This window comes from Phaenicophaeus curvirostris, chromosome 6 (assembly GCF_032191515.1).
Source record: "Phaenicophaeus curvirostris isolate KB17595 chromosome 6, BPBGC_Pcur_1.0, whole genome shotgun sequence".
Taxonomy (NCBI): domain Eukaryota; kingdom Metazoa; phylum Chordata; class Aves; order Cuculiformes; family Cuculidae; genus Phaenicophaeus; species Phaenicophaeus curvirostris.
The window spans coordinates 30,951,342-31,239,699 of NC_091397.1; the positions used below are offsets into that span (position 1 = coordinate 30,951,342).

Sequence of the window (288,358 nt, forward strand, 5' to 3'; positions counted from 1 at the left end):
TCCACCACATTCATGAGCACTCTATTTTCACATCGTTTTGAAGACCTCCAGGGATGGTGACTCCACCACTTCCCTGGGCAGCCTTTTCCAATGCTTGATAATCCTTTCAGTGAAGAATTTTCCCCCAATATCCAGTCTAAACCTCCTCTAGCACAACTTGAGGCCATTTCCTCTGATCTATATCACAGGTTACTTCAGAGAAAAAAGCCAACACACACCTCACTACAAACTCCTTTCAGATTTAGAGAATGATGAGGTCTCCCCTCAGACTTTGCCTCGCCAGACTAAAAAACCCCAGTTCCCTCACCTGCTCCTCATAAGACTTGGGCTCCTTTACCCTTCAGGACTGCCTCTCAAGGGACTCTGTTGACCAGTTCCATAAACAGGCCATAGTCTGCCCTCCAGAAGTCCATGGCAGTGGTTTTGCTGGCTCTGTTCATCACTTCACTAAGAATCTAGAACTCCATCATTTCACAGTTACTAAGACTCCTAAGGCCTCTGACTACCACATGCCCCACCAGTCATTCTCTGCTTGTAAACAGCAGCTCAGGTGAGGCACCTTCCCTGGTAGGCTCACTCACCAGCTGTTTTAGGAAGTTATTTCACACACTCCAGGAACCTTCTAGACTGTTTCCTTTCTGCTGAACTGCATTTCCAGCATACATCTGATAGGCTGAAGTCTTCCCCTAGGGCAAGGGCTAGCAATTGTGAGACTTCTTCCAGCTGCTTATAGAACACTTCATCTGCAGATTGACTTCCCTCAGTTTTTATAATAGAGGTTTACTAGCAACAAATTTGCATGATTAAACTTAGAGAAAAAATAAGAAGGAGTTAGCAGCCCCCACCCTATGCCAAGTCCATCCTAGCTATATAATTTAATGCTTTACCTTTACTAGTTAAAATTTACATGGGCAATTAAAATTTATTTAAATGTAGGTTTTAAGAGAATATTTTCAATCAAATCTTCTGAGAAAAACTTTTTTTCACACATTTCTATGCTTTAGAGATACATATATACAAACAATAAACTTTCTGCACAGCCATTTTAATAACACCATTATAGATGAAGGACAGGAGAAATCTAAAGACAATGGAGGAAAATAAGAACATTTAAGAACATCAGAGTCTACCATGGAGAACACATCTTGAAGCAATTCAAGAAGGAGAAAGAGTAAAAAAAAAAAACCAAACCAAAACACCCCCCCAGCCTTACCAGACCCACCAAGAGTTTTCTCCACTGTTTTTCTCTGCTTCTCAGATGATCTGGCTTCAGCTGCTACTTCACTCCTTATAGCCCTGCTAGCCTCCCAACCTACTTTGCTATAGAGCCTCCCTAAATCATACATTTAGCTTATTTTTATGAGTTTCAGCTGTGCTGATAACTGAATAAACTACTAAATAGAAATCTAGGATGAATTAATCATAGGCAAATAGGCTACTCAACTTGTCTATGTGCTATGTTTATTGCTATTTAATCTCTGCTGCTTGCTGCTTATCTCAATCACAAAAAGACAACTAGCAGTTAAGTGGCTTCATATGGCTGCTTAAGGCACATTGAGGGTCTGTCACAAGATGGATGTATGTTGATGGACATATGGATGTTTATGGAGTATATCTGCACCCAGTAAAAATTTCTTTTCTCACTGCTTCTCTTGCCCAAAATATAAATGAGAAAACAAATGTTATATCTGTCATGAAAAAGTTCTTCTTTTAGGTAGCAAGAATAAACTGAAGATTTTCCCACAGTCTGAATTTCACAGTGTTTGCAGCTAACAACTTTGGAAATGGAAGTATTTTGTCTTGAAGTGAATGGTCTCAAAATACCAGCTTTTAGATGAGAATTGTGCTAATTTGAAATGGTATTGTTCAAATGGACGATCATAATTTTTGTCACCAGAGAAAAGCAGCTGGACTGCACCAGCTCTGCTGAATTGCAAGTCAGCTCTGTGGTGGATGGCAGTAAACAGCTGCTATCACAACAGTATAGAGCAAGCACAGGTGTGAGGGAGCATGTGCAGAAATACTAGGGTAGCCCTTTCTGACAAAGCATGGCCTGTGGACCTTTAAAACATAAGTTGATCAGACAGGCTGATCAGAGCTTTATGTGGGTGACCTGAGGTTGTAGAGTGCATGTAGCGTAGACAGAGGGGCAAAGGGCTGATCTTGCTGGGATTTTAACTTGTGGTTCCAGGGAGTCTGAGCATTTCAAACCTAATCATAAACCACTGTCTCTTGACACAGTACTAATTGCACTATGAATAGAGCTGGAGCTACTGGTTCAATATTTAGGAATAACAGTTTGTCAGTACATAGGGAAGGCTGCTAGGTTTAAATTATGTGCCCCTAAGGAACTGAAAGAGAGCTTGAGAAATGGAGGCACTTTACAATCACATGGATTGCACAAGTAAACATCCTGGAAATAAATAGTCTGTCCAGAATCAGCTATTTATTTCCTAAATTCCCAGGAGAGGTTCCTACAGGAATATTTTGAAAACTAAACAAAAACTATTTTGAGATATTTGTGGCTGGACAAAAAAAAAAATATATAAAAAATTCAGTCCTTAATAAACATGCAAGAGGCTAGACCAGCCCTTTACCTTATTTTGAATATTAGTAGTTAGTTTTCAAAGTAGTGGCCTTGTGGCTTGCTGAGTAAACCCACCAGGTCAGCTTTACCATACCTTGCAGAGCTTGGCAAGCCAGTTCCTTATATAGCACAGAGTGGAGAGTGATGTCTTGACATAATGTTGCAATGTTTGCCCTGTCCTGCTGTGTAAGTGGGCCACAGTATCACCTCTCCCAGTGACAGACCGATGCAAGCTCAGTGCTTGGTCCAGTCCGGTTCAACACCTTTATCAATGACCTGGATGAAGGCATTGAGTGCACCCTTAGTAAGTTTGCAGACAATACTAAGCTGGGAGGTAGTGTGGATCTGCTGGAGGGCAGGGAGGCTCTGCAAAGGGATCTGAACAGGCTGGATTGCTGGGCTGAGACCAAAGGCATGAGGTTCAACAAGTTCAAATGCCAGGTCCTGTACTTGGGGCACAACAACCCTGTGCAGTGCTACAGACTAGGGGTAGAGTGACTAGAAAGCTGCCTAGAGGAGAAGGACCTGGGGGTGTTGATGGATAGCCAGAAGAACGTGAGCCAGCATTAGCCAGCCCAGGTGGCCAAGAAGGCCAATGGCATCTTGGCTTGTAACAGAAACAGCATGGCCAGCAGGTCCAAGGTTATTCTGCCCCTGTATATATTCAGCACTGGTGAGACTGCACCTTGAATACTGCGTTCATTTCGGGACACCTCACTACAAAAAGGATGTTGAGGCTCTGGAGTGTGTCCAGAGGAGAGCAATGAAGCTGGTGAAGGGGCTGGAGAATAAGTCTTACCAGGAGTGGCTGAGGGAACTAGTGTTGTTTAGCCTGGAGAAGAGGAGGCTGAGGGGAGACCTGATTGCTCTCTACAACTACCTGAAAGGAGGTTGTAGAGAGGAGAGAGAGCTGGCCTCTTCTCCCAAGGGACAGGAGACAGGACAAGAGGGAGGTTCAGACTAGATATCAGAAAGAAATTTCTTCACAGAAAGGGTTATTTAGCACTGGAACAGGCTGCCCATGGAGGTGGTTGAGTCCCCATCCCTGGAGGTATTTAAAAGATGTGTGGATGAGGTGCTCAGGCACATGGTTTAGTGGCAGATAGGAATGGTTGGACTCAATGATCCAAGAGGTGTTTTCCAACCTGGTGATTATATGATTCAGGAAAAAAAGGAGAGGAAGGATAAGTTCGTGAGGTTCTAGTACTGATACTTGTTCCAGTATATGAATCTACTCTGGTTTCAGGGAAAGCTGCTTGCCTTATATTCCCCTTGCATTAGGGATGTTTGGGCCATCTACTACCTACTGGATCCACAATACATCTTTCAAACCACAGGACTTCCACCAGTGACTTCAAGGGGCATTAATCCACTCCAGGAAACAATCATACTTACAGGGAGAACAATCTCGTGTCCCTTAAAAGGAGAGGGCTCAGACCTCAGAACAAACGGACCTAGCAAACAGCTTATTTTTGGAGAAAAGTCACTAGTCTTGAAGAAAAGCAGTCGACTTCATAGGTATCATCACATCTAAAGCATTGCTTTTAGCAGGCAAAAATGTCCCTATAGAAAGTGGCTTCTGTGGCCTTGGCACAACAGAAATTGGAAACTTATTGAAACTCTTCACCTTCTTCTCACACATGCAGAGACATTTCCCCTGTATTTGTGACCACAAATTAAAAGCCTGAGATAGTTATAGGTGAATCAACTTAATTTGGGCTGTGAAACCAGAATACAGTAATTACAGAAAAAATAAAAAAAACGAGTGTGATCTGCAAATACGTTCTGGCTTCAGCATGGATTAAGTCCAGTGTAATATTGGTAGTAGACTTATATAAGCATATTGAGGACCTGAGTCAATCGGCTACACCAGAAACCATTTTAACTATTAGCAACAGTGAAAGATATTAGAATACCTGAGGTGTAGCACCTTTAGTAAAACAGTGTGTCCACTGTAGTACAAAATCCAAGAATTCTAAGAGTCTGACATTGTAAAACTGTGTCTCAAGGGAGGGTATATAGCAGTGTCCAAAATTACACTATGAAAAAAGAGATATACTATTTCTGTGTTTATTCATCTTTATTATACAGTTCAGTTTGGAAGGAACCTCAAGGGGTTCAAAAGATAAACTCACGGGGAAGATGATGGGCCTGACTGACCAGGGAGCTTTGGTTGGGACTCAGGATAAAAAGGAGAGCTTGCCACTTCTGGAAGCAGGGACAGGAAACTCAAGAAGAGTACAGAGATCTCGTTAGGTTATTCAGAAACAAAATTAGAAAGGAAAAGCCCAGCTAGAACTCAATCTGGCCACTGTTGTAAGAGATAAAAAATGTTTTTACAAATATATTAACAAATATAAGAGAGCCAGAGAGAATGTCCAGCCTTTATGGGATGTGGGGGAGAACATTACCACCAAGCATGAGGAAAAAGCTTAGGTATTTAATGCCTTCATTGCCTCAGTCAGACCAGTTATCTCCAGGGTATTCAGCTCTCTGAGCTGGAAGACAGGGACGGAGAGCAGAATAAACCCCTCATCACAATTAATGATGTACTACACAACCTGGACACAAGTATATGGGGCCAGATGGAATCCGCCCAAAAGTACTGAGGGAGATGTTGGAGGGGCTTGCAAGACACTATCCATCATTTATTAGCAGTCCTGGATAACAGGGGAGGTCCCAGATGACTGGAGTCTTGCGGGTGTGGTGCCCATCTACAAGAAGTTCCAAAAGGAGGAATCGGGGAACTACAGGTCTGTCTGCCTGACCTCAGTGCCAAAGAAGATTATGAAGCAGGCCGTCTTGAGTGTGCTTACCAGGCATGTGCAGGACAACCAGGGGATAAAGCCCAGCCAACATAGGTTCTTGAAAGGCAGGTCCTATTTGACCAACCTGATCCACACCTATGACCGGGTGGATTGCCTAGTGGATAAGGGAAAGGCTGTGTATGTTATTTACCTGGACTTCAGTAAAGCCTTTTAAACCATTTCCCACAGCATTCTCTTGGAGAAACTAACTGCTCATGGCTTAGACAGGTATTCTTTGCTGGGTAAAAACTGTCTGGATGGCCACTGCCGAAGAGTAGTGTTGAATGGAGTTAAATCCAGTACAAGTTGTGTTCCCTAGGGCTCAGTGTTGCGGCTGGTTCTACTTGATACCATTATCAATGATCTGGAGAAGGGGATTGAGCGTACCATGAGTAAGTTTGCGGAGAACACCAAGTTGGCAGGAGTGCCAATCTGCTCAGGGGTAGGAAGGCTCTACCAAGGGATCTGTACAGGCTGAATTGATGGGCCATGGCCAGTTGCATGAGGTTTAACAAAGCCAAGTGTTGGGTCTTGCACTTGGGTTACAACAACTGCATGCAATGCTACAGCCTAGAGGAAGAGTGGCTGGAAAGCTGCTTGAAGGAAAAGGGCTGGGTGCTGCTCATTACCCAGCTGAGCATGACCCAGCAGTGTGCCCAGGCGGTCAAGAATACCAGTGTCTGGCTGGCTGGTATCAGAAATCGTGTGGCTGGCAGGAGTAGGGAAGTAGTGCCTGTAATTGGCACTGGTGAGGCTGCACTGGTGTTAAGTTCTGGGCCTATTGGTACAAGAAGGTCATTGAGGTGCTGGAGCATGTGCAAAGAAAGTCAATAAAGCTGGTGAAGGGTCTGGAGCCCAAGTCTTATGAGGAGCAGGTGAGGGAACTGGCTTTTTTACGTCTGGAAGGGTCTGAGGGGAGACCTTAGCACCCCTCCCAACTACATGAAAGGAGTTTTTAGGAAGATGTGTGTTGGTCTCTTCTCCAAAGTAACTGTTTTTTTGGATGAGAAGAAATGGCCTCAAGCTGTGCCAGAGGAGGTTTAGACTGGATATTAGGGAAAATTTCTTCACTGAGAGGATTATCAGACATTGGAAGAGGCTGCCCAGGAAAGTGGTGGAGTCACCATCCCTGAAGGTGTTAAAAAATCATGTAGACGTGGCACTTTGGGACATGGTTTAGTAGGCATGGTGGTGTTGGGCTGATGGTGGACTTGGTCTTAGAGGTCATTTCCATCCTAATGATTCTATGATCCTATGATTCTGGTCTCCTTGGGTAGCCACTGACATTGAAATGGAAACAACTGAACACTCCCTGTGGGCATTGTCTCTTTAAGTATGCAAAGCTGCACAGAGGAACCCAGAGGGACTTTGTAAAAGCACCTTAGATCTTTATTTCCACAAGAATTACATGCTTGGGCACTACTGAAAATGCTGTGATTCATGATAGGGGAGACAGTAATTTTATATGTGTGTTTTGAAGACACTATAGAACAGAATGGAATGGATTTTTATTCTTTTTGAGTTGGAAGGCACCTACAATGCTCATCGAGTCCAACTGCATGAACAATTCAGGGTTGATCAAAAGTTAATGTTATTAAGGGCATTGTCCAAATGCCTCTTACACTCTGACAGGCTTGAGGCATTGACCACTTCCCTGGAAAGCCTGTCCCTGGATTTGATGACCCTCTTGGTAAAGAAATGCTTCCTAGTGTCAAGTCTGAAACTCCCCCGACACAACTTTAGGCTATTCTCATGCATCCTCCCCCTGTATCCCAGGGAGAACATCCCTCTCCCCCTCTCAGGAAGATGTAGGGAACAATGAGGTCACCCCATAGCCTTCTTCTCTCCAAACTGGACAAACCCAAAGTTGTTAGCTGCTTCTTAGAGGACACACTTTCCAGATCTTTCACCAACAATGTCTCTGCTGAAATCTTCAGAAACAAAAGACTATACAAATCATTTACAGTCTGTTAAATAAGCTTTTCAGTGCCTGAAAAGCACTTACGTACATTTATGAAAATGCTTTCCAGAAAATTTAGAGGTTTTGCCTTTTGGAAGACTTTCCTCATAGTTGGTAGAATCATGCTCAATCACGGTTTTATTACCACTGAAGAAAAATATGGCATTATTTGTGGTAGTACCTTTGTGACTGTTGGAATATCCCATTTTTCAGTGTGGCTATGACCTTTTTTTTTTCTGGCCAGAGGCAAGGTCTTTGGCTACAGTGTCCTGGAACAGACCTAAGTGTGGTATAACTTCCACTCCAGCTCCTGACATAGGAGCATCTCATAAGCAGCCTGAGAGGAAGGCTTTAGGGAACCCTGGTCAGATGATTTGAGGGTTTCATAAGCTGTGAGGAAAGGAATGACTGTACTGAGTCCTGATGTGTGCTTCAGATTATGTATTGCTACAAATTTAAGGTAGTATACCTCTGCTATGACTGGATCTGTCCAACTGGACAACAAATCTGATTTTGCACACTCAAACCCACAAAACTGATATGCTAACACATTTCACAGCTGCTCAAAAACCCAAACCCTTATTTAAATGTCTAAACCACCATCCATATGATTCATTTCAGTGAGAGTGAGAAATAATGAAGCTTGGCTCTTTGTCTTGGAATCATTACAAATATTCTTAAATGTTTTTAATTTAGAAGTTAATGTTATAAAATTTTCACCTAGGTCCACCAATTGCAGGGAACTGAAAGTAGTATTCCAACAGCCACTTTTTTTTTTTTAATGCTTTATTGTAGCATTCAGACCAGATAAACAAAAGCCTTAAAGGAACACACCTTTATACCTTACAGGCAAGTTCAGTACCACATCCTCCCTCAGCAGAGACCAATTCCGCTCTCAGATGCAGTGCTTGGTGTCTATGGGAGAAGAGGATTAGGCTGTACATATCTGAAGATGCTACTATCTTAAGATCATGATTAAGGCATTAAAAATTATTGCTTCTTTTGGTTTAACAAGGTTGTCATACATGAGCAGGCACTCTGAAACTATTGTGGGGAATATCTAAATGAGGAAATCATCTTTTTTTATCCAAAGATCTGGCAGATTAATATTTGACTTCAAAAAGACTAATTACCTCAGTAGTAAGAAACTAGGTACACTTCAATAGCAGTAGAGGTCACCGACCTTGATAAAATCAATGTGCCATTGCCTGCCTTTGTAATTACGTCAATAACTCCTCTTCATTATACGCTCATCCACTTCAGTCTTACTAGAGTGCCACAGTGTGTTCCAACTGCATGTTGTTTATTCACTAGACAGTGTCCCATACACTTTCTACGTGTTTCCTCACCCCAGCAGTCAATTTGAGTTAATATTCAACAGGGACCTTTCCTCACTAACTTGCTGAGTGTTTTCTGATATGACTGCTCCTTTCTAATTATGTTGGCAGTGCTGCTGAGAAGCATATAGTATTATTGCCAAAGCTCAATAAACACACACAGTAACTATAGAGTTTGAGGGAAAACAACCAGTGGTGCTTTCATGACCTCTCGCAATGGTATGATCACAGTTTGGCCAATTCCAAACAAATGTCTAACTTTAAATCTCTCAGCAATCCAAAAATGATGGATTTGCTTTACTTTATTATATCTAATAATAAACAAAAAATGCTGCATTTGTGCAGCATTGAGTCCAGCCCTGTGCAGGAGTTCAAGCCAGATGAGTATCAATGGCTTTTTGTTGTTGTGTTAGAATTTCACAGATGAATCCTAAGGTCGTCTGAGAATTAGCGAATGCTAATGAAGTCATCTGAGTACCACTGACTTATTGAAGCAGAGCATTTATGATAGGATTTGCAGTCCTTAAGGGCAAGGGAGACCATGAGGGCTGGGAGCTCTTCAAAAAGGAAATCCTAGCAGCTCAAGAGAAAGCCATCCCCATGTTCCAGAAAAAGAGCCGGCAGGGGAAAAAAACCAGCTTGGTTGAGCAGGCTGATTTCAAGAGATATCAAAAAGAAGAGAAATGTCTATGAGCTTTGGAAGAAGGGACAGGCATCTTGGGTGGACTACAGGAGGGAAGTGAGATCATCCAGGGAAGAAATCAGGAGGGCTAAGGCCCAACTAGAAATTAGACTGGCTAAGTCTGTGAAAGATAATAAAAAATCTTTCTATAAATATATTAACAATAAAAGGAGGACTAGGGAGAATATACAGTCCCTATTGGATGCAGAAGGAACAACAGTGACAGGGGATGAGGAAAAGGCTGAGGTACTTAATGCCTTCTTTGCCTCAGTCTTTAATTGTAAAGTTGTTCCCTCTGTGTACAAACCCAGGAGTTAGAGGAGCAGAATGAGTCTCCCATGATCCAAGAGGAGGCGGTTAGAGACTTGCTTGCGCAGCTAGACACCCACAAGCCTATGGGGCCAAATGGGATCCATTCAAGGTTATTAAAGGAGCTGGCGGGTGTGCTTGCCTAACCCCTTTCCATCATCTACCAACAGTCCTAGAAGACTGGAGAAGTTCCACTGGACTGGAGGCTGGCTGATGTTGTGCCCATCTACAAGAAGGGTCGCAGAGACGATCCAGGGAACTACAGGCCTGTCAGTCTGACCTCACTGCCAGGGAAAGTCATGGAACAGGTGATCTTGAGTGCTATCATACACTACATGCAAGATAACCCGGTGATGAGGCCCAGTCAACATGGGTTCACAAAGGGCAGGTCTTGCCAAACAAACCTGTTCGCCTTCTATGATAAAGTGACTTGACTACTGGATGAGGGAAAGGCTGTGGATGTGGTCTTCGTGGACTTCAGTAAAGCCTTTGACACAGTTTCTCACAGCATTCTGCTTTGGAAACTGTCAGCCTCTGGACTGGACAGGTGCACACTCTCCAGGGAAGAGCAACGAAGCTGGTGAAGGGGCTGGAGAACAGGCCTTATGAGGAGCGGCTGAGAGAGCTGGGGTTGTTTAGCCTGGAGAAAAGAAGGCTGAGGGGAGACCTCATTGCTCTCTACAACTACCTAAAAGGAAGTTGTGGAGAGGAGGGTGCTGGCCTTTTCTCCCAAGTGACAGGGGACAGGACAAGAGGAAATGGCCTCAAACTATGCCAGGGGAGGTTCAGGCTGGACATTAGGAAAAAAATTTTCACGGAAAGGGTCATTGGGCACTGGAACAGGCTGCCCATGGAGGTGGTTGAGTCACGTTCCCTGGAGGTGTTTAAGGGACGGGTGGATGAGGTGCTGAGGGGCATGTTTAGTATTTGATAGGAATGGTTGGACTCAATGATCCGGTAGGTCTTTTCCAACTTGGTGATTTTATGATTCTATGAAGCTCATCTGCTTTGTCTGTGATGGTGTAGCAATTGATCTATTACACTGTGTTTATGAAAGCTTTCATTGACATGTTGAGACTATGCCTAGTAAATGGAAAGGTGAAGAAGTAATCATAATCATGATTACTTCTTTATCACTAATTCATTGTAATTCTTCATTGCTTGCTTGCTATGGCTAAATCTAATGATAGCAGACCAGTGTCTGGTTAGAAGTACAGAAACAGCTTGGGAGGCTCATATTCATGTAACATTAAAAGCTGGTTTCTATTGTCTAAGTCTTGAGCCTGAAAATGTACACAAATTACTGCTGCAATGGATAGCAGAAATAATCTGCACAGGACTGGATGTTTAGGATCAGATCAGGACTCCTAAGTAGCCTGGCTATACCTCAAGATCTCCATCCTCAAATGCTCTCTCCATAGTTCAGTTTAATGAGAGCCAGAGTTGTCACAGACAATTTCCACTACATGCCTCACTTTCCAGCTATCGCTTTTTTTCCCATCAGAACGGCCCAAATGAGATTAAGGTCCATGACTGGTACCTATGTAACTGTTTCCTTCCACTGAACTTCATGTTCTCTCAGCAGGAACAGTGCATTTGATGACCTGCTGCCCTAGAGAATGGCTGCAGAACTGGAAGACTTTGAGAAAGATATGATGGCAATACACCAGTAGTGGCTGGACCATGTACACAATGTTCTCATTTTCCATTCTCCCCTTCCCTCTATTTCAAATTGACACTACCCTGTGGTAACATTTTTCAACAAGAATACCAGTTCCAGTCCTGAGACATTTATGCTATAGAAATAAGTCTCTGGAATTTCTCATTCAGGGACTGCATTTCTATAGCATAAAACACCCAGGACTGGAACTGCTGTTCTTGTCCAAAAATGTTGCTAGAGGATATAAGCAACCCACTGCTGACACTGTCTCATTTGTTAAGCAAAACAAATTCTCATAATGCGTGATTATGTTTCTGAAATGATTCAGCTGTGTCATGGGGCATGGCAGAAAAATATTTCAAAGTACCTGACCTCGGTCATTTATCCAGAAGGTACACTATCTAGTTAAAACGTGTGTGTACGTACATATTTTATATACAAGGATATATAGCTCTGTGTGTATTTATATACATAAAATTCCCCAAACAACACAGGGAGGCTTGCACACTTTAGTATTAAGAGAAAGTGTTAAAACACCAGCGTGGCAGAATAGGTCCCATGAGAGATGAAGGCCAGATTTACAGTTTATTTATGTCCTTTTAACTGTAGTAGACCTATTCTGATTGACATTTATGAAGACCTGGCATGCTGTCTTTCAGAGGGGAGGGAGAAAACAAAAAATGACTACACCAGGCCTCAAACACTTCTCACGAAGGCAAGGGCAAACCAAGATGATTTCCATCACACTCGCTTTCATCACAATAATTCTGTACAACTCACATCATGCTCTCTAACGTGCAAAAGAAATAGCTGGGGAGTCTTATTCTAGCATTTGGAATAAAACTTCTTGCATCTGAGCCCAGGCTGTTCTCTGTCATAAGAGTCTCTTCATTTCGAAGTTATCTGAGGGCATATCTTCACGAACAGGGGTGATGGACCTGAGTAGCTCTGCTTTAGTTCCAAGCTGGCCAGATGGGAGTCTGCTGTGATTTGGAAGTGGTACAACTGAATTACTTTGGTAGTGTTTCCAGGCTCATAGAGTCTCTTGAGATGTTAACTGATACAACTGTATCAGTTTTCAAATATATTTTAAGTTAACGTATGAAATTTTGCACTTAGTTCGGTTCTGTATATTGTCCAATATAAACTGCCTAAGTGGTTTACACTTGGCCCAAGTTAGCCAATTATTTCTGGCTTGTTGAAAGGGAGAGATGATCTTCCTCTCCCCATCTTCTGGTTTATGTTGCCAGTATGTTGCCAGAGTATTTCCACATGTTTACTTTCCTCTGCTTGCACAATGGATGGAGCACTTGGCCCACCAGGCTGTCTCTGTGGTCACTGGAGAAAGTCAACAAGACTCACAAGGGAGCTGAAATGTTCCCATAAGATTCCTTAGTTCAAAGCAATTGTGGAAGTAAATTGCAGTATTTCTAGATGGATGTTTGTAGCCTGAAAACGGAGAATCCATGGTTAGACTCAATGCAAGTTGATTAAGAAAAAAACCAAAGACAAAACAACAAATCCAAACAGCTATTTATTCAAGCGTTTTTTCTTTATTTTTAATTAGATTCCAGAAATTATAATAGTGCAAACACTCAGTATAAAAGTTGCAATAAGAAATTTACATTCACATTTAACATTTCAGTCCATTCACTTTTTAACATAAAAATAGGACAAATATTCAATTGCTCTTTTCAATTTAACAATCCTGAAAAAGACTGGAAGATACTCTACAATATTGTATTTACATAAAAATAGACCCGTATTATTAATGCAAATCTATCATTAGAAGTTACCCAGTGTTAAGTTATTGTATTGGACTACGTATATACATACATATGTATATATAGTGTATAGCTATATGGATACAAAAATTATTTATAGGTTCAGTGGGCTGTAATAGTTGGAAAAATGACATCTTGACTTACTACTTAATTCCTTAAAGTTAGGGCTATTCATTTTTTTTTTTTTTAACTATGTAGATGTTTATATTGCAATACAGTAGTACCTCCTCCTGGTCCCTTTGAAGTCACTGACAAAACCCCATTTGACATCACTGAGGGAGGAACAGACCTTAGAATAAGGCCTGATCTAACAATTCAACAACCATTGAAGTCAATATTTTCATTCACTGGGACATAAATCAGAATAAAAGATCTTCTGAAAACATGTATGACAATTAAATAGAAGAATACATGTTTTTTTCCCTTTGAGGAATGGAGTAACTATCTCTACTTGATGAATGTATATTTTTTTTCAAAGTCTAAGTAAAACATTCAAGTTAGTTTGGAAGCTATGCAGAATTTGCTGCAAACATCTGCAGGTTAAGTAGCTGGTAAGATTCCTCTTGCACAGTCTTCTCGCTGAATACTTCATTTCAACCAGCCTTACAAAAGCCCAATATTGTACCTTTCCTTCCTTTTATTTTTTAATAAAGCGTGTCATCCAGACGACATGACTGCCCTTGAAATGGTTTTGCATGTGTTTAGTAAACTGCTAGGGAACATGTATTAGGCTACCTAACTCTTGCTTATCTTGTGTCTCTGGGGACATAAGCAGAGATGCTTTTCTGCCTGCAGCTGCAGGGTTAAACCTTGCTGCTCAGCTTGCTGCCAGATGCTGGTGACTGCACTTGCACCACAGGGTACGTTTATTCATGCTTTCAGGCTTGTTGTCAGACATAGTGCTTCCTAACAGGTTATGTCAAAGCTATTTCTTTTTCCCTAAACACTTATTATATGAAAAAATTGCATTTTGAAAATATATTTTCTTTTTGAAGAAGTTTGACAACTATGTGATGGAGGACCTTCAGAGGGAGATGGTATCCAGCCCTGACTGGACAGTAACTGCCTGCAACAAAAATGTGATAGCACTGAACGACTGAAGGCAAGTTAAAGGCAGGAGGGGCACCATTTTCTTAAGAAGCAATGTTTTAGGAGCAGCTGGTCACATTTTTACATCCAAAGAGGACCCATGTCACGTTAAGAGGCAGGCAGGAATGCCTAGCACCTTTTCCTCTTAGTGCTATGGCATTTATTACATTTAAATATTTCTAGGATGCTTAAAATTATGGGTAATCCTACAATGAACACTGTGCAATCATGTGTCGGGAGACCAATTTTGATTATAAAATACATGCACCATGTCATTTTCTATGTCCTATCTTAGGATGCTGAACATTTCATTGTAAAAGGAAGGATTTGCACGCACTTTAAAATGAATTAATTGAAAAGATTAAAAGATCAGAAAAATACTTAACATGTCATTTCCAAGGAGAACCTATGAAAATATACCAGAAAGGCAAAAATTAACTATGTGAGAGTACAAGGACTAATCGTCACGATAAAATCCAGACAGATGTGAGTTGCAGCAAAAATTTTAGCAGCAGAGATTTAAAGAGATGGATTGAATTTGGCTAAATCTACTTGAAACTGCAAAAGGTATTACTACTGTTTTGCACCATTATCCACATTCTGTGTACAAACCACTGATTTGCACACAGGCAAAGCTACTTACAAGCATATTATGGAAAAGAAACTCCAAGAAGACGGCTTTAAACTCTGTCAAAATTTCACTAAAATTAATATCACTGCTCTAGACTTATCTGTATTCAGTTAAATTATGATAGAAATGTAACTGCTTTTGGACTCCAGGTTTTAGGCCACTAACTCTGAAAGGGTAACTTTCATTCTTACTGTATTCTGAAACATCTTCCAAAGCCACCTCTGTGCAACTGCCAGCTGCTTGAATGCAGAAAAGAAACTCACCATTTGCTTTGTCTAAGTCCAACTTTGTGCAGACAATTGTGAATGGGAGCAAGTTGCACAACCACTTTACTTCTTTTTTAGTTCATTGAACCCTAGTAATCTTTAAAAAAACAGGAATTCTGAGTAAAGTAGGACTTCTACTCTAACAATTTAAAAATGTAATTATCACAAAGTAGTTTTGTGATGGCACAGGTAATTCATTTTCATCTATAGTTCATTGAAAATTCTTGATATATAAGTTGAACAGCATTTGAAACGTGACATTTGAACAACCTTTGCACTAAGGAGTAAAAAACATGAGAAATCACCTAAATAACTTCAATGTTCCAGGTCAAATTTTTTATAACTGGTGCCACCATTGACAGGTCTAGGATCAAAGCAGCAGGTTAGGCACTTGAAAATAAGACACGATAGTGTGCACAACCGCAGTAATTAAAACACATCTCAGCCTGTAGATAAGTGTTCTGCATGTTTTTAATCAATGTGTTATAAGACTGTCCTGAAGAAGAGGGCAGCCAGCTTTTTCAAAGGACCTTCAGACCATCTGGACAGATTTTCTGCAGAACTCAGTTCACTGTGTGTTTCTTATTTAGCTTGGACCCATAAATACCAGCGTATGGCCTCCCTCCATAAACTCTTGGAGCACTCCTTGCACTGACATATCTGTGCTGGTAGTAAACCAAAGCAGGGAAGGAAGCAGTAAAAAAAGCTTCACAGTGATGCAGCACTGTTTGTTCCTTCAGTTTTATGCAGGTGTGACATGCCTGATGCCACAGAAGGCATAAAACGGGGATCCTAATATAAAGCAGATCCTCCAGCATGCAGTAAGGCACAAGCAAAACCAAGTCCTTTCATCATAGAGGCTATATACATTAACCAGTTCTAATTCAAATTTCAAGGTCCTTCCTCATGATCAGAAAATAGGCATTAGAAGTGACAAGCCCCAACCATTTCTATCAGTTCCTTCTGAAATTCTGAAAGCAGTTCAGCAAGAGATCTAAGACTCTTATGAATGCAAAAAGACATGAAAACTCAAAAATGGATATGGCTGTGCAGTTAAACACAAGACTTATTTTTGTTGCACTCAGAATCTGGTTGAATACTCTGCCAGCTTAGGTACTAAAGATCTGTTCCATGTCACTGAGAGCTTTACCACTGACTTCAGAAGGAGTCTCTTTTCATAGATTTCTTTCAGCAACTGCTATCTCACAGGCTTCTTTTCTTTTTTGTTATTTTGTACTACTGCTAACTTTGTGCTTTTTTCCCCCCTTCTTTTCCTTTTTTTTGTCCTTGCAGCAATCAGATTATAAGTCTAACCAGGCAACGCAAGCAATGTGACATTTCAAAGAGTAATTAAAGAGCAACAGGCAGCCCTCCTTTATGAGTACTTTTAAAAAATTTATTTATGTTTATATGTTTATTAATGGTTTAGATTTGGTCTGAAAACTCAGAAAGAGATGGGATTAAAAGGAATGGAGAGCTAAGAAAAGCTTGCACAGAGTTCTGGAAAAAGTCTGTCATAGATAGGGTTGGGGTAGAGAAGGAGAGTCCAGATTATCATTAGTCATGACAATTATGCCACACTGAATTGTAAAACCCACTGAATTTGAGATGAGTTAATTTATGACTGTTAGAAATCCTTAACTGCTGTATGAAGTCAATCATTCAGTACAAGGTAGTGGTTCTTGTATGTAGGCAACTGGGATACATTGCATGAATCTATATTCTAATTCATGATGACAGAAATACTTGCAGAAGTTGTACTGTTTAGTTAACACCACAGTCAACTGATTAAACAAACAAATTAATGGATTTTTAAGGCCTGTTATAAAACTAGGTCAAATCTGTAAAATACAAGAACTCTTTATTAATCCACAGTAGAAAGTATTCACAGTCCACATCCTTTCCCTCTGCAACCACTGTCAGTGATATTCTCTTACAATACTCCTAATTTATCAAACAAGTAATTTGAGAAGTAGTCCAAAGCTCTAGTGATATGGATATGACAATTGTAAAAATGAAACATGAAAAAAACCTCCATATTTTAAAGTTTTGTTCACCTGCAATATGGGAAAAATGAGCTAAAGAATTAGATAGCATTTTCTTATTCCTGTGTCACTAACTGACATGGGCCTCAAGTTGTGGGCTAGGCTGTGATGCTTAAGGGAGGAGGAATCCCTGTCAGCATGGGTTTAGTAGGAGCAGGACTAGCATCAGCACAGAACTGAGATGACTCAAAGCCAGACAACCCACTGAACCTTCTCCTAATAGCTCTGTTAAATACTTTCAGCTTATCAATAGAAAATTTGGAAAATTACTCAACAAGGTAAAAAAATAAGGCAACAGAACTAATTTTTATATATACACATACATATATATATGTATATATATGTGTGTATACATATATGTATGTATCTAGGAAAACAAACTATTTGCACTATGTACTTTTCACATACAATAACTTTTTACTACATTAGAAATATACTCTGGGTAACATCAATGGGCCAAATTAAACTTCTTTGCCTTCCATAGTGTTGCACCTGCATACAGCAATGACGGATTTGACACTTGGTCCTTCTTGACAATACTATATCAAATGTGGTATCAGAGAATACCCACTGAATGTCAGATATTATACCCTTATGAACTAGAACATCCATTTGCTTTTTATATTACAGTAAGTAGAGTTTATTGCTCCTAATGACCAGAAGGTACCTTATGAAGACAGCATAGGTGTTGATAATACCTTTCATACACTGTATTATGGATCTTGGAACACTGAGGTTGGCAGATCACAATAATTACATTATTTTTCTTCTTTATTTGCTGTTTGCATTTTAATTTTGCTTTACTGAACGCACATGCAACTAGTGGATTTAACTCTGTGCCAGAAGTGATATGTCAAAAACATTTAGGAAAACTTACTGTTTTGTTTTACTGAAGTCAGGCATGAGTGGCATGCAATAGATTGCAAAGATAAGCAAAAGAACATCCATTTCCAAAGGATTTATAATCTCCATGCACATGTAAAATGTCTCTTACAAAAATCATTAACATTTATTAAAAGTGTGCCTTTTTGCCTCTTTTTATACAAGTGTACATGCAATTACCTGTCTGAGCTAAAACTATTTACAAAATTCCATAATACAATACATCTCTTAAAGTGAATAATACATGAAAGGCCAATGTTTTCTCTTGTTTTGTAACACTGTACAAGATTAAAAATAAATAAGGCATTATAATACAGGTTTATCACAAATTAAAAAATGTTGGTTTTCACTGTAATACAAAACTCTAACTTGAAAGAACATTATGGCTAAATAGTCTTCCTGTCTGGGCATAATACATACAGAATCTGGACTTGCTGATGTAAAGAAAATTATTTGTGTCTGCTACAAGCAGGAATTCAAAACATGAAAATGATTCATACTACTTACTAATGTGTTTGGACTCCTCAAAGCACTGAAATGGCACAGGTCATATATTGTTTCCCTTAAAACAGTGACTCCGAAGTACTTTCTATTGCCTTACAGATAAATTACAGACGACAGTGTGAAAGAGATTTAGGCACATGACCTACTCTTGTTTACAGTGTTGTAAAATTTTCAGTTCAGTACCGACGCAAGACATCGCTGTAACCCAAATCAGAACTTGGCCTACAGAAGCTCAAGTCCTGACATTCACAAACATGCTAAACTCCTGGTGATTTCTGCCTTGTGGCTACCACAAGGGATGCAGATTCAGCCCTAATGAGCTGAAGCTTTTGGCTGTCAGACTCCCATAAAGAAAGCTAGGGAGAATTTGCATGTGTTTTAGTGAACACAAAGGAGTACGACTTGCCGCAGTGGAAAGCAGCTACAAAATCCAATGTATTTTACAGGCTGGGCAAAGTAGCTTTCTAGTCAATGCAAACAGAAAAAGTTTGGAAATATCTAGCCAGTAATTCAACTGAAAGCTAGTTTGTAATCTCAGGAGAGAGTAATAATTTAAAAATAATTAAAAGATAAAGTTAGCATAGAAACACTTTGAAATTAGCTCCAAGACAATGAAGTCTGAAGAGCTCTGATACTTATCACCTTATATAGAGAATGAAAGACTTTGATTATTACTATTATCTGAAAGAGAAAATGTGCAAACTAATGTGTAATATTGTGCTTCCTATAGACAGACATCAACATGCCAAAATGGCATCCCTCTCTGGTAGGGTTCCATTCTGTTACAGCTGCACAAAACAGTCAACAGAAGTGCAGGAAGCTGTTCTGCCCACAATGCAACAAGTGACTATCCTGACTTAAATGTGATGGACTTCAGAGTACTGTGGGGCAGAATTGGTTCGTTGCTGGGGATACAGGAAGGTCAACCAGGCAAAAGTTACAGAGCTTGACCAGAAAATCAATAAATGTAAGACAGGAAGTACAATTGCATGCATTAAGGTGGACACAATCCAAATCCCATAGCAATCCAATAAATCCTTCTGATGATTTTCAGGGATATTGGAGTGGGCCAAATACTATCTTCACCCAATTGCAAGTAAAAATACGATTACAAGCTTTTCTAATTTGGCAGAAAATGTGCATTTGTGAGGTTCTCAGAAGTATTACTGCTACCTCTTTCCATGTCTAAAACTTACTGAATATATCTAAGAATGCAGAAGATCAGACATGTTAAATCTGTCAGTTAAAGGTATCACATTAGAGCTGAAACGTCCACAGAAAAGGAAAATAGGGAAAAATGATACGAGTAGGGAGGGATAGCAGAAAGACAAGAGTACAGCTTCATTATAACATGGTGTCAATGGGCATTTAGTTCTCCTTGCTGGAATGGCTGCTGAACACTATCATTTTCACAGGGCTTTTTACTAATTTGTGCCTTGTCTGAACTTTCTTCATGATTCTGAACTGCCCAGTCCAGGACTACATAGGAAAATATAGTTTTCCTCCTGGTAAAACCAGGAACAACAACTAAAACAAAAATATGAAAAATGTTAATGGTAGGACTCAAACAAAGCCTGGAAACTATCTCCAAATATACCATCATTGATATTGTAAGCTACCACATGCACGCTGGATTGACTGCAGTAGCAACAAGTCAACCTGGTCCACTCAACCTGCTCCAGAGGCACAGACCTCTTGCAAAAGGGCTGAATGATACACAGCACCTGTCTAGTCTTCTCCATTCAACATGGAAAACATTCTTACAAAAATCACATGCCTTATTTCAGTGTTAGGGAGGAGGATCAGGCTTATGAAAACTTCGGAGTAATTCAGCCAGCACCTGCTAATATTTTAAAATACTGAAGTGAATAATCTAAATTTACCTGGCTAATTGATCTTCCACTGACATTACTCCAGGGCTATGCTGGGAATGTGAATAGTCTTGAAAATATTAACACAGGGAAAAATTCATTTCTGCTTACTATCCACTGAGTGATAAAAGAAACAATAGCAAAATGCCTGTATCTTGAACCTATTAAAAAAGTAACAAAGCAACAATTTCATTGTAACTTTAGGGGTGGGTCAGTAGCTGGATTTGGTCTATGTGTTCATTGTTCATGTACTACCTACTGCTGGGATCTGAACATGCTTTTAAGAACAGTACCTGTAAAAATATTTTTTTAATTATTATTATTATCAATGAATTTATACCAAATTCACTGATTCAAAAAATGTGTAACATGGCTCTTTGTGAGTGGAACTGAGTGATTAATGCTATTACACATAATGCTTTTAATTTTGGTTAGATATTTAACTCACCTGTGTGATGATTTATCACTTGTTTAGCTTAATTATGTAAATATTTGTTCTTTTAAATCTGTATTCTGCACATGCATTTATTTAAATGGCTTTGAGTGTCTCAAACCCAGAAATAAATTACTCTAGAAGAATACCTCTGATGAACTAGATAGCTTTTAAGGAAATAAAGAAATGTAGTGACTTCTCACAGATTAGCCAGGGTGCATACACCTAGTACAATTAGGAAGCATTTCTCAGGTTTTCATAATTACTTCAAGCACAACACTACTTTTGCTAGCTTTGTGACGAAGTACCTAGCTGACAGGGTACATACAAATTAATTAAGCGCCCTGCTGAAAACCACTGGAGACCCACAGCAGCCTTATATGGCTACATGAAGAATAGAAACTCCTGCCACATTTCTTTAATTGTTTAAGTCTGTTGCCAGAATATTTCTCCATGTACTTCTAACACAAATAGAGACTACTCCAAAGAAAATGCTGATTGCAGGAGAATCACTCAGAATCTTTCCACTGAAATCAGCAGTAAAATAGGCCCACCAAAGGGAAATGTGACACCTAGTACACGCAAGTTTTCGACTGTACAAACTGGACAACTTCTGCAGTCTTGAGTGGGTTTTTTGGGTTTGGGTCGGTTTTGGTTTTCAAGATGAAACCATGAACAATAGGATGTGGGCTGCATTAAAGGAAAAAACAGTCAAAATATGTTCCCTTTTATGCAGATTAAGAACAGGCCTCACTCTCCTGGCACATTTACCTGAGTGCTCCTCATTTGGACAAAGTTTGACTGTGCTTGTTTCTCATAATTATAGCTTTCTATAATTGTACAGCTTTGAAGAGTAAGCCTGGATAGAATCAAGATATAATAAAACTGTGGCATAAATTTAAAAATCAATTAAGATGTAAGACTATGTTGGCAAACATACAAATGCCACAAAGCTAGCAACAGCATGTTTGTCACTATTACAGGACCAATCTTTAAGCTGCTTAGGAAGGTAAAGCTAAATACTGGAAATGAGCCACAGGACCTGAAATAATACCATCTTTCTGCTCTTCAGTAAAATCAGCAGTGTACATAAAGGCATGTTTCTATATTGCATAAGCATGTTGCTGTGCTTGCAGGGTGCTCCTCTGTCTTGCAGAGCCAAATGACGTGTGAAGAGGCAGCAACTCCTAAACTCCATCATTCTTTTTTTCTTTTTCTAATTGAAAAAATATATCTCATTTTTGCCAAATCTTTAAGCTCTGTGGTTCATCCACTTCATATCCAAGCATTATTTTTTGAATTGGATTTTTTTTTAAAGTTTTTGGGGCATGCAAGGACAATTTAAAATAAATACCTAGGGTTTAGCAATTAGCTAAATCCAGCCTTCATTAATCTGCCATTCACCACACAATGAACACTGTTCTCATTATTTTAACTCATGCACTGGAAGCACAGTTTCTCTAACTCTTGCTGTAGCCCTGGAGAGTCTCCAGCTGCCCCACAATCCACAGTTAAATGCAGCTTTGCTAATCCCAGAACCAGCAATGTTGGCTAAGACAGAAAGAGAAATCTCTTTGCAATGTCATTGCAGGTGGATGTGTAAATAAATACATATTTTTATGTTTATCTCTATAAATCTCTATTAAGTCTACATAGGACTGTTTGTATATGTGCATATATAGATTAAAACATATATATACACACACATACACATAAATAATTGCTTGCACATTTATCTCTTCTTTTTTTTTCATTTACCCTTTAAAAATGCCAAGAAAATATTCCTCTTTTCCAGAAAATCAGGGTTTGACTTTTCCTAACAGAATTGCTAGCCCTTATATGTTCCATCCCAAGAGTTCATTACACAGTCCCCAAATTCTCTTTGGTTGGGTTGTAGTGGTCCTTGGTTAATGCCATGGCCTATGACCTCTTATCTCTTGGTAAAACTTCAGGCAGCCATTGCTCTCTGAGTTCACTGCAAATGGCACAACCAAATTTCCTTTATTCTATGTCTCCTTCACAGCTGGCACAGAAGGAAGATAATGCAGTGTTTGATTTGTGTGAGTAGCAGATGATTGGCCTGCTCCAAGCCCAGCTTTTACAGTAAAGCTAGCAACTGAGGACACTGATGGACAGCTGGTGCCCAGTTTTGTTTGAATGTTTGCTCTCCCGTAAGGATACATTTTCCGCTCTAAGTTTAAAGACCGTGTTTGTGAATTATTTCCATCAGCCTTTCCTTCCAGGAAATAAGTCAACATTTCACCTTTTCCCTTTACACTGACTTTACCCCTGCACACGAATTCATAACTGCACCTTTTTAATATCCGCTGAACTTCTTCTGTCACCTGAAGACAGAAAATAAAAAGAGCTATTATTTTTTCTGTTCTTATAAAGTTAATCCTAGAACTGCAGCTCCTCCCCATTTTACTTCTCCGTCATGAAATACACAAAACCAAAATGAAGTAGCACCTACTACTGCTCTCAGGCTCTTGGGTTCATTCTCTTAAGGAATTAAAAATCACTGGAATCTGAGACAAAACTGGAACCAAACTGGAATCTGAGAAGCAGAACTTCTGGTCTTGAGCCGAATAATTACACAGCCAGATTAAGCTCCATCCAACAGAAATATGCAACCAAATTGTCCACTGTTGTCTGATGGATCAGTTCCAGAGATGTTAATTTACTCCAGAAGAACTTTTGATCCCTGGAGACTAGACAGGTATTCTGGATAAAGAACTGTAAGAGTTCATCAAGATTTCGAGAGGTGCAGCATAGCATACAGCCAAGCTCTTGTAGAACAATAATGTTCTCTGCCTGTGGAGCCTCTCCAATCCAAGGAATTTTTAAAGCTACATAAATTGCACCAGAATGCGAATAAACATAGATCCTTTCCTTGTAGTCCTTATTCAGGCAAAATTCCTACAGCACAAAGACTGGCTGATGCACTGTCAGCATTCCCAGGCTTGTCTCCAGCAGTGGGCAATGCAGCAGAGAACTCTGTTTCTTCTGATGGGAAGTGATTTATTTGAAGCTTTTGTTACCTCCAAGTAGTGAAGCATACATAACGGAAAATAACTATACCTCTGATGCCTGAATCATCTGGATAACTTTGTCCTTTTCATAAGAAACAGGAGATCAGGCAAGGGTTTGTTTTCTAAGTGGTCTTCAAATGTAACCACGTATAAAACAGGAGGTATGTGAAGTTTGCTAAATTGCCTCAGAATCCACTCACCTGAATTTTCCCCTGCACTCCAGTACTATCCATCCGACTGGCAACATTTACAGTGTTCCCCCAGATATCATACTGTGGTCTTCTAGCTCCAATGACTCCAGCCACTACCGGCCCAACATTAATACCTAAAATGAAAATAATGACTTTGGTTTCAAACATTACAACAAAGGAAACATAAATACTGCAAAATAAATGTAGCACAAGTAGCTTAGAATTTTTCTTGTCATAGAACATAATAGGCGTTAAATCAATGCCAACTGGACTACTGTACTTCCAGAAACAATAAAAAAGACATACACAGTGATATCTTGTTAGAAATGCAATGATAGACAACATAAAAATTTGGCTAATCTGTGGATTTTGGTTTATTGTTTTAAGAAAAGAAGAAAAGTGGTGGTAGTGCAGAGTTTAGCTGTAGAACAATTCAGGATAAACTGTTAAAGATCTTTCATTGTCTGCTATGACTTCCACTGTGGTTGCTCACATGAAGCCTTTTAATGGGGGTTTTCCAAGTGGAACAGAAATACTGGACTGGAAGACAAGAGGAAAGGGGTACAGGAAGCATGTCACATGAGTTGTCAGTATTAGACAACTCAGATGAGGAAGACTCTGGAAGAGGCGTATGTGGAAATGGCTCAAGCATCTTTTTGGGAGACCACAGGGCTTGATTCTACATTTCTGACTGATTTTGAGACCTTGTTTGGAAGACAAAAGAGCATATTCCTTCTTCTGTGTGCCCTGAAGAGCTGCAGATGCTAAACCCTGCATGAGGTTCTGTGGAAGGGCTTTCCCAGGAAAGATATACAGAACACTAGGGGCTAGATATTTGTCTTCTGCCCCTTTGTGACCTGGAAAAAACAGTTATAACAGAGTTCAAATAGAATTTAGGGTTTATAATTAATAGGATATACAGGAGGGCACAGATGTATAACTTGTATTACTATCCTTGATGTCTTTAGTCTTTCTCAATCTTCCTCACTTTTCCCCTTATCAGCCCATTCTCACAATTCAGCCATGGAAATATTTAGAGGTAGAAGCTGTAGAAAAATATCTGTGTTAGAATATGCAATGAAACGAGAGGAGCAAGATGCAGGGAAGGAAGGGAAAATGGGAACTTGCTCTCTAAAAAGGCTGAGAAAAAGGACGCTGAGAGGTAAGACATGTAAAAACATGTAAAGGATTTCATGGGAAGGTTTGTGTTGTGAAGACCAGAGGATTTGATTTTTTGGGGAAAACAGGCTTGAGGTGATTTGACATCTGTGGACAAAAAGCTCCCATCACACTTTCATGCTAACAAAGCTTTTGCAGATGCAACTTAATGGTTAAGTACAGTGTAAGCCACAAGACTGGCTACACTACTAATATTGTATGAAATTATTGGTGGAACTTCCTTGTAGGAGTGCATAGATTTAGTAAACACATTGGAATCAGACACAATTGTAATTCCTTAATATGGATGCTTACCATTCAGCTTCCTGACCTTCTACATGGATGTGACTCTCCTGTTAAACGAGGCTTTTCAGTTTTAATCATTAGTTCAGGGCAAGCAATTCTTTGCATACAGCAGAGGGAAAGCCAACAAACCGCTGTGTGCTGGTTGTGTGATAATTGTAGAAACGTGACTTACCAACTCGTAGGACAAAATCGTTGTAAGACTGATAGTTGATTTCATCAAGAACGTCAAACATTTCTATTGCAAAATCTGCCAGTGTGCTCAGATGGGAATAAATTGATTTTTTAGCCTAGAAACAAAATAGTATTGCACATTAGATTTTTATGGTACTGAGAAGCAGGCGAAATACTGAAGTGAAAACCAATGAAAAGCTCAGACTGGATGACTTAGGAAAAGAATCTAACTTATCGTGCTGTTTGTGAAAACAGAACATGCATTCATTTCTCACGTACAGGGTTTTGGGTTTTTTTTTTTCCTTCTCTCTCCCTTTTTGATTTCTGGGAAGACTGGAAAGCAAAGTTCCCATGGTAAAGTGGATCTGTTGCTAGAGAGCTGCAGATGTTTTTTGCAAGCATGGCAGGGAATATAACCTGCTTTCTTACAAAGCTGCTTTGCCTGATGATTATTAATAACTATAGTTTCTGCCTTCTTTTCCCTCCAGGGTTTTTGCTAACTCCCAGCTCCATGGGGTGCATGTGGTTCCCATTGACAAAATTCCTGCTAGGTTTAATCCTGTGAGATGCAAAACACCTCTATTTTCTTTCCAAACAAGCTGAAGTGTGTTGTTATTAAACATATGTAAATGAACTAAAGAAAAAAACCCAGAAGGAATCAAACGAAATGTTGAACTATCAACTTGTAAAAAATCTCCAAAACACAAGCAAATAATTTTTACAACTGCAGCCTAATTAAACCATGGAACTAATTTTCAGAGGATATTGTGGATTCCAAAAGTGAGCAGATTCAAATGTTATTACTCAAACTCATGGAAGAAAAATTTGCTACAAAGTAGTTAAATGATATTATCTGTAGCTCCAGAGTTTCTTAAGCAGCTTATCATTAGAAAGTGGAAAAGAGATGCCTGTATGTTTGCCTGGCAACTCATGCCCTTCCCCCAGGATCTACCATTGCCTGTTTAAAGACAGGTTACTAGAATAGACCTCTGACATGATTCAGTGTGGTTGCTCTTACATTGTGCCCTTATTCGAATAATAAACGTGAATTCTTGAACAGATCTGCAAAGCAAAAGTGGGCTAAAGGTAGGGTATGGTGAAAGAAATGCAGGGTCAGTGGCAGTCTACCTTCAGCAGGGTATTGCACAACAAGGCTGTGGCAGCTGGCATGAGATCGCTTGCTGGGTTTTTGTCATGATAGGGAGATTGTATAAATGGAGTACTTGACAGTGGCTGAGAAACCTGAGAAACAGGTTATTATTTTCTTTACTCAGCTCAGTTTGAAAGGCTGCCTTCATGTGGCTGGGAAATTTACAAAAACTAGAGCAAAGTGCTAACAAAAAAATTATGAAAGCCATTGTTGGGCTACTCCCAGTTTTTAGGGAGGATATTTTTATTTACCTGCCTGCCTCTCTTCCATTCTAATTCTTGCAATGTCAACTAGCTCTAATCTTTTCTAGCCACATTCATTAAGAAAAATAAAGACCAAGAGCTACATTTAAAGAGCTGATGGCTACACTTTGAACAGAGAAAGAGAAGAATGTTGGATGTCTGGAGGAGGGAGGAGTGTATAGTTTTATTTAATTTATTTAATAATGTCCCTCAGGGTTGCAGGAAAGAGGACTGGTGACAAATACTGGATGTGCTGCAGGTGACAGATGTATCTCCAAAGGTTTACTAACAAACTCTTTCGAACCTGCACTGAAGAACACCACAAAGTTAGGACCCTGGTGAAATCACAGACCTAATTTCAAAGGACTTCACACGCAATGAACTTACATTGTTCAAAAGATCTACAAAGAGCTTGGTTTGTGTGCTGACTTGATGATGTAACTGACAAGCAATTATTTATTTAAACATCAGAGGAATAGTTACTGGAAAGACTGCCCAGAGCATCATAGCAAAACCTCATTGACTGAGGCAATGTGCATTTACTACAGTCACCTGCTGAAGTCAAGCTTCAGAAACAAAAGTTCTGTAAAATATGGGATTTAAATATTTAACTTCATCAGGGTACTGGGTTCTTATGTGTGTAAATATCCTCAGTGAAGAGCAAAATTAACCCCATCCACTGCTTTCTGCTGATGTCCAAATCCTGGTATGAAATTGGTGGCTCACAATCAGAGGCTGTGCCAAATTTTCTGATGAAGCTCAGACAACCCTGGCAGAGCAGAAGCACTTGAGTCTCCTATGGCTCCCCACAGACACATATGACTCTGTAGGGCAGCCCAGGGACTGTGCAATGCCTAGCAGTGATCATCTGCACATGATGCCTACCTAGGATCATTGGATGTCTAATTACATAGCTGCATGCTGAAGACCTTGTGGGAAACTGCCATGAGGACGTGAAAAATTTCAGCTTGATTGCATCACACGAGCAGCAGGAAGGGATCATGGAAAAGCTGAAATCCCAAGTCAAAGTAAAAAATATTGGCTATTTCACAAAAGATCTTTAGGTTTTCTGGAATATAGAATGTTAAATAGATTCTACCTGTGCAGAAAAGCTCAAAACTTTCAAAGAAAGGCAAATCCTATACAAGACCTTCTGCAGTGATTTAAAATGGATTACTATCATAAGCTCAGAGCAGTATCTTCAGTATTGGGCTAACTCATCTGACCCTTCAGTTGCCAACTATAAAATACAAGAGAAAAACATGTTTAGGTTTTGGAACATATGCTGCCAAAGTTACCCAATAATACACTTGTTTTCAGGATTATAGTTCAAAGAGCATTTATAGCAGACACATAACTATGCTGGTGCCTGTTTCCCTGAGATCACAGTGAATGAAGGATCAATTTTTTTGCCTGTCTCAGGACCCAGGAGTCAAACATTTCAGCACAAACAGAGTTTTAAAACTACTTTTTTTTTGTAACGTTAGATTTTTAGGAATGATAGAAAGGAAAGTATCAGTTGTAAATATCCTGCAGATCAGAAAATTAGTTGCATGTGATATACTCCAACATGATTCTAACAGTTGTTTTCAATGTGGCCTTGGTTTTTATTTACTTAATGAGGATAACTTGCTAGAAAGTTCACAGGCCATCTTCTGCCCCATTTTTGCTTTTGCCCTCTAATTCAGTGTTATTTTGCAAGACTGAACCATACATATGAGTGTATGTCTACAACACATGTAAGATGCATTTCAGAACACAGGAGAGGTGTCTGGAAATTCTAGGCAATATTAATTTTATTAATTTTCCAATAATTAATGTTATTAACACAATTATTTATGCGCATATTACTCTGTATATAATATATTCAGTATACTATCCACAATGTTCTCTGCTTTTGCAGAGGCTGTATGCAAATCTAGGAAAACTCTGTCCTAAGACAAAGTTACATTAAGAAACAGAGTCTGGAGTAGTAATAAGGATACAGAAGAACTAGTGGGTCAGAAATTACTTTTGACTTCTTTTTATAGCTGAGTAATTAAAGGTGTAAACAGAATTGCTAGCAGTAGAGCCAAAGAAGACAACAGCCGATTTGAAGGGACCAGGGTAAAGTGCAGCAATGTACACAGCACTAAGTTCTGGTCCATGATACGGGTTGGGAGAAGCTGTTTGTTTTGATTGTAGGTTGCACATAGACTTCAATGTTAAAAAGAAAGAATTAACACATTTTAATATTCTTGCATTAATTCTGCAGCAATTCATTATACCTAGAGTCATCCCTTCCCTGCATCTTACAAGGTCATCTAAGATACCAAGTTAAAAGCACTACCACCCTGACTTAGGAGCTTTATGCACTAATTTGCAGAGAATCTAGAGCTGGAAACAATGAAATCCCAAATGAAGCAACATGGGAACTGCTAGAATAGCAATTTTTCTTTTTGGTTTATAGTTTTTCATTGAATTTCAGATTTAGCTTGTAAAGAAATAATACAAGTTATCTACAATCACACAGAGTTAATTGTGTTTCTGATGTTCCCCTGGAAATTCATACACTAATAGAATTTTTAAGGTTGGAAAAGACCTCTAAAATCATCAAGTCCAACTGTCAGCCCAACAACACTATGCCTACTAAAAAATGTCCTGAAGTGCCATGTCTATGTGTATTTTGAACACCTCCAGGGAAGGAAACTCTACCACTTCCAATGTGTTCCAATGCTTGACCACTCTTTCAGTAAAGAAATATTTTCTAATATCCAATCTAACCCACCCCTGGTGCAACTTGAGGCCATTTTCTCTCATCCTATCACTTCTTACTTGGGACAACTTCCTTTCACGTAGTTGCAGAGAGCAATAATGTCTCCCCGAGCCTTCTCTTCTCCAGGCTAAAGGACCCCCATTCCATCAGCTGCTCCTCATAAGACTTGTGCTCCAGACCCTTCACCAGCTTTGTTGCCTTCCTCCAGACACACTCCAGCAGCTCATTATATTTCCTCTATTGAGGGGCCCAAAACTGAACACAGTATTCAAGGTGTGGCCTCACCAGCGCCAAGAGCTGGGGCATGATCCCTTCCCTGCTCCTGCTGACCACACCATTTTTGATACAAGGCAGGGCACTGTTGGCCTTCTTGGCCACCTGAGCCACTGCTGGCTCATGTTCAGCTGGCTGTTGACCACCACCCAGTCCTTTTTCACTGGGAAGCTTTCCAGACAGAATTCCGCAAGCCTGTAGCATTGCACGGGGTTGTTGTGACCAAGGTGCAGAACCTGGCACTTGGACTTGTTGAACCCCATACAATTGGCCTCAGCCCATCAAGGCAGCCTGTCCAGAATTGGACAGTATTGATGGAGAATGGTTCCTCCACAAATGACTTGCCATGTAAAATCTTCTTACCTTAGTTCCTGACGTAGGTACGAGTCCCACAGCTGCCATATAAGTACTTCCAATTGTCTTGATTTTTTCTATGTCCTTATAACATTCTTTGTCCATAAGCTTTGTTTAAAACATAAAACTGTTAAATATTACATAATATTTTAGACAAGCAATCATAGTTATCAGTAATATGTGCAAGCTGATTAAATCATATATTCCTTTCAGTAAGTTGAGCTCTGCCCACTTTGAGTTCACTGATGAAACTACTGCTAACTCACATTTTAACACCCTTCCTATGTTAGAGGAATTTGAGGTCAGCCCCATGTGTCTAAAAGCACAAGCTGGGCACTTTGGAGAAGCCCAGTGGACATCAACTACCATTAAATAGGAAGTTTACAGTAATGTTTTATTAGGCAGTTCAAGATACACTGAGTTGGTACATATAATCTCTATTGATACTAATTAGGTAGAACAGATATGGTCAAAAGACGTGTTTAGACCTTACCTCATCAAAATCGGCAATAATTTCATTTAAAAGCCGTAAACATTCCACTCCCATATTATTGCCGTCCAATTCAATGTAGAAATCATTGAAATTTGGGATGGAAGCAAACATCACTCCCACTTGTGAGTATGACTGGTAATAAAGATCCTGCAGTTCATAAGCAGATAAAATTTTTATTTTAAAAAATTATTTCAAACCAGGCATCATTATTGTCATATCTATTTTATTGCTAAGCAATAGCTAGGACAAAAGCCATAATTTTTGGTAGAGAGATAAAAATTCTTATTAAAAAAAACCTTGAAAGATCTCCCTACTCAAAACCAAGAATAGTCCAAGACTTTCTTGAAAACATACAGTTGAAAGGTGACCCAAGCTACACAGGATCACACCCATACATCACCATGTATTTAAATTTTATCTTGGTTTACCATATTCCTTGGATTTGACATAAGAAAGTGCTGTGCAACATGCGCTGGTAACAGGTTGAAGAGAATTCTTTTATTATCCAGCTTGACTCTCTCCATGTCATCTCTTTCTTCTTCTGCCTGTGGGGATAGAGGAAAAGAAAAACCTTTCCAAAAGGCAAAAAAAATTAGCTGAAACCTAAAATAGCTTCTATTAATCCATCATTTGAAATTAAACCGAGTCTGCAAAGTAGAGTGGGAACAGTACTCGCATACCATGCTTTTACACTGGGGCAAAAGACTTAAGTCCTCAGTAATTCAAGGGGAATTCTCTGGGCTGATGACTACTTTCAGGGCTTGATCAGCTAAGTGTTGCTGTCTTCCATAATTCTCTGTTCTTTTAAGTAGGCCCCTGGTATTTTTACACAGTAAATGCCAGAACAATCCTACTTAACTAACATTGGCCCTGGAGGCCAATTAGTTCCCACATAGGTGGAGACAGTGGCAGCAGTATTTGATCCACCTTTCAGAAAAGAGAAGCCTGAAGAATCACCAGTGTTTCTGATCTGGACATGTGTGATCAGATTCCTCTGCCCGGCCCAGTTATGGACCATAGCATTCATTTTGGAAGACATGACTGAGAAGGTTCTTCAGCAATGTGTAGTGTAGTGAAGGGGTAGCAAAATCCTCTGAAAGCAGGGAAAGGAATTGAGGATATCACCATTGCTAAGAAACACAGCAGAATACTATGTTTTCAACGCATCTATCGAGCACCTCTTCCCCTCTTTACATGTAAAACTGTTAAACTACAGTTTTGATTCTGAGAATGTTCAGTTGCCAGAAACAAGATGAAAGCCACTAAGGTCATGGAAAGCTCTTGAATAATGAATATCATGGTAGGTAATGGTAGCAAATCCTAAATGGAGGCAAAATATGTAAACAGCAGAATGAGGTCAAGTGGTCTTAACTTTTTGTGACCTGGCTTATTTCAAGTCAGGCACTTCCCCATCAACAGGGAGAGGCAACTGCACTCTCTCCCTGTGGTTCAGGGAGACGTTTGCACTGCCGTTTGAAGAACAAATAGTGTTAGCTCTTTCTGACCCAGCCCCAGCCCTAGACACAGAACATTTGTGGAAGTAGCATAGCACTCCTTCCGAGCTACTTAGTTATGTTGAAAAGCAAGCTATATTAGCTTAGACAACACACTGGGTTAATTCTGTTACAGTGTTGCTGGTCCCTAGCCGAAGCTTCTGCACCGATTGCATTTACAGGATCCAGACACAGCAAATGTTTAACACCCTGCCTTTATTAAAGTGATCTACTAGGAATAGGAACTGAAGTGTACCTTCTCTGCTCCTACTGCGTAACATTTCATTACCCGTCCTCTCTCCCTGCACTAAGATAGCTCTCATAAGGAACTACTCAGGAGCTGTCTGGGGCAAGAGGAAAGATCTCCTGGTGTCTCTTGCTGGGAAAGATAAGCAGTGAAGGTGAGGTAAGAAAAGACTTGGTCATATTCAGCAGTGAGAACTCTAAAACTATTCCATCACATGGCTCTATGGGGAGGATAGTAATCCAATTACTGATATTTTCTGGACATTTTTCCAGTTTCCTGCTTTCTGCCTTCAGGGGAACACATTGAAAGCTGTCTTTCCTCCTTGTGACTCATGAACTCCTAGTGCCTACTCTTCGAGCAGCTGAGATAAAAGGAGGCAACCCCTTTTGCCAGGTAAAATAGACACTGAGAAAGGAGGAGTACTTGAGGTGGGAGAAAGAAGATTAAAATAGTACAGATCATAGATTCCTGACGGAAATATTATCCAGACAGCTAAACAGCATCCAAACCTTCATATATTTCCCCATATTGCTATTGGTTAATTAAGGAAAGCTGCCAGCATGATATTTATGCAATAGCTGCTGGCTTAAAACCCAAGGCAGATTATTGTGAAAACAAACAAGGAAGAAATGGCAAGAGAAACAACATTTCTCAAATTATGCTTTTTGCTTATACCTGTTTCATATTTGCAGCAGCTCAGTCCTTTTGCAGAACTTAATTGTATTTGCATAGATGCAGTATTTAAAAGCAGGCTTTGTTTTTGCTTCGGATCTGGTGACAAAATTTAAAATGTTCTTTGGGACTGTGGCTTTCGATATCAATCTAATTAACAGCTACTGCATTTTACAAAGTTACAAAACATACTGCAACTTTTACAATGCTGGTATCTGGTTACACATTCTCTGTTCAGGAAGAGGTCTGAAATGTTGCATCACATGAGCTATCAGGTGACTCTTTAATAAGCATAAAAACGCTGTACCAATGTAACGCTGAGTTATCACACGAATATCCACTATTTCAGCTAAAAAGAAGCTGGGCACCTGGACCGCAGGAACGTCATCTTTGTACCTGAAGGTGGCACTAAAACCCCAGGGAAAAGACCCATCACACTGCTGGTAATAAGGACAGATTTTTAAGAGAAGTGCAAGCACATTTGGCACATCTTGCCTGCCAACTGTAAAATACATTTTCCTTACAAGTGTTACAGATTAGAAAAGATGGCTGAACAATATTTTAGTGTTTCCCGAATAACAACCAGTCATATAATTGTATTATTCTTCTTTTCCTTACCTGACAAATTCTGGGTAAGTGAGCAATTCCATTTTCTTGGGGCAGTTTTAGCTTCATACATTTACTGCTTGTATTTATTTATCCTATTTTTGTTTCTGGTTTTGTTTAATAATTTGCATAAGCAAAAGTGGTTATCAGTCACAAATAAGTAGAATGCGCCTATATTTGTTATTCAGTTATTGTCATATAAGCCACACAGAGTTACTTAAATTGTATGTAAAAATTTAAAGTCTCTTCCTACTGCCTGTTAAATAAAATCTATACAACCCCCACCACAGATAATTGCTGGATATACTGTGATATTCAGAAAAGTTAAATTTGGCACAGAAAAAAAACCCTAGCAAAATCAACAAGAACTTATAACATCATTGATGTATGAACATTAAGTATAAATATAAATGCTTAACAACTTATCATCAATCAGAAAAGATATTTTTTCAACATGATATGCATAAATCAGACTTTATTATCTCTGTTCTGGTTATATATCCCAGATACATGGAAATTAGATTAAATTTTCTTGAAACTGTATCATTCTTCTAAACTGGTTTTTCTTGTTTGAAATCTGCTTTTTCTCAGCATAATTTTTTTTCCTGATGTGACAGACAAAATCTGTGGAAATGAGTTTTCTTCAGACCTTGGCATAGACCACTAAGCATCTATTTATGTATTCTTATTAATAAGACTGGTAATGGTATTAACTGCAGGATACTTTCAGTGTTTAAATATCATTTAGTTAGTACTGTTTGATGTTTATGCTGTTCAACCATATACTGGGTTCCTGCAGTCCAGCTGCTGGAGAATACTGTCACTCAGGAAGGTGGTTTTTTTCCCCTTATCTCCTCTTAAAGATTGGTAAACAATTAGTAGCTCTGAGCTAGCTAACTACTCAAAGGCAGTTTTAACATATAGATATTTCCAACAGTCTTCCCAGAGCTTTTAACACTCAGATTTTTTTTATGCCAAAGACCCTAATAAGTTCAAAGTTAATGTTTTTTTTTTTTAAATTACCTATTTGAATAGGTAAGCACCATAAGCACTTCTGTAACATTCATCACTGAGGTACTTCTGCATGTTATATTAATTAGCTCAAGAATACTATATCACTGACAAGCAATACAGAGTGGAATCCAAGACAAATTTCCTTAGGACATGTTATCCACTATTACTTATTGTGCAGGGAACAGAACTTCCAACTAGAATAAAGAAGAACCGGGTTATATGCCTAGATTATCAAAGAGGCCAAACATCTACCCAGCACACTGATTTCAAACAGTGGTAGTTATGTTCTTCCCTAATTTCTGAATTTTCTAATCAGATTGATTTTTTTCCCTTTCCTGATTATTATGCAAATCCCACAGAAGAGATGGTACTACACAAGTTACATGTTTGCAATTGAAAGATCTGAAAATGGCACTTGATCTTAGAAGAGCATTTTTTTGAAATGGTACAGAAAGATATTGAAATTTGATAGGCCTCCATATTTCTTAAATCCCCTCACTGTCATTTGCAGTAAGTGTACAATGGTTTTAACAATCGTGGTAGACAACTAGGTAATTTTGCAAAACCTGGCTCCAAGAAAACAGACAAGGTTTGTATTTCTTGTTTTACTATTGCCCAGTTCTTGTCTTTTTGCAGGGAAATATCCCATTAGTTTCTTGTACTTGATGTTTTGGACTATTTGGCACCACAGCAACCGGAAACTGTTATCAGTTTGTCCAAAACGAACTTCTGAGGCTAACAGATACAGCACCTATCAATACCACAGGTCACAGAACAAAACTGAAATTAAGTGATCTCGCATTATTGGCTCAGCTAAACAGCATAGAATCTGCTGAAACTATATAACAAGATACACTTAAATCATAAAAGAAGTGGACATGGTCTTTGACATCAAAACAAACAAAAATCCCAACAGAGCTTAACTGTTAGATTGAAAAACTTTAAGAACAGAAGATAATAGAGAAAAGCCATTCCTGACTGCTCCATTCTAGGAACACACAAGACTCAGGGATGAGTTTAACTCATGTGTTCCACTCTTGACCTTAGACATAAAAGCCAGCATGGCAACAATTTATACAGTGCTCTTAGGAACATGGTTAGTGGGATGTAGGTGACAACAGGGTGTGACCTCTGTGAACTACAAGAGTGTATCAGAAAGACAACTTCAAAATTTCATCAGAACAAACTTAACATCTTTAACTATCTCTTTCCCTCCAGGGCTGTGAAACACTTCAGATGTGGGAATAGGACTGCTGAGAGGTGTGACAGCATACGAGGCTAATTCTATGACAGAAATGTTATTATTTAAATCAAGTGTGGGTCACAACAGATAGGAGGTAGACATCTCCTGATGCCTCTGCATATGGCTAATATAATTTCTATAGGTTTTGCTGTGATAATGATAGCTGGGAAATACATTTTTTAAAAAAAATCCATGCACTTGGTATCTAACTTAATTTCTGGTCTACCTTTGGGAAGAGTTCTCTCATTTCATTGCATGATAAGGATATAAATGTTTGCCTTTATCAGTTTTACTTCCTTCTTTTCAGTTTACCTGAACATCAACTTATTTTCTCTCCTTTTTTTTATTATTAGAAGATTAAAAAAAACCCCATGGATTTAATTTCTTTATCTCAAGTTTATATTGCTGTCAGTTTCTCATATTTAAAGTTCTCTCTATTCATAATGCATCTTAAATACAAATATATTACCCATTAATGATGTGCTGCTGGGGAACAACTACAAACAAACAAAAAGAAGTCACTTCTCCAGAACAAATGAATTTTACAGGCCTGTTAGAAAAAAACTGTAATAATTTTAATCTGTAAACCCCAGCAGCCATGAACAAAACTGAAAGCATCTTTGTCCAACTAATTTGGTCTAAATGTATTTGTGATCCACGTCAAAAAGTAAAAAATCATTTTCTGTGCATGGATACTAGAAAGAAAATCCCTTTGACTTACCTGCACGGCCCAGAGGTAGTCCAGACGCAGCTTCAAGTCCACCTGCCTGGAATGCAGTGCCAAAGCACAAGAAAATAGCAAAATGGCTAGTATTGGTTCATAGCCACGCATATAAAAGGAGCCACCCCTTAAAAATAAAAGGAATGTAAATGGGTTATTTCCAGGTTTTCTAATATCTAACACTGCATAGACCTTTAGGTTAGAATATGTGGGTAACCCTAATCACTAGACTTTTCTGAAGAGTCTCATATAGGCAGGAAAATGAGTGACAGTAAATCTGATCACTGCATCACACCAACATTCAACTTCTTGAGGATTTTATAATGCTATACATTATTGCAATGCTTATGCAACTAGGAAACACAGAACCCGTCAAAAGTTCAAAAGCTTAAGTGAAACTGGAATTGGTTGAGGGCTACTGAAATATGGAAGTAAAGTTTTTAACTTTTTTTCTATTTCATATTATAATTAGACTGCAGTGTGTTCAGCTGAGGTATGTTAGCATAAAACTAGAGAATAATGAGGAGCACTTGCTAGTTCACAAAAGTCGATCTGTTGATGGATATGACTAGATCTTAGAGTTGCTGGGGAGAGGAAAGCTTAAATATTTCTTGTGCTTTTCTAAGTATATACCCCTAAAGAACACTAAACGCTAGAGAAAAAAAATCACCAATGTCGTGACTATCTATATAAAAATACCCATTGCTTTAACTTTGCATGATACATACCCCACTGCATTTCTGTAACCACTGAGTTCCAGAATAACTATGTACAAAATTGTAACAAAAAGCAGGAGAATCATTTTTGGCAAGGAAGATACTCGTAGAAATATTGCCAAGGTGAGAGTCCCCACTACACAAGAAAGAAAAGCATAGTGGGCTGTGTCACATGGAAGTTCATTCATTGTTTTATTTGTTCCACCAGGAGAAATGATAACTATTGAACTGCTGGAATTGGTATTCCAAACCCAAGGCATACAGCCAACCTAGAAAACACAGGAGAGGAGAGAAAAGGAGAAAGTTAAATGTTAAATAGACAAAATGCAGCTGCTAAGGGGCTGACTGTAGTTAATTTCCAGTTGGGAAAATACGGTCATGGAGTTCCCATCCTGCTTACTGCTCTAACAAAATCTCCCTCCCTTTTCCTATAATGCCTTACTCAGTTTCAGGTGGGTGACACTGATTGTTTATTAAATGCCAGTAAGACCAACTAGTTAAAGTCTGGGCTTAGTTGAATAGTTTCCCTCTCAATGCTCAAAACAAAGAGTTTCTCAAGCCAACATATTCCTGCAAGATTAAGGAACCTGAGTAAACTCCATGCAGGTGAGAAATGTTTTTGCACAAAGCACAGAAAGGAATGTGTTTGTTTTATGGACACTTCAAATCATACTAATTTTAAGTAATCAAAGATAAAAGAAAACATATTTAATCTTTGATTGAAAAGCTAAACATGATTAACATATTTTCTCCACTTCAGAGCTACTTCTGTTATTACATATGATTCAAATACAAGGCCTCATCTTAATTACCCCTGCCATTTCAGTTATTCAAGGAGTTCCATTTCCTCTCTAGACTGGGAAATACAGTTTTAGTGCGTATCCTATGGGAAATTTGAGGAAATTTAACCGGTCTTCCAAAAGCTATGTCAGGTACATATCTCAGAACTGTTACCCAAGGGAGAGAGGAATTTTTTGCAAATATTGCAAGTCCCTAGAGCTTCAATTTGAATTGCACTCCAACCTTCACACTTTACAAAGGGAGAGGATAAGAGTTAGCACAAACACGATGAGTGGGATGGTAGTGTGAAATTGATTTTAACAAGTACTGCCACATAAACCCTGCCCTGTACTTATGCTTCTCTTTTGAAGTATGTTATTAGATCTTTTTTTCGTATTTTAACCACTGATAATGGAATTTTATAGCACACTGTAAAATAGCTGACAGCCTGAGAGGTGATTAAGCAATACAGGTGGTTGTAGTCATTTAAAAAGATGAGACATAAGAGATAAAATGTGAGTTAAACCCAGAATAGCTAACATTAGGAAATGAGATGTGAAAGAGCAAACTGAAAAATCCATTTAATGTTCAGTATCCTTAAAAATACTCTTCACACTGAAGTCATCCAAAACCACAGGCATGCATATGGGCTTCATAAATGATGTGCAATCCATCCAGGAAAACACCATCTGCTCTGTAAGTCGGAGTGAAATCTCAACACTTTACTCTTCTGCTAACTGAGGAGTAAGGCATTATTTTGCAGAAACTAATAATTTCTGCTGATTAAACACTTCTATTAAGCATTTCAATGGTTACAGCCTATTTTTGCTTCAATAAAGCATAAAGTTATATTTGTGACTTATTCTAAGTTGTAACTGAACGGTTACTGCCTTTTTGGAGGCCAAAACTTCTGAATCCTAATCTGCCTTCTCCTATTGATGTTCAATGTTGCCTCAGGCTTTCTAATGTTTGTTTCTTATTTTCACCAGCTTTATGAGGCAGTCAAAGTGCTTGTTTCATTTGGTCAAAGTAAGTGTCAGACCTACGGGGGCTGATCCACAAAGGTTCCAGCTGCCATACAGATACACAGAACTTGCTGAGATGCTAGCTAGCTCAGAGGCACTGCATATCTCTATGCATTTTGGGCTTATATGCACATTAAGAACCACATATATGTCTGTGCTATCAGGGCTGTGCGTTACCCACATAACTGATGTTCAGGAATCCATAGAAATGTCTGAACATCAATAGTTCTTGCTACCTCTCAGGATATTGGAATTCACACTAAAGGGATACTCTGCCCATTCATTTCACGGGGATCAGAGTGGTAGTTGTTCTCTGGGCAGGTCCAGGGATGAGTGAAAACACAAAATACAAAATAAAGGGCTTGGTGTCCCAGTTAGCACCGTGAATTTCTCATGAAATCACTGTCTTTCCATCCGTCAGATAGGTCCTGCCTAAGTCCTGCAGAGAGGCATGATTTGAGACATCTGCTTTCTCAGCATTTCCAATTGTGTTTAGCATGCTATTTTTGTGTGGGTTCTTACCTTCAGGTACCCTAACATGTCTAATGCATCAATATTTGCAGCCAAAACACTGAAATTGAGTGTTATGATTTTGACAACACAGTCAATGCCAAATACTTAGGTAGAATTTTAAATCCTGTTTGACAGTCAAGTCCACCATGCGGAACTAGCTGCTAATCCACAGGAAAAGAAACTAAATTTTCAGAAGTTTTGAGCAAGTTCATTTCATACAAGAGAAGCTACCTAGACATTAGGTGTGAATGGATCATATAGGTATCACAGTGTAAGCACCTCTTCTCATTATGCAATACTGACAATATTTTAAGATCTCATTACCTTCTTTGATCTGCCTGGAGTAAAAATATCCCCATTATTACACAGAAATATGTTCTATAATTTGCTACACAGAAACAAGTAATGCTGTTTGAAACCATGCCTTGTCTGTCACAAAATATTTACTGTTGCACTGGTAAGCAAGCCAAACACTGAAAAATAGTTTTCCCTTAAAGAGCATGACATTGGCAGACTATGTGATACTAAGGTTTGATGTAAAAATTTCTATAGGTGTTGACTAGTTATTGTCTGTGTAGTTTGCTAATAGCTTTGCCATTCCTAAGTAAACACCCTGACTCAGGGCAGTGAGAGTTCAATTTATACCAAGGGCTTTAATTTTGAAGAAACATACTATGCAAGTATCAATAATAAAAAAAGTAGGAGTCCATCAAACAATAATATGGTATGTATTTAACAGATACATACTAGGTTGTTCTTTAAACAGAACACTGAATGAAGTGATATGTGATTTAAACACTCACCACACATCCTTGAGCCACGGAGTATATTAAAATCACAATAAAAATACACAAAATGGTACGAATTTGTATTGTCAGGCACCCTGGAAAGCACTAAGGAAGAAAAAAAAAGATTTACGTATAAATATTTTAAAATATATTTTGAAGTAGTGTTGTTATTTTTAATTAGTCTATAAAAAGAAGTAAATAAGAGATATGGAAAATTTGCCTGCACTGTATTGTGTACATATGTTATAATGGTAATTGATTTTTTGGGGAAATAATTGTGAAATTATTATTACTGTACATTATTTCTCACTATAATTAAAACTCTTTGAAAGGTTAGTAGGATGTCTGCTCATAATTCAAATAATAAATTAGGATGGCATTTGATTTTGTTCCCACAGGGAAAATACCCAAAGCATCTTTTGCCTTGTAAATTATTGGCTACAACTAAGTGATCCAAGAGAACATGCTGTGGTAGCATAGAATTTCGGAGTGGTATTTGTGCCTTATGCTATAATAGTCATGTTAAATGCCAGGGTAGTTTTAATTGACAAAGTTAATTAAAACTATTGAAATTTGCCAGAGCAGAAAGAGCAGCAGAGAACAAAAAAGTCTGATGCAATGGAGTCTTGCAAATCTCTTGCTGATCTCCATTTTTACCCTGATTCTATCACTGTGCTGTATAGTGCTTGCTGCTGTGAGCAAATATGAAGCCAGTGACAGCAGGTGAGAGAGGAAGGATAAGTTTGTCAGGTTCTAGTACTGATAATTATTCTAGTTATATGAATCTACTCTGGTTTCAGGGAAAGCTGCTTGCCTTCTATTCCCCTTGCACTAGGGATGCTTGGGCCATCTATTATCTACTGAATCTACAATATATCTTTCAAACCACAGGACTTCTTCCAGTGACTTCAAGAGACATTAATCCACTCCAGGAAACAATCATATTTAAAGGGGGAAAAATCTCATGTCCCTTAAAAGGAGAGGACTGAGAACTCAGAACAAACGGACCTAGCAAACAGCTTATTTTTGGAGAAAAGTCACTAGTCTTGAAGAAAAGCAGTGGACTTCATAGGTATCATCACATCAAAACATTGCTTTCAGCAGGCAACAGTGTTCCTACAGAAAGCGGCTTCTGTGGCCATAGCACAACAGAAATTGGAAACTTATTGAAACTCCTCACCTTCCTCTCACACATGCAGAGACATTTCCCCTGTACTTGTGACCACAAATTAAAAGCCTGAGATACCTCTCAGGGGTATCTCTGAGGGGATACCCTGAGGGGTATCTCCAGGGAATTCAACTCTTTGAGCTGGAAGATAGGGACGGAGAGCAGAATAAACCCCTTACAGCAGTTAATGATGTGCTACGCCACCTGGACATTCACAAGTGTATGGGGCCAGATGGGATCCACCCAAGAGTACGGAGGGAGATGTTGGAGGGGCTTGCCATTATTTATCAGCAGTCCTACATAACAGGGGAGGTCTGAGATGACCATAGTCCTGCCAGTGTAACGTCCATCTACAAAAAGGGCTGGAAGAAGGATCTGGAGAACTACAGGCCTGTCAGCCTGCTGAGGAAGACTGGAAAGATACATCTTGAGTGTGCTCACCAGGCAAATGGAGGACAACGAGGGAATTGGGCCTAGCCAGTATGGGTTCATGAAAAGCAGGTCCTACTTGACCAACCCGATCCACTCTATGACCAGGTGACCTGCCTTGTGGATGAGGGAAAGGCTATGGATGCTATTTAACTTGGCTTCAGTAAAGCCTCTGAAACCATTTCCACACCATTCTCCTAGAGATGCTGGCTGCTCATGGCTCAGACAGGTGTACTCTTGACTGGACGGCTGAGTCCAGAGAATTGTGGTGAAGAGTCAGAGAATCACTGAATCGCTAGGTTGGAAAAGGCCTCCAGGATCATTGAGTTCAACCATTAAACAGTTTATCGGCACTGTTCCCCAGGGCTCAGTATTTGCACTGGTTCTACTTGATGCCTTTATCAATGATTTGGAGAAGGGGATTGAGTGCATCCTGAATAAGTTTGCAGAGAACACCATGTTGGCAGGAGTGTCAATCTATTTGAGGGTAGGAAGGCTCTGCAGAGGGATCTCTACAGGCTGAATTGATGGGCTAAGGCCAATTGTATGAAGTTTAATAAAGCCAGTTGTCGGGTCCTGCACTTGGACACTTGCTGCAGACTTGAGGAAAAGTGGATGGAAAGCTGCCTGAAGGAAAAAAACCTCGGTTTTGGTTGACAGCTGGCTGAATACGAGCCAGCAGTGTGCCCAGGTGGCCGAGAAGGCCAATAGCATCCTGGCTGGTGCAAGAAATGGTGTGGCCAGCAGGAGTAGGGAAGTGATTGTCCCCTTGTAATTGGCACTGGTGAGGCTGCACCTCGAATACGGTGTTCCATTTGGGGCCCCTCAGTACAAGAATGTCATTGAGTTGCTAGGCATGTTCAAAGATGGGAAACAAAGCTGGTGAAGGGTTTGGACCACAAGTCTTATGAAGAGCAGCTGAGCAAACTGGGATTGTTTAGTCTGGAGAAGAGGAGTCTGAGGGGAGACTTTATTGCTCTCTACAACTACCTGAAAGGAGATTGTAGCAATATGTGTGTTGGTCTCTTCTTCAAAGTAACTGGTGATCTGGATGAGGCTGTAGCGAGGTGGGCATCATCTCTTGTTACAAGTGATAGGACGAGAGGAAATGGCCTTGTTACACCACAGGAGGTTTGTAGCGATTAAGGCATGGACTCCATTTAAGGGGTGAAAAAAAATCCTTTATTATGCACAAGCATAACCCACTTCTAAGGATCTCACAGATACAGTAATAAAGCACAACTACTTGCTACAGATATGCCTTTTGCCTTCGTTTTTACCTTCTCTCACTTGTTCGTCTCACAGATTTTGTGCTAGTGATTCCAAAGTCTTAACCTAGTGAGCATGAGAGCATTGGCCACGTTGCTCTGTACTTGCTACTGATACTGTGCATATGCGAGGACATCGGCAGTGTTGCCCTGCATATGCATGGTGGTGGAATTTTCTATGCCTGCAGAGGTTTAGACTGAATATTGTGAACATTTTCTTTACTGTCAAGCACTGGAAGAGGCTGCCCAGGGAAGTGGTGTAGTCTCCTTCCTTAGAAGTGTTCAAAATCATGTAGTTGTGGCACTTCTGGACATGATTTAGTAGGCACAGTGGAACTTGATGATCTTAGAGGTCTTTTCCAACCTTAATGATTCTATGAAAACTACTGTTTGCTGTGACCCTCAGGGCAAATTTTGCAGAGCTGGTCACTTCCCAGCCTGTGTCATTGCAAGGGTTCTGCCTTCTCAGGGTCTGGACTTTGCATTTATCCATGCTGTATTTCACAAGATTACTGTTGTCCCATTCTTCCAACCTATCTAGGTCTCACTCAGTAGTCAATCTGCTAGTGTGTTGGCTGTTACCTGAAAACTGGAGTGACCTGAAAACTTGACATAAGTATACTTCATGTCATTCCCCATGTCACTGACAAGAATGTTGAACAGGTCAGGTCCCAGTATAAACTTCTATGGTATCTCATTTATTAGTCGCTTCAAGGTAGAATAGAACCATAAATTGCTATGCTCTGAATATTATCAACCAGATGTTTTTTTGCCTATCAAGTTGTCTAGCCTACTAGACCAAAATCCTATACACACAAGAGGGCAACAAGTCTGTCTTTATCCACATAACTAAACACAAAATACTAATTTTGTTTTAAAGGAAATATATGTAATTCATTAATATTGTTTGCGACCAAATAATTAGCTACTACTTGTTAAAGAGAGAATCTCCATAGTTTGAAGATAACGCTGCATGTTTAATAATGCAAAACCAATGTGTTCTGACACATTGCACAGACCTTTTCTTGTGTGAGTGCATTGTATATATATGTTCTAAATGTTGACCTACTAGGCCATTGGGCTAAAAAGGAAAATAAACCTATAAAAGGTAAAGTATGAGACATGTCTGAATTGAAACTGACTGACACTTAAAATTTATTTTTGACTTTTTAAATTCTAAAATCACACCTGCTCTTCTTTAATAACAGTACTTTTGGCTTATTTTTCTTTGTTTTCTTTCCCTTGTAGATTTTTTTTAACTAAAAAAGTACTGTCAGATTCCCAAAATGTTTGGTAACTGTTACAGTAGAACATTATTGTAGTGGTTATATGAGTGAGACGTTTGAAACAAAAGCATGGAGAAGCTGGGTCACTTGTCCAGTGTGAAAGAGCAAATAAGTGACAGAAGACTGATTAAAATAGGGGAATGACGAATTTACAATTTTATATTCATTATAAATAGCGTATTAATTATCTTTTTTATTATATATGACAAATTTTCACCACAAAATTTCAAGCTGTGATATTCTTTATTTTTCTGATGTTGCATTTGATCCTGTAAGGTACTGAAAAGTCTAAAGCAATCAGGAATAAATTCAAATTCTGTTGACTGCCAAAACAGCAAGAACAAACCTTAAGTTTGCACTAACCCCAGGAAAATGGCATAAAAAGAAGTCACTTCCTACAAATTTCATCTGTGTTCCTACTGTCCATAGACAGAAAAACAGATGATAAAACTACCATGCTTTTATGAAACAAACACTATTTTCATATTTACTCCCAAGTAATAGCAATACTGATTAACTGTGCAGGTGTTTTGTCCTGACATTTCACTGAAAAAAAAATTTAGATTAAGCCACAACAGATTTCTTTCATCAGAAAAGTAGTCTGTAGATTCTTTATTCTGATCTGGCAGATAGCTGTCTCCTACAACAACCAAATGTCCTTCTGCATCATTACTGCTCTGAAAATGTAATGCAGGAGAATGAATAATTGCTAAATGTTTTGAAAAGGCCAAAGGTTGCACGTGCAAAACATTGTGCTTTACTATCAAAACAGCTGCTGCTTTGTCAGAAAAGTTTTGAAAACAGAGGGGAAGTTATCAGGACTTTATACCCAGATACCAGTCAGAATGTAAGGGAGAACTAGTGTGCCGTAGTCAGAAAGGAGAAAAAGTCAGGTTAAAGCAGCTGTTTATCTGAACACTAGAATGATTCAGTAGCTTGTGGTAGGTGTTCAGGGAACACATAGCAAAAAAAAGACAAAAGCATAGCACTGAATGCAACATTGCTGTAATGATTATGCATAGACACCAGAAGGAAGAATGATCATAAAATCTTAAATAACTTACCTGTACTCGCGTGACATGTAGGTACATAATACAAGCCACCAGGAAGCATATGCAGAACACCAAGAGAACAAGAACTACGGTACTCCTACAATGAAAACAAAAGAGTAGTAAAGCAATGCAACTTGGTAGCAGGTGAGAACAAACATCCCGGGTCCTTCTGAAACAGTATTTTGGATGAATGATTGAAGATCTTTGCATCACCCTTACTGTAATATTAACTGTCACAGAGTAAATTGTACAGTGAAATGCACTGCTTTCAAGAATAAAAAATCAGTAAACTCTCTTGTATATGGTCCCCACTCTGACCTTAGCAATGAGACCAGAGCAACTCTCTCCTTTTGAGACTTCCTCAATGGTTAGAAAAATCTAAGGTTTCATAAATTTGCTGTTATTATTATTCTTTTAAAATTCTTCATCTTCCCTCTCCTTATCTGTCAAAATAAACTTGTTCTTGATAAGAAGAGGGGTGCAGACCAAACACCTGCCTCCTCCAGAAAATCTGTGTGATTGGAACACCATCTTATGGATGTGAGTGAGCTGGCAAAAATTAGTCCACCAGTGCTGGTCCTTTGATTTATGCTTAGGGACAGCCTGGCCCCAGGCAGCCATGGAACCAGGGCTGTGTGACAGCAGCATAACATGATCTTCACACCTTCTCTTCTAGTCTTTTGAGAACAACTGAGCGAGTCCAAAAGATGTGAGTCCTGGCAGAAGGCATATATATATCTGTACCCTTGACCATTACTGGGGAAAGACTGCTTATATAAGGTTTATAAGAGTAGAAGAGAAAAGTGCAATTATGCTGTAGAATTTCCCAGTATTGGGCTTGATTTCAAATTCAGGTCACAATTCCTACCAATACATAAACAGGGAAATTTCTGTGGTGTGGTACATGTATCCAGGATGACGAGGCGACTTTAGATGCTGTCAGTGTGAATTCTGAATACAAGTATTAACAGACGGCAGGTTCTTCTGTGCCTTTAGAAAACTGCCTTGTAATCAGGATGGCAGTATGCTAGAAAATATGCAGGGGACTTGATTGCAACACCATCTTTTAAGGCAGCAATTGCCAACAACTGACATCAGTGCTGAGTAGGACCCTAAAAGAGATTTGGCTTCACAATAGGAACAAAGGCCTACATTGTTTTTTAAAAATAAACCCTGCATAAGACATCAGAAAGGTTAACCATCAGGGCTTTTAGTTGCTATGCTGCATGTTTACCTCCTTAATCAGACAACTTAGATTGACAGGAACATACCCTTACTTTCAACAACTCCATCCATTTTATATCCCATCTAGGGATATAAAATATGTCTTTAGCTGAGAAGCTGTTTTGCTCATCTGATCATAGGAATTGTGAGAATGTCAAGTACATTGCTTTCTGTGTATTTATGCAGCAACTGGCTTTCTTACAATTTTTTCTTGATTCTAGGTTTCAAACCTTGTTCGTGGAATATTGTGATACATGTCAAACACAATTATTACCACTTCTTCCATTATATTAACACACTACATGTCTTGGCTTTTGCATTTTCTTGTCATAACTACTTTGGCAATCTAAAGAAGAACTTAAATCTCCAAGTTCTGTGGAGAGAGAAAATTTTCAAACACTCCCAAAGTTTTAGTTTAGCTCATGATTGGTTTTAGTAACTAACCCAGTGATGAACAAGTCCACCTTCACAGCCTTTGGTGGCCATGTTCCGCTGGAGCTTGTGCATCTGTCAGATCAGAGCTTATACTGAATCTCTGTCCATTTGTTTTTTAAGTGACAGTACTATGTGGAAAGGTTACCAACCACCATATCACATGATTCTTGGAAATTAATTCTAATTTCAACTACACTAATACTCTTTGTCTCTCCTTGTTCTAAATTGCCATGTATTGCAGCTGGGCTACACTTCAGAAGTAGGTGAAAGTTATTAAGTATGCTCTAATTAGTCAGCAGAGGTTGTTAGTCTGGAAATTATATGATTAGTGCAAACGAATTTGAATTCTTCAAATGAAAGGTATTATAGGCTGGACATTAGGAAAAAATTCTTCACAGAAAGGGTCATTGGGAACTGGAACAGGCTGCCCAGGGAGGTGGTTGAGTCACCTTCCCTAGAGGTGTTTAAGGCACGGGTGGATGAGGTGCTAAGGGGCATGGTTTAGTGTTTGATAGGAATGGTTGGACTCGATGATCCGGTGGGTCTCTTCCAACCTGGTTATTCTATGATTCTATGATTTAACAAATTTACTTGTTGAGAGAGATTTAAATGTGGCAAAACCATCAGCAATGGTTAATCGACACAGTTCAGCAGCAGACACGCTAAGGGCTGCAGCCGGGCACTAGATCGAGGTGAAGGGGCAGTTGCCAGAGCGAGGGAAGCCCAGGAACCCCACAGGGAGCCTGTTGGGTGGATCTGGACTCCTGGAATCACAGCTCCCATGTGGCAGCTGAGGCAGGGGGAGCAGTCCAGGAACTGGCCACGGGAGGCTATTTAAGTCTCCAGAGAGCACCACGACCCAGAGCTCCGTGACCAGGAGCGTGCAAACAGGGGAGGGCTCGAACAGTTTGCAAGAACAGTTCGTGAAGGCAGGGTGTGCAGAGAGACTGCAGCCTCTGTGCTCAGAAAGTAAGCTCAGTCAGTGAGAGGGAGCCCAGCCGTGGTGTCCACCTGGCAAATGGCAGCATCCTCCACACCTGCCTGAAGGGATGTGTCAGTCCAGACTGAGCCCCCAGGAAAGTATGCAGCCATCCAGGTCTCAGGCTGCATGGAGTGTTACCAGCTTGCACTGGAAACAGAGGGCAGCAAGGACAATAGATGCATAAGGTGTGAGCAGGTGGACTACCTCCTCAGCCTGGTGGCAGAGCTGAAAGAGGAAGTAGAGAGGCTGAGGAGCATCAGGGAGTGTGAGCTAAGATAGACTGGTGAAACCAAACACTGAGCTCCTGGATAAAGGAGCAGACTCAGCCACAGAAAAAAGTCCAGGATCAAAGGGATCTGGTATCCTCCCCCCATCAGACTGTAGGCAAGGGCTCAAAAGGAAGTAGTGAGTGGAAGCAAGTCCACCAATCGGGCAGAAAACCAACCCCCTCCTTGCCCACACCTCTTCACGTGTCTCTCCACAACAGATTTGAGGTGCTCAATGTGGAGGGCAGACTGGAGGAAAAAGTGGAGGAAGGCGCACCTACATTAGAACCAAGGCTGAGACCACAATGGCACCCAGGCTGTATTACCATTACTGCCACAAGGACAGATAGGAGAGTCACAGTTGTAGAAGACTCTCTAATGAAGGGGACAGAGGGTCCAATATGTTGAGCAGACCCTACTCACAGAGAACTCTGCTCCCTCCCAGGAGCCCGGGTAAGAGATGTTGCCAGGAAACTTCCCAACTTGGTGAGGCCTACATACTACTACCCATTACTGTTGCTCCATGTGGGAGGGGATGAAGCCACAGCATGTAGTCCAAGGGGGATTAAAAGAGATTTTAGGGCCTTTGGATGGCTAATGAGGGAATCTGGAGCTTGAGTGTTTTTTTCTTCCCTCCTTCCAGTTACGGGTGGTGACATTGTAAGGCTCAGATGGGTCCAGTCAATTAATATATGGTTCCGCGGCTGGTGTCACTGCAACAACTTTGGGTTTTTCAACAATGGGATCGTCTACATGTCACCAGAATTACAAGTCTCGGATGGAGCCACCTTTCCCAGAGGGGCAGGAGGGTCTTTCCCCAGGAGTTTGCAGGGCTCGTAGATAGGGCTTTAAACTAGATGTGAAGGGGAAGGGGGATAATATCAGGCTTGCCTATGACAAACAGTGGGAGGACAGACAATGGTCAGAGGGATGGGGTGCTGGCACGGGCCCTCCACGTCCAGGGGCATGCTGGGGATGTTGTGAAGTGGATGAAGTCCTATGGAGATGAATGGGAGGCTCATGAGGTAGTAGGTGTCAGGGAGGAAACTTCTCCAAAACACCTTATAGGTAATAAATGGTCCACTAAGAATGCGATGCAACAGGTAGCCCAGCTGAAGTCCCTCTATACAAACACACAAAGCTTGGGTAACAAGCAGGAGGAGCTGGAAGCTACTGTGCTGCTAGAAAGCTATGATCTAGTTGCAATCATGGAAACTTTGTGGGCTGAATCCCATGACTGGAGTGTAGCTATCAATGGCTACAGGGATAGCCCAGGAAGGAGGGGTGGAGGTGTTGCCTGCTATCTCAGGAAAGGGATAGAATGTGCAGAGCTGTCATTGAAGAGTAGCCACAAACAGGTTGAAAGCTTATGGGTCAGAATAAAAGACCAAGGAACCAATGGGAACCTAGTGGTTGGTGTATACTACAGGCCACCTGATGAAGGAGAGCCAACTGATGATGTCTTCTTCCCCCAGCTACAGGAAGCTTCATGCTTGCAAACTCTCATCCTGCTCAGGGACTTCAACCACCCTGACATAGGCTGGAAAAGCAGCATGGCAAGCTGTAGGCAATCCAGGAGATTCCTGGAGTGCATTGAAGATAATTTCGTAAGCCAGCTCATAGAGACCTCCAGCCTAGAGGATGCAATACTGGACCTGATGGTCACTAATATGAGTGAACTCACCAGTGACACTAGGATTGGAGGCAGCCTGGGCTGTAGTGATCATGTACTGGTGGAGTTCAAGGTCCAGAGGGATATGGGACAGGCAAAGAGTATAGTCAGGACCCTAAATTTCGGGAAAGCAGACTTCCAGCTCTTCAAGAAGTTACTCAGACCTCCTCAGGGACAAGGGAGCAGAACAGAGGTTGCAAATATTTAAGAGTGCTTTCCATGAGGCACAAGAGTGCTCAGTCCCCATCCATAGGAAACCAGGCAGGGAAAGGAAGAGACCAGCATGGCTGAGTCAAGACCTGCTGGTCAAACTCAAGAAGAAGAGGCAACTGAACAGGCCAGGCAGTGCAAGCAGGGACAGGTAACCTGAGAAGTGTATAGAGATGCTGCCCAGTTGTGTAAGGATGAGGTTAGGAAGGCCAAGGTGCAGCTGGAGCTCATCTTGGCAAGGGAAGTGAATACCAACAAGAAGGGTTCCTACAGGTACGTCAGTGAGAAAAGGGAGGTTAAAGAGAATATACCCCCACTGATGACTAAAAGTGGTGACCTCGTATCAACAGACGAGGAGAAGGCTGAGGTGCTTAAAAACTTTTTTTGCGTCAGTCTTCACTGACAACCACTCTCCTCACCCTTCCTGGGTCATGGGACAACAAGATGGTGACCAGGGGGTAAACCTCCTCCCACAGCAGAGGAGGATCAGGTTTGTGAACACCTGAGGAACCTGAATATATATATAGGTCTATGGGACATGATGAGATGCATCCCAGAGCCCTGAGGGAATTGGCCGATGTGGTTGCCAAGTCACTCTCCATGACATTTGAAAAGTCACAGCAATCAGGAGAAGTCCCTGGTGACTGGAAGAAAAGTAATATTGTGCCCATTTTTAAAAAGGGTAGAAAAGATGACCCTGGGAACTATTGACCTGTCAGCCTCACCTCTGTGCCTGGGAAGATGATGGAACAGATCCTCCTAGAAGACATGCTAAAGTACATGGAGGATGGGGACGTGATTAATGGCAGCCAGCATGGCTTCACCAGGGGCAAGTCCTGTATGACCAACTTACTGGCTTTCTATGATGGGGTAACTACAGCAGTGGACACAGCTAAACCAACGGAAGTCCATCTAGACTTCTGTAAAGCCTTTGACACTGTCCCCCACATCCTTCTCTCTAAATTGGAGAGATACAGGTGGACAGTTCAGTGGGTAAGAAACTGGTCGTATTCAGAGAGTAGAGGTCAATAGCTCGATGTCCAGATGGAGATCCATGACAAGTGGTGTCCCTCAGGAATCTGTACTGGGACCAGTGCTGTTTAATATCTTCATCAATGATATGGCCAGCGAGATTGAGTGCAACCTCAGCAAGTTTGCAGGTGACACCAAGCTGAGTGGTATAGTTACCACACCAGAAGGATGGGATGTAATCCAGAGGGACCTGGACAGGCTGGAGAAGTGGGTCTGTGTGAACCTCATGAGGTTGAAAAAGGTCCTGGGTCAGGCCAATCCCCAGTTTCAATATAGGATGGGGGATGATGTGATTGAGAGCGGCCCTGCAGAGGACTTGGGGGTGTTGACTAGAGGCAATGGCTATAAACTGGAGAGGGGCAGATTTTGACTGGACGGAAGGAGGAAATTCTTCACAATGAGGGTGGTGAGACACTAGAACAGGTTGCCCAGGGAAGTTGTGGATGCTCCCTCCCTGGAAGTGTTAAAGACCAGGTTGGACAGGGCCTTGGGCAGCCTAATCTAGTGGGACGTGTCTCTGCCTATGGCAGGGGTGATGGAACTAGGTGATCTTTAAGGTCCCTTACAATTCAAATTATTTTATGATTCTATGATTAATGTAAATAAGGTGTTTCTCAAACTTTCTACTAGAAACTATAGAATATAGCAGTAAGTATTATTCTGACTGGGGATTTGTGAATAAAAAAACCCAGAATTTAAACTGGGATGTTTAAAAGCATTATCCTGTGGCCAGTTCTATTCCCATTAAAATCCTAATAAACAGTAAAAGTGAGGGAAGCTTAGTTTGAATATTTTGATATACTTACCTGAAATAGCTTATTGCTAACAGTTTTTATAACTTGAACACAGTAACATATACTTCTTATAGCCCCTAGATTTGAAAGTGAAGTCTAATTATATTTTATTCACCATTCACAAAGAATTCAAGAAATCAGAAGTAAGCACTAAACTGTATCACTCAACAATAGGCACGAGACACCCCTCAAGTACATCATAAGCATTTCGTTATGTCTGTTTCAGTGCAGTCAAGGTTTGACTGCAAATCATGGGGGAATGGCGATAAATTTGGGTTGAAAAGCAGTATGAATACTTCAGTACTTAGTTCCTGCTAAGCTTTGTACATTTCTATCTATGTTGCTATCAATACCTGAAATACCTCATTCAAAGCCAGAATAAATACATGTAGAAAAGCTGCAATAACACCTTTGTTTGTAGTGCAGAAATGATTTAAGTTAAGTCTAGCAGATTTCAGTGTTTTTGTCTTTTAAGTTGATTTTTCTACAAAAAGAAAAAAAAATGTAAAAAGAAAAAAAAAGAGAGAACAGGGAAGAAATTGCTTTAAACATGATAGCAAAATGTGTCTCCCTTGGACAAACGAGATAACAGTTGGACTGAGGGTATGCCAATAGAGAATCTCCTGCCTGACATTAGTGTTTTGACCTGTGCAGTACGCTTGAAGATGTTTCACTTTGAATTATAATTGGAAAAGGCAGAAACTTACTGTGGTATTATTAGAAGGTAGACAAGGCCAAATAAGGCAGCTAGAATTAGCGAGAGAACTACAGCACTGGTGAAGTACTCATCCTGAAGCTGGTGATACTGTTAAAGAAAGGAAGAAATAAAGACAGAGTTATTTCATACACATTCAGTCACCTACACTTGTCAGTTAAAAGCAAGAAAGAACCAGAGCCTAAAATAAAACAAGCCCTACACATTTTTACAAGCATACAAATAATTATTGCTTAATTCACATGAAAAAACAATGAGGCAAGTCTACACAAAATCTTCCTTGTCAGCCTTCTGTTTGAGCTGCTCCTGTTGGCCTAGATGGTTACTTGTTACCCTGTAACTAGGCAAATCTGGGTTCAGCTAGGACATAAATTTATCTTTTGGAGCAAAAAGAATTCAGCCATTTTGAACTACAAGGAGATAGCATTCTCTCTTCTCCACTTCTTAATCACAAATAAAGGCCATATTTGGTGTTAAATTCAAGGAGTCCTGCCACCTCGAATGCTCAGGACACTAACAGGTGGGCTGGAGGCAGCTGCTAATAAGATACATGGGGCTCAGCTTTGAGTATTTACTACTTCAGATTCCACTAACACACAGTCATTACAACAGAACACATTTCAGGGGTGGAAATGCACAAGTATTTTCTGGGAAAGATCCAAATTTCAATCCGAAGTCCCCAAAGACTTTCTTATTCTGAAAGAAAACAATTACATTCAAATAAGAATTCACCGGGGAAACTTGAAACCAAAGTTAATGCTCAAGGCTAAAAAAAATAGTCTAATGTGGCACATAGCCTTCTGACTTGAAACAGTAGTGATATGAAATCTTAGACTATGAAGTGACTCAAGGTGGGAAAACTGTCAAATGAATAAAAAATAATATCACTTTTACTTTTTCAAACACAACCCAAAGGATTTTATTTTTTTTATTAAACCAGTGTATATTTACAAACAAAAATAAGGTAGAAAAAACAGCTCCATTTTGTTAGCTTATATGCATGCTTATAACTCTGGAGTTACTTGCACTGCTTTCAGCACAGTCACACTGGCATAAGATTGCAACCCTGCCCAGAGATTAAGATTTTTTTATATTATCTAGGATTGATGGGATCAGAACTTATCAGGATACATATGCAGAGGGAAGCATCCTCCTGTCATTAATGCTTCTCCAGAGCAGTTGAGTTAGTAGGCAGCCACATTGCCACGAGACAGCATCAGACAGGTGCTGGAGAAGCAAAAAGGCCAAAACATAGGATATGTAACTATATGCGGGAGGCAGCTGATTAGTAGAAAGATGTCGATCTTTTTTTTTTTATCCCCTCCAGTGCTTGGCAGAAGGTGGAGGTACCATCTCCTTAACTGAGTGACAGTCCAGATGATTATTAGAATTTAAATATTGTATAAAATCGAGTACAACCCCAAAGCTAGTTGGCTCATGGTCAGTGAAATCAGTGAAAATAATTTAAAAACCACTTACTTTATTTTCACGCTCAATTTGCTTATACTTCAGGGTAATGAAGTTCAAGTCAGCCATCTCAGACTCAGTTTGCCGGGCCTCTATCAAACGACTGATGTATCTGTTTACTCGAGTTCCTGGAGTGTTGTATACAACATTGGTAGAAAAAGAGGATCGATTCCTGAGTTTTTCAGACGCTGTCCTTAATGCTCTCCTCTGTAGCACAGATGAAGAAAGAAGCATAGATTTTATTAACACCGAATTTTTTCATTGCTATTCATATTTTCTCAAGCTCACAGCCAGGATGACTAATTCATTAAGCAGAGCAATGACAAAAGACAAAGATCTTATATTCATGTGATTGCCACCTTTTAAAAACTCCTTAGCCCAAATCCTGATCTCCTTAAAATCAAGAAGAAAACCCCCACTTCATTCCAGGATTTCAATCGTCATCCAGAGAACTTCTCTTCACATAATGTCCTGACACATCTCTGCCACTTAGGAAGTACTAATTTTAATCTCAATCAGTGTGAATTTACCTAGAAAAACAGTACTTCTTTCTTGGTGGAAGACACAGAGCTCTGGACACCTTGAAGACAAGATGACCAGGCTCTTAATGATATAAGGGAAGTCCTATTTTCCAAGACCGTCTAGGTAACAATACATATTTTGAAAAGATAATTTTCCTTAATCTCTTGCACAATGACCACATGTGACTTCAGGGGGTCAGAGGATCTGAAATCTCAAATTTTCCTATCTTTAAGTCACCCAAGTGGCTCTGTTGTTAAGACCTCTTGCTTATGCCTTAAGTGCAAATGTAGATCCAGATGGAGCAGTCTAATAAATTATCAGAGCTAACCTGTGCCTCATTGGGGTTAATTACTCCAGGGCTGAGAAAGCATAACTGGCAAGACGGTCACTCATAGTCCTTTTCAGTGCAAAATATTTATCACAGAGCATATCTGAAAGGGATTTTAGACAATCTGCCTCACTTTTCACAGAGAGCACTCAGAAGATAGTGAGCAGCATCTCAGCCACATTGGCAGTAACATTCAGTTGAGGGTATTGTAATCTAAACCAGTACAGCTCGATCGGCAACTAGCATGACTGCTCACGTCCCAGCACACTGAAAGGATCAGGGCTTTCACAAAATATTCTTGTAGATGCAGCATTTTCTTTGAACACAGAGTGAGGAAGATGTAAGCCAGTCTTGTAAAAGAAAAAATAGTCGCCTACTGGTTAAGCACATTGAGCAGGAAGAGACATCAATTGAAAATCCTTTTCACCTCACAAGGGGTCAAGACTTACTTCCCAGAAGAGGTCTGACAATCAAGCTCAGGTCAGTGATACTATCTTATCTAACGCCTGCAGAATTCAGGAAAACAATTCAAAACATTATGAAATGATAAACCCACTTAGGGATAATGATAATTTTGACTCAAGATAGAATCATAGAGTTGGTCAGCAAGCTGTTAGAAAAGCACAAAAAATTTCTCTCTTCAGAGCAGTCAGTACTTAATAACCCAGTGTTTAAAAGCTATTCTACAAAATACCCTTTTAAATCAGATGTTAAAAAGAAGTGGTGATCAGTATTTAGGTAGTTCTGCAGAAATGCCAGTTTCTTGTTTGTTCCGCAAGAAGCACGTCTCATGATATCCTCAATTAGTGAACAGTGCGCTACAGCAGTTCATTAGCCCTCCTAGCTTATGCCATATGTATATTACACCTGAATACTTATGAATAATGTGAAACTTTAACATCTGACTGATACCTTAGTTATCTGATTGTAAAGAAGAATGGATCTTAGCAAAGATACAACAACTTTCCAAGCCCTGTTTCACTGTCTTTATAGGTAAAAGGTAGGTTATGCCAGGATTAAACAATTATGGGACTATTTGAGACATTTTTCATCTATTAGATTCCATTACTACTTTTCTGTGGTGTAAAATTGATTCAACATGAAAAATAATCTTGTGGACATACAAGGATTAAAGCTTTCAAATCTGACCTTTTGTCTTCTGTTAGCCATAACAGGAATCTTAAATTGCCAGCCAAACAACTACTCTAAATGTTTCTAAACAGATATAAAGTTATTCTCTTGCAGAAGACATTTGTCCCACAAGATTGTAGGGAAACTGAGTGCTTTCATGAATATTGTTGGAAAGATACAATTTTGCTCTTTATAAAGACAATCAGTTAACAAATATACTGCTTAATGTGTACCAGAAAGTACATCTTCAGGCATTTTTTATGATGTAAATTTAAGTCCATATCATAATAATAAGGGTGAGTAAAACAGTACTTAAAAATATGCTTGTATGCTTTAGATTCTGGAATGACAGTAGATAATGGGAATTATTCTGATATATGGAATAAATTATATTATCTATTCTGCCATTCTGAAATAGAGTTAAAGTTACTTTGTTTAATCAAAACCATTGATGCTCACCTGTAATTATTTTCACTAGGTCTTTTATTTTTATCTCTATTATCATTTCACACAGTAGACTTACATTTGGGCAATCAAGATCCAGCTTTTTATATTTTCAGAAATTAAGTAAATAACTCCATGCTACAATAATGTGATGGCTTCAAAGCCTTTATAGCCACATCTTGTTTTACATGACTTGAGGACAGATATCTCTGGAGAAACAATATAGTGTGTTTATATTAAAATCATATCACGCTCCACAAAGTTTAGTATTACGTACAAAAGCTCTGAACAACTGTTTAAGTTAAAGGTAGCATTGTTAAACTTCACCGCAAATGTTCTGACATGAGAAAATTTTCAACAGATCCCTAGCAAGTCCATATCACATATGACCATATTTATACACGTATATACACAAGCCACTTCGTAAATTTGTGCATATACTTCAAAGCATGTGTGGATTATTTTTTTAAATACTCAAAGAACAGTACTAATTCACAATTGGAAAGTCTTCTAGATGGCCAATTTGAAAGTCAAATCTGGACTTTCTGAAAGTCTTCACTGAAACTGTGTTTTAAAGCAACTAATGGAGTTGTCTCTTTTTCTCCGTTTTTCTGCAGAAGCAGCACAAGCATATATAAAATACAAAATATAAAAGTTAGAATTCTTTCTGAAAGTTAGATTTAGATTGAATCTTTAATAAATGTACATTAATAAAAAAAAGTGGAGCAATCAGTCAAGATGAATCACTGCTTGCAATGCACACATGCCCTGCTTTAAAATCCTGGTGGGGTGACCTATGTAATATTGCCACCTGCTGGCAAAGAATATGCAACGAGCAACTCAAGTTTTTTCTCCATACACAGCACACAGAGAAGAAAGTCAACTAGGCTACTGGTATGTAAAGCAATTTTAAATTACAGCATGAGAAGCCATTCAAGGAAGCAATATTCACATTTTTATTAGGGACTTCTTAATTTAGAATTTGTATTAAGGACTAAGCTTTTTTGGCTAATCATATGCCTTTCACTTTCTAGAGAACCATCTAGGAATAAAAATTATTCTGTTAATTTGCATTTCCTGCCATCAGCTTCAGACTGTGATGGACTCATGATGCAAAAGAACAGCTCTTGCAGAAAAAGCCTCAGAAACTACAATTCTTGAGCAGGAAGCTCTTAATCAAAGCAACACAGGCAACCTGTAGTGGCTTGTTGAAGAGGAGCTCCAAACTTGTGGCTTGTTGTAATTAAGCGTTGTCTTTACTGGGAGAAGGATTTGGGCATTAGATAGCTCTAGCTCCAGCAAGAACCCAGAAACTACTCTGTCAGCTGGTCGGGTAGCATGTATGTTCTCAGAGCAGGTCTGCTTGATGTGACACTGGAATTGATGCCCAAAGAGCCCAGATAGATTACCTTATCATCATCCTCACATGTCATGACATTGGAGAAAGGTATCTCTGCTTTGAACATCTTACGACAGTGCATGAGCTGAACGAGCAGGTAGCAGACTGTCTTGAACTTCATTCGTTTGGCAGGCTTAATGTCTGAGAGAATTAGCCCAGGAAATATCTGTTGGTCAGAAAAATAATATTTTTAACCATGTTATTACATTCCCATGAAGACATACATATCTGCAGACATTTCCACCATCTAGTGGAATAGAGCAATATTCTCATCAAGAAGCAATGTATTTCGATCAACATTATCTATTTGAAGATAAAGATTACTTCATCTTTTTTTAACCTGAGATATAAAGAACAGACAGTATTTAAACATATACTTAACGTTTTGGGAACTGTTAGAAATGTAGACTACTAAAAAAGCATACTAATGACAAACTCATACAAGAGGCAATATTTGTATTTCTTTAATGTTGCAATAAACACAGGAAAAATAAGGAGGAAATTAGAATTTTTATTAATTGATAATTAAAAAAAATAGCTTCAGCCTTTCTTTTTTTTATTTCTTCATTTTGTTACTTGAGCTTTTGCTTTAAAGATACACTTATATACATGCCCAAAAAGGAGGCTGTGAGACATTGAGGTTATATCTTACATCTTATTTCTTCAAAGCAATAAGTACTATGGCAGAGAGAAATATTCTCAAAGGGTTGGATATAATTTATTCTTTTTACCACGAACTCCCAGTTCAGCAAGGACAAATATTTTCTTAGTCAGCTTTTAAGCATGTATTTAACTCTTGCTGACTTTAAGAAAACCTTAGCGCATGTTCAGATGCTTTCACAGATCAGAATAAGAGTGATCCTTTTTCTACCTTCAGTATTTATACAAATCTTATTTATGCTTCTGGCATCTGGAATGTGTAAAGCAGTGCTCATGGGACATGTGGAAGGACCTCATGCCACCGCAGCATGGGATTCAAGCTTGTAAAATTAATATTTTCTGGAATACCAAAATAAAGAAGCACAGAAGATTTGGTCTCTAGATTTCCTAGATACAAAAGACAGAGCAAATCACACTCCAAAAATTTTATTCAAATGCTCTAAAACCCATAAAGGTCACTGAGGATTTTCAGTCCAGTCTCCACAATGGTATGATTTACTAGAGCAGTTTACATCATTACTTCCACAGTAAAGAAATGAAGAAGGATGTAAACTGGAAGCATTTGTTTAATACATGTTTTTATGGGTACCTAAATTTAGAGAGTCAGGGCAAATGAAGCCGCTTATATTCTGAATGGCATCTCAGGTATTGGTTTGCTATCCTGTTTAATGCATACAGCTGTGCGTCTGCCTTTTCTGGAGGATCAAGGGGATACCTCATTGATCTACCAATACCCTTTTAATTAGTTACACTGTGGCTTTGAAACAGAAGAATGACTTTATAAATAATCGCACATTTTTTATCAGCAGATACTTAAGTTATAAACATGTGACAAGTTTGAAATGTGGAAAGATGCCTAGCTGTGCACGAGTGCCTTATTGTGCAATGAAAGGCTGACTGAAGACAGCTAGCATCACAAACATTGCCATCCACTGGAATTTAAATGGACACTAGTGCATGTAGTATGGAATCACTTGTGTAAGTGATAGTTTAACAGAAGTCTCCATGAAGAGATTCCCAATATAAACTCTTCCTTTTGAGGGCTTTCTGGCAGAAGACTTACTGCTGTATTGCAATAACTGCATGACAGATACACAAGATGTACAAGGATATTCACATAGATTATATATTCTTAAGTACACCAAGTAGACAATTGTGAGACTTGAGAATGGCAGATACAATCAGCTTTTGAGCTATCATTCACAACAATTACAATATACTTTTTGGACAAGTACTCCACTTAAAGATTTTCCTAATGTAGCCATAATTCCTCTAGGAAGTACTACATATTTCACTCCATATCCCTATTAACCTCTGCATGCAACAAAAATTAGCAACTTGGAACTGTCTCCAGTTGTGCATTTTGCTTCTTTTTTTTTTTTCAGACACAGATATAAAAATGAAATACACAGACATTTACAGACAGGTGGACCATATCTCAAGTGATCATTAGCTCCTTCTTTGTTCAATTCTTTCTCTGTAGACATTGCATTAACTAGGTTAACAACTTGCGGTTTAGATCTCCATTAGATTGGCTGGAAAAGATGGTCTTAAGTAAGTGCAGAGAACTACAGAAGCTGCCTGACAGACTTCATTGTGGAAATGCCACAGTAAATATGCAAGAGTGGCAAAGCATAGGTAGGATATCCTACTAGCAAAATTCTAGAAAGCATGACAGAGAAAGATGAGCACATTAGCTTGACTAGAGGCGGTTAGAGACTTGCTTGTGCAGCTAGACACCCATAAGCCGGATGGGATCCATCCAAGAGTATTGATGGACCTGGAGGATGTGCTTGCCAAATCCCTTTCCATCATCTTCTAGTAGTCCTGGAAGACTGGGAAGTTCCACTGGACTGGAGGCTGGTTGATGTTGTGCCCATCTACAAGAAGGGTTGCAGGGAGGATCCAGGAAACTACAGGCCTGTCAAGTCTGACCTCACTTCCAGGGAAAGTCATGAACAGGCGATCTTGAGTGCTATCATGAAGCACATGCAAGAGAACTGGGTGATCAGGCCCAGTCAACACAGGTTCACGAAAAGCAGGTCTTGCCAAACTAACTTGATTGCCTTCTATGACAAAGTGACCCACCTACTGGACAAGGGAAAGGCTGTGGATGTAGTCTTCTTGGACTTCATTAAAACCTTTGACAGAGTGCCTCATAGCATTCTGCTTCAGAAACTGTCAGGCTCTGGACTGTACAGGTGAAGACTCTCTTGAGTGGAAAACTGTTTGGATGGCCAGGCCCAGAGAGTGGTGGTAAATGGAGTTAACTCCAGCTGGAGGCCAGTCACAAGTGCTGTCCCACAGGGCTCAGGGCTGGGTCCAGCCCTTTTCAATGTCTTTATCAATGACCTGGATGAAGGCACTGAGTGTACCCTTAGCAAGTTTGCAGATGACACTAAGGTGGGTGGAAGCATAGATCTGCTGGAGCGTAGGGAGGCTCTGCAAAGGGATCTGAATAGGCTGGACCACATGGCTGAGACCAATGGCATGAGGTTTAACAAGGCCAAATGCTGGGTCCTGCACTTGGGGCAAAACAACCCTATGCAGTGCTACAGACTAGGAGAAGTCAGGCTATACAGCTGCCTGGAGGAGAAGGACCTGGGGGTGTTGGTTGAGAGCCGACTGAACATGAGCCAGCAGTGTGCCCAGGTTGCCAAGAAGTGGCATCTTGGTTTGGATGATCAGTAAGGATGATCACGTGCTGGAGCTGGCTGTCCAGAGAGGCTGTCAAATCCCCAAACAGGCAAACACTTAGCACTCATTCAGGCGGTTACCCTGACCAACCTACAATTTTAAAAGTGGATCTAACTGTGAAGCTGCCCTTGCTTTGAGGAGGGAGGTCAAATACATTATCTTCAAAGGCCCCTTCCAAATTCAGCTACTGCATGATTCTATGAAAACATATGGAACACATATAGATGCTTTTCTTCATGGCTGGTCAAGAACCTAACCACTCAAAGGACACTGTGGTACACACAAGTAGGGCACACTGGCCATTCTCAGATCAACTATAAATTCATATATAGCTTTTTCTTTTTATTTCAATCTAATATTTGCAGGATATATAGATTCTGCACTGGGACTGAGGATTTTCCATTCTGCTATTTTATATATAGTAACAAAAATGCAAATAAAGGAATTCTCTCCCACTTAAATCTCATGAATCGTGTCCCTTTTTATTATTATTGTTACAGCAGAACAACGCTTTTGGCACAGTGAACTTCTGAGTGGATTATTTAAGTCATCTCACCTTCTGCAGTACATCTCCGGTAAATGCAACAAAAGCATTAGTCTGTTAAAACACTCTTAAAAAACCTCAAAAACCCCAAAACCCCAATCTCAATGTCTTTCACACTGCCTTTTCTCTGAACTTGCTCCATGCCAGCATTATACGAAAGCTGGACTGCAGCACTCTCAGTCCAGCTCATTTTGTCAATGCATTTTACTTCCACACTTCTTTTTGACCCGCAGGAACATCTCCGATTCTGTACACTGTTCATTCGCTTCATATTTTTAGTGAAGGTTGGTTGTTTGCTGCAACACAGCTGGCAAATATGTTTAAGAGATGGGATTTTCTAACAGAGCACTCTGAAAGCAGCCAGACTATCTACAGCTTTGCGAGCATTTTAAGTACGCAGAAAACAAACAAGCACTGATTAAAATTCTGGGAAAATGCCCCAGTGTTTGAATCTCATATAATACTCTGCTAAGGGATTCACTGGTGCTTATCTGGCATTCTCAGAAACAGCAGCAGACTATTACTTTCCTGACTATATTCAATTGCAGTGCTTAAAACGGCATGGGAAAGAAGATTCTAATGACATTCAAATCACATTTACAGAAACCATAAATGCCGTAGAAATATGTCTGTTTGTGCAGACCAGCTTGCAAATATGTTCAGGCTGGCAAATACCTTCAGGCAGACCAGACCATGCCTCTTAGTAGTCGTGGTTGTTCCATTACTATCTGCAAGCCATTTTGTCCTGAGATAGGAAAGCAAATATTATTTTTTTCTCTTATTACTTACAGTTAAAATCATCAGACATTTACTTTTCTACTGCCCTTATGTTACATTTTGCTTATCACACCTCAGCTGTCTATCAGGAAAGTATACTAGTGATTTTTACCAGTAAATAATAACCCCTCTGTAAGACAAACTCTTAACATTCAGAATGGTGTGGTCACTTTTCTTGACACAGATGTGGAAAAGTTTGTAGCAGCTATGAAGAATAAAGCAATCTCAAGGAGATCAGTAGCAGATAAAATCTTATACCATTATCCTACATTTCTCTTTCGCAGATTCCACATTTCTGATGGAAGATAAAGAAGAGATAAGCACACCAAATTCCAAAATCACTGACAACTCAAGCTGTCACATTGATGATGATACACTAGCAGCCTCACAGCAACTGCAGAAACAATCCTGAAGACATAGAGCAATATAGGCTGCAACATAAGCATTGTTCTTTTGTCTGTGTTTGCCAGGTGGTAAAATAAGCAGTTTATTCCAGTGTGGGGGTGCATGTTTTACAACAACTTGTGCAACGCAAAGTTTCAGGCACAGATCAGCCTCTGTCCAGATACAAGCTAGAGCTACCATCAAAGGCTGTGTGTCTATGTGTTAAATAAGATCTGCTAAGGTACATCTTAGGTGTTAAAACCTGAAATGCCTGTTACGGATTCAGATCCCTAGTTAAGTCCCTTGCTAGGAGCTGTCAGTCATTGAGAGCACAGACCACCCTGGACTCTCCTAAGCATGGCATCAGTGGTAACTGCAGTTAGCCATCAATTTGAAAGCAGAAATCACCAGTTTGTGCCCAGCTATAAGCTCAGATGTCTAACTTGGGGTATGTCAAATTAGAAAAATTTTGTCAAACACATTCTTACTTGCTCTGGGTTAGCAGAGTTTGTCTGAATAGTTGGAAAAGTTTTCACATGCTCTCATTAACCATAAAGCTCTCCTCTTTTCTTAGTATTTCAGAGTTTAAGGAGTCAGAGCTCCAGCACTCCATGAGGGCTGGTATTGTAGAGTCACTTAAGTTAAAATATCCTCACTATCAATTACTCCAGAAAGCAGACAACTTATAATGAAGATAAAAATTCCTTGAGACAAAGTGGGCTGTATATTTTTAGAAAAGTTAGTTGCATAAATATTGTAGGGAGCTGCTATGCACATGGATAGATTTATTGGGCCATAAGTGCTCTGTGGAAAACAAAAATTTTACATGTTAGGAAAAAACCCTGAGAACCTGTGAGCAGTGTGGCATGTTTATGTAGACCTAATTGGAGTGATCAAATCAAATTAACTTTGCAGAGAAGAAAATTTCCTGTAAATACATCTGAAATTTCAGTTTGAATGGAAATAACTATAGGCCAGTCAGTCTCACCTCTGTAACAGGCAAGGTCATGGAGCAGATGCTCCTGGAAACTATGCTGAGGCACATGGAAAATAAGGTGATTGGTGACAACAAACATGACTCCAATAAGGGCAAATCATACCTGACAAATATGGTGGTGGCCTTCTACAACAGGGCTATGGCATAGGTGAATAAGGGAAGAGTAAATGACATGATCTACCTGGACTTGTGCAAAGCATTCAGCACTGTCCCATGCGATGTTTTTGACTCTAAACCGGAGAGACATGGATATGATGAAAAGACCAATCGGTGGATAAGGAATTGTCTGGATGGTTGCACTCAGTAAATTGTGGTCAACAGCTCAATGTCCAAATGGAGACAGATGTAAAGTGGCATTCCCCAGGGGTCAGTATTGGGACAGGTGTCGTTTAACATCTTTGTTGGCGACATGGACAGTGGAGTTGGGGGCACTCTCAGTAAGTTTGCTGATGACACCAAGCGCTGTGGCATGGTTGACACTCTGGAGGGAAGGGGTGCCATCCAGTGGGATCTTGAAAGGCTTAAGGGGTGGGCCTGTTCAAATCTCATAAAATTCAACCAGGCCAAGTGAAAGGTCCTGTACCTGGGCAATCTCAAGCACAACTAAAGGCTGGGCACAGAATGCATTAAGAGCAGCCCTGGAGAGAAGGACTTGGGGGTGCTGTGGTAGAAGAAGCTCAATATGAGCTAGCAACGTGCACTTGCAGCTAGAAAATCAACTGTATCCTGTGATGCATCAGAAAAAGTGCCACCAGCAGGTCAAGGGAGGTGATTCTCCCCCTCTTCTCTGCCCTCATAAGGCCTCACTCGAGGGGGAGGCTCTGGGAAGACGTCACAGCAGCCTTCCAGTACTTAAAGAGTGTCTGCAGGAAAGATGGAGAGGGGCTCTTTATCCAGAAGCACAGTGACAGGATGAGAGGTAAAGGTTTTAAGCTGCAAGAGGACAGATTTATATTAGATATTAGGAACAAATTGGTCACGATGAGGGTGGTGAGGCACTGTAACTGTTCTCCCAGAGGAAGTCATGGCTGCACATCCCTGGAAGTGCTCAGTCCCAGGCTGGATGAGGCTTTGAGCAACATGATCTAATAAAAAGTGTCCTTGCCCATGGTAGGGGGGTTGGTACTAAGATGACCTTCAAGTGCAGCAATTTAAGACTTATTTTTTCAGTCTGTTTACTTTTTCCCTTCTGTAGCCTTCTTTTTCTTTTGTTATTTTTCACACGATGATGCCATGATGATGTATTTTTATCAGGTTAGATCCAACAATCTGCCATTAAAATCCTAGTAATAAATGGACTATATATGTCAAACGGCTTCACTTTAAAATGTTATATGAAAGTATTATTGAGACATGATAGAAAGCATCTCAGGAGAGTATAAGAGCTTGTGAAAAATATACTTGTGAATACTTGTGAAACATGTTGGTTGCTAACAAAGATTTATATGTAAAAGTGATTCATCGATAAATTCAAAATGCAAGCATGTGTGGTTACTATGTATTCTATATATACAAAGCATAAAAGCCATCATGAACCTATGGTGTTTTCTCTGTGCCGTATTGCATAAAGTCCATTCCACACTGCGGGGGGGAATCATCCCCAGGGAAGACATAAGCAGAAAAAAATCTGTTGGTCGGTGGTGGGAAGATATGGAGCCTAGTAATTTATTTTAACATAGAAGCAGATCACCTGCTTCATGCAACAAAGCTATGCCGATTAACAGTAAAAGAGGATGGTGTATTCCAAGTCAAAAAATACTGCCTTTTCAAGACTCAAAGCGATAGAAAATTTATTTTCCTGTTATTCTTCGGTGACAGAACTGCAGTGTAGGAAGTTTAAAAACACAGCTGTTTACGCTACATGAAAAACCAACACACGCAAGTGATGTGACTGTCTTAGCTGCTTTTCTTGTAGCTATTGTCATATGAGCTAGAATGAAAGTAGGTTAATGAATTTCTGCCTATTCTATCATGAGTCAAAAAAATAAACTGATTAGCCTTCTGAGCCATTAAATACATCTGCAGTTCACAATAAATTATGCCACAGGTGTGTAGTGTAGATAATGGCATTAAATATTTCTGACATTTGCAAGAGTATTTACACTTTAAATAGTACTTTCCAAAGGGTGCTTCTGATCTGTGTTTGCTTATTGAGAGGATTCTTGAACCTTCAGGTTTCAATTGAATTTTCCTAAAATTGTAAGAGTGACAAAAGTGCTCTCCTCTCCCTCAAAGGAGTTAAGGTAGCATCAATTTCTAACTGCAGCTCAGTCTTGTCTAAGTAACTTCACTTTCTGAAAAGTAACTGCATGTTTTTCAGACAGTGTTCCTCTCTAGAAGTGATAAAAAGGGACATTGGTATGTAGAAAGGCCTTTGCTTGTATTTATTCCTATAGAAACCAAGGCCATCCTTGAGCTGGTGAAAAAAGGCCACACCTACAGGGAGGGGTGGACAGGACAGGTGACCCCAAACTGACCAATGGAGTATACCACCCCATATAGATCACACTTGGTATAAAATTGAGAGATCATGAGGGTCTTACTCTCTTCTGCAATGGCCAATGTCTAGTGGGGACTTTGTTTGCCCCTGATTCTGGATTCATGCATTCCTGAATCCAGTCACTGAGCTCAGCTCCCTCCTAGCCTTGGACACTTTTTCCCACATGTCTGCCCTACAGCATTTGTGGTGACATGTAGTCATCAAGGTGTGGGCTGGGGGTGCAATCTCATGTATTTGTATATATTTTACTATTTTCTTATTATTTTCATCATCATTATTATTATTTCATTAAAGCTGTAGTTTTAGTTTCCAACCCACAATGGTTTTTATTTTCCCTCTCAATTCCCTTTTCCCTTTCCCTAGGTGGGGGGAAGGAGGGAGGAAATTGTGAGCCAACTGCTTGGTTTTAGCTGCCAAAATTGGCCAGGCTGGGACTAAACTGTGACACAGAACAAGGATTCAGAAAAAAAGTTAGACCACTTCACCTGGATTTTCAGGATGATCATAGCACGACTCAGAGCCTTCAGACAATGGCAATGAGTAACAGTGATTGCAGGTCCAATTCTGGAAATGCAAAAACTAATACAGTCTGAGAAATCTTTCCCATCACAAAAACTTAATCGCTTCTGACCACTATTTGGCTATCTGTGAAAGTACCTTAGGAATTTCACTTAATTGTCTGTGCTGGGCTGTTTTTCACCTGGTGAAATTAATGTGCTTTTTCAAAACCAGGGAGGTGCCATCAGAGAGTAAATTGCTGCAGCAAAACAAAGAAGTCCAAGTACAAAAATCACTCAGTTATTCCCAAGGTTGTGGTCAAACCTCGGGAGGTGTTACACTGCAGGAGAATCATACCTTCTAGAGCAACCACAGAAGTGGATAGTCTAGCTAACCTCACCACCTCTGCTGTGCTTCAGGGAGCCAGCTATGTCAGCTGTAAAACTGAGGCAAAAATATTTTGACTAACATCAGTGCTGACAATGAAAAAACAAAGAATTCTGATGAAAGCTAGATCCACTGTGTTTAAAAAAAAAAGGTAAAAATTAAATTTTAAGCATCCAGTTTGAAAGTCAGAACAGGATTGGTGAGAACAGGTAGATCACCAAGGAATCATTAATAGAAGAAGTTATTTAGCTGGTTCTAAGTGGAGTCACAGTTCTTGTAAGGTGCTCTGATATTAACAGATCTGGCCTAGATTTACTTTTCTCCTGAAATAATATCCACATACAGCAATATTTTCAACACTTCAAAAGGCTAGGGTATTTTGAAACTAAGAGAATGTCCATGTATCTAAAGTGCAAAGCATGGATCTTCTGAATATTTAATATATTAGAAGGAAATCTGTTTCTCTGACTGGATCAGTCCTGTTTTAAAAGTCCATGATATTCATGTATGTGGTCTGACTTGTGGCAAGCTATGTTAAATGAACTTTTCAAATCTTATTTCAGTGCAATGTTTTCAGTGCAACGGTCACATCACTGTAAGGTATAGTATCAATATAAAATATCATGAAGACATAATTAAACTTTATGTAAAAGAATTTTCAGAGCTACAAACTTTATGAGGGCATTATAACATTTTATATTATACTTAAAAAACATAATTTGCATACATTTTTAACTATGATACCCAGTAAAAAATTTATTTTAATTAAAAAAAATCCTATATGCCTTTAGAAATTATTTAAGCCCATTCAGAAGCTGAATGTTATCTAGTCAAGCACACATAATTATTGCTTAGTAATAACAATAATTGACTAATATAATCTCTACCAAAATAAAAACTGTACCAAAACAAAAAGAAATGTATTCCCACAGTGGCCACTCAGAAGTGCTCTCACACATATTAGCTTATACACCAAGCTAGCAATCACATCAGATTCCAAAATTGTGGTTGTCAGCTGATTCAGTAAAGTAATTTAAAGAACTGGAATGTTTCATAATTTGTTCACACTTAAAATGTAACTGGTGCATGAATGAATCCCCTTATACTGTTATTCTCATTCTTGTTTTGAGTGATATTTGTGATGAAATGTCTTCCTGTCAAACCAAATATGGAAGAATGTGGGGTATATGTCTTCTAAATTAATAAATGAAAATTTTAAAAACCTCAGTGGGCCTATTTACCTTTCAAATTCAACAGATTATCAGCCATCTGTTGCTCATAACATTGATTTTCATTCCTCTTGGCATCATACCTGCTAAAGTCAATTCATATTAATGTCAGAGATAATGCATAAGAAAAGTGTCTGCATTTTAGCTAGTGAAGCTCCAGAGGAAGGAATACAATATTAAACCAATAGATACCTGATTTCACCTAAAGAAACTCCATCTTGTCTGCGCATCATAGTTTGCCTTCTGTTTCCATGTCTCTGAAGACTTAATAGCTGAATCAGGGTAGAAGGGGACAGCAGGTATTTATTTTGAAGGTAGATATATTATTATGTAGCTCATGGTCCAGTGATCAGTATGCAAGTCTAGAAAGTCTGTGAACAGATGTGATGTACTATGACAAAGAGCAAAGTGACATGCTGATTGATCTGCAAGCCCAGTGGAGAAGCCAGTCAGTACCAGTAAAATTCATGAAGTGTTTATTTCTGCTAGTTTGGCTGACATGCCATTGATGCACACTAGAGAGCTAATGTCTCCAGTTAAGCTGTACCACAGCATCTGCCACTTCCACAAACCCATCAGTGACACCCATGAGTGAGATGCCATTTGGTTTATATAGCTGATAAACTAGGAGTTTATGCAGCAGTCAACAGTTAAATCTCAGCAATCTTGCAAAGATGAGGATGTGTGCTCACACAGTAGTAGGTTCTCATCCTTGCACATTAAACATGCCTTGACCTGCTTTACTGCAATATGTGAATGGCAGTGTAATAGCCATATTTATCCCCTTTCCTCTTCACTTGTCTCTGTGCATCAACCTACCAACAATTTTCTGAAATTCAGCTATTTCTCTTCTCAATATGAAATGAAACCAAATACATAACAACATAGGAAATTAAATTATACATAATGCTGTAGTAATGGATACAGCTGAAAACCAAGACAAACAGATGTAGTAGCAATAAGCTGCCCTAATTAAACCCTCCCTTATGTTTTCTTTTTTATTGGGACTGATTAATTTAGAAACCATCTCTGGTTTCAAGAAAGTGATCAGAAAAATCTCACTGACTGCCTAAACAGAATCTAGCCCACTGGTTTTCCACCTTTTTTCTTTCATACTATCTAAACCCGAATCTAATCATACATGCCTGTAGAACAAAACATGGGAATGCAAGATTTTCACAGTAATGATAACAACACTCCATCTCTCTAATAACAAGATGCTTTAGAGGCGGTGCATAAAAAACAATCTTCCAGCGGCCTTTCTGGGATAAAACAAGAGCTTTCACTCCCAGAATCAAATTCCCCTGGTGGCTGGACTCCAAATATTTCCATAAAAACTCCCTGAGTCATAAAATTCAGACTGACTGTGGGCATGGAATTTCATATGTTATGTTATGGAATTTGATATGATAAGTTTTTCCCTGGTTACATTTTTGTCAAACGGGCATTGGCCAACACAGCCAAACATGGAGCTCTGACATCACTTTAAAGCCTCATTTGTCTTGTTTCCATACTTACTTTCAGAATTACATATTATTATTTTCCCTCTAAAGGTCAAAACCTTGAATGAAACTGGTCTGGGCAGAGTCTCAAGAGATAAGTCTGAATCCCAAGTTCTCTGGATGAGATAAAGAACAATAAATTTCATCTTGGCCTGTAAACATGGTATGACAAATAAATTCTAAGACAAGCCTCACATGATGTGGAAAAGGTTGGAACAAACTGAAAGTGTGTAAATGATGATTCTAGGTTTTCAAGACTCCTCCTAAAGTTTACAATACATTTAGTAGAACAAACAGCTGCCTTAAACTCAGTTTAAACTTAAGCTGCCTTAAAACCAGTTGAGGAAGAAAGTTGTGACTTTAAACTAACATGTTGGAAAATCACTGTCACAGTCTTCTGTGCATGCTGAAACTCAATATATTACCATTGCATTGCTAAGCTTCTATTCTCCTTATCCTGAGAATCTGATTAGAATGAGGAGCCCCATGGTGGCTAAATCCTGAGCAACATCTAAGAAATTAAGTTCCTGTTCAAGTGAGCTAAAATCTTCTCTTACCTTATTCTTTCCACACTTTCCATTTTCTGTTCTCCGCCAAAAAGAAGAAAATAGCAGAAAATGTTATTATCCCTCAACAGCACTGCTAGCTTACTCTTTCCCCAGTACATATCTTGGGGTCTGACAAAAGGAAGAAGCTGAAGGGAGAGGGGAGCTTAAGAAGATCTGGAGGGAAGGGCAGCTAAGAGAAGAAAGGGATGGACAAAATCATTGTAGGCCTCTGAGGTGGCAGAGGAAGCAAGCGAAACATTGAATTTGTCATGAGCAGGTGAAAAAAACATGCGTGGTTTGGACAGAGAATATATTATTAGTTGCAACAATCTTAGAAAATTTACTTAACTTCAGCATAAATACCTGATCTGTGGTACAGTGGTATATACATCCAAAAGCAGGATGGTTGACTGCAGTCTCTTCTTCTGACCTGGATAAAATGGCTTGTGTTGTACAGCTTGACAGCATGGCAGAATTTCCAGACTTCCAGGGGATATTAGTTAAACCACTGCTGAATTTATTTCACTAACTTTTCTGCTGTGGGCACGACATGTCTGTAAATATACCTTTTCTGTGTCTGTTCATTGGGGAATCCTCCAGACTCCACGAAGGAGCCATCAGTATCACATGTGGTTGTAGAAAGGGTTAGGAGGCTATGAGTGAAACAGCAGGGGAACATAAGAATGAAAGAGTGAAGAAAGCCAGAAGAAAAACAGCCAAGCTGTGAGCATTAATCTTCTGAAACACCTTTTTGAAGGAAGTGAAGAGTCAATTAAAATTTTGGAGTAATTTATAATTTCTGATAGAATTATTACATAATCTGAAAAAAACAACAGCTTTCTCTTTTGGAGGGTAAAGGGAAAAATGTTTTAATTTAAAACTTCAAAAGTAAATTTATCACCTTTTCTATGTGATGTCCATGGTTAGCTTTTTTAGCATTACACAGAATCACAGAAACACTAGGTTGGAAAAGACCGACAGGATCATCGAGTCCAACCATTCCTATCAATCACTAAACCATGCCCTTCAGCACCACAGTCAAAACCAAATCATTTAATTTCAAGAGAGTTTGAAGAGCTTTCAGAAATAAGAAATACCAGTATTGCCTCTGCTTTCAGAATATCACATAACAGTTGTTAAATTACAAAAGCATTTCACAGAGCTTACCTTCCTACGATGGGATGGCACAATAAAATATGTTTCGATATTGTGCTTCTTCAAGAAACTGTTCCTTTCATGACCATATCCAGGTTCTACCTCGTAGTCCCCATTTAGGCACTCTAAGGTGGTCTTTGTAATGTGAACTTTCCTGGAGAGAAAAATCAGGCATTGTTGTTTAAAGCAAAGACACATTATAAGCTAGTTGCTACTGAAATACACCCCTGAGCATAAGGCAATAAAGAGGCCAAATTGTGTGCAAACCTCCATTTCTGATGGAAAAAAAATACTTTGTCTTCTCAACCAAACAAAACAAAGAAACATTTCTATTCACAGAATCACTAGGTTGGAAAAGACCTCCAGGATCATCGAGTCAAATCATTCCATGCATTGTCTAAACTTGAACAGAGTGAACAGAAAGATAGCTGTTGATTGACCAAACACTTGCAGATTTGTTGATTTGTAGGAAGTGAAAGTCTGCACATCATCTTCCATATTGTGTGGCTTTCATAAGTGTTTACCTCGCTGCCTACTTGGAAAAATATCTTCCTGTTTGAAACTTGTGTCTTCACACTATGAGCCTTCCCTATGTGTAAAGGTGAAACTACGTCTTCTGTTCCCCTTCAAATGTCTGACTTGTTTAATTTATTCACTCTGTTTTGTAGGTAGCTTTCTAGCTCATTTTGTTTTGGCAGCACAGCCATCTCTAGTGCCATTTGTGAGTTTTCTCATCCTGAAAACTATCTTTACACTTTCTCCAAAAGACTCCTGATATTTGGAATATCTTCACAGAAAATATGTGAAAAGCTATTACTGCTTTTCTCTGTTAAACATATTTTCAGGGGTTTTTTTTGCTGTAAAGCCTAAAGGTAAGGAACATACAAAATATGCTGCCAAAATTGTCTCAGGCAGACATTGTGTAACAAAGAGAAATTCATCTTAACCACAAAAATTAAGAGGTTCCATTGTTCCCCTGTTCAGCAAATCATGGTCTTGTAAAAATCCAACAGAAGATGGTAGGTCCCAGTCGAAATGTGAGCTGCACACAGGAGTGCACTCATGCACCTCTGTGTAAGTGCACTGTGTGCACTAAAATTTGGTCCCAGGTTGTGCAAGGAGTACTTAAAATTCCGGGATATTTCCGATGTATTGGCTCCAGATTTATGTGCTACTGTATCATTTGCACACACACCATCAACATTTGAGTGCATAAAAAGTTGTTTCTTTCTATAGCACACTACTAGTGTTGGAAATCTTGTCATTTAAGGTACATACCCTTCACATGTGTAGAGGTGCAAGAGTAAAAATTTCCTGGGATAACTAGACGGTTTTACTTTTATAACATGAAATGATGAAAGTCTAGCACTCCTATATTCTTAGCATTGCTTCATTTCTAGTCTTTATATTTGCAGCTTCCAATAAGGATTTCATTTGGAAATGTTTTACTTCTAATCTAACCTATTACTAATGTAGACATCAAGATAATTTGGAGAATTCCACAGGATAAATCACATAATACATAGATTGCTCTTACTGAACGCAGCCCTTTTTATTGATAGCATTTTCATTTGCAAAAGCCTCAAAGAAGGCAATACATTTTTCACTCCTACAGATTTCTTTTTCTTTGGTTCTTTCTCAGACTTACCCAGGCAGTCCTCCAGCTTCCATTACATTAGCTAAAGTCACATCATTTGACCAGACATCATATTGCCACTTTCGGAGACCCAGAACCCCACAAAGCACTCTGCCTGTATGCAATCCAACTCTCATGTTGAGATCAACCTCTGTGGCTTCTGCGACAGATCTGGAATAGACAGCATCAGAATATTAGTCTTTAGTCAATGACATTGCTCTTGATTTTCTTTTTCTCTCCTTCCCTCAAAGTTATATATATACACACACATAACTGAGCAGACAGGATCTTTTAAAACTCTCAAATGACAGATACTGTTATGTTCCTTCACTAGTTTCAAAGCTCCAGTTAGAACTCCAAAGAAATAATTTTCGTGGCCATGTTTTAATTACTGTTGAACCAAAATTTCACTATTTCTAAACTTCTTGACCTAGTACATTGAAATTTAATTTTCCATGTTTCAAGGAAACCTAGAAAAGGTTATGTTTCATTATATTTAATAAAAGAAAAAAAAAGGAGAATAAAGCAATTGTAGTAAATGGGTTTGTCATGAAACTCCCCAAAAATATAAATTCCAGGTTATATTTGCCAGTTATGTAGTATTTGCTATCATGAACCTAGAGAAACGTAGATACTTACTGGGAGATAAACAGAAAACTTCCTGGCTGTAACTTAAATAGCTCAGAGACAGGCAACTTAACTCCTGTACTCTCCTGTTTATCTTGCATCTCAGATGTATTTACTTTTTTTGTTATAAACATTCCTTTTTCCCTATATATATTTATTTCAGCAGGATGACAAGTGATCACAACATGATTGTTTGAATCAAAAGGAGATTCTGAAACTATCTTATTAAGGTTAATTTTAACCTGAAATGTAAGTAAGCAAACATGTTCCAATTCCACCATTACTCTATGAGCTTTCAGCTCACTATTAAAACAGGCTACCAGACGACTTCTTACCAAAAAATCTCCTTTAAGGCTTCTCTTTATCCTAATCTTGGGTTTACTGGTTTCTTGATTTTTCCCCTCTAATTCTTTTTTGCACCCCCGCCCCCCACTTCACTTATATAAAGATCATGCTTGATCCTATACAGAACCACAGAATCACTAGGTTGGAAAAGGCGTCTGGGATCATGAAGTCCAACCATTCCTATCAGCCATTAAACCACATCTCTGAGCTCCTCATCCACCCATTTTTTAAATACCTCCAGGAATGGTGATTCAATCACCTCCCTGGGCAGCCTGCTCCAGTGCCCAATGACCCTTTCTGTGATTTTTTTTTTTTTTTTTTATGTCCAGGCTGAACCTCCCCTGGTGCAGCTGAAGGCCATTGCCCCTTGTCCTGTCCCCTGTCACTTGAGAGAAGAGGCCAGCACCCTCCTCTCCGCAACCTACTTTCAGGTAGTTGTAGTGAGCAGTAAGGTCTCCCCTCAGCCTCCTCTTCTCAAGGCTAAACAACACCAGTCCCCTCAGCTGCTCCTCATAAGACTTGTTCTGCTCCTCATAAGACTTGTTCTCCAGCCCCTTCACACAATCAAAAGCCTTATCATCCTTCTTGTAGTGAGATGCCCAGAACTGAACACAGTATTTGAGGTGCAGCCTCACCAGTGTCAAGTACAGGGGGAGAATAACCTCTCAGGACCTCCTGGCCACACTGTTTCTCATACAAGCCAAGATGCCATTGGCCTTCTTGGCCACCTGGGCACACTGCTGGCTCATGTTCAGTCGGCTCTCAACCAACACCCCCAGGTCCTTCTCCTCCGGGCAGCTTTCTAGACACTCTTCCCCTAGTCTGTAGCACTGCAATTAATATTAACCATTAAGGAAAACATTGGTCTTGTAAGTAAAATATAAACTTGAGTCACTCAGGACTTTTATTTAATATCTCTGCTCTTTTACCACCATTCACTGTGACTCAAAGCAATTTTATCTTCTTTCAGTTCTCCATTTGTAATATCAAAATAATATTTTCTTTTCCTTACTCCTTTTGTTTGTAGTTGCTTGACTTCAAGGAAATAGTGTAAAAGATTTAATTTTAAAATATTTAATCGGGAAAAAAGAGGTTAAAACCAGACAGTTAAAAATAATTTTAAAAAAGTTATTGTCTCATATATGAAGTCACAGTTTAGATTCACCATATAACTAAAATTCCATTTGAAGGAAAACCTCCTCAGTTAAAAAAAAGCACTTTTTTCCAAAGTGTTTTAGACTTTCAGTCATCTTAGATGATATTTATTGAACATTTCATGATATATTTTCATCTGACCTTTTCACCCTATGCTACTGTAAGGAAAGTGTTGCAACTAACAATCACACAGTTATGCTGCACCTTAACTTTTACAGCATTCTCAACTAAGCATCATTTCCTATGGTGAGGCTGAAGGTGTACAGACATATTTAAATGTTCTTACAGTTTCTGCAAGGAAAGAAGTACGAAGAGGTACTATTTGAGAAAGTAAATAATAGAATCATAGATGATGGATAAGCAACAACTCAGCTCTATGTTCTAACTGGTTCTATTATCAGTTATAGGAGTATAGGAGACAGAAAAATATGAAATGAATAAAACAATGCAAGAACAGTAGCTGAGAAGTGACTATAACTAGTATTTTTTCAAAGTTCCTGCAAGAGTGGCACAGAAAACACCTATAGGTATGAAGTTGCACCTGTAAATTAAATCTACTCTTCAGGAATTTTCATTTCATACCAAAGTCATTACTAAAAGCATTTTTTATTTTGGTGCCACAGTAAGGAAGGTTTCTTCATGTTGTGGATGCAGGACATGCTATAGCTTGAATCCTGCACTGAACAGGAGGTTTGAAGCTAATTGTCTTATGCATTAGATGCAGGGATAATACTGTTCACAAATCTTTACAGGTTTTTCTGATACAGAGAAACCTACCATTCCATAGATAAGTTGCAGTCCAAAAAGAGATAATATTGGTGAATAAATGAAACTGACTAACCAGTGTATGACTTAATTAGGCATTAGGCTTTTAAATTTAAATTTTCCAATGTGTTTAATCAGAGAAGACCTTAAACTGAGGCTCTGGCTATAATTTTCCCTTGATCTTCATTTACCATCATGTTTTTCGAAGTATTATCTAGCTACACCAGTTTTGGTAGAAAGGTCTTTAGGAGGACTTTTCAGCTATTTTAGGAGTGTTCACTACATTTGCCTCTTGCATAGCTGAACTTGCTTAAATAAAACAGAATTGGCAGCATAGGTCAAGATGTGATGAGTAGCACAAGGTACCTGGACTTGATTTAGGTAAGGAACTCTGCAGCCATGAAGTACTGAAGTATATACAGTGTCAACCATCACTAAAGTGAGTAATGTGGATACCACATCTTTCAGTCATATTTTATGCAACAACAGAGAAAGGCTTATGCACAGCTTTCTGAAAGATTAAATATTTCCTTGTCCTATTTCTCCTCACTGTGAATCAGCTTTCCTTTATTTGGTATCTGTTTCCAGTCAAGCCTCAAGGAGCCCTAAAATGACTCAAGTGTTGCAGCTAATGATAACCTTTATATCTTCACTTGTGCGTGTATATTGGGCCAATAACAGACTGACCTTACACCAAGACCATACCCTGCAAATCAAAGCCCTTCAGGATTACACCTTGATTTTTTGCCTGTGTTATTCTGCATAACTAAGTACCTATGTAATTACCTTCACTGACAGACCTGCAAGTGCGTGAGTTTCTCAGTTTGCAAATGAATGTTTGGGTTTTTGTTTTTTTTTTTCCTGTTTAAAAGAGTGTATAAAACCTAAATGTAAGTGGAAAGACAGTGAAATTCAGACATTGATAAAGACCACAACAGGCCTTTGACCTTGTTTTGTCCCAGATGGCTTGAGAGAGGGAGGAAAATCTAATCTGCTTTGGAAATGTGAATAGCATAACAAAAAATAAATGAAAACAAATGAGGAGAGAAATACCATGTGACTGATTATACTCCTTGTCAAATAAGCTTAACAGTAAAATGTACCAATGAACCACAAAGCAGAATCTGAAAACGCTCTACTTTGAAAAAAAGATTTCCAGTCACATTTTCCCCAGAAACTAAAGAGTGTTTCAGGGGTGCTTTCTGCATTATTAAATTTGAGTAGAGAAAAGAAAAAAAGCTCATAAACAGTTCATTAAACTTTTGAATATACCCTGAAGACCTGTGTGCCCTTCATGCAGTTAATGTCCATGAATATACCCCACTGAACTATCAAAAATGAGGAAAGTTAAGTACTATATAAGAAGTAGGCTTCAAATACAAAATCAGAGCAGTACCAAAACCATATTCCCCCAAACCATCAACATCTCTGCACTAAAATATCCCAAGTTTACAATTATGAATTTTTAATTATAAATACACATCTGAAAAAAATATCAGCACGTCACAAACAAGCCTTTAATAGGAAAAAGAAGTTTCTCAAATAAATTATTCACTGTAAGTTATTCTCTCTTAGGTTCAGATATGATATACTCAAAAGTTTTCAAAAGTGTTAAAATAAAACAGGCCCAGAAACAAATGGAAATCGAAAAACATTTCCTTTCTAAACTAAAAGCATGCAGAGTCTATGTAACTGCCTCATAAGGCAAGCATCTCTGCTGCCAGCTCCAGTATCCTCCCAAGACTTTATATTTTAGTTCTCTCCTTAGCTCCAAAGATTTCATGTACTACTGCAAACCAAAACCATTAACGTCATTTAGATCACCTCTATAAAATTCAGACCTGTGCCTGCTGAAAGAAAAAGAAAGCAAAAAAAAAAAGCTCTGTATCCCATATTATAAACTATTTTGGGCTTTTCTTTAGGCCCAAAAATATCTGCATGGAGATAGTAATTTCCTGGTTAAAGGCATAGAAAAGATTTTTGGTTCAGTTACATCCGCCTGCTCTTTAGACCATGGCCTTGAGTGACATCCATATGTTAGGGCCTGCTGCACTCCATGTTAGTCCTCTCAAGCAATTAAGTTTTGTTGTTTGCAAACCTTTGCTGTCCCATTTTGGTAGCTCTTCCTCTAGGTCAGATTTGGGGTATTTTTTGGTTTATTTTGTTCTTTGTGGTGTTTTTGCTTTTTAAATATTGATCAGGGCTACATGCTTTCCCAGTACCTTGCTCACATAGAGCACAACATCACAGAGCTAGGGCAAAGAGCCTGAGACATGGAGGTCTGATAGCTTCAGCAGTCAAGAGGCTCACTTTGACAGAGGTTTAAGCTGACTCAGCTTTCACCAGGAATGGCAAAATCAGCTCATGGTAGATAGCCTTCTCCACTGCTGAAAATGCAGTTGCTCAGTTGCTGCTTCTCCCAGAATTCAAGGTCAGCTCACTCCTGCCAGTCTAAACTTTCCCAGAGCCTGGACCTCTGGAGGACCAGGGGAAAAGTATCAACAGTGTTGACATCAGGGAAATTAGTGCTTTTGTCTTCTTTGTCAGGCAAAAGATCACACAGGAAAAATGTGGCACTTCAGCTGTGCTTCCTCAGGCTTGTTGCTGTAGTTCCTCTACCTTCTCTGGACCCTTTGATCAGCCAATGACCAAATCCATGGGAAGAAGAAAGTTCAAGCATTATCCACATGCCCATGCATCCAAGCAGCAACACAATGTACAGGTGAAAAATAAGCCAAACTTCCTTTGGTGACGTCTTACATGGATGACTGGTGGAGTTATCCATATTGGGTGGAGTCATTCGTATGGGATAAACTCACCTATGTGACACAGACGAAAGCTGATCTATCTCCTCATAGACCCCACTTGGGTGCCCAGATTTCAAGAAGCAAAGATTTCTGGGCACTTTCCTTCAGACCTCTTCAAATTTCTCATGCAGCAGGAACATTCAATACAGGGAGTCAGATGAGACTTACTTTAAAGTAACCCTTCTCCTTCTCCCCCTGTAATATGTATAGGTTAAACTGAAGTGGTCAGCATCAGCTGCTGTGATCTACAGATGTGCTTCTACTGCGCCATGCTACCTGCGAATGTAGACGCACCCAGTAATGCCTCTAGTTGTGCAATTCCCTCTGAGTGAGTACTAAAATGACATCCTAGTAAGATGTCAATGGAAAGACTATCGTGAAAATGTATTGTTTATGTGATGACATGAATGACTATAAGATCCTATTACACTTCTGAAAAGTGTATGAATGTTAACCCCAGTACTCTGGCCCAGTCCCAAATCTAGCATTTATATCCTGCTCACCCAGACACTGTCTTTATTTGCAATTGGAAACATTACAGTTCAATTCTTATCCTGTGGCATTATCTAGTGCATTTAAATTAACTCACTCATTTCGTTACTTTTCATCTCCTGCAAGGTTACACTTCTGGACTGAACCAAATAATTTTTTAATGTCATTTATATCAGTTATGAGTTGCTCTGTAAGGAAAGACAAACTACAATTAATAATGTATAAAACTGCCCCCCCTAACACTAGCTTAAACCACAACTCCAGCCAGTCTATGTGGGAGAGAGGGAACAGCTTGAGAAGACAGGCAAAACTTTTCTATGTGGCAATAAATATATCAATTTAGAAAGTAAAATATTGTAGGAAATATAATGTAGTGAATGTAGTAGTAAGCAATTAAAGTGAGGTGAAGAATGCACTTGGCCTAATGTGCTGTTCGAAACAAGGTAAGGACCATCAACTGTCACATCAGAGCAACATCTGCCACGTGAGAGGTGCTAATGAACACGGCCATTTTAATTATACTACTAATGAAAATCTAGGAGTTAAAAAACACCTGATGAAAGCAACATTGCTGGTATCCAACTTTCAATTCCCACTTAAATACTGCCGTGATGGTTTAAGTGACTCTGAAGTAGAACAAACACCCGGCCTGTACTTAGACACTGACACAAAACACATTGACATGAGAATTTCTTTTCAAATAGAATATAACATGAGAGTTTTGTTGGATTTTCTCAGAGGGGAAAAAATAAAAAAAAAAAAGATCCCCCCCATAATGATTCTGGTCTGACTTTAACTGTGCTATTTTATTGATTTATTTATTCCAGGTAACATGACAAATCTGTCACTAGGGATGACAACTTTCAAATATAAATTCACAATGCCAAGACCTCATTTTTGCAGTAAAGCGAATAGACTTTTAGAAGGCTACCAGCTGGCATCCAACTCTATCATAATAAGACCTTTACTTCTGCCTTTCATTTGCTCAGTGTATTTTCAAACAAACTCATCTGGGGAATCTATCTTCTAACTTTGGTCTCTGTGAAGGAGTGAATAGTTTTTTCCTAATTTCAGCAGAACCTATCTTCACATTCAGGAACATACTAAGAGACGAAATATGTAATGAGCCTGGACCTTATAATCCTTACTCACATTCCTAGTTCCCTTTTGAAAAAAAGAAATGGTATTTATAATTTGTGCTTCTATATAAAGGATGAAGAATTGGTCTCTAGCCACTCAACAACCCTAAATAAAACTGGCACTCTCTTATAACCTTGATTCTTCTCCATTTTGCCTTCTCGCTGTGCTCTGAGTGCTAACTACACACTCTAAAAACTTGCAAATTATGACTTTTTTTTTGCAAAACAAAATGCTTAAACTGCCAGCTAGTTAACTAATACCACAGCCTCTGACTAAACACATCTAGAGAACACACCACAGCCCATCCATTTAGAGTCACAGAGTTGCTGATGCTGGAAGGGACTTCTGGAAATCATCTAGACCAACCCCACTCCTCAGACCAGGGTCAGCTACAGAAGGCTGCCCAGGACTGTGCCCAGCTGGGTTTTAAGTCTCTCCAAGGATGCAAACTCCACAGCCCAACAGTGGAACCTCTCCAGCATCTGACATCCTCCAGTAAAAAAATCTATTTGCTATATTAAAAAGGAATTTCTTGTATTTCAGTTTGTATCCACTTCCTCTTGCCCTGACATTGGATACCACTGAGAAAAGTTTGACTTTGCCTTCTTCACATTCTCCCATTAGGTATTTGTATGCATTGATAAGATTCCTTTTGAGTCTTCTCTTCTCTAGGCTGAACATTCCCAGTTCATTCCTTCCTTTTAAATTTAACTCCTTTTTCAAGTTTACATGATCACTGCAACAGCCAATAAATTATAAGAAAAAAAGGGGAACTTTTTTCATTTCTAGTATGATTTAATTGAAACATTCAAAACCAGAAAGTCCAAATGGTTATATCTCTAACTTTTTTGTGTACATGAAACACAGGATAGCTAATGAATTAAAGATTGATGCTGGTTTAAAAGAGGATGAGAGCATAAGCTACTGTGTTTCAAGGATTAAAAAAAAAAACTTTAGAAAACATTAAGGCCCATATATCTAACTACGCTTCTAATGGCCAAGGCTTCCCTATAAATGGAATATCCATATACTGCTGGAAGAATGCACATAGACATAATTTGCAGACTTAGGATATTCTTTTACGATTTTATAGTACAGCTTATCATCTATTATAATAGATTACAAAGTCTTTTATCAATTTTGCAATTTTTACAAAGATTACAAACTTGCAGTGAATGAAGGGGAGAATATGATTTACCTGACTCTTCACAATCTGCGAGATTTTATAAATTAATATTATAAGAAAACACATGGATTGAGCTAGAAATGAGGATCAGCCTTCAGTTGCTTCAAGTACTTCTGTCCTTTTTTCTAAGCATTCAAGTCCTCTGCAAAGAAAGCTCAATGAATTCAGGTGCATAGAAAAGTTTAAGGTTGATATGGAACAACAAAAATGTCTGGTAATGTCCATGTTCCCCTAAGGCATTAGCAGGATTTGAACAACTAGCCATTCCTTCCATGAGACATAAACCCAGCTCTCTTGAGCAAAACTTACCGTGAACTTTGCCAGAGGATCATAATGCATCCTTCTGCAACACTAAGACTCTCCACAAATGAGCCCAATTTGGCTTTGGAACAGCAACTTCTTTGTGTGCATGTATGTTCCAAAACCATCCTCACATACAAATGGATCACATGAAATATTATGATGTGTCAAAAAACTTTACTAGAAATAAGAAAGAAGATGAAATGTTCCACATTAAAAATGCATAATTTGAATTCTTAAACCTTATGTTTGCTTATTCTGTTTTTGGTTTTTTTTTTTTCTTTATTTACTCTTCATTTATACATTGTGATTCCACCTGTGGTCTGTTCATCTTCACAGAGAAGGCAGTTCTTCTCTGCGTACAAAGCAAAAACTTGAGAATTAAGTTAGGGGAAGTTAGGGGAAGGACCTTGAGTCAACTCCATATTCCCAACAGCCCATCTGACAACACAGAGAAAGAATAACTGGCAACTGGAAACAGTGGCCGAACACTTTCCAGTACAGAATAGGCTAAGGCCTCTTACGTGACAAACTTGTGTATGCTCATTCCAAATGTAATAGTGCTGTGCTGACCAGTTGTTTGGGGTTTTTTTAATATAGAATTAATACACGTTTGCACTCTCTCCTATACCTTTTCTATAAAAACACATGCATGCTCACACATACGCACAGAGCAATACAGCAGTGAAGAAATTTCCCATCTTTACCCCTTCCCTCCTACATAATGAAATAGATCTTCAGCTCTCGCTAAAAGCTCATTCACAGTTCTCTCACATTCACATTTTTTGCCTTGGTAAAATAATGATCAATGCAGAGTTCTAAAGAAAAAAAAAATTCTTCTGATCAGAAAGGTGCATTTCACATTACATTTCTGAAAGGCAGAATAAATTAAAGGTTTAAACATGACATATGAGAAGGAGAAATCAGAAAGCTATCATTTTGAGAATATAAACACATTTACAACATCAGGACTGGCTTTGAGTTTACATACTGGTGTGCAAAATGAGCAGTAAAACATGAAATCAGACTCCTTTCTTTGTGTCTAATGGCTCTATTTTGTTATTTCCCAGTATCTTTCTGCCCCCTCATTAGTATGTGTATGTGTCTCTACATATAAGCGTAGACTCGTGCACTTTTTCTTCAGGGCAATTAAATGGAGTGGAAAATTGATGTCTAGAATGACCCTTCCGAAAATCAGTATCCTGTGACCTGAATGCAACACTGTGAATTTCTAGGTGGGTACTGCTAGCAGATACTGTTGTTTCTTTTCTGAGAACACTCTTCCTGAATGCCACGTAGAAGTTGTTGTAGCACTCCTGCCTGGGATCACTGTGCACAGTACTTACGTGATGGTGTCAATCATATCCAGTCCCATTTCAACACAGCAATGGGCATGATCTGTTTTGGGCTGTGTCAGTCCTGATACACAGTAGTAACAGTCCCCTAGGATTTTTATTCTTCTGCAGTGGTTTTCCTTTAATAAAAACAGAATGGGAATAGTTTTACTATTCATACAACTATTCCAATATCTGCAGGATAAAATCATCTCCAATACCATTGAATCATTGAGAAAATCTTTTTGTGGTCAAATGAAGTAGGATACAGTTTACAAAATCTGGGTTCCCTGTACAGAACAGCTGGCATACACATATTGGTTTATTTATTTTTTATAAATACACTCGTATATACTGGATATCAGGTCCATATTGTTCAACAGACACAGGGTAACACTGCTTAAAACTATAGTTCTGAAAAAATATTGCTCCCTTGCCCTCATATTAGGTCATATGAATTCAAGATTTCCAATGAGACTTAATTTCTGTATGAATCCAAACCAAAGAACTGAATCACAGAATCACAGAATGCTTCAGGTTGGAAGGCGCCTTAAAGACCATCCAGTTCCAAATACCCTGCCATGGGCAGGGATACCTCCCATGGGATCAGGCTGTTCAAAGCCTCATCCAACCTGGTCTTGAACACCTCCAGGAATGGGACATCCACTATTTCTCTGGACAACCTGTTCCAGTGCTTCACCATCCTCACAGTAAAAAAATTTCTTCCTAGTATCCCCTGTTTCAGTTTAAATTCATGACCCCACATCCTATCACTGCACTCCCTGATAGAGTCCCTCCCCAGTTTTCCTGTAGGCTCTCTTTAAGTACTTGAAGACTACTAGAAAGTCTCCCTGGAGCCTCCTCTAAGCTGAACAAACCAAACTCTCTCAGTCTATTCTAGTAGGTGACGCACTCCAGTCCTCTGATCATCTTTGTGGCCTTCATCTGGATGTGCTCTAACCGATCCACTCACCCTTTAAGCCTGCCAAGATCCCTCCGGATGGCATCCCATCCATCCAGAGTGCCAACCACACCACACAGCTTGGTGTCACTGGCAAACTTGCTGAGGGTACACTCAACCCTACTGTCCATATCACCAACAAATACGTTAAACCGCATTGGTTTCAATACTGACCCCTGAGGAACACAACATGTCACTGGTCTCCACTTGGACAATGAGACATTGACAACAACTCTTTGAGTGCAAACGTACAGCCAATTCCTTATCCACTGAGTGGTACATTTATCTCCAATTTAAAAACAAGGATGTTGTGTGGGACAGAGTTAAACGCTTTGCACAAATCCAGATAATGCTATAAGTTGCTCTTCCCTTGTCCACCAGTGCTGTAGCCCTATCGTAGAAAGCCACCAAATTTGTCAGGCACAACCTGTCCTTAGTGAAGCCATGTTGGTTACCATCCATCATCTTATTTTCCATATGCCTCTGCATAGCTTTCAGGAGCATCTTCTCAATGGTCTTGCCTGGCACAGTGGCAAAACTGACTGTTCAGTAATTCCCAGAGTCTTTCATTTCTCCCTTTTAAAAAATTAGGATCATGTTTCCCATTTTCCAGTCAGTGGGAACTGGACTACCATGACTTCTAAAATATGACAGATAGTGTCTTAGTAACTCTATCTGCCAGTTTCCCTCATCACTTGTGGATGCATCTCATCTCCAGCCTATAAGAATCAAAACCTTCCTGAGCTGACCACTTTCTCCACATCATTACCCATATTTCAAGTGAGAAGTGATGGTTATGCCTACAGCAATCCCTTTCTCCCTGACATGTTATACACCAGCATTCGTGGTTTCTTATTCTAGAAGCATTATCACTGAGGCCTTACAGTGATAATGTGCCATAGCCTATAGATACAGAATGCCTTACTGATTTTACTTAGAGTTTTAATCGGGTATTTTGAGATCCTTGGCTACATGGTATTTAAGAGCACACAAATTACTGATTATTTACTGATTATTACTGATTATAATTACTGATGCACACAAAGTAACACGCAAACATCAAAATCTACCCTGACACAAAACAGGCCTTCCAACTCAAAGTTTTTGGACAGAAGCCACTAAGTTTTTCAGTAGAAACCAACGTGTGAACCATTGTGTGAATACGTCTGAACCAATCAGTGTTCCCTCCTATTCAGTATCTACATCCAAACTGGCTCATTTCTAATGACTTAGTTTTCCTAGACAGCTTACTGGGCTACAGTGCAGTACTGCACATTTTATAACAGGATACACAAAATTGCTGTCAGACAGGCACAGCACAGCCTAGCAGTATGGTAGATCATTTAAGAAAGTAAAAAAAAAACAGAACAGAGCATGATACATTACCAGTTTTCCAAGACAGTTTATAACTTGTGCAGAAGAAAAATAAAAGAAAAAGAAAATAAGGCCTACAGCATTTTCTGGAGGGACATTAATCTTGATGTAAGATATATGACTAAATCACTTGCTGTTTTTGAAACCACCACTCCATTCCTTATCAGATGTCAACTTCGCTGTCTTTATTCTTATAATCATTTAATATACAGTAACCGTTAGGAAAATAATTTATTCTCTTTTTCCCAACATGTGAGGCAAATTTCCAGGAGGGAGATCCAGGGCATCTTTGCAAGAGCAATCTTTTTAAGGATTGATATGCAAATTAACAAAACAACCCCTTTCGCTCTCTTTGTTTTGTTTCCTCAGCAACTTCCAAAGAAACTCTTGACTCAGCAATACATTTCACATTTGTGACAGTCATGAATTCAAGTGTGATAGTTAAAAATTCTAGTCACAGTTGATACAAGCAATGTCTGTTTAGAAACAGCTGATAATTTTGTTTTATGCACATGATAAAAAGCACCAGAAATTGCTAGCACTGCATTAGCCAGGCAGCCTGCCCACCTGCGGTGCCTTACTGAGACGTTTCCAAGCAGATTTGCAAAATTCCCTCTGGCACAGCTGTCAGTCACAGGGTTCGTCAGTGTGAAGTGGAAGCTGCTTAGAATTCTTTATGCTTTCAGACAAGCACTCTACAAGGCAGTTCATTCTACCTGTTAAGTAGTATAGAGTGGGGTGAGGTGTGTGTGTCTTCTGTTTCTAAGAACTCTGTGTTTTTGTTGTTGTTTTAGTTCCTTATTTAAATATATTTTGCAGAAGGACTGAAGTCTGCAAAACTGGAAATCAGAGGAGAGTTTACAATTTGTAAAAAAAAAATTATATATATATATACACACACATAAAATTATATATATATATATCTCAAAAAAAGTTTGTCTCAAAGGAAAAGTTTCAGACCTTTCCCAGCAGAATACATAAGTAGACAGCTAGGTTTTCTCTTGAACAGAGAGATAGTACCGGCTAAATGCAATCTTTTAAAGGGGGATCTTTATCACATGTCAGATTGCAACAATTCTTACTGCCACTGCTGGTTCGGTATTTTCTTGGAGTTTTTTATAGTGCATCCAAGTAGGTAATTATTTGTTATATGAATAGATACAAAGTCAGAGATGATCAGCACAATATTTTCCTTTCCTGAAACACTATTGATACAAGAGACACAATTCAAAATATGAACCAGACAATGCTGCTATGAACTCTCTAAGTTGGTTTAGCAACTATTAATGATTTATAAAAAGTAATTAAGCTTCCTTTGTGCATGGTAAATGACAAGAACATGGAAGGCCTTAAATCAAGAGAGCTGACTAAACAAAAAGGAAGACCATTGTCTCAGCAGGGTCCCAAGCTGATGCAGCTTGCCAGCTAACACCAATTCAGCAGAATTTTTGAAGGAATTGGGACAAAGGTAATTGTGACGAGGGGCATCATGACAACCACCTCATAGACCACTGACCAAAGAAACCTTCTGACCCCAAACTTGGACAATAGAGGGCATGCAGAGCAAGCAAGGACCATATTAGCCAGTAAGACATACAGTACTAATTAATGAGAGATAATCAGCGCATGTAAATCTGATGTAATTATGGACAGAGTTTTGTAAATGAAGACCAGGATAAATACAGTGTGAAATTTTCTTGAGGTGTTCTAGCTAGCACACCACTCTGCACAGACTATGAATAAAACTTGGTACCTCAACTCTGTGTGTTATTGGCTTGTGCATTGGGTAAACAATCCCCTGAGTTTTGGGACAACACTACCTGGTAGCAAAAGAGCCTCTTTAAAGCATTTATTTATTTTAGAGATGGCAAGTGCTATTGCATGAAAGAGTCCCTGCTCTGCCTTCTGCCACTGCAAAAAAATCTGTGGTATCCTCACCAAATTCAGACTTCAGCATTTGTGAGACCTCTGAGTACTGTCCCTTGCATAGCTGCAAATTAGTGCAAGAGCTAGAATGTAATAGAGGAGTGGAAGGAGATACACTGGCAGGAGAGGGAGCAACTCTTGATCTCAAAACTCCTTCATGCCTCCCTCATCTATCCACTACCTGAAACAGTTTGAACCTGTGGGGGGGAAAAAAAGCATTGCCCTACTCCCTGAACAAAACCGCTGTTAGCTAAATGTTTTCTTCACCTATTGAAGGTAAGTCTTGGGTGGAAGTAAACCATCAAAATGCAACCCTCTGATGGCTTAATTTTCACTGAGAGTTGAATTAATACTGGGGGCACAGCAGTGAACTACAAGGGCCGAAGAAGGAATATACATTACTCTCCTGGCTCTGCCACTGCTGTCAAGCACCCATCACTGAGGACAGGCCACAGAGGAGCATGGCTACCGTCCCTTACAGACCCGCAATGAGCCAAAAGGAAGATCAGTGACTGTGAGAAAAGGACACATCACAAAAGTATTTTTCTGTTTTATTTCCCTCCATGATTTTTCTCTTGTTCTCCCTCCTTCTTGATTTATCAGTCATTTGTTTTTTGAAGACCTATTCTGTCAGCTTTCTCTGAGCAGCCTGCAGTGCTTAGAGCTGAACTGTTTGCATCAGGTAGGCAATGGGGATCAAATTTTCAGTTCATTTTAATCAGTATGGCATCATGGTTTCAGGAGAAAGACACTAATTTATACCAGCTGTCTCTGTAATCCTCACAGATCCAAGCCATAATTCAATAATCCAGGCTAACCACATCACAGTTACAGTCCTTTTGAGTAAATATCAAGTATCCTATGTTCTACCATGAGGGTGGTGAGGCACTGGAGCAGGTTGTCCAGAGAAGTTGTGGATGTCCCATCCCTGCAGGTGTTGAAGGTCACGTTGGATGAGGCTTTGAGCAACCCCATCTAGTGGAAGGATCAGAATTAGATTCTGTTTAAGGTCCTTTCCAACCCGAAGCACTCTACAATTCTGATCCTACTCTTTTCTACTAAACTTTATTTCCTTATAAAATCAAAACATGAAAGATCTTTCTTTTTTTTCCCCTCAGCTCTTTAATATTGTTTTGTGCACCTAAGAGCCTAAGTGAAAAGCAAACCCCAAAACATTCGATGGGAAGGATAACCCAGTGAAAGTCTCTTAGACTGCATCAGCGTTCACAAAAGATGCAGCTAGGTGCAGGAAAGATGAAGAAATGGTTTTAGATTCACATGCAAATCACTCCTTTGAACACCACTTTGACAGTGCCCTCTTTCTGTGCTGATGAAAAGTAAGTCTACTTAGGCTAAATTTTGACAGCAAAATCTGTGAAATCACAAAATCACAGAATCATAGAACTGTTAGGGCTGCGAGAGACCTAAAAGGCCCCTATGTATAACATTAAAAGGCCACAATATTGCCTTCATGGAGCCTTCTTTTCTCCAGGCTTAACAACTCCAACCCTTTCAGTTTTTCTTCAGTGGAGAGGTGTTCCAGCCTTCTGATTATTTTCGTTACTCTCTTCTGTATCCACTGTAACTGACACATGGTCTCCTTGTACTGGGGGCCCCAGAACCTGCATGCAGAGTTTACCCACACGATCTACAACTTTCAATTTCACTTATAATTTTACTTTTTTTTTCAGGAAAACAAAAAGATTCACCAACATAGTATCTCTGTGTAGCATCCAAATCTATTTTTATAACTATGCTGAATGTGGGTCACAACATGTTGGAGATTATTTAAGCCAGCTTATCAGAAAAACCTCATAGTCAAATCCTGAGTGTAATGAACTAACATGGAAATTACTACCAGCTGCATTACATTGCAGTGTGCCAAGAGTGATAATATACTTTTGAAAATTGACCAGCCCATTAGAACATTTCATTGGATCCTGTCAATTACTGCATCATGCATTGTAACGTTTCTTTTCACCCAGGTTTTGAACTGTGGGTTTAAAGACTGAAAAACTATTTTGATAATCTTTTAATGGACTGCTGCCTGCAAATAGCAACTTTGCCAATTTACATTAGTTCTTGCACATCTGCGAGTCCCAGCATAAAAAAGCTTTAGAATGAACTAACTGCAATACTTAAAATCATAGAATCACAGATATACTGACCTGCAATAACTTGGTTCTTGTACCTTTTCTGTGCATTCTCATTCTCATAATAAATTCCTCCTCTACTTTACATGGAAAGTAACTTTCACAAAACTAGAATGTTAAATGTTTTTAGTCCTGGAGACTGAGACCCTATTTTACAGTCATATATGTTAAATTACTTGGAAATGAAGAAGAATTTTAGCAAGAATATTTTACACAATCATCATGACTGATATACATGCTTATCTCTTTGCCAGCTTTCATTAAATATCCCTTAACATGCTGTCTTTTTATGAAGAGAAATATCCCAGGAGAAATAAGTGTAAACCAAATACACTATAAAATGTTGAAAAACTAAGTTCTAAATTTCAGGAAATGGATATTTTCCAGATTCTTCTGGAAACAATACCATAGTGAGGATTTTAAAATCTATCACATTTGTGCACCAATAACACTACGAAATTGAATCATGCTCCAAACAAAAATCCACAAGAAATCTTCAAGACCTAATCACTGGAAATGGCCATTCCTCTCTGCTTGGCAGAATTACTGAAAAGTGATGGCATGAGAAGAACTAGCAAGATATTGTATACAGCTGGCTGTAAAGGAAGTAATTCCCAGAAAGATTTCCATAGACTTCAAGGAGAGAAGTTTGCCTTGAGAAAAGCAAAGCTAACTGCTCTGAGGACAGTGCTTCTGGACTCCATTGTAGGAAGCATGATTCCCTTCCCACGTTGGGGAGATGTCCTGATGACTGCTCCCCTGATGCACTGCTGCGTCCTATATAACAGATCTGTTCATGGGCAAAGTACTCCAGGTGGGACTGTGAAAGCTCAGCTCATTAGACAGCTAAAATATGCACCAGACTTATCAGTCAAATTGCCCCTACAACAATGAAGTGAAGCAGGCTTTTTTGGAGCGCAATTAGACATCCCCCTTAGATGACACACATTGAACTCCAGAAACACTTTTCTCCAAGCTAATTGCACAAGAAGTCAAAACGATTCGTTTCAGTACAAATGCCCACACCTCATGGCATTTGAAGCTGATAAGAATAATCCAACACTGTCCCATATGAAGACGCAAATCTCAGACTTGCAGACTACATAATCAGGAAGAATTTGGCACAAGCATGCAAATCATGGCAAGTGTTATGACAGTAAATTGACATACCAAGCACAGTGCATTCCTAGCTAAAAAGTACCATTATAGGAGTGTAGGGAAGACCTGACCTCTATGGTACCTGCCCATTAATATGGTCCTACAAGTGTGGTACTATCTTCCCCCCTGGAGAATTGTCTCACAGACACTTTACCTTCACACCACACTCACATCTTTAGTCCCTGATCCTATAGAGCTTTAGGCATTTTCATTAATATCACTTTAATTTAAGAAAGCTTTCTTCTTTAGGTCTATCTCACACACTTCTCTAGACAGCTGTTCTGAACCAGACTCAAGATTACGTGCATGATTTGCCTCAGTGGGATCCTATGCCTGAACTGACTATCATCTTGGGGAGACAGTCTCCTCAAAACTAACCTTTGTCAATATCCCCCATTAGTGCACACTTTTCACAATTTATATAAAGGGTTATGGGCTGTAAGTTTACACCTGTTTTCCAGCACTAACTTTCCCATCTTAACCAGCCCAGAAAACTTTGTTCATTTCATATTTTAAAAATACATCATAATCATCTTTATATAAACTAAAAACATTCTATGGATTCAATAGCATCAGTTTCTTAAAGTGATTGCTTTTAGGAATAGCTACTCCAAAGCACAGCAAAATATGACTATTCTTGACACAGTTAAAAAAACCCCAAACAACACAGAAGCTGATTAAAAATATTATTAACTGACTCTGTGCCTCAGGCTTAGCAGCAACATTAAGTTCAATATCCCTGAGGCTGAAAAGGTACAGAACCCCACTTCAGTAACACTAAAATTTGGAAAGCAAAGATTCTTAAAAGCTAAGAAGATAAGCAAGAAAGAATATAGAAAGTCATAAAAATAGACTCAATCTACAAGTACTGACAAAGCCTGGAGGCATTCATAACTGCAGACAGAAAGAATAAGAAAGTGATGTCTGTCAGTACTAGATGTGATGCCAAAAGTGGCATGAACAAGTAGTATCTTTCACTCAATATCAAAATCTTCCAGTGATGTCCTCTGAAAAGAGCCTGAACTTCATTTACCCATATCCACTTGTAAATGAAAACTCTTAGAAGTCCAAGATGCAGTAATGTGGAAGTTGAAAGGGAAATAACTGAACATGTAAACACAAATAATTAATTGTTCACATGGATTAGATACAGGAAGTATGCTACCAAAGATAAGAACAATTAAAGGAGATCAAAGCTTTTCTAAAAAGCAAACCTGTTTTATTATGATGCAGGAGAAATGCCTCCTGTTTTCTATTAAGTTAACTTCTTACAGGTAAAATATTTTGAGTATAGCTGAACTATATCATAAGACAGTAAAGCTGTGACCATTACAGTATCCAAGTATGGGTATGTTCAATTCTAAGTAATGCTACTTGAGTAAAAGCAGCCTTGAGAAGCTCTCTGATTCATAGTAAATCCATCCATAGCTAAAGCATGAAATGAAAATGCCCTAAATTATACAGTGTATTAAAGCCACGAGGGTCCTAGTCTAAGTGTCACGTGTCCAAGAATTCTTTCGGAACATAAAAGCACAATGGTGCAAAAGATTATATCTTCTAAAACTTTGTCATTCTTACAAGTAAACTGAAGAATGACAAACTAGAAGCTAGCTATAGTGTTGAAGGTTAATTGCAAGGTATCTGAAGGCCTCATGCAAAGATCAGTTGTTTAAAGTATTCATCGATAATACGTGGTAAAGAATACCTATTATTAGAGCCAAATCTGACACTGCACAAAGCTCCTCTGCTTAACCAAAAAGAGAAGAAATTGAGAAACTTCAGAAGTAACAGCCTGAACTAAGTAAGCAAAGCCTGAACAGCGGACAAAATCCAGTAGAAATTAATCAAAAATCATTCTTTCTATTTGTACTATTCATAGGCCTTATGAGAAACTTAACTAATGACACACATCCAGGAAGGTGGATTGCTGTTGTTGGTAGAGTCCCAAGGGAATCTCTGCAGAATGGGTAAACTCAGCCAAAATGCTTACAGAACATCAGGGTGCCTAAAGACTGTGACATTACAAGTACTTCAGAACCAGACATAGAAATGAAATCTGAGGCATTCAGAACAGCAACTGTCCATGTGGATTCTCTGATGTTTGTCTAGGATGAAGTTACACTCCCACAATGATACTAATACTCATTTTTGTTTAGATTTGTATTTCCTTCCTTTGAAGTGACTGAAACAGGCCCATGCATTCAAAAGTTATTGAGGGGATCACAAAGTCTTATATGACATAAAATAGACATAAAATATCACTACTTAAGATTGTTTCTTTAAGAAATCAAACAGAAAACATGCCAGCATTTTAAGTATGGTATTCTGATCACCTTTTCTCCTAACAGAGTTCAAAGACTTGGTGATTTACGAAGTAAAATGACCTGTACAGATAAGATTTTGAAGAATATGTTTTTTCTATAGGTGAATGAAAAAGAAAGGACACGATAAAAGTACAAATCATTTCTAGTCAGGAGTAAGAAGGTCAGGGATTTTTCTTCCCTCTCTATTAAAGGAATACACAAGTAAACTTTCAAATGAGTTCAATGGAAGTAAATTAAAACCTAAGGTTTGCCTTCAGAACTCCCTGTCACGAGCTGTAACTATATTTGAAGCTATTGGGATTTAACAGAAGGTGTAGCATTTCAAAAAAACCAAAACTATTTGCCTTACCCCAAAAAATCAAACAAACAGCATCTAGAAAGAGAAAAAGCATAAACAAGCTTCCAAATGTCAGGATAAACTTTAGGAATTAACTGTCCCATATCTCTCAACAAGAATTTTATATGTTCATCTGAAATATCCAGTTACAGTCAGCTTCAGAGCTAAACTGTCAAAAAGCAAAATTCCAACAAACAGATGTTGCTTTACACTTACTACACTTTCCACAGCTCACACTTCATTAGTCACAGGGAACATACCTATCACCATTACATTCTTTTTTAATGTCCTTGCAGTTTCCTCCTTCCTCATTCTTCTAAAGCACAGCACTGTGTTAAAATCAGTCTAGTTCTGCTTTGACCTATTAATAAATATCTAGAAGTTGTTTTAAACAAAATTCAGAATCCTTCTGAAAACTTACATTTCCCAGAACATTTCTTGTGACTGCAGGAGATACAGTAACAAGTCTCCCTTTACCTCATCAGAAGATGCTAAGAAAAGTTCATAGCCACTTTCCCATGCAGCACAGTCTGAATTAGAAGGACAAGTAAATATCAAATCTTTCTCACATAGCTGAAAGAAACCATGAGATTTATTTTCAAATCTGGAAAAAAAAAATGCAAACAGGCTGAACAGAAAAACGAAGGCTTTTTAGATTTTCTGCTATCTCTGATATGTTTTTCCTGACATACAACTGATCCCATACCAAAAGCTGCCATCTACCTGCCAATCTGGCTTCAAGTGTCACTGACACCTCCAGTTGTCTGTAACTGGCCACTGCTGAGGGAGCAAGCATAGTCCAGTAGCTATCTTCCTGGCTTCAATGCCACGTCACATCACAGCCATGTGCATTTCTATTTGCACATGTGGGATCTCATGCTATGTCACAGTACTCCTGTGTTATTACATTGCCTTGTGTCTCCTGGCTGTGATGACTCCACAAATTATAGCAGTATAAGTTTTAAAAGAGCTTATTAGATGGCTGGTTGTTACATTTGGAGGATGAAATTTGGTACTGAAATGAAAGTTAGGAGACTATTTGAAATTTTTAAGCCATTTAAACTCTTAAACACAATAGTTCCTCTCTCTTCTGACTTCCACAGAAGATCTAGGGCAAATCAGGACATAGTATCTGATCAAATGATAATCTACTTAACTGCAAATAGGTCTCCCTCAACTCTGGCATCTTGTGGAGCATATGTCTCTCTCCTTGGGGTCCTCAATAGCTGTTTATCAAGACAGAGCCACAGATGCATAGCGTCCACAGGCTTCAGAGTTCTCATGTGGAAGACTACATCAAGAAGTGTGTTTTGACTGAAAAAAGGTGGATGCTGTTTACATTGGGGACCTGAAGAAGTATGTTCTCCAGGCTGCTGCATAGACTCTGAAGACAAGACAGCTAGATAGTGGAGGAGCATAATTTATATGTAAGTGATACTTCTTAGCAACGATGTCTCTGAGGACGTGGCTGGCAAACAAGACAGATTTGATGAAGATGTGCTTTGTTCAAGGGGAAGACATATTTTCAGCATATTGTTAAATGTAATTTGAAACAAGATGCGTGGCTTTTTCAGGCACATCAAATCTTCTCATTTCTTGTCAAATGCTCGTTGTACCATTAGAATGCTAGGAGTTCAAGGCAAGCAATATTTCTCTCATTTTCTTTTGCCTTGGAGAATCTGGCACAATGTAAATGCAATGACTAAAACATAAGCCTCAGTTACGATATAGATCCCATTTTGCTGACAACAGCCTCTCTGAAAAGTTACCATCATTTCTGTGACAAGGAATGCTCTCTATGAAGAGCCAATTTTACTCTCTAGCTTTCTGCTATCACAGAAAGTAGTTTTATGGCATATTGCCAATATTCATATTTTCTATTATCCAAGGTTTGTTTCTTTTTTCCACGCAGGACCGAAATGTAAATATTTAAATATTTTCTGTATTTTGTACAAACAAAACCATTGAAGAACGCTGATGGCCTCCAAGGAGAGGGAAGAAAAGTACATTTAAAAATAGCAACTTAAACTTTCCTAAACAATTAAAAAAGACTGCTTAACTCCTGAATATTAACAAAAATGGAAGCTTTAGAAATTCATGACATGTGGCTAAGCCAATCTGTTACAAATTTCTACACGTGTAAATCATTTATCATTTTTCAGAAGGGAATTGAAATTCAACTGAAATAAGAGTGTTTTACTTACTGTAGCTAATTCATCAAATTTGCCAAAGAGTTCATTCAGCAGCTTCACCAGCTCTTGGGCAGTACACTGTGATGCCAAACTAGTGAACCCCACAATGTCTGCAAATAAAATGCTGTAAAGAAGGAAAAAGACACATAGATATCAGTACAAAAGTAATTTTCAAATTCTCATTATCATCATTTATAGAATGAGTGTGATCCAAAGCACAAACTCAAAGAAGCCCTGAAATGCTACACATAAAGTACTAGTTGGAACAAAAATGGCTGAGATTCAGACAAACATACATCAGTCTGGTGCTATCAACTGCTGTAGAGAGCCCTGGGGCTCTTTCTGTGCCTATATATACCTATCCCATAATCTTATTCGGTGTACATATGGCAAAGAACCTCATTCATGAGGTTCCCACATGAGCACTTCTGAAGTACAGAGGATATTTGCTTCTCATCTTTACAGCTGGAATCTTCTAAGCTCAATTGGTTTCAAAGACAGTTTTTGTACTGGTAAAGTTCCACAGCCTAATTAATAAACTTCGCATGAGGTTTACCAAGTACTGAAATACAGCAGTTAAAAACTTCCATATGATAGCTCCATGATGTGGTTTTACTGCTCCTCATGAGGAGCTAGCATCCACAATGTCAAGCCAGGCTTCTACGTACTGCATGCCTCAGGTAAAGGTCCAGCTTTCAGCAATGTCAGCAAGGTTTTAATGTGCAGTGGTTTAATTTGCCTTAACATTCCCCACCCCTATGCTAAGGGGAGATATCTGAAAGAAGCACAGATGATACCATGGTAGAATAAAAATTCTTTTGCAAATCCTGTAACTCTAGACAGTACGGAGCTGTGATCCTTTTAATTATTTAGATTCCTTCATCTGTTGGCAGAGGCCCAGAGCCTGCTGCAGAAACCTAATGCATTTATCTCCAACACCCAGACTATAAATGTCAAACAAATCTTTATTTATGCAAATGTTAACAAACAGTCCCATGCTACACGGCATAGGCATACTTAGCTTGCAAACTCTAAGTTAAATTAAGCTTTATGTTCTCCTCTTCCTTTCAACAAACCTTCACTCTACAGATAAACCAGCAGATGCTAGAAAAGCAGGGCTAGCAACTCTGCTTTTTCCCATTCACCATAACCAAGCCTGAAGGCTCCCATGAAGCTTAAAAGAAGAACAAATACAACTCCTGACTCACCTCCTACATCTATAATTTCATTTAACACAGCTGCTAAAATCTCTTGTCCACCAGAGCAGATTAGGTAACATCCCACCAAAAACTGGACTCATCTTAAGTTCAGCGGTCTTAATCTACAAATAAAACCTCTACGTTATCATGTTAACATTTGGTGCAGTCTCCCTACCCTCTTCTCTAGTGAGCATGCTTTATGAGAAAATTGCTCAATATATCCCTGGTCAGAGAAAAAACAGCTGTTCCATTCCCATGCTGTTTAAACACAACAAAAAGGCTTCTTCCAATAAAACATTCAGCATTTAGTCAGTTTAACTATTTGTGACTCTTGTGATGAATGCGAATCAATCAAGTGATGGGTAAAGTAAAAGGCATTTACAGTGTAATAATGCCAGCAAAGTGCTCTGCTTGTTTGTGCACAAAAATCTACATTCTCTTAGTTCTGAACTGACATCCTTGTTGTTCGACAGCCCTAGGGTCAAAACATCCTCCGAAATTCCTTGAAGATTTTCAGATGCACTTAAATGCACACCAAGGTATTTCATACAGTTTGCTTTATGACCCATTTGCTTTATGACCTAAATTCATATCAGAATTCATACAGTTGAAAAGACACACAGGAAAAAACAATTGTTGCAACCCAACATGTCATGCAGTTTCTAAGTTTTAGTTAGTATGGAGGGGGAGAGTAGATGCTATTTTATAACAACAGTTTCCACTAGCTTCTATGCCATTTTACTTCTCTTCTTTTGCACATTAGATTTTGATTGTTTTTATTTTTCTGTTTTGATTTGAAATATGACAGTCCACATTTACAATAACAGTAATACTTCCTGTAGCACCAATCACATCTACTTGAAAAAAAATAGCTTTTGTAGGGGGAGGACTAGGCCTTTAAGGAGAAACCATGTTATCTATTTACCATGATCTGTAATAGTGAAGATGCACATAAAAGAGAAACATCTACTGTTTGTGTAGACAATGCCTTAACAACTAACAGAGCAACCCTTACTCTGCTGACATGTACAATTGCGTTAAAATCTCTCAATTAGTTAAGAGGAGCACAGGAAATGCATTCATGCACAATTATTCAGTTAAAAGAAAAGTTATTTTACATACAACTATTTTAACAAGTAAATATGGGATCCTTGAATATAATTTAAACATTTTAAAAGACTATCTATTAATGCTTAGCTCTCAGCATTTGTTTCAAAACACTGGTAACTATACAAAAAAGTGAAGTCCATAAATTACTCACAGTACAAAAGTGAATGTATAATGGCAAGTTTAGGTAAAATATGCAGTTATTGTGGGCTGAGACACAGTTGTAGTTCAGTTATGCTTGTGAATGTCTTCGTACTGCAGTTAACTGCATGTATATATTTTAAAGCTAAAGGAATATGTTAGGTAACATGATTATTGATGCACTTTTTGGCATAAGGTTTTTTCCAAAAAATTGTAACTGCTTTTTTACAAAATTTGTAACTGCTTTAATACAATATTCTTAAAATATGCACAGTATAACTCCTGTGTCTGGACACGGCACGGCAGTTTGAGGCAACTCTATGAGTATAAGCACTGCCTTTTTTTTTAGAGAAATTCTGCTAAATTCTGCCACCATGCAATGTTACAACCACAGCAACTGCTGCATTTCTTTTGAATGCAGGCTGAAATACAAATGACCAAATCTGATTTTTCAGCAGGGATAGTGGGAAACAGTCAGTGGATGAGCAGGATCTTTGTAGACCTGAAGTGCAACTGAGACTGTGATCCTACTGCCTCCATCGCCTGTTGTCACTTATGGGTGGCAGTCTTGAGGAGGATGACCCCCTCTTACATGCATGGAGCTGTGATATTCCAGAAATGGCACTGAAACTCATTAGCTAGTTTATTTTATTTTAGCTAGTGCGCTGACTGATATTGGCTGATATTACCTCTTGCACTGCTTCACCTGTCTGTGTCTATATGTTCCCTCTTCCATTACTACATTGGACTACAAGTGTTGTGGGGCAGCTCCAACACTAAGTCTTCATTGTATGGTGTCTTAAATAAATGAGGGCAGCATTTTCCCCTATCACACGCTAGTCAGGTTTTTGGTATATAAAGGACCTAGAAAGCCTTTATCATGAAGCAGCAAAATCCACCATAGGGATTGAGAACTGAAAAAAGTTTACAGTTCTTACTGTGGCAATAAAAATCATAAGGGTACTAAAGAGAGAAATGATAACATACACAGTGTCAGAATTCCAACAATATGTCTGACATGTTTCCAGGGACAAATCATATTTTCAAATATATTCACATATTTTCAATGTCTAAGTTCCCACCTGTTTCTCTGCAGAAAACAAACTAACACTGAAATTGCCTTTCCTTTTCACATAAAAATAAAGGGAGTTTTAAACATAGGCCACGTCTAACATTGACAGACTTAGAAAAATTAACACAAAGCATAACACAGCAGTGACCTCAGTGTTAAGGCACGTTACCCACTCTGGTAGATGCACTCATTCAAAAGCAAAGTAGCAAAGTAGACTTGGTTCACTGTAACTTAATCGCTAATTGTCATGGAGGTCCACATCCTCAGAGAGGATTCAACTAGATTAAACTAGAGCTACCCTTACCTTATCTATGCATGAAAGACTCTTCATAATGGTATGGTATGATATAAAAAGGGACTCTTCACAGTGATTGTCAAGTAATTTTATTTTAAATATATAAATATATATATAAATAAGAAACATATATAGAAACATATATAGAAACAAGAAGTGAGAAGCTACCCATCAACATTTGTTTCTCTAACAACCATTCAGGGACATGACTCTCCCTGCTTTAATTCCACAGAAATCTTAACAATGCCGTTGGGGCATTCTGGTGAAAAACAAAAAAAACCCCAATCTCAATTAAACTGCAACTATTAAAGAAAGAAGAGAAATGAAAGTGGACAGAAATTGAAAACAAAGTACAAAGGCTGCTTCTGTTTGTTCAAGAGCATAGCTCGCTCATTATTCAAGTGCAGCTTTCTGTGAAAAGTGGTGTAAATGTGACGGTTAGCAAGGCTGGTTATCACAGTGCTAAGCCTGGTGTTGCCTCATTACCTAGGTGCTCAGCAATGCTTTTACTCCTCCATCCCACATCTAAGCAAAGGGACCCCAAGGAGCTGTCTTTCTCTTTGCTTGTGGGCTATACAAAAAACTCTGCAATGCTATGCTCTTTGAGATATTCAGTATTTGTCCTGCAGTTTTCAGTCATACTAAGATTTTACGACAGAGCCATAAAATTGTTAAAGTTTGAAAAAGACCTTTAAGATCATCCGAGTACAACCAGTAAATTCACAGGCTTGGAAAATTTGGCTAATCTCGTAAAAACTTAAATCACTTTGGCTTTTAGACAGACAAGTTATTAGCATCATAAATTACAACAGCATGTCAATATTCTAATTAAATCCTGGAGGGGATGGAATAATAAATTATTGAGCAGAGCTTTGTAAAATTCTAGCCCTGCTCTTGATTTTAAAGTCTGTGTGGCACCACTGTGTTGCAGAAGCAGTGCTGCCCTGGGTTAGAGATTTGCTTGCTTTTACTGCTGCCCACTTGCTTACAAAAGATGAGAAGAACATCTGATGTGCAGTGACAGAATACCACTAAAGTGTAAGACCGCAGCAGGAGGAGACTGGTTTGAAATATTTCCTTCCAATGGCTTTATTTGACATGCAAGAAACACTTTTGTTACTGTTTTTTTTCTTTCAAGGTAACAGCTATGTTCACCTCTTCCATAACTTAAAACTCTCATTGCTCCAGTAACACCTTGTGCTTATAGCTAATAACTACTTGTTGGTGCAGCTGCACCTGGATTAGTATTGCCTTTCTTCTTGCAGCACTCCCAGAGCAAGGAGCTCCCAGAGCAAGCAAAACCCAGTTCTGACTAGTTTTTTCTGTGGCAATTTTCTAAAACTTACTCTCACTTAGTAAAAAAAAGCTTAAAATGACTTGGGATTTTTGTATATCAATAACTTAGTTCTAGCATTTTTAAAAAAATATATTTATATTGCTAGAGTGTAGCTCAAATACTTCCCATTGAAAATATGCTCTGTCTTTCTAACATTTGCATAGTGATCTTTCTACATTTGAATGGAAAATGAGATTATTCCTGACAGAAAGCTACCCAATTTTTTTATTAATAATATCTTACACATAAAAAGCTTGTTTGAGTTTCCAAGAATACTAAATGATCTTACAACAATTATGTCAAAACCATTTTGAAATATACATACTCCTATGAAAGTATTCATAACTGCAAAAATCACCAAATTTAGAAATGAATTTCTTCAAAGGAGTTTAGGTAGCAAAAGAATATTTCTTGTGATGGATGCTATACACTGCATCTTTCCCTCTGATCCTAATGAAAGGCACCTAGCTTTCTGAAAGGATAACTTTTTCAGAAAAGCTTGAAAAAGTCTCCAAATACAGTTCACAGTTCCTGCTAGATGCTTCGTACACAGACAATATGCCTAAACTCTAATATCCACATGAATTTAGTATAAGAATATATACCCCACAGATTACTGCAACATAACATACGTGATACATATCTCTCTTAATGTGTAAATACAGATTTGTAAGCACTGAAGAGTCGTGTTTTATTTTTGATTTATTTTCTCTTCTAATTTACTAATGATACAGACAGAGGGATTGAGTGCACCCTCAGTAAGTTTGCAGATGGCACCAACCTGAGCGGTAGAGTCAAAATGCTACAGGTAAGGGATGCTATCCAGAGGGATCTTGACATACCTGAGGAGTGGACCCATGTGAACCTCATGAGGTTCAACAAGGCCAAATCCAAGGTGCTGCACCCGGAGTGGGGCAATCCCAAATATGGATACAGACTGAGGCCTGAATGGATTGAGAGCAGCCCTGCACAGGAGGACTTGGGGGTACTGGTGGATGAAATATCAGATGTGAGTCAGCACTGTGCATTTGCACCCCAGCAAGCCAATTGTACCCCAGCGTGCGTAAAAGGAAGCATGGCCAGCAGTTCAAGGGAGATGATTCTCCCTCTCTACTCCACTCTCATGAGGGCCTACCTGGAGCACTATGTTCAGCTCTGGGTCTCTCAGCAAAAGGTACACATGGACCTAACAGAGTGGGTCCAAATGAGGGTCATGAAAATGGTCAGAGGGATGGTGCACTTCTATGATGACAGGCTAAGGCAGCTGGGGTTGTTGAGTCTGGAGGAGAGAAGGCTCCAGAGAGACCTTATTGCAGTCTTTCAATATATAAAGGGGCTTATAGGAAAGATGAAGAGACTTTTTATCAGGGTCTGTAATGACAGGGAAAGGAGCAGTGGTTTTAAACTAAAAGAGAGTAGACTTAGATTAGATACAAGGAAGGAAGTTTTTACTATGAGGGTGTAACAGGTTTCCCAGAGAAGTTGTGGATGTCAAATTTCTGAAAGTATTTAAAGTCAGGTTGGTCAGGGTTTTGAGCAACCTGATCTAGTGAAATGTCCCTTATCATGACAGGGTACTGGACTAGATGATCTTTAAATATTCTTTCCAACCTAAACCATTACATGATTCCATGATTCTATTTTATATTAGAGGTTTCCTAAAGAATTTTTTTTTAAAAGCTACCTGGAGTATTTGATTTGATATGCAAACAGCTATTTCTAACTGCTTCTGGTATAAAAATTCTGAATAATAGCAAAGCAACAGTGCAGTGAGCAATTTCAGGAAAAAATGCATTATAAACAGTCATTTCTCTCATCTTTGTCCCAAACAAGGAATTGAGCTGGTTCAGTGCAAGCATACAAGTTACAGACCTTATCATCTCATACTCCTTGATTATCTAGAGCATTTCTGTGTTGCAAGCCATGTTGCATCCCTCCAGGACTTTCTGTATTCTTGTTTTCTGCCCTGTGATTCCTGCAGGGAGGCATAGCCAGCACCTGCCCAGTGACTCTGAAGCCCTCCAGCAGCACTGCAGGAAGCCGCTGCACCTCCTAAAACCAATCACAGAAAGCCTATGGCTTGGTTTAAGAGATGTAGCTGCTTGTCAACCATGTGTATTGATGGAGCAATCCTTTTCTATGTCACTCTATGGGGTGTTCAGAAGGAGAAATCTGGCCAAGTTACACATGACATTTAAGAGCTTGTAGGTGGTAAATGTTCAGTTTTAACAGTGCTCATTCATGTGCTTTGTGCACTTGTATAGTCCTGCTCGTTTCAGTGGAGCCACATGTACAAACAAACACTCAGCAAAAAAGGAGGCGTTGTATTCCCTGTTTTTCCTTTCCACTTGTGTTATTTGTTAAATTAGAGTATGACTTATAAAAAAAATCGTATTTCATGTTGCCTCAGAAAGGAACCTATGGGTCTTTTATCTTTCCTTAAAAGATCAACCATAAGGGAAAATTATTAATAATTTTATCTATAATTCACTGTGATGATGAAGAAACAGGTGTTCTCAAAAAATTAGAGGGCCTTTTAGAAGCAAAGAGAGGGTTGATTTTACAAGATAATCATTCACAGATACTAGTTCACAGTGAAGTCTTATGAACTCTGCATATAAAAGGCTGTTCACAGGCATCAGGATCAAAGCTTTTTAGAACAGTGAAATGGGTAAGTTCAATACAAAAAAATGAGTCCTGATGCTTTCTAGAAGACAAGACAGATAAATTCATGTATAAATAGCTGCAGACTGTGTTCTGACTTCAGACTGGGTCACAACAACCTCTAAATGCCATGAGGAATCTTTTTATTGGTAGCTTTGAATACGGCTGTCTATTGCCTAAAATTAGTATCTCCTCTTACAAAGCAGCCAGTTTTGTTTCACAGTTGTAATATTAGGCTAAATGAAATTGCTGTAGCAGATGGTCGAGAAATTGGTAGCAGTTCAATGCTCGCTTTCTGTTTATCTCATCTCTTGAACATTATTTGAGTTATGGAGAAGAGTAAGAAGCTGTCTGTTAATATACCAAGCCAGCCTTATCCTCATTCATGCGTGTCTTGAAACAGTATCAGTAATATCTAATGGAGTGGGAAAAGTCCACTTCAAAAGAGACAAATGACAAAATGTGTTGAGTGCTCCATATAGGGCATATATTTGAGCTGGAACACAACTTGAAATTATTTAATTGAATCTTAGCTGCATGGTGAAATTCAGTCAGGAGTACTGTGCTTTTACAGTAGACAGTGTACATAGGTAAACTGTAAATTCCTCAACCCTGTAGGGCCAGACATAGGATAAGAAAAGAAAATATTAATCCTAGATTACATAACCTAATCTTAGGAAAGATCTGTCTTTTGTACGTTACAAATCATACTCCTTAGCATCACAGAAGAGCTGTTCTGTTGGAAAGTCTTCACATGTAAGCTGACATCTGGTCCTCACATCCTTCATTGTGACCCTGGCTGGCATCACCCTAATATGGTAACAGCTGTACTGTGTTGAAATGGCTCCTGAACTGCATACGGGTATATATATTTCCTTCTCATGAGGCACAGATATTATACTAGCTGCAGATATTTTACATTCCTGATGCTTGAACTTAGTGTCCACACTGGGTTCACACTCCAGCAATTTTGGTTGTGTATTTGCATGTCTTGTTTGGCATATTGCATTTGCATTAAGTTGTTTGTTTCCACTTAAAACACATGCACTCACTTCTTTCTGCACAGCAATACTGTTCAAAAACTTTACAAGGTAGAAGGTATAAAAAAAACCACCCTAATTTCCTCCTCTGACAAAAAAAATTTGCATATTCTTCAAGATCATGAAGTGTTCCACACAAAACATAGGAAAAAAACCAGCATATCTGTAGAGTGAACAATGTCTTGGCAAAGGACTGATATTCATCAACATGTGTCAATTCCTTTTGACCTCTTCTTGGGGAAGGTTCCATAGATAAATACATTCTGCTTTAACCACTACCCTTTAAACAGTGTATATAGAAGCTAATACAATTTCTACAGGAAAGATTCCTTGTTTCTTTTTGCAGAGGCATAAATACATTCAGAGGATTAGAATGGATACCAATCTTTTCTTGCATTTTTATCTTACTTTTAAAAGTAAGGTGAATTTGGGCCTTACCATGCCCCAGCTGGCAACTAAGTACCATGTGGCTGCTAGTTCACTCCTTTTCCCCCAGGGTGGGATGGGGAGGAAAATCAGAAGAAAAAATGTAAAACTCATAAGTTGGGATAAAGACAGTTAATAGAATGGCAAAGGAAGAGAAAAATAATCACAACAACAATAATAAAATAATAAACTAAGCAAGTAATGCACAGTGCAATTGTTCACCACACAGAAAATGATGTCCAGCTCATTTTCAAGCAGCAATCCTCCTTTCCCTGGCCAACTCTCACAGTTTATATACTGATATGGTATCAAATACTCCTTTCGCCAGATTGAGTCAGCTGTCCTGGCTGTGTCCCATCCCATCTTATGTACTTCCCGCCTTCTTGTTGGCAGGCCAGTATAAGAATCTGAAGAAAATTAACTCTATCCCAATCAAATCCAGGACAGTCCTAGTGATCTTTCTCTTTTGACATGAATCTGCTGCCAAATAGAGTCATGCTTTCCTCTGCATTTTTAGCACTTACAGTAAAGTTATATAACAGATCTTCCCTGAGTTATGAGGTTGTCCATGTCTTAGCAGGCACATTCGGTTCCCACAGCCCTCACAAGTTTCTTTCGTGGCACTGTCATTCTGTGTAGAAAGCCACCTATTCAATGATGTTTTATAGGCCACATCCATTGGAGGCTTTAGAACAGTCTCAAATGGAAATGTGAAGTAAGTTTTAAACTGGCCCCCTCTCCACACAGAACTCTTCAATTGATATTGAAGAAGTTTAATGGTTTGTACTGCAGAAAGAAAAATAAAAACCTGGGTACTAAGGCGGAGGTCTGAAGTAATTTCTAACTGAAGACCGATATCTGTGAGCAAAATAAATTCCTCTCTTTACTACAGATCTGGGAAGAGCTCATTGAAGTGCGACACAACACTAAGGGTTCTGCTGTCAACATGGAGAGGCAAATTTCATTCCCTTCCAGAAGAACAGTCAGTTGCAGGCAGTCATTCAACAACTATTTGATAGTTGATAAAATATTTATCAACTAATTCATAAACCAGGCCTATTGTCATGGTTTATCTGAAATATGCCAGTATCGTTTCCCAGTACATCCTTCACTTCTTCCAAGGGTATGTAATGTATCCCCCTGTATTTTCCTGGGTGGAGGTAAAGAAAGTAGCTGTACGAGTCTGCTACTTTTCACATGCAAGGTCTAGTGCTTAAAGACACTGGGGTTTTGCAGCTATTTAGAAGACGGGTTTTGGTGGTGGTGAGGGTTTTTCTGTTGTTGGGGTTTTACTCTCTCTCTCTTTTTTTTTTTCAAATAGATGAGGGGTGGAAAAACCATGCAGTTTACTTAACTAACACCTCTAGCCTATCCTTTCTGAAGAATAATGCTCTGACACTTCCAGATATTTGCTGTGAGAAAAAGAAAGCATTACAGTATGAAAGGTAAAACTGCAGCTCATTTTTTATATTCCACTGTGTAGCTTTGGGGTTAAAAACTCCAGAAATTTCAAACAATAGAGGGCTTTTTTGTTTGTTTGTTTGTGGCATTTTACAGTGTGTTTGGTGTGATGACAGCATGTCATGAGAATACGGGAACTGCCTTTTAGGTCTGCCCAGTATAGCACTGAACTGCCACTATTTAAAAGAAGAAAACCAGTTTTTGCCTCCAAAAAGAGCTAAAGCACACATCTTATTATTGGCACTGACCACCAGCAGCACTTCCCAGAAGGATGCTCTAGTGCTATCCTCCACACTGGTGTCAGGGTGGTACCTGCAGGGAGTTGCCCTACATCATTCAGATCTGCAGTAACAAAGCTCCTGGAGTAAAACTCTGATATACCACCACCAGCTGGCAACAACTTCCTGGGTACTTAATGGGACACTATGCCCTCCCTTATCTTTCATTTTTCTAATACAGTAGTTGCATTGCTGAAATAAAAGGTATTATTGTTTCTTCTAATGCAGGTGGTGAGAGGAGGTCTCTTGTTTTCAGTTCTCTTCCATGAGAATCTCTCCTTTGATATTTTAATTAATTTTAATTAATATTAATGAGACCCTCTTGCTTTGCCTTCATTTGACTCAAAAGTACTCACTTAATGTCAGAAAATGAGTTTATCTCTCCAGACAGGTATATTCAGGTTCAAAATCTTTTATGAACTCCACATGGAAGCAGTGAGTAAGCCACTCATTGGTTATGCAAAACATCATTTCACATAGGGGAAAGAAAAAAGGGGTCCTCCTGAGGTTACATTTCAAAAAGATCTCAGTACAAGAGAGGACTCAGAAACATTATAAATAACCAGTCCAGCTGCAAAGCAATGCTGTTCAAGAAAACCACCCACAGCATAACCAATGCAGAGACTTGTAAAACATACAAAGCTTGAATGTGCTAATCACGACATAATCCTTGTTGGCTTGCCTTGAACCTCGATATAAGTACAACTAACGGCAGCATACAGGTATTTCATAGCACTGTGACTGCTTTATGTCTATAAGTAATATAATCACCAAAGGGACAAACAAAGATAGTAGAACGCACCAAGCAACAAAAATGTGGCAGGCAGCAGACAAGATAAGCACAAGTGACTGAAAATAGACAGGACATCACGCAAAGATGGAAGATTGGCAGGAAAAACAAAGACAGACAAATGAGGGGAGGGGAGGCAACAGCATAAAAGCATGAGGTATAAACCAGGAAAATCAGAGAAGGAGAAAAACAGCCTACTTTTTGATCCTAAATTCTCTCCTTCAGGAGAACTCAAACCTGACTTTGGCAATTGAGAACCATCAAAAGACGTAACCAACTATGGCAACTCCGCAACATCAGCTCTGGGGGACTGTACACTTAGCTCTAACTTTAAATTGTTAAAGAGTAAGAGTTTTGTATATGTAGTGATGATGACCAACATTATGTAATATTTAACCACTAGCAAGAAGCGAGCTGCTCATGTTTAAATTCAGTGATGTTAAAAATGACCAAAATTACCAGTGGGTGATGGAGAGAAGGGGGTGCTAAGGGAGTTTACTCCTTTGCCACAAATCAAAGATGCAAATCAAGGCAGCTCTGCATCATGCCTACACCATGCTTACTGCAAAGGTGGCACCAGGTAAACCTCTTCAACACTGTTTTTGGTGTGGAAGCAAGGCATTTGCAGAAAAAGTACCTAGACTAGTGGGCCCTCTGAATAAATGACAAATCTTCACTGTACTGCTTGGTTTTTTTTCTCTAAGACCTGATTGCAATTGCACGTTACTGTACTGTACTGTTATTCTCTGCTTTAAATTATTTCATGTGCTACATCAATCCTACCTAACGTTGTCATGCCTTTGAATGTAAATCTTGTGGAAAATCCTTTCAGGAGGCTTCAGGAAATCTTCCTTCATTTCCATTGCAACATTCCTGGGCAACAGGCTCATCAAGAGGCGCTCCTAAAAGAAAACATTAACAACATGAGTTTTGTGGCAGAGTATGCAACTATTATTCAAAAGTTTTAAATAAGCAAATTAGACAATCTTCTCCTAATCTAGTTTGCTCCCTGACAATTTCCACTGCATAAACAATACAATCAATTTCTTTCAAAATTCTGCAAATTTCTATGTGGGTGCCTTTCTAAGTCTGCATTAAAAAAAAAAAGAGAGAGACAAAAAATTGAGACAGAAAGGGAAGAGCCAGCTTCAACAGCACATAATTGTCCATAATTTTCATTAACATCACAATGCTAATAATAACAACTTACTTTATTGTTAGTAGCATTTATCTGTCTAGGAAAGATTTCCCAGGATCATTTGCTATCTTTTTGCGTGTCCTATTCCTGACTTTAATGAAAATGTTACATTACAAGGACTATGACAGCTTGTTATTAAGCAGTGCGAGTGGGTGATAGATTTATCCACAGTCTGAATCAGCGGAGCAGTAATAAACAGTTATAACAGTAAATAACAGTTTTAATGGCATTTTACCATCTTGTTCATCAGTGACCTGGATGAGGGAACAGAGCATATCCTCAGCAAATTTGCTGATGTCACAGAACTGGAAGGAGTGGCTGATACACCAGAAGGCATGGTTAAGAATCAAGGGGCAAGTTAATGGAGGAAACAGTGTTGTGGGTGTATGCTAACCAAGGTGCCTCCTGATTAGGAAGAGGAGGTCGACAAGGCCTTCTACAGGCAGCTGGAAGTAGCATCGTGATCCCAAGCCCTGGTTTTCATGGGGGACTTCAACCACCTGGATATTTGCTGGAAAGACAACACAGCCAGGAATACACAGTCCAAGAGATTCCTACAGAGGATAGATGATAACTTCCTGACACAGGAGGTGGAGGAGCTGATGAGAAGAATAATGCTGATGGACCTTATACTAACAAGCAAAGAAGGTCTGGTTGGTGATGTGAATGCTGGGGGCACCCTTGGATGCAGTGACCATGAGATGGTAGAGCTCAGGATCCAGCATCAAAGAAGAAGGACAATAAGCAGGATTACAAAACTGGACTTAAGGATAGCTAACTTAGCCTCTTTAAAGACTTACTTGAAGGAAACCCATGGGAGAGGGCTCTAGTGGGTAATTTTCAAGCACTTGCAGTCTCAAGACTGGTGTGTCACTAGGAGTAAGAAATCAAGCAAAGGAGGCAGAAGGACTGCAACCATGAATAAGAAGATAGTGGAAAAATTCAAATGGAAGAAAGAAGTTTTCGGAGGCTGGAAAAAGGAACTGGCCACTTAGGAGGAGTATAGGAATGCTGACAGAGTATGTGGGGATGCAATGAGGAGGGCTAAAGAACATCAAGAAAGACTTCTTCAAGTACACCACCAGCAAAAGGAAAACCAGGGAAAATGCAGGCCTGCTGCTAAATGTCATAGGTGCCATGGTGACGGAGGATGCAGATAAAGCAGAGTTGCTGAATGCTTTTGCTTCAGCCCTTACTTCTAAGGCTGGCCCTCAGGATCCCAGACCCAGGAAGAAAGAGAGAAAGTCTGAAAAAAGGAAGACTGTCCTTGATCTAGGAGGATTGGGTTAAAGATCATCAGGCAAACTGGACATCCATAAATTCATGGGCCTGGATGGGGTGCACCCATGAATGTTGAGGGAGCTGGCACATGTTATTGCTAAATGGCTCTCCATTATCTTTGAAAGATCATGGGGAATAGGAGAGTGCTTGAGGACTGGAGAAAAGCCAATGTCACTCCAGCCTTTTATGGCCTCTGGAAGAAGGGACAGGCCTCTTGGGTGGACTACAGGAGGGAAGTGAGATTGTGTAGGGAAAAAATCAGAAGGGCTAAGGCTCAGCTAGAAATTGGATTGGCCAAGTCAGTGAAAGATAACAAAAAATCTTTCTACAAATATATAAATAATAAAAGGCGGACTAGGGAGACCATACAGTCTCTATTGGACACAGAAGGGACAACAGTAACAGGGGATGAGGAAAAGGCTGAGGTACTTAATGCCTTCTTTGCCTCAGTCTTTAGTCGTAAGGAGGGTCGTTTCGTCTGTGTACAAACCCAGGAGCTAGAGGAGCAAAATGAGGCTCCCATGATCCAAGAGGAGGTGGTCAGAGACTTGCTAGCCCGACTGGACAGTCACAAGTCTATGGGGCCGGACGGGATTCACCCTAGGGTACTGAAGGAGCTGGCGGATGTGCTGGCCAAACCCCTTTCCATCATCTTCCAGCAGTCCTGGAAGACTGGGGAAGTCCCACTGGACTGGAGGCTGGCTGATGTCGTGCCCATCTACAAAAAGGGCCGCAGGGAGGACCCAGGAAACTACAGGCCTGTCAGTCTGACCTCAGTGCCAGGGAAAGTCATGGAGCAGGTGATCTTGAGTGCTATCATGAAGCACATGCAAGAGAACCAGGTGATCAGGCCCAGTCAACATGGGTTCACAAAAGGCAGGTCTTGCCAGACTAACCTGATCGCCTTCTATGACAAAGTGACCCGGCTACTGGATGAGGGAAAGGCTGTGGATGTGGTCTTCCTGGACTTCAGCAAAGCCTTTGACACAGTTTCTCACAGCGTTCTGCTTGAGAAACTGTCAGCCTCTGGCCTGGACAGGCGCACACTCTCCTGGGAGGAAAACTGGTTGGATGGCCGGGCCCAGAGAGTGGTGGTAAATGGTGTGAAATCCAGCTGGAGGCCAGTCACAAGTGCTGTCCCCCAGGGCTCAGGGCTGGGTCCAGCCCTGTTCAATGTCTTCATCAATGATCTGGATGAAGGCATCGAGTGCACCCTGAGCAAGTTTGCGGACGACACTAAGCTGGGTGGAAGTGTCGATCTGCTGGAGGGTCGGGAGGCTCTGCAAAGGGATCTGAACAGGCTGGACCGCTGGGCAGAGTCCAATGGCATGAGGTTTAACAAGGCCAAATGCCGGGTCCTGCACTTGGGGCACAACAACCCTATGCAGTGCTACAGACTGGGAGAAGTCTGTCTAGAAAGCTGCCTGGAGGAGAGGGACCTGGGGGTGTTGGTTGACAACCGACTGAATATGAGCCAGCAGTGTGCCCAGGTGGCCAAGAAGGCCAATGGCATCTTGGCTTGTATCAGAAACGGTGTGACCAGCAGGTCCAGGGAGGTTATCCTCCCTCTGTACTCGGCACTGGTGAGACCGCTCCTCGAATACTGTGTTCAGTTCTGGGCCCCTCACCATAAGAAGGATGTTGAGGCTCTGGAGAGAGTCCAGAGAAGAGCAACAAAGCTGGTGAAAGGGCTGGAGAACAGGCCTTATGAGGAGCGGCTGAGAGAGCTGGGGTTGTTTAGCCTGGAGAAGAGGAGGCTGAGGGGTGACCTCATTGCTCTCTACAACTACCTGAAAGGACGTTGTAGAGAGGAGGGTGCTGGCCTCTTCTCCCAAGTGACAGGGGACAGGACAAGAGGGAATGGCCTCAAGCTCCGACAGGGGAGGTTTAGGCTAGACGTTAGGAAAAAATTCTTTACAGAAAGGGTCATTGGGCACTGGAACAGGCTGCCCAGGGAGGTGGTTGAGTCACCTTCCCTGGAGGTGTTTAAGGCACGGGTGGACGAGGTGCTGAGGGATATGGTTTAGTGTTTGGTAGGAACGGTTGGACTCGGTGATCCGGTGGGTCTCTTCCAACCTGGTTATTCTGTGATTCTGTGATTCTGTGATTCAAAAAGAGCAAGAAGGAGTACCCAGGAAACAACACGCCAGCTAGCCTCACCTCCATCTCCAGAAAGGTGATGGAACAGCTCATCCTGGATGTCATCTTCAAGCATCAGGAGGAAAAGAAGTTTAAGGGGGTAGTCAACATGGGTTCACCAGGGGGAAGTCATGCTTGACCAACCTGACAGCTGCCTATGATTGTGTAAGTAGCTGGGTAGATGAGGAGAGAGCAGTGGTTGTTGTCTACCTTGACTTTAGCAAGGCTTTTGATACTGTCTTCCACAACATTCTTATAGGTAAGCTTAGGAAGTGTGGATTAATGAGTGGACAGTGAGATGGACTGAGAACTGGTTGCATGACAGAGCCAGAGGGTTGTCACCAGTGATGCAGAGTCTATTTGGAACCCCTCATGGGTTGGTACTGCGCCAAGTCTTGTTCAACATATTCATCAGTGATCTGAATGAGGGGACAGTGTGTACCCTCAGCAAGTTTTCTGATGGTACAAAACTGGGAGGAGTTGCTGATACACCACAAGGCCATGCTGCCATTCAGCATGACCTGGACAGGCTGGAAAGCTGGTCAGAGAGGAACCTAATGAAGCTCAACAAAGGCAAATGTAGGGTTCTGCACCTCAGGACAAATAACCCCCTGCACAAATACAGGTTAGGGGTTAACTGGCTAGAAAGCAATTCTGTGGAAAATGTCCTGGGAGTCCTGGTGGACAACAAGCTAACTATAAGCCAGCAATGTGCTCTCATGATCAAGAAGTCCAATGGTGTCTTGGGGCGGGTCAAGAAGAGTATAGCTAGCAGGTTGAGGGAGATTATTCTCATACTCTACTCTGCCCCAAACATGCTGCATCTGGAGTACCATGTCCAGTTCTGGCCTTTCCAGTTCAAGAAATACAAGGAGACAGTCCAGCAGAGAGCCACAAAGATAATTAAATGACTGGAGCATCTCTCTTATGAGAGAGGCTGAGTGAGCTCAGTCTGTTTAGCCTGGAAAAGACTGAGAGGGGACCTTATCAATGTTTATAAATATCTAAAGGTGTCAGGAGGATGGGGCTAGAATCTTCTCAACCGTGCCCTGTGACAGGACAAGGGGCAAGGGGCACAAGCTGGAGCACTGGAAGTTCCACCTAAACATGAGGAAACACTTCTTTACTGTGAGGATGATGGAGCAGTGGAACAGGCTGCCCAGGGAGGTTGTGGCGTGCAATCTACCCTAGATGAACCTGCTTTAGCAGGTTGGTCTTGATGATCTCCAGAGGTCTCTTCCAACCACTACCATTCTGTGATTTTCTGACTCTTATCCAGTGTGGCAGTGCCTATTCCAATTAGCTCAGTAATGGAACGTATCGCTTCAAACTCCTAGATGAACACTTCTCTTCTTGCTCTATCCACAGTGATTTTTAGTATGGATCACTGACCTGCATAGAAAGGACCTCTGCCATTTTGGATCTTGTCTTCCTTTAGACTATAAAGGCCTATGTTGTTCTGCCGCATATTCTGGCCCATTCATAGGTACCACTTGGAAAACTTGTCGCGGGTTTTCTTAGGTGTTGTAAGGTGTCCATAGACACCTACTTAAGTTTTGGTTTTCACAGAGAAAATACTTGCCATTTAAAATGCAGATCCAATTTTATCCACTGGACCTGCCAAATTCAGTAATAGAATCATAGAATCATAGAATCACCAGGTTGGAAGAGACCCACCAGATCATCGAGTCCAACCATTCCCACCAATCTCTAAACCATGCCTCTCAGTACCTCACCCACCCGCACCTTAAACACCTCCAGGGAAGGCGAGTCAACCACCTCCCTGGGCAGACCGTTCCATTGCCTAATGAACCTTTCAGTGAAGAATTTTTTCCTTATGTCGAGCCTGAACCTCCCCTGGTGGAGCTTGAGGCCATTCCCTCTTGTCCTGTCCCCTGTCACTTGGGAGAAGAGGCCAGCACCCTCCTCTCCACAACCTCCCTTCAGGTAGTTGTAGACAGCAATGAGGTCTCCCCTCAGCCTCCTCTTCTCCAGGCTAAACAACCCCAGCTCTCTCAGTCGCTCCTTATAAGACTTGTTCTCCAGTCCCTTCACCAGCTTTGTCGCTCTTCTCTGGACACACTCCAGAGCCTCAACATCCTTCTCGTGGTGAGGGGTCCAGAACTGAACACAGTATTCAAGGTGTGATCTCACCAGTGCCGAGTACAGAGGGAGAATAACCTCCCTGGACCTGCTGGTCACACCATTTCTGATACAGGCCAAGATGCCATTGGCCTTCTTCATGGCAACAATGTGAATGAATTCATATAACCACATCTGATCAGATTCATGAATCCCAGGTTCCACAGAACACTGGCTGGAGCAAGGAAGATACACTCATTTTGGAAGCGAATCAGGTCAGGAATACTAAAGCAAACTGGACACACTTAAGTCACTGGGCACCCACAAACACCCAAGCGGGAGCTGGGTGATGTCATTGCAAAGCTACTCTTGACAATCTTTAATCAAACCTGCTGACTGGGAGAAGCATCTGAAGACTGGAGGAAAGAAATTGTCACCGTTATCTTCAAGAATGGCAAGAAGGAGAACCTAAGGAACTATAGGCCACCCAATTTTGCCTTGAGTCCTGAAAAGGTGATGGAGTAGCTCTTCCTGGAAACCAGGGTTATCATACAAAATGACCTCAAGAGTTCACCTCCTACCTCAACTGCTCTGTGGTTCTACTATCTGATGATGGAGAACCACCATAATTGCAGCTGGGAGACATCACTGAAATGCAGATCTTGGTTAAGCCACAGCCTCCTTTTATTTAAATGACATTCCATAAATAAGGAACAATAGTTAACACTGAGAAGAGAGTATCTGCACAGACAAATGCTTTGTGTTGCTCACATGCACACATTCACCATACAAACCCACCAAATAATACTCAAAGAGTTTCTAATTTTACAGTTTCTTCTGGAAAAAGACACATTGAATATTTATGTCAATAAGGAACAACTTAAAGTAATAAGTTAATTTGCAGAACTGCCCTAGTACTCATGTTAGACTAAAGTTCCTCCATATGTTTGTGGAAGCTCATGTGGACTTGAGACTAAGGATCAGTAAGTCTATTGCCTAGACTAAGGTACATACAAGGTCCAACACAAAAATCCTGAGACTAACCCTACAGGTTGGGAACCTAGATTGGGAGTGCTGAGAGAAAGAGATGGTTATAGAAAATGTTCTAACCTGTTATAGTGAGTCAAGGCTCAATTCGACCACTTCACTCAATAAGGGTGCACACATGCTCAAGTACAGACTTTTTCTTACCCCCAGTCAGAAAATCTTGGTGTGCATGAGCCCAAAATGCTTTGTCTGTGAAGTAGGTTTTAGCTAATAACAACATCACTGTGCTTAAGCACCTACCTGTTCACCAGACCTGGCTCACTCTTGCCAAAGATCAAGTCAGGGCTCAAAGGTGATTATAATTGATTTTCCTAATTTGTTAAATAAAAAGAGTTACGGGCACAGTCTCGTGTGTGTGTGTGTGTGTGTTGGACCTCATAAACTAAGATTGTTGCAAAGAATGTGATGGAATGAAATATTTGTTAACAGTTTATGCATATATAAATTTCAGATTAACCAAGCAGCCTCAGATCTTGGTAAAAAACTACTATAATTTTTTACATTAATTTAATTAAGCATGCTTTTATCTCTGCAGTAGAATTAATTTGGGTAACCTGGATTTTGGGTTAAAATCCAAACCAAATCATTTTGTCAGTAGTGGATCCTATGAAGCTCTGTGTCCACTCCTTGTGTCTTGAAGTTGATTTACTGCTTTTAGTGAAATACACTGAGGTGGTAAAATGAGCTGATTCCCTATCAGACAACAGAGAGTCCACAGAGGAGACAAGTGTGGACTGATGGTTAAATTCTCTGGTAGTTAAGATGGTAGAAACTCCAAAGGATGATGGAATTTCATAAGTATAATCCTGGATACCAATGTTATGATGTCTGAACTAAAGGTTCACTGTAGCATCTCTTTAGGTGAGCATATTAAACAAGGTCTTTGCCATTTTCCTGAAATGGGTAAGTAAATTCCGAAGTCATTATGGAGAAGGAGTGAAGTTTCAGCTTCTGTTTCCTAGTAAATCAGACTAAAATTAACAGAAAAGAAACCAAACAAAAATTATATTGACTGACTTACAGAGACCAATGATGTTCTTCTGTAAACAGAATTACAAGATGTGAATAAAAAGCCCACAGATGACTTCTGCAGCACACGACAAACAGTGCAGAAGTCAGGGAGATAATAATAATCATTGCTGTGAAGGTAGCATAGGAGAGCTGCAGGATGCAACAATTGACAGCGCTGAAACCTGCAGATGTCAGATGTATTAAGGGAGGCTACAAAAAAGGTTATTCTTATACACATAAACTTGACAATTACAAGACCTGAAGGGAAAATCCTACATCAAATTGTGATGGCTTGCTTTTCTTATTAGAAAAATCTCATTATTGATCACAAAAAAAAAGAATGGATTACTGAGGGAGAATTGAAGAATTGTTGAGTCTTTACAAAAAAGTGTCCACAGACTCAGACTCACCAAATGAAGAAAGCCACTTCTGACCTTTCAGTCCAAGAAGTGAAGCCCCATTGTGCTACAATGAATTGTCACTGGAGGAGACACAACCCCGCAATATAAAGTATCAAAGCACTGAAAGACGGCATCTAGCATTCTAGAAAAAAATTTAGAAAAGTCTCTTCTGTCTTGGGCAAAATCTCACCTGTCAACCAAAGCAATATTGCCTTTCAGGTTAGCATAAGGAATGATCATTTACACCAAAGGCAGGAAGGTTTAGAAAAAGGCTCCACATGGGTCTCTGTTCAGCAAGTACTGTCATCATTGTCTATTTTTTTTTATTTACTCCAGTACAGCTGATGTCATTACAAAAATAAACTGAAAACCAGACTAAAAGAAATACTGGATGTGCATGGTTGTGTAGTGCATTGAATGGAGCAAGTAACAGCACTAAAGCAAGGCCAGTCGTACTTGAGGTGACACTGATGCTTGAGTAGATGTTGCCTCTGACAGGGACAGGAGGTGGAAAAATCTAAAGACTGCGGCAGGGAGCACTAATTATGTTGCAACAACTTTGACTAGGATAAAACAACAGTCATGCTGCAGATCTTATTGGTGACAAATGATGTTGTATTAAGGTACATGTGGCAACATGTGGCATATTCCAATAACCAAGTCCTTCTAGAGAATAATGTTTCCATATTTTCACCTTTCTCACTGATCCACAATTCTGTTTAGGCTTATTACAGCTGCTTTCTACCCAGAAAATGAAATCTTGGCCTTAGGACCAACTTGTGTTATTTTAGGAAGCTGTGCTTTTTTCTTCTCCTTTTTTAAATCTTCACTCAGCATTAACAAGGTCTAAAGTGAAGTCCCATGTTGAATAAAAGAGATTCTCTTCAAAGATTGTAAAAGCCTACCAATGATTTTGCATTTCCTGCAGAAATCTCACTAAGAAAAGAAAATGACAGATAAGAACCTTCATTTACAGCATTTTTCATTAAATTTATATTTTAAATTGCCAGTCCTAGCCTGAGATTTGGAACGCCAAACTGGGCTGCCTCTGCCAACTGTCTTATCCTCATTAATGAGGACTTCTGCACCATTAATGAAGACATAGTTAATTTTGAAAATGACATTTGATTTGGAAAATCATCCATATTTCTTTCTCTCACAGCAATGAAGTATTACTAGAAATAAAAGAAGGAACATTTGACTCCAAAACAAGTTAAAATGGGCATACGCTAATAGGGAATTGCTCAGCATTACCTCGGCACTATTCAACAACCAGCACCATTATGCACATGACAAAGAAGGAAAATATGCAAAGGCAGAAAGATGAAAACAAAACAAAATAATGTCCTATTGCTAACAGCCACAAAGACCCTATATTACTACTTGTTGGGAAATATTCTCAATCCTAACTGCAAGTACAAGCTCCTGTATTGTAAATCTCACTCTGGAGAAACCGGACATGGGGAACTACTTTAACAGCCTTGTAGTTACTCAAGACTTGGCTAGAAAAAGCCAAGGTTTTACAGACCTAGTGTACCTGGCAGTCCTGCTTGGAAGGGGTTGTTGAACTGGGTGATGTCTCAAGATCCCTTCTTACCATTGTACCAAAGAGGACAATACCGCAAGGATCAGGAGTGGAGAGTGCCTGTGGGTTCCTGAGGAGGCCTGAAGCCATCCTGCCATCTTACCACACACATCTGTGGCTTCTAAAATAGCAAGGGAACTCAAGGCTCAGCACCCTCTAGCAGTACTGTGATTTCTCACTCCTGAGAGGGGAATCAGAAAGAAGCAAGCAGATAACATAGATTGTTGAAGCAACAGTTTCCATCATCTGTAAACCTCATTGTGCCCCAAAGCTCTCTTCATCTTTCTCCAATTTGGAAGCTTCTCAGTACAACACCCTCTCCCATCCCTAACGCTGGCCTGGACAGCTTCTCCTACCTGCATCCCTGCTCTGCTTTTATGGGAGTCCTCAGTACATATTCCTAATATATTTCTTGTGCCTATCTCCAAATGAAGATGCCCTTCCTCCCTATTTTGAAAATAATTTTCTTTCTTATTTTATTGCTTCTTCCAAACACTTATGACTTTCTCAAAGTCCCTTTGAATTTTTCACTTTGATTTATAATAATTTCATGCAGTTTCCCCAACAATACTACCCAGTCCAATACTGCATTCTATTCCTATTGTACAAAATTATTTAGTTTTACACGTACATAGGAAATGACTGTGATATGTTTTCAGATGCCTTCAGGAAGTAGTAAATAATTTGTAAGCCCACCTTCCCTTCATCAGAAAAGAAGAACAAAATGCAGAAAAATGTCTTAACCTTCCCAGCCAGTGTCCTTTCCTTCCTTTCTCATTGCTTGTGGTGCGGTTGGATGATCCCTCACAACTTTCTACCCATAAACTGGCTGTACTTGCTGTCCTTTTCCATGCTAAATTGTATTCCTGTAGATTATCATATGACATAAATAGAAAACAAAGTGGAAATCTTATTTATAGTCAGTGCAGACTATTTTATCAAAGGAAACTGCTGTTGCCATTTTTTCTGAAACAGGAGAAAAGCAATCAGAGTAACGGTAGAGCATTGCCTTGAAGCTATGGGCATTCATGTTTCTCTGGTTTTTTGAATCTCATTGCTTCTTATCTTCTTACACTACTGCACCTGCACATTTAAGGGAATTCATTTTGAGAATGAAGTTACAGTCTGGCCCTGCTGAAGGGCCGTGCAGAAAAACTTACTGCTTTGCATGTATTTCAGTCCCATGAGAACAGGACTATAACCGATGCAACTCAGTCTCTTTCAGTCAGCTTCCCTGGGTTCCTCCTGAACTGCTACTTACAGGCAGACTACCACAGAGCCTGGACCCTACGCCTGGCTTGGAAGAGAGCTCTGTCTCATGAAGCTTGCTCAACACGGGATTCAGAGGTTCCCAAGCTCATACTTGGCTAAAACATCATGAGCAGTGGGCAGCATGGAGTGAAGCATCACGCTGGAGAGTGGGATGATAAAAATGAGAAAAACTCAGCAGTATGTTTTGTCTTTGTGGGTACCACCCACAAAAACACATGACATAGATCAACTTAGAAACCTCTGCACGTAAAAAAATGCCCCAGACACCCATTGAATAACTATGGAATATTTATGTGACATTAACTTATAAAAGCAAGTGTGATTCCAGAATGGACTGGAATATTGCTAGTAGGATAACTTGAGATCAGCTGTACAAATCTTGTTCAAACAGGAACAAGAGCAGAGAAAGGTTATGAGGAAACAGAGAAACTAGAAGTATAAAAAGCGTAGCCTGTTTTCATGGTTGGCCTCATATCTATTAAATCAGTATGTTCTAGAAATGTATCAGTAAGGATTAATCTTCAGAAAGGCAAGCTAACAGTGTTGACACTAGATATAAACAGCAATGATTAAATGGCTGCAGCGTCAACCTATCATTCACCTTTTTTACTTTCACCCCGCAATCATTAGTATTCACTCTGTCTGAAACCCAACTGGCAAAATCCAATGTATCCACAAAACCATCACAGAAAACTTGACAGGAAAATGATGTTACTCATTTCACCAGACGGAAATCTTCCTACTTCTTGAGCTTCCCAAGCAAGAAGTAGCTAAAGAAGCTTCCCAAGCAAGAAGCAGCTAAATTCACACAACCAAACACTGCATTTTCACTCAAGGCATCTTTACTTGCCTCACCATAGTGCAGGCAAGTAGCCACAAACATATAATCAGAACATTTTCTAGAGCAGATAACTTGAAACCTTCCTTATACTTGATAGGAAGAAGGAATACCTTTTGTGCAGCACGTTGCTAGGAACAGGTACTCGATTCCAGCAGTGATTATCTCTTCAAAGTGACTCCTTCAAACTAGATGTGGAACACCACATTATTTGTCTCTTCTGCTTGGTGAAAGCAGAAACAGATAGAGAAAAACAAGACAAGGAAAAGGAAAAAAAAAAGCAGTGGTAAAATTCTTTGCTTTTCTGCAGTGAACATGGGGAAGTAAAAGACAGGTCTGAAAACTTCCCTGGATGCAACCACCAGTGATCACCAGTTATGGTATCATAGCCTTAAACCACACTTTTCAAATATGCTCTAACTGGCAGGTATATTTTCCACATAAATTGATCACTGTTCTGTTCAAAATGTGGGTCAACAAAAATGTCACAGAACTCAGCCTTCAGCAAGGTACAAAAAAATCCCTCTTCTGCCCTCACTAATCCTCCAGTTCCCAGCTAATGGGATTTTTTCTCAAAGAACATGCTACATGTTACAGCTTAAGATGGTAACTGAGTTTGTGGCGCACACTGCTTTTCCTCTGCCCCATGAGATGTGAAATCCCTCACCACACTCCCCCAAAACCCAGATAATTCCATGAGCTCCACACAGATATGTGGCAAACCTGCTGTGGTCTGCTCTAACACCTTGCTGAGAAATGGCCAGCATAGGACAGTGCAGACAGAAAGGCTGCAGACGACTCCAGTACTCCTTCTTTGCTGATGAAGCAGACACCCTCTGCAGCTGAGGGCCCAGAACAGGGGAAGAATCAGAGGAACATTAAGGACACTGCTGCACTAGTACTGCTGCTTCATCACAATGCTATTGTCTGATAGAGCACATAATTAAAGCTTCAGTCACCACTCAATATCAGTACATGCCCTTTCTTATTACAGATTTTTGCTGGTGCTGAAACAAGCAAGACTTCAGTAAAGATAAAACTTTTTGATTGTTAGTGATAGAAACTAGGCTCAGTAGTAGGTGTAAGAAGAGTAACGATTTTTAAAAACCTGGGAATTTCAAGTCAAAAGTAATAATTTTAGAACCTAAGTAAGACATATTAAGTAGTAAGCAGTTAGCACTTCCTTTCAGAAGCCAGATGCCTTTAGTAGAGCAATAAGAAAGCAAACCACAGTGGAAAACAGTAAAATGCAATGGATGCCAAAATCTCCAGAGACTAAGATATAATAATATATGATATATGATATATATGATATATATGATATATGATATATAATATATAATACATATACTTTGCTTTGAAAAATACAGAATTCTGCTAATCTAGATTAGAAAAATCTAAAAGCCTTTGTCCCTTGCTACTGGTCCTCATTTTGCATTGACAGAATAGAACCCATCAGCAGCAAATCTCATTGGCTTCCAAAGAGGAAAAAAGAAGGACCACAAACATGCTAAGGAAGCAATGAGTGTATTCACTCACTTAAAATAACAAGCATTACTCAGATTTAGTTCATTATTACCTTGTCATACTGGGAAACTCCTAATCAAATGTGCCTGAATGGAAGCTAATCTCCAAATAAAAACAGTTTATATTGGGTAATGAGGAACAGAAGCCTTGGGAAGAATTTAAAATACGTGATAGATGGAAGTTCACTATAGAATGGCAAACCTGAATAAAAAAAATTACATTAGAACATATTTTTGCTGCTAGTTAATGGGCTGTGGTCTATCTCTTTTTCTTCTCAGAAGGTTGACCAAAAGGACCGGCAAAACTTCTATGAGAGTGCATGTGTGCAAACAGCATATAGTGTTGCGCACCAGAACAAAAGCAAGGTGCTCAGTTTAGTATCCTATTCATGGAGATAATCTGTGCTTAAGCAGTAACATAGCAACTCAGGAATCATTTGGCAAACTGTACATATGGCTTGGTCAGCTGCTGTAATGTGAAGCATCTATGTGGCAGAGTTGCTGCTCTATTGTGGAATTGCCTTGCACATGAAGAGTGGCACAGAAAAAGTTGTGTCAGGCTGTGTTAAAGCATTAACTAGCTTTCTTTTATAGTTAAGACACTTCTAGAAGTGAAAACAATTCTGTGGAAAACAATAAAAATAGATGTAAGAAACCCTTCCTAATGGCATCTTAAAGCTCCCTATGAATTCTTGCTGCTGAAAGAAGAATATCAGGAATCAGCCCTGTGGGTATTTTACTTTATAGTGTGGCATCCTACTAAAATAAATAAAACCACTCCATGACTGTCCACATAGCATTGCACTTACGGATATTGCTCGAGATTTAGAAATCAGCTGTAAGAAAGTACTTTTGAAGTAATTACCTTACTTTTTAATTTAAGGAACACTATAGCCAGCGTTCTCTCCTATGATAATCTGCCTTAGCAGCTGTTATCCATGATGGTATCCTGAAAATGGTATGGTAGTGCATTTTTAATGATCTAACAAAAGCTTTGTGTGTTGTTATTTGTCCCTCCTTCATTCTCTCTAATGGAAAATACACAGAGCAAGCAGGAAAAATAAACTGAAAAATTTACAAGGAATCAAACACCACCTGCAAATTTAAATGACAGTTGTTTGAACCAGAACATATTTGAAATTTTCCAATATTTATTTCAAAATTCCTAACAGCCAAAATATCGCCAGGCTTTAGAATGACACAACTACTGTTTTCTGACTTATCTATTTGTTTGTCCACTCTACTCAATTTAAGCAAGTATCCATTACAACATGTAAGAACTTAAAACAGGTGGCATGAATGTATGCCATACATACATCTGTGTGAAAAAAATAATTGCAACAAACAGCAGGCCAAAACAACCTCATGTTAGACTGAGTCTGAGTGACTATACAGACTTATACTAAAAAACAAGGTTCATATGCTCTTTTTTCTTCTTTAGGATAATGCATTGATAAGCTTGATGTCAGGCGCCCTAGAAACTACTTCTGCCTGAGGCTGTGTAAACAAGTAATTCTTCAGTTTGGTTGATGGAAGAAAAAAGTCCCAGCAACATGTTATCCATTACCAGAATGAAAGTCCAACACGGTTTTCTCAATTGAAACATAATGTATTTTTTTCATTTTCTTACAAATACATCAAATTAAACATAACGGACAAAACCAGTGGAAGTTTGCTACAGGCGCCATCCTTTTACTCATAGGTACAGGAGGCAATACAGTATACAGAATGTGTAATATCTAGGTTAAATTATTTTGAAGAAGGATCTGAACACAGCAGAAAATATGAACCCAAATGCCCTAACCAATAGTTAGAAGTATTCTTCACTGGGACTTATGGTATCTTTTGCTGACAATGTTTCATTTTCCATGAATAGTTATCAATCAGGTCTCTGACTCAGTGATGTCCCAGGTCCTACAATGTTCATAAGATATTGCCATAAATGCAGCAGACATTTGGAATGCATACACATATACATGCAGAAATTTGTATGCACAATTCAGCATTGCAGAAAGAGAATTTAGCTAGCTTTGAATGATCTGGTAAGCACAGAATCATAGAATGGTTTGGGTTGGAAAGGACCTTAAAGGGCATCTAGTTCCAACACCCCTGCTATGGGCAGGGACACTTCCCACAAGGTCAGGTTGCTCAAAGACCCAGCCAGCCTTGAACACCTGCAGGGATGGGGCTTCCATTACTTCTCTGGGCAACCTGCTCCTGTGCCTCACCACCCTCACAGTAAAAAATTTCTTCCCGAGACCTCATCTAGATCTATCCTCCTTGAACTTAAAACTGTTACCCTTTGTCCTATCACTACGCTCCCTGATAAAGAACAACTCCCCATCTTTCCTGTAAGCCTCCTCTGAGTACTGGAAAGCTGCTTTAAGGTTTTCTTGGAGCCTTCTCATCTGTAGGCTAAACAAGCCCAACTCTCTAAGTGTGTCATCATAAGGGAGGAGCTCCAGGCCTCTAATGATCTTAAAGCCCTTGTCTGGACTCACTCTAACAGATCCAGGTCCCTCCCATTCTGAGGACTCCAGAACTGAAACAAATAGTCCAGGTGAGGTCTCACAGGAGCAGAGCAGAGGGGCAGAATCACCTCCCTTAACCTTCTTTTGATGCAGCCCAGGAGACAGTTGGCTTTCTGGGCTGCAAGCGCACATTGCCAACTTAAGTTAAGCTTTTAATCTACCAACAACTGAAGTCCTGCTCTTCAGGGCTACTCTCAATCCATTCTCCGACCAGCCTGTAACTGAGTTTTGGATTGCCCCAACCCATGTGCAGGATCTTTCACTTGGCCTTGCTGAAATTCATGAGATTTGCCTGGGCCCATCTCTCAAGCCTGTTAAGATCCCTCTGGATGGCAACCCTTCCCTCCAGCATGTGGATCACGCCACACAGCATGGTGTTGCCCGCAGACTTGCTGAGGGTGCCCTCAGTCCCATTGTCTGTCTCCAACAATGATGTTAAACAACACTGGTCCCAGTACCAGCCCCTGTGGAACACCACTCATTACCAGCAAACATGTACAAAAGCACTGCAGAGCAACACCAAGGCGCTAATCTTTCTCCCATTACTGCAGCAGCATGGTGTCATACTAGCAAAGGGAACAACTCTTCCTCTCAGCAAAACTAATTAGACTAGATGGAATGCCATGGTTCTGGCCCTGAAGCTAGACACACAGCTGGGTATCTTAGCCCAATGCTTCCTAACTACCTTTATTTTTTTTTATGATTCCTTCAGCTTCTTATGTTAAAGTCTGTAATAAATTTAAATTTTATGCATTGTAGTGTAGTACACAACTATTTCATGAAAGATGGATGCCATCACTAAATAAATTTCTTCAACCCCATTGGTTTGATAGATTAAATGTAAATTCACAAATAGTTTTTAAGATAGCAAACTCCCAGTTCTGGAGACATTGTTATTCTCCATTTGTTTCTCCACCATCATGTTCTAACTGTGAGTACAAAAGCAACGTTTAGGAGGGAAGGAATGATCTAAACAAGCGGCTTGAAAGATGTTCTTTATTTTGCAAACATATTTGCATATACTTAAACAATTAAAAAACAGTGAAGATATCAAAGCTGGTTTTGTGAGTTTTGGAGTTTTGCATGAAGTCAAACACTTTTCCAGTCTTCCTCATATGAAAACAACAGATTAGCCTGAGCTGCAGCAAGTGCATTTCACTGATGAAAATTATACACTTTTTCTCCAGATTCAATGCATATATATGCATAAAAATATTCTATTCTTGGGGGACAACCATGTGTAAGACCTGTTTCAAAGTTGGAGAGATTGGGGTAGTAAACAGCTTCCATGCATCAGGAGACTAAACAGACTACAACGCTTCAGCTTGGAAAGAAAGAGTAGCAGGACTATGAAAGAAACCTACAGCATTGTGAGTGGCATGGAAAAGGTTACTGTACAATCATTACTCATAATTTATCACAAAACGAGCTGGAGAGCACCCAATCAAATCTATGACAAAGGAGTTCTATTTCACAGTGCCTAATTAAGAGTGAAATTCAACATCACAAAACTATGGGGAGGACAAAACTATACACATGCTGAAAGAGACTAGAAAAATGGAAAATGGGTGTCTACAGGCCTTTAAACACAGTGGTCCAGTTGCACTTCAAATTAAGATGGTCTCAGAATTATAAATCTACCACTTCCCTGGAACATGTCATCACAGGAGCCACCACTCTGGGAATTAATACATGGTAAGCCACAACTTCTTTATCAGTTTTCCCTCTGAATCAGATGACAAGCAGCCTCAATGAGCAGCATATTAATTCTTTCTCTTCGCTGAATACATCCCCCATTCCCTATACCTGCTTATTCCATTCTTGATCACTTGGCAAGGAGTGAAGCACTGCTTGAAGGCTGCTTGCAGCTTTGTTAGGGACAACTAATGCTGTGAGTCCTCCAGTGAGTAGGGTGAAAATGTCTTGCTATAGGTGCACAGGATGATCTGGAATTAATGAAGTGGTGACAGAGAGATGGCACAGTGAGAGTAAAGGAGAAGTGCTCAAGTGTTCTGACTGAGCAGGAACAGAACAAGTACAGTTCCAGGGAATGGGATCCACCTCACAATATTTATTCTTAACTGCTTGCTCTGTAAAGGATGGTCTTGCTGCAGAGATTTACAAAAAATGAGAGAAGCAGCTTCTCCAAAGTGAATGATTATAATTATTCGCTTATAGTCTAAAGCTTACTTGGTTCTTGGCCTTTGCTTCTCGTGTTACTCTGGTGTTGCAGTCTAATACTTAGCACTGTAACAAATGGATGATGCCACTATCGAGGCCAGTTATTTGTTGTGACCACAGAGAACAGATAACAGGGTGAACATTAAACTGAATTTTAAAATAAACAGAGTCCCTCTGCTCCTCTTCTCTCCAGCAACACTTTCAAAGCCTGCTGGCAAACCACTGCGGTATGTCTCCAAAAATGAGACATTTGCTTTTGCTCATAAAAACAAATTTATGAAAATTATCATGTGGGGCTATTTCTACAAATTCATCCCACACAAGGAGAACCGCTGTAAGTAGGACACTTAGACATTCAAGTGTGGTATCTGTCTCACACAGTCAACACTTTAACTCCAGAAGGCCATGTATGTTCAATAGCATGGGTTTTTTTTCCTTTCCAATTAGAGACTTGCACAGAAATAAAAGGGAAAGGTTTTAGTATTTTGGATTACAATTCTCAGTTTAAAAGGGCTACAGTACATAGGTCAGAGCATTTGAATGAGACAAGAAAGTGTGATTAAAAATATCAGTCCTTTTTAACATGTAATGTTGGTAGTTCAGAGAACAAAAATACAGGAATGATCACAAAAACTGAACTAGGTCAGCAATGTCTTTTTTCCTCTCAAACACTCTTGAGTATTGCCAGCTGGAAACTTGGGCTACATTAGCCCGCAGCAACTGCAGAACAATTTTGTAGCCTGTAATCATGTCTTAACTCTCACCATGGTTTTAGAGGTATTCCAATATATAATGAGAGCAGCCACAGAAATATTTTGGTGGTATTTCTGACAGCTAATTAGCGTATTTCAGCTCTGTATTGAATTTTACACTATGTTGCATAATGTTACCTTCACAGCTATAGAGAAAAGTGTATTCCCTTCACTGACATTTGCAAAACATTTCTCTAGGTATACCATCAACTTACGTGTAATGTTTTTCCTTTCTTGTGTTTCTATATGCATGGGTAAAACATAAGACAGATCACTAATGTGCTAACTACAGAAACACAAAAAACAGTATTATTTTCATGTTACATCCCACAAAGTTTTCAAAGGCACAAATGGCAGGTTTCCCATGGAAATTGATTTATGGCACATTTGTGTCTTTGAAAATCTGCAGCTTTGGATTACAAAAGAGCAGGATCAAACCTAAAGGCTTTGAACTCAATACACAGCCAGCAAAGATATACAGTTGTTTAAAGAAGATGTCTACTTATTGTAGAGTATGTTCAGGTCATAAAAATGCATTCATTCAATTAATAACAGAAATCACTTAAAGACCTGTGTTATTTCACACATAGGAATAGACTTGCTAGAGAAGTTGCAAGTGAAAGAAAGTAAAAGCATGTTAGGCACACAAGTTTTGACGACCTCAACATCCTGTATAGCAAGGTTGGAATGCCACTTAGGTGCTTTATTGGCCTGTTACCATCATTGCACAGAGGTCAATGGAGTTATACCCAGCATGGCCCTCTATTATCACCTAGACAGAAATAAAAATCTAGTCCAACACTTACAGATGAACAGATCTCAGTAGGTTTAAGATTCGGATCTGTGAGTAATGACAGCAAGGTCCTTAGTATAGTGGGTTTTTCTCACTGTTTTCAAATCTGCTTCGAATACTGATTGATAGAACCGTGTGAAATAAATGATCAAACTACTAAGGTGGCTTTTGAAAAAAGGTATAAATTATTATCACAGATATTCATATATATCAATGCAGCCACTTTTCCACAAAATGTGGATTTTTTTTTTTATAGGTGTCATGAATGCAAACAGATTACAGTACACAGAGCCAGCAGTATTTACAGCATATTTAACACTCACCTGAAAACATACATGCCCCCCAGGATCTTACATTGCAATAGTACGTTAGCACCACCTCACCCCTGAAAAACATCCCCTCTGGTGCTGGAACTTACAGTAGCCATGGGATCAGCCTGTACCTTCTGCGTGTGCTGCAGAAGAAGAGTAGAGTATGCATAGGAGAAGAAGAGCTGGAGCAGCTGGGGGGATGCAGCACCCTTCTTTTACAATGGAAACACACATGCCCTCTCATGCACTCAACAGCAATGTCCCGACCCATGGTTCACATAACTACAGTCATCACAGAAGGAATACAGCAAATGAAATAAGGCTTAGAAACTGACCTGCTTTTCATTTTCATCCTCCAGCTTCAGCCTGTCCTCAATGCAGTTCCTGGCCTGAAGGAACGCCTTCCTCTGAGCCCTTTCTGTCAAAATCCTCACAAAGACCCCATACAAATTTACACTGACAAAAAGGATTGCATTGGCCACAAGCTGTAAGAAATAAAGAAAAATAAATGAATATTTTAAAATACAGATTTTTATTTTACATTTCTACTCATCAAAATCTTTTAAAAAAAAGGCAAAGAAAGAAAAAGTACTGCCTTTAAAAATTTTGCCTTGCTAGCCATGTTACTGATACTCCTTCCCACAACCCAACTGCAGTGAAGAAATTATAATAGCTACCACAAGTCTGGCCAAGCAATATTGCATAATACAGAACTTCACATCTGCTGAAGTTTATGTCCCTTATGACGATCTCTAGCTTATCACTTTCATTCAGCATCAGTTCTTTCGGCAACCTGTTGGCAGATGTGTCCATCTAATAAGGACAGCTGCAACTTCCGTGTGTGTTCAACTTCGAGATGTTTGGAAGACCAAAATTATTTACCTATACCTTCATAAAGTAGGGATATTACTGTCTCTTTTATTTTGAGAAACAAGGCATTGACAAAATCTGTGACTAAATAAAAATGTATGCCTGGGTACACCAAACTTTCATATTGTGCAGTTTGCATTTGGAAAACATGCTTCTCTTCCTGTATCTGTAATATGAGCGACTGTACTGCATTTCTTGAGAAATTGTCCAAAATATTGCTGATGCTACCCAGCAGCAGACCTCTCAGAAGGTACTGAGTGCTTTAAAATGATGGCTCTTGGCACAAACCAAGTGCCACTGCAAATGCTACAAGCAGGGACAACGAATTACTGCAGAATTGCTTCTGTCAACAGTGTTTTGATAAAGGACACATAAATGACCCAATTTCTATTCTGGGTTACTTTAATGTTACAACAATATACGATAAAGTTAGTTAACTAATATAAATAACTCATTAGCTGCTTGCACGCATACAACTTCCCTATCTAAGACAATCTTGTCAAAGACTCTCACTGCTTCTTTGAGGTCTGAAACATGTCTTCAGATCGTATATTCTGCAATCCAATACAGTATTTGTTTAGAAAGGAGGCAATAATGCCTGTTTGTTCACCCAATATCTCTTCAGTCTCATTCTCCATATTTACTCTAGTTAGTGTAACAGCATCATGATAAGGATCCAAGAGACTCCTAAGTTTCAAAATTTCAGAAATCAGCTGGCACGCAAATTGGCCAAGACTGGGTATAATAACAGAAAAGATATTACAGCAACTAACGTGATTGATGTTAAATTCCTATGCATCTAGAAAGTTCATAAAGACCATGTAACTGACATTTATTTATTAATTTGAAGTATACATTTCAAGTTAGTACTGGACCTTATGGTCACCAATATAAGCGAACTCATCAATGATATTAGGATCGGAGGCAGCCTGGGCTGCAGTGATCACACAATGGTGGAGTTCAAGGTCCAGAGGGATATGGGACAGGTGAGGAGTATAGTCAGGACACTAAATTCCAGGAAAGCAGACTTCCAGCTCTTCAAGGAATTACTCAGTAGGATCCCCTGGGACATGGTCCTCCAGGACAAGGGTGTGGAACAGAGCTGGAAATTACTCAAGGATGCTTTCCATAAAGGGCAAGAGCGCTCAGTCCCCATATGTAGAAAATCAGGCAGGGAAGGGAAGAGACCAGCATGACTGAGTCGATACCTGCTGGTTAAACTAAAGAAGAAGAGGGAACTGCACGGGCAATGCAAGCAGGGACAGGGAACCTGGGACATACATAGAGACACTGCCCAGTTGTGTAGGGTTTAAGTCAGGAAGGCCAAGGCACAGCTGAAGCTAAACTTGGCAAGGGAAGTAAAGACTAACAAGAAGGGCTTCTAAAGTTGGGTCAATCAAAAGAGGAAGGTCAAAGAGAATGTACCCCCACTGATGGATGGAAATGGTGATCATGTATCAACAGACAAGGAGAAGGTTGAGGTACTTAACTTTTTTGCCTCAGTCTTCACTGACAATTGGTCTCCTCACCCCTCCTGGGTCATAGGACAAGATGGTGACCAGGGGGGTAAACCAGCCAGCATGGCTTCACCAGGGGCGAATCCTGTATGACTAATTTAGTGGCTTTCTATGATGGGGTAACTGTCTCAGTGGACACGGGAAAACAGACAGATGTGATATATCCAGACTTCTCTAAAGCCTCTTGACACGACCCCCCACAATATCCTGCTCTCTAAATTGCAGAAATATGGATCTGATGGGTAGGCGGTACAGTGGATAAGAAACTGGTTGGATGGTCATATTCAAAGAGTAGTGGTCAATGGCTCGAAGTCCAGATGGAGATCCATGAAAAGTGGTGTCCCTCAGGGCTTCCGTACTGGGCCCGGTGCTGTTTAATATCGTCATCAATTATATTGACAGCGAGATTGAGTACACTCTCAGCAAGAATGCAGATGACACCAAGATGAGTGGTATAGTTGCCACACTAGAATGACGGGATGTCATCCAGAGGGACCTGGACAGACTGGAGAAGCGGGCCTGTGAGAACTTCATGAGGTTCAACAAGGCCAAGTGCAAGTTCCTACACCTGGGTCAGGGCAATCCCCATTTTCAGTACATGATGCAGGATGATGTAATTGAGAGCTGCCCTTGGGGATGAACTTGGGGGTGCTAGTCAATGAGAAGCTCGACATGAGCTGGCAATGTGCACTCGTAGCCCAGAAGGCCAACTGCATCCTGGGCTGTACCAAAAGAGCACCATGAGAGTGGCAAGACACTGGCAGAGGTTGCCCAGGGAAGCTGTGGATGCCCCATCCCTGAAGGTGTTCAAGGCCAGGTTGGATGGGGCCTTGGGTATCCTGATCTAGTGGGATGTGTCCCTGCCTATGGTGAGGGGTTGGAACTAGATGACCTTTAAGGTCCCTTCCAACCCTAACAATTCTACGATTCTATTAGCTCTACTGTTGCATAATCTGCTAGTGTAAATTGAATCATATAATCACAGAATAATTGAATCATAGAATCCCTAGGCTGGAAAAGACCTTTGAGATCACCAAGCCCAACTGTACCTGTCCACTACTTAATCACATCCCTAAGTGCTTCATCTACCCACCTTTTAAACACCTCCAGTGATGGCAACTCAATCACCTCCCTGGGCACCCTGTTCTAGCCTGATAACCCTTTCAGTGAATAAGTTTTTCCTAATGTCCAACCTGAACCTCCCCTGGCACAGCTTGAGGTCATTCCCTCTTGTCCTATCACCTATCACTTAGGCAAAAAGACCAACACCCACCTCTCTACAACCTCCTTTCAGGTAGTTGTAGCCAGTGATAACGTCTCCCGTCAGCCTACTCTTCTCTAGTCTATAAAAAACTCCAGTTCCCTCAGCCACTCCTCATAAGAGTTGTTCTCCAGCTCCTTCACCAGCTTTTTTGCCTTTCTCTGGACATGCTTCGGCACCACAATGTCTTTCTTGCAGTGAGAGGCCCCCAAACTGAACATCGTATTTGAAGTGTAGCCTCACCAGTGCTGAGCACAGGAGCAGAATCACTTCCCTGGTCCTGCTGGCAAAGCTGTTTCTGGTACAAGCCAAGATGCTATTGGCTTTCTTGGTCACTTGGACACACAGCTGGCTCGTGTTCAGTTGGCTGTCAACCAACACACCCAAGTTCTTCTCTGCCAGGCAGCTTTCCAGCCACTCTTTCCCAACTGTCCTTCTGGACAGGGGTTTTGTGTCCCAAGTGAAGGACTCTGCACTTGCCCTTGTTAAACTTCATCCCACTGGCCTCAGTCCATCAATCCAGCCTGTTCAGATCCCTTTGCAGAGCCTCCCTACCCTCAAGTAGATTGACACTTCCTCCCAGCTCAATGTCATTCGCAAACTTATTAAGGACACATTGAATCCCCTCGTCCAGGTCATTGATAAAGATATTGAACAGGACTGGACCCAGCACTGAGCCCTGGGGAACACCACCTGTGACCAGCCTCCAGCTGGATTTAGCTCTATTTACCATGACTCTTTAGGCCCAGCCATACAGCCAGTTTTTTACCCAGCAGAGGGTGTGCCTGTCCAGGCCAGTGGAAGCCAGCTTCTCAAGGACCATACTGTGAGAAATGGTGTCAAAGGCCTTTTTGAAGTCCAAGTAGATCACATCCACAGCCTCTCCCTCATCCATTAAGTGGGTCACCTTGTCATAGAAGGCAACCAGGTTAGAAGATGAGACCACTGTCCTTGTTTGCACTGCATGGCGAGTACAGTTGTATCAAAAACACAATCAAATTTTAAAAAGAAATAAAACCACTGACATCATTGTAGAGAATGCTTACTGACTAACGGGACTAGGGTTGAAGGCTTGAATTCAGCCAGTATGGTAACCAAAGATCTAAAATTACATCTAGTAACTCCCTGCTGATTTTGCGGAGCCTTTGGGACATATTTTACCCTACAAAATATGTAAGTTTCTAATATGTGTACTGAATAGTAGTATATGTCTCCATCTCCTGTGATCTCAGTATAGTGGGAAGAATTGAAAGATTTATTCTGGATGGCTTCTCCAGACCTTCATAAATTCATAAACCCTTTAACTTTTACCTTCAAAGGACATCAACAACAACTTCCCTGCAAACATTCTCACCAGTGCAAAATCATAAGATTCTCTGTGACAGTAAAGGGAGGTATGCCTAGCATTACTGTTTTCTTTCTCCTCAGATAGCCAAAAAGGTAGCAGTTACCTTGCAAGAGCTAACACCAGTGAAAAACGGTGTTACAGCTTCCTCCTGGGTACTGAAATGTAGGTTCAGGTGTCATCAGTCAGAAGAATTTCAACCTAAGGATCTCATATACCAGTTACTCATATGCCACTTCTCAAACATGGCAATACAGATGGAAAAACTTTGAAGATAAAAAGCAGTACAAAAGCATATCATTTTTATGACATGGTCTGAGCATAAACAGCCTGCGATTCCTATCCTGCTTTATTTTGTGTCATCACAGAGAACTGTTTGAGGTATATCAATTTTCAACACACGTTAAAGCCTACTAAAATGAAATACTGTAGAAATTCTAGTAGAATTCTGTTTTTAGACATCTGAATGTGGCTGCACTCATCTCTGCATTTTATCATGCCAAAATGTAGTGACAACAGTGTACTTCAAAGCTAATTGTTACAAGTGCAATGGAATAAAACCAGAAAGGATTTGTAAATACAGTACTCAAAGGCAGTAGAGAGAGCCCACAGAATAAACAATCATGACAGTTACAGACAGCGCAACTACTTGACACTGCCCATATACAAACCAGCTGTTAATAACACAAGGTGAAAAACTATTACTGTCTTTATGTCAGATATCAGAGAGGCCTAAGACATTAAAAAAAAAAAAAGTCAATTCAGTTTTCAACTGGAAGCAATAAAAGACCATATATCGTAAAAATGTGCCAGCAGTTCTGGGGCTATCATGATTTCACTCAAGGAACAGTGATCATCTGGACTGGAGGTAACCAGTATGTCGGTTCCTGCAATCATGCAGCCACTTTCAGACTCAGCAGGGTAAGCAATTTTCACATGTGCTTTGAATGGTTTAAGATAAAACAGAGGCTTAAGTGTCAGCTCTGGCCTGCAGGGAATTGGGGAAAGTGATAAAGCCAGTAAAAGATTCATAGATTTCAAGATGTGAGAAAATAAAGTAGGGCAGATTGTCTCCTGAGGTAAGAGTTCCTTCCCTCCACAACCCATTTTCTGCTTAATTACTATTTTTTCCCCAACTGCACGCTACATATATCTCTCTCTAGGTTTCTCAAATGCATGCTGTTTCCTAGTCCCTTTCATTTTAGTATGTAAATATGTACCTCTCTACATATGCATATACATACATATATAACTTACACACATTATGTGTTGAAAGTCCAGGAAAGATTAAGAGACTTACTATTAAAACTAAGCATCTTTGAAGAGGCACCAAGGAATCCAGAACTGCTGAAATATCAAGGAATTTAATTTTAAGTCATTCCAACACCCGCTATACCATTGCTTGTAGCAAAAAAAGAGTGCTCTTCAGGTTTCACCATTGTCTTCTATTTACAGAATTACCAAAGAACAATTTATTTAATGCAACACATAGGGACTCAAAGATATTTTTGTGCTGCAACCTCTTTCAAGTCATGCTGTTCTCACATTCCATAATGAGATTACAGGTTAGCCAGAATAAAAAAAAGGACATCAAGGTCATGAAAGCCTTTTACTTTTTTATTTATTTATTGTTGTCACTGAATCTTGTATTGTGCGTTCTGCATAACTGCTGGCCTGTTTCCTCTAGAGGGTATTACCAAACGCAGACTTCCAAGTTTTTGTGAGCGGACTAGTCAGTGAAGAGGGTTTGGCAGTTCCAGCAGGTATTTCAACCAAATTTCTCTTTCCTGTTTTTTTTTTTTCTAAATTGAATTTCTGTGGTCTCGTGTTACTTTTGGTAGGAAACTCAAATTGTGCAATACAGCAACGCCCATAAAGAAATGAGCAAATAATTTTGGAGTTAAGCACGTAATGTGCACACGCATACCCAAGACACACCCCCCCCCCAAATGATCTCCACTTCTTGAGTTTGTGTTGACTGTGTTTACTTAGCAGACTAATTCAGGTAAACAAATGCATAGTAGATGGTTCAAACCAGAAGCTGTTTTTCTTTGTGAAGTACCATTCTGCTTGTCTTACTAAACTGCCTCAAAGAAAAATGTGGCTATTTCACAAAGGTGTAAATAACTTCTGGATCACTCAAAGACTTTTTCACAAAGTGGTATTCACATGGATGGATACTGAAATACCCAACTGACGCAGACTAAATGAGAAATACAAATTAGGAGAGAAGAAAAATTCAGGACACTCCTTCAGAACTTCACTATGCTTTCCAAAAGCTAGGTTTGTGGTATCATTGGGCCTGAAAAGGGATTTCAAAAGTTACCACTTCCAGGATCATATCAATATTCAATTTATTGCTAGCAGCATGAGTTCTCACAATATCCCATGAAGTAGAGAAGAGTGGAATATGTAGGAAATGTGGCCAGCATTTCCCAGTGAAGGTTAAAATTTGTAGAAAAGACAAGACCAATGTGGTTCATGTATCTTACCCCTCAGATATCTGATACGACAAGAGGCATGGAGGGCCTGAATTCTACTTCCATGTTTCACTGTTAATTGAATTTTACTGCAATTAATTTCCATGCCACTATTCTTCCTGTCATGCAGAAAATGTAACATTTACTCATTCTGTCAAAATACTTTGAGACATGGCAATGAAATGCATTACTGTAAAATATGAATGTCAGTTGTGAGGCATACCTCTAAGGAAAGAATCATGAGTGGCTTACCAAAATGAGTCAGTGCTTCCACCATTAAAACTCGTGAAGAACAAGGCAAGACTGTGCTGTTTATTAAAAATGTTGATATCATGACAAGACCTTTTACAAGTTTAAACAAAAATAATTCCTCTTTTTCCTGTTATGGTGTCACTACTGGAGCAGTGCTTTATTTACAGCACAAGACTGCATAAAACAATTGCCTGTTGATCCTGACATGGTTTTGTTAAGTTCAGTAATTCAATTAATCAACTAATTTCACAACCTTTTGAAAACACTTAACTGCTACATCTGCTCCCTCCGTTTGCTGAAGTGGCATAACACAAGACAAGTGAACTTCTTAGTTCCTGACTGCATCCCAAAAACCACACTCACTTACCAGAAAAGGCAGTCAAACAAATCTTCTTTAAGTAAATGACACTCTTATTTTTCTCAGCTTTTGTCCTAACTAGTTTAGACCGTGTACTAAGAAAATATTGTTCTGCTGTGCTATTCTCCATGGTTTCTGCTTCATTCACACCCCTCCCGATTCTTCAGAGACTAGTTATTTCAGAGATAACATGTTGAATGAGAGAAGATGTCACTGTTGATGAAAAGATAGCAGCCTTGGAGTCTCTATAGCCTCAAAAGTCCAAAAAAACCCCCTTTTAGGATATCTGGGAAGCTGTGTCTATTTAACCATAGCCAGTTTTTTAAGGTGTACACGCAGTGTGTAATTGCAGAAATCCACTCTGTGCCTCTCCCTCTGCTTGCCTACCTGTTTGACCAAAGAACAAAACATAATTTATAACCACTGTTTAAAATACATGCCATAAACTTTTCTAAAAAATGCCCTCTACAAATGGAGTGCCACTGAGAGCCACCAAGCACACCAGTGTTAATAAGTTAATTTATTGCATTTTTGTCAGAATGACACCTCCTTTTAACTTGGAAACATGCACTAGGAGAACAGATTAGTACAGCTCCCTCTCACATTTTACAGAGTTGGCTGTTTAACCCACGCCTGTAGTACGTACCTCTGAGATTAAGTAGCAGAGAATTATGATAGAATATCAGAACTAGGGCTAACTGAGTCATAAATATTGAATTCTAAAGCTTATGTAGTACTGAAGCTTAAAAGCATTCTGATAAAGGTATCTGTGATTATATAAAATATCAAATATTTGTTTTGCTGAATTCCCAGAGCGTCAACTGCGAGCCCATCAATACTCTCACTCAGATGTGTGATGTGAATCTATGACTTTAATTTCTGGCTCCTATTTCTGAGATTCTCAGCACTTGTGCCTTTTTTAGTAAATTTCTGAAAGGAACTCAAAATTCCACCAGTTTTACCTTTCACATTAGAAACAAAATGCATCTTTATTTTAAGGTACTATGACTTCTGGATATTTTAATTTTATTTTTTTTATTTGGCCGGAGACTATTGAAATGCTTACGTGCAAGAACTTTTCTTCTTAGCTACATTTTTTCCAACTGAAAAACAAGGCAGCTGATTTTTAGGGAATAGGAAAAGTATCATCAGCCAGGAGACTTACAGGTAATACAGAACAGAGCAATGGTACAGAAAATTTTAGAAATAAAAAATAAAGGACTGCATGGAAAATACTGCAAGCAGCACACAGGCTGAAATACCCTCAAGCATAAGTTCTCAATCACTTCAAACGATTTAAAATAATGAATAATTTCATAAAATCTGCATTTGGAAAAAGAAACCAAAAAAACCCACAAACCCCCAAACTAAACACATAGCAGTATTCTCTCAGAAATCGTTAGTACTGACACAACAAACTACCCAGAAAAAAGTAAAAGTATTCTTGCCGTCTGGCTTGCAAGGCACAACCCACACATTTTTTTTTTGTGCTGAGAAGAGAGAGGCAAATGTTACTCAAACTCTTTCCTGATTTACATGTTACGTTCTTTTATGGCATATTGTAAGTCACCACAGAACAAATAAGCCTCCAGTTCTTCTGTGCTTTTGGGGTGGGTTGTTACGTTTTGCAGTTTTTTGGACATTACAATTGTTCCTAAGCACTGTGAATAGCTACTATCGAACACAAAAGACTTAGAACATATTGCAAACACTACTTTAAACAATTTTTTTAGAAATTATGGCCAGTGTTTTTATTTATTTGTGCCTATTATTTAATTGCTTGACAGAGTCCGGGTGATCAGCCCCTGAAGCTGTTCTATATCAACAAAAAACCTGCAGCTTTCTCCCGTTTTCCTCTTAGTAAGTAGAGGCTGTCCATCAAGTAAACATGCATTTAGAACATAGTAATCTGTTGTCCAAAATTTGTTTCCATTTGTTCCAGTACTTGTGTCCCGCCAAGAATCCATCTGAATATCTTAATGCCTTGCAGTAATTAAATACATTAAAAAAAAAGATCTGTGGGGATATACAGTCCAAGCCAGTTTGAAACCTTTGTTGGTATTGTAGTTGCTAGGTGACTAGACATTCAGATCTTAAATGCAATTTTTCTTCATTGGAGTCCTGTGCATGGCTGAGAAAAAGCATTTAGCAGCCTCAGACTTGCGTCTGGCTGCTGTAGACAGGAAGCATTTCTTATCTAGCGTACAGCTCTTAGACTACAGAGACACAAAATAAGGCCATGGCTTCAGTTCAGGAAGGGGCACCACATTTTCAGATTGGTCCTGTAACAACCCAAGAGGAAGATTGCCCAGACTGAGTGGGACAGCCTCCTTCCCAGGCTCCCAGCCAAGCTCCTTTTGCAGCCCACTGTATGTCACCAGCCAACTAAATTCACTGTTGTCTCACGCTCCAGTGGCATGATTTGATTACATCCGTAAAAGTACTCCACAGTGGGCCTCTTATGGGACCTGGCTTACTTAAGACTGATAGCTGTGTGCTGAGCTCCTGCACATTCTGGCAGCTGGAATGCACTTCTAGCTTTTCACTCAGGATCAGTCTTTCAACACATGGATCTTTCAAGTCTCAGCTCTGTTTTCCAGTGGTTCAAGATCAGCCTTGTCAAACCTAGGAACTGTGCTGCTGGGGATGAAGTACTATCCCCGGATTTTATTATACATACGGCACAGATACTGCACCATCTATTTGGTACTGAAATGACACTCTCCTAGGCTGTACACAGGCTACTCACAAAGAGGGCTTGAATTTTGCTCCTGGAATACTGAGTACATAAAACCTAGGAAATGCAACACTCATGCATAAAATCCCGAAGTGCCTTTTTTCAATTTAACTTCAGGGGACTTTCTCACATTCTGGGAGACAGTCATGTATACAACCAGGTTCCCAAGTCAGTGTATGTCTGTTAGGTGTGATCACAGGCACATCGCAGATGAGATAAAAATCACAGGTTAAGTTCAAGCAGCTGTCCAAATATTATGCTGTAATGAACTTATCATTAGAAAATCATACTGAAATGCGTTACTTAAGGTCTTATATAGCAAATGTAGGTCATTTTTGGTAACCCAACCGGTGTCAGGTACACATTTTTCACATCAAGCATGGGACCACATATTTATTTCATGCCACTAAAAAAATTTTGCCCCCAAAACGTCAAGAAGTATACAGAAGTCTTCTAAAAAGCCACCTGCAAATTAAATTGAATGACTAAACTGTGAGGCCTTGGATCTCACTCACTGCCAAAACACCTTGTCCTTTTCCAGATGAATGAAGGCAGCTGGAGATAAAGAGGGGGAAAAGTGCATACGGTGTTGCTCTGGTTGCCTGCATACCGCTAAATGAAAACATGACTGCATTAGAACTAAAGTGACCTTAGCTGGTTTCTCTTTCCATCAGAAGGATTGTTTGCTATGCCTGACAAATGTCCTCTTGTTTCTTTTTTCTCTTTTTTTCTTCTCCAAGTAGTTGGTGAATGATGTCAATACTGGTCAAATGTCCTGAAAAGATAGAAGTGTTTGCCTTGAGGAAACTACATGTTATTATGTAGAGCCCGTTTACTTTTCTCCTATTGTGCTTTACAACTTGCTAGAGCTGTCTCTGCAGATAATAAGATTTTCGCTCTGCAGGGTCATTTAAGCTATGGTATCTTCTGTCAGTGTTGGCACTTGAGAGCTTCAATACTGTCGAAGTTGCAAAGAAACAACTTAAGCAGAAAAAATAAAAGAATGCCAGCCATTTTCTTGTTCAACTTTGAAAATTATCTTTGCAAAGAGAAACCAACTATACATTATGTCACTAAGCAGCTGATCAAACGAGAAATCAATGAAAGATTAAAAAAAAATATTTCCAGTCACATTTGCACTTGAGAGACTTGGTAGGAAAACAAGAAGATATACTTCTGTTTAACAATTGACTTCACCAGTCAATGATTTCAAGAGAAGTCAAAAAAATTCTAAATATTTAGGACCAAAGAACCTCACTTTCAGTCAGTGATCCTAAAAATCAAGTTTGTTATTAGAATCTCTAAGCTGTATGATTAAAAATAATCTAAGTGTGCTAAAAAATGGAGGCATGATTCCGTGATTGGGGGTTTGGGTAGTGTTCCAAAATTATTCATACAAACCTCCTTGCTGGATCAGGACCTCAGAAAGAACAATATGCCAATTTTGTGAGCAACAGGATGCTTTTAAAGACATATCAGGAGATCATATGACTAATAGCTTCTTGGGTTATATGATCTGGTCACGTGTAGGTTTTTCTGGTTCTGTTTTAATGTAACATCATTTGAATGCAGAAAGTGATAGTGGAAAAAAAGTCACAGTATCGTGAATGCCAAGCATTTAAAAATACTGAACTGCAGAAATAAATCAAAGTGTTAGGTCACAAACCTGGAGGAGGGTAAGAGATAACAGGACATAAAACAACTATTGTTTTGGAAGATGAGGAATAAATGCTGGTAAAAGGAAGATAAAAAAAGAAAGAAGGAAAATAATGGTAAAAAGTGGAACTGAGACATGCCTAATCTGAAAATAAAAGAAGAGCAAAAGAATAACAGGGGTAAAATTACAGACATGATGCTAAATTTAGAGAAAATTTAGCACGGTCTCGAAAACTGCTATTTTTTCATTTTTCTGTTGCCAATGTCATATTTTATTATGTCCTGTTAGAAACAGGTTTTTGGTTTTTTTCCCTTGAATGAAAGAGATGATAGATAAGGATCATGGACTGCTATTCTTTAACTTGTGAACGAGGTGTCTTCCTGGGATATTTTTTGCTCCTATTGCTAACAAAATACTCAGAAACTCATCCCAAATTTCATTTAAACAAGGAAGGTCCTCCTTCCCACAAACTGTCTGTTGGGCCTATTTTCTGCTTTGAATGCCTTGTCAGTTCTGGTTAGCTTAAGGCTGTCCATCAAGCTAACGATGTGCAATCTTAAATAGAAATGGTGCTATTTCGATGTACATGTTACAAGAAATTGCAAACAGAATAATTTTATGCCCCAGAAAAGACAAGAATGGGATTTAACTGAGTTACTGAGAATTCTGAAAATTACAGAGGAAAACATAATACATCAGCAATTTCTTATTTTGCTTCAAAACAAATGAGAAAGGGAAGACAATATTAAGCCCCAAAGCAAGCTTCTCACTAGAAAAAAAAATAATAAGAGTCAATTGCAAGTTCTATAATATGTCATATTATGTCATATTACACCTTAACTGTATACAAAATCTCCTCTTAAGGTTTGCTTACTGCATTCTCTTTCGCACAAAGAAATGAAGAAATAACAAGTATAGAATAAGACTTGTATTCTTCAGTGCTGCTGTATTTTTACTTTCTTCTGGTGAGCTCTGCATGGTCTTTGTCTGACTCAATAGATGCAAGATAAATCAAGGACTGTTTTTGACATGTTTACAATGGCAAAAAAAAAAAAATGCCCAATAGATATGGGCTGGCAGCTGGAACGAGGCAGTGCTCAGGATGCCCTCACTATGTGCATTGAGGAAAAGTTACTTTGGATCAGCTCTGACTTGGTCTTGTGGACTGAACACCCGTTACCCACTTTGCAATTAAGCTTCTGGTCTTAAAGGCACAAGATGCATTTCCAGAATACAGACAAGAGATTCGCACTTTTCTTGGTGCCTTTGTCCCCCCACCCCGCCCCAAGCATGAAAAAAAAAAATAAGAAACAGGCCAGAAACATTAAGTAAGAAAATATAATTTCACAGTACACTACAGCTTCTCCATTTTTCTTTTTTTCCCTTTTCTGTACTTAAGAGTGAAAATAGATGTGAAACATTCTTGCAGCAACAGCATACTAGTTATATTAACTTTTATGTCTCTAAAGACTTGTACATATTAGATTATGCTAATGAAGAGTTTGCTTTACTGTCATCATTATTAGTCTTTTTTTAATGTATGATTTGAAGTGAAGATAACAATGATGAAACATAAAAACAATTTTTTATGTCAATTCCTTCAAAAATTTTCTTGGCCAGGTTCTGATGAGCTGAGGATCTCTTGGGAGATTGCCCCAGATACTAAGACAAAGTACTTATGTTAGCTATTCACAAACCCTTTAATAAGAAATCCTAACTTACACAGATACATTCACTAGGGATAGTTTTCATGCCTTCAGAACTAAATACCAGTGATCTGATCCTAATTCCCTCAATGAAGTAATCTGAAATACTTCTTAAAAGAACATAGCATCAAACACTGCGTCAAGGGTTATTGAAAGTTGGGGTGGTAACAGAATTTCACTTAAAACCCTTAAAAAAAGGAAGCGTTGAATTAGTAATTTTGGAACAGGATGAGTTTTTCAACAAGGATGAACTTCATAGAAATAAAAGATGTGTCAAAATAAAAACATGAACTGAGGAGTTTATACAAGGTGGAAAATCACACAGAGTACACATCCTTTGCAAGTGAAGTAACAAACGATTACTTAGACCAAGGACAGCTGCAGAGAGAAACAATGAAGAACAGCTCAAACTAGTCAAGTCCCATCTAAAGAGAGTACAGAAAGTAGGTAGTCAGGCCAAATGGGTATTTGTTTCTATGCCAATACAGAAAGAACTGAGAAGAATAAAAGTTGAATATTGGATGAAAACCATAATATCAGAAGGCTACTAAAAAGAAAATGATCAGTGGGACACAGTAAGGAGCAAAATACATGAGGAAAAACAAGAGACACAGTCACACAAGGAGTGGTGCTATGCATTAAAGGAAGCACACAGCACAGCCAGACGATTGAGTTAACTGTACTGAGATGTAACAGAATCTCCATGGATTAAAATTTGATACTTATGCAGGAAACGCATATTAAGAAGGCAATACTATTACAGCCTGAGGAAGATGGAAAGAAAGGAGTATGGTTCATTTGGGAGCTTTCAGAGAGGCTGTTGCTGCAGAACACAGACTAAAGAGAAACTCAGTATGTAGAACCAGTAACTATTACACTGAATCATGGAACTAAGACAAACTTTTAGATCCCAGAAATGACTGCTTCCAGAAACAGCTAAATGGAGAACTAACAGGAGAAGTACTCCTGAACATTTTTCTGACCTCTTTCCTAATAACTGCTTCAAAATGTTAATATCAAAGAACTCGTAAACACAAAGTACTTAGATACCCTTGCAGGGATAAAGGAAAAAATCAAAAATCAACCCACAAAACAAATCAAAGAGAAAATCTACAGTAGTGTTTGGTTTGAAAAGGAGGAACTGTTCTTATTTACAAGGAATATATCAGGGAACCTCTCTTCAACTGAACTATCCATGAAAGAGGTCCTAAAACCCCCCAAATGAACAAGATCAGATTGTCAGGACCAGGCCATATTCCGCTATCCATTCCTACAAAAACTCCAGTGAGACATTACTAAACTATTGTTTTTATGTTGGTCAAAGTGCTAAAATCTATGAACACCAACAGAATCTGTAAAAAATCATAGTCAGGGAAAGGTGAATTCAGTGCTTTTAGAGGAAAGTGAACACAAAGTCTGTCCTCGTAGGCATTTTTCTTTAAAAATTAATGTGAACTAACACAAGCACCAATCACAGGAACACTACTCCTGTTCTCTTCTAGGGGTCTCCAGCAACTTCTAGCAGTATTTTTCAGTAAGTCCAAATGCCAGCTAAAACATTAGTAAGAGACAAAATCCATGATGTTAATTCAAAATTCTGATTACTTTAGAGATACAACACTACTCTTTACACTGAGACATAATGATTGCCACAGTAAAAGTATTTTGACTACCTCAACCAGACCAAATGCACAGTTCTTAATCAGTGGACTAAAATCTGCCAACAATCACTTCATACTGTCTAATTCGCTTGCATATCTACATGCCTTCTGCCTTAATAGCATAGGCTTCCATATGGTAATATAAATACTTAGTTATTGCAGCTATTGCATTATTGCCAGCCTACATACATATCCCTAATATTTTGAAATGCATTTTAAATTGTGTTGTGTACTGTTGCATTTGTTATATTGCCTTCCTTTGGCATGTTGAAAAAAATCATACATTTCTTTAAAATAGACAGATTTTCATATTGAGTAACTAAAGGGTCTATTTTTATAGTCAGACTTAACTAAATAAAATAAATGACATAAGAACTGAGATTAAAGTTTTAGAAAGAACTCTAAATAACTTTATGTGTGTTAATTTACATTTGTAATTGTGTTCAGTTTACATAGACTATATACAACTCTACCCTTAGAGACTTGTGCTGATAGGGACATTGTGTGAGACATTTTTCCAGTGTAAGTCATTGCATAATTAGTTCAGTGTAGGAAATACACTAAGTAATTACAATTTTGCATGCCTAAATTACCCCTGTAGGTTCAGTTGATTATAAGAATCTGCCAGCTGTTAAGCAGCTACTGTGTTTCACCTCTAGTAGTGGCTTTTCAGCAATACAGCAGGCAAAATAATTCCTCTGAGTCTATAAAGTCTCACCGTGCTTTCCAATGGACCAATATATATAAAAATCAACTTATTATCTGTAAGACTGCACAATTAATTAAACCTATATTTTGCTGTCTCCAGTAATACAACATTATGCAACAACAACTCAGGGTGTTAGAGCTCACCACTGTAGTCATTTGAGTTACTGGTGGGGAACACCATTGGTTCTCCATGGTTTTTTAGTAAGTAGTGCATGCACAGTATGGCACAGCATTCTGGGTTATCAAGACAAGACTGCCGACAGGAGGAGGATACATGTATAAGTGGATCAATAATTTGATCTATCAATGCAACTTTTTGGCAAAAGACATTGCATAATTTAATGAATCAGTTTATTCAGGGTGTCAGACTGCTTTGCACCATCAAATTAGTGAGGCAGTCACCTAACACCCTTCAAAGGCACATGTTCTAAGTTTGCCCATTGCTTGTACATTTCCTGGGCACAGTACAGCACTGCAAAGACAACACCAGCTAAGCTTTGAGAATTGTCTTTCCTCTTGTCTTTCCACAATCATGCATTCTCTTTGCCTGAGCGACTTGAAGCTCTCTTTTAAGAGAGTTACTTGTTTGGGGTACAATGCTGTGCCATTGTGGCCATATTGCTTCTGGTTTCAGTGTTTGAATAGATTCTGTAAGCTCTGCATTATGTCCTCATTAGTGCCACTACAGATGCAGTAAATGGAGAGTGGGAGTCAGGGGCACCCAGGCAGCTTGAGCCAGCTGAAGCATAGATTGCCTTAACGCTATTTTCCCTTCCGCTGACTCTAGTTCCTATCCTATACCAGTGGTCACATGTCTAACTGTCTCTAGGAACTCACCTGGCCAAAAATAACACAGTCTCTACAAATAATCTGGTTTTTTTGGAAGTGTGCCCCTTGAGAGATAGTAGGTTTTTCAGCAGTAAGCCACATGAGATACACCACTGCATGGGAACTGTTCCAGCTAAACAAAATTAATAAAGTAAAATGCCACAAATATTTGCATTAAGTCATAAAATGTTTTCCTTGGTTATTTCCACAGGGAGGCTGGTGACAATTAAGAAGATGCTGACTTTGAAGATGCACAGTGCATTTAAGTTAGTTACAGTGGCAAAAGACTCTAGAATAGGACTTCAAATATCAAAGTTATTTTACAGTACAGGTACAAACCAGCAAGATAAAACAATATTATTTTCTCAGCCTCAGCTCTGTTGAGAAAATCCACTTCATCAGAATAGTCCAGGCTGTCTTGGATCAATACTAAACCTACATTCTCAATGTGACAGTGATTTCTTAGAGATCTGGTCCCCCAACCACACAGTTGCCCATTTAGAAAAAGTTGTGGTAGATAAATACCTCCAGCCTTCAAATGGAGACCAGCTATGGACTAAGTACAGTAATTGCCTCCTGACACTATGTTGTCTATGGACAGGGAAGGTTTGCGATCCACTGCACTGGAACCATGCTATGGAAGTTCCTAAAGGCTCTCCTGAAGGGTCCTAAATTTGCAGCAAAATAGTTCTGTAGGAGAAAGAACAGTTTGTATCAGAGGTGCAGTCCTACGGTGCCAACTGCTACAGCAGAAAGCTTCAGGAAATCACACAGATTTAGAGTACAAGGGAGAAAAACTGAACAGTATTTCCTTAAAAAAAAAAGGTAGATGCTCCAGGGACGAAAGGTCAGAGAAAGATGCTAGGTTTTCGATCTGTTGGAGTTTCTTGTTTGTTTGTTTTGTTGCTTTTTTTTTCTCGCCAGCTGAAAGCAGAGGAAATTTCATTAATGGATTACAAGGGAGAATATGGTTGGGCCCAAAGCAGAAATAAAGCTACCAGGTAATAGTTTTTTTTTTTCATAAAGACACTAAATATTTCATACCATTATTACAAAGTATATACAGACAAAGCGCAATTCTAATAAAGGTGGGCCATACTATAATATTCATGATGATGCTTACAGGTTCAGTGAAAAAATATAAAAGGTGCACAAATTACAGACACAAGTTTATGAAAGCTAGAGACTACATGCAATCATAAAGCCTCAAGTAAAGAAATGAGAGATAGCTGCAAACAAGAAATGTTCATATTGATGCTCTATGCATAGATAGGCAGGAGACAGCCTGCCCACCTTTAAGGCCTAAAGACTGATAGGTGAGAGCAATACTATCAGTTACCTAGTGTTCATTTGAAAAATCCAATCAGATAACCAAAACCCAAGAACTATAAATCAACCATCCAATATAGCTGATGAAAACAGTTCTGGTACCAGCCAGCTAGAAAACAAGGCAAATCAGCCATGACTTTTAGGTCTACCAAAATGGAACAGGAGACCAAGGGATGAACCAGCTAACTGCAGTACCTGGTGAACAGATGCTCATCCACCACAGAAATCACATAAAGACTTCAGAAGTGAAAAAGTTGAACCCACAATTTCCAGACAGAATAATTCTTCACAAAAGATCAAAGCTCAAAATCCACTTTTTCAGCAGTTGCTGAAGGTTATGAATATCATGCAGTATTTTGATAACTTTTTTTTTTACTTAAATAAGCACCCTAGGAGAGGGTTATAAATATCAAATGTCTCTTGCAAAGATGTGTCATACAGTTCCTAATTCAGTATTTAATTCAACTGCTGCACAACTCGTTTTATTAAAAAAGGAGAAAAAAAACAACACACCTTTTTCCACACCTCTGGCTTTCTTTGTCAAACAGCAGTTTGCTCTGGGAATTTTCACCCTGCAATGGTACTCTGGCTATCCTGCCAAGGAGTTTGGATGTGCTGTGAGACACAGCCTGGTTGGGAACCATTAAAGAAAGCTAGTGTTAAGCCCAAGGGCTGTGGCATTAAAACTACTGTACAAGCTATTATTTTGTCATGTGCAGTTAAAAGTAGTTGATGAGACCTGTGATGAAATATGATCAGGAATAGGACTTAGTATTTTTGCCTTTACCCAAAACATGATTTTGCATTTGACTCCTGAGGTGGGATGACACAGTTTCTGAACTCTGGCCTCCAAGAACAATGCAGGCATCACAGCAGTGATAACAAAACTAAATTGGTGGATCTAGCAGCTCAAGTGACAGGTAATCCTGTTTGTTTTTCTCTGTTGCACAGCCCCTGCTCAACAGTTCTCCTGAATGAGAAAAAACAAACCGAACCAAACCACCAGTCAGAGAGACTGAACCAAACAGCTAGGCAGAGCACTCTCCAGGCTCTCACAAGAAACCACTGGCAGTAGTAGCATGCCATGCTCTGCACAATAATTACATTGGAAGAATAATCTCTGGAAAAATACAAGGTCTCCTCTGTTCTCATTACCTAAAAGAGAAGCCTCTTGCAGAGCAATGGGATATAGGAAAAGGACCTTGGCTAATCTGCTAGTGTTAAAAGTGGCTGGTGCATGCCAGGCAGCTACGCACAATCCTGCCTGTGTGTCACTGCACAAAGCACTGCAACAAAGAGGTGCGAGACACTAGCTCTGAGAAAAACAAGTTTGGCTTCAGTGTGTTTTGGATAACTGATGTTTTCACTCTGGCGATATTTTATGTATATTTACAAATATATGAAAGAATCTGGAAACATCGCCTGTGAGACACCACATGGCAAAGGACCAAGACCAAAACCAAAACCAGATGAGGCAGAGAGAAATGAGGCTAGCCTTATAACCCTGTCAAGGGATTCAAAATAGCACAGTAGGAAATCCATAGGAGAGCAAATCCCTTTCATCCCGTACAGTTATCCCTTGTTACATGGTTAGTTCGGGCTATATCTTTTCAAGCTGTAAAGTCCTAGATACCGCTCTGCAGAAATCAGAAGTTTGCCTGGGTATAACATGGTAATTAATAATTCTGAGTTATCTAAAATGTAAATTAGGCTGCCAGATATGCTCCATTAATGATAGTTTTAAAGTTATAGTATCATTTTCAGAAAAATTATTTCCTTACAAATGTAGGTCAGCCATTGCATTCCACTGATCAGATAAGTGGAATATCTTAACCTACTTAAAGGAGTTTAAATTTAAATTTATTTCCAAAATCATCCATTGCAAAATGGCATGTGTGTGTATATATATGTTTGTGACATCTGTATATGTTTTTATGTATGTTTTATATATGTGTGTATATATTATCTGCACACACATATATTGCTAATTCCAATTTAGTCATCCCAAATATCATAAAATCAAAACATATAAAATGTAAAACATTGATTCAACAGCCCTTGATTACTTCTAATTACAATTCAACACAAATTTTCATGCTGCCCTGCCATATTTCCCACTCTTGCTTCATGTAGACAACGTTTCACAGCTTTGCAAGTGAGCGAGAATTGCCAACGTTCTGTTGTGACTCCATACAAAATACCCCTTGACATGCTTTATTTGTTTTTCAAATTAAGTGCTTAGCCAACCCACGCAGCAATATGGACATGTGATTCTGTGAGTGTACATCATGCTTTTTGACTCCTGGAAATTACCCTCATCTTCATGGAAACACATGCAAGTCTCCTACCTCCCAAATGCAGATGGTATGTCAGAAAGGACCTAAATGTTTACAACAGGGGTTTACCATCTTCATTAACATGCTTCTTTACTAAGTACTAATAAAAATATAGCTAGAATAAGGGCAGCATTTGCCAAACCAGAACCAGAAGTAATGTGAATTTACAATTTCCATTCTGCTTTAAAAAGTTACTCAGAGTTATACCCATTGCCAAGTGATTTACAATGTACTTAGCATTAAGTCCAGTTTTTACACTGACCATCCATTTGCTCAAATGAACTGTGACTCTAAGTTGTACCCTTACTTTTATTCAGGCTAAAGAGAGAAGCATTGCAGCATTGTCTGCAGTGGACTCTAGTTTGTGTTCATTGTGCTAAGGTATGAATTTGAATAGAATAGTCCATAGCACAAAAGAAAGTAAAGTTCACTGCACATCGAAAGTATGAGCTGGTCTGGTAGTCTTTGAAGATGAGCCACTGCAGGGTCCAGACAGTATCTGCTCCACCACTGACCTCCATCTGAGGGGCAGCAACAACTATGGTGAGCAATCTGGCACCAGAGGTCTGAAGGTCATGCTCAGTCCCACTTCCCTGCTGGTGTCAGCACCAGTGTGGCCAGTCTGCAAGGGAAATACCAGTTCATTTTAATCACTGGACTAAATGGTAAGCGAGTGGCAACTGTGTGCTAATTATGGGCAGAGTTATTACTAAATCAGTCATTTCTTGCTACTAGATATGCAGAACTATAACTGCACCTAATTTTTGTTACCCTTGTGGATCGGAGAGCATGATTTCCCACAGTCTGACGTAATTTGAGGGCCTGAATTAACTTTAACTGAGAGATCATCCCACTCTGATGTACAGAAAAGGGGAACAGAGAACGAAAATAAAAAGGCAGTGTGAAGCAATTTTCAGAACCTGCTACCAACAGCATGGGCATCATTAAAATCTCCAGGAAAAACTTCTACTGAGAACATCACTGAATCTGCCCCAGGCACTCAGCACAGTGAAGCAAGCATAAATTTTTAAGTGGGTAATAAGCCATTAAAATAAGTTTCTTTGGTAATGAAATGTACTACGTTCTTGACCATAATCTTCATGAAGGTAAATGTGATATGGAAGTCTAGCTATCCAGAAGCATATTCAGAGAGTAGCTACACTGATACACACACAAAGCACCAACAGGTTCCCCTTCTGTAAGAGATGAGGTGAGATCTCCCTCAGCTGCTGTACATAGAGCAAATACCTGAGGTGAGGCTTGCTTCATCCCAAGGAGAAAATCTGCAGTGCTGCAGTCCTCTAATTCAACTGGTTTCTTGGACGCTTCCCTTACACCACTCTCAGTTTGAGCACAGCTTTTCCTCTCTCTCATATAGTCCCTTTACACTCTATTTGGCCTCACTTTATGCTGTATATTTATGACAGGCAGCTATGACCATTCCTCAAGCCACAAGGAGAAACTCCTTTCCTTGAACAGATCAATGATGGAGACATATACACACAGCAAACCCTTCAAAAGGACTAGAAGTGCTCTGCTGAAGCACTTACTACCAAAAGCATACCTACAGAGGAAGTTAAGGGACACAGTGGCACAGTGACTGTCAATAATGGCAGACAGAATTATTTCCAGAAGACACAGGAAGCTATTGAATAGGTGAACATCTTTCTGTTTTGCATTAGCACATCATCCAGTTCAACAAAATTCTAATGCACTTCTTTGCTGGGGTACTTTAGATTTATTTTATTAAATTTAGTTTTCTGGGCAAAAGTGCTAAACAGATATTGAAGGAAGGAGAGGGGAAGGTTTTGGGGGATTAATTTGCCTGTTTGATTAAGCTCTGCCTGACCCTTCCTCCCCCTTTTATTTCTCTGCATGGTATTCATATTCATGGAGGTTAGTAATATGAGGGGTGGTGCTATACATTCTGACAGCTGAGCAGGAGGCAACTAAGGAAGAGCCTCTATGCCAAGATAACCTACATGGCATGTTGTCTTTCCAGTATCAGAGCTTAAGAACCCTTCCTCTTTATGGAATATACTGGCCATAATGCTGCTTTTAAGTAGAGCCAAAGAAAATTCTAAGAATAATTTTTATTCTTTTTCTAAATGAAAACATCTTCATATCAGCTTAACTCATCCAGAACTCTAGTTGCCACAGATTTGTGAGACTTCTTAGCATGAAAACTTAGCATATGCTTCTCATATGTTCTGTCTTCAGTGAGTGCTAATGCTCTGGAAATCCCTGTCTCTGATGCTGTACTGCTTGTGCTCATCAGTGTGATTAAGAACAAAAACCTAAGCTGGGCAGTAACAACCACATGGTAGCCCAGCCACGATCCCTCCTGATAATACAGATAACACTTATCTGTGCAATTCTGTCTGAATGCATCTTTCTTTCCCCTCTGTGTGTGATCTCATCATAGCAAACAATGCTATTCCTGTTACTGAGCATATGACCCCAAAAAAAGTCTTAAAATGTCTCTTTTAAAATACATTCACAGTATTAATTCAATCATAGTAAAGCAAAAAACATCAGGGGGTGGATTTTTCAGTTTATATAAGCTAAAGTCAGTGGAGCTAACCTAGAGTTAGAGGCTTAATTCAAACGAGATAATGGGGAGTTGCATGCCTAGGAACCTTACAGATGTTTCAGCCAAAACTGAATTCAACAGCTGAAATATTTTCAATTGGCAATCCTGAAAGATGTTCATGCAAGTACTCCTGGCACAGCTGGAGCATTATGGTAACACAACTTCTGTAGCATGAGTCATAGAGGAGCAGCCACCTCAGTCCCAAGCTGGAAGCTCAAGGTCTTGCTGTCTATCTCATCTTCAGCAAAGATTTTGCCGCTGTCTCCCACAATATAACACAAGTAAATTTAAGAAGTGTGGGTTAGATGAGTGGAGAGTGAAGTGGACTTAGAACTAGCTGAATGGCAGAGCTCAGAGTGGTGTGGTCAGGGGTGTAGACTCTATTTGGAAGCCAGTAGCTAGTGGTGTTCCCCAGAGGTCAGTACTTGGCCAAGTCTTGTTCAACATATTCAACAATGACCTGGCTGAGGGAACAGAGTGTATGCTCAGCAAGTCTGCTGATGACACAAAACTGTGAGGAGTGGCTGACATACCAGAAGGCTGTGCTGCCATTCAGCAACAACTGGACAGGCTGGAAAGCTGTGGAGGGAGGAACCTAATGAAGTTCAAAAAAGGCAAGCACAGAGACCTGTACCTCAGGAGAAATAAACCCCTGCATCAATACAGGTTGGTGGTTGACCTGCTGGAAAGCAGTTCTGCAGAAAAGGACCTGGGAATCCTGGTGGACAAGAAGTTCATGATAAGTTAGCAATGTGCCCTTGTGGCCAAGAAGGCCAATGGTGTTCTGGGGTGCACTAAGAAGAGTGGGCCAACAGGTCAAGGGAGGTTATCCTCCCCCTCTACTATGCCCTAGGGAGCCCACATCTGGAGTATTGTTCCAGGCTCCCCAGCTCACAAAGACAAGGAATTACTGGAGAGAGTCCAGCAGAGGGCCACAAAGATCATCAGAGGACTGGAGCATCTCTTTTATGAGGAGAGGCTGAGAGACTTGGGACTGTTTAGTCTGGAAAAGAGAAGATCGAGAGGGGAACTTATTAATGCTTATAAATATCTAAAGGTCAAGAGGACAGGGCCAGACTCTTATCAATGCTGCCCAGTGGCAGGACATAGGGCAGTGGGCACAAACTGGAACATAGGAAGTTCGGCCTTAACAAGAGGAAAAACTTCTTTACTGTGAGGGTGATGGAGCAGTGGAACAAGCTTCCCGGGGAGGTTGTGGAGTCTCCTTCTCTGAAGATATCCAAAACATGGATGCGTTCCTGTGCAACATGATCTAGGTGAATCTGCTTTAGACGGAGGGTTGGTCTAGATAAATCTCCAGAGGTCCCTTCCAACTCCTGCCATTTTGTGATTCTGTTATGGAACAGGGAGAATCAGATGTCTCTCTGCAGGGGAGAGCCATTTAAAGCTGTTTCTCAAGAGTTTAACTTTTGCTTTGCTCTGCCCAGTAAATGCTGAAGGTAACAGGGACACACCAGACGACTGATATCTGCATTCATTTGTACTTCACAGCTTGTATATGTTCCTCCTGATGTGGAGTCTGACAAATGGCTAGCAATTCTTGAGTCAATAAACATTAAACTAAGCCCTGCTGGAAAAAACATTTTCCTGCCTATTCTTAGCATTTGCTTTGATGTGAACCAGAGCTTCCATCAGCATTTGAGGTTTTCACAAAGTCTGCTAGCAATGGCCTGGTTGTAGAGAAATTACTATGGGGCTGCTAAAAGCAGTCAGTTATGATTTGACTTGGGTGCAAGCCGACACGTATTAAGGTGCCTATTTGTCTCTAAAAACAACTTGTGATATCAACCTCGCTATCTGAGACATACATACTTGTGAGTACCTGTGTCTCACAGGTCAACTCTCATTGAATATATGGACAATGCAGTATTCAATTAAATAACACAATCACCAGTGTGTCTTAAATTATTTCTAAATGGATATTTACCCTTCATAAGAGTGCATAGAGGATACCTTTACAAATTTATGCTTAAGTGTCTTTACATTTACTGACCAGTTTGGTGATGAGACCTGAATAGGTCACTGCTTCTCTGTGCAAGGAACACTTAGAATGTTACAAGCCTCAGAAGTTAAAACACTGTAATCCATGAAAGACTATAAGCAGACAGAAGAGCAAATCTTGAAATCTCCAATTTACTTTTCCTTAGGCTTTTCTAGTCAAATCCCCAGTGAAGTCAGACACAGAACATGTTCCTGCTGAAGGTCACAGGCTCTAGCCCTGTACTGTTTCCTACAGATTTTCCAGTGTGCTAGTCTTGCTTTAATCATCATCTGAGCAGTCTGCATAAACAGAGTGAAGTCAACATTTGTACCTGAGGGAAGAAAATAAATGAAAAAAATAAATTAATTTTCCTTCTCCTACTACTGGAGAAAAAGAGAAAGAAAGAAGGAGGGAGAGAAAAAGAGAAAGAGAAAAGAATGAAATAAAAAGAATGAATTTTTTTTTAAAAAAAGCATGAAGGGGAAAAGGAAAGAAAAAGAAAGAAAAAATGAAAAAGAAGAAAAGAAAGAAAGAAATGCACAGATTAAAAAATAGGAAATAATGAAGTCTATACCTCTGTGAATTAACTTCACTGGAGACAGCTGTCTTAACAAATAAGCACAAGTCCTCATCTCACTTAAAATTATTTTAAAAATGGAGTACTCTTTAAAATGTATTAAATTGAGTATTCATAATGAAAACAAGCTTCTAATCTAGGTCATTGTTCTGTATAGTACTTGGATATGCATGAACGCATTTGGTGCAGAAATCAGGAAGAGTTATGCAAATATAGCCGAGGACAAGATCTGCTTCGTTTTCCAAAATTACTTTGCCTAAAATAACTCTTTAGTTGCACAAGAAAACTAAAAATGTTACCAGGCTATTTACCATTTTCTCTAAATCTCACCAAGACTAATCATACTGCAAATACTGAAAATACTTTACCCAAAGCATGATTAGAAAGGCACTCAAATAATTTTTTACATCTTTGTTTTGGACTTCACTTTTAATCTATTGACAATTCACTCATGTCCAGCCAAGTCAATTAATTAGCTGTTCATATACTACATCAATTACACCATATAAGAAAGGTAAGGTTTATACACTGTCTGTTGGTCCTCCATTAATACTTAAATAGGACATGCAAAAGCCAAACTTCTAATATTGTGACCACATGGAGTAGTGTATCACAAAAAAGCAGAACAACCAACAAAGTATTTTATTCAGAGCTTAATGGCTGAAAATGGTGCTAGTCATTGCAAATAATTAAATTGTTCAAGAAGTATGTTAGTCTAATTTTAGAGGAGTGCATGTGGCGGTATTGAAACAATCTCACTAACGTGAGCATGTCTTCCAACAGACAGGAGGGGCAAAGCACACTGCAGTGAGAGGGGGCTGTGTGTCAGACCATGGCTGGCTGGTAGAGAAAGGATATTGCTGCAGCACACAAGGAAATCTGCCAACTTTTTCGTACCATGCTAGTGATACTTAGAGCCTAAACATCACTTGTAAGTGCAGTTGTACAATATACTTGAATGTCGTATGTTCATATGGTCCAGGCCTGAATGAGGATGATAACAGTATTTTTTTCACAGGGGGAATATAATTTTAAATTTAAAATAATCTTCCAGCAGACAGACAAAAGCTTCTGCTTGAGAACAAGGAATTTGTGAAACAGCAAGACCTTTAGTTGCCCTGGAAACTCTATTTGTAAAGGGCCACAATTTATATTGTCCCAGAGGCTTTTAACATTTGCATCAAAGCTGCAGAAGGTGAGAACTGTCAATGAGTATTTGTTCACAAAAAAAAAGCAAACTTCACTTTAAGAAAGTTGAGTGGTGTGTTTTTTTCTCCCTGGCTGATGATAAACGATCTTTAAAGAAGCAAACGAAAAAACTCCATGAAGTTGCACTTTTGTGATGTGTTTACAGCAAGTCAAGAGCAACACACTTAGGACGTTACATTTGCTAATCACAGTCACACAGAGAACATCTAACCAAACAGAAGGCAAAAAAAGGAACATCATCAGTTTCAGTGCTGTCAGCACTTTCTGTTTACCACTGTTTAGTAATGACCCTGAGGTTGCATCCGGAAACCTCCACCAGATTAGGACCTACTCCATAATGACAAAGTAAAGGATGCCTCCTTAGATAAAGTGTAATATGCAGAAAGCTAAAACTTGAGTTTTTCTTCAAATACTTAACTGAGAAAATGCTCTTAATTTTAGGAGCAGGAAGAGCTTTATTTTTCCCCAAGAACTCTGGAAAAAAAAAAAATAGCCTCAACCCTGCAGCTACTATCAGAGGTTCCCAAATTTAAGTTGTACAAAACACCATGCAGAAAGAGCCAATACACTTCCTACTGTTTTCTGAATTTAGATACTAAAAAACAGTCTGCAGAGGAGTCTTGCTGCTCATACTCAAGCAAATCCACCACTGAAGTCACGAGGTGAATTGCTTATTCCAGGATGCAACAGAACAGAGACACTAGGATTTTTCTCATTTCTCCATAACTTCCTACTCTCAAAAAGAACAAGGAATGGAAGCTGCTCCAGGATTAATTCCTCTTTTGACGGTCTTGCACAAGCAGGAGTTGAAGACAGGATGCAGAAATTTGTATTTATGGCCTGTGTAATACAAGAAATCTGAAAAGATATCAAAGAAAAGAGACCTTCCCCTAGTCATAGAGATGCTCAGAGATGAGTTAAGGGAAAATTCATGAGAGGTCTGCATAAGAACCCTAACAAGGAAAAGAGGCAGAATGAGAAACTAAGGTTCTTCTGACTCATTTCTTTTGGGAGAGAAAAAATGAATAAGGAAGAAGAAAAAAATAGAAAATAGGCAGGATACATCTTTCACAATAAATCTGTTTTATCTTTGTGTAGGCAATTGTATATTTTAGACTAGCATTTACAATATTCAAATGCAATATTAAAATATCAAAACCAAGCACAGTGAAAGTTTCAAAAATGAAAGCAGAGAAGAGGAGGGAAATGGTAATCTTTCAAAATATTTTATAAAACAAAGCCACATCTATTCCTCATATAATAAATTTCTTATATATTGTTTGATAATTTTGATTTGTTCTGCTAAAGTATGCTCTAACCATGTGATGTCAAACTATACCTTCGGGTGAAAGTTCATAACATGCATGGCAAGATTTGTCTAATTTGCAATATTTGTGAAGCTGCTCCTGGGAATTATCATCAGAATCACAGAATCACTAGGTTGGAAAAGACCCACTGGATCACCGAGTCCAACCATTCCTATCAATCACTAAACCATGCCCCTCAGCATCTCATCCACCCATCCTTTAAACACCTCCAGGGTTAGCAGTTAGCAATGAATTACAGGATACCTTCCCTCTTCTGTTTAGTCTGACTAACCACTGACACCCTCAAGCTTTGTCTCACCCTGACCAGGTACATGCATCCTACACTGTCTCTGTTATACTGGGGAGCAAAAGGAAAATGAAATCCTCTGCAGTTATACCAGTGTATTGCCTACAAAAAAATGCCTGTTAATATTTCTTTAGAAATACCAAATAGAAAGTAAAATACTGTTTATAGAAAACAGCATTTAAGGACCATGTTCGTTTTTCAGATTTCACATTGCTTAGTGTTAGTTTCTTACCATTAACATAATGAAAATACAATATGCTTGGGCATAACACCATTCATCTTTATCTCAACATTGTATCTGGGATACAGAATCATAGTGAAAAAATATCAAAATGCACACATTATGGCTGGTTTCCTCTAAAATGTAATGGAAAAATTATTCAAAACCATATTTGTAGCTTCACTTTGCCCTAGAGAGATTACTGGAAAATCATAGAATCACTTGGTTGGAAAAGACTTTTGCAATCATCACGTCCCACTGTACCTGTCTGCTACTAAATCATATTCCTAAGCGCTTCACCTACCCATCTTTTAAATACTTCTAGGGATGCGGACTTGCCCACTTCCCTGGGCAACCCGTTCCACCCTGATAATCCTTCTGGTGACAAGTTTTTCCCAATGTCTAATCAGAATCTCCCCTGGTGCAACTGGAGGGCATTTCCTCTCATCATATCAGCTGTCACTTGGGAGACCAATACACTCTTTGCTACAACCTCCTTTCAGGTAGTTGTAGACACTGACCAGATCTCTGCCTCAGCCTCCTGTACTCTAGGCTAAAAAAACCCAGTTCTTTCAGCTGCTCCTCAGAAGACTTGTTCTCCAGCCCCTTCACCAGCTTTGTTGCCCTTCTCTGAACATGCTTCAGCACCTCCATGTCCTGACTGAAAACAGCGCTCAAGATGCATCCTCATCAGTTCTGAGTACAGGAGCAGAATCATTTCCCTGGTCCTGCTGGACGCACTGTTCTGATACAGGCCAAGATGCCATTGACTGCTTGTACATTCCGCTGGCTCATGTTCAGTCGGCTCTCAACCAACACTGTCAGGTCCTTCTCTGCCAGGCAGCTTTCCAGCCACTCTTCCCCAAGCCCGTAGCACTGCACAGGGTTGTTGTGTCCCAAGTGCAGGACTCCGCGCTTGCCCTTGTTAAACCTCATCCCGTTGATCCAGCCTGTTCAGCAGACTGACACTTCCTCCCAGCTCAGTGTCATCCGCAAACTTACTAAAGATACATTCAATCCCCTCGTCCAGGTCATTGATAAAGATATTGAACAGGACTGGACTCAGCACTGAGCCCTGGGGAACACCACTTGTGACTGGCACCCAGATGGATTTAGCTCCATTTACTACAACTCTTTTGGCCCAGCCATCTAGCCAGTTTTTTTACCCAGCAGAGTATGTGCCTGTCTAGGCCAGTTTCTCAAGCAGAATACTGTGAGAGATGGTGTCAAAGGCTTTACTAAGGTCCACGTACACTACATCCACAGTCTTTCCCTTGTCCATTAAGCAGCTAACCTTGTCATAGAAGAAGACCAGGTTAGTTAAGGGTGAAGATATATGGGTGAAGAGCTATTCTTGGCTGTGTACATTCATGTCATTGCTTTGAGTAAGCAAAATCAATCTTTCACTTACATCTTATGCACTTAATAACGAAGTTACTGCGGCAAATACATTGAAGAAAAGTTTAAGCAGCTCATAAACATGCTCCATTTAACTGTTAACATGGAGCCCACTCAACTCTTTGAGGAACATCCTGCCCCAAGTCATACAGACCAGAGGAAAAGGTTCATCTCAAAGTTACTGAAAAGGGGTAATCATAACAGTATGGCTTAGTCCACAGTACATGAAAATATTTCAAACTATTCCTTGGGGATTTATGATGCTTAAGATGAAGTCTTTATTTTATGAAATTCTTGTCACAGAAAACAGCACCTGAGTTAGGAGATTCACAATGTATTCTGGTTGACCTCTGAGTTCTGGAATATCATCTTTCTACTCTGTCTCCAGTCTTTTTTCTCCAGTCTTTTTTCTGTTCTTTGTCATGTCCAGCGAAGGACAATGGATTGACTGTTATTTTTGCATTTGTAGAGCAAGCAGCATCAATTCTGTAGGCCTTACCATAACATCAACAGTAAATAATAAGGTGAATTTCAGCCTAGAATGATATATAAGGTTTGTAAGCAATCCCTTCTTTGCTTTGTGTTGCTGTTTTCTCAGTTGCAATGAAAAAAGTCAATGAAAAAGAAGCATTTTAAACAAGCAGTGCTTCTCTGAGACACTACTGCAAAGTGAGCCTGGTTTCAAGATATAAAACCAGTGTATTTTATAGCACTGCATCATCAATTTTCAGCAAGCTCAAGTGTTTTCCATGAATTTGCTGCAAGAAATCTTCATTTGAATACATGCAATTACGGTACTGTGCAAGACCTCTTCCTGAAAGATACTGCAAGACAAATTTAAATGTATTGCGAATCTCCTTCTGCTCTTGATTGTGACTGGATGCAGCGGTACTGAAAACCACAGATTATTACTGAGTATCAACTTTGCTATGAAAATTAAGTGGTTTTATGAGTGCCTGCTTTCTAACTCAGGTATTCAGAGCCAAATATAACCAAAGTAATAGTATAAGATATAAATTGCCTGTTACGTGTGCAGAGAAGATTTTATGAAATAAATAACATATTCACATAACATTTCCATTCTGACACAGAAAGCCCACTGATTTCCGACAATAAAATCCCATATAGTGTCTTCTGTACTTGGCAGCAGACACATCATTACCTTCTCCAGAACTAATGGGTTCCATGATTCACTCAATGAATTCACCATATTGGTTTTAAATATAAAACTTCTTTACAAGGTCATTTTTAAAGTTTGGGGGCATTTAAAGATACCTAAAATGACACCTTGTAGGAACTCAAAACCTTTAAACAAATATTATTTGCTTCTAGCCATTTTTAACAGTCACTTCCTTCTTTTGGCACATTTTAGCAAACTAGTCCTTACGTATAAGTGACTTAAGTAGGGATCCTTGAATTACTTTTAAAGAAGTTTTGAAACATAAGAAAATATGATTATTGGTTTTTAACAGTAATTTATGTTTGCAAATTTCTTGTAAAAGGGTTGGCACCTGTGCTGAAAGCTATTCCAGGATCCATCAATGAAAAACATTATTTTAGCAGCTATACTAAATCAACCCAACCTTTAGTTGTAACACCTAATTTACCTATTTTACAAGCATCTGTAATTAAATTATGGCATATATGATTAGCTATGAAGTAAAAGGTTACGCTGCATTTACAAAAGATGTCACTGGGCTAATGCTATTCCCACTGAAGTTCATGTAGCAGTGAATACAACATGGCTGCTGTTACAACACAAGAACATGCACAGACAGAACATTAGAAAAAGCATTTCTGCCCTCTTTTTTACACTGGTTGCTCATTACTGTTCCCTGCCTCTTCAAACCAGCACAGAAGTCCATGCAGGTGTGCACAGCTCTAGTGAATTCATCCCTCCAGGAGCTCATCCTATTAGGCTGGTTCTAATCTGCATTATCTCCCTGGTCCATTCAGTGCAGGGCTTCAGCTGTGTTTAGGTGGTGCAAATGGGTGAACAAGGTTGCATAGCCACATCCACGGGACTACTTTTTGAATGCTAGTGATGACTCAGAATATGGCTCGAGAGTAAACCTAGGCCACTAACAGCTGCTTTAGGAAACACAGAAAGATATAGCTGGACTTACTATTTATTTTTCTAACCATAATCACTCACCTATGAGACATCTTTCCTGCTAGACTCTGGACACCTGATGTTCCTGAAGTCAGAACAAAGTCTAGAGACTGCCTAGCGATTTCTGGTTCCTGTTCAGAGGCCATTACTTGAGCATCACACATCATTACACCTGCTAATGGTTTCCAGGTTTACTATTAAGGACATAAACAGCAGATGTGATGATATCACCAGGTTTTGTTACCTCTCCCTTTATCTGACCTGGGTGTTAGCACTTTTATGCCACTTTATGATCCACACAAATATGAGATTGCAAGAGAGAAAGCTGTATTGACAAAATGAATTTAGCTGTGTGATAGAGTTTGTAAGCTCTCATGAATATGCTTGTCTGACAGGTTCCCAAAACCAAGTGCCAAGTGGGACAGTAGAGTATCACCCACCCTTACCAAAGGCAGAGGTGCAGCTAACTTAGAATAGAAGGAGTGACTCCGTAGTGCAGAAAGTGAAACCACCAGGACACAGTGCACCAAGATGTGTCACCAAGGCCCTCTTCATCCACATATAGACTTGTGTTCCCATTTCCTCAAGTCAAAGCAAAAAATGTATTAGCTGAAGTTCTTGTTCTGTTCGCACACATTATACAGCTGGCACAAACATGAGTTAGGATTTGTATATGGAGCACCCCATGCTGGAATAATGTGCTTGAGACCCCAAGGGCATCATCAACAAGCTGGTGCAAGGAACAGTTTGCTTCTTGTCTTTGGCATTATGTTTGACTGACACTGACAATCTTCTGTGTCCATCCGTTTAATAAGGACTAAAATAATGCATAAAATGGAAGGTGGAACGAAGGCTCTGGTGTTTATTGTTAAAAGGAAGCCTGATATCTGTTTACATTTCAGTAATTTTGTCTGGAAAAAGAACAACATCTTCCTCCATTCTTCAGGGAATCACGTGCCAGATTAGAAATTCACCCCTGAAGAGACACTGGGAGAGATACAAGAAATAAAGCCTTGTACCTACTGGACAAAGACTGAGAAAGCCATCTAGGTACTCTTTTTCCTATAATACTCCTTTGTCACATGGAACTCTCCAAAAGAACTTAACCCAGAAACTGCTCAATCTACAGACTGGTATTACCAATCAGAATCCACTGCTGTTTATTAGTACTGAACAGCTGGACTCAATGGTCTCAAATCTAGCAATTCTATGCTTATGTTATAATATTATTATGTATATAATAGAGTGATATTGTATCATGTCTAGGTCACCGGTAGACCTTTGACCTCTACACTGATCCTAAGAAGCTTTCCAAGAAGAGGTAGTTTAAACAACTCTGAAAATAACTGTGAGATTTCCACATGCTAGCGAGAACTATTACTCCTGAGAATGAGTAAACTGAACCCCTAATAGTTTTCCCTTCTTCAGCTACTCCAAGACAGCCAGCTGCATTGCCAGCTTTTGAACTACTGTACCTGGTAGTTTCCAGACTTAAAAGTTCCTTAAAGGAAACAACTTATGTACTAAATATACTTTGCATTCTCTGCATTCATTGCAGTGTGGTAAAGAATAATGTCATGCTGTACCCAATGTCTACTAAACTGTTGTATTGCTGTCACTTGCTGACAGGTCAAAGCCCTTGGCTCTCTCTTGGGACTTTTGCCACAGCAAGCATCATGGTTCTTACCCAACCTGTTAAAAGTCAAACACAGCAGCAGGCCTTGTAATACCCTGGAAGAATGTTCGTCTCACATTCTGTTATTATACATGTTAATACCACCAACGCAGAGGCCCTGTGAACTTTCATTACTATTCCATGTAAGACATACATATTACCTCATAAGCAATCATAACAAAAACAACGTTCACGCTTGCTCACAGACTAAAAGCAAATTCAAGTTTGCTGAGCTTTCAGAGTTACCAACAGTAATGCTGTGAAAAACTTATATTTGCATCTCAGAAACTGGACTATTGGCATCAGTCTTTAGTACGTCATCAAAATATCTTTATATAGTAAGGAAACTTGCACCTTGGCAACCTAAATTTAAACTGTGACTTTAAAGGAGAAAATACCTTTCCCTCATACAGCTCCAATCTTGAACCCCTTAGTTGCAATAAGGAAAAATAGATACGTATACATGTTTTCTAAGGTTTGCACCATTGAATGAAACCATCTACACTTTGGACTGTGCACAGTAAGATTACTGTTAACTCAGCAATGCATTATATATGTGCTTTAGGATTACTTTTTTTTATTAAAACTTCAGGAAAAGGTTTGCAACTGTCTGGTACAAAGTAGTTTTAAGTCTCTGAGTTTTCAGTGGTTTCTTTTTTTAAAAGTGTAATGGCAGCAACTACACACAAGGGAAAAGAAGCCAAGGTAGCACCTGATATCTCCCTGTAAAGAAAATTTCTTTGAGAAAGTTAGATTAATGGATTATGTAAATGTCAAATCCATACCTTTACAGAGGACCAGCAACTCAAAGTCAACTTCAAAAAACAACTTCAGGGACATGTAAGACATTTTGTAAGAAAGACAATTTCTCCCTAGTTTCGGTATTACATCTTTTTCCCAGTAGAAGGAAAAATCATTATGATCAGTAGCCAAGCTCAATTGTTCAGTATATGACTGTGCTGTTGAAATGGGGCTTTTGCAAATGATACTATCGTGATTTGGGACTAAAGTTCATGAGAGTAGACTCGCTAACTAACAAGACAGATGAAGTCCTGGGACTGAATGTTGTGCACCCTTAGGGAAATTAGGAAAGATCAACCTTCTTTCTGCAGTCATCCCCATCCCAGGGGAACATTCCCTGTTTTTCATCTGGTTGATGTTCTCTTTTGTGGGGAGTTTGGTAGAGGTCACTGCACTAAGAACTACAGTATTCCGCACAAAACTGACAGGGACTGGTTCCACAAAAACAGCAGCAGAAAAAACAAACAAAAAAAAGCAAGCGAGCAAAATAGTTTTTCAATTATTAGGTCCTTTAATGATAAATCAGCAGTACTACAAAAATAGTTCAGGATAGAGAATCATTAATAGCTTTGCAACTGGACACTGCCCAGGACTTTTGTTCATCGTAACTATAAAATGCCAGTTCTGAATTTCTTCAGTGTATTCTCCTAAGGGTCAAGAGTAAAAAAGATGCATTTTTCATGTCCCTTACTGACAGGCAAGCTAAGAAAATCCTATGCCTTACCCTGTCCCTTGCCCTCCAAATAAATATACTAACTACACGTAAAAGTTGCACTAAGTGGTCATCAGGTATTCAGGAACTTAGTCATGATCCCCTTAATATTTCTGTCAGATATCAAACATGGCTTAGAAATAAAGCTGTTGAGATAAAAAAGCTATGTCAAATACTTTTAACAGTCACCCTTTTCTGGATTTTTAATTTTGCAATAGCAATGGAACTACTAACAGCCCAGCAAATGATGCTCCCTCTCTCCTTTTAAACATCATCACCTTTTTCACTGAAGGATATTCCAAAAGCTGCTATAAGAACAGCATGCATTTCTCAGTTAGAAAGGCACACTATCTACCAAAGCTGTTCTAGCCATTGCGTTAATACTGTGAAGTGCAGTTTAGTACAGGAATCCCCTCTTTGGGCTATAGTCCCTTCAAAGGCAAAAATCAGACTGACCTTTTTAACAGTGTAAGCAAGAAGAAACGGACTATTAATAAAGCAGTTTATTTTGTGTAACAGATGAGACAAATTAACTCAGCTGCAGTCTCCTCAATCTACTGCTCTGCTGCCTAAAATAGAGAGAAGGCGGCATGGAAAAGGCCAAATAAGGTAATGCACACTTTCCATCTGGGGAACTCAAGCAGCTATCTGTCATTTGCATAACTGGGTGTGGGAAGAGGAAACTTCTATACTGAACATGGAGATAATGCCAAGTTTGGTTTTCTGTTTTTAAAAGCATCATTATTCTTTATAGTTCAAAGCACAGATGAATGACAGATAGAGCACTCATCATGGCTAATCCAACCACGGACTTAAAAACTAAGCTTCTTCTATGTGCACAGCCCTATTACAACTGATTTGCATTAAACCCTCATAGATCAGCTCAGACATCAGCATAGCGGTCGCAGAGTCCAGTACAGAGACATCCATGAGAGGTCATGCTCAATTTCCAGAGCATAGCAACTAAGGTCTGTGACCCATTACCCGAGGTGAGGAGAAGCATCCAATCTTTGACACCCATGATAGCAGTGATCAGGAATCTCCAGAGAAGACTCTGGAAGACTCTAGAAAGAACCTCCCACATTGGGAATTTGATCCTGATACAGCTTCTCTCTTTTACAGAGCTGTTCGCCCATAAGGAGAGGTTCCTTTACACTGTCACTCCCACTTTCATGAGATGGGATAAACAAACAGACCTTCACTTCCTACACAGTTCACATTAAATGGTGTGCCCTTTTAGTTAAATCATTTTGAGATGAAATTATTACAGGCATGAAAAATTTTCCACGCTTTGTTTAAATTTCCCCAAAGCCCTGTGAGATACTTTTTGGTGTGTAAAAGTGAAACGAGGCTCAGGCCTACCATCCTTCACCTTTGGATGAACATTTATTAATTTGTGCCAAAGCTTTGATTTGCCACATCTTATTTTATACAGATTAACTCAAACTTTGTACAGAAAGGAAGACATTCTTTATTCAGAAGGCACAGGACTGTTCTCAACTTCATATGAACAAATTTCACAAGTTCTGATCAAGCACAATATTCTTTTTCAGGCTGTTGATACTTCAAATTAAGGATTTATTGTATATAGATGTCTTTTACAACTGCCTTTATTAGTGCTATTTTCATTTCCTAATTTTGTGGGGGTGGATAATTACTTTCATCTTCTGAGGCAGAATCATAAGCAGATTTCTGGAAATCAAAAAATATTTCTCTGCTATTACAGTGAATGAATAAGCCACCTATGTAATAAAAGAAACTATTACATTGGTTATAAGCACCCCTTAATTTTATGTGCTAACCACTATAAAGAAAAGTTAATGACATTTATGTCTATACAGTTGTATAGGAGGATGCACAATTAGTTGTTACTAAATCCAGTAATGAACACATTGCTCCAGAAATGTCTGAAAGGTAGTGTTACAGTGGAATGTTGTTCTATTAATGTTTTTCATATTAGCCACACTTAGATGATTTCTTGCAACAAGCATCTATGGATGACAAAGGACTTCTGTTATTCCTGAACCACAACTAAAGAAATAACTACATTTCTTACAGCTTTGTTGCACGTTATTGCCTGCCCTAGAGTCACACTAGATCCACATTTCTGGGATTTTAAACTGTTTTAAATCCTGCTGGAGAAAATAGCTTTTCTCTATATGTAATATGCTTGGTGAATTTATTTCTTTCAGGAATCAGTGCATGGGGAAAGTTCATACAGAATAAATATTCCTGCATCATATCTACTGTACTTTAATATTAATTAAATCTTATATTATGTTAACCCACACTGGAGGGAGCTGTTTTGCCTAGATTACACCTGAGTAAACGAAAGGTAACAAAATTGTTTGTGATAATTCCAAACACAGAAGAAACAGGTGGACAGAGTAGTAACTTTGTTGTTGTTCCCTTTAATTTCTCCAGCTACTTATCTTAAAAATTTGAAGCAAAGTCAATTTCTTTCATGAAAAGTTTTCCAGAGAAAGAAGGTAAGAAAGGAAATCATATACTTCAGAAATTCTAAAATGAAACATTATACTCTTTGATGGTCTCTTGGATCCATCCATCATAGTAAGCCAAAGACAGAGCTCAGCCCCAGAGCTTGAACCATCCTCTTCTGCTTGCATTGTTTCCTCTCCTTCTGTCACACGCTGTTTTTACTTAGAATATCCCAAACATTTTCGGCTTGAATCTGTTAAACCATTCTAACCATTATGTTCTGTGGTTTGGTTGCTGTGACCATGGGAACTGCACCTGAGAACGAAGCGTAATGAAAGCTGGGCTTTGTTCCTGGAACTCAGTTCCCAAAAATCAGCCAATCAGAGCAGCAGAGAAACCGTGCTTGACAGACCTGTGAACATTCTGCCTAGCATTTTGAGGATAACTAATACAAAAGCTACCCATGGACCTTCAGAGACCCTTGTCCAACAAACAGAGAGAGAGACCATGCCTCCTCTCCGCTCCAATGCTAATGAGGAGGAAGGGGCTTGGAACATAAAAGATGTCTTCTCAGGCAATCCATCGCATGCACTCATGGCCTGAAGACCTCAATGACAGATGGAGGATTGGCACTGGATCCAAGGGTGGTGAAAATTCTCTCTCATTCTCTCACATACTTCTGCTCTCTCTAATTCTTCACTCTTTTCTTTGCTCCCTCTCTTTTGCCCTTTTTTCATACAAACCCATGCTTATTTTCCAATAGCCACAGCATAAGACAATTTAAAATGTTGAACTCAAACTCAATTGTTGAACTCGAACCAACTGTAATTTAAAAACCTTTTAAAGGATTCATAACACCTTCCCAACAACAAAAGTCTTAGAGGAGTTAATACTGCCCGACTTCTTCCTCTCAGCAATGTTCAAGAGCTGTATACCATAAACATTTTAAATTTCTAGATGAAATTCCCTTACAAAATACTATTAATTAATCAGAAATCATGAAACATTCAATAAACAATGCCATCCCGTTGCCACACTCATAAAAGACTTTCTAACAATTATTCAATACTGGCACAACCAAGAGCTTAAAAAGAATGATGCTGCTCTGCATAAATGACATCTGCATTTAATTACGTTTTGTACTACTATACTCCTGTAGTGAACACATGAGTCTATGGCCTTTTGGATCCAAAAAAAGTAAAAGACAATATCCTAAGTGTGACAGATAGAAAAGATTATTTTATGCTACCTGATGTTTTCTGAAATGGCAACAGCAGAATTTAGCATGTAAGAATGCAATGCATTTAAGATGACAGAATGAGATAAGAAAACACTAGAAAGAAAACTTCTGCTTTAGTTAGAAAGGGCCATCTCATATAGATATGCAAACATTCAAGACTCTGCTTAATGTAGAAGAGAAGAAATTGAAACCTCCTTTGGCTAGATGTTGTATTATGATGGTTCTGTCCAGCAAGGCATAGCACTACCACAATAACTGGGGGAAAAAAGGATACGAAAAAAAATTAGAAGTTTGAATCCAGAAGAAAAAATAGCAGATCCCATCAAGGAAAACTATACCCTATTTTCAAAATTTTCTCATATGAAAACTTGGAGCCCCTAAGCTCAGACCTACACAAACACATATGAAAACTGCTTTGTCACAGAGTAAGTATGTAAATTAAAGTAAGTATGTAAATTGTCCATAATTACAAACATTATGTGCAATGTTTTGCTATTAACAAGGGTCTAGACAATAAAATTTTACCATTTTGAAATGAAACCACCATTTGGCCCACTTTTTTAGTATTAAAATGAAAGCAATAATAAGACATATTCAGAAAATCTAAACCACACACATATTCACAAGGATTGCAACCATATTAGCCCTGTAATACTCATTTACCATTGTTATTACTGTATTGCCATTGCTGTATAGAAAGCCATAAGCTTTGTACTGATTTTAAATGACCTCTGGACTACGGCATGTCAGGCCTGCTTTGGGCCAGAAGCTTAGCTTCTAAGACTATGCTTTTTTTTAACATCCCTGCATTTTGTTTTACCTAGTTTAGACATAACCGCCTTTTTTTCTAATTGACCAGATGTCTGTAACTAATTTCTGTTACTTTTGCTTATCTTTGTGGGCACACCACTTTTATCACTATAACATAATGAAGTCTTAAGCAGAAATACAGGCCTATGGAAACAAAGCAGAGGCCTTGAGAAGTGGAGGCACAGGAGATGGTGTAGAAGAATACAGGTATGGGATTACAACAGCAGGTGCATAAGCTTGGGACTGAAGATAATATGCATAGCTATAAAAAAGACCAATGGTTGAAGAAACATACATCTGAAGATGGACAAAACTGGGTTTAGGTGTCACAAAGAGAACAAGAACAAGTACCTAACGCACATAAAAAGAACAATATTTAGTAAACTTGGATGCAACACGGAGCTGTAGGCCAATAAAGAAAGAGAAAAGCATGACAGCAAACTTAAAAAAATGTCCTGGAGTGAACCCTAGAGCAAAGAAGAAACTATTAATACAAACATCCCCTTCCTTTCGTGAAGGACTCCAGATGCTGCTAACACAGGCAGCAGAATGAAGTCACCAACCTTAAGACATGGAGAAGCAGGGGAAACGTTAGCATAACGTCAAGGAAAGAGGGTAGAAACTGAGTGTGTTAACATGTTAGCTGCTTCATTATGTTAAAACATTTTCTGCAAGGAAGCCCCTTTTTTTTTTTTTAGTAATAGTGGGATCTACCCATTAAAGATGCCTTGATTAGCTGATTAAGATTCACATGTACATTTCCATGTACAGAATGAGAGAAGAAGTGGAGTGAAGAAGAAAGTCTGTCCTTTCAGCATGTATTTATTCACTGGACTAGTTAACAGGCATCTGGTCCATCCTGGGGAGCCACAGGTGTTTCTGCAATACAAACACTAACACACTAGCCACAGGTGTCCATACAAAGGTCATATGACAAATCATTGCAAAGAACTGCTACCAAGAAAAATCAAAGTCATAAAATTGTAAATATGGTGACATTCACTGGAGGAAAGCTGCACTCTCCCCAGGCTGTTAAGAAGGAGAAAATCAACTAAACTTATCAGATAAACTATTGGTTATTTAGTGTTTCTCCAAATCGGTGTAATTCTTGCCAGTTTCCCTAAGGCATCCTGCTTCTCAAGCATGCAGAACCATCAGCATGCTGTTATTATTTGGAAACCCACGAACAGTAGCAGTGTCAGTGGTTTGCAGACTCTGGAAGCCGAAACCATATTACTGTCTAAGTGAAAAAGACACTGAGCTCTACATGCCATAGAAAATCCTACACCTCAGCTTTAGGTAAAAGGACTATGGTCAATATTCAGCAATCCCCACGCTACAAATGAAGATTAAAATCCCACTGTAACCAGGAAAAATTAAAAAAAAAGCAAACTTATACAAATCTTTTAATATGGACTAAATGTCAACCTGAAGTTAAAAGTTACACACAGATATTGAAAATTCGTAAGTATAGTGATCTTAATCTTTGGAAAAAGAGGAAAACAGATTATTAGTGCACAGATATGTTTGCAATACTAGAGATATTCTTGATGCTAATATTTGAAAAGCTCCACAGAGAATGATCTACTGCAGTCCTTCAGCAGTAGTTTATGTGTATAAAGGAGAAAACCTGAGCTTTGCACTGAATAGTAAAGACAATGGAGCTGAACTGTCTTTGATTTGCAACCCTTTTTATCAGGCTGCTAGACTCTACCTTCTGTGTAGAGACAAAGGTGTGGAGATTAACAGTTCTGTCAGTGATGTGTTCATTAATTACATTTTGAACACTAGCAGAAATAAGATTAACTTTGGCATGATAATGATAATTCCTTGTGATATCCCAGACTACTATCACACTAACTTGCAAAGAGTTAAGATAAAATAAAATTTTTAGTATTAAATAAATTATTTTAAATAAGCTATCAGTTACTCTACATTATCCTTTTCATAGTCTACCTATTCTCCACTATGGTTTTGGTACTTGCTGAATCAGTAAATCAATATAAATACATAAATACATCCAGAAAACCAGTTTTAAATACAGCCAGAAAAATACATTTATTTTGCCACCTTGTTGGAAAAAAAAAATGCTTTTCACTCATTTATGATAGCACCTTTCTTTCTTCTGCTCCTTGCTATTCATGTCGGAACTCTGGTTTTCACAAAAGATTTGCTCTTTCATAAAGATTCCTGTGATGTGTGAGGATATTTTGTTAGTGTATGATTTGTTTTTGCATTTTCTATAAGTATACATTAGGAAAAAAAGAACAAACAAGGAGATAAGAATCTTTAGAGGGGCAAAAAAGTTATTTAACAGTTAAGTCATGAAACTGTTCACATGTCACCACTGAGTAATTTCTGTAGGCAGCCCTTGCCTTCCTCACCCCATCTGGCCTTAATGTCTCTAACACCCACTCACTGCATCACAATAAAAATTAGACTAAGCTCCTTGAGGCAGGGTTCTGTATTTCTGTAACTGCTCTGAAGTACCCAACATAGATTTGGAAGCTGCAGGGAATAAAAAGACTATGGAGTCCGAGCTGTTAAAACTTGTAGGTTCAGCCACCTGTAGACACCTTGTCACATTATATAGCAGGAATGCTTTGTTCCATGATTACAAAGGAAGTTAAAATTCTTACTAACGTGACCAATGCTCTATTGGTTATATACACTATCTACGTGGTCAATACACTATTGGTTATATACATTATTTAAATCCTTATCACAGCTTCAAATAAGACATGCAAAACCAGCTGTGAAGTCAGCATTCTTTTTGCCACAAACTTATTCCAAATGAAGTCAAGGTTGCCCACAAGTTCTTTGCGTATTTTAAATACTCCACTGATTTATACATATATATATAATCTATTACAACATTTCTCTTAAGAAGTAAGTAGGACAGATTAGCAGCTTGAAATCTTTCATTTGATGAAAAAAACAGCTATTAAGTGGAAAGATGAAGCTCAAGGTCTGCCACATTACTCCCCTGGTTCACTTTGCCTCCCTGCACTTGTGTTCCTCCTCTCCTCTTGCCTGTGTCTCAACTCCAAGATAGCATGGCATCTAATGATGGAGGGAGCTAGAAGAAATGAGCCTGTGTTCTCCACACACCGTCCACAGACAACACTGTGCTGTCAGAAAACTATCCCTTGCAAATTAAATGTGCTTTACTGTGTAGAGCTCACAACAAACTTTTCCCACAAGAGGATGATCTATAGATTTTAATATGCTGAAGTGTTCGTACATTTATATGTATGCAAATTTAAAGCACACTGCGGGACCCACTCAGTGTCTGATTCAGCACTGTGAGGCTTCTGGCATTCAAATATTTGCTTATGGTGCTTCCTCAGATTGCATGGAACATAAGATGTGCGTCCAAAAGCCCACTTCACAGCAAATCCCTTAACTTGGCTTTTTAATGAGTTGAACTTAAAATATCATGAAGTGCTTAGTCTTACTGACAACTTAACTTGCCAGTTTAACTTCAATGGAAATGACTAGATCTGTGATCTCATAAAGCTTAGGCAAAACAAAAATAAAATTGGTTCCCTGTCTGAATTATCCCAAAATCAAAGACATCTTTAACAGAACACCAGCCTCGGTAGTTGGTGCAAGTGCTTCTGCATTTCTGGATACAAAAGATTTCTATTTAAAGACGTAAATTCACCCATTTGATTTGGGCTAGGAAGCAAGGGGTTGTGAGAACGAACAGAGCCATTCACGCTACTGCAGCTCTGCATAGAGCAGTCCAGCCTCCCTGACAAGCTGACTGCATGCTGTGTCTACAACACTGGATCGGTCACAATAAAATCCAGTGGCAGGGAAGCAGATCCAGTGGGTGAGCCAGCATCCATTCTAGCCTTTACAAAAAAGGCTGAGCTACTCATTGGTTATTTTCAGGCCAGGTAAATAAAATTCAGATGATGCGGCCTTTACACAGATTTACATTTCCAACCACTGTGAAATTGTTCTTTGGAAAAGAAAAAACAATTTCTTTGTAAGGGAAAAGCCTATCTCCATGCCCAGAGATAGGCTTCAAATCAGACTACTTTGTGCTTGCAAATATGTGACAAATCAACGTGCATTTCTTTGCGACACAAGTTCACAGACCAGTTATTTTCCTTGACTCTGAGCTTGTTTCTGCATCTTGTTATCAGCAAAGCATACTGCTCTAGGGGCTGCATATAAATTACTGAAATTGCTTTGGTGGGCGGGAGAGGGTGATGGAGAAGAAATACACGTGTTACCTCAGCTGCTAGTCAACTATTTCTATGTATTTCTAAGCCAGCATCTTGCCTGTTGAATAACTGAGTTAAACTGCTATGAAGAAAGTAAGTTTGCAAATTTCCTCTCTTCAAAATGTTACACATTCAAGCCCTTGGTTAGGTAATTTAGTGAGTAGATGTTATTGTCAGCTTCTTTCAGGTTATTAATCTAGAATAGCAGGTGCCACACTGAGGTGCAACTTGGCAGCAAGGAAAATCTGCCTCTGTGTCAGAGCAGCCAGGATAGCCTGGACTCCTATAAGGACTAATTGATACTCCAGTAAAAACAGCTATCTCCAGTTCTCCTCACAGAGAAATAGTCTAGTGTTTTAGCATCCTTTTGGATGTTTTTAAGGTAGTCTTCTCTCAGTGCTCCTGCATTTCATCAGCTCTCTCTTTCATGGAAACTCTAAATCACACATTTAAAAATAGACCATCAGATTATCTGGGTAAATCATAAAGCTCAGCTTATCTCTCGCTTCCCCTTCGAAACATACAATTTATTGTGTCCACCAGCTCAGCAGCAAGAAGCCATGAGTAATCCTGTTTGTCTCAGTAACACCACTCTTTTGATTGTCACAGTGCATCTCCGTTGTGTCATGCTGCAATGTGTGTGTTTACACACACGTAAGGAGGAAGAAGAAATTCACAGTTCTGGGCACAAAGGTGTACAATCCTGCTTATGGCAGTATTTATCCCCATGCCAACTGTGTGCATCGTAGCATTACAACACAGCCTTACAGTCGTGGAGAATACCAGGCTTCAATAGAAATGAAGCACTAACTACTTCAATTATGCATTAAATTGTTGTTTAATACAAATCTAAAGCCCAGAACCCCGTGCTTCCCCGGCGAGCAGGCACAATCAATGCAACACGAAGGAGGACACAATTAATTTCTCCTTCCCGGTGGTTCAGAGGCACCACGTAACGGAGCCTTAAGCAGCAAATCCCGACTCCCAGCCCCAGCGTTTCCCCTACGCGCATCTCCTCCTCCCCGACAGCGCGGCTCATCAGTCCACGGGAGCCGGAGAAAGCCCTGCAGGGCTATAAATAGCTACTCGGGGGAGGAGGGAGAGTGCAGCAGCACGTTTCCTAAGACACTTGCTGCAGAGGGAGGGTTTGCTGGATTAATTCAGAGGCCAACGGGAAGCGCTAGGAAGTTCACTAACAGAGCAGGTAATACCCGTGGAGAGGGACAGCAGCTAGCCCGGGGAAACCGAAGGGGAAACTGCAGGAGCGCTTCGAGCGTCCCACCCCTTTCATTTCTGCAGAGCTCCCCGAGACCGGCTGTGGGCACCGAGGGTCCAGGGCCGAGAGAGACAGCTAGAAATACGAATCAACTCGATCGAAGCGTTATTAGCACATGCAGCTCACTGTCTATGCCAAGTTTGTACGGAGTCAGGCGGTGTCATTTATCCACAGTGGATCTGCACTGACTGTGCACGCGGTGCCCCTGAACCTGCTCCAGCGTGGGAACGGCAGTGCTGGCTCCCCTGCCCTCTCCCGGTTTTTCCTTCGAGAGACAAAGCCGACGGGTCCTGTCTCCCACGAGCCACACACACACACCCCTCCCCCCAATCCCGGGAACTTCGGGAACTGCCCCGTCCCCACCTGGCGCTCCCCACCGCGCGCCCGGGGTCCGCACGCCGCCCGCTGCCCTCGCTCACCGTCCTCCAGAGCCGCTGCCGCTTGGCACTGACGGAGGTGGCGGTGACAATGAGGTGGGAGACAGACACCACCAGCCCGAAGACGATGGCCAGCAGGGTCCGGACGGGCAGCAGCGAGTAGGAGACGAAGGTGACCAGCATGAGCTGCCACATGCCCTGCTCGGGAGCGCTGGGGGGCTCCATGCCGTAGGCGCCGAGCGAGAAAGGGCAGCAGAGGAAGGAGAAGGTGAAGCTGAAGAGCAAGGTGAGCTTGACGATCTGTTGCAGCTGGGTGACCTGCAGGTACTTGACATTGGTGACGATGAATAGGGAGAGGAAGATGATACAGTGAACGGGGTGCGAGCCTTTGGAGATGGTGAGGCTGGGGCCGGAGAGCAGCTCCACCAGGGCCAGGCTGGCGGTGAGCACGATGAGGACGGCCAGCGCCTTCAGGGTGGACGTCTGCTCCAGCTTCAGGTTGTAGCTCTGGAATAGAGCCTCCAGTTCCTTGCAGTCAAACTCGTCCTCGCAGGCGATGGCATCCAGCAGCAGCAAGGGAGGGGGTTCCCCCAGCCCGGCTCCCGCGCCCGCCGCCGCGGCAGACGGCGGAGAGCAGCAGCAGTGGCAGCACTTCTTCCTCTTGGTCTTGACTTTCTGAAACGGTATTTCCTCCATGTCAGTGCCATTCATAAACCCCGGGGAAGAAATGCCCCTCCTGGTGTCCCCCGCTGCCGCTCCTCTGCCTTGCTGCTCACAGAAGAGAAGGGGGCTGCGAGCAGGACCCGCGGCCGCCCCCCCGCGCAGCTCCGTGGGCACCGAGTGCAGCGCGCCGGCCGCAGCCCCGCACCGCAAATGCCCCCCTCCGAGGAGCCGGGGATCGCGGGGACGGCGGCGGGAGAGCCTCGCTCCTGTTAATATGCCAACCTTCCTGCCTGCTGTCTCTCTCTCTCTCCCCCCTCCACCCTCACCCTCACCCTCCTTCTCCTCCTCCACCTCCACCCCCTCCTCCTCCTCCTCCTCCTCCTCCTCCTCCTCCTCCTCCTCCCCTGGTGCTCCAGGGATGTTAATCTCCTAATGACACCAAAACACCATCCCAAGGTTTGAAACCAAGCGGAAGGAGGGGTGGGGCGGAGGGTGGGTGGAAGCGGAGAACGGGGGAGTGGGGAATAATCAACAGGCGGGTCTCCCCTCAGATGCAGGAGTTACGGAGAGCGGGTGCTAAACGGGCTCCCGGGGAGCGAGCTACGTTAGAAATAAATAAATAAAACCGCAACGACATGGGGAAAAATCCGAATAATGAAGCTCAGCCAGGGGACTGGGCCAAGAGAAGGAAAAGCGTGGGCCTGAGAGAGAGCGGGAAGCAGGCGGAGACAGGGCGATTCCCTTGTCTAGTCCGAGAGCATCTCCCCGGGATCCGGGCAGCGCTGCCTGTTTGGGAAGCCGGGCACGTCCCGCGGCTGCGGCTGCGGGCTGAGCGCCCCGGACCGCCCGCCGCCTCGCACCTATGCGGGGACAGAGACGCACACGACGCCCGCACGTAAACACAGAGAAATACACTTAAACCTATGTCTGTGAATATATATATATATATGAATTTATTTATGTAGGTGACTCCGAATTCCTTTGAGAACTAAAGGATTGTCTGCCTGAATAAACAGCCTGATGTTACTCGTTTTCTGTGCGCTTCTGCTTGGCTGGGAGTACGAAACAGTCCATGGCTGTGGAGGGCTACTCACGTGACAGGATTTAACTATCATCCCACACAAAATTGCACTCGATGCCTCATCAAAAACTTGTGTTAGGAATCAGTGTGTTGGTTTTGAAGAAATCCTTCCGGTTCTGCCTCTAATGCTTCTGTTACCAGGTTGCCGTTAAACAATACAATAAAATGTTCTTTTCTGTAATCAGAGTGTTTTGAAACCGATTCCAAATTCACCAAAGAACAGAAAAAGGACTCAAGTGTTTCGTTTGATGTGGGATCAAGCATTTGTAAGAATAAGGCTGGAGCCTGTTTGTTACAGATTCAAAATATTTCACACTTGAGACAATGACTGTTATTTACTCTGTGTTCATGTAATGCCAGTCATGATGGCTTCCTAGACTATGACTTAAACTCTCAAAACACTGCAGGACTGTCAAAATAGCCGGTGTTTAGCCAACTTTCTTCAGGAAGAAAGTAAAAGGGCTGGATTTGCTGGCCTGAGTGCCATAAACTGCTATCACAACTATAAAACTACTGGAATGCAATTGACACAGTGCTGTATTTTCTAACCAAATTTATCTGCTGCAGATGACAGCAGCCTCGTTGGGGTTTTGTGAACTATGAACAACACTTTGTGGTTTGTAGTACACTTTTGGCTCATTTCTAAGGAACACGTGGTTGGGTTTGACATATAATGACCTCAAAGTTCTGGATGTTGGCCAGATTCAAGCCAGCTCTTCCTGTTGAATGCCCTTGCATTTCTAACCAGCAACTAGGCTGGGAATAAATGTAGTATTGACAGGAAAGGGCAATTGGAGCTCAACTTTGTCACCTTTTGTACTGCAAAACCTATCTTTCAGCCTTTTCCTAAAAGGCAAGCTGACTTGATTGTTTGATTCACTGGAAGTGGAAAACATTTCTTCATGGAGAGCTGAGCAGTATATGGATCTAGGTTACACTAAGCAGAAGCTTCTCTACTTTTTACTGGACCTTAGGTCTTTAATTAAAGGGCTACTCAAAGTCTCAGAACATTTATTTTTATTTACTTTATGCATATAGATTATCCATTTAATAATTATTTGTTCTCCACTGTCCATCTTGTTTTACTTTACTGAACTCAGTACTTAGTTTCTGTATCTCCTCACCTATAACAGTTTGAAGCACTCACTGTGTGATGCATTGTCCAGAGGTCATCTTTGGAAGCAATACTTTTCACAGAAGTAAGGCTTTTAAGATTCGTGATGGTCTTAGATTTAAGAATAATCAAAGTTTGGCATCTGTAGAATTTTTATCTTGGGTTATTTTTTATTGGAGTTAAGGATCTTTTATCCGTATTTAGTATTATTTACTTGTAACAGGATGCCATGCTCTATCGTTTGAGACAGGGATTAAAATCTTTTTTTTTTTCTTCTCACCCTCTCTGACAGTAAGGGCAAGGACTCTGCTGTTGAGAAATTTCTGCAGACTCATTCTAGCAGGCACAGCTTGTTAATGCCACCACAGAAATGTGTCTAGCAAGAGAAAAGCAGTGATGATAGTAGGACAGAAGAGGTCCTGCAGAAAATGCTGAGAAAGACCAGGCTTAAACACAGAAAATCAAAAAAGTTTTTGCAGAAAGCCAGGATTTGAAAAATGTGGAAGCATATTTTTCCAAATCACGCACAGACTTAATTTGGAAGCAGTGTGAGGACTCCATTCACATTACTATTTCAAGAAAGATAAACTAGATTTCTATAAGGCTACTGAAATACTGTTTGAATGGATCTCAAGAGCTTCGTAGTAACCGTTCCTAAAAATTAATTGTGATTTTAAAGTTTGATTTATATTGCATGTATTCTAATGGAGAACAAATGAAACAAGTAGTTCTGGTATATACCACTTTCACAGTTCGACAACTTTCACTGTAGTTCTGAATTCACCTAACTAGAGAGTTTCTCCTACAGAGCTAAAATAAAAGCCTTACAACACCTGCAAGTTTAGGTGTTAGGAAACATTACCATTTAATTTCAACGCTGTTCTCTAAAACAACTTCTTGACTTAAACTTTTTCTTTGTGGTGCTTCATACAAGAACCAATTTTAAAAGACAAGCAGTTACCTAGTGCACCCAGAACAGAGTTGAGTCCTTCAACAATGAGTTTAGGTTGTAACACTAATCACTCAATGACAAATACGTACCTTATCTTCTGCTCAGGTGTAACAACAGCACTTCTTTTCACTTGGTTTCCTTTGCAGTGTCCATTGAGATTATTTTAATCACGTCTGCATGGAAGTTTATTTGTGTAATCTATTGAAGAAAAAAAAATCAGATGAGTCCGACAAGACTGCTGCTGAAGTCGTTAGGAGATTTGACAAAAAAATAATATGGCTGAAGTGCCTTATTTGGCAGGAGAGAATGGGGATGGGTTTTTCTCCAGTCCTCTGCTGAGCGGAGAGTACAGACATTAAGAGCATTTGAATCCTTTACCTCTCTCTTCTATTTTAAGCCTTCCAGGAGAGCATGAGACTTCTGTGATCTACTGAACTTCGATATTAATACTAATGATCAGTGAGCAAGCAACATGCTTTTCAGCCAGCATGGATTTATAGCAGGTCAGCTGGATCCTTGCAGCTTTTGGTAAGTTATTAATTTCCTCCATCAGTACTGCATCAAGTCTGATTTATCTGTGCTTCGTCTAAAATTAGAGCTATCTAAGGACTTTTATATAGGCAAAATTTCAGGAAAGGAGATTGGTGCATTTTTATGAGGAATTCATTGACTCTTTCATGATCTCTAGTAAGCTACAGTTCTCTGGAACTTTCACAAATACCGCACCCATCTGGTCATGCTTCTGTCTCACCTCTCCTTACTGCATCATCCCTGTTACCCTAGGAAAGTGTCTGGATTTTTCCTTCATGAACCTGTGGTTGGTAATGACATGGAAATGACACGGAAAAGGTTTCAAAGCTTCTTTAAAACAGTTTACTGCTTACTTTGCTGAGGGGTATGCAACAGTGATCTATATTGATTAAAATACTGAACAGCAAAACAAGAATTCACAGACCACCTGCAAAATGTACGCAGTGCTCGCACCATCTTCTTACCTTTATTTTGTTTTCCATGTGCAGCTTAGAGCCTAGTCTTTCTCAGTGGAAAACAGTGCACAAGAGGGTATGATACAGCTATTCTCAGTTGGATATGAATGTTCTGGTACATCCTCATTGTGCAATGCAGCTCCATGCAGAGGTACCAGATCAGTTACCAAAACCCGTGTAGCTGCACATTACACAGCCTTGCACTTCTGTCAGAGCTTACCAGCTCAGCCTTCATACTATATTTACAGGTTTGTGCAGGTCTGGAGACAGCTTGTTCAGGGCTGCCTTGGGATCTTTGCACTACAGTTTGGAGACTAGAACTATCACATTAGCCTGCAGCAATTGACAACCTTTTCCTTTCTTTAGGTAAGGCAGATCTTTCAGCACACTGATAAATTCAGAATCACATTCTTTTCTGAGGCCAGGATATAGCCTGAGCAGCTGTGTTTGATTTTTTGGTTCAATAAAGCTATTATTTTGTCTTTCCTGGTCATCTTGGTTAACAGACTTTTTCTGAGCTGAGTCCACAATCAGTATCTCACAAAAACCATAATCATATAAAGCTGGATCAGTTTTCAGGCAAAATATAAATGTTTTTGAATTCCCACAAGTTTCCTTTTGCAAACCTTTTCAGGAAAACAAATGAGACCGCTCCTTGAATACTGTGTTCAGTTCTGGGCCCCTCACCACAAGAAGGATGTTGAGGCTTTGGAGCAAGTCCACAGAAGAGCAACGAAGCTGATGAAGGGGCTGGAGAACAGGCCTTATGAGGAATGGCTGAGAGTGCTGGGGTTGTTTAGCCTGGAGAAGAGGAGGCTGAGGGGAGACCTCATTGCTCTCTACAAGTACCTGAAAGGAGTTTGTAGAGAGAAGGGTGATGGCTTCTTCTCTCAGGTGACAGGGGACAAGACAAGAGGGAATGGCCTCAAGCTGCACCAGGAGAGGTTTCAGCTGGACATTAGGAAAAAATTTTCACAGAAAGGGTCATTGGGCACTGGAACAGGCTGCCCAGGGAGGTGGTTGAGTCACCTTCCCTGGAAGTGTTTAAGGCACAGGTGGATGAGGTGCTGAGGGGCATGGTTTAGTGTTTGATAGGAGTGGTTCGACCTGATGATCTATGATTCTATGATTCTATGAAACTCAACCCTTCTCCCCCAACATCTTGGTGCTTGTCCATGCAAGAGAACATGGAGGATTTCCCAAACCAGTTAGCAGATTTGATTGCAATTTCTGTTACACAGGTGATCTGATTGACGAAGGCATTATTAAAAGTCCCTTAGCTGTAAGAATGTACTCAGAAAATTGACACCACTTGGGAGAAAATGTTTTTAATTCTTCTTGCTTCCATGTCATGCATTCAGTTCTCATTTTAGGAGTCCTGCAAATGCCTAGCATCAGGGCACTGGCAGTATTTAACAACATTACACAGCTCTGATCCTGTTCCATGAAATCAAAGGAAGTTTTGATATTCACTGTAGCTATATTAGCCCTGATATTATAACCGTGCTTATTTCCCAAGAAAGGTTTCTATTTTTCTTTATATTCATATTGCCATTTTCTAAAGTAAGAGAATGGCTTTGTTGAGAATGGCTTTTGAAGCCTCACATTCTTGTTTGCCTCTCAAAATGCAGTTTAGATGTACTTTATTTTGTTTAGTGTAATCCCTTGAGAAGGAAAAACCAAGATGTAAGCAAAAATAAAGACAGAAATTATAGCTGAATTCCAATGTTCACTCCTAGCCATATTTCTGATGCATCCATTTAAAAAATATATACATTAAATAGCAATTCATATTCACCAGGTCTGGTCTTATCCTGTCTTGTTCATCTCTAATTTATACTGCGCACATACTCTTGGACCAGTTATGGTAAAGCACGGTAGTATTATTTATGAACTGAAAGTTTAGTAAATAGTTGCCCTTCCCATCACTCTCCCTCCTTTTTTTTTTGTTTTATATGAAGACTATCAGTTGCTTCAGGTTTTCCGGATGTGTGCTCTGCTATGAGTTTCCATCAGAGTGGGCTCATCAGCAGTTCTGCAAAGAGTGTTGTCAAGTGCCAAACATGAGACTCCCTTCTTGACTTCTGATTTAGGCAGAACTCCACATTGATTTCATCTGAGAGTTCTTCTTGAGTAAGTGTTCTAAAAGCCTGCATACTTGATTTGCAAAGCCTCCTGTCAAGGAGCTGAAAGAACACTGACAGTATGAATACAACAACAAGAACTAATATATTTGTAGTCAGTTCCCACTGGAGAAAAAATTGGTCTTTTATACTAGTTTTAGTGTTTTCTCATGTTTTCTATGAAGCTAACAATAGTTTCAAGACATAGCATAATACAGTGTCTTCCCTGCCCATTAGTACTTGCATTCTGCGTTTCGCTGAAGTGTATACAGATAGAGTCCTTGGCTGCATTTATAAAGCTAAATAAAAAACTTAATGATGCTTTTCAAATAGAAAGATAAGCTTGTTACAGAAGGTAGTGTCGCAGAAGACACTTACTGAGATTCACCTCCTCTGAGACCTCCTTGCATAGACCAGAGTGCTCAGAAACAGCATGTGTCAGATACTAAACTGCCGTTCCACTTGATTTCCACTGAGGGCCAAGACTGCCTCTATTTTATCTAATGAGATTCTTCACGTAAGTCCTGCAACTAGCAACAGCTAATTAGGTCAAATTAACAGCACATATGTTACTGGATCTATTTTGAGTTTAAACCCTCAAGATGGGTCTACCCTCTTCCAGGTAACAGCTGCTGGATGTTACAATTAAAAAGACAACTTTATGTTGTGCTTTGTTTACTATTTCTTTAGTCAGACTGTCCATCAATATTAAGACAGATTTCTGTGGCCTTCAATGCTATAATTGTTTTCTTGTCACCTGTGCTCCCCTTTCATCCTAAACAATTTGCATAAACCTGCATAATGCTATTTAGCTTATGCTCATCTATTACTATAAATAGATGAACTAGAAATTGAGCTTAGTAAAGCAACTTAATTTTTTTTCACGTCATTTTTTCTTCCTGCTTATACACTGTGCCTGTGTTTATGTGCATGAAGGTGTGAAGGAGAGATTGTGTATGCAAAAGGAATTTTATGACATAACCATTACTGTTCTTATTAATGATTAGGGGAAACACAAAATTTTCTGAGCATACACAAAAGTAGGAGCCTTAAGAAAATCTCCAAACATTATAGCAGTTCCTGCATATGTGTGTGTGCATGTGTGCACCTATGTATGTTTGTAAATGTAGAGAAGCAGAATTTGTTGGGTTTTTTTAAGACAAATAGAGAAAATTTTTACTTTTTTTCATTAAGTGAGACAAGTTGAGAGTTATGTAGTCTGGTGGTGATGTTGCTAACACTACACCTCATACCTTTCACACACAGTCTTCCTTTGCTTTTTGTGTGTGCATTTACTTACTCAACAACCTGTTTGTTTATCTGTAAAGATTACAGTTGAAAATCAGGTTGTTTCTTTAAAAACCTACAGGTGAAATTAAAAGTCTCAGTATATCTCTAGTTAGAAGGAAATCAAAAGGATCATCTCATTTTTTAGAAACAAAATAAAAGATATACTTAGATTTTATTTAAAAGTAGGCTTTTTTTCTCACAAGGTATGATTGCAAAAAAATAATAAAAATATCAATAGTTTAAATATAGATCTGCGTGCCTAAAATTCAATTGTATATTTGGTACAGCTATTTTTGTAGCACCTTAGAAGTTAATCCCTGTGAATGATTCCCCTCTTCAGCTCTGACAGCACTTATCAGCACAAAAATGCATTACTCTTAAGGAGACTTTACGATTGTTTTTTACTCTAAACTGAGTACATACAAGCCTGACTTCATCTGTTATAGCTTGGGTCTTATCCTGTAGTCTGAAATATCTCTCACTTCTCTAAATAAGGTTAAGTGCTATTTTTTCTTCCCCTAATCCTGCTTAGCAAGACAACGTGGTAGTCTGGGCAGTTTAAATATTCCAGTTAAGTGGGAGAAAGGTCACTGCAAGATTACTGCAAAGGTATCAGGTATCACTAAAGGGCCAATTCAGTTTTCTAAAGGGTTTCCTAAAGGAATTCAAAAGGATTTTAGGGAAGGCAAGGCAATATTAACATTAAAGTAAAAAAATCTGTAGGAATACTCAACTACCATCTCAGTGATGAAGCCTGTGTTTGTTTTGGGGAGTAGGTTTTAGAGTTTTGTCCTGCATCAGTGTACTCTTTTGGTCCTGCACCGAACTCACCAAAAGCTGGGATGTACCTTCCACTCCCCTTAGCCCCAGGTGCTGCTCTGTGGTGCCCAGTGGTGAATTCTGTCTCGTGGTGATCAGCTCTGCTCATCACACTGCCTAGGAAAACTTCCTCTGATTTCAGTGGAAACATATCCTACAGGGCTGAGTCCAGAGGTTAAGGGAGTCAATTGGATATTTTGCATCAACTTTACACAGTTTTATGCCTGGCTTATAACTTCGAGGCTTTTACATTCAAGATATGTATGTGACTGATAGACCTGGTGGGAAGAGGTAACAGCAATAATCCAAAAAGAGAGCACTTTCAGAGGATGTAAGAAGCTGAAGTACCATCCCTGATCATGCAGGGATCCTATGCATCATCTCAGGCACTACTACAGGCTGGGGGCCACCCAGCTGGAAAGCAATTTGGCAAAAATGAACCTGAGGGTCCTAGTGGACACAAAGTTCAGCATAAACCAGTGATGTAGCGTTGTGGCAAAGAAAGCTAATGGTATCCTGGGATGCGCTGGGAGATGTTCAGCCAGCAGACTGAAGGAGGTGCTCCTTCTCCTCTACTCAGCACTGGTGAGGCCACACCTGGAGTACTCTGTCCAGTTCTGCGCTCCACAGTACAGGACAGACATGAATGTACGGAAGAGAGTCCAGTGAAGGGCCACAATGATGATTACAGGACTGGAGATCTCTCCTGTGAAGAAAGTCTGAGAATGCACAGTCTGTTCAGCCTGGAAACATTACTTTAGAACTCTTTTTTTTTTTTATCCTTTTAAGTAGCTGAATGTGGGATTTGTGTACTATAATTTGTGTTTAGGTTCTTAATTTGGTTGCTGAGATCACTCATGGGATCTGATCCAGAGTGCAAAAATTTGTGTGCATGAACACACAAATAAGAAAATACCGCACTAGCAAGCTGACCTTCTTCACAAACTTTGAAATATTCTGCTTGGAAATAATTCCATAGTGTAGCTTTCAAAAGTGAGCATGTGTAATGATCTGATTTCATAGCCTTTGTGTTTTGCACAGAAGTATTATTTCTTCTTTTAAAAATACTGCAATTTGTGGAGCTTGCATATTCGCAAGATCTTCCCTCCTGTCTTTGATTATTCACATGATTAAACTAGTGAAACAATTGAAGAAAGGAAATGTGAGCAGCATGAGTTACTATTCACTCAGTATATCTGAACAGCATTTGTTTTGGTTCAGTAGTATCCTTGTGTATGCCTCATATTATTGTGTCCTTATGGTTTCAGTGAAACTCTTCTCAGACTCCTTTACATTTCTTCACCTTATAATATATTTCAGTTACAGAAAATAGATTAAATGCCCTTCTGAAATTTCAGTATTTGGAATGGATCAACCTGGCTTTTCAATAGATTTTCAAGGCCTATTTATCATCAAGGGGAAGTTTTTTTAATCTAAGGAGTTTTATGCATACATTTATGGTAATGAATGCAAGCTATTATGGCTGTCATAATACAAAGCAATTCAACTGGTATCATTTTCATAAATACTTAAAAGCTGGCACACCTACAGTATAGGCTGGGGGTATTCTGGTAGTCATTAAAAAAAATGAAAAGCTCTGTTGTCTTCTTCTAGATAAACTTCATTAAAATAGCAGTAAAGATGAGACACTTGGGGCTTTGTTTTGAGTCAGCAGGTTAAAATCAGGTTGAGACATAATTAGAATAAAATCCTAAGACCTCTTTCCTTTACTGCATATTTAATTGTGAGAATACATACATACCACATCTCCCAGGAGACTGCAACCAAGATGCAGTCTTGGACGTGGCTTTGATCAACCTGAAGTAGTGAAAGTGAAATACTCCTGTCCATGGCACGGGGAGTAGATGATCTTTGAAGGTCCCATCCAATTCAAAGTATTCTATGATTTTGTGATTCTTTGTTCCAGCTGATGATTCTTACCAGCAGAGATACGAAAAGATCATATTCAGTGCCCTGGATCCAAGGGTGAGAACAACAACAGGTACACCTGGGATACTAAGCCGTGGCAGAATCATGAGGAGGGAAATGTAAAAAATAAATAGAAACAGAGTCAAGTAGATTGCTCAAACAGTACTTCCTTTTCTATTTGTCCAAAAGTTGTGTTATGTATTAAACTTTGCTCTTCATTTTTTCTTCTATATGTAAACTTCATCTGTCTAGATTCATTGTAATATGTGATTTTTTCCTGAGAAAAGAATAGCAAATGTGAGTTGAAGAGCCTTTCAGTTACCTTTTTAAGTGTCTCCTGTAAGTGGATACCCAACTCCATAGAGCCTTGAACAGGAGCTGAAAAACTCTTTCTAATCACAAAGCTACAACATGTCAATAAATGGAGCAAAGTCCTTTTTCTGCTCTTCCAATTGCTTTGGTATCATTTTAGGGAACCAGAATAGTCTGTTTGGAGCTTTTGTCAGAGGAACAACCTCATGCATATTTGATATAGTTGCTAAATGGTGTTGTGCTTATCATTTGTGAATCACTGAAGCTTGCATCTGTTTCTTGTAGATGGGTTTTGGGCCTAAAGGTTTATTTTAATGGCTTGTTAAGCTCCCACCTGGTTGTACTGTTGCTTACAGTAATCTATTTGTTTATTCATTTGCAGCTTTTCTAAGGCAGGTAAATTCACATAGTCCTTTTCGTGTACTTCAAGACACTGCCAGGGTTACCCATTAAAAAAATTCAAAGCACTCATGCAATAAGCAATTAGTTGAAGGTAGTGACAGGGCGGAATTACTCTTCCTTTGCTTCTACATCTAGAACTAATGAAATAGAAGGATAACAAAAAGTCATAGCATCTCAGGAATTATGTGAAGTACAAAACGCAGCAATAATGAACTTTTCAATCTTCAAGAAAAAGGACTTAGAATATTGCTTACTCATACAAAAATGTTAGCATTAAACTGTGGCATTATTGCAGATATTATTTTTTTAGGATTAGTTGCTTACTTTAATAATAACAAAAAATAATACCAGACAGTCATGGAATCATAGAGTGGTTTGGGTTGAAGGAACCTTTAAAGATCATCTAGTGTAATCCCCCTGCAATGAGCAGGGACATCTTCAACTAGGTAAGTTTGCTCAAAGCCCCAGACAACCTGACCTTTAATGTTTCTAGGGATGGGACATCTAAAACCTCTCTGGGCAACCTGTTACAACGTTTCACAACTCTCATCATACAATATTTCTACCATAACCAGGTCTAAAATCTAGTTGTGGAAAATTATTTAAAAATATATTGTATTAATAATTCCATTCCTGAAGAGTTATTGGCCTAAATAAGCAAGACTTAAGGAGACTATAGAAGATAAAGAGCATACTAAGTGTTAAAAAAAATTGTTTAAGGACAAATGCTCAGTTAACTGCCAGGAAATTTTTAGGATTTAATCTACAAGCAAAGTCAGTTTTCTGATTCTTTTTTCTGACAAATCAGTTCTGCAGCTCAGAACAGTTGTTTACAGGGTACTTACCAAGTGAACTGAAGCTGATTTTCATCCTTGGCTTTATGTTGACTTTCCTTCATGTACAACTTCTCATTCTTGTTGAATTGCTTTCTAGAAAAATGCATACCCGGCCTATATGAGTATGATGTGCGAACTACCAATCATGTGTCAAACTAGTCACATATATAATGTTTTAAGCTCAAAATTTAATCTTATTTCCAATTTATTCAACCACATACTTCCACCTTTTGTACTTCTACTTGGTCACATGCGTAGTCGCCTGGAAGACTGCACAGATGACTACTTGGCTTCCATTAGTGAGCCATCCAGTCTTGACTTAACAGAAGTACAGATTGGTTTAATAACCACATCACAGTGGAAAAACAATGGCTGAGTTAGACATTACTGTGAATGGCCAGTAAACACAGTGGAAGAAATGTACATAGCACCACAGCGCACTTAGTACTTCAGCGGTATGATGGATCCCCACAGTGAAGATTTTACAATCTACATAAGCAAAATTGAAGCACAGGATTTTGAAAAGTGGTCTAACATAAACTCTGTCAGATCCTGCTCAGTCCTTTTCAAGGCTTACCTTTCCAATGAGTAGAACAGCTAGTGGAACAAGTACTAATATTACTTATCTCCTCTTCGTTTAACCCTAATCCATTTACTTCTTCTGTATCCAGTTATGTCTTGCAAAAGAAAGATCATTCTCTGTTAATATTACTAATATACAGATAATTTTTTTTCCTTAGATGTTCGCTATTCCACTTGAGATCAACATTTCAGTAGTTTTAGAACTAAGACACTGTCAGTACTGTTCCAATAACCACATGGACAGCAATAGCTGTGCTGAGACCTTTGTCGGAAAAGAATGCACTGAATTTGTCATTTTCAACTGCACATAAATACCCACCCCCAAGGTTTATATCTGTTTGTGTGCTATTTCATAACTGCAAAAATCTAGTTATCTTTAGAGAGAAGAACAAGATCCTCATCCTTTGAACTATAATAAACTTGCTCAAGAAACTATGAAAAAACTTAGTGTCAAATTCTGTAATACTAGCCAAATCAGAAACCTAAAATACAGAATGAGCAACATTCATGAACATTTAGACACTGGACACGCCCAATTTATGCAAAATTTGAATTTTCATGAAGCTGTAAAGAAATCAGGAAGCTCACAATCTTTAGAAATCTTTTCAATGGTTTAGGAAGGTGATAGAGCTAACAAAACTGTCAGGCTGATATCTTCTCAAGTACATCTGGAACATCAGAAGGAAGCTTGCTCGGAAGTTAACTGAAAGGTTTCAGCATGAAAGGAGACTATATGTACAATCTGGGAAGTTTTGAAAGATATGAAAAGCACATTTATCAACTGGAGATCACTGGAAAAATACCTCTCAGCTGGGACAATTGTTTTGAAAGTGGACGCAGGGAAAAAAAGTACTGCTGAAAATAAAGCGATTTTAAGGAACGAATAAGTGTGGGCTTTCTCAAAAATGTATGAAACCATTGAATAAGAATCAAAGATAGAGCGCTGGTGACTTTCAGACTATAAATTTAATTAACTGCATCTCTCATCCGATTTTAATTTGGAAACAAAGATTTAACCTCCACCTACACATAGGAACTGTGTAGCATGCATCAAAAGACCTACACACAGTAAACAAACTCATGGGATATAATTTTGAGAGATTTGATTCTGGAGACAAAAAAAGAGCCCTGATATAGTTAAAAAAATATTATTTACATTGACTAGAGGACACTATTTATGCAGTATGATAATAACCTGTAGCAGAGTGGTTCCACTTCATCACAGGCACAATTCATTATGCTTGTTTTTTGGGGGGTTTGGGTTTGTTTTTTTTTTCACTTTGGTAGATGAAATTCCAAGGGCAAATACTTTGGCTTTTGGTAGCATTTGTATATTTACTTGGAACCAATGTTCTAACAACTCCATCACTGAAAATGACTGCTGGGCAACCCTAGATGGTAGAATTTGAAGAAACAAGGAGAAAAAGGTCTGTTTGTGCCTAATTCCCAAACACAAATTTTCATACAATCATCACCTACCAGAAATAAAAATCCATATGTTGTTACAGCAAATAGATCTGTGAGGTTTTTTTTTTGGTAGGAAAAGGAACTTAGCTTTTGGATGGCCTATTACCTTCATATTCAGAACTGACTTCATTTTTTACAGGGTTGTAACTTGGTCAAAGTCAAAGAGTTGAGTTGTCTCCACTGACTGAATTCTATTTCCTGTTGATACAGCACTCATACCTCAAAACAGGATTCTCCTGTCTAACTTTTAAACAGCTTGAATTGTCCACTATGCCTTCTCTGTGACTCCAAGAAAAAGACAGGCAGTGGGGTCAGGGCTCAAAGTTCACTTGCAGATCAAAGTGGAGACATTTTCGTTTTCAAAATCTCTTTTATGTACCCAATCATCATTTGGTAACAGAAGCTAAATAGCTGGTGCGTACTGATTCTTTTTCTTCCTTCGCCCTCTTAGATATCATCCATATTGAGGATATGATGGCAGCACACTCATAGAAACAGTTGATATTTCATAGGTGTGAATGAGTGTGTTATTTCTTTAAAAATTACTGGGGTTTTACTTTGAAGGAACAGGAAACATTATCACTGCAAAGGTAGCATACACAGAACAAGGAAAGGGGCCATGAATATCCAAAAATAATTGGCCCTCTTTCCTAGAAGAAGTAAACAAGCTAAACATGTGGTAAAGTAGTTTAAGTCTTCTAGGTAGTAAAGCAAAACCAACTGCTTTACTGTGTATTATCTAAGGCAACTGTGTTTTAAAAAAGGCATTCCTCTTCAGGAAAAAATATAATAGATGGAAGTTAGCAGATATAAATCACAATTAAGTGCATGGAGTTTTCACTGAATTTGAGGTGGTGGGGACTAGGTGGGTCCTCAGTAATACCAGTTGCAGGAAGTTGTCCTACAAAATTATAGATTACAAATGAAAAAAAAATATAAATCAGAAACACGCTGTTTATGTTATAGCTGGTAAAACAATGTGCCAGAGCCTGATGGTAGCAGATAGGGTCTATTAATCTTGTAATGCAAAGCAACAGTATAAAGAGAGATATGAACAATTGCTTAGAGTAGGCTTAGGTCATACAGACTTTAATATATTTTAAATAGCGCTATGTAAATGTTCCAACAGTATTTTCACCTTAAGTTGCCTATTACCAGTTTGCATCACCTAATACATATCTAAAGGGATGTTCAGTTAAAACATTGGTTTGTTAAAAAAAAAAAGGAAGAAGAAAAAGGAATTTCAGATAACCTGTTCTCCATGTCTGTTCAGAGTTGACTACTGATGGCAAAATATATTAAAAAGATTGGCCAAGTATATTAATTTATATTGGCCAAGTCAGTGAAAGATAACAAAAAATCTTTCTATAAATACATTAACAATAAAAGGAGGACCAGGGAGAATATTCAGTCTTTACTGGATGCAAATGGAACAACTGTGACAAAGGATGAGGAGAAGGCTGAGGTACTTAATGCCTTCTTTGCCTCAGTCTTTAACAGTAAGGAAAGTTGTTCCCTGAGTGTACACACCCAGGAGTTAGAGGAGCAGAACAAAGCTCCCATGGTCCACGAGGAGGTGGTTAGAGACTAGCTTGCTCAGCTAGACACCCAGCTAGACACCCACAAGTCTATGGGGCCAGATGGGATCTACCCAAGAGTATTGAAGGAGCTGGCAGATGGGCTGGCCAAACCCCTTTCCATCATCTTCCAGCAGTCCTGGCTGACTGGGGAAGTCCCACTGGACTGGAGGCTGGAAGATGTTGTGCCCATCTACAAGAAGGGTCGCAGGGAGGACCCAGAAAACTACAGGCCTGTCAGTCTGACCTCAGTGCCAGGGAAAGTGATGGAACAGGTGATCTTGAGTGCTATCATGAAGCACATGCAAGAGAACTGGGTGATCAGGCCCAGTCAACACGGGTTCATGAAAGGAAGGTCTTGCCAAACAAACCTGATCTCCTTCTATGATAAAGTGACTTGACTACTGGATGAGGGAAAGGCTGTGGATGTAGTCTTGGACTTTAGTAAAGCCTTTGACACAGTTTCTCACAGCATTCTGCTTGAGAAACTGTCAGCCTCTGGCCCAGATAGGCGAACGCTCTCCTGGGTGGAAAACTGGTTGGATGGCCAGGCCCAGAGAGTGGTGGTAAATGGAGTTAACTCCAGCTGGAGGCCAGTTACAAGTGGGGTTCCCCAGGGCTCAGGGCTGGGTCCAGACCTGCTCAATGTCTTTATCAATGACCTGGATGAAGGCATTGAGTGCACCCTTAGCAAGTTTGCGGACGACACTAAGCTAGGTGGAAGTGTTGATCTGCTGGAGGGTAGGGAGGCTCTGCAAAGGGATCTGAACAGGCTGGACTGCTGGGCTGAGTCCAATGGCATGAGGTTTAACAAGGCCAAATGCCGGGTCCTGCACTTGGGGCACGACACCCCTGTGCAGTGCTACAGACTAGGAGAAGTCTGTCTAGAAAGCTGCCTGGAGGAGAGGGACCTGGGGGTGTTGGTTGACAGCCGACTGAACATGAGCCAGCAGTGTGCCCGGGTGGCCAAGAAGGCCAATGGCATCTTGGCTTGTATCAGAAACAGCGTGACCAGCAGGTCTAGGGAGGTTATTCTCCCTCTGTACTCAGCACCGGTGAGACCGCTCCTTGAATACTGTGTTCAGTTCTGGGCCCCTCACCACAAGAAGGATGTTGAGGCTTTGTAATGGGTCCAGAGAAGAGCAATGAAGCTGGTGAAGGGGCTGGAGAACAAGTCTTACGAGGAACAGCTGAGAGAGCTGGGATTGTTTAGCTTGGAGAAGAGGAGGCTGATGGGAGACCTCATTGCTCTCTACAACTACCTGAAGGGAGGTTGTAGAGAGGAGTGTGCTGGCCTCTTCTCCCAAGTGACGGGGGACAGGACAAGAGGGAATGGCCTCAAGCTCCCCAGGGGAGGTTCAGACTTGACATTAGAAAAAAAATTTTCACAGAAAGGGTGATTGGGCACTGGAAAAGGCTGCCCAGGGATGTGGTTGAGTCACCATCCCTGGAGGTGTTTAAAAGATGGGTGGATGAGGTGCTGAGGGGCATGGCTTAGTAATTGATAGGAATGGTTGGACTTGATGATCATGTGGGTTTTTTCCAAACCAGTGGTTCTGTGATTCTGTGAAAAATATGGGCTGAGTAAGCAAGAGTGAGATTTTCCATACAAAGTCATGCTGAATATCTTCCAGTATTGTCTAGTTTCATTGCAGGTCAATAGCTATGTGACTGAGGAAAGAAAGATGTTTTTTTTTTAATGCACTGAAGAAACAGAACTACAGGAAACTAAAGAAGGTGTAACTTTTTGTTTTAGAAACACTGTCAATGGCAGTATTTTGCTCTTATAATTTAAGAGTTTTGTATTCTTTTATTAGATTCTTGTAATTGCCATGATTTTGCACTTGGAGTTTCTTCCTTGAACACTTTCCTGAAGAAGACAGGACTGAACTGGAAAACATAATTCTTGTAAGAATACAGTATTTTTAAAAGTGAACTAATCTCTGCCATATATGGATAAAGACAGACTCTGGGAGGGGCAATGACTTTCCCACTAGTACCTGCTAAATGCTGGAAAACCCGTGAATAAAAGAAATTTTGCACTCCTGTCCCCAAGGCACCTGACACAAGGAATGCCTTTGTTTAATTTATACTGAAGAAATAATTTACTTCAATTTAAGATTTGGATACATGAACAGGATTTTTAAAATTCACCTGTGATTTCACAGGTAGCAGCTGGCTGCTTCCTGATCTTTCTTCACATTCCTGCAATATAAGTGATGCTGCAACTTCAGAGTGTTGCAACAGCCCTTACCCCCATATCTCAGCTTGTGTATCTAGTTCAATGTTCTCTCTTAGTTTCCAAAAATGCTTCCTATTTCTATTAATTCATACACACTCGTGCCTTTTCCAGAAGCAGCAATCTGAAACTATGTTTATATGTAGAACAGTAAAGGGAAAGGGATGTATATCTGTGCTGGGATGTACCACAGTCAAGTAGAATAACATGCAGTATGATGTATGCTGCTTTTACTGTGTGCTTTCACAAATATACCATGAACTGTTGGGTGAAAAGCAGGAAAGAGAATCCATTAATTTTTAGACACTTGTTAGACTGATATGAGGACAATTCTTAACATGCACTCATTGATATCTGTTACCAGCAATAAAGAGATGATTTAGCTTCCCTTTTTGTACATGCATACAATTACATGAAAACTATCACAAGGGATTGTCCATGCCTATTACTCTAGTTCATCTTCAAAAGTTCACACAACAAAGTAGCCTTTCTTGAAAACAGCAGCTTTTTTTTTCCTTTGGCACAAATCTCATTATGCTATTTTATCTATAATTGGATGTATCATATAATTAAAGGCTGACTAGTTGGATTATTCTTTCTGAATTTCTCAGAATATAAGAGACTGACATTTTTCATGTTATTTTCTGCTGGGAAAGACAAAAGACATCAGCATATATTTCCCTCTAAAAGTTTTTTCCTCTTCCATTTATGATACTTTTTTTCTTCTGACTTCCTTTCCTTCCCCTTCCTACACACGTTGATTGGTGCACTGGAGAATAAAGTAGTCTTTCCTCTACTCACAGCTATTTACCTTTGGCAATGCTCTGTAGGTTTGCCTGCTCAGGGGTCAACAGCTGGAGTGTTGATCTTGCTGATAATTGGGAGAGTTCTGCCACTTGCCAAGATGCCACAATTTTGCACCCAGACTATCTTCCTTAGAAACTTCTCTTAAGATGTTAAGAAAAAACAGGAAAAAGGTCTTCATTGGCTGATACATTAACACATAGTGACCTGGCCAAATGATACTTCATTAAAACTGAATCTCAAATGTGTTAAACCTGAAGCTGACAAAGAAGTAACATTACAGTCAGAAGTAAATTTTGCTGTCTGGAAATCAAGTAACTTGCCCACAGTACTGAAAGCAACTTGCCAAGCTTCAGCTTCTGGGGTTACAGCACAGACAGCAATAATTTTACGGCAATGGCTGTTTTGACTCACTAACATGACTACATCATTCATGCATTTGCACTGGCTGGCACATACCCATGTTAAGAATCTGGCACAGCCTCTTTATAGTTTCTGAAGTGAGTCAATAAAAGTGAAATATATTGTGAATGTTATGATCTCTATAATTTTAATAGTTTATCTTGTAGGAAAGCAAGCAAATGGACCTTTAAAATGAGTCAGTAACATTAGGGAAAAATCAAATTATTGCAGTCCAAATTTGGATGTCAAAACTGCTGTCCTTGTTTCTCTCTTCATTTTCTTTGATAAAAACTGCAACTTCTGAATCTTAAAAAAAAATCCTGCGTATCCAGTCTCATCAGAGCAAAGATGTGCATCTTATCCCATATCTGGGATATTTAAGCATAGTCTAAAGCAACAACAGGAGACACCGTACAAGATTTCAGTTAGATGCCTACTGACATACCTACAGGGGATGATGGTGTCCCTTATGAGATGGAGCTACACCACGTCATCTGATAATGCAGAGTTGACCACCAGGTTAGGAGAGACCAAGAAAAATTCTACAGCTCATGTCTAAAAAGGATGATTAGAAAATCACAAGGCAACAAGGGCCAAAAGTTATGAGTTCTCTTCTGATGGCAGCTGATGGTCCCCTTCTACAACAAATTCACAGTGGTTTCCTTTAGAGCTCTAACGTATTTAATTTCCTGTCCTTCAGATTGGTGAGATATGTGAAGTTCCTTTGGGAAATTCTATGACTTTGAGAGACAGGGCAGTTGGTATTAAAAAAAAAAAGGAGTAGGAGTTGCAGTTGCACCACTGCTTTTCTCTATATCTTCATGTATTTTTTTTAGTTAAAATCCTTTCTGTGTTCAGAGTATGAATACTTTCTCAGGTGGACTGCATCTGTAGACTTAACATGCATAGGCTACATCTTATTTTTCCTTTTCTCTTTTTTTCACTTTTCTCTTCCTTGGTGCTATACACTCAGTTGTAGACACAGAAGGTTTGTGGAAAGGCTGTCTGGGAATAAGGGCAAAGTTTGCTTAGGCTGAAGGGTTGCTGCTGTAGATCATGGAAAAGAATTGCTGCAAAGCAATTTAAGCTCGGGCATCCACAAATCCAGTACAAGCTGGAAGCAGACTGAGTAACTAACTGTGTAACTTCTTTGGTCATAGAGGTGAAAGTTTCTAATGTGTCTCTTACTTATCTAATATGCTTACATCTAGCTTTCCAGATCTTTCTTACTTGCTGTGTTAACCTGTCTAAAAGTGCTTCTTTCATTTTTCTCATACAGCTCCTTTGAATTCTCCCTCCCCAATACCTCCAGCTGTATTGCTCTTTGTTCTCCATTATGATCCAGGGACAGGATTTTGTTAGACTAATTATCATCATTAATAATTTTAGAGAGTATTTTGTAAATGTCCCATTTGATTCAAGTTTTATTTTATCTTGGACATAAGGCTACATGCTTGCTTTACTCCTAAGGACATAAGCAACTTGCCTCTTGTTGGCCAATAGAAGAGACGTCATTTGCCCACACAGATAAGAAGCAGTCATCACATTCTGCAGAATCAAAGGCTCTGTAACATGTCTTTGCCCTTGGGCTTTATTCTTCACAGCACAGGTACAGGTTAGGGGGTTGTGTGTTGGAGTTTTTTTTCCTTGCAGGATAGGGGGCGTAGGGGGGTGGGGTGTATGTGGGTGTGGTGGGGTGCATATATGTGTGTTTGATTTGTATTTGTCCTGGAACATTACAACTTTGCATTTCCTGCTTAGCTCCACATGATGACTTGCCGCAACAAGACTACTGAGGTTGTCTTCACTGGCATAGCAGAGAGATGAAGCTAGACTAAAATAATACCATAACAAGTGGCATGCTGCTATCGACAGTTTATTTTTCACCTTGACTGTAGACAACAGAAATCAATGGGGCTACACAGGGAGGAATTCAGTCCAGTGTCTAACATGATCCGTGGTACCAGAGTGGAAGCTATATCAACTCAATTTAACTGAAGCACAAACATGGTTAGAAGGAATCAAGAATATGTATTTGAGAATACTGAAAGCACCAAGGAGCCAGATTTGTCAGCAGTCAGAGATTTTTTTCCTGAAGCACCCAGCTTGGTCACACTCTGTTTAAGCTTCAGAAATTCTCTACTCGCGCTCGACGTGCTTGGAGTGAATTTAGTAGGCTGATTCTTATGGCAAGGGTGGCATCTTTCACTTGAAAAAAAATAATTAAAAAAAAATACTGTCTTTAACAATAAAGCAAAGTACTAGGTAAGGTTTTAATCTACTTTCCCAATCATGGTGTCACATCATCCTTATTTCTTCAGATAAATGCTACTTAAGGTAACAATCATGTAAAAACTGTGAAGCAGTGTGCCTGAACTGCAAGTTTCACAGTATGAAAAATGTTTTGTCTTCTGACAAAAGCCAAGGAGACAATAGTGTTCCTAGATCTAACCCAGTGCATAGTGATACTTGAGGCAGGATAGAGAATCCCAGTTCATCTCCGAGTATCTTTGGAGAGTTAGAAAAAAAAATGAAGAAAGAAAATGAAAGGGAATTGTTTTACTTACAGATTAACAATGATGGAAGAAATAGTTAACCAAACCCAACAGAATAAAACAAAAGGGTGAGGATGATTCAAAATGAAAGTGTAGCTCCCAGTTTCGGAAAACGAGGAAAAGAAGTCGAAGGGAAGGTCTGAGGAACTTTAGCCCTGGGTTTCCTTTTAGGCTTAGGCTGTTAAAAACTATGAGATCTTTGACTAGAAAACACACAATGTCACACATAAACCACAAAGAAGTTGTAGTCGTTGGCCAGAACAGAAACTCAGACAACTTCTGTGTTGCTGAAGATTTCCCCAGAAGTGCCACTTGCTGGCAAAGTTTCCCTCTGCACCATTTCCTCTGCTCTTAAAAGCAGACTCTCCACTGTGTCCCAGCTGATTCCCCACTGTTCAGATTCTTTCTTTAATGCTCAAAATTTGAAGAAACTGTGTGGCATTTTTCATTCAGTTTGGATTTACACTTGGTGCAGGCCAACACACAGAATCATCAAGTAAAATTCAGTTCCACCACACCCCAGACATTCCCCTGGGATAGAGGTCTTACATCCTTTTATTCAGCATATGCTTCAGTAGAGGAGAAAACTGAACTAGTCTAGTTCATTGACATTACTAATCTACTATGACAGCACAAGCCAAGCAGATGTTGGCAATACCTATTCACTCAGAAAACACTCAAAAGAGAGGTTATAAAAAGGAGAGAAGAAGATACTTTAAGAAGGGAAATTATATATAACATAGTCTTAGGTACTTGTCTTCATTTTTGCACAGTGTAGTCAACAGAGTTGACATGTCACTAAAATATGTTTTCTTTTGAATACTAAATACCTTTCAACCTCTAGTCTGAAAAAGAGGGTTCATTATATGCAAAGCATCTTTCAGTGACTGGCACCTGCATAATGCATTCCAGCCTGCCTGTTTGGTGCAGGGAGGACTGTCATTAGTGACTCACACAAAGGAGTCCACTGGGACCCTGCCAGCACCGCTACATTAACCCCTGATAGCAGCTGCATTTTACAGGCTGGCTGCAGAGACGTTCTATAGAGCAGTACTGTGTGCCAATAAAATAGGTTTAGGAGCCATCTGCTTAAAAACCAGAGATTATGGAGAGTTCTAAGAAACAGTGGACCAAATGCTGTGTTCTTCTCCCCAGTTCATCTACTTTAAAGCCGAAATAACAACAAAACAAAACAAAAAGCAGAACGTTTGCTTTGCTGACTCCATTGGGTTAACAGAAGAAGGTTCCCTAAATAGCAGGAACAAATCTTGTTCTGTGTTGTACTTTGTGCCATGCAGCATGGACAGTTTAGCAGGGAAAGATAGCATAAACTTTGAATCCCATCTAATTCTGGCTATCACAATAAGCTTGAACTCATAATCCCACGTAAATTAGAGCCCTGTTTTTTGTTTTGACCAGGGAAGTGATTCTCCCCCTGTAGTCTGCACTGGTGAGACTGCACATTGAATACTATGTTCAGTTTTGGGCCCCTCACTATAAGAAAGACATTGAAGTCCTGGAGGGTGTTCAGAGAAGAGCGATCAAACTGGTGAAGGGGCTGGAGGACAAGTCTTATGAGGTGCGGTTGAGGAAACTGGGGTTGTTTAGCCTGGAGAAGAGGAGGCTGAGGGGAGACCTCATTGCTCTCTCCAGCTACCTAAAAGGAGATTGCAGGGAGGTGGGTGTTGGTCTCTTCTCCCAAGTGACAGAGGACAGGACAAGAAGGAATGGCCTCAAACTGCATCAGGAGAAGTTTGGATTGGACATTAGGAAAAAATTCTTCACAGAAAGGGTTATTGAGCACTGGAGCAGGCTGCCCAGGGAAGTAGTTGAGTCACCGTCCCTGGAGGTGTTTAAAAGGCAGGTAGATGAGGTGATTGAGGACATGATTTAGTAGTAGAGTTGGGAGTTGATGATCTCAAAGCTCTTTTCCAACTTAATGATTCTATGATTCTTTTAATTCATAGAGAAGACTGAGATAATTCAGTGCAGGATACAGGAGCATCCAGAGAGTCAGATATGCAATCCCCTTTTTACTGTACACATTTTCATCTTTTTACCTACCCTGAGCTTTTGCCACATGCACAAATCATCCCACAGATGCTCTTGTTCAACAGTGTGTTATGGAATAGTGGCATAGACCTGAACAAAAGACTGATTAATGATAAAGATACACACATGTTATATATGAAAATGTATCAAAACTTTTGTTTGCTTCACATGGGCTTGAAGTACAGTTTCAGTGACATGATTATTTTTAAAAGCTTTATTTTTTTGCATTATTTTAGCCTTTTTCAGTACCAGACCATGTTCATAGGCCAGCAACTTTTCATTTTTTTTCTGTGTGCATCTGATGGTGGAAACCTCTGGAAGAGCTGTAATGGTATAAAAGTTCACAGGACCCTCTCAGGTACAGTAATCAATAGAATAAACTTTAAGCCAAAGGTAAAAGATCTAAGAATCTGTTCTGCTCTTGAAATCAATGTGCATGTGAAGTCATGTCATCAACATTTTCTCATATCAAACCATGACAAACCACAGGTGAATTTGTTGCCTTCACTTTATTCAGTAGCTAAAGCCTCATTGACCAAGTATTTACCCGAGGTACAACTTTAATGTCATTATCACATGCATGAATGCTTGCATGAGCATGTAATATCAGCATGTTGGATTTTCAGTAGCACCTAATGTTAATAAAGGTTCTAGTTGACTATGACCATAATGACTCCATTTGCTATCCTGTATCCCATTCAGGTATGAGTATCCATTTGGTGCTTTCATTTGGCCTGTTTTTAAATTCATAAAAACATGCTTACGTAATATTAATTCTATTTTTTAGCATGGCTTTGGAAGCAAGGCTTCTATATTCACTATATTTGTATCATTCATCTGCCTATGTGTCCACAGCCTGTGCTAATTTTGGATCATTTAACCATTTTCATCTTTGTCTGAGTTAAAGGTTTCAAAGACTAATAATTTTCTGCAGCTTTGTGGAAACAGACTCCCTGGTGGCAAGAGAGACAGCTTGTTAAAAAGATTTGGCAGAGGAAAAAAAGCCTCAATGTGAGCTTACATTTTAGTAGACATCAAGGAATATACAAAAGAGAGAAAAAACTTCGTTAGCATGAACACCTTCTCAGATACACAAGATTCATTAGTGCCTACAGAAGTCCTCAAAGACAGCACTTTGTTCAGAATTTAACATTCAAATGCTTTATTAAAGTCTGCCTGTAGATGCATTTATTAACCTAACAACTTTGAGAATTTAGTCGGGTTTCTTTGAGGAGACCTGTTTGCCATAAAATTATGTTGCTGGTTGCAGCTACAGTCTGATCCCTTAGTTCTGTGTTGAGTGACTCCCATACCTGCTTTTCCACTTCTTTTTTCTCAACTGGTAACAAGATTTTATTCATTGTATCTTTTGCCTACCATTTTTCAGCATAATCATAGGAGTAGCTCTTTTCCAGTCTTTCAGAATTTACCAATTATTTTAAGATCTATGAAAGTAATAAAGGATTTCCTTAGGAGGCTCCAAAGTGCTCAGCCAACTGGCATTAAAGTCTGAGGCACAAGGTACGTATCATTTCCAAATGCCCATCTTGGACAGGCATTTTGTCACTTCTTGAATTACAGATACATCAGAATAATGTATGTCATCCTTACAGGACAAAAAAATATCAACCTGCTCATTTCACAGAATTACAGAATCACTAGGTTGGAAAAGACCTCCAGGATCATCGAGTCCAACCATTCCTATCAAACACTAAACCATGTCCCTGAGCACCGCATCCACCTGGCTTTTAAATACCTCCAGGGATGGTGACTCCCACCTCCCTGGGCAGCCTGCTCCAGTGCCCAGTGACCCTTTCTGAGATATCTGTATATATATATATAGAGAGAGAGAGGTGGATATATACATGTATTTCAGAGAGATATCTATGATTTCTTCATCACTGGATCAAGGTTGCTAAAGAAATTTCCCTTGTTGATAGCACATCAAATAAATACTCTCCCCAAGTAATTGTGAACTGTTTGTGGTAGTACAATCAATGCTGCCAATCATTATCTTTTCCCCTCTACCTCCAGTCTTCCCTTACCAAATCTTCCAGGACACTCCCATTCCAGTAAAGCCTCCTACCTTAATCATTTCAAGATACTTTCAGGAAGGTGCTCCCCATTTGCTTTGTATTCTTGGCAGGTTATTCATAGGCTGCCTCTTATCAAAAAAAAACCAAACTCCATTTCGTGGCAGGATATTCCAAAAAGGATCTGGTGTTTCAGGCAAGTACTGCCAAACTTAACACAAGCCATCCAGCCCTCTTGGCCAGTGTTTTACAGGAGGAGGCAGAGCTCAAGAAAAATACATTGTCAACACTGACTAAAGTGCAAAGGGTTTCAGCTCAGCTTGAAACTTTTGTACGGTGCTAGCTTGACAGTACCAGTCTGAAAACATGCTCTTTGTGTTTTCTTGCACTTTAAGAGCATGCTGCTATCATATGCATAAAAGCACAGTCTGTTCCTGAAGGCAGCTGTTCCTTATTTTTATTTTTTTGTCAAAATTTACTCAACTACTGCTAGTGCTTAATTTTTAAAAAATACCCATACATAGAAAAATGTACAGTAACTGTTTTCTGCTTGCCTTGTCCAAAGCCCAGCTCTTGGTTTTTTTGGTACAGAAAGAAAGTCTGATATTTTCTGTAACAGAAGAGAAAATATCAGGAGTTTGGTCACAACCGTCTGTTGCTTGCAGTAACCTTTGTGCTTAACGGTTCTCTTACTATACAAGTTTCTGTTACACTGGTTACCTGCTGAAGTTGAGCAAAAGAAAAATTATGGAGATCAAATATTTTGTTGCATATTCCAGCATACTTACTGCATAATCTTGACACTAGAGAAAAAGCAACATGGTATTTTTTTCTTTTTTAATGTAGATTCTTCCTTTTGTCCCTATGTGTGGTAAAATTGAGGTCTGGACCAAACAAACATTGTCAATTCACCTCTGGTATTATATGTAATGTCAGCAATAAAGCATTCTTATTTTCTAGTTCAACTAACAATCATTCTCAGAATTAAAGATGGAAGATAAAGATTTTCTTAAAAAGCATCTCATTGTTATGACATTGCTTAAACCATGTTCTGTAGCCATTGAATAGCACAGATTTATGAAAGGCAAAATTCCCCTTCTTGTTCCTCTGCGTTGCTTCCTGTTTTCCAGCTGATGGTAACAGATGTTGTGGAGAAAATTTGAAACAGTAGTTGCTGGCTCATCCAGGAAGTTAAGCAAAAGATTATACTGTTGTCAGAAGTATAGTGTTGTCTGTGCATTACTGATTTCAGAGCTCTGAGAATTTGCTTTTCAGTTTGTACCTTTTTGGACCATATCATAAACACCACGGCCAGCAGGACTAGAGAGGTGATTGACCCCCTGTACTTGGCACTGGTGAGGCTATGCCTTGAATACCATATTCAGTTTTGTTCCCCTCACTAGGAGAATGACATTGGCATGCTGAAGCATGTCCAGAGAAGAGCAGCGAAGCTGGTTGTAGCAAGGTGGGTCATGGTCTCTTCTCCCAAGTAACAAATGATAAAACAAAAGGAATAGCCTCAGATTGCACTAGAAGAGGTTTAGATTGGAGAAATTTCTTCATTGAAAGGTGTCAAGCATTGGAAGAGGCTGTCCAGGGAAGTGGTTTCCTTGGAGGTATTAAAAGACATGTAGATGTGGTGCTTAGGCACATGGTTTAGTGATGGAGTTGGCAGTGCTAAGTTAAGGGCTGGACTTCATCTTAAAGGTCTTTTCCAGTCTATGCAATTCTATGATTCTATGAAAACAAAAAGTTAAAATTTACTTTTTCCCTTTTTGAGCTTTTATAGACATTACATCGTGCATTATTTGGCAGTTTTTTAAAATATACAGTTCCTGGAGTTCAGTCACTGCATAAATGTCTTAAGGTGTTTTTCAAAGCAAAAACCATCTAGCCTTTGTGGTGTCAAAGAAAGTTTGCAAACCTGCCCTGAAATCCCTGCAAATGAAGGTAAGGGAATAACTCATTTGAAGTGCAATTTGTATTATTTAAATTCTCCAGCAATACTTGTAAATATCTTTTACAGCTTTCTATTATGCAAACACATGGCTAGTAGTCTTTTTTCCTCCTTCCCTCAATTCTATGACTCTGCAAGCCACAGTCAAGTTCTGCTTCTTGTCCTCATGGTAGACTGTGGTGTGGGTTGTGCAGCTTCTAATCCATCTCACCTAACATGGAATGGATGCCACAATGACTGGTGCTAGTGAAAGGCTGCAATGTACTGGCTGACATGATACCCCAAGTATCTAAGCCTATCCTACTTTGGTTTTCCTCCTCTTCTTCATCAATAGGATCAACTACTGCATTCTTCATACAGACATCCATACACAAAATGGGTGTACCACATGAGACACTAATTCAGCTCCCAAGGTTATCAGGCAATTAAGTACTAGCAATAGCAGCTGATCTGTTGCTGTCTGAAAGACAACCAGTTCAAACTAAATGACACAGAGACAGTGAATTCATTTAGTGTTCACACAGCCTACAATACTTTAAGAAAAGGGCAGGGGAAAGTACCCATTTCAGACCAGTTTCCTGTGCAAAAGGAAAGGAGGAGTTAGCTAACTGTCTTTGGGTGATGGTAGACTTTTCTTGAAAGTACATTTATAAGCTGTCACGAAAGAAGTACAGCTTATGTGTCTTGTTGTTTCCTATGGGCATCCAAGATTCATTGCTGATTTGCATACAATGAAGCACTGTTTTACTAGCAGTTCTATAATGGATTTTATCTTTTTCAGAAGGTGGGAAGGGGAGTAGCTAAGGAGATAACAGAAGGCAGGAAAGGAATGGAAAATAAATGCCCAGATTCTGATCTCTAAGTTTATATATCTTTGAATAATTATGTATTATGAATGAATATAATTAAATGTATTAATATAGTCATGCAATTGTATTCATAGGATCAAAAGACCTTCATTGCATCCATATTAAGTATCAAAATTGTTCTTTGACGTTAGCATTACAGTTTGGAGATTGGTCTTCTGAGTCATTCCTCTTATTAGAAACAAATAATAGTCAATATGGACATGGGGGAACAGAATTTTCTTAAGAATTATTCTATTTCAGCCTGTTCTATTTCTGCATATTTTCGTCCCTTACTATCTAAATTAGTTTTGTAGAATATAAATGTTCCTATATCAGTGGCATAGTATCAAAATAAATAAAAAAGGAAAAGTTCTCAAAGAGTATCTTGATTAAAAAAAACCCAACTTGTGTCTGTTGCAAATATATTTCTTATTATTATTCTGAAATGGGTTCCTAATTCTTCCCAGTATTCTTAACCCTTTTCTAATTCTCATTCAGGCCTTGCTCAGAATCTGCATGCATAGTTTCTAGCCAAAAAGCATATTAATTATGATTACGAGCAGTCTCACAAGTCATTTCTGAAATATGGGCACCAGAATTATAGTTGTTAAGATATCATCTGAACATGCCTTCACTCAAGAACAGCTGCAGTGGGAAACTTTCAGGTTCAGACAATGATCTGGGCCTACTCTGTTTTTCACACACTTTCTTTCCTTGTGGCTGCTTGGCAAGCTGGAGGGATTTATTTTAATTTATATAACTAGATGGGGTTTGCAAGGTTTCTGAAGAGTGGCATAAGGCAACATAAATGGCCAGAGCTCTCATCACTGTCACCAAGGTTCATAGCAATCCATCTGCAGAACAAGTTTGCCACTCTGTCTGCCTCTTTTCCATGGAAGCCTTTTATCAGTTTTGGTCACAGCAATGATTTACCAGCAAGCCACAAAAATGTACATGCAGACTGCCATCAATAGCTTGAAGGAAAATCTCCCTGTGTTTCCTACAGCAGAACTAGCTCCGCTATACTGTAATAAGACATCAATAACTACTCCAGAAAATAACGCTTGTATCACAGCTGGCTCATTTACTAGAAAAGAGGAAATAAAGAAAGAAAAATGATCCAAATAAACAAAAAATATAAACTGAATAATGGATCTCAAAACTGAGAGAAAATATGTCCCCTTATTTCTTCTTCATTGCAGTAGATTGCACTTACTGCTGAAACACAGACAAATGCAGAACTGACAAATTCAACCTCAAAACACCCCTTGGGTTTTTCTATCCCTTGCAAATGCAGCACATTACCAAACACAAAGGTAGAAAGATCATCCTGAGATACCCCCTCTGAACTTGTTGGTAACACTGTTGGGGGAAGGAGATTTTGTTTGGTTTTTATTTTGTGCTAAGTTGCAGTGGAGACAACATCTATGCCTTTCTTTCAGTAGCTGCCATGCACAGAGCCATAAAAGCTCCAGTCCAAGTGTGTTTCCAGAACCACACATCTTGTTTCTCTCCTCTTCAGATGCTGCAAAACAGCAAACACTGTATCATGTAGGCACAGAGCAAAAGATCAGAGTTGATCATTACTATGCTGGGCACAGTCTTTCAATGTCAGCAGGCAAAACGTGACATTTTGGAGCCCAGTAGTCAGTAGTTTTGTCTTGAGACATCTAGTGAGTATGCAGCCAAAGACACTTCCCAGAGGTATTCAAATCCTTTCTGTTTCTTTTGTGCCAGATGCTTTCATATCTATTGCTTATATAATGGATGAGCTCCAGTTTCTGGGTCCTATTAACCATGCATGACCTACGTGTCGCTAGTTATGTGCATCTGAGCAGGGTCATTAACCACTCTGCACTTATCTGTACACCATTACCATTGCTCACCATAGCTATTGTGCTATTTTCTGTTTTCTCCTGTTGTGCATCACCTGATTACACATGGCTTAAGAACACAATGAGTATCTTGGCCTTCCCTCTTCTTCTTTTCTTCCTGAACAGTATACCTTAAAGACTTATTTTCTTTTTTCCTCTGTTTTCATAAAGACATAGAACAGCCCAGGCTGGAATAGCCCAGGACCTTGAAAGGTTATTTGGTCCAACCTTTAATTTTAATTTGAAATATCTCACCAGCATTATAGCTTAGTCATCACTTAGTACATGAGAATGGGGGTATCAGTTTTAGGTCATGTTGGAAGTCTACCTGGAGACACCTTAATTTTTTTGCTTATAATGGCCTGAAAGAGAGTATGTTGAAATATCTACTGAGCTTCCCTTCTTCTCCACCCTCCCTACATGTACACTGTACTGCTTGCTGCTCACAGACCATTCTGAATTTGTTTTTCCTACTAAACTCTGCTCAGGCACTGAGAGATGACATATTTACAATGCAAGATAGATCTATGCAGCGGATATCCTTGTTTAGATCCAAGTTTGTAACAATTCACTGTTATCTTTAATCAAAATTATGAAATGTTTGAGCTCTTCACTCTCTCTGTATTATTGTAAACTGTGGTTACTGTGAACCTTCAGCTATGTAAATACAGGAAGAAGTTAGGGAGTAGTTCGGCAAAAAAAGCAGTCAGGGTTTACAGTGGAACAGAAGCCTGACATGAATTTACAGTATTATATTTTCATTAAATTTTCTCCCATAGACTGGGATTATAAACAGATGTTTTACTCCTGAGACATCTCTGGCCATTTCAGATGGAATAGTGTCTACTGCATGAAACTACATTTTTAAGGGAAATTTGAAAGAAGTGAAGAAATCCAGAGGAAGAAATTTAAATGCCTAAGGAAGTAACACAAAACATAAAGCCAAAAAAAAAAAAAAATGGCTGAGGATGAATGGAAAAAAAAAAAACACAGTCTCTCTGTGACTGTTTCAGAGGGGGAAAGGAATAAGTCTCACTCAGAACCCATGACAATGGGCCAAGAAGCAACAGACTTAAATAATTAATTTTAAATAGCTCTCAGGGACTAGTAGTATTAAACTGAGAATAGGCACCTAACTTCAAGTATACATAGGTCCTGATATATATAGTTTGTACGTTCACATGTATACTAGGTACCTGAAAAAAGGAACTGCTGAATGTAAGCAAGATCCCTCCTTCTCACATCAATGTTAAATAGAAACGCAATGTAAACAGATGGGATGATCATGAAATTCAACTGAGGAATGCCTGCAGGTCTTCAGGTATTTGAAGAAAATAGATGTGGAATTCTGAGGATGCATAAGTACAAAATGAATGTAAGCACAGTGACACCACTGTGGAAATCAGATCGCAGGATTTTTAAGCTATCAGATACAATATTTACTGTGATTGAAGTTTACCAGGATAAAAAAAGTCACCAATATCAGTGTAAGCTGCTGATAATGCCCTTTTTCTCCTTTCTTTTCTGTATCATTTGCTATAAAATATTAGAAAGTGTCTGGAAGCTTTCTCCTGGATATCACACAAGCCTCTGACAGAAGTCTTTGACAGATAATACACAAGTAAAATGGGAGACATTATGAAGTTTTCTGGAGTAACACTAGTTAAAAGCAAACATATAGCACGGGACTATTCAAGTGGCCATTCTCTTTCTCCTGCTCTACAAGTTTGTTTAATATTTAGAGGAGCATGAGGAAAGGAGGACAATAAAACCACTTTGTTCAACAAAAGGGAGGTACAGGGGCAGAAGGCACTGGCCAGCAAGAAGAAAAGTGCTAATGGAGTGCTTTCATGCTGTATATGTTAGTTAAGCGGACCTGACCTTACAGGCATTACTTCCTGTAACCTACTCAATAAAACTGATGTGAAAAAACAATCTATTTGACTTTCTATCTCCTCCTTCCATCCCTCAAAGGCAAATTCTTATGCTCTTTAAAAATGGCTGTGGTTCAGTTATAGTTTAAGGGCAATCAAAGTGCTTCCCTGATTTTTCCCAGGCATTCAGCTAGTGGAGGAATGTCAAATTCCCAGTCTGCAAGCTGCTAGAATGGTGTCATTTGGCTACAAGACTTCTTGCCACACCTTCATTGCCTCTTTGGCACAGTATGCAATGTCACACTAAGATTCCAGTAAGTAAAATATAAAAAGCACCATGTATATGGAGTGATAAATGTTGCTCTGAAGCACCCTACAGGTATACACAGAAACAGAACTGACAAAGTGACATGTTTCTCTGCTAGAGATTTTTCTTTTAGAAAACTCTTAGTCAGGTAGAAAGAAATCAAAGAAGGGGATAGAAACCACCAAGGCAAAAGACATTTTAGAACCAATTGCTTAAAAAACCTGCTTTGTGGAAGATACCGTTTCACTATCTGCAAAGTTTCCTGTTTGACCTACTAGGGGTGAGGTAATTAGGAGCATATCAACACATCAAGAAAAGAGCAATATTTCTTGATCAAATGTGCAGTGTCAGTCTCTCTTATCACCCTTCAACAAAAAGGAAATCCTACGTTTCGTTATCAAAGCGTCTTCAACTCACTGACATATGCCTATGTCATGGCTCAGTATTCTTTTTCACAACATAAAAGTGCGAAGTTACATTCTCATCAGGCTGTGGATCACATATTTGCTTCTGGGCTAACTGATCATAATTCTCATTTCCTTCAACTAAGTGTCCATAATAAGCGGCTTTAAGATCGTGCCAACAAGGCAGCTGCATTAGAACTGTTTCATTTCTTTTCATATATTTACTTTGACTAATCACAAAATATTGTGTGAATGTCATTGAATTAAGCTTCAAAAAATAGGGGAGGGGAGAGGAGGGGAGGGGAGTCTTCCAAAGTAATTTTTTTTTGTCTTTTTAAAAACAATATCTGAGTCAGTAGATGCAGGAATATGGGTACAGAGGCTTGGAATGTATTCACAATTTCTGCCCTGTCTCTCTCCACATAGAAAGACAAATAATGCTGTTAGACATTGAGTGTGGACAGGCAGGACACCCCTGCGACACGTGGCACTGCTGGCCTTAGTATTTCCATTGACAGGAGGACGTAGAAGAGATCCCCATTGCCTGCTCTCAGGATGCTGGGAGGCCATGACAGCAGTGTTAAAGGTTGTTTGATGAAGTGCCAGTCAGAAAGTACATTTCAGGTATCTGCCTCTCTTTATTAAAGGCCTATTTTTATACAACCATTTAACTTCAAGGACGTTGCTCCTGCAGTTTTGCAGCTCTCTGTTAGCAATTTGCCATAAATTATTAAGAGAAGACTCACCCTCCTTCTTACATACAAGATAAACAAAAAGTGGTGCTGGTATGGGAAGAGATGTCTAGGGGAATGACCCCTTGTATACAAACACCACCCCCTAAAAAGGCTATACTAGAGTGGCCATTTGCAACACAACAGAAGACTGTTTCACAGCTTCCTGTTCTGTCCTCTGTGCTGGGAGTGTCTTGGAGGTTGCATGCAGAGAACTAAGAACAAGTGTAAAATACAGTACAGGCAGCAAGCACTCTGGTATCCAGGCTGAACAAGCTCTGACAAGCACTTTGCATTAGAAATCCAGCTCCTCTCCTACACACAAGGCTGCTACAGGCTGGAAGGAGAGGTCTGAGTTCTTAGAGTTAGCACAAACTGTCTTCCTGGACACATACATTATCTCTGTCCTAGTGATTAGCTGGATGAGTTGTTTCAAGCATTTTCAAATGCTCTTAAAGTAATCCAGGGAAACATTTAATTGATGTTAGAATTTGCAACTCACTCTGTCACCTGCTTCTTTACTCACAGTTTTGATGTTTGCACTAATGCTGCAACATACATCACTGAATCACTGTTTCCCTTTTGAAAGGGATCTAATGCAGGGGTAGGCTATGCTAATGCCAGATTACTTACGTATATATATATATATATATATAGTTTTTCCTTACTTAGCTTCTGCACTCTTCTTGCACTCAGATTTCTCTCTTGGAGCCACAAGGAGAGAGTATTCATTAAAGTTCATATTTCCCTTTTTGGCTTTGCAATTTATAGACTCCCAAAGAACAGAAGTTACCATAAACAGTAAAGCAATAACCTTGCCTTATGCTGTGAGATGTTAGTAGCACTTATGCTCTAATATATTTTCTAGAAGGCATCTTTAAAAGCACTGATCAGAAGCCTTGCTAAAAATTGACTCTTTCTTCTAAAACTGTGCGAAACCACATGAAGATACATCCAGCAGGGGTAACTTTATAACATGCATGAAATGAGACACGTAATATTTTACTTAATTGAATATTGACAAATTAATTTGCAGTAGAGATGGCACACTGAAAGGACAAAAGGACATAGATTGTGTCCTTCCCTTCCCCTTTCTTTCTTCAGGACACTGTCTTAATTTTGAAGCAGAAAAGAGAGGGTTTTATTACTGAAATAACATCAATTCTGACTTATGTCATTATATCATTATGTCCATGAGCATCACAAAAATTGCCTGAACAATTTATCATCTAAGCAACATGTAGAAAGGAAATAACAGAATAAAAAAAAGACCGGTGACTGAATAAGGATGGAAATTAACATGTGCAAGTATTTCTTTTTTCTTTGTCAGATGGCAGGGGCATCTCCAGACGTTCATATCACCAAGCAGTCTGCTTTCCTGTATGCTAGCAGGCATGAGCATAGCTAAGAAATTCATCCCAGACAAACTTGGGGCAAAAGGCAGGATGTTCTCAAGGCAGAAGGTCATACACTATTGTGGTTTAGTGCTGGCTTGAGAAGGCAAATATTTTGCACTAAAAGAGAGAAAGACAGTAATCCTATCTAAAAGCTAAAATGTCCTTCCTAATTTTATGCAAAATACTTTTTTTTTTTGCAAATCATCCATCCATGATTCATTTTTCTAAGCAGAGTACAGGGGGAACAAATAGATGATACCACTACAGGTGCTGGATAACTCACATGCTTTTCTCTTAAACATGAGTTTGCAAATGTGCCTCCTTCCCCTTGCATACGTATAAAAATTTGTTTAAAAGGTGAAATGAAAGTCAAAAAGCAGCTTCAAATCTTCATGAAGATCTGTGTCTTGTTGAAGATATGGGCAAGAATTCTTCCGTATGATTTGCTCATCGTCCAAACTATGCTTATGCAGCATTTTCCTTATGAGGAAACACCAAGAGAGATGTGTTCCTGAGCACACAGTTAGTGCAATCATTTGCTGCTAATTATATTTTCTTTTTCTAGGGTAGTTTCCACAGGAACAATTCCATGTATCTTACAGACATGATTGAATTAAACTTCATAATACTTCTATTAAATAATGAAGCACTTGCTCTTCCAGAAGCAGCTGTTACAGAAAGCTTAAGTTAGTGGTCCAGAGCTGATAGATTTTTACATGGTTCACCCCATCTGGTGAATTCATCTCAGGCCATTTTTGTCCTACACTAAGCTCAGGAGCTTTGTGCTGGTAAAGCATGTATTTCAGGAAGATAGCCCATCTCCATCTGAGTATATAAAATGATAGAGAAAACATCACTTCTCTCAACATTTCTTCCTGTGGCTAAGGACCACCACTGCTGAAAACATATGGTATCTTTCCTTTTGAATTTGTAGAGCTTCAGATTCCTTTTCCTGACAGATCTAAAAGGTTTTCAGTAATTACATCGCCCCATGGAAATAGGGCTGGGATGGAAACAGGGCTGGCCTAGCTCACGCGGTGGACTGCTTACAAAGCTTTCTCCAGCAAACGTATCTCTCATCGCTCCTGCTTCCTTTCTGAGGAGCATCACATCACATTACCGTAGGCACTTCACCTTCTTCCTCCTTTCACTCACTCAAATTTGACATGGTAGTGTCCAGGAATGATCCCTCACTTTAGCTTCATGCTCCATTTACTATTAGCTTGGTGGTGCCCTTGAATACTGCTAATCTAATCCTGTCACATTATCTTCTCCAGGTGATACTCTCCAAGTGTTTCTTCTTAAGGTCATATTTTCTTAAAACCTTAAATTATTTTATTATCTTTTCTTTATCTGCTACAGCTTTTCAATATATTTTTCTGAAATGTTTACATGGGGATTTTAGAGATTACTCCAGCATTACTCCAAGCAATGCATTTTCAATTCTGTATGCAGCAATAAAAAGTAACTATTTACTCTCCTGTTTACTTACTGAAGAATCTCAGCCACAGCATTACAATAAAAGATAAGGTTACATGGAAAACTCTGTCCTCTGTAGCTGTTTAATCATCACATTATTTGAAATTCCTGTACTGCAGATACCACTTATATTAACTGTCCACTTTAAATTACTAGAACCACCCACTGGAGAAAACACCGCTTACTTGACTAAGTATTGGAGAGGTAGCCCTGTCTAAACAAAATGACAACAAACTTCTTCCTTTCTTTACCACATAACTGTAACAAAAGTTGTTTATTTTAACAGTAACTTATTGGTTAAAAATATAAATTTCTATTGACTTCTAATCTACTTGTAACTTGTCTTGTAAGCTTACACTGTCTACATCATCTTACACAAGAAACCATCTGTGAATCCCAGCAACAGCTTTCTTATACTGCTTTATATAATTGTATTTCATCCAATTTCTCAATTACAGAAAATATTATGGAGGATATAATCTAGGCAATTTAATGCCTAAAACATTTAGATACCCCAAATTCCATTTCTAAATAGGTGAGAAGTTTACTTTTAAGCATTCTCTTTTTATGTCTAATGCACTTATAGCAGACCTAAAAATTATTTCATTCTGAAGAGACATTTTTCATGAGCATTTCTAACTACTAAAATCTACAGCAAGTTGAGACGGAAAACATGAACCCTGAATTTCCAAAGAAAATGGATAACTAAATAAGAAGTCAAATTCTTTGTACTGTTTTTACTACAAAATACAAGAACATTATTTGGGATGAGTAAAAATAAATGCACTTATCTATTGCCTTTCTTGGATTTGCAAAGCTGGTGAACAGCTGAGAGAACACAACAGCTCAGGTAAGTTCTTTATTACTGTTGGCCAACTGTAAAGTTCCGATTCAGAACAGATAATCCTCTGATAGTAAGTTTAATTGGCTGAATTAAGTAGTTTCTCCACCGCAGGAATCCTGTGGCTTTACTGCATCACATCTTATAATGGAGACAAGTCATGGCCCCAGTGAAATGTTCACTTTTTGCTCTTGTAGAGGCAGTATGACAACTTTTTGATTTTCTATCTTAGCACGTATTTACTGAATTAATTGCATTTATTGTTAAAAGATCATCTTGCACTGCTGCTACTTGCTAATGAGTTAAGAGGAAGTCTTCTGAACAAATACAGAAGGTCTGTTTGTAAATATGAAGAAAAAGCATCCCAACCTCTTAGAGAAGATTTTTTTTACTGTTCACACCATAAGCCTGAGTACACTAATTCTGGGAGGTAAATGAGAGAGAAATGTCTGCAGTGCAATATTTGTGCTTAGAAGGGCTGCACATTCTAGTGATCTAGAATAGAAGAGCGGAAGGGGGAAAAGTTATTATGAAAACATCATAAATGATCAGTAGAATGAAGAAGCCATGGTAGGTGAAGGAAGCTTTTCCAGACTTAATAGGTTTGCATGGCAAAGTTTTGGTAGCGTGGGGGCTACAGGGGTGGCTTCTGTGAGAAGCTGATAGAAGCTTCCTCTATGTCTGATAGAGCTACTGGTCACGGCTGAGCCAATCAGATTCAGCGGTAGCACCTCTGTGATAACACATCTAAGAAGGGGGAAAATAATCTTCTTGGGGGAACAGCAGCTGGAGAGAGGAGTAAGAATATGTGACAGAAACAAATCTGCAGACAGCAAGGTCAGTGAAGGAGGAGGGGCAGGTAGTGCTCCAGGTGCCAGAGCAGATTTACCTGCAGCCCCTGGTGAAGACCATGGTGAGGCAGGCTGTCCCCCTGCAGCCCATGGAGGTTAATAGTGGGACAGATATCCACATGCATCCCATGGAAGATCCCATGCTGGAGCAGCTGGATGCCTGAAGGAGTCTCTGATCCTGTGGGAAGCCTGTGCTGGAGCAGGGTCCTGGCAAGACCTGTGGCCCTGGGAAGAGAGGACCTCAAGCTGAGCAGGTTTGATGACAAGTCTTGTGGCCTCATGGAGGACCTGCACTGGAGCAGTCTGTTCCTGAAGGACTGCACTGCATGGAAAAGAACCAACATTGGTGCAGTTGGTGAAGAACTACAGCCCGTGGTGGGGACTCAGGTTGAAGAAGTTCATGGAAGACTGTCTCCTATGGGATGGACCCCACACTGGACCAGATTCCCCTTGATGAGAAAGGAGTGGCAGAAGGGAGAGGTAGGGGCGAAGGTGGAAGGTGTTTTAATATTTGATTTTTATTTCACAGTACCCTACTATGATTTGATTCATAATAATTAAACTAATTTTCCTGAGCTGAGCCTGTTTTGCCCATTACAGTAATCAGTAATCTCCCTATCCTTATCTCAAATCACTAGCCTTTCATTATATTTTCTCTCCCGTGTCCAGCTGAGGAGGAAGAGTGATACAGTGGCTTGGTGGGCACCTGGTTTCCAGCCAGAATCAACCTATTACACCACCTTACCAAAATGAACACTCTCTGTAAGTGGCTACTGGATCAATAAAAGGGAAGCAAATAAGCCTTTTAATCCAAGAAGTTGCGCTCCCAATTCCTTTTCCCCCCTCCAGGGAAAGGGAAAAGGAAAATGAGAGGGAAAAAAACCTTGCAGGTTGGAAATTAAAATGATAGCTTTAATGAAATAACAACAACAACAATAATAATATTAATGACAATAATAATAATGCAATAGTAAAATATATAAAAATATATGAAATTGCATCCCTGGCCTGTCCCTCAATGACTGTACATCCCCAGAAATGCTACAGAGCAGACACAAGAGAATGGGTCCATGGCTAGGAGGGAACTGGACTCAGGAACTAGATTCAGTAAGACGTGGATGAGGGATCGGGGCAAACAGACACTGGCCGTTGGCCATTGAAGGAGAGAGTGAAATCCTCATGATCTGTGTTCTCTGTGGAGTGTGATGTGGGAGGAGGCAGGGCACCTCTAATTTGGAACATAGTACCCATCAAGGAATGGGTTTGTTTGGATCACAGGGGGCCTTTCTTACCCACACCTTGTAGTTAGGAATTAGGTTCCCATCTACTGGAGACTGGAGCAATATTTCTCTGGAAAGAAACTCTACATGACTTTTCGTTTAAGTAAGCCATAACATATCTTCTGTCTCACATGCCACATTAAGAAAACCAGCTGTAAACAAAATTTCACAAGGGCATCATGTGGTATTTTGGACTCATAATTCATGGGGAAGTAGACTACTATACACACTACTGAGTAGATCATGCTTAGGCCATCCATGATGTAACATGCCTTTTCCCAGCGCTTACAATCGATAGAATACAAAGTAAAACTGAAAGCCCCTATTCAGATGACCACCACAGATCCCACGATCCATATGTCAGCCTTTAGCATCTTCATCATTACTGTACATATTATCATTTTAATCAACAGTTGGAAGAGTTTTACAAAACCAAAACATAATGGTTTTCACAAAAGCAGCAAATCCTGGCTGTTTCAATTCCCAACCCTTCAGGTCTCAAATTAAAAAACCCAAACTGTAGCACTTTCTAATTGTACTTTGCAAATCTCGCCCTGATAACCAGAAGTTTCAGGCTTGCAATGCTGGCACTCTGCCAAGTGAACCTTATCAGCAGAGCTGGTCAAGGCTGCCAGCTGAGCCCCTGCGTGCACCAAGACTCACAACACAGGCCTTTTTTTTCCTCTGCAGTCCTTGGCTGAGCTATTCATGCAAGTTGGGTGGGCAGACATTTCAGAGTGGTTCAGAGGGGCCCAATTTGGTTCAGTTCAGTTCCGTTCTGCCCAATTTACCACCTTATATTGGTGGTAAATATATATATATATTTGGTGGTACCAAAAAATTATCATCTTTTAGCCTTGGTCCAACCAATTTTGGGCAGCTAAAACTAAGCAATTGGTCTCCCAGTTCCCTTCCTCCCTGCTCCAGGGAAATGGGAAAGGGAAATGAGAGGGGAAAAAAAACCCCTCGCATGTTGGAAACTAAAACTACAGCTTTAATGAAATAATAATAATGAATAATGTAATAAGACAATACTAAAATATATACAAATATATGAAATTGAGCCCTCACTCCGACCCTTGATGACTATACATCAGAGCAGACAGGATTGAAAAGAGTCCAAAGCTAGGAGGGAGCAGGACTCAGGAACTGGATTCAGGAATGCATTGATTAAGTATTGGGGCAAACAGACAGACGAGACCTTCATTGGACATGGGCCATCAGAGAAGAGAGCGAGACCCTCATGATCTCTCAGTTTTATATTGAGTATGACGTATGGGATGGAGTACTCTACTGGTCAATTTGGGGTCACCTGTCCTGTCCAACCCTCCCTGCAGGTGTGACCCCTCTTCATCTTTGACTTACGTCTCCACCAGCTTGAGGATGGCCTTGGTTACTATAGGAAGAAGTATAAGCATTGGCCTTTCTGCATACCAGTCCTTTATGTTACCACTTTTAGAGAGGACATGATCTGAAAAAATGCAGTTAACTTTCAGAAAAAGAATTTACTTAGACAAGCCTGAGCTGTAGTTGGAAAACTGATTTCTACTTTAGCTCAAACCACAACAGGCCTGCCCATGTTGACAGTTCTAACATTAAAATATCCAGGTGAAGAGTACTCATTCTGCAGTGCAATGAAGTTGACAGATAGCCATTGCAAAATGCCTTCCAAGTCAGCAGAGCCCTGCTGAGATCTGTCTTCTGAAATTAAGATGTTACACCTGGACAACAACTGTCAGATAAGAACACATTGAAGATATTATTAGGTTGATAGCTTTTGTTTCCTGAACATGTCTGACTTGCAAGGGAAAATTCATTCTCCTTACCATTACCAAGGCTTCACTAAATTCCCTCCACATTTTTTTAAAAACAAAATAAAACAACTAAAATGTTCTTCATCATATAATCATAGAATAGTTTGAGTTGGAAGGAACCTTTAGAGGTCATCTAGTTCAACCCTCCCCTGCAGTAAGCAAGAAAGTAAGTCAGTCATTGGGATGCTCAAAGCTCCACCCAAGCTGACCTGGAATCTTTCCAGGGATGGAGTTTCTACCACCTCTCTGGGAAATTTGTTCCAGTTTTTTATCACCCTTATTGTAAAAAAATTCTTTTTTATATCTACTTTAAATCTACCCCTCTTTTTGTTGAAAATCATTATCCTTTGTCCTATTGCAACAGGCCCTGCTAACGTGTTTGTCCACTCCTTTCTTGTAAGTGCCCTTTAAATACTGGAATAAGATCTTCCCAAAACCTTCCTCTTCTCCAGGCAGAACAACCCAAACCCTCTCAGCTTTTCCTCATAGAAGTGCTCCAACCCTCTGATCATACTAGTAGCCCTCCTGGGGACCTGCTCCAACAGGTCCATGTCTTTCCTGTGCTGAGGGCTCCAGAGCTGGACCTGGAGTCCAGTTCCTTTCTCAGTAGGGCTGCCCTCACTCTTTTCAGCCTCCAGCCTGTACCTGTGCTTGGGATTGCCCTGAACCACTCCTTTCTTTTAAGCTACTGCCTTCGGCCTGGCCTGCTCCAGAACAGCTCCCCTTGGTGACTTACAATCGGTTTTTACTGGTTCTAGCTTCATTTAGTGAATTGTTTTTCTTCAGTTAGAGTGCATTCAAAAAGCCTTTAGTCTATTTTCAAATAGAATAAAACTGCATGGGTAAATCACCACCAGAAAAATAATAAAAAAGATGAGCATAAATTTTTGGGAGGTAAAACTTAGCTACGAAGGGATGAGAAAGGGAGAAGAACAACCTGGAACTGTGAGAAGAGTATGAAAAAAAGGAATGTATAAATAGAGTGGGGCACTGGAAAGGGTGAGTTAGTGTGGGCCTCAGCCTGAGGGAGATGATGAGATGACACAGTGAAAGACAGGTTTGACGGACAGACACTTGGTGGATAAGTAATTGACTGGATTAACTCAAACATTTTTGCTGTCAACGGTTCGATTTCTAAGTGGAGATCAGTGACAAGTAGTGTTCTTCAAGGGTCAGTATTGGGACCAGTGCTCTTCAACATCTGTGTCAGTGACATGGACAATGAGATTGAATGCAACCTCAGCAAGTTTGAGGGTGACACCAAGCTGTGTGGTGTGGTTGACATGCTGGAGGAAAGGGTTGCCATCCAGAAGGAACTTGACTGACTTGAGAGGTGGGCTTATATGAATGTCATGAATTTCAGCAAGGCCGAGCGCAAGGTCATACACCTGGGCCAGGCAATCCCAAGCACAAATACAGGCTGAGTGGAGAACGGAAAGAAAGCAGACTTTAGAAGGACCTGGGGGTGTTGGTGGATGAGAAGCTCAACATGAACTGGCAATGTGTGCTTACAGCCCAGAAAATGAATATCATCAAAAGAAGTGTGACCAGCAGGCTGAGGGAAGTGATTCTGCCTCCCTACTCCGCTCTCATGAGACCCCCCACCTGGAGTACCACATCCAGCTTTGAGGCCCACATGAACCTGTTTGAGTGAGTCCAGAGAAGGGCTAATAATATGATCAGAAGGCTGGAGCACTTCTATGGAGAAGGGTTGAGAGACATTGGGTTGTTCAGCCTGGAGAAGAGAGAGCTCTGGGAAGACCTTACAGCAGCTTTTCAGTACTTGGTAGAGGACTAAGAGAAATCTGGAGAGGGATTTTTTACAAGGGAATGTAGTGATGGGGCAAGGTGTAACAATTTTAAGCTGAACGAGGGTAGGTTTAGATTAGATATAAAGAAGGAACTATTCACTATGAGAGATGTAAGGCACTGGCACAGGTTACCCATGAATTAATGGATGCCCCATCCCTGGAGGTGTTCAAGGCCAGGCTGGACAAGGCTTTAAGCAACCTGGTCTAGTGGAAGGTGCCCCTGCTCATGGCACAGGGCTTGGATCTAGGTGATATTTAAGGTTTCTTCCAACCAAAGGCTATAATTCTATGATATCTACAAACATTATTTGATGTTTAATCCTGACTGACTATGCTAACCAGATGCATTTCAACCTACTTCAAAAAAACATTTTTGGATCTTTATACTCAGCAACTTTTTACTGCACTACTTTGACATATAGTAAGGACTGTCAATATTTTAGCTTGTAATAAACAGTAAAAATTCGTGGAATGACTGTTGTGCTTTCGTCTCAAGTTTGTATTTTGTTCACAGTTAGAGATCATTCATATTTGTTCCAAAAGCACTAAAACGTAAAACATTGTTTGATGTGCTGTAAAAATGCTACACCATTTTGGACTTACTCTCTGTATGTAATATCGACACTTCTCAAGGGAACTGCGAATGTATCCTTCCAAAAGTCTACCTGTGCTGCAGTGAGAGGTAGGTGGAGGAATAAAGTTACTTTCTCCAGATGGAACAGTGTACATCTCGTGCCCAAACACAGATCAGAGATCAAAACCTTTTGAGAAACACGTGGCTTACTCGTGAAGGAAATAATTTGGCCTTCATCACTAGCATGTGTCAGTTGGTGAGCCACTGTTGCAGCTCACAGCAAAAGTATTGATTTAGGGTAACATTACAAGTGCTTTATTATCTCGTAGTCACTCCCAAGGCAATTAGTGACAAGAGTAATATAAATAAACTCTGAAGATGTGTCACCTCTCCAAAGAAAACGCCTCTCAATGAGTATTACACAAGTGAAAACGTGATGTCACTTAATGAAATTTGTCAGAGAACCACTCTGGTCATAAACCACAGAAGCAGATTACAGATAAGGGATCGTGAAGAAAGGCTAGTAAGGAAATGCTTCTTTAATGATGCAGATGCAAATCTGTCAAGATAAATGCAGAGGAAGGAGGAAAATATCTGTGTAAGGAGATGGGAAAGATCAAAGATACATGATCATATCTCTGTAAATCAGTGCAGTTCAATTGACTTAAAAGGAGCTTCACACACTGACTAGCTGAAAAGATTTGCAATTAAGAACTGTCATTCCACTAAAAAAATCTAGCTGTATCTGTAAATGTGATTTTTGTTTCTCCTTCAACTCCTATTAACACTGCATCAAAACCAGCTAAAATAATTGTTTGTTTTAAAATAATTGCACACAAGCTGCTACACACTTCACAATTACAGTCTTAAAAGGCTTTACACTATTGTGACATAAACTTCCTATCAGTTTATATAGATTCTGTTATCACCCAGCATCTCTATTCCTCTCCTCTGTTTCTGTAAATTAAACACTAAAGAGCTAGCAAATTTTGCTTTAGAGGACAACCACACTGACTTACGTCCAGCAGCTTGGGAAATACTATTTTCTCGTGTTTCAAGATTAATATTGTATCTTGAGAGCCAAGCAAATATAATTATTAATTTCTTCTATCAGTAAACCATAGCAGAGGGCAGGATTACAATTTCTGCATCTAAGCTGCCAGAATTTAATTTTAAAAGATTGAGTTAATATCTACCACTTACTGGTTCTCCTCTGACCTCCGCTCAGGTCTCACTGCAGTAGCAGAAAGTTTGGGGCAACCTAGAAGGAGGAAAGCCTTTTCCACCAGAAAATACCTGCAGGGGTAGGGAGTACTTTTGTGAAGGTCAAATGAAAACTTGCAAGAACTCTGCTTAAAAATCCCAAATGTCAAAATATCCTTTTTAAGAAAATACTCTTTGTCAGGTTCCCTCAAAAATTCTTGCTGCAATTACCCAGTTTCAATGAACAGAGTCCCACACCGAATCCCTTGCAGTTTTAGGTTGAAGGCTTCTTAGTACCTCATTTCACCATCTGAACATTTAAGTGCTATAGCGCTTAAACAAGGCACATTTAATCAGTGCTTAGATAATAGTGCTTAGATAATGAAAACTGTGGTAAAACGATATAGATGCTTGAAGATATGGGGAATAAGAGAAGTGCAAAATATTTCCTGAACGTGACTTGGGAACTATTATAATAATAATTATTATATAATTATATCATGATAATATTGCAATTGTATTATTCATTGACCCAGTGCAGCGGGTAGTAGAGAGCCCTGGATCTTCCTCCAGATCTAACTATCCTTCTCAGTGCAACATCAACACAGACATAGATTTTTGGGTGTGGAGAGAGAGGAGGTCTTTAGGACTTATGTATTCTGGTCCATGCTGGTTTGGGCTAAAGCAGAATATTTTTTTATTTGACTTCTCAGCCTCATAGTTATCACCAAGCTAACAGGCCATTGGTGTTCTGAGAGGTTACTGCTCAGACTTTTTCTTGTATAACTTAAGGCCATTTCAGATGGGGATTGAACTTGCTAAGAGGTGCCAACAGGACAAGTGACCCAAGCCTGACCAACTAAGTATTCCATGCTATAAATGTCATACTCAGTCTAAAAGCTTAGAGACCATGAGGGTCGCTTTTCTTCAATGATGGACATCCAGGGAGGACCTTATCTGCCTTTCTGCCTCAAACACATCCATGTGTTTCTGAGTCCAGCTCCCATGTGGTGCTGAGTTCAGCCCAGGATCTTCCCTGTGCCTGCCCTGCAGAGTCAGCATTGCCGTATGGTTATCAGGGGAGTTTGAATTGATTTTTTGTATACTTGTATATACTTTACTATTTTCTTATTAATATTGCTATTTTCCTTTTATTATTATTATTGCATCAAAGCTGTTTTAGTGCTAATTTACAACCCATAAGTCTTTTGCTCTCATTTCCTTTTTCCCTTTCCTGTGGAGGGATTGGGATTTAAGCTGCCCAGTTTTAGCAACTGACCCGGCTAGGACAGGGGAGCTAAACAGCGACATGGTACCATTCACTGAAGGCATGGTGGTGTTTAGAGGGTATTAGGTTTCACCCCAAAGAAAGCCAGTGCATGTGCCCTGAGAGTGCTTTGCAATGTTGAACACAGCATGGAAGTGAGGACTATCAGGAGGGTTGTTTTTTTTCAAAAAAACCCACCCAAACAAAGCTAAAACACTAATATGGAGGTACCTTGGATACCTTTGGTACCATCAGTTTTGGATTTTGAAACTAAAGCAACAAGAATCCTTTTCTATACTAATTATGCACTGAGAGAATTCTAATATTGCACATCCGTGGCTAGAATCTCCATGAAGGAAAAAATCCTCTTGATTTGGAGCATCAAATATGCTTTAATTTGTATTTTATATGGCTCTATGTCATAAATGCTATAATAGGGCTGTGTATTAGAGATGCCTGCTGAGATATGCCTTAACATCTAGCTCAAATATGATAAAGAGAACCTATAGTCTCCTAAACACCAGAAATGAGTACGCATAGTGGGGAGTTAACAAAAGGCTATCATGACTTCGTACTCTGGTTCATCTTGTGGTACCAAAGATACTTTCAGTTTACTCCCTTGTCTTCCTCTTATGCTTGTGGAAATCTTTGACTGTTAGTGAGTCTCTGAAGATAGATTTCTATAGCTGGCAGATAAGCCCGTTTGACATTCCTCCTATCCAACTATAAGCAGCAAAGCATTATGAGGCAAAATGAAGTCCAAAATTCAAAGCAGACAACAATTTATTACTTTTTTTAAAAACTTTGAACTGGCAATCTGAGGTTATTCGTTTCAAGAAATGTTTCATTTCACAGTGCTTCCAGCATATTGTGTACCAATTAATTGCTAACAATTTTTGAGGAAGTTGCTGACATTTATGAGCTATTGATACCTGAGTTTATGTGTCAAATTCTGCACATGCACTTCATGGTATTGTGGATTCTTAAACACAGTGGTAAAGGCTACACCATTTTTGTATTCATACGCAATTGTCAGTCCTTTCCCAGCTGCTAATTAATTCCACAGAGCTGATGCTGACTAGAGTGGGGTGAAGAAAGTAACCCCAAGAGCAGATAAGCATGAGATAACTTTGGTTTAGAATAATTACTAGGGTGGGAAACTAAATGGAATTTATGGGATTTCAGCCAAACAACCACAGTGAAAACATGGGCTATTTCTACCATCCTTTCATAGAATCATAGAATCATAGCATCACCAAGTTGGAAGAGATCATTGAGTCCAACCATTCCTATCAATCACTAAACCATGCCCCTTAGCACCTTGTCCACCTGTCCCTTAAACACCTCCAGGGAAGGTGACTCAACCACCTCCCTGGGCAGCCTGTTCCAGTGCCCAGTGACCCTTTCTGTGAAATATTTTTTCTTAATGTTCAGCCTAAACCTCCCCTGGCGGAGTTTCAGGCCATTCCCTCTCATCCTGTCCCCTGTCACTTGGGAGAAGCGGCCAGCTCCCTCCTCTCTACAACCTCCTTTCAGGAAGTTGTAGAGAGCAATGAGGTCTCCCCTCAGCCTCCTCTCCTCCAGGCTAAACAACCCCAGCTCTCTCAGCCACTCCTCTTAAGACTTGTTCTCCAGCTCCCTCACCAGCTTCATTGTTCTTCTGTGGACTCGCTCCAGAACCTCAACATCCATCATAATATCTGCCTTCTTGTGGGCTCCTCTGATTTTTACCCACAGACACTCAATCCTATCATCACCATTACTGAGCTTCAGGGTATCAAAACACTGTCTAACATAGAGGGCTACCCCACCACCTCTCCTACCTTTCCTGTCCTGCCTGAAGTGTTTATATCCCACCATTGCAGCACTCCAGCTATATGAGTCATCCCACAATGTTTCCATGATGACAACTACATCATAGTCTCCTTGCCCTTCAATAGCTTCCAATTCCTCCTGTTTATTGCCCACGCTGCATGAATTGGTATAGATGCACTTCAGCTGGGCTGTTAATCACACAGGTCTCATAAAGGGAATAAACTATTCCTCTTGCCACACAGTCTCTGGTAAAAACATGTGGACTTGTGTAAGAGTTGCAAGTCAGAGGCCCTCAAATTTGTGGAGAAAGTTAAATACAGCTCTGATGCTGAATGGGACCACTTGAAATGCATGGGCTCGAAAAAACTAGCTTCTTTTGCAATAGCTAATTGTTCACTTTAATAGAAACAATAACAGAAAGCTATTTCTTTACAGCAATTTAGAAAGATGGCAAGATCCCAAAGGCAAAAGTAAAAAAATCTCTAAAACAGTATTTAAAATCTGAAACTGATCAAAAAGGTAAAACCAAAAAAGATCAGCATCTCTCTGGATCATTAAGGGGACAAACTGCATCAGTCATCAACACAGGATAACACTGAGGAATCCCTCCTTGGGACATAGCTGAGCTGAGCCTTTTGTTTGAGCATTGCAAAGGCAAAGATATTTGGAAGTCTGATTTCATTCTGTTTCTTCCAGCATATGAGGTCAGTCATGCAAGGTATACTGAAGGCTGACAGGCAGAAAGTTAGCTTTTTTTCTCTCTCTCCCCTCAAAGCATTTTAATTTACTGGAGAGTCTGTCGTAACCTTTTCCGCACAGCAGCACATGCTAGTATGACTAAATACATTCAGGATTGCATGACAGGTGGCTAAATATAGTCTCTTTGGCTTTGCATTATTCTCTTCAATCTTGACTGGCTACTATAGCTGTCCATTGCCCTCTGAAGGCCTTTCTTCTCAAAGAAAGACTGGGTAAGATATAGAATTTAGATGTAGATCCTACTCTGTTTCTTTCCCCAGACTTTACACAGTTGAATTAATCTTCCCAGTTCAGACAATACTTGTTGACTGGACCTTTTTCTCCTGCACAGACAGCAGGTACACCAGCAGCAGATGTCATAACAGTCCTCTTACCTTGCCCAGGAGTTTTCTGGTAATTCTACTGTATATTTGATACTCACAACTCAAATCATGATTTCTGTGAGACTCCAGCCACAGCAGGAACAGAGCACTGCAGCACTGCTCCACTCAGTGGAGACAATACTTTGAGTAACTTGTAAATTGCCCTAAAATGTCTACATGCTAAGAAGGTACACTTTTTTGAGTGTCATCAATGTGTAGAACAGGGAAGAAAGGGAAAAAAACCCCAAACATTCTTAGAAATGTCCAAGTAACTTTCAACTGGCTAAGGCCCAGTTTTGTCAAATGGGTTTGCACTTCACCAGAACATGTGTAATCCTAACCATATAAAGTGCCATTCATAAAACATTTAATGTTGAGTCTGCTGCAACATAATATTATGTGAGTAATATCTTTGGCAAAACATCATTTACCAAGTATACCCTCAAATCTCTGGAAACTAGTATTTCTATATAACCACATGCACAAATTTGAGGTTTACCTTTTTGATCTCCAAATGTTAGGTGCTTGCTTGTGAGACCTGCAGGAGCTAGCCTGAAATGAATGTGCATGAATATCCAGCAACAGTTAATTTTAAAGTCTTGGCCTCCTAAATAAATTGGAACTGCCAGCAGAAGGTTCATATAAGAGTATACTTCTGTAAGAGTTCCTGAGAATAGAAAATAATGCAGCAATTTTTCTTTATTAAAATTCCTCCAGTTCCGAATTTCACAATGTATATGCAGACTTTACCAAAACACAAGTTTTAAAAGGTTAGAAACTACAAATAGATGGAAGGACTAAGATAGTGTCACTGTGGTATGTATTTCCTATGCATCTCTCTGAAAGGCTTCAGGATTTTCTGAAGATTAGTCAGATTATAATTTTCTTTTAATAATAGGAATTCCTTCAGGTGGCCATAGCAGAAAGCTATTTAGAGGCTTCTGATGTTCTGCAGGTTTTATAGTTATAGATAATCATTACCTGTGGTGAGCAACATAAGCCACAGCCAACTAACTGTAAGGATGCTTAGCACACAATATCAAAACAAGCAACCGAAGCTTTAAAACTGCTGGAGCTCATTTGCCACAATAACAGTTTATACTGTGTGATTGCCAACCTAAAAATATCCTTTCTGCCACACATTCCCCATGCAAGGTGCAATTTATCTGCTTTCTGATGGATCTCATTTTATACTTCAAAGGTGATAATTTTAAATCCAATACCACATACACAAGGTAAAATTACACATTCTGCAAATATAAATCAAGAACAATTCTCATCCTGCTGTAACATTAAGAAATTGCTTCCTACTTTTGCTTTATACAACATGCTATGTGAGTCTGTCTGTATGTGTAATTTGTTCATTACTTCATCTTCATTTAATAGAGACTGCAATGCTAACTGATAGGAAATACATTCAAATACAAACCAGTTGACTTTATTAATATTTAATGGACAGCCTATGGAATTGCAGATTAATTGATCTGTAACTAATATACTATGCTTTGATGTTGTATTCAGATCCATATGCTTTGCCATGAACTCACGGAAAAAAACAACACACAAATATAACCACTAAAGACACCAAAAAAACTTAATAGAACCAGCCCCCTCCCCAAATTTCCATATCCAGATTTTCCATAAGCCATTTTGTTTCCTCTCTAAATATGACCTGTAACCAAATTTATGCAGGAATAAATGCATTGAAAGTCATGTTACCTTTAGTTTTCAGTATTACTATCTCACTAACTATCTTTTGATGAATGCATTATAAAAATGGTTAGAAGATGTCTCAATTGCTTATGTGGTCACATGTGAGTAGATTTGATTTAACAAGTAGAATATATCAAGCAGTTTCCTATATGAAAATTACTTTCAATACTTACTGCATTTCTAAATGTTCTAAGAATTTGCAGGGGAATATATTTTTGTGGGGAATAGAAAATGAAGAAAAAAATCCTCAGCAGTGTACAGGAGATACCTCCACATGGAAGCTTAAACACATGCATTCTGTGCCATGAACTTCTCAAGATGAGCAAGACACAGGAGAAAATAGGCTTGCCATTCTCCCAACTGCAGTTCTCTAAGATTTAAAAAGATGTCAACTTCTCCTCATAGAACCTCCAAAGAAGGAAATATTAGCTAAGTAAAGTCTATCAGCATGAAACTGAGAAAAACAGTCAGTTATTTTTCAGGATTTTTTAAATATAGCTTTTTTTCAAGTATCGGAGCCTTCGGAGTCAGTGAAAGTAAAGCATTAGCAATACTTTATGTGGGACTATATAGGAATAAGCAGTGCCCTATGTATCTTGTAGTTAAGAAAGCACTGGGCTATTAATGCTTCAATACCATCAGGCTACTGTACAGAGTATATCATGGTTACAGTGCAGATCACAGGGGGCTGGGGACCAGTTCTAGCAGCTAGATTAAAACCCCACAACTGTTCCAAGGCCTAAAGAATTTGCAAGCAAGGTTCTGACTTTGACAGATTACTCACATGGTATTTACTTCAATACCTAGTTTTCAAAGGGTTCTGCATGGTCATACTCATTATTTATAATGGAAATCACATAAGCCCGTGGCAATATGATGTGCTCTACTTAAAAATTTTCAACTTGTTACCAATTAAAATCTGCAAACCTATGTAATATGAACACGTTCAATAGAGTGAACCACTCAAGAAATGAGTAATGTATTTTACAAACAGATGCACATGAGAAAGAGCGATAAAAGGTTTCATGGCACTTTCCCTTTTACATATTACAGAAATGCTGATAAAAATAATGGCAGTGCTCTAAGAAGATGTGTGTAAAGAACAAGCAAAGACATTCAGTGCCTGCCTGAGTCTTGGAAGACCTTCACATCATCTCTTCTTTTCACATGCATTCAGCACCTCAGCAGTCTCAGGTATTGGGGCTATTGTCTCTGCACTTCAGCTCCTCCACTTACAAAGAAGCATGAGACTTTTCTTACCCACAGACAGACCTGTGATAAAACTATTCAAAGATTCAAGTAATTACATAATGTAACTGGATCCTAGATATTTTAACTGCTATGGTAATGCAATTGTAGTAGAACAGTTGGTGTTTTGGCCAACTTAAAATTTTCAAGAAACTTTCTAGAGTCTTATTTTTAAAAAATCTACAGGCTTCCACATATCTAAGTAAATATTTAGGGCATAACTTGGCTTCACTGAGCACCTACAACTGGCTTCCTTCCCAACAGACAATGAACAGGCATAATGAGCATGAAAATACAGGCTGCCCTTGGTATACAACTTAGCTTTTGTTTCCTCATTATTAACGCCATCCATCCCATACTGAGGACATCTCATACTACTGAGTGCAGAGGCAGACACGGCTCCCTAAGGATGCTGAGAACCCGGTAGTGACTAGCAACTACTGCACATTGGCTTTACTACAGGACTGGCTGATTTGCTACCTTCTGCCTACTCCCCTGCACACCCGTTTCACATGTTGCTGTGAAGTCTTCCTTTTCCTTGCTTAACAATTTCCAGTCTAGAAGAAAGCAATTCATAGCTGAACTTCTCTGTGTCCTTTTTAATTATGAAGATGTATACTACAAACAAGAGGAAATTACTCTTGGCAATAGCTCCATAAATATGTACTATACATTATTGTGGTGGGAATCCTAGTTGATGAATTGCCAAAAATAAACTGTTTGATTTCAAGAGCCAATATTAATTTTATGTCAGCTGCAGACAAGATGTGAGCTTTGTCAACACTAATTATGAGGTGCAGAAAACTAGAAACTGAGAATATTCGAGTATTTATTACTAAATTGTCAGAGGATAATAATTCAGTTTTCCACAAAATAGTCTTTTTAACTGACATGACATGATTCCTTACACATGTTTAATAAGGGAACAGAAAAGGAATACAAAAGCCATGAATATCTTTATCCAGCAAAACTGAAATGTTAATCTGATAGTTTATTTGTGCTGTGTCTTTAGAGAGTCAGGTCTTTCAAAGAACTCTAGCTGAGTAGAAAGGTATCTTACTGACTAACAGAAAGAAAAACAAGTTGGACAGTGAGGTTTGTTTTGCGGCAGATTTTTCCTACACTGCAGAAATCGCAGAATATCAGATCTTTCAAATTACAAACATGTGCCACACCTAGTTCCTGAACAAACAAAGCACAACATGAGACTCTCCCTTGATGACTTATTTTTTGATGAAATCATTGAGCGAAGGCAGAAAGCTTGAATTACAAAAGCAGCAGCCTGAATAGGCCTACTTATTCCTGCTACAATTATCTTTTCCCAGTGAATGCTACCTATTTTATCAACAGCTCTGTCAAGATTTTAAAACCCTGACAGAGTAATTCAGATTGTTGAATATAAATAAGCCACCTTCTTCAAAGATCAACACAGGATCTACTTATTTGTCCGTCTGTCTATCTATCTATCTATCTATCTATCTATTTAAACAGATAAAGCTAGGGCCCTGCATTTAAATGACAATACACTCTCCATCTCCTTTAATCTCTGTTTTTAAGATTTGCAGTTAATGCTATAACTGAAAACTTCTACTGGACAAATAGTGATGGCAAAGGAAATCAAAGATTCACGTGCTTGCCTACATAATGTCAGCTGAAGGGTGGGAAACAGACCAACATGGCAAACACAGCAACCTCTTCTAGAGTGTAAAGCTATTTGGGCATGCTCATGTGTGATTTTTGTTTGGAGAAATTACACCAAATACCTCTTTCCTTCCTTCTCAACATTTTATGCTGTCTTAAGAGTAAATATAGACTCTTAACAGAAGACAGAAGTGGAGTGTGTGTTGTATGACAGCCTCATTATCATTAAGTATACTTGTCATTTTAACCTTGTACCTGTCAAACCTTATTTTCCCTCTGCCTACCTTTTAGACTTTCTCCCATCTACCCTCAGCTCTAGCTTTCCTGAGCAGGCAGCAGGGGTGGATTTTCGTCCACATTTCATAAGCTAAAACTGACTTTTGAATTCTCTGGAACTCTGCACATTATCTGCCGATCCATGCTTGAATGTCATTTATCTGCAGAAGACCTAAGTCTTTACTTTCACTTTTCTTTATCTTAGGATGTACATCATAAACCAAATATGCACAAAGGTCTGACACAAAAACCCCAAGACTGTGCATGTAACTCTTAATATTTAACAAATTCAGAAAAATCAACCATGATCACCTTCAAAATAGTTCTCTTCTGAGTTGACACAGCTGCATACAATGTTGCCAACATTCAAAGCAATTCCGCAAATCATTTTCTGAAAGGCGGTTAAGGATCTCTGTTGTTCTTGCTTTCACATCTTCTACCAACAAAAAATTGGGTTCCTTTGAGGACTGACTTGATCTTTGGGATCTCTTCACCTTAAGCCTTAGTCAATAAGTTAAAAGTTTCTGTCACAGATTTCTTCAGTTTCACGAGAAACTTGATGTTGACTTGCTGTTCATGCTGACATTTTCTGACCAAGGGTAAGAATGACTGTGTGTTTGAACATGTATCCACTTGTACCGAGTGCAATACTCAAGTTGAGCCTTGTCTCGCTTGACAGGATAGAACATATTCTATAACCATTTCTTTGTCTCTCCCCTTCCACGCTTGGTTCCTGAGCTAGGGTTATTTTTATTTTTTTTTTCTTCCCAGATCTCATATATTTTTTTACTCTGAGGCAATTTCTACCTGACTTACTCTATAAGCAGTACATTTTGCAGCATGGATATAAAGAATTTCATATAGTTGTAACAGCTCAGTGTCAAAGCTGCTCTCACACCTGCCAGTGGCTTTGCCATTGGCTTCAACAGAGAAAAGTTCAGGTTTCATATTTGTAATTCAGGCTTGTATAAGAGATAATTTATTATCTTTTTTTAAAAGCTCCTCTCTTACCCTTAGTACAAAAGAAATTACTTACATTGACTATATTCCAGTGTACACTTTTAATTATCTTCCAGCTGCCAAAGTTTTCTCACTGTCTTTGTTTTAAGATTTTTCTAAGAACACAACTCTTAGAATATTCCATTCAAAAACATGCTTCTTAAGCAGGAAAGTGTTTGGTTTCAAGGCAAATATTCTTCATAATTTGCTTAGTTTTTCCACTGACATTGTTCAGAATATAATTTGAGATTTGATAGCAACACATATTCCTATATACCAGTGTGAAGCATTCCTTTCTCAGACAAAGCACAATAAAAATTATACAATAATGACAGGCAAACAAAGCTTACAGTTTTCTCACAAGTATTGGAAACACACAGACAGAAATCCTATCACACTTACATCAGTGAATATGATTCAAAATGGAGATTTTGATATTTCTAGCATCCCATATGCTTTGGGTCATGTTCAAGAGATGTATAATAGAAGCATCTGGCATAATATAGGCAGAAATAATGTGACAGATGACTATAGTGTAACTAAAACTATATTTTATTACAGAAAACAATTTCAGATAAGCTAATATGTGTGAAGGTTGTGGATCATTTTATATGAATGGACCAGTAAGTGCAGAAGAGGCTTTTGAAAGAAAAATAAGCAGATGGTTTACTGGCACATAATACATCTTCATCTTCTCATCTCATGCTAATAGGAGATGATGAGATAGAGATTTAGAAAAAGAAAAATGTTTTGAAGGAAATCAGGGCACAGATGGGTATTTCAGTTGAAAACTATATGCAGTCACATTCCGAATTTCCCCTGACTCCAGCCTTTCACAATGGGGATACCTACCTGTAATATTGTTAACTAATTCATGACCTGCAGTATGTCAGGAGTAAATGAGAATGAGACTGGGAATTAATCTCTTTTTCTGAGGTTAATTCTTGTCTGTTGAAGTGTTGTTTTGAAGATAAGGGCAAAGACATGGTAAGACAATTAAGCATATGCCATACAAGGAATCTGAGCCATTTGTTAAATACCACAAAACCAATCTGAGTGGCTGTCACATCCAAGCACCAGAAAGCAATGATTAAGGTAAAAAATTATGCCCTCTGAACTACTCATACAGTTCCTATTTACATGCATATTTACATGCATAATACTTTCAGAGGCTTAATAATAGGTTGACCATTGTTGTAATGAAGATGAAGGGAGCAATGGAAGGAGTGGCATGTGCATCATAAATATACAATCTAGCCAAGTTCAAAGCTGAAAATTTTGAAGAATTCATTGACGTGCCTTGGTAAACTATTTAACTGATGACAACAGCCTCTTTTTGTCACAGTTGCCTTGAAGCATTATTGGATTTTGGTTTTTTTCTCAACAGATACAGTTGAGTAGAAGACAGAGATAAAAAAATTGTAACATTTCCCCATGAATGTGTAATATATCTAGCGATAAGCAGCAAGTCACAAATCTCAGTTTTAGTTGGAAACTGTTCTAGTAAATGTTGGTAACTATATTTGGAACCAGTGACACAGGAGTAACTTTTGATCCAAATGTTTTCTAGCAGGGCAAGCCCAAATATTTGATGACATCAAAATATTTTTTTTAGAATTTAAATTTTTCTTTTGGAAGAATTGTAAAAGCTAGCCCTACTTCCCCACTATTGGTGCTCCATTGCTCTCACACTCTCCCACACTCGCACAGAGCTAGGAGAAGCTGCTCGTAACATCACTTATATCTCAGGCATAATAACACTTGCTGAAAACACACCTCTAAAGATACGGTTCGGGATTCCTTTTGGGCCAGAGATCTCAGTCCAATGAGTGCCACAAATCATCAGGCTATCTAATATACAGCTCAAAACCATTGAAACCATTCCTGTTCTTCAGAAAAAACTGAAGATACATCAAAACAGAAATTTGATTCACCAGCATCAGCATTTAAGCCACTAAGTAAGAGTTACTTTCTCTCTTCCTCTCTCTCTGGTTTACTGGTTACCTAACTGTTTACAGAAAATCAAAGGACTTCATCAGGAGAGCCTGGAGCACACTAGTCTATCAGCAGGCAATGATAACTTTCTCACAGGAAGGCCACATTTGAAATATTTCTCCGAACACATCAAGGTTTCTCTCATTACAGGATTAATGGGTGCTATATTGGCATTACATTTTGTGTAGGAAAGACTTAGATCTGTAAGTCAAGGAGAAACATCCTGGCTGTCAATACTGAGGAGAAGGAGGCAATACCACTCCAGTCTGCAGTTGGCTAGTCAAGTCCCACCTCAACCTTATCATCTTTTACTGGCTACTTTGGGAAAGTTCCTCATAGAAAGTGTACAGAAGCCTAGCTTGGGGTTGGAAGTTATATGCAGTAGTGACGTGAGCATAGCTTTGGTATATTTCCAAAGGTTTCAGCTGCAGAAGGAAACTGGAGCTGTAAGTAACTATACCAGAAGAATGTAGTTTAATTATCAGAGTGTCAGTTCTAGGAAATTCCCTCTATAACTTCTCCATAGGTTTCACCTGAAGTGCTGGGAACAGATAATTCTTCACAGGACAGTGAAAGTACAATTCCTATAGGTGCATTGGGCTTCTCATTTTATTTATCACTACCTTACCTCCAAAAATTCTAAAGCAAACATTTTGTCTGGTCTGGTAAAAACAAGTACCTAGAGGCATTTTCCTCACACCAAGTACTCCAGGCAGTCAGGGAAAAGCAATCTTTTGTTATGAAGAACTGAAGAGAGATTGTGTCCTTAACTCACTCTACCTCTACCTCTGGGTAGACTGAACACATCTCTGTCAGAAGGCTTGTAAAGAATAAGAACATCTGCTGAAACAGTAATCTGGTTCTGAAGCTGGGAAACTGGGAGAGCTGCAGTTTCTGGATCATCAGACACTTAGAATGGTAGACCTTTCAAATGTTTTCTAATTTAATGTTATTACTTTTTCTAGTGCTTTGGGCTGAGAATTTGTGTATAAGGTAAGAAACAGCTAAAGGAAAAATTCTGCAGTCAGATTGTATCAGAACAGATAAGTAGAATCACCCTTAAACTGATGAGAAAACTGCTGACCATCCACGTCATAAACCCCACACTGATGGCAATTCTTTGCATATAGTTCCTAGCTCATCAGATCTATCAAGGTTATTAGATCTTAACTATGGCATTTGCACTAAAAAAAAACTTGCCTGCCAGCAGAAATCCCACCATTTCTTGCTTCTTTCTATGCTTTCTTTCCCATTATTTCAAGAAAGCTTTAAGAAGAGACTATACCATGTACAAAGAGGTGACTGATTTGCATTAAAGAAGGAAATTTGGAATAGCATTTAGGATTTTTCCCAAGAAATAATAAGCTGAGGTAGTGTGACTTCTATGCCCACAGTAAACGTGGGATGGTGAAACAGATTTCATAGTTAATGGACAGTACTAGAAGAGGCACACAGATTCAGGCATGTGAAAATAACTGACAACACAAGCTAAATGCCCATGAAAATCCACACAAGCCTTCCATCAAACTCAGCATTTATTAAATAGCTGGATTTTTTTCATTGTTGTTGCTCAAATAGTACATCTGCTTTCACATTCTATTTTTTCCCATCCCAGCAGCAATCTCCTGTTGCGGGAGGCAGGTCTGCAGTTTTTAATAATCCCTAGATACACTGAAGAGTGTTGTATAATAAAAAACTAGCATAATGGGACATGCTTTGTATATAACAGTAGTCGTACCTTAGGACAGATCATCATATTTATTTCTAAAACCAGTGCTCAGAAGGGATATCCCTTATGCTGAAAGCCTTTTATTAGGATCAGACTTCCACTGTAGAAAAAATAGAAAGTTAAACCTCTACAGTTTTTTTGTTTGATTTCAACAACAGTAATTTTGTTCAATTTCAACAACAGTAATTTTGTTCTGATTGGAGTAATGGAATATGAAGATATGAGAGCAAAAGTACAAGCAGTTACAGGATAAGCAGAAGAAAATAGTTCTATTTTGCTTTGATATCTGCATTCTTCCATATTAATAGGCTAAATAAAACAGTATAGTAATAAAATGAAAACCAAAACAAGCATATACACTGATAAACAAGAAGTGTATTTACTGTTTCTTCTTAGATCTTAAGGCTCCCATTGTTGCATAGGAAGAGAGTTTTTTGTTTAAATCTTTCTCATATATGCTCCAAATATTTCAAAAGTAAACATTCATTATTTGAGCTTGAATGTGCTTCTCAGACAACTGAACAGCGTGATGTTTTTTGTTATCTTTACAGCCCACTTCCATTGGTTGTTCTTTTGCCCTCTTAAGTTTAACTAGACAGTATATATGTAACTCTCTGGCTGTTTCTTTAACAGTGAGCTATCCAATTCGCAAATCACTTCTTCCTCTTTACTCACAAGGCCAGAGCATTGTGCGTGCAGATGGTGGCAGAGTATGGATGAGCCAAGACTTGGTAGCACTCCAGATTTTCTGCAGCCCACATTTTACTTATAACAACAATGGCAGTCTTTGCACTATGTTCTCTATTGCAATAAGATGATTTTTTTTTTCTGATCCAATATTAGAAACTTTCTTTTGCATAGAGGTGCACAAAACCTAGCAGAAAGGCGAGCTATTTTTGACCCTTGGAACAGATACTCTGCTGTCATCTGAAAAGAAAATGCTGGCACAGAAAATGAGATCTGGATTGATCAAGTCTCCCTGAGATTTGAATCTTGCTATGAATCTTAGTACAGATTGATGGTTCCTGGGGATACTGTTCAGCTCCTGAAACACTTTGAAGCTTGATTTTGAACTCCCAAAATAATTTAATCTCAACATTTAGAATCACTGAATCAGAGAATCGTTTATGTTGGAAAAGACCTTTAAGATCATAGAGTCCAATGCTTAAACTAACACTGCTAAATCCACCACTAAACCATGTCCCTAAGCTCCGCATCTACACGTCTTTTAAATACCTCTAGGGATAGTGACTCAACCACTTCCCTGGGCAGCCTCTTCCAATGTTTGATAACCTTGTTGGTGAAGAAATTTTCCCTAATAACCAATCTAAACCTTCCTTGGTGCAATTTGAGGCCCTTTCCTCTCCTCCTATTACATGTTATTTGGGAGAAGAGACCAACACCTATCTCACTACAACTTCCTTTCAGGTAGTTGTGGAGAGTTATAAGGCCTCCCCTCAGCCTCCTTTTCAACAGACGGAGGAACTCCAGTTCCCTCAGCCATTCCTCATAAGACTTGTTCTTTAGACCCTTCACCAGCTTCATTGCCCTTCTCTGGACACACTTCAGCACCTCGATGTCTCTTGTACCGAGAGGCCCAGATCTGAGCACCATATCTGAGGTGTGGCCTCAGCATCACTGAGTACAGGGGAACAACACTTGTCCTGCTGGCTACACTATTTCTGATACAAGGCAAGGTGCTATTGGCCTTCTTGGCCATCTGGGCACGCTCCTGGCTCATATTCAGCTGACTGTTGACCAAGACTCCCCTGGGTCCTTTTCTGCTGGAAAAGCTTTTCTGCTGAAAGCTTTTCTGGGCTTTCCAGTCATTCGTCCTCAAGCCTATAGCATTGCATTGCATTGTTGTGACCCAAGTACAGGACCCAATACTTAGCCTTGTTGAACCTCATACAATTGGCCTCAGTCCATTGATCCAGCCTGTACAGATTCCTCTGCAAAGCCCTTCAGTTGTCACATAGATCAACACTCCCATCCAACCTGGTGTTGTCTGCAAACTTACTGAGGATGCACTCAATCCCTTTTGTCCAGAACTGCACACAACACTAAGCCCTGGGGCTAAGCACTTGTGACTGGCCACCAACTGGATTAAACTCCATTTACCACAACTCTCTGGGCCTGACAGTCCAGCCAGTTTTTTACTCAGCAAAGATTACACCCATCAAGTTATGAGCAGCCAGTTTCTCCAGGAGAATGCTGGGGGAAAAAGCGTCAAAGGCTTTTCTAAATTCTAGGTAGACAACATCCGCAAGCTTTCTCTCATCCACTAAACCAGTCACATTGTCACAGGAGATCAGGTTGGTCAAGTAGGACCTGCCTATCATGAAACCATGCTGGCTGGACTTGATCACTTGGTTATCTTGTATATACTGCGTGATGGCAGTCAAGATGATCTTTCCCAGCTCTGAGACCCAGCTGACAGTTCTGTAGTTCCCCGAATCCTCTTTCTGGCCCTTCCTGTAGTTGGGTATCACATTTGCTGACCTCCAGTCAACTGGGAACTCTCCAATTAGCCAGGACTGCTAATAAATAATTGAAAGTAGCTTGGCAAGCACTATTGACAGTTTCTTCAGTATCTTTGGATATTATCTGGCCCAATAGACTTTTGTATGTCTAAGTGGTGTAGCAGGTTGCTAACCATATTTATGGGGCCTTCATTCCACTCCCTGTCCCTGTCTTTCAGCTCAGTGGGCTGGCTACCTAGAGAACAATCGGTCTCGCTATTAAAACTGAAGTGAAGAAGGCATTAATTACCTCAGCCTTTTCTTCATCCTCTGTCACTAGATTTTCCTCTGCATCCAATAGAGGACGATGATTCTTCTTCATCCTTCTTTTGCTGTGAATGTATTTATAGAAACACTTTTTGTCTTTTACAGTAGTGGCCAGACTAAGTTGTAGATGGACTTTGTCCTTTCTAATTTTCTCTGTGTATAACCTTATGACATGTTTGTAGTCCTCCTCAGTTGCCTGCTCCTTCTTCCAAACATCACAAACTTTCTTTTTTTTTTCCTGAGATCCAGCCAAATCTCTCTGTTCAACCAGCCCAGTCATCTTCCCCGATGGCCCATCTTTTGGCACATGGGGAAGTCCTGCTCCTGCATCTTTAATATTTCCTTCTAGAAGAATGTCCATCCATTCTTGCCTCCTTTTTCCTTCAGAACTGCCTCCTAAGTGGCTCTGTCAAACAGTCTCCTAAAGAGGCCAAAGTCTGCCCTCCAGAATTCCAAGGGGACAGTTCTGCTGACCCCACTCCTTACTTCTTCAAGAATCGAAAATTATTATTTTATTATTGCTATGCCCAAGATGACCACCATCCATTACATCAATCACAAGTCCTTCTCTGTGAACAGCAGGTCCAGTGGGGTCCCTACCTAGGTCACTCCCCGGCTGTGTCAGGAAGTTATTTTCTACACACTGCAGGAACCTCCTAGACTGCTTCCTCTCCTCTGTACTTCTTTTCCAGGAGACATCTGATAGGCTGAAGTCTCTCACTAGGAAAACAGTTAGCTAGATTGTGAGACTTTTTCCTGTTGCTTATAGACTGTTTCATCTGCCTTTTCATCCTCGTTGGGTGGTCTGTATAGGTCACCCACTATAATATCTGCCTTGTTGGCTTTTCCTCTCATTCTTACCCATAAAATTTATCCTGGTTGTGCCCTACGTCTTGTCTTTTACACAGATAATTTCTCAATGTATAATTTTGTTGTCAAAAGCTCTCACACAGGGCTAGTATAACTACAACAGGGTACTTTACTGCAACTATGATGTCAGACTTCCATCACAAAATCATTATAATATTTAGTAGACTCAGAAACACAGGAAACTGCATGATTTAGCGAATTCATATTTTTCAAACAATTATTTGGTAAAGGAAATATGTTTTCATAAAAAGGTTTTGAAATGTTTCACAAAGGTTTCATTAAGACACCATGGCGGCCTAGAGAAAATGGCCAACAAATAAAGGTGGACAAATGAATAGTCACATGAGAAAGAATTTCCAGTATCTCTAATTCCCCTCTTCCACACAGAAAACAAGCATTTTTTGGACATTAACTTGGCTGGCACATTTTGTTTCCTCTCCATTGCTCTTTTATTCCATTGGTTTTTAGAACTTCAGAGCTGTGACTTTGGCTATATTTATATTGCAGAGTTAATGTGTGGTCTGTAGAGAATATTTAAGCATGCCAAGGCAAACCACTAGTGCCTATCTGTCATTATGCTTATTAGATTAACTTGGGTTGGGCTTCATGCATCCCTGTTGTGCTTAAAGAGACACAGTCTCAGAATACTCTTTGACAGATTAAGTTATGACATGAAAAGCCTTAATTGTGTCATGCTTAACCCCTACATGACTCATGCTTGACTTAAAGCATGCTCAAACTCTACCTCCCTTGTTCTTCTGAGCAGGTACTAAAGAACCACCTTTATATACAAGTATATAAAAATTTGTATGTGTATCTATATGTACGTAAGTGTACATATCTGTATGTCAGTGTGCATAAACATGGGTAAATAATGCTGGTAATAGGTTAAATAGCTATATATGTGAAAGCACATTCAATAACACATTCTGTCTTTGACTGAACGCTACACATAGGGAGAACTTCCCTCTTTGAAAAAGGCTGGTTTGGAAACTTAACAGTAAGAGGATCTTTCAACCTGTAGAAAAAAGATGGACAGAAAATCCTATTTCTGTCTTGCATATTTGAAACTTTAACACTGTTACCCACTTCAGTTCCTTATTTTGAGAAACATGGACACTTTAGACAAAATAGTTACTGTTCTCTTGTAAAATTGACACCTTTTACCATAGAGAGTTAGAATAAGATTTTAAACAACAGTTTCATCCTTTATTCTTGGTTGTTGCAAATACATTTGCATTACAAATAGCATAATTAAAGTTGAGGTGTTCGGTGTCTTCTTTGTCTCAGTCTTCAACAATGAAGTTTCTCAAGTCTTTCTGTCTAGAGATGAAGTTCAGCGAAGAGACAATCTACCAGGAATGGAACAGGAATGAATCAGTGATTGTTAGGAAAATCTCAACCTATGCAAGTGCATGGTACTTGATGAGATGTATCTGGGGATGCTATGAAAGCTGACTGATATTATTGTGAAGCTCTCTGTCATCTTTGAATGGTCATTTAATCAGGAAAGTCCCATAGTAGCTGAAGAAAAAGAAATATGACACTCATCCTCAAAAAAAGGCAAGAAAGATGACTCAGGAAAGTATAGGTGGTTTTGCCTCATTTTAATACTCAGAAAATCATAAATTGAGTCCTCTTAATTCATATTTCTTGGCAGATGAAAGAATGAAAAAGTAACTAGAAATAACCAGCACGCATTTGCCAAAGATGAATGAGGCAAATGCAATCTGATTGCTTTCTATTATGAAATGACTAGATTTGTGCATGAGAAGTGAGCAGTAGATCTTGATTACCCTGACATTAGCAAGGTTTTCCACATGGTCTTTCACAGCATCCTTAAGACAAAATTTGAACACTATTATTGAGATGAACGTACTACTACTATATAGGTAAATATTGGTTCAAAATCATGTTGCTAAACAGTTTGTACTCCATTTGGATGCTACTTAAAAGCAGAGAATCACAGGGGCCTATACTAGTTTAATATCTTTATCAATTACCTAGAGGAAATGCAGTGCCATCTCATCAAGTTTGTAGAGTATTCAAAAGTAAGGTAAACCATCAGTATTTTCAGAGGCAAAGCAGAAATTCAGAGAGGAAAAGACAGGCAGGAGAAATGAGCCAACAGGAACTGCAGGAAAGTCAACAACAACAAATGATGTTTCTGGTAATTTTGGACAAACCCTATACTAGTGCAGGCTAGGGGCTAGATAGCTATGGCACAACTCTGCTGCTGGTAGGAGAAGAGAGAAAACATATATACATTGAAACAAGACAGACTGAGTTTGATGAAACTTTTTCCCCTTGAGGAGAGTCAAGAAGTGGAACAGGCTACCTGGAGAGGTTTTCCACTCTCCAGTCTTTGAGGTTTTCAAGACTAAAGTGAATAAAGCCCTGAGCAACCTGGTCTCAGACCAATGGTGGCCCTGCTTTGAGCTGGAGGTTGGATTAGAGACCTCCCGTGGTGCTTTTCAACTTAATGGATACTATGATTCTGTGTTTGCCAGATACATGGCTGTATAAATATATATACATGTATACATGGCTAACCACCTGCACGCTTATTTGCATACACATTTAGTCTTTCTGCTTAAAAACACAAAACCACTGAGAGATTGTATACTCTCTACAGACACCTATTGTCAAATACAATCCACTGACCTATATAGTGCCATAATATAGACTATCACCTTAAAATTCCTGCTTTGTGCTGTAAGAGGGTTACAAATTTAACACCTAAATTCCCAGGGAAACATCAAAGAGCACTGAAGTCTTTAGAAATGACAAAGAATTCATGTTCAAATCAAACCAAGTTTAATAGAATTTCTTATTCTCAACAGTGAGGGGCGAGTGAGTTTTTACTGAATGCTCTATTTTGCTGCGTACAGTTTGTGTCAGTCAACTGCTTCATAAACAGAGTGAGTAGGAAAAAAGGAGGCAGGCAAAGGTGACCCATGAATATAGGACTGTGATTAGTTTCATTTTAAGAAATTAACAATAATCAGGTGGGTAAGATACATTTATTAAACATTAAGGATATTTATTTAACTCTAATATTTTCCTGCAGACCTATAAAGCTCCAGGAGCCTATTGCTTCCTCATCCACCTTACTTTTACATGTCATCACCACTAATGTCAGTGGCATTTAAAGTGAATGTCTCCTGTCAGTGCAATATTGTTTTTCAGTTAGTAATTTTTAAGTGTATAGTGTAGGATGCTTTAGTCTCGGAAATTCACATTTATCTGAGCCATCCAAACCTGTCATATCCCTAAAGACTGCTCTCGTGAAGTTGCTACAGTGAGCTGCAGAACAAACAAACAAACAAGCACATGAAAAACTGAAGGGCTTTTACAAACAGTGTGGTTTCAAGAACAGTGTGGCTTCAGTCTCCATTTTTCTGAATTACCCTCTTGGAAAGAGTGGGGATATAATTGACTTCTGGTTCATCTCTCACTGATACATAAAGCCACTGAGAAAGTAATGCCATGAAAGCTACAGCAAAACAGCATGCTTGCCATAATCCCTGAAGCCTTCCCAATCAGGCTTTGAGCCAGGCCGTAGCATTTAGAAAGCAAAAGCAGCACTAAATGATTGTCTCCCTGTGGCAATAGATTGGCTGTTTCTCAATGCTGAAATTACTCAAACTCACCATAGTCTCCAGCAGTCAGTCCCTCAGGATTGCTGTCCCACTTAAGTGACATTTATAAAAGCAGCTTTTATAGTTGTACAATGAATTACTATTATGACGATCCAAAGAGTAGTAATAGTATTTTTTTTTCTCTAGTAAGGACTAGTGGAAAACAAAATAAACAGGGTGTTAAGAGATGTGTTGTCTTATTTTGGATTATGATAAATCTTATTCTGCACGGGTTTCAGTTGCAAGTGAAAATGAATGATCTGTGAATATGCAAGGACACTCTCTGTATCAGATCAATTATGAAACCACCTGGCTGACCTGAATGTCCAGCAGGACCAGAGCTCCAAGGGCATATGTGAACAACCTCATCCTTCTGGGGCCCAGGACACCATGTGCAGTACCTGACTGCAACAGTTAACAGCTGACTCGGAGACAAGACCTAGCATTAACATTTTCTACCACAGGTTAGTTAAATACCAATTAATGCATTTATAAAGCTTATTCTGTGAATTCTTTAAAATCCATTCTGTGCTACAAATTTTCAAGTTTTATTTGTGTCCTCATTCTGTTGTTACTCGGGGTTGTCCAAGAATTTCCAGCCACAGTTTTACTGTGACTTACCTGACATTCAAGTAACTCAAGGCAAAATTCCAATTGGAAAAGCCCTTAGGAGAAATGCAGTTTTAATCATCATGCTCATTTGTAACCAGGACTTGAGGGGTTTTTTGAAGGAAAAAGGAGTCAGTTTTTTGAGGTGAAAAGAGAAAATAGGAAATAGTGCTGTGTTTACATAGCAAAATCTCTGTAGGTGATGCTAGGCCTTATCTGTGTTAGAAAACGACGAGAACAACAACAACAAAAGAAGCCAATAAAAGTTAACCTAATTCAGATATAACCACCATACTCAAAATAATCTGCTTTAATGTAATTCAGATTTGATTTTGAAAAATACTTCATTTCCAAAATACCCTTTAAAAAAATAATCATGTTTACTTTACAAATTAAAGACTGTTTTCTGTAAGACAATGCCAGCTTGAGAATTCTATGAAGATTTTTCTCCCTTTAGTTTTAAGAACATGAAATTTCCAAAGATTTTATTCTCTGCATATTGTTTTAGTTTGAAGAGAAAAGCAGATTTAAAAATACTTTTTAATTTTTTTTTAATTTTTTTTTGTATACTTTGACCTATCAGTGAAAGAACTGTTCTTGCCCTCTAGCCTTCTTACATCGTCACATGGCACTATGATGTTTAACAGCTTAGATTGCAAATGATAGTTTTACTACTGTAACAGAATTACCTGAACTCATATGTTTTCCAAGGAAGGGGAAAAAAATCAGTAAAATGTGGAGGACAGACAATGAAATATTTTATAGATCTCTGATCTAGATCTTTTAAGCTTTTAAGACCACATTCCCTAATATATTTGTACTGTGGTTCTACATTTCTTTACAAGGGTAAGTATCTTGTTTCCCTCTTGTTTTGATTTTATGCCTCGTTTCTACATTCTGTGCCACCCTGAGAGAATATCCTATACTGAATCCTGTCAAAATGAGTTCAGATACTTAGGGTAAAAAACCCTAAATATCCGTGTTAAAACTAAACAGGTCTGTGCTAATACCATTTTCTTAGTACAAATTTGCCGGTGCTAGAAGTAGAAAAGAATTTGTTCATGTCCTGAGTTTAGGTCTAGACCAAAATCTAGCAAGGGTCACATTGAAGTCCATCTGTCCTCCAGAAGGCTAGAAATACACATGCAAGATCTTAAAAAAAACCCAAATGGCTTTCTAAGACAGGATCTACATATTGTCTTAAATTTGGTTTTTTTCTACTTACATTCATTGCATTTTCATGAGATGGATGCTCCAAACTGTCTTTGCTACAAGGTCAGTTACTCTATGTGTCCTCTACACTTATAAATTAGTCCTGAAAGCAAGCATTCAATAGAAACAACTAAGGTAACTTGTAAAAGATCAGTGGATTTTGGTTCTTTTGTTCCCATCTTCACATTAAACTCGCTGCAGAAAAGAAAGTAAGGTTTTATTTATGCAGGAAGAATGTGGTTTTGCAGTCAGAAGTGTATAGCACATTGTCCTCCATTGCAACTTAAACACAAACACACTTTGCATGAAATGAGTAACTCAAGAAATGAAGCTGAGGTTTTGAATATGAATAGAATCTCCTATTCATTATAGCAATTACAATGTGTGCTAGTTTAAGGAGACAGAATGAATAAGGCTGTATTTAATTTGAGTAATATAGCTTATTGACGTTAGCACTGTTGTACACATGGGATTTTGTAGTAACACTTATCTGGCATACATTAAAAAAAAATAGACTAAAATACCTGAATGAGGAGATCTGATTTTGTATTCTGATATTACTTTATTACACTCCCTCTTGCCTTCTGGGAGTTACCTCTAAGAATGAGTAAATTTTCAAGAAGTGAAATAAAATGGATTTTTGAGAGCATAATAGTCACAAAGTACATAATCCTTCATCACTGGAAACATAAATCTCTCCCACTTTAAAAATTCTATCATGGACAAAAATGTTAGCTAATGACAGAGATTGTTCTTCAAAAATATAAGAATAAATTTGTGGAGATGTGAGGATTGCTCCTTGTCTAAATGAGCTGTAGGGCTTAACAAAAAGAAAAAAGTTTTGTTAACTTGGGAACTATACTACCTCTTACTCCTTACAGTACTCAAGTTGTTTTTTGGTTTTTTTCCTTCCTTTTTAGTAACTTTTTGCCTCTTCTACATACACTTACAGGAACACAATCATGCACAAAGAGACTGAGCTATCTTTTCCAAATATTTTCATTCACACACCAATCAATTTTAGCTTGGAAAAGTTGATGCCTGACAAAAATGGAATAGCATGTTAGAGAGGGTGGAAACTCACCTGCATGACTAAGAATGCAGTCTTATATCTTGTAGATAAAAGACGGGCAAACCTTTTATTGATCTGCTTTCATATGGAAGCTGGAAACACACAAGTGGTCATGAGAAGTTTTCTACACCACTGCAGTTGACTGTGCAAAGGATTCTACTGCTAGGCCTGTGCAAAGTATGCCAGATTAATATAAAACATAATTAGTTTAAAACAAAGGTTTAGCATTAACATCCCTCTGAAACTGCCTAGGGAGTACTCTACCCGACACAGAAGTAAGGAGGTTTAAGATACTTGTATCATCGTGTTTTCACTTACCCTCCCTCATCTGAGGTGTTGAACAAGACTGTAACATTGTGAATAGGTTTAGTATGCTCCAGCATAACTAACTTGGCCATAGATTTTGCACATCAGATAGAATGGAAAGCACAAACTTATGAGGGAAAAAAAAATGGTTTTACATCACAATGCTTAATTCCAGTTTAAAAAAAAAAATCCACAAACATCAAAAAAAATCCCACAAACTAACACCCTAAGAGTCTCCCTCCTCCATCCCCACTCTTGGCTGCTTCTTAAAAAAAAGCCCAAACCAACTAACTACCACCATGGACATAAAATCAAACATTGCAAACTTCAGAAATGCCAAAATTAGGGGCCTTGTTGCACACACTTATGCAGCAGTGCTAGGAAGCCATTCTTTAGTGCTATGCTATTTTCCTTACAGGGTCTCTAGTCCTCCCTACAGTACCTGAAATGACATTCAGTAGGACTGACTTTTTCCCAATGATTAATGAATGCTCCACGCTTTTACTTAGTATACACTGTGATTTCAAAGCAGAAGTCCAAAAATAAGGTAAAAACACCAGAACTTACAGCAAGACCTATTTCCATGAATTCTAAATCTACAGATGAACAAATAGTTTAGTTTTGACAGCAGTCTGGGAACAAAACCAGCGTCCTTTGTTCCTTGAGAGAACAGCTCTCTTATGAGGAGAGACTGAGACCTGGGGCTGTTCAGCCTGGAGAAGACTGTGAGGGGATCTTATTAGCACTTGTAACTGTCTAAAGGCTGGGTGTCAAGGGGATGGGGACAGACTTCTCAACAGAGTCCAGCAACAGGTAAAGGGGCAATGGGCACAAACTGGAACACAGAAAGTTCCACCTTAACATGGGGAAAAGCTTCTTTACTGTGAGAGTGACAGAGCAGTGGAACAGGCTGCCCAGGGAGATTGTGAAGTCTCCTCTGAAGAAAAACCTGCCTGGACACATTCCTGTGCAATCTGCTAGGTGAACCTGCTTTACAGGGAAGTTGGACTTGATGATCTTCAGAGGTGCCTCCAACCCCTACTGTTCTGTGATTTGATCATATGTGACTTAATCTTGTACTGTGCTCTTACAAGAAAAGCAAGGTACACTGGTTCAACATTTGAGGTTATGGTCCTCCACATTGTTGCCAATAGTAAAATTGTCAGTGCTTCAATAATGCTGTAATTTAATCTAGAGATAAATTTGGTCTTATAATGCAGAAATTTAGTGACTTCCTTTAAACAGTAAGAAAGAATTACAGCCTTTCCCAGAGAATAAAAGGAACAGATTCTCTTTGGAAAAGACTGGCAACAGTAGTGCAAGACATAATTATGATTCTGTGGTAACGTTTTTATCTACCACTTCCATTGACCAGAAATGCTAACAAAGACCCACTAGAGGCTGATCTTGTAGCATCTCAGTTAAGAAGTATGAGAGTAAGATTATCAGTCTATATTTGTTTAATCAGGAAATACTGTCAGTTCAGATAGACATAATCTATGGGCTAAGAAAAGCATCAAGCCCCATTAGTATAAATGTATTAAGGAAATACATGTACAAACAGTTTGTGATGGATATTGATGAAACTGTCAGTCTAACACCAATGGGATTTGATGCAGTCTCTAAGGGAGGAAGATAAAGCATAATGTTTAAGTGCTCTGTGAGGAACACATTTAATTTCTCGTAGCCTATTGATTAATGACAAAGCCTTTCAAAATATTTTCCCTGAATGCAACTTTTTAGACAGTGTAAAAGTAACATTTATATTGATTTAAACATATTCTTATCTTATTTTTTTTATAGACAAGGTAGAAAGAATTTTATTATTCACACCATGGAAGCACACCTACACATCTTTCTAACCCATAAGACAATGACATTGCCAGTGTGATATTTAACTTCTGTTATACAACATGGAAAGAAAAAAGGTAGAAAAATTTTAGCAGGCTAGAAACCTAGCATATCAAATTCTTTCATAGGTAAGCTAGTGTTGAGTGTAAAACTGCAGTAATTATTTTTCACTAATCAAAACACACTTTTCATCATAGAAGAGGGATTTCTATACTGTCGGATTTTTAGATTACAGGAAGTTGTAGGCTATGACATGTTGACGCATAAACTAGCTTAGTTTATCTACTAGAAAGATTTAATTCACTTGTATTTCACTCTACGCCATTTTCTTTTAAAAAAGAAATATTTTCAATAGCTAAATATGAAGGTAGGGACCTATAGATTTCCATTTTAGGGATAATGTATTCTCTTTTTTCATATGTGGCTGGGAATTAGTTTGGCTTTGTGCTAAATTGTTCATGTCATTTGCCACCTACAGGATTTTTGACTATGATATTATACTATATTTCATGGCATTATGCAAAATAAACATAAGAATCAATCCCATAGTGAATTACTATCTAGAGTCTCACATCACCTTTGTTACTTTGCCATTTGTTTTAGCTACAGATTTCCTTAGAGAATTTACATCTCATTGATGATCATTTAAATATATTGCACAGTTGGAATCATGTTGTTTTCCAAAGTGTTTTGTATTATGGGGAATAAAAAGCATTTCCACTGCCTAAGAAGCACTAATTTAGTATCAACTTAAGATTCACCTGAAAATGTATACAAAGTTTAAAGAGAAATTATGAGGAGACAAAAGACAACAGACTTAAAGAACATTTGAGAATTATATTTACTGGTTGCCATTCTCAGCTAGTTCTCCATTTCTACTTAATTCTGCTAGTGTTACAACACTCTTAGTATTTTCAGAGTACAGGAATAGGATGGGGGAAGTGTACAGAATGTACAGTTCATTACAGATGAGTGCACTACCTTCAGCTTATCAGCTGAATACTGCGGAGTTTACTACTTGTTCCTGAATAGACTTGATTTTCATAAGTTTATTATTAAAAAGTCATGTTTAATGTAAAGAAAAGAAAAATAATAATAGCTTTATACAGCTATTATCTAATTCTGGTCAGGTACTATTATTTTCTTTTCCTTGGTCCAATGAGCTAACACAAACAGGCAGTGTTTATGATCTGATGTTGGTTTTTTTAATCCTTCAATGAGAGGATGACAAAGTAGTAAGAAAATTAGAGAATACGCTTTTTTTTTTTTTTTTGATACTCAAGAAGAGGTGAAGGAACTAGAACAGAAAAGAGGCAGAGAACAACCAAGGGGATCAAAAGCTATAAAAGGAAAGAAACATATCCAATTTTGATTTTACTTATTTGGATAAGAAAATAAACCCTGTGAAAGTCTGCTTCTTAGTTGAACTTCAAAATTAACATCTTCCATTTGCCAATGAGAAGAGCTTGATTTTCCATGCACTGATCCTTCTTAGGTATCTGCTACTGCTGAGCTGACAAAAGGAATTGTGCCGGTTTACACAACACAGTATGCCTTTAATCTCCTTTCTTCATGAGATGTGCTGTTTTCTGGTACAGTTCCTTAGGGGAGGAGCTATCCCTTCTTAAACAGTCAGAAATATCAAGCATTCCTTTAACTGCTGTTATTTTATAACACTATCAATATTCATCTTACCAGTGAAAATTCAATCCTTGGATACTTAAAAAAAAATTTATTTTGAGTTCAGCTTTAAAAGAATAGCTGCTTGCAATTAAAAAACATTACAACAGTCAGCCTTATACTAATTGCAAACCAGATCTTAGCAGTCCCTTAGGCATTCGTACCATGGAAAACATGATATACAAAAATACACACACTAGTACTTCCTTCTACACTGTCTTAAACATTATATGTCCCTAGAGCTGGAAAGCAGTAGTCAAGTTTGTGACACCATCTAATCCTGTGAAGAAGATCATGAAGGTCAAAAGTCATGCAAGGAGTATATTCTGAAATAAGAACAATACTCTGTGACAGCTCAGGAAATGGGTATCAACCTTGAAACAAACTCATACTCATTTAAAAGAGAAGGGACTAGTTCTGCAAGAAAAATATTTCTGAAACAGTCTACTGTTTATGCATGACAGTATAAGCTTAGCAGCATCTGAGGATAATCAAGACATGACTAACTTTTGTAGACAACACAGCAGGAAAAGTAAACTTATACAATGCACTCTCTGTCCCCACAAAGAGGATAAAATCCTGTATTAAACTGTCTTTCTTGCTCTGATTCCAAGGCTGTTTTCCATCCTACTATGGTCTCATAACAGTTCTGAAGTGTTTGCTGAGAAAGGCCTCAGCATCTTTGGTTTTTTTACAGTGTCCATTTCACTAAATCAACATATTCACAAATATTTTTCCTGTGTTATCTTTTTCAACCATTTTAGTACACCTACATTTCTTACAAGATGTAACTCAGTCTAGTAGCTACTTGAAAAAAACATTATTTTTTCTTCCATGCTTCCTTGTTAATTTTGTCAATACTGTAAAAATACAATGTAGGCTGAAAAAGCTGAAAGAGAAAAGCACAGTACTTGCTCCAAGAATCTCCAGTCTGCAATTGAAATGACTTTTATTTCTCCCCACTCGCCTGTTAAACACTTCTAAAGCTGCAATTCTAGAAAAGCTGACTTTCCAAAAGCATATCAGAACCAAATGAACAACCAAAAAAATATTCAGAAATTTCCTTCACAGACTTGCATATCAGCCTTCAAGAAAACCAGATCTCAATTTCTTTACCAAGATTAGAATGTAAATCTTCATAATGAAAAAAAAATATCTATAGCTTCTTCACCCTTGCTTCCTTTAATGGTTGAGATAGAAAGAGATCATCCAGACCAATCTGCCTGCTCAAAGCACAGTCAATTAGAGCAAGTGGATCTCGTTCAGGGTTTTGAGCATCTTTAAGGATGGAATCTCCAGAGTCTTTCTAGGCAACCATTTCCAGTGTTTGACAACCCTCATAGTAAAAAATGTATTTCTTAAGCTTAAATAGAATTTTTTGTATTTCAGTTTGCACCTATTGTCTTTTGCCCTTTCACTGAACAGCACTAGTAAAACTCAAGCTCCATCTTCTTTACTCCCTCACATCAAGTATTTCAGCACATTGCTAAGATCGTCCTTATTCTCGTCTTCTCCAAGCTTAATAGTCACAGCTTTCTCAGCCTCTCCTCATATATCAGATACTCTAACTCCCTGATCATCTTCATGTCTCTCTGATGGACTCAGTCCAGTATGTCCATGTCTCTCATGCTGAAACTCATGACTGGACCCAATACTCCAGATGTAGTCTCACTAGTTTTATAGAGAAATGTCTCTACCCTCTCCTTAAATCCCCTACCTTCATTCCTAGTTGCAGTGATAAAGGCTCCTCAGTGAGGTAGGCTCCTCCGTTCATGTAAGTGAATACAGTTCCACAGAAGTTAGGAGAGTTACACCAACTAAAACTAGCTGAAGAGCTGTTTCAACATGTCATGATTTGATATATTTTCAAGCCATTCCCTTTGTAGTAGCCTTGTGGCTCGTCTGCTTACAGCTCCAGCATATACTAGAATATTTGAAGGCACATTTATTGAACTACAAGTTTCAAATGACCTTTTAATGAAGGGCTGAACTGATTTTCAAACCCAATTATGTTGTTAATTAAACTTCTATTTTCTCCTTTTTCTACCACCAGCTTCACATTTTCACATTCCAGTTTTTTAGTGTTCCTGCTTTCCTGGGCATTATGGCAGTTACCTTTACAAGCACTTCTGAAATACCACCTCCAGCATTAAATTTATTAGATTACTCTTGAAGCAGCAGTGGGTCAATTTCAGTAGCACCATCCTGATCTCCTCAGCCAGTACCCTTAGGACAGACTTATTTTAGTTTTCAAAGTTAATGAAGTAGTAGCAGTGATCTGGCTCCTAGTGAATGTGCTAACTGACTTGAACAGGTTGCCAATAATTTATTTTGCCCTGTATTAATCTCTGCAAACAGTATGTCTGCTTAAGCATAGTCCTTCCTGCTCACAAACTACACTTCAATAAATACCTTTGCTCTGTCATTAATACTTTACAGCCTAAAATCTTCTTCAGTATATCTCAGCTTATCTGTTGTCCTGAACTGCTGATATCAGTGGTCCAGTGTAACATTCAGCAGTTTAAGTTTGTAGCAAAACCAGATTTCCATGGAGTGGAATTTCCACTGAACATTTTGAGGCTTACTGCATAGTTACTCTGGCACGATATAATGCAGTCTTCTATTACGAAACTATATATTGACACCTATGTGTTTGACATGTATGGATGACAGCAACAAAAAGGTTTTAGAGAAAATCTGGTATTTTTTGCTTTTGGAAATAAAAATTACCCTGAAGATAAGACTTTGTTTCTTGCATTTTTGAGTATCTGACTTAAAATTGCACTACACTTTTTCTTCTCTCCAGTAGAGAAACAGTGAACCCCAAAGCAATGGACATGGTGCTCCCTCTGATACAAACAAAAGCATAAAGAACTTTCCTCGAGGAGTTGAGCGATGCTGCTTTTCTCCTGTATAGAGCCTAGCTCAAAAGAGAAGGTGATCTCTATGATTTGAAAGGCAGTTAAAAACTCTTAACACTCTATAACCATCCTATATTCTACCTGTTTTGAAAGTATTTGAGAGAATTGTATTTTTTTAAAATTTAAACATTCATTGTATAACATTTCTATAAAGAAAGCAATGTTAAAATAAAATTCCAGTATTCTCACTCACCTTAAGCAATATCAGAAGGACGACTTACATAAGGAGAGGCTATTTGACATGGAACTTGCTGATAAAATCTATCCTTAAAGAGGTGGAAAGAGGAAAGATGTTTAAGAGTGATGCCTTATATGGAAGGTTCTATGCAGAGGAAGTTCTCAATGGGTCATTTATGAGCTGCTGGTCACGGACAGAGCCTTTGCCAGTCAAGATTTCCAGTTGCTTTAAATGTCATTGAAAGTCAGTGAAAGACATGGAAAAACTTGATTTTCAAAGGTTATGGGCACTCTTTTCCCATGGACTTCATCATAGAGCTGTCAGTCCTCAAAACCTGGGAAAAAAATCAAGCTCATTTAATATTACTTACCTACAAAACAGGCTTTTTTCTAAGGAGTCATTCATACTATGTTAATCCCTCCCACTATAACATAAAAAAAGAGAATCTTATGTAGTATGTAGAATCTTATGTAGTTCCCCTAACTACAGCATGTTTGGGAAAAATCAAACAATGACACCCAGGCAGGAAAACTAATAGCATTTTTTATTTAAGATGTGTATAAGTGCAACCTTATTTTTCAGATGCATGCTGGTTACAGATTCCTTTAGTCTGTTTTCAATAGATATTTTAACATTTGCCAAAACTAATTAGCAGTTCTGCATTTAATGTTATAGTTGAAAGTCTCCTATTTTTCATAGTCTTCTATGATCTGCACAGCATTTTTTAGGGGTCCAGTTTCTGTACAATGAAATTACCGGATCAGACATAAGTACCAATTCCTTCTAAACTACATATTCCCAGTCAGCTAGTCTTTGTGATGTTCAGGGCACTTTAATCCATGCTTAATTCAGCAATATGAATGTCTACATTGGAAATGTTGTTAATACTGGTTGTTTGATTTTTGTTTACAGTATGTCCACTTTCTGTTTACCTCAGCCGTTGCCTTGCTATACTGAGAAAAGAAACATTGGAACAATTTGATGTTATAGCACAGAATGAGCAAGGCAAGCACTGAGATGTCACCAGATGTTTAGTTCACACTGTTGCAGCTTCGTTGTAGGTTTCAGTTATACAAAAGCAGAAAGATAACCAAGAGAAATTGCACTACTGGAAATTGTGTTGTACACACCGTAACTAAATATTTAGTAGGGAAAAAGCATGAAGTGTTATAAAACCAATTAAGTATCTTGAAAAAGGAGGCAATCTTCTAATCTGGAGAGGAAGGTTTTCAACAGCTTTAAACCATGTTCAAAGAGCAAATGCGGGCTCAATTCTAATCAGAACAATGGAGAGATAAACGACCAAAGGCCAATTCTGAAAAAGGGCTTAGGTCTTATTTACAATGCAGCAATAAAAATATGGCTGCCATCACCAGTCAAGTAGATAGCTTAAATTTAACTTGTGTTTGTTTGCAGTATGTATCACTAGTTTGCTGTAATCATTTTTCAAGCCCATCAGTTACTTTCTATTGCTCTTCAGGATAGGTACACCTAGACTGGTTTTATATTGGCCATCTGAGGTGCTAGTGGCAGAACACAGGTCTAGATTTCTGCATGTATTATAAAACCTGCCTGGTTTTCTGAGGTGTCAGCAAGTCAGAACCCCCTTTCTTCTATGAATACTAATGATCCAAGATGTAGCTGGCCACCCATTCAAAGGGTGACCTGAAGATTTATGTCTTCTTGAGCAGAAGCAGAAATTGAAAAATCAGGATGCTCAAGATCAGAGTTTTAAGTGTGGGTGGGATACAAAGCTTAGAGAAATGTAGCTTAGTGCAAATTTTCAGGTCACTAACCAATAACAATGCTTAACCCCTAAGAGGGTTAAGGAGTTAAAATTTTTGTTATTTTGCATGATGGTGAAGATGCATATGAAATCTTGGAAGTAGCCTGCACATTAGAGAGTGAGGGCATGAATACGCAAATATGCTTTGACTTAAGTGTTCAGGTATAGCCAATACCAAGTCTATCAACACAGTTGCAAAGTCAAGCTTTGACAGTGAAGGTTTAGATGGCTCTAAGTCTTCCACTACAGATGCAATGTTTTATAAGCTATCCTATTCTGCATTTTCAAAGACATAGTTCTACTCAGAAATTAATGTGCGAATCAGGTAGTTTTTCAGAGGTAAAAAGGACACATTTGGGTTTATTTTGTAACACTTTTTCTACAGCAAGAGACTTGATATCTGTCATTCATCTGCCTTCTGATAAATTGAAAGAAGGTAGCGGGCAAGATAAGAAAAAGCTAGAGGCTTTCCATTGTATTGAAATATTTCCTTGATGTTAGCACTGAAATGTGTTAAATTTGCATCATATTTGCTTCTGCTGTTCACAATATTATCTATAAAGAGTGTTATAACTTTCAGGTAACTTTGTAGAAAGATAAACCTATTAAAGGAATAAACACATAGGCATGTTTATCTACTACACAAATAACATGCAAAAATTCTGTGAAATTCCTGCTTCAAATACCTGCTTCCTTTATTGAATTTGGTTCTGACTGCTAATGCCCTTTTGGATGTACCACCATTAAGTTCAGAGATTCTGCTGCTTCAAATAGCCAGACCATAAAACAAAGACCTGTCACTCAATGTAATAAGCAGAAGCAATAGAGGCAAAAATAACTCCTCTTCTGTTTGTGGTGATTCTAAATGCAATGTAAATGAGCTGCCTGCTACCTAGATTGAAGAATAAACAACAATGACAAACAACCCAGATATGGCCAGCTATGCTTCCCAAATACACACTCAGTGTCTTTCAGCCAGAAGTAATTTTCCCCCTCTGTAAGCAGGACACTGGGAATCTAGAAACATTTTTAAGTGATAAACTAAAAATTTTGCTTCGTGCTTTTTTTTACTTAGCTGGAGAACTAGTAATTATAATATTTTTTAAAATGCATGTTTTATTTAAATATCAGTTCAGACACAATACAAATATTTTGGTATGAGATCCAAGTTAAAGAACAGTGACAAAAGGAAGAATAGACAATTTTACCAAAAACAAAGGTGGAGAAACCACAGCCAAATTCCCACAGCCTTGACAGACACTATTGCAAAAACAGTGCATTTGAACTTTTTAATAAGTAGATTTGCACAAGTTGTATTACATTCCTGATTTCTCTCTTTCATCAGGAAATTCAGAGATATCCATAAAGTTAAAGACAAGTTCTAACATAGACATCTGGCCCCACAAATTTGGGGTTTGTTTATTTAAATTACAATAAAAGAGAACCTCTAAGTGTCAGACTGCCATTATAAAGGTTAATAGCAATACCAGCAAAGTATGCTTTCTCCCAAAAGTAAAGTATTCTGATAAATAGTCAGATAGCAAATTCTGCATAATGATTGCAACACAGTACAGATGCTCTTTGAAACTTTCAAAGCAGACATTTGATATTTTCCAGAGACATCAGGAGGATAAAGAGGATGCCCCGGTAATCCGGGGCAAAATATCACAATATTGTCTTCCAAACATAACTACTCTCCTTAGAGTTAATGAACTCCATATGATTTTCCTCATGAATTAATAAATATTATGTCATTTTCGACTTTATTTTGCACTAATATTAGTGTTGCTTTACTTTATCAACTGTTTCCAAAGGTCCCAGAAGAGGCAGAGTCTGTTTCAGGCATTTTATCTGCCTTGTCCCTCCCTGACTTCTAGGTACTGTTTTATTCATGCTGCCAAAGTGAACCATCAAACTCCTAAGAACCAATCAGAATACTTAAGTGAAATAGTGGACAGAACATTATAGTAAAGAAAGCATAGAGATCTGGTAACAATCTGCAAATTTAAATAGGATTATAATTTTGTTTGAGGGATGATTACCAGACTATCAGTTCAATCGAGTCTCATTAACTGGTTCATAAAGCCATATTGATCAATAAACTGTGTTCTCGGTTAAAATGTGAGTGTGAGAAGTGTTGAAGAGCAGAGTTCACTGATGAACGAGTATATCAACATGATATATAACACAATCACCTTTCAATAGGATGCTCATTTAATTCCAACCAGCCAAATGAATGGCTTTCATTCTTGTATAAAATGAACAGGATGCTTATAAAGTGAAACAGTCTATTTGTCGCCTGGGATTGGTGAACTGTATATCACTAGAGCTAAATTTCCTCTTGCCCAAAATGATGAAACGGTGGGGGGAGCTCTGTTGAAAGAGTGCTGGGGTGGCTGCCAATGAAAGTTGGTTTTGTCTTAGTCTCTTAGTCATTTTCTTTGCTTGCAATAAACTTTTTCTCTCTCTTTTTCTTTTTTTCTCTTATTTTTTAAAGGAAGTGGGAGAAAGGTGGAGATTTGGTTGTAAGTGCTGAAACTACTCCAAGCACCTATTATTATTACTGTAACAGGATTTTTTTTTTTACTGTGGCACCTTATCATTTCCTTGATATAATCTGAATGGGTTTAGGAAGGTGCAGGTCCATGAAGTACAGTTACCTTATGTAGCAGAAAAATGTATGTACCTATTTATTATAATGGTTCCTTCATATTACTTTGAATTAAAGTTGAGAAAATCTTTAGTGAGCAGCTAACTGCAGTATAAGATTGAGTATCTTGCTTTTATACTTCATTGCTTTGCGCTGTACTGTCAAAAAGCTATTTTTAGACCTGCTCTGCAGTTGCACAGTTGTTGCTTGTATCTTGTCTAAAGGAAGTAAGGTTGCCCTACTGAGACTTTGCCCTTCTCTCAAGGGTAAACTAAAATCCATTAAACTTAAATATATGTTGTAAACCCTGCACATTAGTGGTTGTGATGGAAATATTATGTAGTTATTTATAACAAGATATCCATTTGGGAAAGTGAAATAGATAAGCATATCTGAAAAATATTGCCTCTTCATTCACCCCTTAAATTTGTTGTCTTTTTTGCCTAAAGCTCAAAAGTTTGTTTTGCTGGTGCCATGACAAAGTAAGAAAATGTATCTTCATAGAACAGATCACTGCTGCCTACAACCCCACAATAAATAACTTATGAAATTTAGCACAGACATTCAATGAGATCCTATATTAGTCTGAAGAAAACCACACATATATTTCTGAGAACAGGGAACATTTTTCAAACATAGATGCTCATTTTACTGGGGCAGAGTCAGAGAAAAATATGAATTTAATCTACCTACATACAGGTAAATATGCACATATCTATGATGATAGAAATGAGCAAGTATCTACATGTGCATATGCATACATATGCTAAGTCATTGTAAAACTGACTATAGTCATAATGAAGGTGTCTTGTCTTGACTCTGCTCTTATCAATTACAAAGATTCAGATAAATATTATTTAACTATCAGGTTTTGTAGTTGATGCTAAAACAGGATGGAGGAAGATGGAGGAAACAGGAAGGGAGGAAACAAAATCTGCACAAGAGGTTCCTTTGAGACTCTCTATAAAATATCAGCCATGCTGCAAGGTACAAGAGTCATTGAACAAGAAGAATATACTAGTTCTTCTAGTATTAAGAAATCCCATTTCTAGTCTTCTAGAAATCTTCTTTTCTGAATCTATGTTATGCATCCAAATGTATTCAAGTTAAAGGGCAAGTGTTGTATCCAAAAGCAACTGCCAGTGACTTACAAAGACCTACATAGCTGTGGTTTTCCCTGCTGTTCTTTGAAGGGATTCTGCACAGTCCTCACATTAAATCCACTTTGATGAAATTTATACACACACTGGATGCATATTAGAGCTTATCAGTCTTCCAAAAAAGCCATTCTGCCTTTCAGTGAACTTCATCAACCTATGAAATGATACTTTATTGCTTATGGAGAAAAGCAGAAAGACACATACTAACAGACAGCTAGTAGATCTTACAAGTTTTGATGAGGTTTGCAGCCAGCTGTTTCGTATAATTTTAAGAAAAACAGCCATAGTAAAATTCTTAGCAGTAAGAGTTAAGGTTTTTATACTGAAAATGTAGCTTTAATTATTCTGGCTCAAAATTCTGAACAAGATTATGACATCTTGGAAACAAAAGAATAGAGATAGCAGCCACATTTATGTTTCTGGGTTGGGAAGATAAACCTGAGTCTTTTGCTTCGTGCCTTACTGTAAAACAAGGCAGACATAATGAGTGAAAAAGATAGTATTAAAAGAAGAATATATGAGCATTTATGTATGTGAAAACAAGTTGCCTCTCTTCTTGCAGCCACTTACTACTGATCCTGTCTACTTTAACCAAATCTATGCACAATCTGCATTACATTCTCATACATTTGAAAAAAAAAACCAGAAAAATATTAGCAAGACGTAAAGGCTACATAATGTGCGAACAGGAAGATAAATCTCAGCGTGAGAAAGAAGACAAAACAAACCAGGATGTGAGACTTGATTCCTGGGCATATTCTACCTTGTCTCCTAACTTAACATTACTGTTTTGTGGATTTGGTACTACAAGTTACTCTACCACTTTCTCTCTCCAGAAAGGACCTAGCCAACTCTAAGCCCAAGAGCAGCAAACCCAATAATACTTTAATATTTTTACTTCTTTGACTACCTACCTCCTTCCTATTTTTAACAAACACTACAGATAGGACTGTGATTACCATGATTAGTAACACCACCACACCATCATCCCACAATATTCCTCCACAGTCTTGCTTCCCACACTAAATTCTGTTCAACACTTCTCTTGATGGCTCCTCCTGTTCCCAATGTGCACCACATGTCATTTCTCAACACATCCCACAAAGTATTCTGTAGCTTCCTAAGTGCTATTTACTGGCATCTTAGCTGTTGTTTATGTAACTGCATTCCTGGTATTGGATGTACAGTACTCCCTCTGCTTGGTATCATCACTAGTTTAGTAGAGGGGTGAAGAAAAAGTACATAAGCCTTAAATACTACAGCTTAATTTAAGAGTTTCCTTCATTTTATAACACAGAGATTTATTCCCTTTCAACTTTGGTATTGGAAATTCAGAATCATTCCAATTGAACAGACCAAGACCTTCCACGATAGCCTAAATTTTGCCCAAACCCTGTCTGACCTGGACCTTGATTCAGTCTCCCCAAGATATGACTTACTGACTAGATCTGCGCTCTAGGCAGCCTTATCTCTGTCTTGCCTCCTGGAGTGACTTTGGACCTATGTTACAGGCAAAATGTCTCTGGCCTGGCCTCTTGCTGTTCTTCACCAGACTTCCTGCATTGAACCTAAGTGTTACATCCCTGATGATCCCTGTATTGTCAACATATCCTGTAACTATCTCCAGCTTGGCCCAGCTTAGAGCTGGCATGCACCCCATCAGGGAGCCCCCAGCCTACACTGTGGTCACCTGCAGCTCCCAGCTTGGTATCCTCATGAAACAGGCCAGTTCGTGCTGCTCTTCCCAGGCAACTATTGATTACAGGGGTATCACTAGAATTGCTTGACATGGAGCAGATACAAAAGATTATCTCCTTTTCCATGTGAACTATCTGTGCCTATTTTACTCTTGTAGAGCTGAACATGTCCACTGTGCCATCACTGTAATTAAAAAACAAACAAACAAAAAGGATAAGGAGCTAAAATACTAGACTGCAATGAACCAGTACACTGAAATAGTACAACCATTTCATGACACCGAAGTATTCTTGAGGGCATACAGGACGATTAAGTACTCTCATATTCTTCTTTAACAGTTTTAATACTTTCTATCCAAAAGTTAAGATCCAGTAGAGAGTTGGTTTTTTTTACCATGCTTCTCTTGTGATGGTATTAGAATGAGGCACAAAATATTTCCTATAACTTGCAGAAAATTTAAACCCTTCGAAAAAATCCTTATCCCAGACTAGGGGACAAATAGGTCAGAACACACAGAAGTTTCACAGTGCAGAAATCTCTTCTTGCATATCCAAAGCAAATTAAACTCATTTGTTTTGTTTCAGTAACTCATACTGTTATACTTCAATAAGAATTACTTTCCATTTTAGTTACCTTAAAGATGAGATTAAAAAAAAGAATCACTTTATGGCAGAGAACTGGATTATTTTTTCAGTTCAGCAATGTCAACCAGGAGTTTTACAAAACCAGAATGTTTGTCCTGTGTTAAATTACTAATCTGTTTTCTGTGCTAGCAGTTGGTGAAAACCATTCTGTAGCAGCAGACTTCCTCCAGACCCTGCAGAAATAGCTTAAGGCACTCACCTCGGCACTGACAAATCCAGGGAAGAACCAAACATTTAAAAGCTATTTTGAACGGCAAGAATTAGAGATGCTGGAGACACATGAGCTGTGCTGTAGCCCCCAAACAACCACAACAAACCATTACAGGCAAAGATTAAAGCAGTTTGTCAGGCACTTACACACTAAGCCTTATCTTCTTCATATAGAAATACAAAATCAATGCCACGTTTCTTGTGCAAAGGAATAACACTTTGATCTTCTCTTCTTTGACATCTATACAACTGCATCCATCTGAATATTTAATAAATGTGCCAATTTCTCTCCTGAGCAGAGTACACGAAAATCTAGTAGTGAACAAAGCAGCTCAGGGGAAAAAAAAGCAAATAAACAAAAACCCCAACATCCTGAGCAATCTTTTGAGTCAGAGGACAGATGAATCTTTAAAAAGATAAATACAAAATCTTTTAACAATTTTCTCACCCTTTTTTGGTTTAGGTTTTTGTTTTGTTTTGGTGGTTCCCCCCTACCACCCCTGAGCTCCTCCCCTCCCCAGTCTTCCTAGAGTCAGCACTCTATCTGGCTAATCTCAGGTCACCTTCCTTGTGACAAGCTTCTAGCCAAGATTTTTCAGAGGTTTGGGCTGACACTGCAGCTTGTTGGGGTCTTCTTTCAATTGTCATTAGGGGAAAAAAAGAGTCTTTTGCAGGCCATATTTTCAATTACTAGCTTAGTTATTTTTAAAATGTCATTTGTTATTTAAAACTTTCTTTTTGACTCTCACTGTGTTTGAATTGCATACAAGACCTGTCAATTAGAAATAAAAATTGCTAGTTGGAAGACAGTCACTGTTAGTTTTTAAAAAGGTTCTAATCCTTTACCTCTTTCTGTAAGAAAATACAGGAACACCCAGAAATCTGGGAGGCTAAGTCAACTGCACTCTGTACTCATCGTGACTGATACTGTGGCACCTCTCTCCCACATGAGATGCTGCACTGTTAACATAGAAATGTACTGACAAAAACAGAATGAAAATATCACAACAGACACCATGAGAACTCCAATGGCACAGACACTCACGAATCTGAGTGACTATTTTAGAAACTAAATACAGAGATAAAATACTAATTCATGTGTTCCTTCTCCAGAAAGACATACTTGTATAGCTTAAGAAGTACCAAGGCTTACAGGAGAAGTAATGCAAATCTGGACTTCTGTAAAGGATTAGTAGTCATCAAGAAGTGATTTTGTGCAATAACGCTGTTTTGGTAAAATATATACTTCCAGCCTTCTGTGGTGTATTGTTGCACAACAGTGAGCACTGCTCTGAACACCTTTATAGTAATCAGTAAAGGACTAACATTTGTTTATATTATACAGACTAGTAGGACTTGTACAAATTAAAAGATCAAAGGAAACATAATCTGATGTAAGGAATGTCTTGGACATCTGGACTGAAGAAGGACATACGAAACCAGACCTTGTCGTCAAGATTGCCAATTTGGCAGAGAAACATAGGAGAAAATTGTCCTTAGACGAACTGTCTCATTATGTGCTCATATATATACAAAACCCCCCACCTCCAAGTAGAAAGATATAGGGAGCAGACCCCTACACCGTGAATAACCACAGTAGAAAACTTGTATGATGCAATCACACGTAACTTCATTACAATGATATGTGAATCACTAACCAATCATTTATAGGGGAAAGTACTTGGCATGTATTAATTTCATAACTTTTGTAGTAAATTAAGTACAGAGGGTCTGGTTGGTGTGCTTGATTTGTGGAAAGCCACCAAGCACCTAGACTTGTATAACTATGAAATAAAATCAATATCTTGACACGTTGGATTGCATATTTGCATGCTGAGTGATAAATCCTACTATTTGGCCAACAGTTTTCTGGAAACACAGATGGGACCACAAGTCTTGCCTAATTCAACTTGCTGGTGACTATTGAGGAGAATGATGTTTCGGGTGTCAGCACACACTGGGCCTTTTAATTTGGGGAACACCGCAAGTCTTCTTCTCGTCAGGTAGCAGCAAGCAACTCAAAGATGCAGTGTTATTCTGAGACACTGGGATTAAAGGAGTAATTAAGGCTACAAAGCAGGGAGTGAAGGGTTCAGCATTGTGGTAAGTTTGAACTTATGTGCTATTGTGGTATACACAGTGTTATCTTTGTGTGTGTTTGTGTGGTGATGACTGGAGTACATGAAATACTGGTTAAGAACATTCTTTTTGGGTGGAAATATGGGAACTGGTTCCTCATCTGAAATCCTCCCCCTGTTCACCATTGAAATATGTTTGGAAGTAATCCCTTAACTAACAGGAAATTAAAAGGTTGATGTATGCAGTAGTGGCTAAAATACAAATTAGATGATGGGGAGAAATTGCCAGAAATGGGTAGTCCAAAATATGGCACAATTTTACAGTCAATGTTGTTTTGTAGATGTCAAAAAAAATAGGATGAAATTCCATATGTGGATTCATGCTTCATTATAAAAAATGATCATGAAGTACAAAAGAAATGTTGTCTGTTAGTGAATAATTCTGATGTGATGATAGTGATGAGTGAGAAAAAGGAATATCCTAGGTATTGTTCTGCATGCAGTATTGGAAAAAGATGTATAAAAAATACAGATGAGGGGGATATAGGAATGTTAGCTGGAAGGGATGATGATATTGAGTTGGCTTTGGGGAATGTAGCTGAAGTTGAAGTTGGGCAGGAAGCTTCTAATGGGCTGAAGGATTTAGCCTGATAAGAGGCAGGACTAGAGCTCATTACCCAGGTCTAAGGGAAGGAATTGGTCTGCCTTTTTATGCAAAAATACCATTGAGTACTTCAGACTTAATGAATTGGAAAAAATGGTCAGGTCATACGAAAATCCTGACCAGGTGTAAAAAATTCTCCAAACAATAATTCAAATCCACCATCCTGACTGGAAGGATATACAAGTTTTTTTAGATACCTTTCTTTACCCAGAGGAGGTGTGATTGGTAATAGAAAAGGCTGATGAGGAGAATAGAAGGATTAAGAGGGAAGAGCCAACACATTTTATGCCCATGGAGGATCCTGATTGGAATTCTAACTTAAAGTGGGGTAAATTAGTGATTAAACATACCAACAGTGGATTTTGCATGAAATTAAAAAGGGAGAGCCCAAAGGGTAAAATCTTGTGAAATTGCACCAGGTGATGCAAGAAACAGATGCAGTCTGTGCGGCAGTGGCATTTTACGAAAGACTTTGCAAAGGATAGGATAATCAGCTTCTGATATCTGAGAAAAATTGCAGGGAGTAGATGGGGTATCAGGAATGTCAGACTCTCAGCTAATTGAAATTTCATATAATGTATATAACAATAGAAAGGAAGTGGAAAAGAAAAAGAAGCAAACAGAAACAGAAAAATCAGAGGCAGCTAGCATTCTGACGACTGCTTTGTACAAACTCAAGCAACCGCAAGGGGGCGAGGTTTCCCCAGAGGAAGAGCCGAGGGAGGGGAATCAGGGCAGGCATAGGAGTAAGGGCAATTGATCCAAGCGAGTGTGTCCTTCGCAGAGGGTATGGGCTCAGGAAAAATGAGTGCGTTAAGAGATAGGCAGACAACACTGCCTATCAACAAATGCCTGAGGCTGGTCTTTTCATGCTAGGTGAGGAGTCTGACTTGGTGGGGATGGGGGCTGAGACATCAGTTTCCCCATCAATGCCACTTGTTCCAGTCAAGCTGGGAAATGAAAAGGTAAAATTTTTGGTAGATAGAGGCACAGTCTATTCAGTCTTGAATAGCTGTAAGGGACCTATAAGAAAATTTAAAATGCCCATAGTTTGGGCCACTGGAAAATGACAGATAAAATCCTTTTCTAAACACATTCAATGCAAAATTGTCTGATGAACAGTAGTTCATTAATTTCTTTATGTACCAGAGTATCCAATTCCTCTCTTGGGATGAGATTTGCTGAATAAACTAGGAACTCAAATTAGCTTTGACCAAATTAAAATTCAAGTATGCATTCCTAAGACTCAGGCATGGCTGGTACGATTTTATTTGTTACAGAAGTCCAGAATCCAAGAAGACCAAGATGTACAAATGATGCAGAAAATACCAGATACAATCAAGGGTAAAGCAAGTCCACTTATGTAGGCAACAAAGGAAGCAGATAATGCCAAAAATAGAGCTGGTAAAGGCTGAACTTAAACTAGGAGCTCGACTAGTAAGGAGACAAATAAATCCTATAAGCCTAGAATTTTGACTGGGATTTGAGCTAATAATAGAGAATTTCCTGCAATATGGACTTTTACAGGAATGTCAATCAACATGTAACGCTCCTATATTACCAGTGAAGAAGAGCATAATTTGATACAAGACCTGAGAACTCTAAAATACCAGTGCTGCCAAATCTGTACACTTTGTTAACTACAGTCAAGGTCACTAACATTTTCTTTTCAGTTATAGATACAAAAGATGATTTCTTCTGCCTTCCAATGGAACAAAATAGCCAGAATCTCTTTGCTTTTGAATGGAAAAGTCCAACAATTGGAAGAGAGACAAAATTATGCTGGACTGTTTTGTCTCAAGCATTTAAAAACAGCCTGACTATCTTTGGACAGTCCCTGGTAAAGGATTTAGAACAATGATCAGGTAAGGAGAACAGCACTCTCTTACAGTATATTGATGATATCCTTTTGGGTTCGAATACAGAAGAAATCAGCCAGGAGAAAACAATAGATTTGCTTAAGCATGTCTGGATATTGGGTATCAGAAAAGAAAGCTCAGGTTGTAGTTTACTTGGGCTTTGAAATCTCAGAAGATCAGAGAAGACTGGGAAATGGCAGGAAAGAAACAATCTGTCAAATGGCTCCCCTACAATCAAAGAAGGAGTTAAGAGAACTCCTAGGTACGGCTGGATAGTGTCAACTGTAGGTGCCTAATTGTGAACTGCTTGCCAAGCCATTGTACGAAGCTGGGAAAGGGCCTGGAGAATTACTGCAATGGACTCCTAAAGGTTACCAGGGCTTTGCTAAATTGAAGTAAGCCCTGATGCAGGCCCCTGCACTAGGTCTCCCAAATCTAACTAAGCCCTTCGACTTATTTGTGCACCAGAGAGAACATGTGGCTTTCGGGGTGTCAAATCAATTCTTGGGAGACTGGGAAAGACCTATTGCATATTTATCTAAACAACTGTACAAAGTGAGTTCTGGATGGTTACGATGATTTTGAGCTGTGGTGGCTACTGTCCTATTAATCCAAGAGGCCAGAAAACTGACAATAGGACAAAAGATCATTGTCCATGTACCCCACATACAGTCACAGTTGTCTCTGAACAAAAAGTACTCTGTTGGCTGTCCCCAAGCAGTGTGGTTTAATATCAGTCAATACTGGTCAAGCAAGATGACATGACTCTGCAAGTAAGACATGACTCTTCAATCCTGCCTCCTTAATGCCTATAGAAAAGTGAGATCTTAAACATAATTGTTTGCAAGTTATTGAATGGGTATATGACAACAGACCTGATTTGAGAGATACACCCTTGAAAATCCAGAATCATTTGCTGATGGAAGCAACTTCGTGATCCAGGGGGAAAGAACGGTTGGATATGCTATTGTGACCCTTGATGTACACAAGGAGGTAAGACAGTTACTCTGTAGCACTCTGGCATGTAAAGTCAAATTACTTGCCTTGACTAGTCATAAAACTATCAGAGGGAAAAAGAGTAAACATCCACATTGACTCTAAGTATGCATTTGGATATATGATCATGGTGCTATATGGAAAGGGAGCTGACTGTGATTCTCAACAGAAACATCATAAATATGGACCAGAAATCCTACAATTACTGGAAGCTGTTCAGAAACCAAAAGATGCGGCAGTGATACATTGCAAAGCTCACCAGCAAGGAATTAGAACAGTCATTATTTGCAACTAAAAGGCTAATGGGGCTGAAGAAGAAGGTGCTGCAAAACAGATGGAAGAGGATTTAATCACAAATTGTGAGCTACAGGTGGAAATTCTACAGCATACTGAAAAGGAAAATAAATTATCAGAATCATTGCATTGCCAAAAGGACTCTAATACATGGTAGGTAATATCTCATGGACAAAGTGTAGTTACCCCTGAAATTATGAGAAATATAACGGACAACTTACATTCAGAAACACACATGGGACCTGATGCATTGGTAGAATACATAAGAAGATTTGCTGTTGGAGTAAAAATTTTGCTAAATACGAAGAGCATCACTAATAAATGTAAAATCTGTAAAAGGAACAATCCCAAAGTACAAGTTAAATCTCTTCCTGAAGCGGTAAGAAAAGGAATCACACCTGATGAGTACTGGCAAACTGATTTTTCTGAGTCACCAAGAGCAAAAGAATATAGGTATTTTTTTGTTTACGGTGCATACCATGTATGGTACATACATACATATGGTCTGAAGCTTTCCTGTGTTGAATGAATAATGCTAGAGAAGTAGCTAAAAATTTGCTAAAAGAAATAATCCCCAGGTTTGGACTACCCTTAGGAATGCCATCTGACAGAGTACCTCATTTTATATCAGAGGTAATACAAGGAATCAATAGGATATTAGGGTTAAGATGGGATTTACATGCTCCTTGGAGACTGCAGTCTAGTGGACAGGTAGAAAGAATGAATCAGACTCTAAAAAGACAATTTTCAAAGTTATGTCAGGATGCCCATCTGAAGTTGATAGCTTTATTGCCCCTAGGGCTATTATGAATTAGAATCGCTCCACAATACAGGAAAAAAGTGAGTCTTTTTGAGCTTCTGGATAGAAAACCATACAATGTGAACTTGACAGATCAAATGCTTGTGGTAGGAGACAAAATGTTAAGTAACTATCTTTTGTCCTTGAATATCGTTTTTCTGTCATTGCATAATTACCTTTTGTTGCAAACACCTGGACCCCATTGAACTGCCAGAGCATCCCTTCAGGCCTGGAAATTTAGTACTTTAGAAAACCAGGAAGGATGCTGCATTGACTAAAAGGTGGAAAGGACAAAACCAAGTCTCACTGAGTGCCAGTACTGGTGTGAAACTGGTGGGAATTGGATCATGGATATACCAGAATCAAGGCAATACTCCTGCGTAGAAGGCAGAACCTGCTGGGTTGTTGAAGATAAAATTGATATGAGTTAAATGAACTGCACACGGAAAATATATGAATCTTCTTAGTAGCTAGACTGTTACCAAGGGATTACAGTGTGTGTTGTGTATTTAGTCTAATAGTAGCAGGATGTTGGTTTTATTTGTATAAGTACACTAATTTATTTAATCCAAAGAAAAAATAAATTAATAAATATGCTTATTTTACAGAAAATCAGTAAACTTCTATTCATAGGAACAGTGATTTGCATATATACTAGAGGAGGAGAACCTGTGTGTCCAACATAGGACAGATGCAGAAACATGTGAGAAACATTGCCTAGAGATGTTGTGAATGCTACATCTTTTTTCATTGCAGCAGGAAACTCTCTAGGAAGAACTATTAGCTCCTGCTTAATAGGAGTGCCGAGTCTTTGTCATATACTTGGAAGAAATAAAAGGCCAACCATAATTTCTATATTGAATAGAATTAGAAGTCTTCCTCTCCTAAACAATCCAGTATCACTCTGTATATAAAATTTTTAAAAAGCCTTTAACATTTTATACAAATACATGCCAGCTGTCATAGGGAGGAAAATCTTCGTAGTACCTAAGGGCTGGAAAGTACCCTTTGTTTTTGTTATCTGCAATACCAACTGTTATTTTAGCAACAACTGCAACCAGTTGTTCTTCTGTTTCTTTGTTAATGAAGCTTTACACTGAAAGGTTTCCCTATGTGTGGTTCTAAAGAGAAAAGAAGCTGGAAAATTATGTCTATTCTAATGGCATTTGAGGAAGATCACCTAGACTACATTGTTGCTGCATGCCTACTTGGGGTGGCAGCAAAGAAGAAATTCTATTACACACGTTCTCTTTCTTTATCAGAAGCATTACCATGAAAATGGATCAAACCAGTTGAAGAGTTTGTTCTCATCATATTTTTTAGCATTGAAATATAATCTGTCATAAGACACCATGAGTTTTTCAAAATAATTTTCATTGTTCCCTCAAATATCTTCTGGTGTATATGCAATACAGGCTGCTGGTAAAATACATTCCAAACAAAATCCTCTCTTTTAAAAACTGTATCTTTATTTCACACTCTCTCAAGCACTTTCATTACATATTTTTTCATACAAGAGTAGGGAAGAAGGTAATAAATTTTATATCAGGCTCTGCTATGTGACTTGAGAGTTTCTAGTCCTCCATATGACAGGATTGCTTCATATGCATGGACTAGAAATTTTATACAGCACCAGAGTTTCACAAAAAACAGGTATCTCAAGCCTGACAGTAAAATAATCAGAAAGGGACAAGTGAGAAAGCCATCAGTAACACCACAATCACACAGAGAAATGTACATGTTTTGCTTTTGGAACAGTTACTACAGTCATCGTATTTTTTTCATGATTTTCCTAGGGGTTACACCAAGAGAATTTAACCCCTTATATAAAGAAAATCACCTCTTGTGGTAACTCAAAAAAAAAATCAGAATTACACATACTGGTTATTTCTCTCTTTTTTAGCTGACCATGGAAACACAAAGCGGCTTGTAATCACGAAAACATTGTACTTTGCATTTGACGTCACCATTCAGTGAACAAGGTCTTACACACATCTCATCTTGATGACGGCTGATAGTTTGTATAGAACACAATTGCCAGTGGCTCCTTCCTTTCCTTTGGGGTCACATTCAACCTCTAGAGCTTTCAATTTATTTCCCATTTTAGACAGCAGTGTGCAGTGGTGTTCCCCATCTTTAAGGGAAAAAAAACATTTCAGTGAGCAGATGTACATAGCAGGAATACCTTCGGTCTACTACTCCCACTGAAGTCTGTTACAAAATCCTGAATGGAATCTATTTTAATGACTTTATAAATGGTGTGTCCGAATTAACAATTTTAGAATTCTTTCCTTCTTACCTAGTAAGGTACATTTTGCTAATCATATAGTGATCTTCACTGGAATTAGAAATAATAATACCTTGTTTTTCCTATAAATTTTTTCAAATCTTTAAAATAACGTGCTTTCATCAGGATATATTTTCTGCAAATGCCTATATAATGTAATTCCACTGACATAAATATGTACACAGCCAAAACATAACAGATATGTTATCCTGTGGTTTTCCGTGAACAATATTCTGGCTCTGTTCCAAAGTGCTAATTTGTACTGGAAAGACTGATTTGTGCATGTCAGTGAATATCGCTACAAGGAAGTAAAGATCCCACATTAAGTCAAATGTGTCTAGCTGTTCTGGACCTAATGAGGCAGAATCAATGAAAATTTGGATGTCTTTACCTACCTTAGAGTCAAACTTCAAGTAGATATAAGAGAACACTCAGTCAAACTTATTGCAGAAATTTGTCACAGAAACTTGCAGGACCAGTACTCTCAGCTTCCCAGTACACATTTTTTTTCTCTATTCAGGTAACTCCACCTATATCAACCAAAACCCAGTATGAATATTAGGGTTAAGGCATCTTTTTAGAGTTTTCTTGATAAATGTATGTTTTGTACTTTCATCTATGCTTTTGAATGATTTCAATTATTTTGTATATTGAAATTGAAAATAAAAAGTAGCAGTAGACTGAAAATATCTGGTGACATGTTTACATTAGCTCTGAAAGGTTATGCTATTTCTACAATATCTAAATCCCACAACTCACTATTGTAATAAATAATTACAGTCATCATCCTGTTACATTCATTGTATATATCATTTGAATAATGTCATTGTTAGGATGTTCATTAGGGAATGAACACTACTCCCTTTATGAGACCTGTGTGATTAACAGCCCAGCTAAAGTGCATCTACACCAATTCATGCAGCATGGGCAATAAACAGGAGGAACTGGAAGCTATTGGAGGGCAAGGAGACTATGATGTAGTTGCCATCACGGAAACATTGTGGGATGACTCGTATAAGTGGAGTGCTGCTATGGTGGGATATAAAGTCTTCAGGCAGGACAGGAAAGGTAGGAGAGGTGGTAGGGTAGCCCTCTATGTTAGAGTGCTTTGATACCCTGAAGCTCGATAATGGTGATGATAGGATTGAGTGTCTGTGGGTAAAAATCAGAGGAGCCCAGAAAAAGTCAGATGGGAGTCTGTTATAGACCACCTAACCAAGAAGAAGCTGATGAGCCTTCTACTAACAACAGGGAGAAGTCTCAAGATCGCTTGCTCTTGTCCTTGTGGGAGACTTTAATCTGCCAGATGCCTGCTGGAAGTACAATACCGCAGAGAGAAAGCAGTCTAGCATGTTCCTGGCATGTGTGGAAGACAACTTTCTCACACAACTGGTGAAAGAACCAACAAGGGAAGGCACCCTCCTGGACCTGCTGTTTGTGAACAGAGAAGGCCTTATGGGGGATGTGACTGTTGGAGGACGCCTGGGGAAAAGCAATCATGTGATGGTAGAATTCTCAGTTCTAGGTGAGGTGAGGAGGGAGGTTAGCAGAACAGCCACCTTAAACTTCCAGAGGGCAGACTTTGGGCTGTTCGGAAGGCTAGTTGATAAAGTCTCATGGGAGACAGTCCTTAAGGGCAAGGGACCCCAAGAAGCCTGGGTACTCTTCAAGATGGAAATTCTGGCAGCGCAGGAGCAAGCTGTCCCCATGTGCCGGGAAAGAGCCATCCGGGAAAAAAAACAGCTTGGTTGAGCAGTGAGATATGGGTGGACATCAAAAAGAAGAATGTCTATGAACTTTTGGAAGAAGGGGCAGGCATCTTGGGTGGACTACAGTGAGGAAATGAGATTATGTAGAGGAAAAATCAGGAGGACTAAAGCCCAACTAGAACTCAGACTGGCCAATTCTGTGAAAGACAACAAAAAAGCTTTCTATTAATACATCAACAGTAAAAGGACGACCAGGGAGAATATTCAGTCTTTATTTGATGCAAAAGGAACAACTGTGACAAAGGATGAGGAGAAGGCTGAAGTACTTAATGCCTTCTTTGCTGAAGTACTTAATGCCTTCTTTGCTTCAGTCTTTAATAGTAAGGAAAGTTGTTCCCTGTGTGTACATCCCCAGGACCCAGAGGATCAGAATAAGGCTCCAAGAGGAAGTGGTTAGAGACTTGCTTGGCCAATTAGACGCTCACAAGTCTATGGGGCCAGAAGGGACCCACTTGAGAGTATTGAAGGGTCTGGTAGATGTTCTTGCCAAACCCCTTTCTGTCATCTTCCAGCAGTTCTGGAAGACTGGGGAAGTTCCACTTGACTGGAGGCTGGCTGATGTTACATCCATTTACAAAAAGGGTCAGAGGGAGGATTCAGGAAACTACAGACCTGTCAGTCTGACCTCACTGCCAGGGAAAGTAATGAACAGGTGATCTTGAGTGCTATCATGAAGCACATGCAAGAAAACAGGGTGATCAGGCCCAGTCAACATGGGTTCGTGAAAGGAAGGTCCAGCCAAACTAACCTGATTGCCTTCTATGACAAGGTGACCCACTTACTGGGTGAGGGAAAGGGTGTGGATGTAGTCTACTTGGGATTCAGTAAAGCCTTTGACACGGTTTCTCATGGTATCCTACTTAGGAAACTGGCTTCTTCAGACCTGGACAGGCGAACATTCTCCTGGGTGGAAACCTGTCAAATGGAAATCTGTAATGAGTGTTGTCCCTCAAAGGTCTCTACTGGGGACAATACTATTTGATATCTTTCTTAATAGCATAGACAGTGGGACTGGGTGTCATCAAATCTGCTCTATCTTCCTCAGCTGGACAGGGGAGAGCAAATATAATGAAAGGCTTGTGGATCAAGGTAAGGACAGGCAGAGATCACTCATCAATTGCCATCACAGGCAAAACAGACTCAACTCAGGAAAATTAGTTTAACTTATTATGAATCAATTCATAGTAGAGTCATGAGAAACAAAAATTAAATCTTAAAACACCTTGACCCTACCCCCTGCTTCTTCCAGGGCTCAAATTCACTGATTATTTTCTCTGTCACCTCCCCACAACAGTGGAGCAGGAGGATGGGGAATGGAGGTTGCATTCAGTTCATCACACATTATTTCTGCTGCTTCTTCGTTGTCAGAGGGAGGACTCACCACATTCTTCATCTGCTCCAGATAGGGGCCCCTTGCACTGGAGATAGTCCTCCATGAACTTCTTTGACTTGAGTCCTTCCCATTGGCCTTTGGCACCAGTGTTGGTTCTGTCCCCTGCAGTGCAGTCCATCATGAACAAATATCCCCAATGTGTGTCCCTCATTGGATCACATGTCCAGCCAGCAAATCTGCTCCAGCACGGGCTTCCCACAAGATCACAGACTCCTTCAGGCATCCACCTGCTCCAGCATAGGGACCTCCATGGGCTGTATGTGGATACCTGCTCCACCATTAACCTCCATGGGCTGCAGGTTGACAGCCTGCCTCGCAGTGGTCTTCACCATGGCTGCATGTGAATCTGCTCTGGTGCCTGCAGCACCTCCTGCCCCACCTCCTTCACTGACCTTGGTGTCTGCAGAGCTTTCTCTCACATATTCTCACTCCAGCTGCATGTGCTGCTGATCAGGGGGTTCTTTGTTAGGTTTTTTTTCTTAAATATGTCATCACAGAGGCTTTACCAGCAGTGAGTATGTCTTGGAGCTTGCCAGATTTGGCTTTACCGGACACAGAGGAAGATTCTAGCAGTTTCTCACAGAAGCCACCCCTGTACCTTCCCAGCTACCAAAACCTTGCCATGAAAGTGCAATACTGTAGTACTCTTGCATACATTAAATTCCAGATTAGCAGCAAGTGAACATTAAAAGGCTTGACTTAGACCTTCTCTTTTGCATGTAGCAACTAATTCAAATCTGCCTAAGCAAGTGGGAAAAAATCAGTCTGTGGTTCAGTGCTTTAAATAACCCTTTCATATAAGAATCTCAAGGCAGTTTACTTACAGCTTTTATTAGATACACTGGAGATAAGCAGTGACCTTCAAAACTGAGGACGATCACCATGCAAATCTGTGATTTTTGGAAGCATTTCATGTGAGACCTGGATAAGTGATCTGAAAATCAAGGGAATTTGTTCCTTCGCTCCTTGCCCCTGTATTTTCTCTTGCACTCACACACCCCACTAACACATGATTTATCCTACAGACAATCTGAAGGTGTCATTATTCCTTTGTTAGCTTAAGCAAAGTGAGTTTAAACAAAAGTGTAAAAAAATAGCAAAGAAGTTTAGTTTTCTTTAATATATCAGAAGCTCAGGTTACATTGCCAATGAGTTTTGATCCCATCTGAATAAACACATTTTCCTTGCAGCTCCTTAGCAAGATAATTCACTGAAGTAAAGTGAATTTTTACAGCCTTAGCAGATGTTTAGTGTTTTGCACATATAGAAACTGAATAAATCCTCACCTATGTATGGATAGTTATAACCAAGAAGTTCTGAGTCAACTTTTAGTCTCCCTACTAGTATTGGTAAAGAGAATGGGACTTTCAAAATATTTAAGAGGAGAAGAAATAACTTCAGGAAATCTCATAGTTATGCAATTACAGCAAATATGAAATCTTTCAAATGAATCCACTTTCAGAACTCCTCGGGAGCCTATAGAGGAACTCACTTGAAGCAACTGTGACAGCAGTGTTAGTTATCAGACAACATGCCGACAGATCTTGATTAGTGTGATTATGCATTGTCCTACCCTCACTTCACCCCAAACAGGTGTTCTTAAGCTATCTGTTATGAAAGGGAAGAGTTGCTCAGAAATAAAGAAAAAGTTGCTGCATAGTCTTCTGTCAAATTTTTCTCTGTCAGTCTACATAGGCCTGACAACAGTTAAGTAGTCAAATAAGGAGTAAAAAATTTATATCTCATTACATCCAACTCGGTCTTGTGTATTTCTTTCATTTAGCCGCTTTCCACAGACTTAAAATTACATTTTAACACCTCAAGCCTGAATGATACAATTCTGGCTGCAGCTGAAGCTCACACACCTTGAAGTCTTCTCTGTTTACATGCATTCCATCACCAGTGATGTCTCAGAGCAATGGGCTATGGGACTCCACTACAGATGCTGCCTGGTATTTCATGGCCTTTGATATTAAATGGAGCTTAAGCTGTAATTGCATCCACAAGGAAACACAAAAGCAGAGATATTTCTTAAAAGAAATAGGTGATTCAGCTGAAGTGGGGTTGTGCCAGAACCCTCCTGGCATGCACCTAAATTCTCTAGTTTCAAAGAAGTGCCATTTCTGACCAGCTTTAGTTTCACATAATAGATAGTTGTGACCAAGGAGAATTTTCTACTTAAATTGCCAGACTTGAACAACAGAAGTTTGTGATTGTTTTGCAAAGCAGGGGTTACTGAATGCTGTTTGAGAACAGCACATTGTTTGATTTTGATGATTATTCATGTATTCCTGGAAGGTGAGCTTAACTTCCTTCATAGAGTATACAGCTTACCATTCCAACACCAAGAGAAATGGCAAAAACTGTGCTATAGCACGTGTCGTCATTGACTTACTCCTAAAGCCGGTATCTGTGGGTCCTGATAAGGGAAGTCTGAGGTTTTCTAATTAGTAATTTCCTTCTTTCCATTTTGCTAGAAATTTGGACACTGAGATTTGTTATGCACAACTTGCCTTTGTCTAGGAGCTGGGGGATAAGCCTTTGCAACACAGACTGTGAAAGAGAGAAAGGTAGGAAATGAGTTAGAAATTGAAATGACAACTTTGGTGATGGCATTTTGTTCATCTAGTCAACTGTGTTATAGTGCAGTTCAGTGAACTGTTTCCAGTGGTACCTCAGAAAAAATATAAGAGATCAAGAAGTAAGTATTTCTTTCACTCTTTTAGTATAGCATATCATGTTTTAGTGCTATTTCAACTTACAAAATGAAATTGCTACCAAATGCTCCTTATAATAGAAGTTGCTATTGCCTATGAAGATTTAAATCTGTAAAACATAACTTAGCACTTAATCTTCCAGAGAACTACAAGTAACCGCAGAGAAAACTATATATGTGAATAGTTCCTATCATTTCTTACTCAACTCACTTTTGACATGTGTACATGTTTGGTAAACTGCTTTCCAAAGACATCACTTGATATCTTCTTGTTATGTTTAGGAAAATGTAGAGGGTGTTTGATATGACAAGATATCATGAATGCAAAGAATTCACTAACTAAGAAACTGATTTAGATTTTCGTCACAGTCTCAGTATTCAACGATTTCAAGAAATCTCAGAGCTTGGGTTTGCTTCAGAGCAGTTTACAGCACAGTTAAAATAGAAATGTTTTCTACTTTCCATACACAATCTTTCTTACTAGGGAAAAAGCATGTGTTTGCATACTGATCTGTATATAGAAATTATTTTGCACAGATGTATTTATTAATAAATGTACAAATATATGTATTTTTAAAAGAAATGCAGAAGGAAATAGTAAACACAATATACAGAAAATTTTGACAGTGGCTATTATTCATTTGAGCTCCTAGAAAATCTATTGTTAGACTCCTAGAAAATCTATAAACAAGTCACTCTAGACACTTGTAATGATTATGATCAATGTTATTTTATGTGATTATGTATCTGGATTACATTGGTTAAAACATTTCCTACAAGAGATGAAAATGTGAAGCAAGTTGTAATGAATAACACATAAAAGAGAGAAGGGGAGTCAATCTCAAATCAATTTAATTTCAGTTAGTTTTTAGTAAAAGTACCTAGCTTAGGCAGGTACTTCATGTAGACTGTCTGTTCAAGTACGTGAGTGATGAAGCCACCTCCCATTGAAAACGGTATGGGATGGCATAGTAAAAGGATTAATAAACAACGGGACCCTATTATGCAAAGCTAATACCCATACCTTTATAGATGCAATTTATACAAGTTTAAAATCTATCTGGTGTGGGGATACAAAGGGAGGGGGTTAGGGCATTGCATTTGTCCCTTTGTGCTCCTGTTGGTGCGTGTTTTGCTTCAGAGATTTTGAGGAAGAAATCTACAGTCTCAGGGAAGCACTCTAACTCTCTGTTTCTAGGGGCTTGAGCTTTCATTGACAGAAACAAAAGCTAATGCTTTGATTCTTAATTCCATCTCATCCCTGATCAGGCATGATTTTCACAATTACTGAATTACATCTACTGCTTATGTGACTTTACTGTATGAAATGAAGACACAGACAATGTCCTATTTCTAAAAATACACCAAAATAACATTTGTATTTAAGTTTGGCCCAAGGTTCTGAATGTTGTTCTGACTAGCTCAAAAAATTACAACTGCAATTGTTTCTACCAGTTTTTATAAAAACATATGTTCTACAGAATAAAGATTATACTATCTGCCTAGAACTAAAAGGTGAAATTCTACTAAAGTCAACTTTTCTTCATTTCTACTTTTCTTTCCTTCCCATATTTTGGGAAGAACCCATGGAATTTTGTTGATTTTTTTCCCTTTAGAAAAATGGTTGTTGTGTTTCTACTGTTATGCCTCGTTGAACCCTCTCCACAGTGTTGTGGTATTTACATTGTTCTTAATGCACTGCTGTTATCTTCTGTTGCAATGTAGAGCTGCACCCCAGATAAACATGCTACAAGAAGTCTAATTATGAGTGTATTGGAACCTGTTAATTTAATTTATAGATTTAATGGTTTTTCAGAGCAAACTTTTATAGCAAATTAATATTGTTATTTATCCACTGTGTACAGTTTTTTAATTAATTTCACTTCTGCCACAAAGCCTTGCCTTGAGATTTCACACCCCAGCATTAATGCATAAGTAAAAAAGGATTGAAGAATGTGGTAATGAGCAGATCAATAATATGTGTATTACAATAGATATCCATTTTTACATGCATGCAAAAGTAGTACAAGGTGACAAATTGTGGTAGGACTGAAGCCTGGGCTGCTACTTCAGTTGCAAGGAGACACAGAATTTGCTTGAATTCTCTATTATCTTTTCTTTATGTGAAACATACATCTGTGAGGGAGTGGCAGGTATGAAGATTTGGTGAACTCTCATTTGTATAATGCCAGACTCTCTGGAAAAGTTAAGCAAACTATAACCAAAGTATCTAATCAAACCGCAAAATAATCTCTTATTTAACCAATCATGAGATCCCTTATTGACCTCCCATTGTTTAAATTTTGGAGGAAGTTGTCCTCAGAATGAAAGCTTTTCCCATCCTATAAATCACTTTTTCTTTCTGTCCCTCTGAGGAAAGCTATTGTTCACAACAGAATTCCACAGGGAATACAGGTAATACAATGCAGTACATGTAGCCATTGGTACTGGAATACATTTTTGCACTAGAAAGTCAGAAACACAGTTTTGTATTTCCTGTCTCTCTGTTACTTAAATTTTGCTACAATTTCAATTGTTGCCTGACTTATTACTCCAGTACAGTGTCTCACTAAACTTTGCACTGTTGTTTTATTTTTTATATTTATGTTTTTTATGCTTTTTTACTTATTTAAATCCTTCTGCACAATAAGACAGGACTACTGGGTTTTGTTTATTTAAATATTCTTTTTTTCTATCATTTTCTTAAGAAAAATATTGTCTGTACTTAGTAGGTTAACTGTGACTTGGTTGCAGGAATCTCATGTCTGACATATGTTCAAAGCCCAGCCTGCTAAAGCTGATCCTTGTGAGTTAAGCCTTTTTAAAAAAACAAAAGTTACTTCAATGCTTTTTAAAGACATCATTGGAAAAGATGAAGACACACATGCAAAAAAAAAAAAAACCAATAAAATAACCAAACAACCCACCCCACCCCCGCCCCCCCAAAACTCCAAACATCGAAACCCTAAGAAAAATAAAGAGAAATGGCTCTTATGAAACCTGACGTGGGTTTGAAATGAAAAGCTCTTTGGAGGCCTCCCTTTTTAGCTTTCTGAGGCTTCCCTTGGTGGAGCTTTAGGTTAAAGCTTTTAATGAAACACAGCTGCAGAACACAACAGAATGCAAGTCTATTATCAATGTTTTGCTGAATTATCATTCATTTCAGCTGGTGGAAACACAACAAAGAACACTAGATAAATAGTAGCTATAAGAGATTGATGCAATTCCAACACTAATTTGCACAGCACGGTATTTCCCCACGCACATTTGCTTGTCCTAGCTCTCTAACAGTTGTGACCTCCCTGGCTTCTCTCTTCAGCAGCCCTGGGTACTATGAAGTGTCAAAACTATCGGAGTAGGTAATGGCAGCTACATGGATATTGTTTTCCATCTCTATTAGTACATCTTTAAGATATAAACAAAAATCTACATTAAAGTTATTTTTCATTTTATTCAAGCACTTGTACATTTCCAGTGTTGTGGTTAACTCATGTTTTTTTCACTCAGACATCAGCCCTGGAGGGAACAAACTTTACTTAAAACAAATCTAACCTAGTAAATTTCTTTAGTCTCATCTTGAAAGATCACAAATACCTTTATGAACTGTGAACACATAACACCACCTCAATTCTGGAATAAAAAAATTAGGAAGCCCATTTGCTATCATAACAAATAATAGGGTATGTTTTATATATTAGAAACTGAAAAGATCTTATAGGTAGGTAATATGCAGTTTATTCAGTGGCCTGGAAAATTGGCAAGTGGTTCTGAGTCTGGCTGGTATTCATTGTCTTCATAGCAATCCCTGTGATACACCAGTATTTTGACTATTGCTAAACAGTGCTTGGATGGCACCAGTGGTTTCTCTTTTCCCATTCTGCACTCCCATTCCTCCACAGATAGTAAGCTGTGGATAGGAAACAAGTTGGGAGGGGGCATGGTGACAACTGACCTAAATTTTCCAAAGGGATATTCCACACCAGACAATGTCATACTCAGCATTAAAACTGGAGTAGAGAAAGAAAAGCATGAGGTTTCTTGACTTCTAAGGCAATTGGCTAAATGTCAGTTTGTTTGTGGGAGATGGTATATGATAAGTTTTCATAGTTTACATTTTTTTTTCTCTTTCCTTCACCTATTATTGAGTGGTGTATTTTTTTGTTTCAGTCTTTCTATTCTCTCCCCTGTCCCAGTACGCTAAAGCAGGGGAAAGGGAAATTAACAAGTCGCTGTGTGGGTGCATAGTACTGGCTAGGGTCAACCCACCGCAAAAACCCACCAAAAAAAAAAAAAAGAGGTAAGGAAAAATGAAAGGAAAAATACTCCTTTGTAGATACAGTCACTCACAGATAAAAGGGAACAGTTCACAGTAATGTAGATTAAATCCTGTTCATGTGAGACAGAGGTACATGCCAAATAAAAATCACTGTAAAAGGAATTTCATTTACCTGGAATTGTATTTAAATGAAAAATGAGGAAAAAAAGGTCACAAAACCCCAAACTGAAATATACAAATATCCCATTATGACATATTTAGGAGAAAATCTTTCTTGTCCTTTCCTGGAATATCTCTTATATGTTGTCATACCAGTCTACCTTACAGTGTGGAAATGACTTAAATTTGAAGTTCAAAATCCAAGCAGATACTACTTTCTGTCTTTGTACTAGACTTTTTATTGTTATTTTACAATTTCTTAATGTTCATTGAACTTTAGAAGGAAGCCAGTACAGAATTTGCTTAGAAATCAACACCTCTTAACCTGAACAGGAATCAAGTTTTCCATTGGCTTCCTTCTACTTTGTTTGTACTAGTCCATATATGTCATTCTTAGTTAATTCCCTGCACTTTTAAATATTGAATGCATTTACGATCTTTAGCAAAAAAAATAAATTGCTGTAGAAACTTCCTTCTTTTCTTTCTTAGAGCTTCCATGCTGTTTAACCTAGTCATTATATCTTCATTTATTTGTGGTGTTTAACATAGCTGACAGTATTTCTATTGCCTAAAATTCTTCCGCTATGTAAGGTGTAACACCTCCCAGAGTGACTTAGAAGTCTACGTATTATTGAACCCCTTTGGTAAAGGAAATAGCAGAGTGAAAAGTGTTGTCATAATCCACTGTACAAAATTAAAGAAACTGAAGGATACATTTGGAATATTAATTTCTTAGTTGTGAATGGAAACATAATATACTGAGATACCACAATCATGGCCAGCTAACAAAGCACGTCTTCATATTAATCTTGCAAATAGCATTCAGAAATAATTAGAAATTCAAGTACTATCATTTCTTCTGAAACATAAATATTTTATTTGAGCTATAACCAGAAAGATAATAACCAGTGTAAGCATTTGAAGGGAAATTATGTTTTCAGATGACAGCTCTTAGAAGCCATCTAATCTGTGGCTTTTATCTTCTTCCTCTTGTACTTCTATGTATTAATTTATTGATGGATATGCTTCTGAAGGCTTTAACCATTTCAGACAAGGAAAAGATGAGTGGTATATTTTCTCACATATCTAGTTAACATAACAATTAACAGTATTAGTCAATTTTTTTAGTAGAATGTGAGAGGATCCATTTCAGAGCCTAGCTCTCAATAGGACAGACTGCTTAATCTCTGTGAAACTTCTCATCCAGCAGATTACTTAGATTCTGCTTCCCAGTTTAGCCATTGAATGCCTGTAGCACAGCCACAGTCAAGTTCTGTTTCTTGTCTGTGAATAGAAGCAATGATACTGCCTGTCAAAACAGACCATGATAGTTCTGGGTTATGTAAGTTGTTATTAATATGGGCACAGTTTACAGCAGGTAGCAAACCAACATTTTGCTAATATTCTACTATTCGCTTTTACCACCTTCAAGGACTATTAACCCCTTCCAGTACTTCCAAGTGCTCAGCTCTTCAGAACAGCACAAAACACAGTGGTTTATGAGCATTAGGTTCTGAAAACAGCAAGGACATCTCTTAGCTATATCTTGGTCTTGTGACAAGCAGGAGTCTCTGGTTCTATGGAGGGTTCAACAAGCAGAGTCTGCAAAAACCTTTATAGTGAGGGGTCAGGAGTTTGCCTTGCCTAACTTGCAGTTCTAGTTCATCTCAGAAGAGACTAGGGGCCTTGAAAGCTGAGCTTTTTGTTCACTAACAGGCTGTGGTCCTCTATTTCAAGATGGTTGCTAACTAGAAAAGCAAATATTCCTCTTGGGTTTCATTAGCCTGAAGCAAATGCATATGTACTGGACTACTAAAGAGCTTAGCTGTGGACATTAAACTCTGCCTTACGCTTGCCTTCTGTGGGAACTGATAAGCTCCCAGTTGCATTGAACCCTTCATCTCTCTGTGGGGAAGGTACAAAGCTGTGCAGCTCTGTTCTGACTCTGTCTGGGAAGGTGTTAATTCTCTGTATAGCAGTGTATATGATGCTGTGGTTTAGATTTGTGACTAAAACAGTGATGCTAACAGCGTTTTAGCTATTAATAAGCAGTGTATGCCCAAGATCTAGGCTTTTTCTTTCTCCCATTCTGCCCCACCTGGGAGAAGGCTGAGCCTACACAAGAGTCTGGGATGGGACACACCAAGACAGCTCACCTAAACTGACCAGAGGGGTATCCCATGCCATATAATGCTCAGCAATGAAAACTCAGTGAAATACAGAGGAAAGGACAATGCTCAGAGTTATGGTGTTACTCTACCTAAGAAGCCATTACATGTGCTGAGGCCTGGCTTCCCAGGAAATAGATGGACATCTGCCTGTCAATGGGAATAATGAATGAATTTCTTATTTTGCCTTCCTTGTGTGCACAACTTTGCTTTACTTATTAAACTATCTGTCTAATCCCACAAGTCTTTTTTTCTCTCCAGTCTCACTGAGGGGGAGTGAATGAGTCACTGGGGACAAGGGGTTGCTCCTGGCTGGAGTCATCCCACCACAACCTGAGAGGATATATTATGAACACATAACATATCCATATACAAATCCTGCCTTTTCTGCCCACCTCTCTTTTTTTAAAGGTTCTGCAGGTCAGAAGTTCTGCAGACACCGCTTTCTATTCATGGTACACTTAGACACACTGCAACTGGAGAAATCAGCCTATGCAATTCAGATCAGGGAAGTTTTCCACACCAGTCTAAAGTAATAGACATGCAACCAGATTTTTTTCACTTGGAGGATCAACTCAAATAGTAGTGTAGCCCCAGTGGTAATAAAAGGACTTGCACTGTTAGCAAACAAGTAGTAGCTGAGTTTTAGCCTTGATAACACTTTATTTAGTGACTTACTGTGCACAGAAGCAAAAAGAGTAGCAAAAGGTAATGACTTGGATTCTACCTGTCTAAATCTTACTACTCCCTTTGTTACTCCAGGCTTACACCGCCTGTTTTGACATATTTTTCATTATCTACTTTCTCGGTTCTGCATATTCAGAGCTTAATGTTGCTTTAAGCAGATTCCTACAAACTCATGTCAATCATTATTTATATCTCTTCTTAAATTGAAGGAATAGTTGCTAATCAGATAGCCTCCTGGAAAATCGTCTCACTCCACACTAACTTCTGTGTAGGCCCTGGCACAAGATCAAAATTTGCAGAGAGGGCTTTTACTAGAAGTAACACCACAAATATTGGCAGAAGAATGTGTGATACCAATTTTTTTTCGTATAAGATAATAGTGATATTCATAGCAAAGATTCTTCAAGATGGAAGTACTCTTGCATAATTTTCATTAGCACACGTAGTCTTTGTAGAAAAGTTGATAGAAATCAAATTAATTTAATATAATCATAGAATCATAGAATCACCAAGTTGGAAAAGACCCACTGGATCATCGAGCCCAACCATTCCTATCAATCACTAAACCATGCCCCTCAGCGCCTTGTCCACCTGTCCCTTAAACACCTCCAAGGAAGGTGACTCAACCACCTCCCTGGGTAGCCTGTTCCAGTGCCCAATGACCCTTTCTGTAAAGAATTTTTCCTAATGTTCAGCCTAAATCTCCCCTGGCGGAGCTTGAGGCTATTCCCTCTTATCCTGTCCCCTGTCACTTGGGAGAAGATGCCAACACCCTCCTCTCCACAACTTCCTTTTAGGTAGTTGTAGAGAGCCATGAGGTCTCCCCTCAGCCTCCTCTTCTCCAGGCTAAACAACCCCAGCTCTCCCAGCCATTCCTCATAAAGCCTGTTCTCCAGCCCCTTCATCAGCTTCGTTGCTCTTCTGTGGACTCGCTCCAGAGCCTCAACATCCTTCTTGTGGTGAGGGGCCTAGAACTTAACACAGTATCCAAGGAGCTGTCTCACCAGTGCCGAGTACAGAGGGAGAATAACCTCCCTGGACCTGCAGGTCACGCCATTTCTGATACAAGCCAAGATGCCATTGGCCTTCTTGGCGACCTGGGCACACTGCTGACTCATATTCAGTTGGCTGTCTGAATATCAACACCCCCAGGTCCCTCTCCTCCAGGCAGCTTTCCAGCCAGACTTCTAGTCTGTAGCACTGCATAGGGTTGTTGTGCCCCAAATGCAGGACCTGGCATTTGGCCTTGTTAAACGTCATGCCATTGGTCTCAGCCCAGTGGTCCAGCCTGTTCAGATCCCTTTGCAGAGCCTCCCTACCCTCCAGCAGATCAACACTTCCACCCAGCTTAGTGTCATCCGCAAACTTGCTAAGGGTGCACTCAATGCCTTCATCCAGGTCATTGATGAAGACATTGAACAGGTCTGGACCCAGCCCTGAGCCCTGGGGAACCCCACTTGTAACTGGCCTCCAGCTGGATTTAACTCCATTTATCACCACTCTCTGGGCCCGGCCACCCAACCAGTTTTCCACCCAAGAGAATGTGCGCCTGTCCAGGACAGAGGCTGACTCCTAAGCAGAGTTCTGTGAGAACCTGTGTCAAAGGCTTTACTGAAGTCCAGGACGACCACATCCACAGCCTTTCTCTCATCCAGTAAGTGGGTCACCTTGTCATAGAAGGCGATCAGGTTTGTTTGGCAAGACCTTCCTTTCATGAACCCATGTTGGCTGGGCCTGATCACCCAGTTCTCTTGCATGTGCTTCATGGTAGCACTCAAGATCACCTGCTCCATGACTTTCCCTGGCACTGAGGTCAGACTGACAGGCCTGTAGTTTTCTGGGTCCTCCCTGCGACCCTTCTTGTAGATGGGCACAACATCCGCCAGCCTCCAGTCCAGTGGAACTTCCCCAGTCTTCCAGAACTGCTGGAAGATGACAGAAAGGGATTTGGCAAGCACATCCGCCAGCTCCTTTAATACCCTTGAAGGGATCCCATCTGGCCCCATAGATTTGTGGGTGTCTAGCTGGGCAAGCAAGTCTCTAACTGCCTCATTCTGCTCCTCTAGCTCCTGGGTCTGTACACAGAGGAAACAACTTACTTGACAGTTAAAGACTGAGGCAAAGAAGGCTTTAAGTACCTCAGCCTTTTCCTCATCCCTTGTCACTGTTGTTCCTTCTGCATCCAATAGGGACTGTATGGTCTCCCTAGTCCTCCTTTTATTGTTAATATATTTATAGAAACATTTTTTATATCTTCCACAGACTTCGCCAATCTGATTTCTAGTTAGGCCTTAGGCCTCCTGATTTTTTCCCTGCACAATCTCACTTCTCTCCTGTAGTCCACCCAAGAGGCCTGTCCCTTCTTCCAAAGCTCATAGACATTTCTCTTCTTTTTGATATCTCTCAAGATCTCCCTGGTCAAACAAGCTGGTTTTTTCCCCTGCCGGCTCTTTTTCCAGAACATGGGGATGGCTTGCTCCTGAGCTGCTAGGATTTCCTTTTTGAAGAGCTCCCAGCCCTCTTGGGCTCCCTTGCCCTTAAGTACTGTCTCCCATGGGACTTTGCCAACCAGCCTTCTGAACAGTCCAAAATCTGCCCTCTGGAAATTTAATGCAACTGTCCTGCTAACCACCCTCTTCAACCCTATCATCTCGTGATCACTTTGTCCCAGGCATCCTCCTACCACCACATCCCCCACAAGGCCTTCTCTGTTCACAAACAGTAGGTCCAGGAGGGCCCTCCCTTGTTGGTTCGCTCACCAATTGTGTGAGGAAGCTGTCTTCCATGCACTCCAGGAACCTCCTGGACTGCTTCCTTTCTGGTCTATTGTACTTCCAGCAGATATCAGGAAGACTGAAGTCTCCCACGAGAACAGGAGGCATCGATCTAGAGACTATCCCCAGCTGTTTATAGAAGATCTCATCAGCTGCTTCTTCTTGGCTGGGTGGTCTGTAACAGACTCCTATCATAAAATCTGCCTTCTTTTGGGCTCCTCGGATTTTAACTCACAGGCACTCGATCTCCTTATCACTGCAATCCAGCTCAACGGTATCCAAGTCCTCTCTTACATAGAGGGCTACCCCGCCTCCTCTCCTACCCTTCCTGTCCCTCCTGAGGAGTTTGTACCCCACCATAGCTGCACTCCAGTTATATGAGTCATCCCACCACATTTCCGTGATGGCAATGACATCGTAGCCTCCTTGCCCTACAACAGCTTCCAACTCCTTCTCGTTACCCATGTTGCGTGCATTGGTGTAAATGCACTTCAGCTGGGCTGGCGAACCTTCAGCCCTCATAAAGGGAATAGAGTTTATTCCCAATTGACCGGTTGTTGGAGTAGCTGACGCCAGAGTTCCAGTGCCTTCCTTACTGTCCCCAAGTGTAATCGCCCCCACTTGCTCTGTGGTGATGTCCTGGTGGTCCTCACCAGTACACCATCTCCAAGTCACTGGTGTCCCGCTTCCAGGCTCACTCCCATCTAGCCTGGTCTCATCCACCTCCCCCTTCGCATCTAGTTTAAATCTCGGTTAATAAGCCTAGCTAGACATTTAGCAAGGGCTTTAGCCCCCCCCAGGAGTAACGCGTGTCCCATCCCTAGTAAGAAAGCCTGGGGGTGTGTGAGCTACCCCATGATCAAAGAAAGCGAAGCCCCTCACCTCACGCCAGGCTTGGAGCCAGACATTAATCAATTTCTTCTTCTTGACTTCTTACTCCTCTGTATTTAGCATTGGAATGGAGCTAAATACTATCTGAGCCCCAGAACCCTCCATCATCTTCCCAAGAGCCCTGAAGTCTCTGTTAATGGCTTTGGGCTTTCTGTTCTCTGTATCATCACTACCAATTTGGAATACTATCAGAGTATAATAGTCCATCTCCTGGACCAGGGAAGGAAGTTTTCTAGTTACCTCCTTCACTGATGCCTCCCGGTAAGCAGCAGACCTCTCTGTGGAGTGGGTCCGGTCTGCAGATGGGTCCCTCCATTCCTTTTAGAAGGGAATCCCGTATGACAATCACCCTCCTCTTCTTCTTAATGGAGGATGTTTTTATGTTTTTCTGAGGATGATGCAGCCTAGAGATTCTAGACTGTGGGAGATTCTAGACTGTGGGAGCCATCATCCTCATCATTGGGAATGGATTCTAACTGCAGTGCTTTGTATTTGTTCTTCAGGGGGATCTGGGGTTTTGTTGTCAGGTTACCTTCGTCGGGCAAGAACTTGCTACCATTCCCCATGTCTTGTTCCCCCAACCTTGCAGTTTGAAGGTGGGTGGTGCTCAGACACATCAGCTCCCACAGCCCGCTGAGTTAGTGAGAGGGCACTGCTCCACTGGTCTATCTCCCTCTCACATTCCCTGATAGTCCTCAGCCTCTTTACCTCCTCCCTTAGCTCCTCCACCATATGAAGGAGTTCCCACACACAAGCACATCTTCCACAAGTGGAGCCAGTACCAGAGTCACGAGCTAGTGTGGGAGGGGGGCACTGCCTGCAGCCCAGGGTCTGGGTAGCTGCATGCACCCACTGAGGCTCTGTCTGAGCGGCAGCATCCATCCTGCTTGCTGCAGCACCCAGTGTGGCTTTAATCTTCTGATGGGTGGCCACCATGATCTTTGGCGTCTTCTGGTTAGTCTCTAGTCCCTCTCTGCACCCTGCCTGTGCACCCTGCCTCTCGAACTGCCGCTCAAGCTGCCCTGGGACAATAACGTGCCCTGCGCCTCTTTGCCACACTCAAATATTCCTGTTATCCACTGCATTTGCTAGAATACTAGTAACCCAGATTTTCTGATTTTTAAAATAATGTACTGGTTTTGGCTGGGATAGAGTTAATTTTCTTCGTGGTGGTTTGTATGTTGCTGCGTTTGGGATTTGTGACCAAAACAGTGTTGATAACACAGTATTGCTAAGCACTGCTTTCACAGCATCAAGCCCTCTTCCATTTCTCATGCTGCCCCTCCAGCATCTACACTGAGGAAGGACAAGAAGCTGGGAGGGGGAACAGCCAGGATAATTGATGTAAATTGACAAAAGAAGTATTCCATGCCATAAGATACTACTCTCAGCAATAAAAGCTGTCAGGGAGAAGGACAAAGAGGTGATGTCTGGAGACAATGTTTTTCTTCCCTAGTAGCTATTACACATGATGGAGCCCTGCTTTACTGGAGATGGCTGAACATCTACCTGCCAATGGGAAGTAGTTGAATGGATTCCTTATATTGCTTTTCTTGTATGCACAGATTTCGCTTTATCTACTAAATGGCCTTTATCTCAAATCATAGATTTTCTCACTCTTACTCTCAATTCTCTCCTTCCCACTGAGGGGGCAGTGCGGGACTGACTGAGTGAGGCTGAGTTGCCTGCTGATGTTAACCCACAACAGATAATGAATGTTCTACCATATATAGGACACACATCACTCCCAAAGGATGAAGAATTCAACTAAAATATTCTATTTTCTGTACTCTCTACTGACTTCTGGGGTTCAAATGACTTCAGAATTAAACTACAGACTCTAAAAAAATGTAGAAAAGAGGTCTCAGCTATAGTGCTTTTGTTTCATTTTCTTGAGTTATGGGCACAGAGATAACACAACCTCCTTTAATCTGGTCATTCTCCATATACATCTAAGAATCATATCACTTATTTTCGCCACAGCAGGTCAATACAAGCTCATGTTAAGTTGCCAGTCCCTATGCCCATGTGGGACAACAGTCTTGCCCAGACTTTTTAAGGCTGATCTTGCAAGAGGGGAAGGTGCTTGAACTCAGCAGTGTCAAACACTGAAGTCACTGTGAGTTTGTAAAAGGGAGCAGTTCAATTTGAATGACTTATTTTGTAAGACAGATGGATCAGACAGTGGTTTAATGCTCAAATTA

General features: G+C 39.4%; 2 protein-coding genes across 4 annotated transcripts in view; both read right to left on the bottom strand.

The window, feature by feature from the left end:
• The window catches only part of CCDC201 (coiled-coil domain containing 201), a 4,323-nt gene extending 2,977 nt beyond the window's left edge, over positions 1–1,346 (bottom strand). The window contains exon 1 of the mRNA XM_069859964.1: positions 1,214–1,346. Within this exon, the coding sequence (XP_069716065.1) occupies positions 1,214–1,346 (133 nt within the window). The remainder of the gene's footprint in view (positions 1–1,213) is intronic.
• A 19,632-nt stretch (positions 1,347–20,978) lies between these two features.
• Positions 20,979–176,649, bottom strand: ADCY1 (adenylate cyclase 1). 3 transcript variants are annotated; one of them, XM_069859714.1, is made up of 21 exons: positions 175,843–176,649; positions 129,797–129,946; positions 109,297–109,415; positions 96,717–96,828; positions 84,292–84,419; positions 74,141–74,299; positions 72,505–72,646; positions 58,625–58,780; positions 54,803–54,997; positions 53,316–53,413; positions 46,006–46,090; positions 40,806–40,895; positions 37,697–37,953; positions 36,969–37,095; positions 31,401–31,517; positions 30,973–31,119; positions 30,489–30,587; positions 25,707–25,821; positions 24,080–24,204; positions 23,161–23,192; positions 20,979–21,537 (listed from the first exon to the last, which is right to left on the bottom strand). In XM_069859714.1, the coding sequence occupies exons 1-21, from the start codon at positions 176,509–176,511 to the stop codon at positions 21,420–21,422; spliced, it is 3,240 nt and encodes a 1,079-aa protein (XP_069715815.1). In that variant the 5' UTR covers positions 176,512–176,649; the 3' UTR covers positions 20,979–21,419. The 3 variants fall into 3 exon arrangements, 2 of the variants coding, with proteins under 2 accessions (XP_069715815.1, XP_069715813.1); XM_069859712.1 differs by lacking the exon at positions 20,979–21,537 and having other exon boundaries at positions 22,565–23,192; XR_011337652.1 differs by lacking the exons at positions 20,979–21,537; positions 23,161–23,192; positions 24,080–24,204 and having other exon boundaries at positions 30,489–30,606.
• Positions 176,650–288,358: the final 111,709 nt, after the last annotated feature.

What these genes read in the sequence shown, in the direction of transcription:
- ADCY1 (XM_069859712.1), bottom strand. Translation starts at nt 176,511, where the DNA reads ATGAATGGCACTGACATGGAGGAAATACCGTTTCAGAAAGTCAAGACC. An exon ending in CCGTGGCTCAAGGATGTGTG is followed by an intron (nt 37,954 to 40,805) that starts GTGAGTGTTTAA and finishes TGTGTTTTCTAG; the next exon opens with GTTGGCTGTATGCCTTGGGT. An exon ending in TTATTGCCGATTTTGATGAG is followed by an intron (nt 30,588 to 30,972) that starts GTAAGGTCTAAA and finishes TTTTAAACAAAG; the next exon opens with CTTATGGACAAAGAATGTTA.